Here is a 233,299-nt window from a genome sequence, read left to right as displayed (position 1 = left end):
TTCTCGCGGGCTTTGTTCTGGGAGACGCCGATACATGCAGAGGCGTCGGAAAACAAAGACGAATGCCGTAGGAATGTCGTCCCGTAGGTGTCATTCTGTTCGGTCTCGCGGACTGATCGACAACGACAAAGTGCGACCTCGCGTTTCCTTCCCCCAAAGAGTACCAACAGACGATCGTAAAGTTCGTTTCCTGCGACTCGACGGAAGAGAGAAAAAAAAAACCAGTTGAACGAAAGGGTCGTTGTGTTTTTACGAGTTTCTAAATTCCTTTCACTTAAACCAGCATACGCCGGGGAACGGGGGCCAGGTGGAGGGTTAGAAAATAAATTAAAAAATAAAATAGTGCTACACTCCTGTGCAGAACTCGGTGGTTGGAGGTCGCGTACTACGAGCGAGTAACCGTTTACCTCCCCCGTCGGTGTCTGGCTTCTACCCCTCACCCGGGTGGGAGGCATTTTACCAAAAAATATTCCCGAAATAATCGTACCCTTGATCTCTCTTTTGTACGCTCTCTTTCTCTCTCTCGATCCCTATCTTTCTACAACTATCCCTGGACCACCGGTTGGGGCCGTTACGATAAAAATAGACATTTTTCAAAAATCGGCCAGCGTCGATGCGTGGCCACGGTTCCGGCGCATGCGTCATCGGCATGAGTGTGCGCATATGTATGCTGTCGGAGCGGACACGTTGTAAAGAGGCACATTTCGAGGGGGGTGTTTAGTTAGAACTCGAAAAAAAAGAGTAAAATGTCGGCTGCATGGGCAAACATACACATGCGTTACATGGCCTGGCCGGTGGTTGTTGCTTATCGTCGGTTGCGTTTTAATGGATGCGAGGAAAAAGGCGTTTTTTTATCATCGTACGGCGGTTTTTAACTTCTCTCGTAAGGTGACGAACGATGTTTTCGTCATCCCAGCGTAAGTCTTCGCGCAAAATTAATCCCACGCTGACCTCACACGCGGAACGCTAAAGCCCTCGTGCCGCATTGTCTTATCTCTGTAGCGGTTGGCCCGGTGGAGGTGTTTATCGTTGCCAGAAACTCTGACCACAGCGCCCGCAAAACAGAAAAACCTCGTGGCGGTGGCGGAAAAATGGACTCGCGCGTCTGGTTCGCTGCGGTCGAACCGACCCGGTGGTGTTCGACGTAGCGTTATTTCGACAGAGGTTCCGTGTTTCCACCGCAGAAGGTGGCATCGCCTTCCAACATCGTCGGCCCACGTGGTGTCGATATGTTTTGAAAGCCAACATAAGCATGCCACGGTGGTGTCTACGTTTGTTTTGCTGTTCCGTTGCCATTTCCCGGTAGCACCGGGCTCGATCGTTCGATATCGGGAGTTCAATTGGTTCAACCGACCTGGAAGTCTGGGCAAGTTTTCGAGTGCAGACACAGCAAAACTCCTTTTCTTCGCGAGAACGCCAAGTGAGTTCGCCCTCAAGGCGAAACGATCGTTGATTGATTAGTGTTAATTGAATTACGAATCCTCCATTTGCACACGAGCACTCTCCGGGGGGACGAAAGTCGGTAAACAATACACCAGACTAGTGAGAGCAGTCGAAGCGAACAGTGTCTTGTACGACCCAACTTCTTTGAGACCGACTAAAGAAATGCGAACGACTCCGTATAGGCTTTTGCGAGGAACCGACCGGCGAATTCATCCGATAACACCAACTTTATCGTGACTCACTTCGAGGCTACCACTTCTACTGTTGTGCGTTTTTCTTTCCCAAAAACCCGAGAAAAAGTTTCGCGTCCTTTTTTATTGTTTCCAACCAGCGGGCGGAAAGCTAACGGAATCCTCTCGAAATTGGCAAACAAATTCCAAGACGCCACTTTCGGCATCCGAAAGCCGAAAAAGTGACGAGCCGGGGTTGGGGAAGAGAAGGTAAGAAGACCAAGGCAAGGCAAAGTTAATCCGCCAACAGACCACTCCGCGCCGGCCCTGCGATAGCCGATGCTAGACAAACAACACTGAAGGGTGCTCGGGGCAACGACCAAATTAACATTCATTCCATTGATAGCTCTCCAGCGCTTCGGCCGGACGGGCTACCCATTTTCCAGCGGAGCACATTTTTCCCGGCATTTTATTGGCGCCGGTGGCCCGGGGGAATGGGTGGGCCGGGCGGCTGCCATGATCATTTCAAACCGGTTTCTGGTTGGTTCGGGTGACATTCGTTCGTAAAACTGTCCGGTTTCGGCGTGCGCTGGAAAATCGTCGGTTAAACGGATTCCCTCGTTTCACATTGGCCAACGCTGGAACTTATGCTGATTGGGCGGCTTTTTTTTCTCCCGGTAAATTGTGTTTTATGCGTCGGAGTTTCAAGAGATTTCCGTAATAGATGGACTAGATAAAGACATAATTAAAGCCGGTGATGAGAAACCCTTTTCGGAATAGTTATTTCTTAAGTGTCGGTTTACACCATGTTGACCCAATTATGGGAGCCTCCTTCAGGCGTCCTTCAAGCGGTGGAAAGGCTGGACAAAGCAGCGCAACACTAACCTGCGATAATTAACCCACCTTCCCGAAACGGAATCCGAAGGCCATGCGGGTACATTGCTTATAATTACCGATTTATCGGTGCTTGTTACCTTGACCACTTGGCGTCGCCCACCGACCACCGTCTGTCCTATGCTGTCCTTCCGCTGGTCGATATTTTGTTATTTTAATTCGGCACCGATAAATCATGATCCCGCCGTGTACCGGCACACCCGGTGGGTGATCTTTACGGATTCGCTCGAATTACACACCGCCACGTTGGCCGCTTTCCCGATCAACGTTGTATTATTCGGATTGTTCAGCTGTTCTCAAAGTTGTAACCTTATTCCAACAAACTAACTACCACATCCAATCTAAGTATTGCGTGACTCAATTTTGAATAATGAAACAGAGCGTATATTGGGTTAGAGAAGAATAATTTATCTAATGTTTTGTTACTTTTTCCGGTAACATTTTTCCGTTGCCTTTCTTAATTTTTTTCAATGTTTCACTAAATTGTCAGCCATGAAATTTTAGACAGCTTGAAACAAGGTTATGGGTCATTTCCATCTAACTGATGACTTTTTATTGAATTAAGTTGTAAGATACGAACATATTTAATCGTTTAATTACCCTACACCGTTTCTACACCCTTTATGGATTTACAATCATTGTAAAATCATTTAAAGAAACTTTCAAAAAACGATTACCGAGAAACTATAAAAAACCAAATAAAATGGTAGAAATCGAGATGGGTATTTTTGATTCAGATTCATGAAACTGAATAACTCTTGGTATCGATTTTGAAATTCATGAATCTTTGGGTAACAGAATCATTAAGTCACAAACATATTATTGATGGTTCCACGCCCATTAAAAAATCATAAAAATGTACGAACCATTTATGGAAAATTCTTAAATATTTTCAGATTCGACTTCTCAAAGATTCATGAATTAACCTAAATGAACCTTGGGTGAAAGATTCATATGTATTAATCTTGACGAAAGATCTATAAGGTACAACTCTAGTTTGAATGGTTATAAATCATAAAGATTTTTGAACACGTGTTTTTCACGTTCGATGAATGATTTAAATTAAGAATCACTGGTGCAGGCGTAAATCCTGAACGGCGGCAATACCGGACGATGTTTATGTCCTCGGGCGCAGGACGACGCGGTGCAGGAATGTCTATAAATTTCCGAATCCGAAATTCTCGCCGATCAGCTTGACATTTATCGATCGGACTAGGGATTTGTCGATCCCAGGTTTTCTTTCCCTATCCCGTGCTCTTGCCTCTCCCCCGCCCAAGCCGACCGTGACAAGTTATGCGCGGTTCCAAACAAGTACGAAAGAGTTTAGGAAGAGAAGGTGTGTTTGTGTCGGAGAGTTTGCTCCAAAGTTCCCAAGAAGAGAGTCCTTTGGTTTCGGCGGGTTCGGTTGCGCGATCTTGAAGGAACGGCGCTGAAGATTAACGCGCGCACGATCACCCGGGAGTTGCTGGCGGATCGGATTGGCCGGGCAGGTGCAGGTTATTATTAACGTGCTCTCCGAGAGGCATCCACTCGTTCGCTTGCGTGGCGAAGTGGTTTGGGCGGGTGGGATTGAATGAGAAATTAGAATACACTCGAGTCGGTAGCCAAAGACAGGAAAAAGTTGGAACTCGGACGGAAGAAAGCCAGCCCCGTGGCAGCATGGTCTCGGACCGTGGCCCAGACGAGAGCCGTCCCGAGAAGAGAACCACCCGTCGGGGAACCGCGCGAGTAACCGTGGAACACGCGAGAAAGTTTGTAACGCCGCGAGACGGACGGATCGTAGGGCATGCGCATCCCGCCGGGCGCCACTTTTGGATGACGACAGAGGGGACCCTCGGGTGGGGTAGGGTTCGACCGGCCGCACGCCGAGGTTCCGACGGGCAGCTTCTTTTCGACTTTATTTTTAGTCGACCCATCGGTGCTGTCGAGTGAGGAAGTGTTGTGTCGCCGTCGAGCTGGGGCTGGCGTGTTTGTTCCGCGTTGTTCCGCGTTGTTCCGAGCACGGGCAGGTCCTTTCGGTGCCCTTTGGTGTCCTCTCGATCGAGTCCAAACGGTCAGTTCAACGTACGGTCGTTCGACTTTCGTTCCGGGTACGGAGTGGAACGGCTTTCCACCAGCCAACTGGGATGGTGCGCATTAACCGGCCCTTCCGGAACGCGTGCTCAGCAAAAGTGACGTTCGAAATAGGAAAATTCATAACAAAAAGATACCATTAACCAACAAATTACAGCAATGCTATCACAATCCTTTCGCGGACTGTTCAAGAACAAACCGATCGTCTCGGAAATCTAATAAACGGCACGAAGAAAAAAGTAAATAACCCGGTACGACCGCGGTGAAGGTGCTCGAAGGAAAAACTACACTCGCCGCGGCCAACAAGAGAAAGGTCAAACCCGCACCACGATTCGAGCCGACCACCGACGACAACAGGTGGACTCGAAAGTTTGGTTTTCTAGCCTTGCGAAATTCGACCGAAGACGACAAGAACGTTCGCTGCCGGTGTGCCTGTGTGCGTGTGTGTGTAAATGTGTGTTTGTGGATCCGTGCGTGCGGATGTATACTGCGGAAGGAAAAGTGAGTGCGATGTGAAAAGTACGGCAGAAAAAAAAACAAGAGGAAAAGCAAAAGGAAAAATAATGATGAAAAAACAACCCAGTGAAATAAGTAAATCGTCTAATAATAGTGTCCGGTGGCATTAGAACGGCACGGAATCTTTCTGGTTTGATCTTTTCTTCGGCTTTCCCTACCGCAGTGAGGGTGGGTGTGGGACGAGGGCGACGTGTGGGGGACTCTTGATGAGCATGGCGTTTTGGGGCGAATTGTGGGACCCCGTGAGAGGCACCGTTTGATCTTTGGCGGGATGAATTTAAACTGTGTACGCCGAGGGCAGGAACAACTTTAAAAGCTTCGAATTACGAAGAAATTGGCATTAAACTTCACGTGCGGCCAGGTGGGGAAGGGGGGAGGTGTAGGACGACGCTGCTGTTACCCCCGTAACCGCCGCCGGCGCACGCCTTCACGCATTACGGTGGTGTTTGATGGGATGGAAATTAGAAAAGGAGTGTGTAAATATAAACATGTTGGTGGTAGGGTATTTTTTTCTTTACTTTCGCGTCTTGAATCAATTTTCATCTCGGCAGGACACGTCGGAGGCATTCTGGTTTCATTGCACGTCCCCCGTGGCACGCACATGTGTTTTTTCGTGTGTGAGCCAGCTCCGGCCCGAAGTTCGCGTACAGTTTTAGAATGTGCTCTACATAAATTAATGAGTGTGTAAAGGTTTGTTCGTTTTTTTTTGTGCGATGCGAATCAGTGAAGAGATTATTAATCACACCTAAACGTGTTTTCTTTCATACTAAATGCGGATATTTTTAGTCCATCCCGTGTAACCACAGTTTATTATCCTTTCTTCCTCGACGCTTGTGACGACAGCCTGTGTAGGCAGTGTGAGTGTTCACCGTCCGCTCGGCGCGGCAATGGTACAGTCTTGTGGAAATAGTTCCCGTAGCGCTATGCGTCAATCGCTTCCGAATAAAGTGTAAAGTGAATCCATCTGCAGTGTGTACAGTGGTGGTGTGGCCCCGCGCCGGGTAGTGAAAGAAAGAAAAAAAACAACCATCCTACTAGCTATCGGAGTAGATCACACAAGGTCCCGCCCCGGTTGCTAGTGTGCGATATCGGTGCGAGTGTCGATTTCGAGATATGGCATTAACCCGGCCACGGTGCGCCAGCCGGTGGAATGGATTCGGTGTTAGCAGCAGTTAGCGGCCGCAGTCCAAACGAACCAGTTGCAAGATAACCGACGCGCTAAGGTGTGGCGATAGTGCGTTCCGAATTCCCCTAATTTTTCGACACACGACATCGATCTCTTCTCTCCCTTAGCGGTTCCCCGAGGTGCCAAAGAATGGTTTTACAATAAACACCGTCCTCTAGCGGGCCCCAGATAAGAGTGTTGGGGGCTGACAAAGGCCGCAGTGGTTGGTCCAGAAGTGTTAGAAGTGGCAGTGAATCGAGTGAAGGAAAAGTTGTAAGCGCTCCCAAACCAAAATAAACGTGCATTCTACACCGACGTCGACGTTCTGAAAGCTGTCGACGAAGCGGTCGACAAAGTTGATCCGTGCTCGGTTTAACCTGTGGAGTGTGTGTGTGAGAGTTCGTGCCGCGACTTTACCGTTACCGTTGGCACCATTTGGTTGCAGCCTACATCGAGTGTAAACAACGCCCGGCCGCGTGTTTCGCGTGCGTTCCGTGACGTGTGGCCGACCGACATCGCACATCGAGTTCCCCGTTGGAACCCGCATCAACACCGGAGCAAACCCGCAGCCGCACACCCGTACGACGTGGCCGAGAACCGCTCCCACCCAACGCCCGGTCCGTCGCCGTAACGATCGAGGAACCCGACCCACCCCGAACAGGCGCCGTCGCTCAACTCCGCGCGTTTCGCCGGCGTTAAAGTAACCTTACCGACGCATCTCCCACCCCCCCTGCAGTACGGCTTCCGGGTGCAAAACGGACAAGTGGAGATTTTTTTCCCCGAGAACCAGCACCGTACCTAGCTTTGGCACTCATAAGGCACCCCCACCTACACCTTGTGCTGCTAAGAACGGAAAGAAAAGTAAAAGGCTCACGCGCGCGTTAGAAACAAATTGAAGAAAAAAAAGGATTGATTTTGATTTTTCCTTCCGTTTGGCGTTTAGTTTGATTCAACAGCGCCCGCGTTTGCCAGCAATCAAGTAGAAAGCAGCGTGTAGTTTTGTGTTTTTGGTTGATTTGTCGAAGGCTTTAGTGGTTTTTTGGTTTTCCTTTGTTTTGGTTTTGAATTTTGCTCAGTCCCTCTGTTCGAGCTTCTTCGTCTGCTCTCGTCTGCAGTATAGTAGGCTATTGCTAAAGTGTGTGGTTTCCGAAACTCTGTATGTATACTTCCGCTACGAAACGCCGCGACGCAAACACGCCATCTTAGTAGTAGCTGCCAAACCGATCAGAGCCAGTAGTAGTGTAACATCTAGGCAGGCTTCGCCAGAAAACGTAGCTTTGTCGCTTGTGTCACTAAAACCAACGTCATTGCGAGCAGGTGCACGTGGCCCCGTCGCTAATCCTGCCCAAGCAAGCGTGCGCAGTAGAGTAGAGCAGCAGCAGCAGCAGTAGCAGCCACTCCCGACGGCAACAAAGCATTAGCCGGCAACGGACCATCTCAAAGCGCCAGGCGCCTACTAAAACACAAACCCACAGCAAAGTAGTGTTTCCCTGTCAACAGCACCAGCACCAGCACCAACACCACCGACCGATCAGTCGATCGATTGATTTGTCGCCGAAATTTGCAAACACCGCACGTACTCCTCGCCACAGGACTAGCCCTCCCCTCTTCAAACGGATCCTAGCAGCCCAGATACGGCGCAAGTAACGTTACCAACGAACGCAAAGCGAAAACTAAACCCCACACGAACACTAACGAACCCACGGAGCACTGTGTAGAGTAGCGCCAGGACCTCGCTAGACACAGGGCGCGCGCGTTCCGCAGCGTTGACCTCCCCAGACACCGTACCCAAAAGCGTATTGAGCGTAGCTAACGAGAATCCTGGAATTGGATAAATATTTATATATATTCGCCAGGCCGGCCAAAGATCACCGGGTGTTTCCCACAAGCACACACCCACTCATACATTCGACGTTCCGCTACTTCGTCCACGGTAGCCTAACCAATAGCCCATACCCATTGGCAGCGTGACTGCTCCGTGACAGTTACCCTCTAACAAGTGCACGATCCTCCCTGTCATACCCGACACACCACGCCATCAGTAAATAGTCCAACAGCCCACTTCACAACGCAAGTAGATTTGACACTAAAAACGCTAGAAGCCAAAAGTAGAACAAAAAACGAAACAATCAAGGCAAATTAAGGCCGCAATAATATCGATCATCACAATTTTGAAACGCTTTAGAGAACAAAATTTGCACCATTCTCCATCATCTGCATAAACGAGAAACCATCCCCAAAGTAAATCATAATGGCGTCGACAACGAATTTCCGACTGAAACTGGCAATGGGCACGTTCGTCCTCCTATCAGTCGCGTTATCAATGACAACAGCTTCCGTAACCAACGGTGCGTCTTCACCGTCCAATAGATCGATTCACTCCGCTGGACAACACGCGGATACCAAGTGTCAAGATGGGCTATTACTGCCGGTCTGGCAGCCGGAGGACAATCTGACCACCGGTGACCGCATTGCGCGCGGTCTCGTGTACTTCTTCTCACTGCTGTACCTATTCATCGGTGTGTCGATCGTGAGCGATCGTTTTATGGCCGCTATTGAAGTTATAACCTCGAAGGAAAAGGAGGTCCGCGTGAAGAAACCGGGCGGCGAAGAGCAGATCGTCGTCGTCCGCGTTTGGAACGAAACGGTCGCCAACCTGACGTTGATGGCGCTCGGGTCCAGCGCGCCGGAGATTCTGTTGTCGATCATCGAAATCGTGGCGAAAAATTTCAAAGCCGGTGATCTGGGTCCCGGCACGATCGTCGGTTCGGCCGCCTACAATCTCTTCGTTATCATGGCAATTTGCGTTCTGGTTATACCGGATGGGGAGGTGCGCAAGATCAAGCATCTGCGTGTGTTTTTCGTCACCGCCACCTGGTCGGTGTTTGCGTACATCTGGCTCTATCTGATCCTCGCGCAGATCACGCCCGGCCGCGTCGACATGTGGGAGGGCTTCCTTACCTTCCTGTTCTTCCCGGCGACGGTGGTGACGGCGTACATCGCCGACCGGCGCCTGCTGGTGTACAAGTACATCAGCAAGCAGTACCGCATGAACAAGCGGGGCGTGATCGTGCAGGTCGAGGCGGAGTCGGCACTCGAGATGGATAATCGGGACGACCGATTGAATACTATCGATGAGAACGGCGGCGTCACCGAGGAGGTGCGCGATTTCGAGGAGAGTCGCCGCGAGTACATCTCCACGCTGCGCGACCTGCGCAAGAAGTATCCCCAGCACGACCTCGAGCAGCTCGAGATCATGGCGCAGGAGCAGCTGATGAACAAGGGACCCAAATCACGCGCCTTCTACCGCGTCCAGGCCACGCGCAAGATGATGGGTAGTGGTAACATTATGAGAAAAATCTCCGAGCGAGCCCAGTCCGATCTGAGCGAGGTGAAGGCGGAACTGCAGCGCGTCGACGTCGAGGAAACGATCGCGGAGGACGCCGCCTGTCGGGTGTTCTTCGAGCCGGGCCACTACACGGTGATGGAGTCGGTCGGCGAGTTCGAGGTGCGCGTCGTGCGCCGCGGCGACCTGGGATGCTCGGTGACGGTCGACTTCGAGACGGAGGACGGGTCGGCCGAGGCCGGCTCGGACTACATCGGCAAGAAGGGCACGCTCACGTTCCTGCCCGGCGTGGCCGAGCAGCGCTTCCAGATCCAGGTGATCGACGACGACGTGTTCGAGCAGGACGAGCACTTCTACATCAAGCTGAGCAATCCGTCGGAACCGGCGTGCCTCGCCACGCCCAAGATTGCCACCGTCATGATCCTGGACGACGATCACAGCGGTATCTTTGCGCTCACGAGCAAAGATCACGAGCTGGTCGAATCGGTCGGCACGTACGAGCTGAAGGTGCAGCGGTACAGCGGTGCCCGCGGTAAGGTCCGCGTCCCCTTCTGGACCGAGGACGGCACGGCCAAGGCGGGCAAGGACTACGAGGCCCAGAGTGGCGAGCTAATCTTCGAGAACAACGAAATCATGTAAGTAAACCAATAACACTAGAGTTGTGTAAATCTGATTCTGATTCACGAACCGGAATTATTCTTTGCATCGGCTAAGAGATTCATGAATGTTTTAATGAGAGATAAAACTCTTCATTTTTCGTACATCGCCATTACTAAAAAAAAAACATTCGGTATTTTGGTTAGAAAAAGATCTGGGGATGAAAAAGAGGAAGAAGTCAAGTTTGGACACATTATACCAGTATTTTCCCATAAAATTGGTAAAATCTACGACGATATCAAATGTGAGGTCAATTACGCGTATAGCTCTTCCTGTAACGAAATATAAGGAGCTACTGCGTAAAAACTCTGAATTATTGTTTTTTTTTTTCAAATTCTGAACAATGTTACGAATTATCCAATCGGTTCTCTTAGAGTTCGGAAAATCTGTTTTCCTCGGGGTCAAAACAGATGCCAGGAGATCTGGTTTGGACTGACACGAAATTTCTATGCATTTCGACATTGACTGCTGATTGTCAGACATTTCCTAGATGAAAAAAGAGGATATTTAAATAGCAAATTAAGCATTTAATCTGTCTTATTTAACAATGATAAAAGTGACCAGCGGTTTATGAAATATTTTACAGATTGTTTAAATCCTCAAAAACAAAAACATTTGATATTCTTAGTTATTTTCATTTTGGATAACTTTAGACATCTTTGTTCACGCGTTGATCGATGAGACTAAGATTACATTCGAACATGGTTAGTGATGATACTTATGACCTCAGAAAATGCGGTGCACCCTTTTGTTTCGTTCATCATGGTCAGCGGTTCAGCTGGTAATCCCATGTTCCAGTTTCAGTTATCGTTCCTACCGCAAAGTTCGTGCTTGGTGTCGCACACCACCGATAATGAGCGATGGCCACAATCGCATAAAAATGCCGCATCCAGATAACGCCGACCTTCCGTCCGCGATTTCCTGTCAATGGTGCATTGGTGCGGTAACATTGTTTCTTTTCGAATGCCCTCTTATCGGATGCGTAACTGCTGGGACCGCATGCGTTAGAAGGTGTTCTCGTGTCTTCTGCTCCTAGCGCTAAGCGGTTCCTTATCGCCAGGTGTTTGTGTGTGTTCGCCGGCCGTCCGCAAGGTAAATCGATTCGTCCGCTTGCTGGGACAACCGCGGGCCGTTGCTGTCAAACGAAGCGTTCGACTTTCGTCGGTTGATAAAAATAACAAAGTCCCGGCGCTAAATATAGGACGGCGGCGAGGGCAAGCCAGCTGACGGGGAGGGGGGGAAGGGCACGCGCGCGCGGCTGGCGTTTGGCGAAATTCATTGAACATTCCATTCATCCGAAGTCCAAGGTGCTCCCACACTCGGACCGGGCGTAACGAGTGGGTGGTTGACGCTGTTAAAAATGTATACATCCTGCCTTATTTGTCGGGCGAGGTATGTTGGTAGACTTGTTTGGTTTTTTTCTTTTTGTTTCTGTCGTTAATGAGCGCGATATCGTTGCGATATTTAACGCGGTTGACCTTCGAGGGAGGCAAACTAACGGTAACGATGAGCTCAGATCAATGGATTCCCGGGGCCGGGATCGAATGGTTTACCAACTGAGTCCTAGGTGGCAAGGGGATATTCCACGGACAAGGCTGGACTTTGCCTTCGCCAGAGGTCATTTATGTTTGCGCGGCTGACCAAGTTGTTGTTTGCCGCGGAATCGGTCCGATTGGACGGTGTTTACCCGACCCCGGGGTTGGATAGAGCGGAAAAAGAATAACCGGTACGTACGTCGAGAAACGTCACACAGCTGCGGTCGATCATATTCCAAAAAAAAAACCTGTCAACAAACGTTACCAACAGGGGGAGACCGACCGCACACATGCACCGAATCCGTAGCGGTCAGATCAAATTGTTGTACGGTCTGATGTTGGCTTCCCTGTTCCGGCCGGAAACCCGATCCCACCCACCCACAGGGGCACCTATGTTTGCCGCGGAACTAGGACTTCCTCGGTGGCCGCCCGGTCCCGCTAGCATCCTTCCTGTAGTTGGTGTATTTCTCCGAAACGAGACAGAAGGGAAACATGAAACACCAAAGGAAACCCGCGCACCCGAATGTCTTACCCCATTACGTCAAAGGGTAATTTATGCGAGGTCGATACGCTCGCTGGTTTCCGCACGGTCGTTACGCGGGCCTCAACGAACCACCAGCCTCGTTCTACTCCAGACCGTCATGTGGTCAAGGTGCGCGGATCATGGGTACGAACGGGAGGAAAACTGGGCAAAAATGCAGACACACCAACAACCCGCAACCCGCTACACACCGACGTACACATGGGCGAATTGTCGCGCTTGTAAATATTGACGTGACAGCGTAATCAATTGTAACGAACTGACAGGGCCCGGATTACACTCTTCCGACTGGCGGGAAGCACTAGTGTCCTACCTCACTCTTACATAATGCAGGCGGGTCGACGAAGGTACCTGCGGAAAGTAGGGCCATTTAGGCGATTTGTTCGCTCTTCGGCGTTCGAGTGGAACTAATTCAATTTGATAAAAATAAAGTATAATTATGCTGTTTGAAAGAACGTACTGAGGGGCTGGTTGCTAAAAGTGTCTCGTTCCGAATTGTATAATTGTACAACACGAATCAAGAACTAGGAAGTTAGGCAAGTTCAGAATATCGGGTGACAGAATCCTTCTAAAAATATGTTACTCTTTTTGTACAAGTCTGATCTTTGGTCCGAGATGAATTATTTTATAAAGAACAACATAACATAACCCACTATTATCACGAAAACCAAGGTGCCTAAGCTGCTTTATGGGACATTTATTCCATCACATACATTTATGCTGCCACTCACTGTAGGCCCTCCTTGTGTGGGCGCCCCTCTGCCTTGCGCATGAAATGTAATATTCGATAAGTGATCATTAAACAATCGCATCGAAAGATACAACGCCACACACACGCCCTCGTACTAGTCTATTTGGCCATCGAGTGGCCGAGGGCAGCATCATGGTTTATTCATTGACCGTTTCGATCGCACGACCGCGTCACGAGAGATGGCCATTTAGTGGAGATTATGGGTGGAGCCTTAGTGCAAACATTTCGCCAACAAAAGGAAGTGGAAGGAAGATTGGGGAAGCAGAGCTAGCGGACTGGAATTCATATATTCAAGGATGAACGAGGATGTTTGGCCATGTTAGGCGTAACAAAGAAAAGTTCAAGATGAGAGTGAAAGTGAGAAAGAAAGAGAATGACACTAATCAATCGCAATATTGTTTTTTTGGTCAGGAATTTGTCAGGATTTTAAATATTAAAAAGCATCAAGTGTTTGCTATGAAGAACCATTGTTTGGGTTTATTTACTTTCTGGATTTTCCAAATAACGCAATTTAATATTTAATTTCATTATCTACACTAGAATGTATTACTTTGGAATCTTGCCAAAAGTTTCAAGATGCTATAATTTTGTCATTTTTGAAATATTTTAAACCTATAAACGGCTATTTTTTATATATTTATTGGCTATTTTTATTCGTTTTTTAATTTTTTACACACCTCTGCATAATTCTGCTAGCTTGCATTTGGATGCTAGTGTTAAGAGCATCTTTTTAACTAGTGCCATCAAAACATCATTTTCAACGCGATCCATATCAAAACTAATACTATCAAAGGATATGTCTTGCATTTTTTTTTGCAAACGAAGAACGGTGTTAAAGAGACGATAGAAAAAAAGAACCAATAGTTCAGCAGAAACAGTTAACATTTACCATTCGTCAGCCTTTTGAGAACTAACCACATCTCGCACAGAAGAAAAATTATCGAGCATAAAAAATGTATGTCTAACACGAATAATAGCGTCACCCATGTATGGTGACGTGGTACCGAACGTGTTAGTAGCAGTCCATTTTTCCGTCACGCCGTGAAGAAAAAGAGAGAGGAGAAGGAAAAGAAGAACGTTTTTCCTAGAAGTATCTATGGATCATAACTTTTTCTATGCACTATAACATGTCTTGTAGTATTTGAAGCTTCAAAAATGTATATTCTTACTCAAATATTTACCAACTACGCAAGTGGCTGTGTTTTACCATCATATGCTTTCTCCTTTTGAAAATTTCACCTACGATGTACACAATGTATACCTCATACTTCCATAAAAAAAATCCATATATTCAGGGTACAATGTCCATCTGATTAAGATGAATACTTTTCGCTCCACACACAAACACATCTAGCGGTATTTGACCATTCAATCAGTCACCTCATCCATTCACTTTCCTCGCTCCTAGACGTTTGGAGCAACTGTCACACATAGCCCGACCGGTTCCAAATGTCCTAGAGGCTCGCAAAGGTCCCTGGATGCCGGAAAACTTTTCGTACTCCCTCGTCCTCGATGCAGTGCGCTTTTGCCCCCGCTGCGACAAGGGGAAATATTTGGGCCACCTAACTACACCGGGGACGGGTGAACTCCTCCCGGGACAGGAAGTCACCGTGGAAAACGTTCGAGGATGGCTGGGAAGAGGACCAACGAACCCGGGACGCAACGCAGCTCCCGGGAGCGATGGCAGAAAATACCGTTTGACATGTTTCATATTCATTTTTCTTCGTTTGCCCTTCTGGGGGATCATTTTTCTTGCGTCGTCGTCGCGCCGGGATCGCCGACATTTGGCAGCGGGAGCTTTCGGTCGGAGGGGGATAAAGGAAGAAAAAGGAAAGGAAAACGAACCCCTAGCAGGCCAGGTCGTGGGACAGTGTTTCACATTTTACTTTCAGAAGACGTCTCTCGGTTTTTTTTTCTCCCCTTCTTGCGGTAAATATTGTGGATTGCTTACCGTTCCGTGCGTTCCCGGAATCTTACGGGGTCGTCAATGCGTCTCGTCTTCGTTGTGGGGCCCCCGTGTGGTTTTCGTTAGGGCGAACGGTGCGACGGTGTTGGTGACATGGCACTGTAAGGCGCACACCTACCGCGTGTGCCCTCGAGCCGTGGCAGGGAAACAACTTCACTTCAGCTTCAGAAACACGAGCCCTACGAATCGCCACATAGACGAGGCCTGTGTGGGCGCGTTTGGATTTTGTGCGAATCGAAGCGATCGGTGGTCGTGGTATTGGTGTGCCGAATGTGGGTGACCTCCACATGGGCCGGGAGGCCGTCTTAGCGGTAAGGATATCGATCGACATGCTTGAAGCGGCCGTCGTCGTCGTCGTCGTCGTCATGCCGTGAAGAAACAGGCGGTGAAGTTTAATCCGGGCCAAGCCACCAGTATTACGTTTGCTCCCCACATACACACACACGCACACACACACCCAAACACACACCAGTCCACATGGAAGGAAGGGAATGACTGTTTAGGCCCGGGCAAAAGCAACCGGATGAATGGAAGCCCGTAGTAACCCCTGATCCCGATTCCTTTTTTCACATCCCCACTCTTCCCCCCCCCATCTCTTCCCCTCAGTCCAAAATTCTGCGCCACGAACTTTTTACCGACACGCCTGAATGGAAGCGATACATCGGGCGACGACCGACTAATCAGTGATTAAATGAGGTTAGTCCCGGCCGTACAAGATATGCGCCCGCCTTTCTGCGATGGGGATCCGGATGTTGCGGGAGTGTGCGCCTTCGAAAGCGGGAGAGGAACCCTTCAAAATCAATTTGCCACATCCGGCAGGGGATGAAAAACACGGCGTGGATGTGGTTTCCCTTTTTCTCGACCCCCGTGTGCCATAGCCTGGCCGGATCTTGTTGGCAACGTTGGGTGTTTTCCTTCTCCGTTCGCCTCACGGAGGAGGAAATATTTTTTTCCCTGTTCTTTTTGCGAGTTAATATCCGGAGCATCTTTGTGGAGGATGTGAACATCGGACGGTCGCAGGCTGGAGGCGGTAAGAATTGGTGCGAATAAGACGCACCCGCATCCCACGTAGACAAGAAGCTCCAGGATAAAGCGGAACGACTATTACACCTGACAGTGCTAACCGATTGGAAAAACAGAAAATGTTCGCCCCAGTTTCAGTCTTGACCTAACACGGGGTCTGTGTCGCTTGACGCTGATTAAGAACGAAACCAGCGGTACGGTTCTAGTATCAACCGTACCATTCCTCGACATCGTATGCCAGGAGAAGACTATATGAACATTCACGCAAGGAAGGGATGCAATTTAAACGATCAACGACAATTATATTTAAAATGTACAAGATCAAGTACCACCGTTAGCTGGGAGGTTGGGACCACACTTACGTCTAATTACATCCCGTATCCAATTACTTTCGAACAAAGTAAAGTGGCGCTGGGTGAGTGTGTTTATTTGATGATTTTAAATCACCCTCCAATTGGCGAAGGGAGCGCGTTTTCTGGCGAGAAGTTTTCTAATGAGGAATGTAATGAGTTTCATCTAGGAGTAATTTTCCCGTTGCCCGAAATGGAAGTAAAACGATGCCGTCGACAGTTTTTCGGTGAAAGTTTGTGCTCACGGGCAGGGAACAAGAACGACGATGCTCGCTTGCTAGCTTGCCCTGCAAGGTCGACGGTAAAGGTCGCCAGAGTGATTGCCACCGTTTGCCTACCGGATTAGGCACAGCATTTTCTGTGCGCGCACTAACATGGATTGATTAATTAAATTCGCACAAACACCCACTCGAAGGGGAACGGCTTCCATGGTGCGCGGTTACCGTCGAATTAAATGTCCACCCCTCACTCGCACTGCTCCAGCAACCCGCAACGGGAAATTTCCGGTTGTGACTGAACATGCCGAAACTGTTTTCCGGCCTACATCTTCCGTACCCAACCGGCACTCTGAATGTTTCCCGGTTTGAATGGAACGGATCCCCACCCGGCTTGTGGTGAAGGTTTCCAGCACGTTCCATTTTCCATTTTCCGGCTGTGCGAGTGCTTCATCACGTCGGAATCGAATGCCTAAGACATTGTAAAATCAAATGAGCACATTGAATCATGTAACGTCTACGTTTGCCTTTGTCGGTGGGGTTTCATGGTACGGGATTTCAACGGCGTACAAGTGAGCGTGCGCCGGTTTTTGATGCGGTGCGGTTTGGAATCACTCCTCAACGGTTTTTGGCGGTAGTATTAAATTAATTTCATTATAAAATATTCCTACAGAGTGAAAACGCTGGTTCGAGGCACGTACACGTGTTTTAGTGTTAATTTGTTGCATTAGGAGGTAAAATACTGATACCGGTAACGGTTCTTGGTTTACGATGACAGATTTATGGTACTTTCAAGCAGTAAGCTCTGTGTTGTAAATTAAATTAGCGAGAAATCCATGATTTCAAATAGTGCATAAAAATCAAACGTGATTATATTTCAACTGTGAGTTGTCATGTCTTGCTTCAGGGATTCTTTTTTCTTTTAATTTTACTGCCAGTTAGGCTTTTGTTCTACTGTTTACAACATTCCACCCACAAATGTTCCTACAAACCTCCTATTTTTCTGTTTCAAAATGACACCTTTCTTTTTCCTCCATTTGTTGTGTGCCTGTTGTTACGGAGATTTTCATAAATAAACAACTTTGAAGTAACGTTATCTGATTCACTTATCCTTCAGTAGTTTTCCGTGCAACGAATGTTTTCGCGTGCCGCTAACGAGCAAAACCACAGCCGAGCAGAACTGTCCCGATCTAGATACAGGCCCGATTGATTGGGCGTTGTTTTCCTTTTCTTTTCCGTGTTTCATTTTTTTTTCGTTTGCTTCCGAACACAAACAATGTGCGGCCGCAGTTCCAGTCGCTGATAGCACTGGATATTTGCGCTCCGTACGAAAATTATAGTAATTTTCCTACCGGCTTCGATTTATTTTCCTCCCGGCTACACCGGTTGCGGGGTGATTATATTGGAAAAAAAGGACCGGGACTTGGCCCCGGTCAGAAGCCGGGTTAACCATCGTACCGTTTCCGTTCGGGCTATCGATTCATCGTGCAGCGCCATTTCTCCCCCAAACGGTCGAGTGCAGTTCGACGGTTGCGTATAAAAAACAGGACGCATCGGTAGCGGGTGTTTTCCGCCCTAATAGCCCTCGACAGGCGGCATCGTTAGCGATTATGCGATGATCCGGATGGTGGCCGAGGGGTGGAGGGCTGCAAAGGCCGGTGGGCTGGCCAAGTGGCCACTCGCTACTGCGCCCCTGTGGCAGCGAAGTCATTAACCGGGTACCCGTGGTAAAAGTGGAGCAAAAGTGGTTCGAGATAATTATAGACAATGGCCGCCATAACGCGCGCGACCGGAAGGATCTGACTGTAAAGGGAATATTTGTCGCGGTTTTTTTTCTGTTTGTTATACTGCTTTTCCCCTTTTTTTCGGCACATTCAGATTTGTGTCGTTCCATTAGGAGCAACATAAAAATTAATGCAATCATGGGGGAAAAAAGACGTCGTTTCCTGCTTCATGCTATGGGTGTGTGAATAGGAAAACTACTAAACTTAAGGTAGGTCAAGGTCAAGGTAACCCACGGTGGGTCTGAGTATCACGGAACCATTTATGTTGATTCGTGCGTCGTATTTTGTAGTTTTATTTTGCCTCCCGGCGAACACGTTTGACTTCCATTTCGTGTCGGTAGAGGGAAATTTTGGCGTGCATAACGTTCACGTTCGGACCGGTTCAACCGTTTTTTTTCCTTCCATTTTGTTTGGTAGGAACCGATGCAACAGCATCGAGGTTGGAGAGGTTGACGCTTTATCGTTTCGACACGGACACGCGCACGCACACGCCTTTTGGGACTGCGGGTTAATTGCTGTGTCGGGTGAAACAGTTTAAATTTATTCATTTTTCATCAAAATTTAATCCCAACGGACGACAGGGCATCAGCGATAGGCGACGGAAAGCATGGGTAATTTGTTTAGAAACTTGTAATAACTAATACACCTACGTATTTCTGCAGCAAGGTCAAATTGAAGCCCGAGCCAAGCGGTGGATACATTTATTTATTCAACCTGTTTTTTTTTTTTGCATCACCTCACTGGAAAACTGCCACCCTTGGCCATAAAACACTACCCGAAAAGTAATAAAACATGCCACGAACGGTCACCGCAGCAACTGCAACTGCGATGCTCGTTAGGTGGCCACAACGGGCCGGGTAAACCACGACACGGTTCGGTTTCCGTGAGGCAAAAGCCGGCATAAACCAGCCGTGGAAAACCTCCGCAAACAGTGCCAGCCACCTAATGGGTGCAAAAAGACCACCTGAGGTCGCGAGGGGGTGGGGTTCGGATTTAAGGGTCCACCACCAAAACATTACCTGCGGGATGGCGAAGTGATTTTGGTTCACCCCTCCTTCCCTCCTCAACCCCCTTGCGTCAAACGAAGCTCTCATTTTAAAAGTACCTTTACGGCTTTGCATAGCACCGTTTGTGGGATTTTTTGGTTTTTGCTTTAAACCGTTGGCACACGGTACGCGGTGGAACTCAGCGTTGGGCCTTTTTTTGAAGTGATCATTTAATTAACGAGGATTCTAGCGGACGAAACGATTACGCCCGGAACCGCTTCGGTGGCGCCAAACGGCACCAAAGGGACTTGGGAATGCCAGCGAGCTGAAGAGACCACCCGGCTGTGGCAAAGGTCACCATAAAGTTTACGAGGGTCACCTTAACCGCTCACGTAGACCGAGTGGAGTTGGGGTTGGTGGAACAAGTTTATTGTGTCAAATCTAAAGTTTTCACCAGAACGTTTTTTTTTGACGGTAAAATGCGGTGACGTGACAAGTGTGCCTCCTTAGGCATTTGATTTGAATCGTATTATGATTGTTTGTCGTGAGCTTTCAGTACAAATGTAAAACTTTTTCACAACGAGGCACGATTGTTGTAGGGCACAAAACAAATGCGACATGTGTGAATATATTTCTCATGCATGCATTTCATACCTCTATCTGAGAATCTGTAAAAGTGCCTCAGTTTTTACAAACGAAGTACCTCAGTTTTTTTTTCTTTATGGAGTAAACCATTTCTTTCATAGGCATCAAGCGTTGTGCTGCACCCTTCAGTGTTTATACTTTATGAAAAAAATATTTGGAGGAACTTTGAGGCGACACAAAGCCTCGAAAATGAAATGATATAAAATCTATAGCTCCGGTGATTATTTTAAACATGAAAAGTGGAGAAACAATGTTGTAATCATTGGCAAATATCTGTTTGAATTATTGTATTATAATTCTGTTTCTGTTTATTTCGTAAAACTTATGGTATAAATATAAACAAACTTAAACCTGCTTTCACGCCATATAATGGACAAGCTTCAAATTTCAAAATTGTTCAGTTAATAGTACTTCATTGCTAAGCACTCGCAGCCTATGTTACAAACAGGGCCCTAATTTTTTTTTGTAAAATTGGCTACTTTATTTACAAAAATAGTCGATGACCATGACCTATTGCTTACAATGCTAAGTTAATATTTCCTCATTACAGTTCAAGGCTACATTTCAGTATTGTTAAGTCAATCGCAGCATCGTTGTTGCCAACGATGTGGATGACGTAGTTCGCAAATAAGCTTAATATTATTCTCTGCTGCGGAGGTGATATCCGCTCCAACACTGGCACCCGAAGGGACTGGAATGAGCCCTGGAATCCTGGGGCTACACCCTTGATGCATTGCAGCAGCAGGTTCCATGCGACGCTAACACGAGGACACGAGGCGAACTTGTGCTCCAGGGTTTCCCGTGCAGCACAATACATGCAGGCCGCCGAGGATGTCCGACCCATCCTTTCCAGCAGCTCACCATGCGCAATCTTGCCGTTCACAATCATGTACAGTGCGGATCGTTGTTCTGAGCTGAACTTGTTGCCGTGGATGTTTTTCCATACCTTATTCCATTTCGTTGGAGGGAATTGTGCCATAATCTTGGCGTCAGGCAGTCTGCCCACTAGCGTTTTGCGGAGCGCCTTGGTAGACGGCCGCTGCCGCAGGTCTGCAGGAATATAAGCCAGTTGCTGGATGACAGTGCGAAGACATGGATATGTCGTTGGAATCGATGTCAAATTTGGAGGATTCGCAGCGACCAAGATATGTCGGATTCCATACTCGAGAGACTGGTGTTCTGTCAAATACCTGTTGGTGAGCAGTGCAATTGCTTTTATCGCTGGAATATGGAGGTTTAAACCACCTCGATCTCGTGGCAAGGCCAGCTGTTGAAGGGGAACTCGTAGGCCTCCTGAACCGCTCCAGAGGAGAGACCCCACTAGGCTCGTGACCTTGGCTATGTCCACTGCACGGGGACCACAGACCGAGGCCACGTACCACAATTTCGGTAACAGAAAGGCGTTGAGAAGTATCACCTTCTGCACCAAATTGAGGTCTCTCACTCTGTGCAGCCAGACCAGATTCCGGAACTTCTGGATTATTACATCCCAGTTCTGCCCTGCCGCGTCACGTATATTGTTCGTAAATAGTATCCCTAGCAATCGAAGACGTTCCACTGTGTGAAGCCATGGAACATTCATCCGGTTTTCCGTGGTTAATAATCCGATGTCCATGGCCACAGTCTTCTGCACGTTTAATTTGGCTCCTGAGCAGCGACCGAAATCCTCAAAAATCCTTTTTACTCTCTCGATTTTTTCAGTTGATGACAATATCACCGAGATGTCATCAGCGTATGCCACTACTAAGTCTCCAGGTTCGCAGCATATGCTCTCTATTTGACTTATTAAGGGTTGCAAGTACAGGACAAATAGATGCATCGATAACGGATCCCCCTGACGCACAGATCTTCGAATTGGGAAGGCAGGTGACAGCGATCCATTAACTATAATTTGGGAAGAAGCAATCACACACTAATTTCTAAAGTGAAAACTAAAACCAAACATACTAACGATACGGCTTGAAACCGAGCGCTACTAATCGGGTTCGCGAACGGAGCAGTGTTTGTGTGGGTGTGTGTGATGCAGTTTAAAATAATGGCTTAAAAATATTATTAACCCTTGTTAATGGCTTTCCAACCCTCCGGCCAACAACATTTCGAATGGTTTCCAGCAAAACCGACACACATTATTAGTTTGCACGCCGCCAGAGCTAGAAAAGCAAAATCGATTAATTTCCAAGGCAACCGGTTGGGGCTGCGCGGTGTAAGATTTACACACCCAACCACCCACCCGGTAGCCGTTTGGGTGTTTTCTTTGGCACGCTTTGGTAAGCTGGAAAATAGTGCAGGAACTAGTGTGAACCAAAGCAAACTTTGCCTGTTGTTGGAAAGTGGGTGTTAAGTAAAAATAATAACATTCGCTCGCCGGCCGTGTTGGGAGATGGGCTGGAAAATCGGTGGGCATCTGGGATCAATCTTCCGATATGATTTGTACTGCAATCACGTATGTGGTACCTAACATTTGTGCATGAAATATGTTCAGCAGGTTGCAGCGAATAGTGGTGGTTTATTTCCAACCGATGGAAATTTGATGAAGGGATCTTCTTCGTTTAGTGCGTGAGGTTTATGGGGAAAAATGATCAATTATCTATGACAAAGGAATAGGCTTGTAGCATTAAATGGTCGTTAAAAGTCGAGCCTGGAATGGCCCTTCTTTTCCCGGTGATTACCCTTTACAGCACCGATTTCCGTAAAGGTCAGTGATGTGATCGCTTTTCGTCACCGAAAATTGGGAAAGATTCATCTAATTTCGATGCGTCTGACGCGCTTAGGGGGGGGGGGGGTGGATATTTTATTCCTCCCCCTCCATCGATTATCATGCGGCCGGGAAGTAGAAGGGCATTTCAAACCCTTCCAAGCGTACTGATGCAACACCAACCAACCCGGTGTACACGTGTGGCCGCCTTTCAGCCCACCGCAAGGTTACCGCTGACGTTCGGCCGATCGACGATGTCCTCGGGGATGTAACTTTTTCCCGTTCAAGGAAAACACACCGTACCTCAAGAAAACACGGCACGCACCAGGAAAACCCTCCCCTCGGGTCGGGGCTGCACGCCGGAACGGTTCCGTTCTTGAACCAGCCACCTTAATGAGATTATTAACGACTTTGCCAACGAGTGAAGGGAAAAACGCGACCGGATGACGTGCTCGCGTTCGTCAGTTCGCCCCCCCCGGTGGGTGGTTATGCTTCTTTTCTGTTCCTGTCTTGCTACCCCCATCCCAACCGGCGGGCTTCTAGCATTTCCTGGCCCCCGGGTTCGATCTGGCCCGAGTCAGCTCCCATCAACCCATAAAACTGTTTATCAGCTTCGTGTCTCGTGCGAGCGACCCGTTCCGGTTTACATTTCTTTTCCCCGCTCGCGGTGTACCGTGCGTGTACCTTTTTGCACGCCTTTTTTTTTTTGTTTTCGAACCACCACCTTGGCTTTGTTGCTTTCCCGTGCCCGCGGTGTTATAATAAAAGCAAAATTTAATGGTAATAATTGACGACGCCTCCTCCGACACCGGCTTGACGCCGATGACGAAGAAAGGACGACCGATGGCTGAGTCATGTTTAACCAGAGGGCAAGGACCATGGTTGCTCAAGACAGCCACTGAGGTAATCGTGCTAGGTAAGGAGGGGGAGGGGGAGGGGGGGGAGGGGGGGGGATGTTTTGGAAAATTGTTACCAGCGTTTCGTAACGTAAACAAATCCACCCGCCCGAGCACGCAGGTGAAAGTTTACGAAACAAAAGCCATGAATCCGATCAACCGGGTGGCTATTGTGAGGCATGATTCAATGAGTGTTTGCGCGTGTTTTCACCCCCCTTTTTTGTTGTTTCGTTGGAACTCATTACCGTCGAAATGGGGGATGGAAATGAGATCACCTTCGGCTTCGGCAATAGATCATCCGCGTGGTCGAGATCGGAATGCAAATATTGGGAAAAGAAAAGAAACCGTTTGCGAGAAACGGGTTTGGGGTTTCCTTTCGGTGGAGTCCTTTCGCGCCCAACGCATGACGCAAGCTGAAGCAAGTGCGGTGGAGTTTTCTTTCCGCACTCGATATACCCCCACAGCGCCCGGTAATGGATGAGCAAGTTTTCAAGTATGTGTTTCAAAAATGTGTGTAGGAGTTTATGGTTTTAGGTTTGTTTTTCGTTTTTTCTTTCCGTTGTACAATGGGGATAAAACAAATGATCACAAATGAGGAATGATTTGCTAAGTGTTTCTCAAGCGTCATGACTTATATTTTGTTCATGGGTGGGCAGCAAATGAGGGCAATTTAAATTTTTTCTCGAGACACTTTTCTTACGATATTTATGTCAAGTAGTACGGGAGCATTAGAATATCTGTTTTTCATTGAGATTCATTTTTTAGCTTCATCAATTTCATCTGACAAAATGAATTATGAATTGAATAATAAATTAAAAATTGATCTCGAGTTTTTAATTAAACGACTACAAATAATACTATACTTATAATCAACTTGCTAAAAATTTTTAGCCAAATTAAAATCAAATTATGGTTGTCCCTATTTTTATTTTCTATGTATGGTATTCAATTTAGTTCTTTTCATAATGTTTTTTCGGTTTCGTCATATATCGAGGATTATTTTTGTTAATCCGACCCTATTGAACTGTTTAACTCGAAACATTTTCCCCTCCAAAACCTCACCGGCCTTACGGGTCACTGTAGTTTGAGCTGATGAGGTGTGAAATCAAAGCACCTTTCGCTCGACATGCCACAGAACGAATTAATGATCCGAGTTCCGATCGATCCAGGCCCCTTTTCCACCCACTCCGCCCTTTCACCGTCCGGTCTGCTCGTTTGTCTTGTGAGGGAAACGTGACCCGTCACGACGGTACGCACCGATATTGGCAATAAACGAGTCCTTTTGCCGGCCTTCGGCGTTTGCCTTCGCCTGCTAATGGTTTTGCTGCCGAAAACGCTTCGTCACACATTTTCCACGGCAACGCAACGAATCGCTTTGGGTGACGCCACCCCGAACGCGATTGGGTGCTGCGTGAAATGTCGAAAACGTGGAATGGTGTAGGTTTTTTCCTTCCCCCCCTTGCTGGTGCGTGTCAGTCTATATGAAAGTTCTATGCCTTTTCGAAGCACCTGTTGGTGTACCTTCGTTGTTTTTTTTGTGCCGAATGAAGTCTTGTCACAAAAAAAAAAAAAAATAAAAAAAACTCTATGAGTCGACTAAACACTTCTTTGAAAAAGCCCAATATTGGTAATGGGATCCGGAAAAAATCCCGGAAACGTCTCGTCGTTGACGCACCTTCGAAATCGTTCCACGCTGATGATGGGCGTAAAGACTGGTGCGTTCATGATATCCCATCGAAAAGGATGGCTCAAACATCGTTTCTGTGGATATTCGCCGACCGGGTAATCTTTGCCAGCGAAACCGGTACACTTCGCTCCGACAACCAATGATCCCATCAATGGGAAAATCCTGATCGTCAGAAGGGTAGACAATCCATTGGGGAAAACGGAATTAAACTGCTGCCGATGAGCTTCTTGAGAGACAATAAAATTCAATAGCATTCGAAGCTCGCAATAACGTACTGCCGGCTGAATCGTATCGTGCCAGTAGCTGCCAGCTAACTCACGTCTATTCGTTTTCCTTGTTTTTCTTTTCAGGTAAGTTTTGCTCCCTTGAAGACGTCCCTTTGCTTTTCACGTGCATCATCATCCGGGCACGATTGCGCTATCGAAGGAACGGTTCCATCGAACGGTAAATTACACCCCACCCCGGCTCGGGTCCACCACCTTCTCCAGCGTCGTGCACGTTGCCTTGTAAATATCGTTTAGGTTATTAAATTGGATTTAAATCGATTTTCAAACTCCTGTCAACTCCACGGTATGGTACGGTTCGGATTGTTCATTTCCTACAAGTGCCCTCCCGAGCACTGGGCAAGTAATGGATTCGATCGATGGCCGTACAAAAGGCCCACTAGCTTCCGGAGGAGCATCGAAGCTGGGCCTCTTTGAAAACAGAGTTGACAGCAATCTTTGAATAATTTCAATGCGGTTGCTGAAATCGGTTCATCCTATTTTGCCAACAATGAATGTTGACTTCACCACAATGGGACATGTTTCCGTGCAAATTCAGTTCTCTAGGTTTGATTCAAATGTTCAACATGCTCAAACCTAACATGAATTATTGTATCGAGCATCCGTATTCAATAAACACGACGTTGTTGATGATTTAGTGGGATTGTTTGATCGGTTTAGGTTGTACAGTTAAAGCCTTGCTAATAATTTGAAAAACAAATATCCATTTTTTTACGAAATAAAAGGTTTTAGTTATTGAATGTTGATCTATTTATATTTTTGAAAATGATTAAATCTGAACTATATACTCTACAAATAGAAGTGAAACGACAGCATCGAAAGGGGCAGGTTAAAAACTCCATCAATTTGAGCTGTCTAAGAAATAAATTACGTTTTCTCCTGCAAGATCAAAAATGAAAACAAACAATACACTGCTTCGTTCCCCTTGTTTCGCTACGCATTTAAATATCAACCAATAATGGTCCCAGTGGGACTCCACACTCATCCCGGTAGTAAATCTTCTTCCGAGTGGATTTAGGTCTAAGTCGCTTCAAAGGGTAAATAAAATTCAATCGTTTCTGCGATTAGGATGCCTCCCGGCCGATACAATCCTCCATCCTTGCTAGCGCATCATCTGTGTGTGTATGCCATTTTTCCATCGTTTGTTTTGAGAAGTATTTATCTTCCAAATAGAAGGGACTCCTTCTTTTTTGCGGGAATGAAAAAGCACCCTATTTTAGATACGTGGAACATGCGTTTCGGAACACAAAAAAAAACAAAACCGACACACACATCAACCAGATGAAAATCATCCTTCGCATGTTGAGCGAAGGGTGGGTTTCTTTTTCCGTGGATTCATTTTCATCATGCTGAAGGAAAACGCCAAAGTCGAAGGAAAAACACCGGGTGCGGATTGATGGGTCGATCGGTTCAGTTTTGTGAGGTTCTCTTTCGGTTTGTGCCGGATTTTCCGCACCTATATTGGATTTCAATCGGTGGTTAGAGATCGTTTCCAGCCTGCAACGACCGTGTCTGTTAGGCTTTCGATTTTTGCTTCGTTTCCGTCGATTCGCGCTGCCTTTGGTGTAAAGTGATTCGTTTTGGGCCCGAGAAATCAATTCATCAGAGCTCACAGACCGTTCGGTGCTTTGAAGGCTTCTATGGAAACGATTATGCCTTGACGCGGCAGTTCAATATCATTTCCCGCCACGATGGGCTTGGTTTAGTGTTTTTTTTTTTTAGTAAAAAGGAAGAATCAACCATATAACGTTCGTTCGGTGATGATACGACCAGACAGAGTGACGCATTCGGCTCGTAAAAGCTTGCTGTTATTTTGTGCTCTAAACTCAACGCTGCCTTTCGAAGGCACCGGCATGGGGAGTGGTTCTTAGGTGGAACATTATCCGCGTCCGGCAGGCAAATCATTCAGGCAAACTTCCCACCCGAAACGGACGCTCGCACGAGTGGGGTATCAATTTCCTTAATTTCCGTAACCTATCAATAAATTTAATGGATGAAGGATTAATTTTAACACCACACCTACCGGGCAGCCTTCGTTCGAGGGGCGAAGGGTGATTGGCGAAAAATGTGTGTGTATCAGCGCATTAAAGAAAAGAACGAGACCGGGAAAATATACTTCACAGCGGCGCTTCACCGTGACTCCAATGGAGGCGCATGGTCGTTTGTTCAAGGTCGTTGCCAAGTTATCGCCCTGGTGTGTGGATGAGTCTCAGAATCGGAAAAAGGAAAAACATTCGCTAGAATAAAAACACACGCTCACACAGGCTCGCCGGTTCTTGCCGTAAAATGGACCGGCTTTTATGGAGGGTCGATATATGCGCTCACTGGCGCTTCATAGGGCATAGGCTTTTGCATGAAGATAAACTTTGAAAGATCTTGTCTGCTGCTGCTGCTGCTGTTACTGGTCTTGCTGACAATGCTCAGCTAGTGGCCATTTTGATGTCGCTCCGTATCCGCAGGGCAATATGTGGGCGCCATCGTTACGCAGCTTGAGCTCTCGAAAAGACAATAACAGATATCCAATCAAGAATTCATCCGGGGACGGCGGAGAAGAATCGCAGTTGGTGAAGCAGCTTGTGAGACGTTCTCTGCTCGACCGTTACGATGGGTAGTGAAATGTTTTTATGTGAGCGTTTTCGGCTGGAAATTTTTATAAACTAATTAATTCTATGCGCCGAAAATAATTTCGTGCAGCAGAATGCCATATTTCTTCATTTTATGTCTATATTTAGTTATCAAGTCATAAAGTTCTTTGGTTACCATAATTTTTATTTTTTATGGTGATTATTTTCATTTTGAAATTTAAACTTCTGTATTTATTCTGTAGAATATCAACTGCATAACATTTTTAAACAGTCAATATTATTACGGATTGAACACTTTCACAAGTAGTTAGTGAACACAATGAACTAATTTACATTTTTTTTCAAATCGATTCAACCTAATCATAATAATAGAGGTTTTTGTTTATTACATATAGATAAAAGATAAAAAAAAGGAAAAACAAATTAAATTGAAATTTTACATACAAGTCAACACATCTGTTTTATTACATTGCATAAAGTTCGGAAATGCTTTCAAACCATTTATACTATTCTAAGTATAAGCTAAGGGAGGAGTTCAACGAAATAAAACCAAACCAAGTATAGAAATCCTCAAATCTGTACACATCAAACGCTTTCCAATCCGGTCGATGCGGAGGAGCATCAAATTTATATTTAAATGGGTATCCTTTAATGGCACATTCGCCCGTCATCTTATGGGAAACCATTTACTGCGCTAATGGAGACGACCGAAATTTCTGGCGAAAACTGGTCGGCTGGTGGCGGCGGAACGACAGGCTCGGCATATTTTATGACGCTGTCGTGCTATCCGTAATATCCAAGCCTATGAAGCGTTTATTTGCTTTCTCCCCCTGCGGCAGCCCATCCCAAGGATGCTGGAACGGAGCAGCTGTTGCCATGGTGAAGGCTGGCAGCTGCGCCTGCTTTCTTCTACGGAGTGTTTGTGCTTCTGCGAAACCCGAAAGCCACGGCGGGGCAGGCACAACAGTTTGAACCATGTTTACGACCTGCCCCGAAGCAGACGCGATAGGGAGCGTCCACCGAAGCCCGTTTGGCGATGGGGCGCGTTTTCCTTTTTTTTTTTCAACCAATATGGTTCGACCCCGGCAATGAATCCTTCGTGACGCCGGCTGGGCTTTGGCGTGACGTGATTCTGGGCGTGAGGCGCTTGCTTCCAGCGTTCCCCTTGACTGGCGGAAAGTCCTGCCGAGGCCAAGAGTCTAGACTCACGCTAGGGCTAACGAAGGAACGTGCTCCCTCGGAGGGACGCATAAATATCAATTTAAACCTGCACTCACGCCGGGAGTTCGAAACGAAAATGAAAAAGCAACGAAAAACAAATGCTCCATCCCGAGCCCATCAGCGCCATCCCTGTTCCATATTCAACCCCCTATGAGTAGAAAAAGAAACACTTCGAGGGCGAGGCAAAACTCGCAGTGCTTCGCAAAAACCCTCTTCAGGACCATGCGAAATCCCTTTTGTCTTATGGCGCGCCAAGAAGTATTGTGCGAACACGAACGCAAAACCAAGCGCCTTCCGGCGAATGATGGGTGCAATAAGTTTTCGCCAGGGTCGGCGAAAAGCGAACGTGAGACAGAACGAGCATAAATTACTCGTGGCCTCTCCTGGTGCTGCAGCATGGGCTGGAATTCGACCCCCATTTGTGTTGGGATCGATGAGCAAAAATGCCTCCTTGCGGGAAGATTGAGCCGATTGCAGCCCGAGGCGCAAAGTATCTCTTATCTATGCGAAAGGAAATAGAACAAAGCTCCTTAGAGTAGGTGTAGAATGTGCTTTCGGTTCGAAGGTGCAAAGAAGAGACATGAAGAACCAAAGGCACAGGAAGTCGAGTAACGAAGGACTCGAAAGAAGAAACAAAGTTCATCGATGCTGTGGTCGGAATCGGAAGTAAATTCGCACGCAAGATCCCTATCGCAATCGCCTTAGCATTCGGTGCGGTTTGCCCAGCAGGCAATCGATATTTAATCAGCCAAAGTACGACCGTAATCTGGTGGAAAGCGGGGCAGTGCGCGGCTGGTCCTATCTGTCGTGCGGCCTATGACTGTCCGATTGTGTGACGCGGTCGCTGGGATAGGGACTCATTTTGCGTACGGAAAGCAAAGACGGTCGGGTGGAGACGAAGGTGCACACCGCCGATCGTTGTCAAGCCGGTTGGCTTTTCTTTTCGGTTGCGCCCGCTCGGCGAAAGGATGTGAAAATTAGACATTCTTCGAGCGATTCATATGAGTTTCTCCGGGTCCGATGGAGAACCGATGCCGATGGAACGTGCCCTGTTTGAGGATGGGCTTGCGCGTGTACCGAAACCCTACGCAGGCGAGTATCGAATTGCAAACGGGCATTATCGGGGTAATATATCGGGTCGTACTGCGACGGAAAGTAATAATTAAGTCGATGAAGTGCGAAGGATATGCCTCGAGGATAGGTTATCGTTTTTTGCAGTTTTTGCAATTTATTTTTAAATAAATCCCATGTGTTTTCGATTTAAATTACTAGAATAAGAAGAAGAATTTGATAAATTTATGCACACATTTTCCACTTCCTCTACAAGAAAATGTGTTATCTAAACCCCAAGTATCTTACATGCCGTTATTGACACTCTAAATAGTAAGCAACTGTCAATTACAGCATGGAGAAATTGAAATGCATTACGGTATTATTTCAATATTAATTATTAATATTTTTACTATTACTATCATTATTAGTATTTTTATTGTTATCATTTTTATTAATAATAATGATAATAATATTATTGTTATTGTTGTTCTTATTTATAACAATCCAACAGATATATTGCAGATGTCAGCTTGTAGACAAAATTTACAATTACTGTCTTCGGTTTAACAAACAAATCTTAATTAACATTGTATTAGTCTCGAGTCTTTTCAGCGTACCTCGTTGTGGTTAGATTTACTATTTGATATTCAAAGGATAATTTTTCATTTCGTCCAGTTTTTAAAAGAAAAACTACTTACGCGTTTGAATTAAAGCAAAGAAATATAATTTGTAATAATATGAAAACAATATGATGTCGGGTAATACGGTGGATAAAAATCAATCTTTCATTCATGTCAAAACGACAGGGCTGCAAAGTGACAGCTGCGTGAGACGTGAGCTGCGAGAACGCCCTGATGTCCCGCGGAAGCGTAATAATATTTATCTCATCAACCAGAGCCCACGGGGGGCTCACTGGAGCTGGGGAGCATAAATATTAAAGTGACGCCTGAAACGGGCCAGTGAGTTTGGATTTGAAAATCGGAGAGGATAAAGCCAATCTTTATTACTCAGTCGACTAAAGTCGAGTTTAAAATATTTATCGTCTACGTCGTTTCCTACTTAAAACCAACGTTGTAGTTACAGCAATTCACTTGATCATTTAAATAACATTGAAAAACTGCATGGCGCTCTTCCTATTTATATTTTATCCATAAAGTATGTGTACACACAACAGAAATCAAAGGAGGATAAAAATAATAAATAATGGGTTGGGCTAGTTCAACATGTGCTTTAAAACGGACTACAATTTTTCAATCCTTTTCAAACATTAGTTTCAAATTTGGGGAGGAAAAAGCACACATACATAGTAATAACGGATGCCATTATCTCACGATGCATCCCTTCGGTTACAACATCTGCTTCCACAAAGTGATGCACTTACAGCGTACAGCACAAGACACCATCAAGTGAACTCCTCAGCATGCATCCACTTGCGCCTTCCACCGATGGCACGTACCATCCTTCGGGAGCCAAACGTGGCATCCTGCACTATCGTGAAGTCTTAAAGTGCTGCTACACGCGTGCTTGCGTCAAGACGGTTCGCCCCATGGTGCGTTGGGAAAAGTGGACAAAAAGTATGACAAACATTTTGGCCGTATGTGTGGCCAACCGTATCCATGTGCGGGCAGGAAATGCGAGCAACATTTCATTTTCTTACCGCGCACCGCAGGGAGCCATCCGATTGTGCCGGGCACGTTTGGCAAGCGAACCATCGCCGGTCGGTTGGACTCTCAAGAGCTCATTTGCAGCGCCCACCGCAATTATCACCCATGCCAAACCTCTTGCACACCTCGGATGCCGTACCCGGTTGAGCCATGGTGATTCATTTTTCTCTTCCGTGAAGAAATTCGGTAGGAAATATTTTGTATTGTGGCTGTTGCTCATATGCTTTAATTTGAATCTTGCAGTTCGAAGAATTTGGTACAGCTTTAGGGTTTGCTTGAAAGTTATTCTCTCTTACTCTCTTTCTCTCTGTCACACACACACACACTCTAGCGAAAATATTCCATTTGGTGTGTGTACTTAAAACATACTCGAGCCGACTTCCCCACGGTTGAGACAAGCATTTCCTCAAAATCTTGCCCGGCTTACGCCAGCCCGTTTATAAATATCGTAGAGCCCGAGCCGGTCCATAGTATTGCGATAATGTCTCGCTCTCGATGCCTGGGGTCTGGGATAAGAAATGGTTGTTGCGACTTCCACATCCACTTCACTCCACTCACTCCCCACAAGTGACATCCTGTATCGTCCGCCGGCCGATGACCAGGCAACGAGGTCTGGTGGCCTTGAACGAGTCTCGACGTCGACGTTTCGTCGCGTCTTTACGATCGGTTATTATGCCATCGCTCGCAAAGCCGAAAGCGTGCGCGAGCAGACGCAAGCTGATCACTTTCCTCATCCGCTATCAGATGCTAATCATCAATCAGCCCGCTGACATTGACGCGTTCGGGCGGGGCGTTTTTCAGTTTTTATTCCTCACGTCGCTGCTCTTCTTTACTATCTGCCGACCGACGGCTGTAACGTTTCCCAGACGCAACCCACACACATATGCCTTCCCCGTCTGCCCACGACGCTTGTCTGTTCGGTTAAAGCGCTCGGTACGCTTCAACCCCACCCGGGGAAAAAAGGATAAAAAATCCACACGTTCTTCTCGTTAACGTCCGTCTCGAGTTCTTTGTTTGTTCTCTCCCCGTTTTTTTCAAACCACCCAAAGCCAACCGCGCCAGGTGATGGGAATTTCTTTTGTTACAAGCTTTCCTCCGTCGCCGTCAGCAATGAGCATTTAAAAGGGCGAATGAAGAAACGAAAAATTAAACACACTCATCAACTAGGCGAAGCGATTTGATTGTGTCATTCAACACCAAATGCGTTGTCGCCGGGAACGTTTTGCCTCATACAACGTGCTTCAAGTGTGTGAAAGGAAAGAAACAGTTGTTTGTACAGAAGAGAAAAGTTGTTTGTACCGAGCTTGTAGCAACTCAATTGTTTGCTGTAATTATGTTGCTTGTCTTAAGCGGAAATAATTAAACCCTTTAATAACCGTGCTCAATAGTATTACCAAGAAGTAATCTGATCCGAGCTCGATTGAAACAGAACTATCTCTCGGAAAAATGAAATAAAAAAATGAGGAAGATAATCTCGACTCGTTTCGATGGAGGCGCCTGGTGTGTCGTAACCGTTTTCCCGTACCGAATAAGATGGCACCTGGCCCATGGGTGACAGAAGCATGTTCGCTGCCTGCCTCCAATGGCGTCCGTTCCCGCCGCTGGGTGGAATGTGCGCTTGGGTGAAAATGATACCGCCACGCTAACGGTCTGCACCCGCGATGGGCAAAAGGTCCGGCGAGACTTTATTGGGGCAGACGGCGGTTGTCGTCGGGCTGTAGTTGTCGTTTGCGAGCGTTCGACACCGCGGGAGTAAGTGAGACTGATGACGACCAGCAGGAGTTGCGACGGAAAGGGCACGAAAGAGAGCGTGAATCAAGGCAGGATGTTGGATCATTTTTTGGGAGGCCGTTTAAAATTAGCTGAGAAAAGTCATTAGTTTTTAATGTCCCCCCGTCATCTTCTATTCGTTTTTCCTCTCCCTGGTATAGTTGCCGGTCGCGTTGGGTGTGTTTAGATTTCCGTTGCGCCCGGCAAGCGTTTCGTTTGGTAAGCCGCTCAACCACTGTTGACAACAGCGAGTGACGCTGAGTACGCTTGCCAGAGCGCCGATTGCCGGTGATGCTAATGAAAATTAAATTAACTTTTGAACAACTTGTTAGATTGGTCTCATTTGAAAACGGTTTGATTGTCTTTGGTGTTGGTGGCAACCGGGCAGTAAGTAGATGGCCACATCGGTAGAATAGGAACGGGTTCATTATTTATACGCAGAGCATAAGTTTTACGAGCATATAATTTACTGTGGTACTCAAAGGTAGATTCCTACGCGGCTCATCTCGTTGTGACGTAAGTATTTTCTTGTTGTTTTTCATGCTCACGTAAATCCCTCTCAAACTTGCAAAAGGCCAACGGAAGGACGTGGAATGGCATTTTGAGTTTGTTTAGTTATTTTTTTCCTCTCCCCGGGCCTTAATCTTTTCCCGCCGTAATTTACCTTCGCCGGTGGTACGAAGGGTTTAGAGCAGAAATGTATTTTAGAAGAAGCGAGTACGGTTCACCAGTACGTGCATGTGGTTTAATTACGGACGCGTCGGTATTTTGATTTGATGGGCATATCCTTAATGCCGCGGGTGTCATGTTATGAAAGCCGATATAGTACCGAACGGAATGAGGAGAATTAAATCAATTACCATCATGCACGGAGTTTTGAAACATTTTCGTTTAGTGACGAGCAGAGGTACTATTTCGTAAACTGTGAGATATATTTTCCATACAACACATTACAATAAATATATATCTTTATGTAAAAGAAACATTGAAATAACATGGATTACATTGACAACGTATTTAATACTAATTTTGACACTCTCAATCCGTTAAGAACTTTGTTATCAACTTTTTTCATCTAACATAACATAAATCAAAGTTTTTGCACAACAAACCAGTTCACAAATAAGATTTAAAATTGTCAAGCTAATAACTTCTTTATCCATCCTTTTACTAATAATTTTGTAAATTGACTAGAACTGATGATTTAAAAAGAACTTTTTTATAGTTATTTATTATTGACTTTTTGTTTTTATTAGCTATATCACGGCTTTTAATGAGAAACTATGTAATTCAAACACTATAAGAGAATTCGGATTCATTATGTGGTTCCGAAAAATGTAAAAAAATTAAAATGATGCCAAAAAATACTCCACAGTTAATTTCGTTCAAGTAACTAAGCATACAAAAGACTCTGTTTTAATTTGGTTGCATGTGCTGTTTACTTCTTCTTCTTGGCGTAAACGACCTCTTGGTCATGCCTGCCCCCGTTAAGGGCTTACGAGACTTGTTTCCCTGTTGTACGTACGTGGATAGTCAGTCCTCTCGTACAGGGGAGGGGGTCCGGTCTCGGTTGGGATTCGAACCCACGCCGTCGAGGTGCTGAGCCTCGGCGCTCATGGGCCGATTTTCTAACCGGCGCTACCGCTCGGCTGTCGCGGACCCCCCAAAGTGCTGTTTACTACCCTCCTTAAATGGACCTGCCCTCCTGCGCCAAGTGTTCCGTACTGTTTTTATGCCTTTCTATTTCTACGTTCATAAATATTTTATTTTCAATTCCCTGCACCGGACGGGGTTTGTTTCTTACTTTCGTAAGGAAATGTTTCCTTGTTTCGATCTGCATTAAGGAGTTGTAAAAAAACTAAACAACTACGAAGCACTACCCTCAGTTAGGCGACGCATCTCAGAATCTCAACTCAATTACAGGCCGCTTACGACCGGTGTTCCGGTGGCTAACGTAATCGTGTCAATCGACTTCGGTCGCTTTGCTGGCCGGGAACGATGTGCGGCATTCGGGGCCTCCCTCTTCACGATCTCACGACCCGACTGCAGCAGGCAGCTCCCGATAGCATCGGACTGCATAATTGAACGCTGGTAATTCGAGCCAACCATTGGAAAACCCGGGGCTCTCCTACCGAAGTGAGGTCACATTCCCACGTGCATAAAATATTCACAAGCTCTTACTCGGGGAAGGTGTACGCGACGGTTTGAAAGGAGTAGTACGTTGGCGCCCGAAAATGTCTGCCATACAACCCGATGGTTTCACGGTTCCATATTCTACTTCGACCACTTGGTGAATGTGCGTGTGTGTTTGTGGGATGTCGGAGGCACGGCGCGATGTTTTAGATTCCCATTTGACTGCTCGATACCGTGATTCATTGATTCGATTTCACCGGTTTAATAGTTAATCAAGCAGGTGAAGAGAAAAGCCCTGTTAATAGCTCGACAGTCCGGGATGGATACACGCGCGTGGAAGTGATAAAATCTACCTCTTCCCCTACAGCACCGTCGTCCTCTGGGCCAATGCTTTGAAAGCCGCACGTTGCACGGCCGACCTGGTGGTTTTTGTTGTGCATTGAGTGAAAATTTCCACTTACGCACGGTTCCAACGGGGGAGTGCCTCGTCGAAGGGATTCATCCGGATCTCGGAACCGTGGCAGCTACATTGAGTGACACATATGCACACACATGTGTGGTTTGTGTACTTGACCTTTGATGTGCTCCGGAACGCGGTCGTGTGAAAACGCAGTTTATGGTCGGTTCCGTCGTCGGAAGGTCGTTACGGTAAATTGAATATGTTTGATCCACGCTAGGCTGTGGAGCCAGCTTACCGTAGAGCCAGCGAAGCTTGTTAAACACACTGCTAGTAAAATGATTTCACTGTGGCTCGCCAAAGGAAGGAGATGGAGGTTGACAGGAGAAACCGTAAAAATAATGTTTATTATACACTTCTGGCATGACAAAAAGCCAAAGGTTGGCCATTGCCTTCAGACGCGGTTTGTCCTAGATGGGTTTCCAGCCGCCCGGGTGTTCTGCAACTTTATTGGATTTGCCTCTGAATAAGCATTAAAACTGCTTGAAAGTATATGTTTATGTATGCAGTATTTAATGGCGCTACAAAATTAAGAATACTAATTGACTTCATCTGCTATAAAATTACTACGGTATGATATGCTGCTCAAAACGATGGAAAAAACTTCTTCAACATTGGAAGTTTATAGTTACTTTCTACTTTGGCATATCATAAATTTTAATTATAAGGAAGAAAAGGTAATATCTTGTCTTTCTGATTCACCGTTAGTGTCGGTGAATGTTAGTAAAGATGGAAAGAATTAGTATAATCTCAACTTCATTCTAAGTAAACTACGATAACAGATAACTTTCCGTGTTATAAATTAAAAACATATTATTTTTTGTTTTATTGCAAAAAATATAACCTACTCAAAGCACCTTGACCTTTAGTGTTTCCTAAAAAAAAGTACAGTTTTGCTCATGTTTGCAGCATACATGTGGAATGTGTTTTAAGCACACCTGACCTCTGTTTAGGAACGATAAATGATGTAGAACCTCCTCTGCGAGGGTGCTGTCCACCCGTCTACCCCCGTGGATCCTTTCCTCCATAAACCACCGCAAGAAACAACCACCGATAGCGCACGGTAAAAAGGTGAAGTGTGAAAATGTTTTTAATGCTTCATGCCTCCGGAGCGGAGTTGGCGGAGCTCGAGTTGTCACCGTGATTGCGAGTGGGCCAGCATAGCAGAACTGCTGGTCGGACGGATTGAGCGACTCTTTCCGGATAAACTTTCCGTTCCCCCTGCAGGGCCACAGACGCCCGGCACCAGCGTGCTCCATATTTATCCTAGCTTCGTCGAAAGGTAATCTAACTTTCTACCAAACAGCCGGAAGCGGACACCTTCGTCTTCCCTGCTTGGACCGCTTGGGGAGCCGGAAGGTCGGTTGTTGAAGGTTGAAGCTTCTCCAGAGGAGCGGTATAACTCCACCGTTACGATTCCCTTCGTTGTCTTCTCGTTTGCCATCCGTACTGTGTCATGTCTTTACGTTCAATCTCCTGTCGGTGAGGGCTTTTTGCTTCAGACCGATGAAAGCTGTGTGTTTGTTCACTCGTTCTCCTTTCTCAGTACATCGTCAGTCACTTAAGATCAACATCGTCTGGTTGCCGCGTTTGTAGCGGAACTTCCACCGTAGTAGGATGGTTGTCGAGATGATGATGTTGTTGGGAGTGAAAGGCAGAGACTTGGGAAAGAAAACAACAACAAAATGTATTGCCGCAAGCACCTGTCGATTATCGCTATCAAGCGTTGCTTTGGAAACCGTCCTTCGACTGTTTGCAAATTGCTTTATTTTCAGCGAAAGGAAATTGTGAAGGCCATTGTGCTTTGTGTTTTATATTCTACAAGTAATTTTAATCAGTAAGCAAAGCGCTAAATAACTGTAAAGTTAAACATTGAGGACGAGTTAGTGTTTGCTAAATTATTGTTCAATTCGCTAATAAGATTTTTATAAATATAAAATTGTTAACCGAAAAATTTTATAGTTGTTTGTAGCTATAATTTATTTTCATGCATAATTTTCAAAAATATACTATTGTAATACCTTTGAGAAAAAGATAACCTTCTAATGCTGTGAAACAAGTGTTTTTAACCTTTAAATATGCTCACATCAACAAGGGTGTTACTTGACTCCAGATTTTCCAACCTAATGATTTTCAGTGATTTTCCTATAATACCATCATTTGGAAAATAAAACAATCCATCGAATCGTTGAACGTTCGGGTCTGCAGGCCCTTGAAAGTTACACCAATTTATGTGGGTTTGTTTGAACTTGCTTGATCCTTTCCGGATCAAGCAGAAATGAGCCTTAGGTGCTAACGCTTAATGAGGCCAATGAGAATAATAATGGTTAAGAAGGGTTGCGCTAAAGGCACCACATTGCCCTCATTCCTACAGGTGGTCGGCAAAGGCTGTCGGAAAGCCAAACAAATATATTTTAATAAAGCAACCCCCTTTGGGCGATCCGGATGCGTTGAATAAAATATGAAATCGTGCAGCACGTTTCAATGGCAACCTGTTGAATGTGAGAGATTTCGAGCGTGCGTCAACCATATGTTTACTTTATTGCTCCACTTTTGAATGATTTTTACGCGCCGTAGATGGTTGTTGTTGAGGTTACATATATTTCTTTTATGAAACACCGTTCTTAGTTTAAATGTTCTTAGTTACTTATCAGTTACACACTACTGTAGATTTTTTTTACGGCTTTAAGATTTGCTATAATGATTCTTTCATTTCACAGTTGTTTTTTTACTATAATTTTTGCCATACGAAAAGATTGTACCCTTTATCCATTTATTATGCATTACTCCGGAAAGAACACAATTATCTGCAATGTTTTGTTAATTCTGTTATCTCGATGAGCTTTCTTTTGTTCAACCCTTTAACAAAAGACAAAGGACACCTGAAAACAATGTACCCATAAAACAATGTCAATTTTCTGTACGCTTTACATACTCCATTTTATGTTCCATGTTGAACTCAGTACGGCGAAAAAAATAACCTAGCCGAGATCGGCCTCCAATGGAGGCGCATGGTTGTTCGTAATCCACTTAGCTCCCAGTACAACATTTACACAATGAATCGGTCCAGCACCAAAAGACGCAGAAAAACTGAAGAGGAATTCAAATGAGTATAACTAGCAGAAACCACCACAATTCACCCCTGGCTGTACTACAACAACCAAAGAGCCAACGGGTCCCATTTTTTCCATACTCCAACTGCTTGACTTTCCATTCGTTTATTGTTCGCGATTAAACCGGAAGCAACAACTCAATTTTATTGACCGAGTTTGACAGCGCCTGTTGTCTCTTGTCTGTGATTTATTTGTGCTCCTGTACTGCTCATTGGGAAAGTATGTAATAAACATTTCGTTTCATATTCAGGTTCTTTGGAGATGTGTACTGATGCGTGAAAATAATTTTATATATCTCCCATATGTTGGAAAAAGGTGTTAGAGAATATATGATATTTTGTTTGAAAACTTCGGCTTTAAATTAATCTTATGCTACGTCCAGCAGATCTATTTTATTCTTGTATTCAATAAGAAAGTTAAGAAAATTTTGGCTATATTTTTTTCTTTGTTTTGAAACAAACACTATTGCAACACATCCATCTCTTCCTCGAAAGTAGTACAACCGAGCACGTGAATAATATGATCGATCGGCTTTATTGTGGTGAATAATTTGCATCGCATTAATTTTCCAAATCCGTACGAAAAAATAGTAAATTGACTCCGAACCGGGACTGAACATCCTTGTCACGTCGTTGGCTGCACCATTACAAACACACGGCTCTTAGGTCAAAAGCGCTTCCGACGGTCAGTTTATGTATCGGTCTAGCCTTCAATCAATCATCCGTATGATGAACGGTTTTGAACGAGCGAATTTCAATTAGCCCCGATCATTATTTCCCATCAGCGGATCTCTTGTTCACCGTATCGCCGAGTGCGATGGTTTTTGGTTTGAAATTGTGGTCACCTTGAACAGGCTGGACGCACGGAAGAGTTTTATGAACTGAGGGATATTACCACCGAAGTGCATTGATTCCATGCTGGAATATCAACAAAAAGGCTGCTTTACATTTGCTGTGGTTCCATGAAGTAAACATTCACATCAATTTATCGGAATATTATCTTATTTCAATTTTATATCTCATCATATCATCATGTCGGTGCAGTTTTTCAATCATCCTTGAATTGAGTCAGATAATTAAAATAACACAACATTTTTCCTTTCTCTTTATAGGTAAGTTCCCAGCAGTTATTCCATTGAATGTAAGCGATAACTTATACCATAATATGACAATTATATTCTCAATTGGTTCATTAGCATTCGTTACAACGAATGTTTGTTGATGCATATTGTTACTATTTAAAACACTATTTACATTTTCGGATTGAAACCAACTTGCGTAAATAGCATAATAAAGCAATTAACCACCTAGGTGAGGGTCGTTCGTTGATAAACACTGACAACCTAACAATGTTTGTAAGAAAATGTTTGTGTAATGTTTATTTGCTGAAATCCAACATCTTCTTTCGCGCAAACCTTGGCCATACGAACAACGACACCAAATATAGAGCAACTCTTTCTCCAATTCAGAGCCAAACGCAACGGTTGGTTAATCCTGTGGTTGGCAGGATTTTATTATGAAACCAGACAAGGTTCTCGGTGATAAAAGTTTGAAAACTCCTGCTGCGACGAGAATGGCAGAACGTTAAGCTAATTACACCAATTCAATGTCTCACAGGCTGTTCCAAGAACGGCAGTAACAACCAAGCGGACGTCGTAATAGAGAAATATTTCAACTGGATTCTTATGCCAGATTCGCGACTTCTTGGATTTTTAAAGCGAGGCATGGTGAGGGTTCAGAAATAAATGGTAAAATAAACATAATAAATTCAACTTGCATTGCCTGTGGTTTGGAGTAAACAATTTCTATTTGGTAGTTTGGTTTTCAAATGATGCAAAGATGCAAAGCTCTTATAAGAAAAAAAAGCTTCAATGTTGAAAACAAAATTTCTTTGACATTTTAGATGGTCCTCCAATATAAATGTTTGGTAACAATCGCTTGTATAAGTTCCAAGTTTAGTTTCAGAAATAAGATACGCTTACTCCAAACTTAAAACCAATTTCCCTCCCTCTGTACGTGGTCACCGAGTAGTCCTAAAAGACCAAGCTTAAAACGAAACCCGAAAGCGGGCAACCCTGGCCAAATCCGTTCACGTACAACTCCACATTTTAGCCACCCGGAATCGGTTCTGTTCATCGGAAATGCACTCATCGTAAAAAAAAGAGTGCGCCCCATGGGGAAAATTTTACTTCCCTTTGCGGAAGCACTTTCTCTGCCACCCCTTGTGTTTCACGCTCCCAAAGGAGTACCAGTGAATTGGAGGCGAGGGTCATAAAATGTTATTTCTTTTTCGTGTCCTTCTTCCAGGGCTAACACAATGCAACCTTCTTTTTGCTTTGTTTGGCGTAGCGCGTTTGTGGGGTTGTTTATTCATGGCTGTGTGTGCTTGCATATAATGGAGTGTGGCGCTTGCGAGTGACTGGAAATGGAAAAACTTCCCCATTCGATTCTTCCCGGCAGCGAATGGTAATGGTTTCGTACGGGAGAAAAGTGCTGGCCGATAAAAGCGTCACTTGGGGTGCCCTACGATATGGCGATCGTGGTCGATTGCGATTGCGTCCTTCCAATTGCCACTCGTGCGTGCAGGCTGTGGTTTGTGTGGGTCGCAACAACGGTAATGTCACAGTGATAATGCGACGATGGTGCGAGAAATATTGTGATGAGGTCTTCAAACGCCTTTGACAACTCGTTTCGTAGTGCCACTGTTCATCGTTTGTAGATTTTCATTTGAATATTCGTAAAGAGAACGTCTCATACGATTGAGGTTCTCTTCATTCGAAACGGAAAGGCTATGTTCACTGTTTCGGGTCTAAAATCGTAAGTATCCATCAAAAGACTATTGCTTTCCTTTTGTAGCCCTCTGTTTAACTGTTTTAAAAGAAAATAAACTATTTTAAAGGGGTTTTCTTTTGTGTACAAACATGCGGCTACCGTGCTGACGACACTTGGCACACTTGGCTCCCACACAACATATGCGTGAAGTGCAAACATGCATGCAGTTATGGTTGGTTTCATCGGTGTGGTGGAATTCGGTTGCTTTAGGACCCTTTTTCCGCATATCTTTCATCCTACGACAATAGACGTGCTTGGGAAGCTTAGCAAAAGGCTAACAGTACCAGACCCCCTTTTTCTCTATTACGCCCCTTTTCGGCCATAATCGTTTCTAATCCAATTTTGTTCCGTCACCCTTTCTTATCGTATGCCTGGATATAAAAAGGGTTTTTTTTTTACTTTGGAGACAGATTCAAACAACTTACTATTGAATAGCAAGTATTTTTTTAGTTAAGCTTCCTTTTTCTGGCCAAACAGATTTTGTGCGATTATGCTAAGAGGATAATGAAAAAGTTCTCATTTTCAATTTGATAGGCACAATCAATTAAAATACAATCCTTTCAGTCATTTTCTGCCATTTGTTATGTTGAGTCCAGTTAGTATTGTCCATCATTTAAATAATAATAGTTGTGTACTTTAAAATTCCAATACTTTCTTGTTGGTCTCCGAAAAATGTATTCAATTAGTTTGATTCATTTGATCGATTGTAAAATATACATACACCCTATATCCACGGACTTAAACACATTTAAACATTATAAGAAGAATAGTGATTCAATTTGACAACTAACTTTAAATGAGCCTCAACCATTTTTTGAGGTTAGATTTGAGCTCAGTTATGACAATCTTGCACCTTAGGTGTGTACTGTTAATGCACCAAACATCACTAGTTAAATATCATATATCGTAGAAGTTGTCAGTATAACAATCGAACGTAGATAGTGTGCACATTAAGGTGCAACATACACCAAGCTTACGGTACTTTAGTTCAACTAATAGCAAATTGGGGCTTCTTGCGACCGAAGTGAGAGAGGGAGGAACAAATTGACAGGGTTGCGTAGGTCATTCGGCATTGTGAAACTTGAAGGGTTTCGAGGAAACGAGTGCCCTGTGTCACATACACCACGCCAATTGTGTTTGCCCCTAGAGAGGATTCTCCTGACATGACGCGGTATCGATTGTAATGCTGTCTCAAGGTTTTTCGTTTCCAAGTAAAAGCTCTTTATCCTATCCAACACAATCCCCTCGAAGCCGGTGCTTCTTCCTAATTGTAAACAAATTGTACTTTTTGTACACCGAGTGGCATGTCAAATAACCTGTAATTAAGGCGAACGATATTTCGTTCCTTTTATACACGCGCGAGCATGTTTACGAAACAGATGTAAGATTGCTATTTGAATAGAGTACATACATTCACTTTTCCACAGTCTACTGGCGTTTGGCCTTCAGGATGCAGGAAAAACATTTGTATGTCACGGATGAAAGTAAGTGTTTTGCTTTCCTTAATTTCCCGGAAAGCGTTCCCCGGCAGGCGGAAGGAAGTGCTGGCACTTCAGCATCGTCCGTGCACACCGCGTAGAACACGACTGCCGGTTAATGGTGCCGCGTTGCTCAGACAAAAGGAACCATTGGTTTTTAACCAAACCGCTTAAAGATCCGGGAGTTGGCTGGAAACTTCGGTGGGTCGGCCACAATTTTTCCTACCCGATGCCGACCATTCAGTAATCGCGCTTTCCCGCCCCAATGATGAAGGGAAAATCACCGGAAATCGTAGCCCGCAATGCCGTGTACGCAGCTCGACGGCGCATTTACCTTTTCCGTCAGACCCAACGTCTATATCCGGGAGCTTCCGTAGAAGCGGCCATCTTGTGCCCTGGTTTGTCCTACCTTTACACTCCATTGCTTTTGCGGGGGGTGAGAGGGTGAGGGGGTGGCAGCAAAAAGTGGGTTAGTTCTTCACTTTGGCGCGGCATTTATTTACATATTATTAGTTTCAACGTGAACGCGTGCTTAGCTCGGAAGAAGCGAGCGGACCTTTGGCCTTTCCCAGGGGACCTAAATCCTTGCTTCTAAATCCCCAGACGGTACGAATGAAACATTTTTATCCACTTCCTATGTGCGGGTGTGTGAGTTTGTGTGCGTGTGTGCTTCTACACGAACCAAGGGAAAAGGAAAAGACATGACACATTTTGTCATGTTTTGTCTCCAACTTCCGTTCCAGCCCCAGGTGCATTTTTGCGTCGGCGAGTGTTTTAAGTGTAAACATTTTCATGAAGCGAACAACAGAAACATGAAAAGTCTTATCTACCTCCAGGGCGCCCTTCGCCGGAAAGCCCTTGGAAAGGTAGTTAGAGTGGAAGTTTTCCGTGAATCATAAATTCTGTCTCAATGGAGCGGCCCGTTTTACCGGTTTGCGCTGTGAATCATACTGAAAACCCCAACCAATACAAAATCGTAGCGATCACCAAATGGTCGTTTGCAAGGAAACCAACTGGAAAACGAAATGGGGCAAAAGAGAAGCACTGGGGGGTGGGGGGAGGGGAATGGAAGTTTTGAAGTTTCGTCCGTGCTGCAATCGGTGTTCTGTTGCCTTGCTTCGTTGCTGATAATCAAAAGGTCCGCGAAGGTCCTCGGCTGTTGTGTTTAATGGAATTTATTTACATATTTGCCTGGTGGTTGTTGTGCCAAGGATCGATCCGGGTCATTTGCTGAGGTAGTCGCTATGGGGAAAGGGTTCAGAAATGCTGGTTCAAAGAGACGGTGATGGTATTTCAACTGTGTTTATTCGATCTGATAGAGTCTTCTGAAACAATCGATAAGAGGGAAGCCTTAGGTTGGTTGAGGAAGATATCTTTAATGTTGAATAAAACGATATTGTCGCCATAATTATGTCAATTGGATGTACATTTTATTCAACTTGAAATTATATTTCTTAGCTTTTGCCTTCCGGTAACACAAAGTGTTACAGACAGTTCCTCGTTTTTCTTTAACAAAAGTTATTGACACGTGACAATTATTTTGTCAAAAGCAGCTCGTTTTAGCATGGAATCAGGAGGAAATGAGAGTATATGTATTATGGATGTTGAGATCCAAATAATTAAAATATTGTCTTCCTTTAATTAGGGTTTTCCATTCTGGCAATGTTTTCCCAGAAACCTATAATTAAAAAAAAAACAAGCACCATAAAACGAAACATTTGAACTCAGGGTAATCAAATTGTCGCACCATAATTTTCGGGGGGTTTTGAGAAAAATCGGTAATTTGTCGCCCCACAAAGTGTTCCACCAAGGCTGGAAAGTAATGCTGCATCAGCGTACCAGCCGAGACACTCGAATGAAAAATGCACGAAATAATAATATTTTGATTGCCACTATGAATAATTTATTATGCTTCACGTACGCCGCCGGTACTCGAGGCTGTTAGTCACGCGAACCGCCGGCGGTTACGTTTTCTCTCATGCCACCGCACAGCTTTCCTTTTTGTGCTAATGAGATGTTGACAGGAACCAGACCTCGTCACGGCCAAGGTCAGGGTGTTGGCGGCGATGGCAGAAGCGATACACTCGTTTCGCACCTCACCCGGTGCACATAACGATCGTTACAATCAATCAGAACGCACAATAAAACTCATTGCGATGACATATTTTCATATCTATCTTTCCCACCGAGCGGACCAAGCAAGAATCCTTCCATGCTGATCGTTAGTCCTTTCATTGCGTACGTTTGAGTTGGGGGTTTTGCTCGTCACATTTTTGTGACAGCACACCAACACGCCCATCGCAAACGCTGAGAAGTGTTTCCAGCACCCGCTCATAAATTCATACATCAACAGCAGCTCATCTTTCAGCGGTCATCCCGCATAAGGAAGCGCAAAGGGAAGAATTTGCACCATGCAGCATAATGCAGGGTTGGGGATAGGGTGATCGCTTCAATTGTTTTCGTCAAGGTGATTAATTGCTCGGTCGTGACGGACGACGCTCCGGTCGCGACCACACCATTCACCAGAGCTGACCGCTTAGAATGTCCCAAAAGCCATTAGGCACGATAAGTGAGACGGTTAATTGAGTGATTTCCCGCCGTGGGCGTTTCACCCTGCCAAATCATTATCATTTATTCTACTTGACGCAGCGAATCTTGTGAAAGTGTCAATATATAGAGAGGAATGGATAGAAGGTCATTATAGAAGCGACATGGCCACAATGAGTTCATGATAATTCATTAAACTTCTACTCTCGGTAAAGAAGGGATTGAGAAAAGGTTTATGGTTTTATCTGTTTACTTGAGAATTATGTTTTAGTTTAATAGTCACAATAATGGCATATTGAAAATGGTTGATAATTCATCGATTTTCCCGCGATATACAAATCTTGTTGTATAACTATTGTGGATACACCTTGACATGCTTGTTTTGTTTGTGTTAGTTAAAGTGAGTTTCAACTATAAAATTTAGACGATTTTATCAAAAAATAATGATCAACCAAATCTTCAACAACATCATAATGTGTCGAATGTTCCAGAATACATGTGAATTTAGAAATTAGTGTGTACAAAATTCAATAAATAATTTTTTCTAAACCTATAATGAATGCTTATGACTGTGTGAAAGCTATGATTTTGTCTTTAATTTTAGTATATTAGTCTAAAACTTTGTTCGTTATATGACATCATGTTACATAACAACAAGATTGGGGCATAAATAAATTTGTTGATCATTATGATTTCACATAACCTTTACTTTTTTGGTATTTGAATTATTAGGTTTTAGCAATGGAAAATAGATACGACACTTCAATTCTGGCTACAAATTTCGAAGAAGAGTAAAACCCTGGAAAATCATGATCACAATTTTATCCTTGAAGTAACAAAAAGCAATTTTACATATGAATTTTGCCATATGTCTATTCAGTCTCCTGATGCTACAAAGCCATTTCGAACCTTTTTGAAAAGGTTCTGATTTTCACCTACAAAACCTCAGTCCTTTTTTGCCTCCACCGATGTATGTGTCCGTTCTACGAACGAAATAATTAACCTATGTGATAAGTTAGCTTCTGAACGTGTTTCAAATTCCTTTCATAAATGATACGTACGAGCAAAGTATGTTTCGTTACGATCTGAATCCTTATGCTACCCACAACCTGACCCAGTAGCTTTAATGTTTACCTGACTGTTTCTCCCAAGTCTAGCTGGGCATCGATCCGTTCGTAAAGGGGTTTCCGTTGGAAGAAAAGCCCTATAAACAACGCCTATCATGGGGCTGCTGCCCCCAAGTTACTTACCTCTCGTTTTCCGGGTCAACTCAACAAACAAAGCCGCTTCTAATCCTAATTAAAAGGCATAAATTCTCCCCCGAATTTCACCCGACATCCACCTCGATGCCTCCGGACGTTGGCGAACGGTTAATTTGGGGCCGATTTTATGTGGTGTTTTGGGGCATATTTCCATTCCGACTCGAGTCGAAACAGGTGGATGCCACCGGAAAAGTGCGCAGACAAACGAACGCGCTGTAGATGGAGCATTATCTCCCTGGTTGAGTGATATTGATCGTGTCTGATAGGATGCAGAGAGTGCTGTTGCCGCACCTTTCCAGGCACGAGTCGAGCCTCTGAATATTCCCCTCGGATCGGCTCCGGAATGGTCGATAAAGCCGTCGAATGGTGAGCGCCAGCTAAACGTTTTACTTGAACCCAAATCAAAAGACCCTCATCCAGACCGGGTGCCAGCATGTCTTCGGGGCGAAAGATCGAATCATCGCCCGAAGACTAACGAGCCAATCCATCCTTCTCGAAGGCGTGATACTGACGGCGTCCATTAGAAGCCCATTTTCGGAAGGCATGTGTTGGCTTTGCACGCCACACGGGCGGGCAGAAGACGTGCCGAGAGGAAGCTGAAAAGCCGGACAATGAATTGTTTAAAGCTCACCCGGGACAAAAGGTCTACGCTGGGAACGATGTACGATGATGCTTATCCCCTCGGACTAAAAAGGTGTCAAAATGGACGACATTGTACCTTTATCGTTTTTCTTCGGATATTCTTTCTCCGATGCCGATGCTCTGCTTTGCATAAACCGGGCCGGCGTGTCCGGCCGACGTCTTGGAGGGGGGGTTTAATCGTGTTTCAAATTAAAAGATTGCCCCCTTGGTCGCGAAACGCCTCAACGCACCAGAACAAAGCCGACCGAAATGGCTCGAAATAATGGCTGAAAGCGGCCATTTTCAGCACGGAAAGCTTACAGCACCAACGGGGAGAGGTCGAGATTTTCCTCAATTTTGCATCGGCTTCTGCTTGCTGGCGTTGTTGGTTGTTTCGGTTGAAGTTTTCATGGTCAGGGGTCGGCAATAGTTTTGTGTTTTATTACTATTTAGTTCCGAACTGAAATGCTAAATATGCAGATCGAATAATATTTTGTATTCAAAGATGCCATGTTAACGATTTATAAATAAATTTTGAAAAAAATTGTTGGTGTTATCAAGAAGAAGTCTTACGACCAAAAACTGGTTAGTAAATATAGAAGCACAGTTTTCACTGTTTTTTTTTTTTGTTGTATATATTCTAGGTATTATTTCAACAACACACAATTAGTTTTTCGTTATTTATAAAAAACGAGCTTTCCATACCGACTGGATATTCGAAACACATCCTGGTAGTTCTGGCGACCCCTGTTTTAGAGCCTATTTCACAACCAATTCCCGAAGGTGAGCATCGCGTGCCGGAGCTGTTTTCTAAAATCGGCCGTCCAATTTTTACCTCACCTCCACCCCCATACACCTCCTTTTCTTACTGGCAGGCATTTTAACTTCCAACAAGCGTGGAACACCACTCTGGAGGGATGTTTTTATTGGAAAATTCCGAAGCCAAAAATTGAAATTAGATTATATCCACTTCGTTTTCTACCGGCGGGAGCTAGGAACGGGATGCGGTTGGACCAGAGCTCCTAATTCAATTTCTCATTCTCTCTTTCCCCTTCTCTCTGTCTCTCTGTCGATTTGGTTGCCCATTTCGTCCCAACCACGATAACGATGCCACACGCAATGGTGAGCAAATTTCGGCGCGGTTGAGTGAAGAAATTAGATCGTCTTAATGAGCCGAACAGGTTTTTAAAGTGGCGCGATATTACTTCCACCACCTTGATCGGCCCTTGCGTTTGATAGCGTAGCTCCGGCCGGGAATCTTAGGTATACCTTCGGCAGGGAGGCTTAGGTTTGTTAAGTTATTCTCTGCGCGTTCCGTTGCTGCCGCCGGTTTGCCTGGCGTGTAAGGTCCCGGAAAAGTCAAACGACGGGAGAACGCTGTTGAATTTAAAGTGCGTCCGCAGCGGTTGCCGTACGAAAAAGAACAAGCCCGTGTACAAAACCTTGCAATGGCACGGATGGAACATGTACTCGAACAACGTCGCCAACGACAACGACTTGTTTCCATACGAACGATGCAAAGGTTCTTCGGTTGTTTCCTTGTACTCCAATTTTACCAAAGTTGAGCGGGGAAAATTTTGCAAAAGGGATTACTTTCCGCCGGCTACGACGACCGTGCGGAATTTAAGCATCGAACAAACCAACAAACAAACGGGCGACCAAACGAACGGCATGGAAATGAAACGCATCGTCGAAATATGTATACGATTGGGAGTAGCAGTTTCGTTCGACGCCGGCCTTTTGCCACGAAAGGGACGGGGTTGGGTGGATGGGGGATAAAACTGAACGAATGTGCCACTGGGTGCAATAATTTCTCAGAGTTTCACAGATTTTCGATGGACACTCACAGCACCGTTTGGAATCGCCTAGAAGAACCAACGGCAGTCTATTGGATCGTACAGGCATTTGCATTGCGAGGAAACTGCCAGCACAATATCCGAAAGGAAACGAGAAATGTAAAGAGGGTTTCATTCACTCGGTACTATTTGGTACGGTTGACAATTTGCACAAGTGCAAACCGGATGGAAGTGTAATCAAAGTTCCTTTGCGCGTGTTGGTGCATTCTTGCTGTCACTTAACAACAGTTGGCAGGCTCAACCGTTGAGATCGAGTCGAGGGAATCAGTGTTCGGATTTCATTATTGTGCATTGCAGTATTTGTTCAAGTTAATCATGACACATACAGAGCGAAAACTGTATGGAACAAAATTTTGATACATTTGTTTACGGTTTTATTTTGTGACTTTTGAAAACATGACATAAACAAAATGAAAGGTTTAAACGATCAGACCATCGGTAGAAACTTGTAAATAATAGAGTATTCTATTGTGAATAGCTTCATATTTGTTTTATGAATGCAATAAAGTTTTCAATTCACAATTATTCTATCGAATTATTTAAAAAAAAATCACTGTTGATTGATTTCATCTTCTAATCACATTATAATATTTATTTCACAGTAAAAATTCCTCAAAAGTTTCCAAGATGTTTTTTTTTTTTCGTCAAATATATATAAGCTCTCTTGAATTACTTAATACACGTGTGCCTGAATATTCTTTTCGGAGATATAAGATATCTGCGGAGCGAGTCAGCTGTACAATATAGTCTAGTTACGCCTGATTGGTTCCATTTCGCTCGGCAAGACTGGTTCAATTCTAAAATATTGATTTTTCTTCCACTTCCACCCCGAAGATATCGAGTCGGGACCGAAGTGCACATAACTTTCGCTTCATATTTTGAAGTACCAGCGCTTCACGGTCAACGCATAGCCGTGGCCAGCCGTCGATGGAGAGTGAAATGCAAATTGAATTTGTCCTCCCGGTTCCGGTCGGGTTGCAACTTGCTAGTTGTAACCTACCGGTTCTACCTTGCTCCCCCTCTCTACGTTTTTTTTTCGCAGTGGCCCTCGAAGCGATGCGATAATCAGATTACACGTTTCATCGTTCCGATTGTAATTGAGCACGAAACGCACCCCACTGCCGCGAACGGGAAGTGCCATTCTGTCGTCGTGTACGGCATCGTTTGCAACCCCCGGGGGCGGAAATGTCGCTGCCAAAGGATTACAACCCTTTTTTGTGCTGTTCTGTCACTTTAGAAACACTTCCTACAACGTTGCGTAATTGGTGCGATGTATAGGGCCGGCTCAGGTTGCAAACAAAAAAAGCCGACGGAGAAGCGAAGGGACGAGCAAAATTACCTTTACCCCGATCGAGTATCGTATCCGATTGAACCGCCTTCGAACCGGTTGGGTTGGGACAGCGAAGTAAACAAAACATAAACATCAATCATGGTGGTCGTGAAAAATGCGAAAGGCGAACCTAATCATTCATCGATCGCGTGTCACATGCGATGCTTTTGGCGGGAAAACGCGTGCGGAAAAGGCAACAGCTGAAACGGAGCGAAGCGAGAAAAGTTTTTCCTCCATCCGGAAATCCGGAACAAATCAACAAAACCGTATGAAACTTTCAATTGCCGTCCAGCGCACGGTGATGATAATTAGGGCATACTATAATTAGCTCTAAGTGTTAGCCACTTTCTGTCCTGATTTTATTTTCCCAGCGTTTGTTGGGTTTTTGTCATCGAAAAACAAACACGCACACCAGCACACATAAAACCGTCCTACCGTCCTGTTTAATGTGAGGGGATGAAAAAACTTTTCACCAGTAAAGTTTTTGACTGCGACGTGCCCTAAATTTACCATCGATTCGAACTTTTCCATTAACGCGACCAACGGTTACCAGGGAGGGAATCGGAAAAAAGGAACCGATCATCTCCCCCATCCTCGGAAGCATGTTTTGCTACGTGAACCACTATCGACTGCAATACACGCGTGATTCCGTCATATCGCAACCGTCCACCCGGAACTGGATGGTGCAAATTGGACCCTCAAGAAGCTGCCATCAGTTTCGTAGTGCCAGTGCTGTCGGCGTCCATTGCCAGATAACCGGGAACCCGAAAGTTTTGCTGTTTTGCGAGCTCGGATCCATCTGGCCATGCGGCTTTCCCCGGGGAAAACGTGCCGGGCGCCAATAATGACATTCACCGGACCGAAAACGAGGGTATCGAAAGCCGATGATCATCCGTCCGGTACGAACGAACGTGTATTTTGTGGGCGCTACCTTTCCCCGTTTCGATTTGGGTCTTGTTTTTATGCAATAAACTCGATTCGTTGGAAGGGCCGTAAAAAGCGGAGGCATGGTCGAATAGCACTGGGGCATTTCTAATAATGGTTCGCCCGAAATCTGAAATGGTATCATATAATCGGTTCCGGGAACGTTCGAGACCGGAACGCAGCCTGGGAACGTCGCGACAATTTCATAAAATTAAAGTGTCGAAAAGATGATAGAAAGAAGCACAACAATCTCGCACGATCTGAATGGAAAAAGTACAATAGCGATCGACGGGATAAAAGGTGGTGGTTTGAAAGCGAAAGCATGTTATTCAGATTTATTTAATGAAAAGATAGCATGAGCGTTACGAATGAATTTGGCAACATTTTCCGGTATTGTACACATTTGGAAATTATTTTGAAAACCATGGTGCGAACAGTCCTGGCAGCATTTAAGTTAGAATACATAAAACTAACTAACATGAAGAAGAAAGCTAAAAATATATTAAACTTCTTGTGAATTTAATCTCCAATTAAAGTCGCCCAAAATATGGAGTAAACTTTCTACACTTTCTATCATTCGTTCGTCGATCTCGTGGGTGAAAATGGATGTTCTTTTTTATACCCTCCTGCGGTAAACTATTCTTGAGATTTGTTTTGCCACTCATCGCTCGCAGGACAACGATTCGATGCTGTGAAATCCTTTCCTTGCTCAATAGCAATACTTCAACCGTACGCCCAAAGGCAGCACTTGCGGTGAGGTGCCGGGGAGGAGAGCTGGTAACTGATCGATCAGTTAGATTATTAAATGGTTAACTTTGGTGCGAGCGAACCACGTGCTATCATTATTCTCTCCCGGATTGCGCGTCCCCGCAAGCCAGCTCATTAGCTGATGATCGAACGAAAGTTTTATGAACCGCCAATGATTAATGGGATTCACACCCGAGGGCATCGAAGGTCTCGGTTGTATCGGTCTATTGCTAGCGCAGAATAATCTTACACATTGTAAATGTGCGTAATTTTCATCCAAAACCTTTCGGGAAACGAAAAAAACAAATAGAGCATTCTACCCAAGTTGTTTCAATTTCAAACTTTGCTGCAAACATAATAACATCAAAATAAATTAAAATAGTGCGTAAATTAAAGCAATACCTTTTACATTCAGCTTCAATGCTGGTACAATGCTGGCAGCAAAAATATTTACACGCCCAAGCTTTCCTCTCAGTGGCTTGTTGGCTTGAGGTTGTTATCAACCGTTTTCATAGAACCCCGCTTGCTTTTCCAAGCATAATTGTTTCAAGCACTCTTAAACGATTCATCTAAATCATAATTTTCCCATGATGTACCTTTTCTCGGGCACTACACAACGGCACCGTCTTGACCTTGCACGCTGCACGTTACGGTTTGGAGCCTTCATTCCTTTTTTTCTACCAGAGATATCCTTTGCTCGTTCCTTTGCACAAATGAGGTACATGCTTGGGATCTTTTTTACTCTTCATCCCTCTGATTTAGATATCCCAGAGATTCTGCTTTTCTTTGTCGTCATATTAAACGAAATAATAAATTAAGATAAGTTGCAAGGCCTATCCTCGCGGTCCTTCCCTTTTGGCCCGTACGTTTGGCACGAAGAGGCGTCCGAGAGAATTGTTCTTTTTTTTTGGGTTTCTACAGCAACAAGAACCGCTTCTTTTATTCCCAGCATAACCTCCTCGTCTCGAAAGAAAGATGAAGGGTACAAGAGCAGCAAAAAAAAACCGCCCACACAAAACACTCCACGCGGAAAAGAACATGCAAATATAAAATAAAACAAAATGCTCACCACTTCCGTGTGAAACATTTTCCTTTTTCATCTATTATACTCCCCACGCCGACCGGGCGTCCATCCCGATTCCTTCATCCGGAGCTCAATGTTTTGTTTGGGGTTGATTTTGTTTTGCTCTTCTGCTGTTCTGCTTTGATTATGCGCGAAAGGAAAACATTTTCCCGAGGGCCCTCCTCTTCCAGAAGTTCCGAGTCCGAGAAGGTAAACGTTTGGCCAGCAAGAAAGCACGGCTTAGCGAGTGATTCGACTTTAAAACTTTATTCCCACTCCCCCCCATCGCCCCTGTGCTGCGTGATGTTTCGAGTAGTAAGATTTAACAACAGAAAAAAATCATCCAAAAGACAAACAAAGCTTTCAACCGGCGGTAAACTCTCCGCCCGAGCCGGAGATGCGGTTTCGGGAATGGCTGGCACGCGGTACCAGCGGAACCGAGCGGAATCGGTGGGAATTTTCGCCTAAACCGCTGTTTAAACTTGCCTGGAATTCCCGGTGGCGGGAACGGGAAAAAGTAGCCCGGTTTCGACAAAATATCCAGCGGGAACGATCTTATTCGTCCGATCTGTCAAAGTGAAGCTTTGTTTACGTTTTAGTTTGTTTACGTGATCTAAATTGGCGGCAGGTAAAAGTGGAATTTTGAGTCATTATCAAATATAAAGTTTATGAATGGTGTTGTTGAGTTCCTCCTCCAAAATTTTGCGTCAAAGACTACTCGCATTTTGGTTTCTCTCCAACAACATCGGCCGCATCCATATACGTTGCCCATACCGACGTTGTTGTAGCAAGCGAATGAAACTTTTCATGAAACGTTTCAATTAAGCAAATGCGTCCGTTCCCGCCGGGTCGTAGTTTCGCGTTTTTTAAACATAGCGGGAACGAAATCCGTTTTTTTCATATGGAGTTTCCCGTCGTCCAGCGGGATTCCCGCTGGACGGCGGGAATATTCGTGCGAATACCGGTGTGTCTAGCCGTCGCTTAACTGTAAAAGGTGTGCGCGCGCGAATCTCACCTGAATATGGCCACCATTCCCCGGCGCGGAGCCTTCATTTACCGGGAACAAATCCGACAGCTGTCTGATGTTTTCCCATAATTTATGGACTCGAAAAGTTGTTGCCCGGTCGCAAACTTCCGCGTGACGGAACGGAATAACTTAACTAGTTCGCAAAGGGGAGGGAGCCCGCGTTACACTACGCTTAGCTGTGGTGAATTAAAATGTGCATAAAGAGTTCCGCGTCGTTCCCAAGCACCTGTTTTTTCGCTGTCCGTCAAGCTATCCCAAGCACTTGGTGAGACGCTTATCCGACTCGAGCAATTCTTCTCACTATAGAGAATGTGAATGTGTTTGTGTTTGAACCGTTCACACGCCCGCCGTTGCCCACCCGCGCGTCGTGGATACCCATCGTTGAGCAATCGACGAATCTCGCTGAACTAAACTTTTTACAATGAAATGCAGCAATTTGTTGATCGCAGCAAACTACACAATGGTTATGGGGTGCTAATGATTGAATTCTTGGTATGGACTGGGAAAACATGCACATTTACAAAAAATTATTGTTTGGTTGTTATAAATTAGACTGGTGAAACTAACATTAAAATCATAATTGGCGCAATTACCATGTAAAAAACTTATTACGCACAGTTGTATAAATATTGAGGCATCTTGGTGTCGAGATGCTTGCATTCATATTTCTGCAATAGACAGGTCAATCAAGGCACCCGCCGTGGCCTATATGGTTGACCGGTCTTCTGCAGCTGTCACGTAAGTACCCCATAACCTCGGTAGTTCGAAACCACGACATAACTTGTTCAATAAATTTTCACATACTCCATGACACAGACAGAGAAACATCACGAAAGCACAACACATCATAAACACGACGCAAATTTGGGACGATAGAGATGGACACCAAAAATACGTAAGTCCAAAATCATATGGTTATGAACGAACCAACATTGCAGCCAAAATAAACCCACATGATAGTGGCAAAAACCCGATTGGTCTGGGTTCAGATCCGTTCTGATGCGAGTCCGAACCTAGGTGCGCGTATGTGCCCACCTCCACACGTTTCGACAGCTTGGACGGCCATTTTTTTTCAACCGGTATATCGACTTTAGTCGGCAGACGGTTAGTTGCTGCTTTCCGTTAAACCAACAGACTCACCGCCATAGTGAGAATCTTTCTATCCGACTCCGGCTGTGTCTGTTAGCAAGACGGATCCCAAGCACCTGTTTTTTCGCTGTCCGTCAAGCTATCCGTCTTGCTAACAGACACAGCCGGAGTCGGATAGAAAGATTCTCACTATGGCGGTGAGTCTGTTGGTTTAACGGAAAGCAGCAACTAACCGTCTGCCGACTAAAGTCGATATACCGGTTGAAAAAAAATGGCCGTCCAAGCTGTCGAAACGTGTGGAGGTGGGCACATACGCGCACCTAGGTTCGGACTCGCATCAGAACGGATCTGAACCCAGACCAATCGGGTTTTTGCCACTATCATGTGGGTTTATTTTGGCTGCAATGTTGGTTCGTTCATAACCATATGATTTTGGACTTACGTATTTTTGGTGTCCATCTCTATCGTCCCAAATTTGCGTCGTGTTTATGATGTGTTGTGCTTTCGTGATGTTTCTCTGTCTGTGTCATGGAGTATGTGAAAATTTATTGAACAAGTTATGTCGTGGTTTCGAACTACCGAGGTTATGGGGTACTTACGTGACAGCTGCAGAAGACCGGTCAACCATATAGGCCACGGCGGGTGCCTTGATTGACCTGTCTATTGCAGAAATATGAATGCAAGCATCTCGACACCAAGATGCCTCAATATTTATACAACTGTGCGTAATAAGTTTTTTACATGGTAATTGCGCCAATTATGATTTTAATGTTAGTTTCACCAGTCTAATTTATAACAACCAAACAATAATTTTTTGTAAATGTGCATGTTTTCCCAGTCCATACCAAGAATTCAATCATTAGCACCCCATAACCATTGTGTAGTTTGCTGCGATCAACAAATTGCTGCATTTCATTGTAAAAAGTTTAGTTCAGCGAGATTCGTCGATTGCTCAACGATGGGTATCCACGACGCGCGGGTGGGCAACGGCGGGCGTGTGAACGGTTCAAACACAAACACATTCACATTCTCTATAGTGAGAAGAATTGCTCGAGTCGGATAAGCGTCTCACCAAGTGCTTGGGTTGCGGGTAAGTCGCACTCGAAGATCCTCAGATGAGAATAACTTATTTAGTTTACACAGATACGGTTGTTTGCCGTGTGGGATAGATGTCATAAATTTTAAACTAGGGTTTGGTGATACTTTGCAGGTATAGCATAACGTCACAGTTTATTGCAAAGCGAGTTAAAATTGTACTAATGATCTGCAAAACTAAGAAAAATGTTTAAAAAGTATTATTTTCAATTGAAATTTAAATATTTTGTAACGAATGCTGACAATCCCATTCATCAAAGATCCACCTTACTCATGTCAACATCAAACGAAGAGTTGGCACTTGCGACGCAAACCAAGTACATTAATCTGTCAGAGATTCTGTGAAGTTTTCCCATCAACCAACCATTATGTCTTCGGGGCAAACCGGGATAAAAGTTGGTTTGGCCAACTTTCGCCACCCGCCAGAGTGCAACGGGCCGTTTAGCGGAACAGGCAAACCTCTCCCGGCGACTAGCCAGTAATGCGTGTAATGAAGTACCGATATTGCCCACCCATCCTGGGGAGGACCGTAAAGGCATCACAATAAAAAAGCAAACACCTCGAGCCATCGGCCCGGGGCGACCGTTTTCGCAAAAACCCGCAAATCTCCGCGAGCGATCAACATTATAAATTTATTGGCCACGGTTCTCTCTCCGACGGCGACTGTCGTCGGGAATGCTTGCCACGTCGGCACTTTGCGTGCGACATTCCCGGACGGTGGCTGACGGCTCGAGCGAGTTGCCCCATTGCCGGGCAGTGAAATGAACTTAATTTGCGTTCTTTAACGGCTTAGCAGTTTAGCTCGTGAAGATATGGAGACGTTCGCATTTGGGCGTGGAAATGGCGTACCACTGCCAGCGCCATCGTCGGTGTTCGGTTTATCTTTGGTGCTGGAAGTAAATTTCGAAAGTGATTAGAAATGATAAACGAGCATCCGTAACGAGTGGTTTCGTTTAAGCGGTTACAAGGGAAAAAACAAATCGGGCCCAGAATGTTCTTCCGACCGGCGAACGGATGGAGCTGCATTGGGCAACTAAATGATACCGACGTGACTCGCTACAACCGGGCTCTTTAATGACCAAAGGACATTAGGGTTGTGGTGCTGCAAGTAAGAACATTATCCCTGGGCCACACACCTGACTGTGGAATGTGTCCGAAGTATCTCCGTCGTACGTTTTGAAAATGAAACATGAAAACCCATTCCTACCCTTGCTGAACGTTTTAGAACGACTTGACATTTGGACGAAGGTTGGTAGTTTAGAAAAGTGCTCGCTAATTGCAGTTACGTGAATATTGCATAAAGCTTAACTCGTGCTCAGAAAGCTGCCGTGTGGAAATATTTTAGTCCTTTTATGTTGGCCTAATGTACGCATTTAGCAGAGTATTTTTATTCAATATTCCATTTTTACTTTCCCTTTAGTTTCAATCATCAAGCATTGAACAGGGTGTTTCTTCTGCTCTGCTAGCTCACTCACACTTGTTCATCATACTTTATAACCTCCACCAATCTGCCTGCTCCTCGAAAGCTTTTGCAGACGACACAGGAGTATAATCTGTAATTTACAGCATCGTCATATCAAACCGGAAGGTGAACCCAGATGATCATATAAAGAGATACATTTCAAACACTATCCATGCACACCCGTTTCCCGCTCGACTCTCGTTAATGCATTTTATGTCGCTTTTATTGGTCACCTCGAACCCTCCAACGATGCTCTTTCGTTTCCGGTCGCGAATCTTTACACTCATGATCAACCATCATTCGGCACAGGAAAATACAACAAAAACCCCAACCCCTCACCCTCCCAACGGCGAATCCTCGATTCCGATGTCGATAATACCACCAGCGAGAAGATCAAGTGTCATAAAACAACTTTTTATGACTTTATTTTGAACTTATCCTCCCACCCGAAGGAGCTTATTTTGTAGCGCACATCGTTTTGCCGGCCCGGGATGGATCGCTTCGAACGTGTGCATCCGCGCAATGAATCCGCCGGGCGGGGAATGTAATGACGGAATTTTCCGACAAACATTTCCTGCCAAACTACCTCGCGCGAATGGTTCCGCTTCATTGGATGGCGATACAATGTACCGCGAGCCAGCGCATTCAATTCACCATCCAGTTTAATATCGCTGGGACCCAGGGACGGTGGTGCACCAGAAGACTCTGGTCGGGCAGAGGGTGCTCGAAGGGAACGGTTCCCATTGTTTTACGGCACATCGGATTCGAAGCTTCGTTCGCTTTATATTTTGTGAAATTATTTCATTTTCATTGCGGGAGGGTTTCTGTGGCATTCAGGTTGGATCTATGATTTATGAGACAATTTATAAGTGAGGAATGCTTTCGGTTGATTGGTCGGTAAAGAAACATTGCAGTTTATGCTTTAGAAAAACACATGATCGTTTCCATTGTAGCAAGTGTGTGATCTAAGGATTATTTTTCAGGGTTCAGTAGGCCTCTCAATTATCATACACTAACAAGGAATATCAATCAGGTCAAGTATTTTGTGAAATATTGTGATGAGCATGCGAAAAACATTTTGGGAGTGGTTTTACTCTGAACGTCTCATGTTAAATAAATTGAAATGTTTGAATATGAAATACAATATTTTTAGCTCCTGCTGTATTCCTAAAATCAAAGTACAACATTTTGTTATCCATAAGCAGAGCTTTACATCGTAAATCACCAATTAGCACCGAAAAATGCTTATCATCGAACCGCTACTTACTTTATTTTAGAGCGGAGATCGTGCGGGACATATCTGAAGGACCCATTTCCAACTTTTCGAAAACCAATAAGTTTCGAGTAAGTTTTCTGTTACCTTCTCAGTTATTCAATACATTTTTTTATTCATCATATTTAAGCGAGCTTGCATCGTATCAAACAATATATTAATTGGTACATTGATACTCCTGATATCCAATCAACAGAAGATATTATACTTAGAATTAGTAGAAGATATAAGACAAACCTTGGATTGAATTCCATCAAACCATAGGTTACAAAAAGCGAGCTTCAAATTTAACAAACCTTGCTCCCTAGTGTTGAACACTTTCCCAACGAATGGCGCTGTCTAACCACGACCGCCGGTTTCGGTGGTTTTCGGCCGGATGATGTCTGCGCTTTGCTTCATCACCGGCACCGGGCAACCACCGTCACCATCAGCATCATCATCCATCACGGTTGCGAACCGGAGCGGAAGCGCTATCCCGAACGTTAATGCCACTAGTGCGGTGTTTACGGACCACACCGATGGATGGATCTGTTTAAATATGCAATGCCAGTTCCGGCGAAGGTAACGATCCGAGCGCCGGGTCAACACCACTGTTGCCGACCATCCTGTCCGTGTTTATCTGTCACACGTCATCCTACGCCGCGATTAGCCGCACCAGTGGGAGCGAGCAGCCACCATTTGCCTTCGACGTCAGCGCCATCTGCCCGGAGTGCAGTGGTTTTTTGACAGCACGAAGACACATCACGTCCGCTTCCCCCGCCAAACCGGGGTGCGCGCTGGTGGGTGCCGCTTGTTTACAGTGCAACTTGCTGCAAACACTGGCTCAAACGTTGCGTTAATCGACTGTCCATTTGCGGTGGCGGTGTCTGGGTTTTTCGCGAGCATTGGACCATGCCTGAGCTGTCCCTCCGATGAGCTTTAATCACCCAATTCGTGCCCGCACTTTGTTTTTTGTTTTCATTTTCGCGCCCCCTCAGCGGAAAGACAAACTTTTCTAATTCACTACAACATGCCAAAACCCCCCACGCATTCGGCCGTCTGGCTTGGAAGGTGGTTTTGGATGGGTGCTCACGGTCGATGCCCTAAGGTGAATTCATCACATTGGAAATTTTTCGTATTCACGGGAAAAAACAGGACGATTAAATACTCTTCGGTACTGTGCAAATGGAAAACGGAAATAAACTTCGCTGCCAACCACTTCGTACTGTCGTCACAAGTTTTTCTTCCATCAACCTTACGCTAATTCAAAACCAAGCATTTTATTTCACTTCATCTTCACCTCTACCGATCAAATTGTCTCACTGCTTCTTTCAATCTCGTTAGTGTAAAATTTCTCTTCTTTACTTCTCCCTCCTTTGCAGTGTACCTTTTGGTAGCAATATACCGACCGGTGAAATGTACCGGTGAGCCTGGTGGGAGAGTTTGTTGTTTTCACAACAGTGTGACCAGGGATTTGTTACATTTTTTTTTTCACCGTCCCATGTTGTTATCGCCAACTTTCCCGACTTCCTGCTATCGCTTCACTCCGAGACCGCATAATTCGTTCGCAGCGAAGATAAATTTCATAATTTATTTGGTGGCGTAAAAGTTGCGTTGTGGGTTTCATCTTTCAAAAGAGGCTTTTCTTTTGCTGATGGCGGTTCCGCGTCGGGAAAAAAAGAAATGCCTTAAAATTTGCCCTATTTTTATGATTGGCTTCCGGTATACAAATTTGATCGCTCTGGGGATTCCGCATCACTAGATCTTTACTTTTAAAAAAAAACCGATTTTGTTAAATAACGACCAATGGAAACTAAACTAAACATTATTTACATTAAGTCAAGGTAGCACAAGTATTTATCATAGTTAGTTTAATAATTACAAATATATATAACTTTTGCGTAGAATGGAAAAGCAACAATAGTTTCAAATAATTTTATAATTCGTTCAATGTGTCTGATATAGGGTTTATCAATTGTAATTATTACAACTTCGCTAGTTCTGATGTTTATATCTTGAAACCTTTCTTCAAAGCCAACGTAAGCAAGCTGGTAAATTATCTTAGAAAGTCATGACAGATTATTCCTACTTTATTTTTCCTCACATATTTTCAATCAAGCAGATGAATTCAGTAAAAAAAGAGAAATAGTTTTCCCTTAGTAAAACATCGGTAAACATAAAACACTAGGCGTCTCCATTAAATTAATGAAAATACATAATTCCAGCGAGCAATAGTGAATTTGATCAAATTCTTGTGAAGGTACTTGTAAGCGATGGTAGGTTCATACAAAATGAAAGAAAGAAAATGTGTCCGTTGTTTTTCACAAGGAAAACTGTAGATGACGTATACACATTTCAATCACAAATCGATGTAAAAATTCAACGAATTCAGATTCAATTGAATAAATATTGACATCTATTTTCCCCTGCTTTTTCTTTCATTCACAGAAAAATAGTGCAACTCGGCATCATTGAAGAGGGAAGCTACGAAAAGGATGTGCTGTTCTACTTCAACCTTGGCGAACCGCAACAAATCGGAGGTAAATGGCTCGTAACTCACGTCGAAGCCTTAACCCGTCGGGTCTCGTTTCTACCTTTTGCTCTGCGTGTACACTTCTCTCGGTCTCGACGCTTTCCGTCCTTTCTATCGTCCCTTCGAACTAACACGATGTCGCCTCAAAAAACTTGTTTCGTACTTTTCTGTCGCTCGGTTGTTCTTTCTTGTTTCCGTTTTTCTCTGTACCTCCTTTCTCTCTTTTTTACTCGTTGTTTAACCGCCATCGGTAACTGTTGTTCTCTGTTTCTCTTTCTTTACTTTCTCTTGTATTCAACGCATCTTTCTCGTGCAATGTTTGATGATTTTTTAATCTTGTCTGTAGTTGTTTTGGTTGTTGTTTTAGTTTTTCCGAGTAGGCTCGTATTCGTATGACCGCACTCAGTTGGTGCAGATTTGGATCAGGAGCTAGCGTTGATTTCTCCCTGTAGATGCTCGTAATTTTAGCTTCGGTCAGATTTCACTCGAACAACATCCTGGAACTGAGCGGTTGTACCGAGGCCAAAGGCTCGATTACGTTGTTGATCCCTGATGTGCGCGGTAAATCCCATCGGACATCGAATCCTCCTAGCATTTCATCGTAGTCGTAGGCAAGCACAGTATGAACGACCGCCCTTTCGAAGAAGATTTCCATTTCGGATATGCCCCTTTCACTCGGTTGCTCGAAGGCTCGGAAGGGGTAGAGAAATGGAGAAGTTGCTGCAGCTTTGCTTCTGCCCCGCTGACGATTCCGGACGACTTGCTGACTCGGCGGGCGAGCGTGATCTCGTTCAAGATATCAACCACTTGCGTCCTCCATGCTCGCGTTGCAGGGCTGAAGTATTTGACATCGCATATATCTCACGCCCCGTCATCTCACGGCGGGGCAACCGGCATGGCCATGAATACATTACCCAACTGGGGCACCGGCTGCAATGGTAACGAAGCGGAACGGGCGATGGTAGGATGTTTTGCCAGGCCCACGCGCTTAGATCGTCATGTAAAACAGATCGGCGTCCTGTCGCGTGTACCTGCCGTGCCGTACATCGTCCGTCCGGCAGGTGCTCTGAGGCATCCATGCGTTCGTTAGCGTAACACAAAAGCTATTGCCTACCCTTGTATGACCATCCTCCCCACAGCTCCGTCATCCGTGGAGCAGGGACAACGTGTGCAGAATGTTAATTTTTTTTTGCTCCTCCCTTGCCATCCTCCCTAATCGGGTCCTCCTTTACCTGCCGGACTCCCTGGTCTGAGGTACTCTATACCTATCTTTGACGAGCTAGTCTTAGAGATAAACCCATCCTCCGCACGCCACACTACACCTCAACTGTGGTTCGGGCACTGTTCTTCTCGTGCTCCGTGCACAACGACAGATATCTTCATTAAACCGACACGGTGTAGCCTCGATGTCTGCCAGCAGAAGCGCCCTTGATTGGATTGAACAATAGATCGAAAAGCACAATTCCCACACCCGGTGCACCATCAATCCCGCAATTCGGTGGAGCTTGATGTCGTGGACATAGAAAGATAGTTCTTTCGAAGCTTTTTCTTTCCTCTTCAACTTCGTCTTTCATACGTCGACGTAGAATTGTTCTTTTAGTGGTGAGAAGAATGTACGGTGTATGTTTGCGCAACAAGCGAAATAGTGTTATTTCCTTCTCCCTCCATTTCCTTGCACCACAGCCCGGCCGGGACAAAACGATCACTTATTCTACCACAAAACAAAAATAAATAAATCCCGGTGGATGTTTCGTTTTGTGCCCCTACACGTCACGCAAGATGTTCATCAGCGATTGTATTGGAAACGAATGTCATCCAAAGAGCAAACATGTTTTGATGTTTTTCAAATAATTCCATCTCAGGCGACGGATGGATGGAATCAAATTCCATTTCCCGATTTAGTTCCTGTATAGTGACATTTTGTATACGATTCTAAAACCAATATTGGATTTGACATACCATCAGTAGTATGAGTTTTTATTTTATTTATAATAAATTGGGCTCCACGAAGCACATCACAATCAATGGCCGGCAAGATATTCTTTCCCAAACCAATTTTGGGGTCGTTTTTCAAAATTAAACTTTTCCTCTGTCCGATCACCGCATCGAGGAGACCACCCAACGGAAACACCATTACTCTTTTTGCCGCCAATCGAAAAGATAAACACGGCATAACTCTCTTCCACTATCAAATCAGTAACCGACCCACCCTCACGGGCCCACCTACCCCAGCCCCAGGGGCAGGCTGTTGGTTGCCGGAGCTCGAAATTGGAGCAACCATTAAACCCACGATCCGATCGACACCCTCGTTTGGCTGGGAAGTTTGTGAAAATAATCACTTCATAAAATTTTTATTCAAACTAAACAAACTTCGCCGCGAGCGTGGGTTTTGGGTGCGGGAGTGAAAAGGATGCGAAGATCGTGATCGTACCAGCCCGAACGTGCGATCGGAAATAATACTAGCAATGTATCACGCGTTCGATATGGCTTCCCGTTTCCCGGCGCTTCGGGATGGGCAGGGGCGCAGCACAATAATGTGTTTATTTGCGTTCATTGATTCGCGTGATAGTTAGGGGGAGATAAATTGTTACCGTAAAACAAACCATTTCCAATGTGAATTTGTGTGTGTTTTCTTACGCTCGATCATTCACTTACTTTAAGGGAACCCTGGTTGATTTCCGCTAGACATAATGGCGTCAAGTAGGACTGACGTACTGATGGGTCAGCATTGTTTATTGCTTTTTATCGCGAAATTTTGTTAGGAAGTCATCTTCAACTCCTGTTCGGCTGCTAGACAAAATGATGGTATGACCATTTTCGCCTACAAAGCGTACATTTTCAATATTCTCTCAGAAAGTAAGCCTAAAACAAGTCCTCTGCTGGGTAATTACCGTCGTTAACGGGCTTCACAGTTGAAGCGGTACACAATTTACGCTGCAATTAATGTAAGTGAACCTCAAATACGGCACGGGTGGGTTAAAGTGCTCCACCATGCTGCTCGAGTTTGTCGTTTTTGTATTTCTTTTCTCGTCCTGTGGTGTTTCCCCAACCGGTAACAGGACGTTGGTGCTCTTCCGGTAGCCCACGTACTCGTTGACTCATTTATTTTCCGAGCAGCGAAGAGTTTCTTGCTTGCGCGGCCAAAGTCAACATCCGCTTGCTACACATTCATTTAATTGTGTAGCACTTCTGAGCATAAAACTTATCCCCGCAAGGAAGCCTGGTAGCAAACATCCTTGCTCCGTGATATCATCTTCTAGTGGATCGTCAACGTCGTTCAGGGTTTGTTAGTTATCTTTTGTTTTGTTCATTTTTTTTTTGTTTCTTCCTCTCGAGTTTGATCGTTTTATTTAAATCTTTGTAAAAATTTTATTTTCGCATTGGCGTCATACAATGTTGTCAAAAAGTTTTAATCTCCTTAAATTTACTTAGCTTCGAATTGCTCTTCACTGAAGTCATATCTGAGTCGATTTCTTTCTCGTATCATCACCATTCTCCTAACTGCTCTCGCTCTCGCGCTGTCAGTTCCCCTCATCAGTAGTTTTAGGGTTGCGTAGCCGTTGGTAGAGTTAAGCTATTTCCGTAGATAATTTATATTCAACCAGCCAGCCAAACATACTTCCTTCTAGGTAACAGTAGTCCTGGTAGAGCTGCATTCTTACGTTGTGTACTTAAACTTAGATAACCATAGTTTAATCAATTTATGTTATTTCTTTGTCTTGCAGTTTGTTTTATTTCGTACTATATTGTTTTTCTCTCTTTTTCTCTTTTTTTCTTTCCCTTTCTACATACTTCACCTCCACGACTACAAATGTTATGCCACTAACGATCCTGTTTTATCATTGTACTTACACGCTGTTTGGATCAATATTTCCACTTTCAACACTACTAACTATAACTTGTTTTACTTCTATTGCTCACCGTTCTGCTACCGCTTGTTGAAATACATCTTCTCACACTCTCAACGAGCGCTATGACATTTCGATTCTTTAAACAACTAACATTTTTCCTTACACTACATTCAACGTATCTGACTTTACTATCTATTTATCTTTGTATTTCACTTGCTTACATTGATGCTACATGTAACTGGCAATGTTTACAATTATTTCTCGTTTAATTTATTCTTTTATGCTGTTGCTTACGCGATTGTGCGACACTGGTACGATGAATCCTGCACACTCACACACACACATATAAAATTGAGAAATCGAACTTGTAAAAATTGCCCAAACCGATCCTGCAATTTGCAACCGCACATGTACCTCCGAATCTGGCACCATCTACTCAACAACGAACTGTCGATGTGCGATTTCTTCGACTCATCAATTGGAATTGATTGAAACTAAACACGCAATAAACGACCATCGATGGGTGGATGTTGTGTGCAATGCATCCACTGAAAAAATAATAATACTTTGACAAACTATTCGGATGATTTTGGTACCAAAACAAATCGCGCCTGTGCTGTTGATGTTACGGAACAACAAAAACCAAACCTCTGAACCTCAAATATTTTGCCAAAATCTGTCCAAATCAACCTTTGAAACGAACAAACATGCGTACGCAACATATGTCACTGTGCGCAATATTGATGGATCGCATTTTTTTGTAAGTAATACTTTTCTTTCGTTTCGCTTTGTGTTCACTCCGATTTGAGCTTTATTCTATCCCGATGCACAAGTTTTACTGATTTCGCTTAAGGTGTTGTACTTGCAAGCGTTTTAAAGAGTCACGTTTTTTTAAGCGCAATCACTTGCCTCAGCCGCACTTAAAGTGAAAAGAATTTTAAATTCGCAGCTGCTTTAACCCATCTACAACACGCTAACTGATTTCATTTGCTTTACTTTACAATTAGGGTCAGCGTGCCCTAAGCCTGTAAATATTAGTTCCATGTATATATTTTATTTATTGTCTCTCATTTTTTTTGTACTACCATTTTTTGAATTTATGTAAATTAAATTGTTCACGAGTAAACATTATTTCTAAGATGATTTTTATTCCAGGCTCTAGTAAAAGACACATATGTGAGTCTCTTAATCACAAATTCACCAATGGAATTAATATTATTTCTTAGTATTATTAATTTTCTATCATTAAGCACGAAACAATTAAATGTCTTCGCCAAAAGATCTTATGGAGCCGCATGGTGCGAGCTCTGGTGGAGGCGCATGGTGCGAACTCTGACGGAGGCGCATGGTGCGAACTCTGGTGGAGACGCATGGTGCTTTATGTAATGCTTATTGGTACTGACGTGCTCATTTTCTTTAGAATTTTCTACTCAAATTGTTTTTTTTTTATTATAATGAATCACAAAACATAAAATTAATAAAATCAAGCTCTTTGCAGTAAAACATGCTATACAATATCTTTTTAAGACAAACAATTTAATTTGCAACATGCAACATCACTGAACAACCAGTTACCATTTGTGTTGCCTAGCTCTCCGCAAAACTTTTCCATTACTATGCATTCAAAACAAGGTTAATCAATTCAAAGTGCCAATACTGGATCCCAACACATTCAACGCTTTTGCTTAATGCAGCTTTGCCTGATACCGCCGTGGTTGCTCATTTCCCAGTTATATGCTATTTTGCATTTTCCTGTGTTATGCTGCTCATGAAAGGAACATTCTATGTTTTCAACATTTTTTACACACTTCTCACACCACGTTGGTATTCGTCAGATTATGGTTTCTATGATACTTTCTTTTCTTTCTTTCTGCTGCATTACACTGTTGTTTATTTTTTCGTTTTTGTCATGATACTTTCTGTTTCGATGAAAAAAATCTCACATCTTTCCATATTTTCGTTCACCGCTTTCATACCGCTCACAGAGTCGTTAGTTAGTTTGCCTCAAATCTTGCTCAGCATCTCATTTGGTTGGTTTAGTTTCGCAAAGCTTTCCGACTTTTTTTTTCGTTTCGTTCGCTTAGTTTAACGCTTGGTTTGCTTAGTTTGTGTTGTGGATTTTGTGAAGCTTTTCACTCGGTTAACCATCCTCCCGCCAACCGTTCATTCCCCTAACCGCAACAAATTGTTTAGCGTCACCACGAAAACAAAAAAATATCCTCCACCGCTCACTGACCGATCCCCACCACCTATAATGCCACAACCGACCTCGACCGAAATCCTGCATCCTGTCACGACACTGTTTCTGTCCTGCCTCCAAATTGCTCCGTTTCTTGTGCCCTGCGTCTGCTCTTTACACTGGGTTTTTGGTTTTCTCCCGAACAGCCCCCACCGTGTCTTTGCTAGGTTGTTGTTGTACACCCACCGACACACCAGCAAAACCCACACCTTCCCTGTCCACAACACCCTCCGTCCAAAAGAGCAAACCGCCCAGCGAGTGCCACGGAGCCGTGGGTTGCGTTCATCGCCACCTTCGCCACTTTCGGGCTCTCAGTTCTCCCGTCCCCTTTCGTGCCTCACATTTGTCCCGTTGTTGTATTGAACCGCTGTTTGCGTCGTTTGCACCCCTTCTGCGCCCCCGTTTGCACGGTGACAAGTGAAACTTGTTCCAGGATATGCAAGCAACCAGCACACCGCAAAACACAATCACCATCGCGCCGCCCTCCCTTTCGACGCAACAAACCGCACCCTGTCACATCCCGCACTTGGGTGCAAAGAACCGAACAAAAAACAATCCCACAGCAATCTTGTTTCATGTTTGCAAATCACCGTCCTCGTTCGCTCTTTTTCACCATACGGTTTGCTCTTTTGAACGAGAATAAAAAAAAGTACACTCGTCCGTTGACATCCAGCAGCCAAAGCAAGAAAATGCAAATGCTCCCGTTCTTCTTATCACCTCTACCAGCATACCAATAACTGCGAAATTTATGCTCAAGCTATTGTTTCTGTTTCAAACCGTTTTCCACTTTGGGTTTTCGTTTTATTTTTATTTATCTTTTATTTTTTCTCATCAGCCATGCAAATTTTGTGTTTTTTGTTTAAATACCTTTTTTACGTTCTTCTTTAAATTCACTTTGTTAAATTTTCGATTTAAAACATTTTCTTTAAAGTTTTATTTTTTCATTTCATTCAGTTTCCAATACATTTTACTACCATAGGCCTCGTTTTGTATCGTCCAATCATGCTTTTTTATTTCTTTTTTTTTCATTCGATCTATTTTGAGTTCACAATTGGTGTCATTGGTTTTGTTTTAGATTAAAATTATCTTCTCTTCTTACACCTTACCAATGGTTTCAATACAGCAAACTAATTAATGTTTCGATATCTATTCTCCTTGGGCTGATTTTGAACGTATGGTGTTTTGTCTGCATACCCTCAACAAACGCGGCGGACTCAACATCAATTGCTGTCGCGCTCCCGTGCAACGATTTGCACTCCCAGATGACGACGTGACAGGTATCATTGAGGCGGCGGAAGGCAAAGCACCCGAAGACCTGACGGAAGAGGACAAAATGGCGCTGCTCGGACGGCCAAAGGCAGGCGATGTAGTTAGGGCACAACTTAGGATAAAAGAAAGTAAAGAATTTAAGGTAAGTTCACGGCTTCGGTAAAACAATTTGATATTAGTTTTAGTAATTTTATTAATCTAGTGGCGTTTTAGTACTGGGAGATGGAGTATATTTTTATTAGAAATTTTTCAATTAGAGACACGATTTGTAAAGCATTCCTTTAGAGTTGGTTACGTTTCCGAGGTTTCACAAGAAAAGAATGTTTTGTGATTCGCTTCTTTGGCATACTACGTTGAATTAGATGAGTTAAAAACTCATTTGAAAATAATGAATTCTTCTAATGAAATTAGAATACATTCATTCAGTTCATTAAAATGTGCATTCCTTCGGACCAATTTCATTGAACGGAAGAGAACTTACCAAGACAAATACAGTCTAATTTGGATTTTAATATTGCTTAATTGTCACTTGTCTTCCTACCAGTGTCTGCAAATGAACTCACGCTCAAATTGCACCAAAACACAAACAAGCTTTCACACTGAACTATTATGAAAAGCAGTTGTAAAAAAGCGTCATCAAAATCTCATCAGCACGCGACAGAGTCTATCATACCGTGGCAATTTCAAAGCAAAACATAAAGTGCAGTAACCGCTCGATTCGCCTAACGACCGAGCATTTGGTGGCACTGACTTAAAAATTGTTATTTGCCTGACGACTGGGAATGAATGAGCCAAGCGGAGGGCACCATCAGCAGAAACATCACTTTCGTTTGCCACGCGGCATAACTTGTGCACAACGCTCTACCGAGCGAAACTGCAGGCGTCGCAGAAATTTATGAACTAGCTGGAGATGATTCTCATCTCCGTATGGCTGGATGTGCCAGGCGAAAAGACACCTCCGCGTCGTCTGGTTTGTCTATTCCGCTGTGTTTTCATTTGGTTGGTGCTGGGCGTGCTGCCGAATGACATTGCAGATGACCTAATTTAGAGGGTGTTTTCCAATCACCTCAAACCAAATACAACCGAAGTGGCGAATTGAGAATGACTTGGGTTGACATAGTGATATCTACTTTTAATCGTTGTGAACCTGATGCAGTCGAATTTTACACCAAATATGATGAGACTTCTTTTCCCCACTAAATATTATGCAAGGGATATAATATACAAAAACCGGTTTAAGTCTACATTGACTTCTAGTTACACAATGTTTTCATATTAATCAATTATTTATTATGCTTTAGAATTACACTAAACAAATTAGTTTCATTTCAAATTAAAACACAAAGAGGGATAAGACAAATTGATAAATAAAAGGTTTAATAACTAGAAAAATATAACGCCCATGCAACCGTTTGTCTGATTACTAGCTAGATTTTCGCAATCCGTTACCAATTTCCCGTCGGTAAAACAATGGTTTCAGAGAAAAGCAAAAAGAAATAACAAATCGTGAAACGACGCAGTATTTAATGCTGCTTTTGCGGTTGGCCGGTACGGACATTTCTAACCACGGAAGCTGATGCAGAAGCATTCCGAGACCATTCGGACGTGCGGTTTTTCGACTACCTTCACAGAACGGGACTACAGAACAAGATCGTGTCTGGTGTGGTTTAACTACTGGTATTCTCTTCATTGCTCTTGCTGCTTTTACTTTCGTCCATGATGGTGATGATGACGAGGAGTATGAAAGGTCGCTCTTTGAGCAGCAGAAGACCACAGCAGCCATCTACTAGCATGGCGCTTTTATGCTTCATTAGGCAGAAGGTTGTCGTTGCCGTGGAAAGTACTGGCCAGTCGTTTCCGCTCGATGTACAATGCTTCAATTTTCAGGTTTTCCTCCCTCTAGCACTGCAAGCGATAGATGTTATCGAGTTTCTGTGTAAAAACAAATGATGAGTCATAAAACGGCGCTACGAAAAAAGTGATAATTGTGGTGATCGGATTTAATACATTTTTAAAGTGTTTACAAAAGAATTTTATAACGACCATAAATCCATAGTTGATCCATGCTGGACTCTGATTTTTTACTCGGGATTTTGCAAACATATTCAGCAGTGAAAGATATGCAAAGTAGAAATGAATTCTTCATTGTGAATCATAAAGGATTAATTTCAATGAAAAGGATAACCATATGGACCGGTATGTATAAAGATCGCAAAAATGGTCCCACTCCTTAGCAAAAGTTTGGCTACAAAAACCATCTCTATCTTCCAACACCTCGAGTGGGATTTGGTTTGGTAATCCATTTAATTAACAATACAACCCACATTACAGCGATCCTTACTCCGTCTGCTGTTAACATACTATTTCAACGGTCCCTTCGGATATGAGGAATTGTTACAAAATAGAAAGACTCTCGTTTTAATTGGATTACCGTATAAGGATGATTTATGGCGCACCACGTTGATCGAGAAAGGGCCTGTAGCATATCTGCTATACAGAAATATATTAAACTACGGACCACATTAAATTGTAACACACACAGAACACCCAAATCGCACCATACCATTGTAACACGATCAGTAGGCCAAGTTATTGCAAAAACACTCCACATACCCAAATGCCCAAAACATTTGGCCAACACATGTTTGGAAAACAACCGAAGAGTGCAGCGCGATCGCTACAAAATAGGCCACCCAAGAACACATAGCAACAGTGCCTGGCAATCAGTGCCATGCAACCCAAAACATTTCGGACCCTCATAAATAATTGCAACATACGCATTGTAAACCAAAAACACTTCAAACCCATAAAATATTGTGACACATAACATGTCCTAGAAAACGGACCACCCTTATGGTGAAATAGGATAAACCAACACACCAAAACTATTTGTAAAACAACGCACGATACGAATAGCATAAATAAAAGCGACGAGCAGTCAGCCGAGTCAGATCTCATTCGGACGGTCTGGACTAGACATCAAACCTCTAAACCAAACGTCTTGTGTTTTCCTGTAAGGGAAAGGGTTTTCCCCTAAGTCCCCAAGAAATACCGTTTTCGGTTCGATCCTCGTCAGCTGACGCTGACCTACCGCAACAGGGCTCGAAGGCCACAGCGGAACCGCGCAAGTCCCATCACATCACATGGCGACCGTGTAGTTAATCTGCAATCGTTGGCAGAAGTGCGAAAAATTAGTTACGGAAAAGTGTTAATAACGACCCAAAAAAAAGTGATAGTGCCCACAAGACAGCTATTAAAAACATTCAGTGGAAAAGTGCATCATGGGTAATAACAAATCTAAAACGGAAAGTGACGTACGAGGCGACAATGACTTAGTCATTATACAGACGCAAAATGTGCACTCCGAGCAGCACGAACTGCATGACTACAAAATAAACGTCATCATAATCTTGCTTTCACTACTAGTACTGCAAAAGGTTATAAAAATTGCTTTTAAAGTAATGCATGCATATGCTAAAAATGCAGCATTAAAGAAACTACAATTGCCCATGTAAACAAAAGATTAAACAAACAAGTGGAAGGCGAGACCACGGTACACGAAAAGTTACCGGCGGGATTAAAGAGACTGGAGTCTCCAACGAGGAAGCTGACGGAAGACAAACAAATGGACCAGGCGAGCTCACTGTCTAACAGGGACTGACAGGCGAGAATGGATTTAAAAATCCCAACGCGGAAGCAATAGGAAGTTACCAGAGGCGGCGCGCATCGAAGATGACACCCTTCACTACAAAACCGATAAGTAACCAATTTTTATGTAACCCTTGAAACTACAATGAAACTTAAAGAACCGATCCGAAAATTGAAAATAATAACCTGTTACTTAGAACAAAACCAGGGAAAAATTAGAACGTGCACCCTAACAAAATACAGACTCCAACTAGAAGCAATAAAGGTAACCTTCAACAAGGAATTAGAGGACAATTGCGAGTTATACTCAAAAACCGAAACCGATTTTTACACTCAAGAGTTCCACCTGTTATCTCAAAAAGTTCATGAAATTTTAACCGCTGAGCTAAATAACAAAAGCCAAGATTCCGACGATCTCAACAAAACATTAATCACACAAAGACGAATAACTTTTAAAACATTAACTAGAACAATTGTTACACTTTTTGCCCTACATAGATCAATTATCAAAATGGCATTCAATTCAGAAACAGTAGGATTTTCCGTCCTCACAAGCATGAGAAAATTCAACGGAAAAAACCAAGACTTGACCGAATTTTTGGACAACATAGAAACACTTAAAAGCATGATTAAACCCCCTACAACGGTCATGGCAATAAATATGCTAATGACAAAGCTAGGAAAAGAACCGAGAGCATTGTTCACGGAAAAACCCGAAACGTTTGATGAAATTGCAACCATCATCAAAACGAAATACGCCAGCACAATGTCGGTGGCTAAGGCCCTTGAAAAAATCGACAACAGGAAAAAGAGTAAATTTGAATCTTTCAACTCTTATGCTGAAGAAATTGGCGTATTGGCTGAGCAATTACACACAGCCCTCATTTTCGAGAACGTAACCCAAGCCAATGCAAAAAGCACAACCATGTCAAAGGTAATAACAAAAATGAAAGAAGCAAGCGTCAACAGAGACAGCCAGATTGTGTTAGGGATTAAAGAATTCCAGAACGTAAACGACATACTAGAAACAGCAAAAACATACGAGAAAAAACAACCGTACAGGGAAAATCAATACCAACCCAAAAACGAAAATCGGTACAACAACCATAAACAGGGCCAACCGGCTATAAAAAAAGAACCAAGCACGTACAAACCCAGCGGGCAAACCCGGTTCAATTCGCAAGCGAACGAATCGCAGGCAAAAAGGAACAACAATACAAATAGAAATGGACACAACAGGGTAATGCATACTCAAATACAATCAGAGACAGAAGAGGAAAAAGAATTGTCGCTCTTTAAAGCGTCAAGCATAAATAAACAAACCAAGTTAAAGAAAAATAAACAACTCACACTAATAGGCGTTACCTCAAATTCAATGAAAACAAATGGGTACACGAATGCAACCATTCATTTTGGGGACAAAAAAGTATCACACACATTTTTTGTCGTACCGGATTTACCAACCCAGGCGGACGGACTACTTGGAATGGACTTTATCAGCAAATTCCAATGTGACATTCTATTTTCCCAATGGATGTTACACCTTCGTAACGGAAATGAACTCATTGAACACCCCGTTGACGACAACATCAATGGAAAAATTGAACTTCCACCACGAAGCGAGGTAATTCGCAAAATAAAAATTGCATCCATAACAGAAGATACTATTATTCTCTCACAAGAGGTACAACCAGGTATTTTCATTGGTAACACAATCGTGAATAAAAATGAACCAAACATAAAAATCATAAACACAACAGAAGAGACTGTTTTTATTAATACAGCTCATATCAGGCCCAAAACAGAGCCCCTTCACAACTATGAAATTTTTAAGGCGAACGACTGTGCTAACCCTACAAGAACAGAAACCATCCAAAACAAGGTACACATTAATCAGGTACCAGATAATGTTAAATCGAAATTGAAAAACCTAATTGCGGAATTTTCAGACATCTTTTGTCTAGAAGATGAACCAGTCTCAACGAACAATTTCTACAAACAGTCAATAGAACTGATGGACAATATTCCATCCTATATACCAAATTACAAACAAATACATTCGCAGGCGGACGAAATTAACAAACAGGTAGACAAAATGTTACAAAACGACATCATAGAACACTCATTTTCGTCATACAACTCACCAATTCTTTTGGTGCCAAAGAAGTCAGTTGCCGGAAACAAAAAATGGCGTTTGGTCGTAGACTTCAGACAACTAAACAAAAAAATCTTACCCGACAAATTCCCGTTACCTAGAATCGATACAATCTTGGATCAGCTAGGAAGAGCTAAATACTTTAGCACACTGGACTTAATGTCAGGTTTTCACCAAATAGAACTGGAACCAGCATCACGCAGGTACACAGCATTCTCAACGCCCACGGGGCACTACCAATTCAAACGAATGCCCTTCGGATTGAATATATCACCCAATAGCTTTCAACGCATGATGGCTATAGCTATGGCAGGTTTAACACCTGAGCTATCATTTGTGTATATTGACGACATAATTGTCATCGGATGCAGCGAACAGCACCATATAAATAACCTAAGTAAGGTATTTAACAAGCTAAGGAACTGTAATCTTAAATTGAATCCAGAAAAGTGTTGTTTCTTCAAAACTGAAGTTACATACTTAGGGCATAAAATTACCGATAAAGGAATTTACCCCGATGATTCTAAATATGAAGTTATAAATAACTTCCCCATTCCCAAAAACGCAAACGATGCACGACGATTCGTAGCATTTTGCAATTATTATAGAAAATTTGTACAAAATTTCGCCAAAATAGCTAAACCTATTAACAATCTTATAAAGAAAGATGTTAAGTTTGATTGGACCAAAGAATGCCAAGAATCGTTCGAAAAACTCAAGCAGAGCTTACTTTCACCAACCATATTACAATATCCCGACTTCCAAAAACAGTTTATTATAACAACTGATGCATCGGATGTAGCATGTGGAGCGGTGCTGTCACAAATGACAGACGGAAACGACTTACCCGTGGCTTACGCCAGTAAAAGTTTCACACCGGGGGAGAAAAATAAGCCAATAATAGAGAAAGAACTTACCGCAATTCACTGGGCAATCAATTATTTTAAGCCATATGTCTATGGTCGAAAATTCATCGTAAAAACGGACCACAGACCATTAGCATATTTGTTCGGTATGAAAAACCCAACATCCAAACTAACACGTATGAGATTAGATTTAGAGGAGTTTGACTTCGAAGTACAATTCTTAGCAGGGAAAGCAAACGTAGCAGCGGACGCGTTGTCTAGAATCGTTATTACCTCAGATGAATTAAAGTCACAAATACCCACAAATGTAGCGTTAGAAAAAACAAACAAAATAGAAATTAAAACAACCATTCTTATGGTCAACACTAGAGCAATGATAAAACAAAAAGAGGCGAAGACAATCCCTCAAAAACCCATCGATGCTAGGTCTGATCAACCAGCGATGTGGACAACGGATGCACCGTTCAAAGTTAGGAAACTCCTAAAAATTAGAACAAAGGGTGCTGAAAACAAAATAATTTTTGAAGTGTGCAACAGCACCTACAAAAAAGTACTAGGGAAAGTAGAAGCGAAAGCAGAAAAAAATGACAGTCAGGCATTAGAGCTTGCTCTGCTCAATATTTGCAAAATCGCAAAGAACTACAAAAACAAAAAGCTAGCATGGTCCCTAAATGACCAAATATTTACCCAGTACTCTCAACAAACTCTTAAGGAAATTGCCAACCGAGCGATTACCAAGTTCGAATTCATACTCTATACCCCACCTAGGTGGGTCGAAACTGAGCATGAGAGGCTGAGAATAATCCATGATTATCACATGACACCTTCGGGAGGACATGTAGGCCAATTCCGACTTTACAAGAAAATACGAGATACGTACACGTGGAAGAATATGCGCGAAGATATCAAACACTTTGTCAATAAGTGTGAAGCATGCTTAGTTAATAAGGTGACAAAACATACTAAACAAGAGACAGTAATTACGACGACACCCAACACACCTTTTAGTATAATTTCAATCGACACAGTAGGACCACTGACAAAGACCAACGACAATAATAGATACGCTATAACTATACAGTGTGACTTGACTAAATATGTAGTAATAATACCCATTCATAATAAGGAAGCAAATACTATTGCAAAAGCACTAGTGGAACATTTTATTCTTACTTTCGGAACGTTTTTGGAACTCAAATCGGATCAAGGTTTAGAATATAACAATGAAATCCTCAACAAGATAACAGAAATTTTAAAAATCAAACAAACATTTAGTACAGCCTATCACCCACAAACTATAGGAGCGCTAGAACGAAATCACAGGTGCCTAAATGAATATTTAAGGAGCTTCGTGAACGAGCACCATGATGACTGGGATGAATGGATAAAATTTTACTCATTTGTTTACAATACAACAGAGCATACAGACACAGAATTTACACCATACGAACTGGTATTTGGCAGAAAGGCAGACTTGCCTCAAGATATCTATAAAAACAAAGTAGAACCCGTGTACAACATTGATCAGTATTATAATGAACTGAAATTTAAATTGCAGAAAACAAATGAAATAGCAAGGAAAAACCTTATATCCGCAAAAGAAAAAAGACAAACCATATTAAATAAAAACACCAATATTATAAATTTAGAAATAGGAGACTTAGTTTACTTAACAAACGAAAACAGGAAGAAACTAGATCCCGTTTATATAGGACCATTTACGGTGACAGATATTCAAGAACCAAATTGCACAATAGTAAATAAAACCACGAACAAATCCACAAAAGTACACAAGAACAGGTTAATCAAAACTAAAGAATAGCCTCATTCATTTTATTCATTACGTTATTCTCCTAAAGGGGGGAGGTGTAGCATATCTGCTATACAGAAATATATTAAACTACGGACCACATTAAATTGTAACACACACAGAACACCCAAATCGCACCATACCATTGTAACACGATCAGTAGGCCAAGTTATTGCAAAAACACTCCACATACCCAAATGCCCAAAACATTTGGCCAACACATGTTTGGAAAACAACCGAAGAGTGCAGCGCGATCGCTACAAAATAGGCCACCCAAGAACACATAGCAACAGTGCCTGGCAATCAGTGCCATGCAACCCAAAACATTTCGGACCCTCATAAATAATTGCAACATACGCATTGTAAACCAAAAACACTTCAAACCCATAAAATATTGTGACACATAACATGTCCTAGAAAACGGACCACCCTTATGGTGAAATAGGATAAACCAACACACCAAAACTATTTGTAAAACAACGCACGATACGAATAGCATAAATAAAAGCGACGAGCAGTCAGCCGAGTCAGATCTCATTCGGACGGTCTGGACTAGACATCAAACCTCTAAACCAAACGTCTTGTGTTTTCCTGTAAGGGAAAGGGTTTTCCCCTAAGTCCCCAAGAAATACCGTTTTCGGTTCGATCCTCGTCAGCTGACGCTGACCTACCGCAACAGGGCTCGAAGGCCACAGCGGAACCGCGCAAGTCCCATCACATCACAGGCCAGTTTATGACTTTCTCTTGCATACATCAACAACTAGAATATGATTGGTCTTAATCTTATCGGACGGAAAGGGTTCGAGAAAATATCACAGCCACGTGCTGGGTTAAGTCGTCTGTTATTTTATTGGCGCCTGCTCCTCCGAGGTGCTCCGGTTCTTCATAGATTCACCAAATATGGTCGAATTAGACCATAATTAGATTGTGTGTCGTAGTCGCATCGATGAGATATGCTTCATCGTCATCTGGATAGGAAGCGAATATCCCTCAGGTCAATGACTATCGTTGTATGGACCGTCACTGTGTCGCACGTTTTCCGAAGAAAACTGGAAACCAATAATTGGATCAGTAAGCCATTTAGCAAACATCGTGCTCACAAACATCCAGGCAATGTTCTTCTTATGCCAGTATAACATATCAATATAATAATAGTGTTGATATTTTGTCATTAGTCTTACAAAAACGTCTGTAATGTAAAGACAACTTTTAGACAACATGAAATAGAATCTAACTTTATGGGAGCTTTGCTTTGTTTATGATGTATTGTGTTATAAACAAATTGTTTATTCTAGTCCCTATAAAACAAACAATTTTGATGCATTCTCTCAACAGATGTTTTAAATTTTATGCCGGCTGTCATACCTTGGTGATACAGACAAATAAATAGTTAAACAAAATCAGATATTTTATCCACCCATAAATAAGTTGGGAAACGATCACTGGAAAGCGGCCTGTCAGCTTAGTCAACATTCAGAAACACAATTTCTATTGACCCGATGCCAGACGTTGGACATATCATAGCCCATCCCATTCACCTGCTGCTCTTGTACGTCAATCTCAAAGTCAACCGGAAACCTAATCCAGAGGTTCTGCAAGCCGTCAGCGTCACGTCACCTGGCGCCTGAACAGACCACAAAATGGAACGGCTGTTTATACGCTCGCGCTAAACGCCAGACCATCGCACTATGGAGCGAAAAGAGCAAATTGCCGGGATAAAATTCAGAATCAAATGTTTTGCAATTTTTTCATTGTAATATCGTGTAATACTATTATATTACACGAAATTATGATGTTTCGGGACAATCCCGCCAGGTGGCGCTGCAAAAACCTCATATTTTTGGAATTTTCTATGGGTGCATTATTTTTTAATTTTTTTTTTTATACTAACTTAAAGATTTTTTAAAGTTTGATATAAAACAAACTAAATTTACTACAAACTTCCATTCAAAATATTGTCATCTGGAATATAATTGATATTCAAAGCATCTAACGCGGACATAACGTCTCCTAACGAAGAGCTACTATCTGAATATTCTGAACTTGTACCATCATCTTCTTGGGTTTGAATTGGCAAGGGACTGTTACTATTTGAGGAGCTGTAATCTACGAAGAATGTTTTTACTGCGTCTGGGTATGGAATTTGTTTTTTATTTTTCAACGATTTAGCCAGAGATATTGTTGAAATGTATGGATCGGATGATTGTAATGCTCTCATAAAAATGTCTTTAATATTGAATTCTCGTGACATTTTACGGGCGTGTTCTCTTCTATCCCTTCTGTATATTTTATTTCTACCTTCTGCTGCTTCCTCTCCTAAGGATCCCAATGGAGCTGGGGCATTTACAATGATTTCACCTACATGCGCAAGAACTTTATGGACAGTGGAAGGCATTTTGTACCAATTGTAATGATGTATGTAAAACTTGTATGTATCTTTGCAATATAGACTAATAGTTTTTGGATTTAAAGGCTGTGAACAGTTGATGGCTATTAAAATATTTCGAAACCTTTCTATGAGTTCTGTTTCTATTTGCAAAATATCGCTCAATTTTTCTATGTTTGAAAAAGCCCGACGACAAACATTTCCCGTCGTACTATTTCCACCCATTTGCCTTGGTTCATCTACTTTTACACCAAATTCCTTGTACATCTTTTCCAATACAATTTTTTTTCGATCATTGTACATGCTTTTAAAATTTTTAGTAACCTTCCATTTTTTAAATTCAATTCTGTACGAAATGTGAAGCAAGCATTCGAAAAATCTGATCCAACAGTGCAGTGGAGATATTCCATAAGATAAATTCTCAGGAGTTGGAATAAATCCATTTTCTAAGTGCTCTACACTGTTCATTTCGGTTGGTTTTGCACCACATATACAACATGTTTGCATAGATAGAGTGTCGGTTAAATATGCCAAAATTTTTCCATCAATTAAACTCATGTAAAATGAATAGTTTACCGTCACATTACTTGTTTCATTTAGCTGAATTGTATAAGGAACTAACCTGGTTATTTGGCTTTTGATTTCGTCTACTGTTTGTAAAACTTTTTCTTTTGACTCTTTCGCAAACTCGATCACAATTGGCCTGCAAAACCTAACACTTTGAGGCATCAAGTTTATCCAGATGATATCTGAATCGTCACTGATGAACGAAAGACGGATAGGCGTTAATGCCGATACTAATAAATCACTGTCTGATGCAGTATTTTCTCCGGAACCATGAAGCGGTTGATTGTAAATGCTGTGTCCACTAGATCCGTCAATGCCCCACGAGCACAATAATACGACGCTTAGTGAATCACACAAAGAAGATGAAAGGTGTCGCAAGATTTCTGCCTTTTGTATTTCAATTATTCTACACGCAGTGTGATTAACCAACTCTTGTAGATTAACTTCAGCTTTTGTTTCACTAATAGAAATAAAATCTTCACTTGGTGCGCAGGTTTTTTTTAAGTTTGTTGATTTGGTAATATGACGGAAAAACTTTTTTTGATACTTTATGCAAATCATTATACTGGGATTTTGAGAAACTATTGTCTATAAAACATGCCAACGCTTCTTCGGCAGATACTAAAACATCACTTTTGGTTGTCATTGGCATAACACTTGAAGGATTTTTCAAAAACATGTCTATCATACTCATCAGCCTTAACTGCTTTTCTTTAAAAGCTAACAACCTCACTGAGTATAATTCCTTTTCGAGATTGCCGTTGATATCTGTCTCTTTGGCCACACTTCGACGTTTATTCCTCACGCAGAGATCATTAAACTCTTTTTTTGGCCGTCCACGACTTTTGTTTTCCGTATAGGCACTAATGTCAAATGGTTTGTTCAACCAGATTTTCGAATCCTTTTGAAAATTCTTCGAGTTTCTAGCACATTTCTTCAATCTAGCCTTGAAACTTTTTTCCAGTATCATCAACTTATTAGTCACTTTCAATTTATCACACGGTTTGATGCTTACTTTACTTTCAATGAACTGTAAAGCATACCCAATGTTTTCCTTGCAAGAAGCATTGTTTTTCAAAACGTTTATGATATCATTGATTATAAAGGAACCCATCGTGAAATTATTAAATCAATCTCAGATAGATTATTTACTTGAAAACTAAAAAAACGTTGTTCGTTCTCCAAGGAGCTTTCTGACAATTGGTGTTTATGCTGTTCAAGGTAAAGCTTGAATGATGTTTTTATAAACGAACGTATGTTATATATGTATCTTTTCAAATGCATACCGCTATGGTATGCCGTTTGAAGGTCAAAATTTTAACATCTACCTTAGCTGTTACTGTATGGTTAGGGTATATTGTTTTCAAAAGCAAATATTATCAAATATTTGTGTTCACTTCTATGAGTTATCCACCCACAATTAGCGGCGTTTTACCATTAGGGTAGAAAAAGAGTGACAGGTATATCTACCCAAAATTCACGGCTTTTACAGGTAAGGGTACAAACAGAACAAAGTGTTAGTGTAGGGTACATTTATTATTATTTATTATTTTAGTGTAGGGTACATTATTCCGAGGAATTTTGGGTATAAAAAAATGGGTTTGTGAGCTGTAGAACAAGTAAAAGCGACCTGATACATTCAAAGCAAACCAAACCAAGTTTCATTCTTTGCCAGTGACTTGGCTTGTCTTTCCCCTTTTATGTGATGTTCAATCACTACCCTGCTTCACATTTTTCATTGAATGAGAATTTCAAATTTGAATGCATTGAATGAGAATTCATATTTCTTACCACACATGATGCTGCATATGGCATGATGGAGGCGCCTAGTAGCTGATAAACTATAAGCTTCACATCTAAAGTACAGAATAACGTAAAGATGCGCGCGTATGCGCAAAAAAAACTATCATTTATTGTTACAAAACATTCTAGGCTATAAGTGGGTATGCATCATATTACAATCTTTCGCAATCCTTAGCGATGGCATAAGGTTAAAAACAGAAAATTGAAAAATTTTCCGGGAGTTTTGCGAAACAATGCTTAATATTTTGTGACATTCAATTTCAATTAGCTTAAACTGTCAATAATTTTAAAGCTTGATAATAAACCTTTCCAAAACTGTGCTTGGAATCCGATTCCGACCATTATTATAGGAGTTACAGACCTTCAAAGTTGATGGATTTTTTTCAATTTTTCACGCAATATTTTCACAAATCTTGACTTTGAGAGGCTGTTTCTCAGAACCTGGAAGAGCAGAGGCTCTAGTTTTTGGGTCATTTCTTAGTTTCATCTTGTAGTTTAAGAAAACATGTCTCTTTTTTCTGAAATCCAAAAATGAATTTTTGATTTTTATCCCGGCTTCGCTCCATCGTGCATCGGTCGGTTTCCGTGTAGCATCCGTGGCGCCCCGACGACGGCACGGTATGGCATGGTACGAGGTGAGAATCGGGGCCAACCGTCGGAAGCCGCAAATTAACTTCAACTCAGAAAAGTCTGTGAATCCGCGCCAGTTTCCACCAAACTCGCAATGGTTGAAAAATAAAACACAAACGTATCATTGCTCATTAAAAGTTTTCCATTGCCCGGGTTTTCCCCTTGGCTGCTGGCAAACTGCCAAGGTGTGTATTTCAGGAAGCAGGACTCGCCGCGCAGTTCAAGGTGAACGGAACACTCGGCTCGTGCAACAGCTGCACGACCGGCAAACTGTTGCAACTTTAGCGAGCTAAGTGCTTTTGAAACGGTTTGCCTCTAAGTGGCTGTACGAACTGAGCAAATGACGTTGCAGTTTACCAGGAATTTATTTTTCCTATCCGTAGAGCTTTTAATTTGGTTTTCATGTATAATTTTGTATTTCTTTTGAAACAAATGTTGTTTTTTTTTAAATAAATAATTTATTATTTCTTTAAAATGTACATATGTTCGTCAACCATTACATATTTTAACAACGTTTTCTTTTAACTCAATTTCTTTTCAGGTAAGTGGTAAAATTCAACAGTCTTACAAGATTTTTAAACACCACGATCCTTGTTGCTCGTTTCCCCTTGGACACGGGTAAGTTCAACGCCGTCTCTGGATAAATGATATTCGCTTGATTCCCATTCGCACAACTACCGATAGGATTGAAAGTACTGACGTCGAACGAATTTATCAACAAACAGTCATCACTTCCACTCAAAAATTCTCCAACTAGTTGACCCCATCCAATCAGTCGCGTCCAACACTCGAGCACCCTCCAGGCCGAGCCTCAATCCATCGTAAGGATGACATAAAAACGCTGAAGGCACAAGCCAATCCCGTAAGGATGTTTGCCTCTAGCTCTGATCAAGAGGTTGAAAAAGTGCTTGAAAGAGCGGGAGATTGTATGAATTCATCCATCGAGTTCATCCAACCGTGTCGTCGGGTGGACCCAAAAATAAGATTGATATTGTAAGGATATACTTTCGTTGTTCGCTTTTTTTTCTAAATTTCTTTCTTCCGTTTTTTATACTTGGCACCACACAAACTGTTTTCCCTCGCTCCACAATTCGTCCAACAAAACGATGGCAAAAACATTGTCAACGTTGGCTCGGTTAACAAGGGCGAACGACAGGCAGGAGAAAAAGAATCTCATCTTTCTTTGTTAGCTTTCCCTGCGGGCGAACCCGGCAGACAGGCGAAAAGAAAAGGAAGGCAGCGAAAAAAAAAACAACTACGTGCTCCTTTAGGGTGCCCCTTTCCGTTGTTAACCGATAACAAAGTTATATTTATGAAGAAGAATTCAATAAACCTTTTCGGTTGATGCTTTTTCACTTCAGTCGCCCTCCCTCGCCTTTTCCGTTGATGCTTGGAACGCTCCTTACTTGGAATCGATCAACATCGTTCCAATCTAGTTTCTCCTGCTCGCAGCGAATGTATTTTTTCTGCCATTTGGTTGCTGGATAACGAAAACGATAATTTTTGGGGCCAAGCTTTTCCCCGCCTTATCCACGTTCAAGGCAGGCAAACATATTGACTTTTCATTTCCATTGTGGTGGATTTTGACCCCAAAAATTCAACCCCCGACCCCTTTTTCTTCACCTGATAAGACGGTTTTTGGGCTTACCGTTGTTTTTTCTCGACGAATCACTCACCAGCGTTTGACTGCACGACATTTGCGTAGAGTGTGTCTGCTATGGGGAACGATTGAAACGACGCCGAAAGATTCAAATTAGGGATCGCAAAATTGTCATTCACCTATCGTAGGGAATTTTCCCAAACCCAGCCCCATCAATGCGTATGGTACGTAAAGCAGGCCGGTTGAACAATTTCTTTCCCCCAAAAACATAAACAACTCCCGTACAAGCTTTTTTTTTTTTTGCTACAACGCAGTTGAATCATTTCGCCCTAAAATGGGCACGTATTCCATCATAAGACACCTGTAATAATATTAAAGGTTTATTGGCAATCTAATGGCGAACGGTGCGTTCGCTCATGCGTGGCTAAGCTGCGGTTGCAGAAAAGGAAAGAAGCACGACAGCAGGCCCGGTTGCCTACAGCGATGGATGGCGAACCGGAACTTATATCCCGATCAAAGTACACGGCGGGGTATGAGAGCAACGGCTAATGGTACATTGACATTTATTTTGTCAATGAACCTTACACATGGCCTACGAGTACGAACCACCACAGCCCTCCTTTATTGGACGGTTCCCTGTTTTCCTTGGCATTTTCTGACTTCGTACGACACTGCTACAAATGCGACGGCAGGCTTCGGGAATCCGCGAAGCAGACAGGAAGTTGTCAGGATTTAACGGCACGGTACCGGATGCCTCGGCACCTTCACCGAACGACCTTGCCATTGGCTGGGCGGCATGATGAATGTGGAAGTTTTACGATTTGTGTCTGTAACGTCAGCACGATGGCGGTAGCGAATTTTTGAAACATGTTTCTCCTATCAGTCAGGCTGCCTGTTCGTTCGCCGTGGTTTTATGATAGCGAGCTACATCACTTTCTTCGTCGGACGAATATGGCAGATTCTTGTCCAACTCTCGTTCACTGCTGGATAATTTTAGTAACGCTGTCAGTGTGCCATTTCCAGAGTAGTATGATTTACGATTTCCATCGCCGAATTGTGTCAGCAATGTCATGCATCGCTCATTCTCTGTAACATTAATTCATTCAAACGCAAGGTATCTGATCGTACATGGTCGTACTCAATCTTTTTATTCTTTTATCAAGGCTAGATCTTGACATACTGTTTTTACGGGGTTGAGGCGGGTGAAAATTTGAAAGGAAATCTGCTACAAGCGTTTCGCACCACGCCTAAATTTGAGGGAACAAATTCCATAATTTGCCACGTAGCAGGAAAAACTAATTAATTTGTCTTTAACTTTACATTTTGATGGAACAATATATCTTGAGAATGTTATTTTCTGATTTTGTGAATTTTAAATATTTGTAAATTATTACATTATAGCGACGAAACATAGCAAATCTTCAATTCATGGTTTCTGCCAACGTTTCATATTCGTTGACTCTGGCACTTGAATACTTCATATTTACGTTTATTATAGTACCCACAAACATTATTTTAAAACATTTAAGATAACGCATATATAAAACATGTATTTTATTGGTATAATGTCCGTAGAAGGATTGTTATAATTTTGATCGCTTATTTTATCACACACTCTTTATTTAGCTTATCGCACTCTTGGTTGAACAGATTGACACACTAATTAGACAGATCGTTTAACCGAACAGTAACCTGTCTTATTTGCATGAAACATAACTCAATTGTTACATATGAAAATCAACCTCAAAAATTACATTTGCCGTATGAACACATCAATCCTTTACGAGCGCCATTCAGAGCCGTTGCAAACTTCTTCGTAACTGCACGTTCCGGTTGCGTATAATGTCAGCTCGGACTGCCAAATGGAAGCAGGCCGAAATAGTCGTAAATTGCAGACACAATTGTTTTACGACACAATCGCCATTCCCTGGGAGGACGGCCTGGTGCCTGGTTGACTTTCATTACCGTCGAGCCCGTCGGTTAGACCGAAATCGATCAACGTTCACGCCCGGCGGTTCGTTTGCGCTCCAAGCGCGCCTGAATGTATGCCAAACGCTACACAGGCCCAGCCCAGACGGCGACCGGCTGCGAGTCAATTGTTTGGCAACCGGAAGAACGGAGCGACTGGGAGAAAGTGAATAAAACAAACCGACCGTTAAATCGACCGTGCGAAAACGAGCGTTCGCCACAATGTTTTGCGCTCGAGCAAGAACCACATGCATACGGAAGAAAGTAACATAAAGCAAAATTTTCCGGAAGGCGAACTTGAGGTTGGAACGGAACGTGTGGTAGCAACGGTACGGGTGGAATAAAATTTAATTCAATTTCGGTGGCCCCGAAAAGGGAAATGTACCACCGTTGCCCACGAGGACAGCCCTCGCCAGGCCTCGCTGGGAAAAGCCACGGACCAATGTGAGACAGAATTATTACTTTCATTGTAATAACGATATGCAGCTGAAATAGAAAATACGCTTGGGCACACCGGGTTTCCGCGACATGATGCGATGTTCCTGAAACTTGTCAGCGACAGGCGGGCTCTGGCGGCAACGTATGGAAAGTCATTTCCCGGGGAAAACTGCTAAACGACAAAGGAGAAGAATGGCCGCCGCCAAATCTAGGGTCTATTGATTCGTTAAATTTATCGTCCTATTCAAAGGTAAACGGCCCGGGGCCCATTGTTGAGTAGTATCCGGCCAAGGAGCATCTGGCCTGAGAATTCTTCATTTCGCGCCAGTTTGGTTCAATTTGTCACCTTTTGCCTTCGCGGATAGTGACACGGCGGACTTATTCATAAGCAAAATGCCCTAAGCTGCACAATAGATCACACCTTCCGGAGGGCAGTATGACGCACCGTTTCGATAGACCGGCAGGGCAAGGGGTTGGGAATGGATGCAAAGAAATTAATTGTAATTTATCGTCCCGCACGAACAATCGCGCCACTCAGACACGTGGTGGAAAATGTGTGTGTGCTGCTTTCTGCCTGCATAATGATGATCATCACTCAGGGCGAATCCTTTCTTCGCCTCAACTACAACGGAGCAGGAACATATTGCAGATGAGGGATGATTTATGGGCTCACTTTTTCATCTTATTGAAACCCACAGAAATCCTACACATACCACTTATTGAAACCTATTTACCTACACATAAAAATGAAAGAAGAATGAAATCATTGAATCAGATTGCATGAGAAAGACTTTTAATAGAAGGCTTTCTTAGCTGAGCTACGCTCACAAAGAGTTATATTGCTTTCATTTGCAAAACAGCTTGCAAATTGTTTACTATATGGGAGTTATTAAGTTAACAAATTACAAACTGATAAGTAAAATGCAAACTTAAATACTTCTACCAATTATTTCAAATTAATCAAACCATCAGTTTTACGGACAGGACGATGTAAGCTAAATTTCCTTCTCATTTCAATATATTTTATTATGTTTTTTTTTTGTCATTTGTTGACAAGATATTTGCAGTTGTTGGAAAGGCAAACACATCCTGCTTGCGAGTATTTTGATCTATTTTGTAAACACACTAAGCAATAAGTGCAGAACGTTGTGTGTAGAAGTAACGTTGATAACGAACGTAACGAACACAAATGATCCGTCGGTGTTATCTGAACTGTAACATAAATTGGCGATAAGTGGCAAATTCTGCCACAACGAAATATATCTCATTTCAATTTGGATGTTCGTTTTTCATCATCGGTATGATAATAATCACTTCGCTTCATTCAGCCTGGTAGCATCAAGCCAGATGCCTCCTTCCGCTTCCAAAACTGCAGAGCTTATGGAAATTCTGATCGGCATTTGCATGCGAGGGCTTACGCTGAACCGCAGCTTGCTCAGCATCTGCACGATGCCAAACTTAACCTCCAGTAGCCCGAACCGCATGCCGATACAGTTGCGCGGTCCATCACCGAACGGCAGGAAGGCGTGCGTGTGGCGCGCATGTACCGCTTCCGAACTGAACCGATCCGGATCGAAGCGCTCCGGGTCGGGGTAGATGGTAGAATCATGGTGAATGGAGTAGATCGGAATCATCACCATCTTTCCCTTGTCCAAGGTAAAGTTCATCGTCTCTACGTGGTACGGCTGTGTGGCAACTCGTATCAGTTGTGCAACGGGAGGGTACATGCGCAATGTCTCTGTAAAAGGTGTTTTAAAATGTAATTCGTGAGTGTCTTCAAATTTCTTCAACGACAATTTGGGTATATCCACCTACCATTGATGACCTGATCGAGATAAGTCATGTCTTTAAGGGCATCGTATGTAATCTTGTTATCGTGCAGCTTTAGCTTCTCTAGTACCTCATCACGCACGCGCTCCTGAATTTCCTGATTATTGGCGAGCTCGAACAGCGCAAACGAGAGAGTTGTCGATGACGTCTCGAACCCGGCAAAGAAGAACACGAAAGCCTGTGCCGCCACCTCATCAAGCGTGAGCTTATCGAGCGAATCCGATGCCTCATCCTCAACCGTTCCCTTGTTCTTGAGCTGTATTAGCAGGTTCAGGAAGTCGGGCCGCTCGATGAGGTTTTTCTCGCGCGTCTCAACGGTGTCCCGCACCAGAGGCATAAAGAATGCACCCACCTCGGACGGCATTGCCGCCATATGCAGCGTTCGGGCCAGCTTCTTGAACGTTATAAGCAGGAAAAGGAGCATGTTGCGCCAAGGAGATGGCTTGAAGACCTTGTCCCCAATCTCCAGCAGCTTCGAGCCCTCGTTCTTGAGCGAATTGCACTTAAGCCCAAACGCACACGAGCCCACCACGTCGCAGGTGAAGCACTGGCTCAGCAGTTTGATATCGATCGGTTTCTTCTGGTCCGCGTAGTTGCCTACCGAGGCGAGAAACTCATCGCCTATTTCGCAGATCGTGGTAAACATCTGCTTGATCTTGCCGGACGTGAACGTCGGGCTAAGCTTGTTGCGCAGGTACCGCCAGCGCTCACCGTCCAGCGCAAACAGATGGCCGGACAGCGGATCATCGCGCTCGTTCACGTACAATCCACGATCGTGGAAGCTATTGAAGTCCTTCACCAAGATACGCTTTGCAAAGTCCAGATCCGTCGCGATCAGGGTGGGATTGAGCATGAAGTACATCCCGCAAGCTACTGTTCCAAGCGATTTGCCCTTCTTGTACGCCACGTCCATCACATCGTTGACGTGTATTTTCGTTCCCACGCCCTTCATGTTGCCGAACGGAAACGCTGCATCCAGCTGGGGCACGTTTCGCTCCGACCAGTAGCGATACATTTGCTTCACATAGTAGTACAGGAGACCGAACGCCGGTAACAGCAGACACAGCAGAACACTTAAATACGCCATGTTTAAAACACACACTCGACCACACCCGTACCGCAGTTCAAGAATTCGTCACACTTCCTAGAGTTGCGTCCGGTCTCGACCAAAGTCAAGAGCCAACTGAATGTGATTCCAGTCAGCTATTGCTCGCCCGGCACCGTAGCGCGACAGTTAATGGTCATCACAAACGTTAGGTTCTCGCAACACGACCACCATCACAACCGCGCAAGTCATAAGTCGATGCTTGCGCAATAGATATCATATACACAAGGCGGCCATATGTTCATTAGATCATTCCCCCAAATTTGTGTGACTTTGTTCTTTATTTGTTCCGTTTTTTTTCTTCTTCTTCTCTTCGCCGATTGAATTGATCCAAACCCACACTCGAGCGAGGCCACCAAATCTTATGCTGCTGCGTAGAAACCCCCCACGGCCATGGGAGTTTGTTTTAAAGCCGATATTTTTAGACACGCTTATCGAGTGGGTTTTGTGAACTTTGCTCGAGAGCTCGTATTCTTTTGGGGCGCTCGATAACGACGGACGCGAAGTGAATTTTTTTATCTCTACTAGAGAGCCCTCTTGAGGATGAGCTCGTTGTTGGCAGACGGTTAAATGCTGAGTAATGTTTGCCGGATACAAATAGCCATGCACTTGTCGATGTGATTTCAGACGGAGATAAATGAAACATAAATTTAATAAATACCACCACACTACTGACCACGCCCTACAGCCGAGCTGCGTCCAGCCAAAGACCACCGGTCGCTTCGGGAAAGCCAGCGCTCTTGTTCAGCTGTAGCGGGAGTACGGTTCGCGGGTTTACCGTTAGACGCAGTTTGCTGATCACCTGTACGATTCCAAACTTCACCTCCAGCAGTCCAAACCGCATCCCGATGCAGTTCCGTGGCCCGTCGCCAAATGGTAGGAACGCGTGGCTGTGGCGTGTTTTGGCCACCTCCGGTGAAAACCGATCCGGGTCGAAGCGCTCTGGATCGGGAAACAGGACCGGATCGTGATGGAACGATTGAAGTGGAACGATCACCATGGTGCCCTGTTCGAGTGTCACGTTACACGTCTCCAACCGGTAGGGTTCGGTGACGACCCGCATCACCAGACCGGCCGGTGTATACAGTCGAAGGGTTTCTAGAATTGGATGAAAGAGAACCGATGTGGATAGGAAAGTGGGAAGAAATGGCAAAATAACCTACCATTTATCACCCAGTCGAGATAGGTCATCTCTTTGAGAGCCTCGTAGCTGATGGTGTTGTCATGTTGCGCCAATTTCTCCACTATCTCCTCCCGGCAGCGTTCCTGTACTGCCGAATCGTTGGCCAAGAGAAACAGCGCGAATGCGAGCGTCGTCGCAGATGTCTCAAAGCCGGCAAAGAAAAATAAAAATGCCTGCGCGGACACCTCGTCCAGGGTGAGCTTTTGGGTTGACTGCTGCTCGTGTCCATCCTCGGTAGGCCCAACGGTACCAGCGTTTTTGAGCTGCATCAATAGCTGCAGGAAGTCGGACCGCTCGATCGCTTCCCGCTCCCGGTGCTCTACCGTCGATCGTACCAGGTCCATGAAGTATGACGATATGTCCCCGGGAAAGACGGGCAAATGGAGTGCTCGAGACAGCCGAGGAAAAGTTGAGGTAGCGATCGAGTAGATGGTACTAGCGGCAGATTGCCGGAAAAGTCGATCCGACATCTCCAGCAGCTTAGAGCCTCCATTTTGGAGCGAATTGCAACGCAGACCGAACGCGCACGAACCCACTACGTCACAGGTGAAGCATTGACTTAACAGTTTTATGTCGATAGGTGTACCTTGGTCAATGTACCTGTCGAACGACGCCAGCAACTCGCCCCCGATATCACGGATCGTACCAAACATATACTTTATCTTGCCGGACGTGAACGTCGGGCTGAGCTTATTCCGTAGATATCGCCAGCGCTCACCGCCCAGCGCAAAAAGATGACCGGACACTGGGTCATCACGCTCGTTCACGTATAATCCACGATCGTGAAAGTGATCGAAGTCCTTCACCAGTATACGCTTGACCAGATCGAGATCGGACACAATCAATACAGGGTTTACAAGAAAGTACACCCCGGCCGCAGGGGATTGACATTTGAATCGGTTGTAAACTTGATCGATCAGTTCGTTCAGGCTCAACTTCTTGCCAACGCCCTTCATGCTTCCCAGCGGTAACGATCCCTCCAGGTGGGGAAGGCCTCTGTCACTCCAATAACGGAACCGACGCTGCCCATAATAGTACACCAGGGTCAGCAACACAATCACCAACAGCCACACTAACATCTTTACTATTAAAATTAGCTAGAATCCACCGACCACAGTTGTCGTGGCGGGTGAACATCACCAACTGCCCGACGCTTGTGCTGCCCCAATATCTCGGCAGTCACGCGGAGCTACACGCACAGCTCAAAATAGAATCAACAGAGAGACGATTGAACACGCCCCGAGCCTGAGAGACTCGGCACGTTCGAGAGTTTTTATTTTATTTTGCTCGCATACTAAACCGTCACGGTTTTTAATCAAGCTTTGCTGTATCAGTTGGCGCCAAGATTGCATATGATCGACGCGTGACTCAAATGATTCATCACTTTTAATACAAACAGAAATATGAATTGACTAAAAACACAGCTCCAACATTCAGTAAACTTACGAAGCACATCAAAGCCAAAGAAATTATATTTTTTAACGAAAGCGACTTTGAACATGAGGTTTTCAAACCCTAAAAATGTTATTCGCATAACGCGTTGCCAGTTCCTGCCACTGATTATACCGTGTCGAGATAGGGTTTGTCCCCGGCACCAGATTTTGTCCGATATTCAAGGCGGCGTTTATCGTTCCTCCACTTGTTGGTGTCCATAGCGTATTTTGTAGTATCGGATCGACGGTTGGGGTTGGGTTCCTGATAAACAACCATTTAAACTTGTTTAGTACCCGCCTTAAAAACCGAGATATATTTGTTTCCACTTACCCATACGTAGCAAAGTTCGTCCACAAACGCAGCATTCGATTGCGAACCGTGATGGCGTGGCTGGTTTGTGGAATTTCTCCAGTTCTTAGGTCTTTCGGGTCGAACAGGTAACACAAATCATCTCCATGGACTGCTCCTGGGATAGGAACGCCCATTGCCTGCTTGGCAAGGTTTAGATCACCTTCGTAGCTAAATTGGTAGACGTACACCGGTGATCGGACAGCATGCCGCTTTGCCATTTCTAGTTGCGGGTATGCAAACTGATAATCTGTAACAAATAGCGAAAATTCACCCAGAAGTGCCATGCTAAGCTGCTGTCCTTGCCAGTAGTATTGCTGGAATGCCTGGCTGACGGCTGCGGATTCTGAACTTCCTTGCGCAATGTTCCAGAAAAACGGTACCAAGAAATGAGGGTTGTTATTGAATGTTTCAAATACGCCTGGATTCACGATCAATTCAGCCACAGCCACAAACAGTGAGTCAAGATCGGTGAAACCAACCATCAATGGAATAGAGTTATATGATCCGTCCTCAATAACGTCGATCGGTCGTCGGCCAATAGCAATAGGTTCTGGAGCGTCTGCTGGTTCCGCAACCGGAGCAAAATCATACGGATGCAGCACCATAGGAACTTCTGGTTCAAACATGCCTGTATTTACCAGATCACGATACGGTACTTGCTTCAGTCCGGCAACCATAGTCGCCGTATCTGTTGTGGACAAACCGAAGGCCGTTGCCAAACGATCAGCAAATCTTCTCGGATTCGGTTGAAATCCCCACGAGTGGAGTGCTGATCCACTTTGTGTGATCGCTCGATGGATAAGTCCAGTCGTGAGAGGTGACAGTGTGAGGAAATGTACCAAAACCCCTCCTGCAGATTGACCGAAGATCGTCACATTGTTTGGATCTCCTCCAAACGCAACAATATTCCTTTGTACCCAGCGCAATGCCTCAACACAATCCTTAATTCCCCAATTTCCGGACGCGCTACCATCACCGGTACTGAAGAACCCGAGTACTCCTAGGCGATAGTTCACTGTCACGATCACCACATTTTCTGGCATGAAGTACTTGCTATCATACCACCCATCATCTCCAGAACCGCCCATAAATCCACCACCATGTATGAACACCATGACGGGTCGCGTTCCGATCAGCGAAGGACTGTAGACGTTCAGAAAGAGACAATCCTCATTCTCCGTCGGATTCATGTCCGGTGAGGGACAAGTGCTGCCATGAGCACTGCCATCTCGAACACCTGACCAACCCGAGTGAGGAACTGGATTGGTGAAACGTCTCGCGCCTGTTGGTGGCTCCGCATAAGGAATCCCTTTGAAGGAATAGTATGTGCAAAATAATCCACACGATTCAGTCGTTCCTTGAACTTGTCCTCCGGATGTTGTAATAATCGGGCGATCCTATGTGGATAATATTGAATGCTTTGTTTTCCTAAATTCATTCGAGGTCAGCCTACAAACACGATAGCAATGTCTTACCACACTCTGACACTTCACAATCACCAACCATATGGCCAATGGAATCACCTTCAACCACATGTTAACAGGTCTGCCAATGTTTCTTATTAACTGAGGGGTCATGGTGAAGCTAGGGAGCTTTTATACATTTCATTCAACTTCACCACACAGAGGGTTGGTTTACTGATAAGATAGCAGCAATCTCTACATCATTGGGGGTACTATTGATATATTTTTATGTGCTATACAATTTCGGGGATACTCTTGGTTAACTGAGTGAGTTTTGTTATGCGATACATGAATTAAGGACTACTTTTCTCTGCCATGTGGAGTGATAAGATTTGTTTGGCTAATCTTTGTCATAATCCTTCGCAGCCGGGAATCACAGAGAGTTTCAAAAGCTGCTGTTTTTTATGAAACTCAAACACCACGTACAGTACAGCAGATATGGCGAACCACCAACTGATTTACCCGACATCAATACCACCTATAAACCCGCTCATGGGAGCTCACGATTCAGACTTGATGTTGTTCTGACACCTTCTGGCGATCTTGTGCCTCTTGAGGGCATTGCTCCATACATTGGACCACCCCTCATTCTTCAGGCTAAGAGTGGGTGGTCTCGCTTTCTTTAACTTCGCTCCTATTGACCAAGTTCTGAACAACACTTGTACCCGAGGTTGCATCGCAGGTGTTGAATTGGTACCGCCATACATCTGCATCTCAAAGTCTACGTTTGGCTTCCTTCCTACGAGGTGCAAAATTGAGAAAGAGCCGTTCTGCTTCTTATGAAGTGATTTTCATGGACCAACGCTCTCCTTATTCATAAATGATATTTATTGGCACAAACAAGCTACCAAATTGTAATTGTGAATAAAGTACATATTATCATCTGAAAATGTTGTTGGCATAACGCCCTGCCAAATCAACCCACTGATTATAACGTGAAGCGATAGGGTTCGTACCCGAAACGAGATCATGTCCAACATCTAATCCTGCGTTGACCGTCCCTCCGTTGATTGGTGACCAGATGACGTTCTGCAGTAGCGCATCAGCAGATGGTGTTGGGTTCCTGAAAGACACACAAGAACATATTATCTACAAATAAGTCACTGCCGAACCTACAATAATAGAATGGATTACATACCCATACTTGGCAAAGTTCGTCCACAAACGCAGCATTCGATTGCGAACCGTGATGGCGTGACTGGTTTGTGGTACTTCTCCTGAATTAAGGTCTCTGACATCAAACAAGTAGCATAAATCATCCGTATGCACAGCTCCTGGCAAAGTGATTCCTAAAGCATGCTTGGCTAGATTAAGGTCACCATCGTAACTGAACTGATAGACGTAAACTGGCGATCGGAGAGCATGCCGCTTTGCCATCTCGAATTGAGGATATGCATAAGTATAGTCTGTCATAAAAACTGAAAACTCCAGCAGGAGAGCGGCGCTGAGTTGTTGTCCTTGCCAGTAGTATTGTCTAAATGCCTGGCTGACAGCAGTGGACTCTGAACTTCCTTGCGCAATGTTCCAGAAAGACGGTACCAAGAAGTGAGGATTATTGTTATATGCTTCGAAAAACCCTGGATTGATCACTGCCTCTGCTGCCGTAAACATCAAAGCATCCATATCGGTGAATCCTGCGATCAAAGGAATTGCGTTGTATGATCCGTCCTCAATAATGTCGATCGGTCGTCGACCCATAACTATAGGTTCTGGAGCGTCTGCTGGCTCTACAACGGGGGAAAAGTCAATCGTTCGCACGAGCATCGGAAGATCCGGTCCATACAAGCCTTCCTGCAAAGCAACCAGATCACGATATGGCACTTGCTTCAAACCAGCTACCAAAGCCGCCGTATCCGTCGTAGACAAACCGAAAGCCGTTGCCAAACGATTAGCGTGTAGCCGAGGGTTCGGTTGAAATGACCAATGATTTAGTGCAGATCCACTGTGTGTGATCGCACGATGGATAAGTCCAGCCGTTAGGGGAGAAAGTGTTAGGTAGTGTACTATTGTACCTCCTGCAGATTGACCGAAGATCGTCACATTGTTCGGATCTCCTCCAAACGCGACGATGTTTCTTTGTACCCAGCGTAATGCCTCAACACAATCCTTAATTCCCCAGTTTCCGGATGCACTGCGATCACCGGTGCTGAAGAACCCGAGCACTCCTAGGCGATAGTTCACTGTCACGATCACCACATCTTCTGGCATGAAGTACTTGCTATCATAATGCCCTACATTCCCTGATCCAGCACTAAAACCGCCTCCATGTATGGACACCATCACGGGTCGCGTTCCGATCAGCGAAGGACTGTAGACGTTCAGAAAGAGACAATCCTCATTCTCCGTCGGATTCATGTCCGGTGAGGGACAAGTGCTGCCATGGGTGCTGCCATCTCGAACACCTGACCAACCCGAATGAGGAACTGGATTGGTGAAACGTCTCGCGCCTGTTGGTGGCTCCGCATAAGGAATTCCTTTGAAGGAATAGTATGTGCAAAATAATCCACACGATTCAGTCGTTCCTTGAACTTGTCCTCCGGATGTGGTAATAATCGGGCGATCCTATATGAATAATATAGGATTGTTTTCCTAAATTCATTCGAAGTCAGCCCACAAAGACGATAGCAATGTCTTACCACACTCTGACACTTCACAATCACCAACCATATGGCCAACGGAATCACCTTCAACCACATGTTAACAGGTCTGCCAATGTTTCTTATTAACTGAGGGGTCATGGTGAAGCTAAGGAGCTTTTATATATTTCATTTAACCTCACCACACGGTGGTTGGTTAACCGATTAGATAGCAGCAATCTCTACTTCATTCGGGTTGCTATTAACGTATTTTTTTATAAGCAATAGCATTTCGGGGATACTTCTTGGCTGAATGAGTGAGCGTTTTGTAATGCAATATCTGTATTAAGGACTACCTTTTTCCACCATGGAGATGGATAAGATTCGTTCGGCTAATCTTTGTCATAATCCGTCGCAACCATGAATCACAGAGAGTTTCAAATGCTGCTGTTGAAAAGCAGCTGTGTGTTTTTGAATTATCTAGATACAAAATTTTAAGAATCACCAAGCAGAGTTTCAAGAAACACCTCAAGGCATTCGGCTTGAATAACCATGAATAATTGATTTGCATATTGCCTCGCAGGCTCCTTAATATTTTAGAAACATACCCACGCTTTGCAAAGTATGTCCAAATACGTAGCATTCGATTGCGAACCGTGATGGTTTGAGGCAACTATCCTGAATTGTGGACATCAAACAAGTAGCATAAATCATCGGTATGCCCATGCGGGATAAGGGTTCGGTCTCGGTTGGGATTCGAACCCGCACCGTCAAGGTGGTGAGCTCCGGCACTCATGGGTCGAATTTCTATCTGGCGCTACCGATCAGCTGTCGCGGACCCCCCATTTTTTTTATTATTCATTAATTAGCTAAAGTTAATAATTCAGCCAATTATAACTTGTTGCAGCAAGAACGTGATGATAAGCAGCATCGATTTCATATGATATGTTGAAGACATAAAATTATATTATACGATACGTCATGGTCAATTTTTGCGCGATGAAATTTATTGGCACAAACAAGCTACCAAATCCCAATTGTAAATATAGTACATATTATCATCTGAAAATGTTGTTGGCGTAACGCCCTGCCAAATCAACCCACTGATTATAACGCGAAGCGATGGGGTTCGTTCCCGAAATAAGATTATTTCCAATATCTAATCCTGCGTTGACCGTCCCTCCGTTGATTGGTGACCAGATGACGTTCTGAAGTAGCGCATCAGCAGATGGTGTTGGGTTCCTGAAAGACACACAAGAAAATATTATCTACAGCTATGTCACTACCGAACCTACAGTATTAGAATGAATTACATACCCATACTTGGCAAAGTTCGTCCACAAACGCACCATTCGATTGCGAACCGTGATGGCGTGACTGGTTTGTGGCACTTCTCCCATTTTAAGATCGTACGGGTCGAACAAGTAACAAACATCGTCTCCATGTACCGCTCCCGGAAAAGGAATACCCAGTGACTTTTTCATCAAGTTGAGGTCACCATCGTAACTGAACTGATAAGCGTAAACTGGTGACCGGAGAGCATGCCGCTTTGCCATCTCAAATTGTGGATATGCATAAGCATAGTCTGTCATAAAAACTGAAAACTGCAGCAGGAGAGCGGCGCTGAGTTGTTGTCCTTGCCAGTAGTATTGTCTAAATGCCTGGCTGACAGCAGTGGACTCTGAACTTCCTTGCGCAATGTTCCAGAAAAACGGTACCAAGAAGTGAGGATTATTGTTATAGAGGTCAAAAACCCCTGGATTGATCAATGCCTCTGCTGCCGTAAACGACAAAGCATCCATATCGGTGAATCCTGCCATCAAGGGAATGGCGTTGTATGATCCGTCCTCAATAATATCGATCGGTCGTCGATTCAAAACGATAGGTTCTGGAGCGTTTGCTGGCTCTACAACGGGGGAAAAGTCAATTGTTCGGACGAGCATCGGAAGATCCGGTCCATACAAGCCTTCCTGCAATGCAACCAGATCACGATATGGCACTTGCTTCAAACCAGCTACCAAAGCCGCTGTATCCGTCGTAGATAATCCGAAGGCCGTTGCCAGACGATTAGCGTGCAACCGAGGATCCGGTTGAAAAGCCCAGAGATTTAACGCAGATCCACTTTGTGTGATCGCTCGATGGATAAGTCCAGTCGTGAGAGGTGAAAGTGTAAGATAGTGTACTATTGCACCTCCTGCAGATTGACCGAAGATCGTCACATTGTTTGGATCTCCTCCAAACGCGATGATGTTTCTTTGTACCCAGCGCAATGCCTCAACACAATCCTTAATTCCCCAGTTTCCGGACGCATTACTATCCCCGGTACTTAAGAACCCGAGCACTCCTAGGCGATAGTTCACTGTCACGATCACCACATCTTCTGGCATGAAGTAATTGCTATCATAAAGTCCTGTATTCGATGAGCCACCACTAAACGATCCTCCATGTATGAACACCATCACGGGTCGCGTTCCGATCAGCGAAGGACTGTAGACGTTCAGAAAGAGACAATCCTCATTCTCCGTCGGATTCATGTCCGGTGAGGGACAAGTGCTGCCATGAGCACTGCCATCACGAACACCTGACCAACCCGAATGCGGAACTGGATTGGTGAAACGTCTCGCGCCTGTTGGTGGCTCCGCATAAGGAATTCCTTTGAACGAATAGTATGTGCAAAATAATCCACACGATTCAGTCGTTCCTTGAACTTGTCCTCCCGATGTTGTAATGATCGGACCATCCTACAAAACCACAATATGCTATGACCATTTGCAGCAAGTACTGCGTAGCTGGTTTCCAGCAACTCTATCAATAACCTACCGCACTGAAACAGGAGTTGACAATTGCTAGCCAAATGGCTAATCGTAATACGTTCAACCGCATTTTGAGATTAGGCGCTTAACTGGGACGGTAGTGCCCACGCATGCTTCTTTTATACGTTTTGACCACACATTACTTACACTGATTCAAAGATAAGATTAGGTGATGGTTGATAATCCATAGTTGTTTGACAAATGTGCCATTAAATTGGAGGCACAGGGATCAATCATGATTTGCAGTTATCCTGTAGATGTGAACAAGATAACAAAATATACACAATTTTATTGCAAAACGAACATGCTGAGAAGTGTCCAAAAATGTCATAAGATCTCCTAATTTGTAGAACACAATTTTTATCAAAACCATCGTTTTAGGAAGGAAATGGCGTTGTAGGATCCATCCTCAATGATGTCCATCGGTAATCGACCCACGCCAAGTTCTAGAGCGTTTGTTGGCTATACGACATGAAAAAGTTAATCATTCGGACGAGTATCGGAAGAGCCAGTCCATACAAGCCAAATCACGATATGGTACTTGCTTCACATCGGCTACCAAAGCCGCTGTATCTATCTTAGACAAACCGTAGGCCTTAGCCAGACCATTACGTGCATTCGAAGATTCGGTTGAAAATTTTCAATTGAGAATTTAGGTCTCCTCCAAGGGATATAATCTTACTTTGTACCCAGTAAAATGCTTAAACACAAGTTTTAATTCCCCAGTTCCCGGATACACTACGATCACCACATTTTCTGGCATGAAGTACTCACTGCCTTACCACCTGTCATGCTCAGTCTCACCAAAGAAAGCGCCACCATATATAAACACTAGCTCGGGGCCTTTGAACAAAAAGCTTGAAACTTAGAAAAAATACAAACAAACAACTTAACAAAAAGCTTGATTCCATTGGATTATTATAGCTTGGTTTCGAATAGCTTGTCGATAACTTACCACTCTCCAATATCTTTCAATTGCGAACCATATGACAAATAGAACCATCTTCGTCCACGTATTGAAACACAAGACAACAATCTCAATATATGTCTCATTTACCAGCTTGCCAAAAAGCTCTTATAGCTTTTCCTTAATTAATTTTACTATTATTAATTGATTAGATAATGGCAAACATATACATTGTATTGCTTAAGAAAGAATGCCGTTAAACATTATCAATGATCTTCTTTGCTTATCATTGCAGTCATACAGATGAAAAAATTTATTAGCTCCAAATGTTGGTAAACCCTGACAGTAATTATCTTACTAATCATCCTCTGAAAATGTTGTTGGCGTAACGCCCTGCCAAATCAACCCACTGATTATAACGCGAAGCGATAGGGTTCGTTCCCGAAATGAGGTTATGTCCAATATCTAATCCTGTGTTGACCGTCCCTCCGTTGATTGGTGACCAGATGACGTTCTGCAGTAGCGCATCAGCAGATGGTGTTGGGTTCCTGAAAGACACACAAGAAAATATTATCTACAAATAAGTCACTGCCGAACCTACAATAATAGAATGGATTACATACCCATACTTGGCAAAGTTCGTCCACAAACGTAGCATTCGATTGCGAACCGTGATGGCGTGGCTGGTTTGTGGGACTTCTGTCATTTTAAGATCGTGCATGTCGAACAAGTATCCCAAGTCGTCCATATGAACCGCTCCCGGAAAAGGAATGAAAAACGCTCTTTTCATCAAGTTAAGATCACCATCGTAACTGAACTGGTAGACGTAAACTGGCGATCGGAGAGCATGCCGCCTTGCCATCTCGAATTGAGGATATGAATAAGCATAGTCTGTCAAAAATCTCGTCAATTCTAACAAGAGAGCGGCGCTGAGTGGTTGTCCTTGCCAGTAGTATTGTCTAAATGCAGTGCTGACAGCAGTGGATTCCGAGCTTCCTTGCGGAATGTTCCAGTAAACTGGTACCAAAAAATGAGGATTATTGTTGAAGGTGTTGAACACGAAGGGATTGGATATCGACTCCATGGTAGTAAACAACAAGGAGTCCATATCGGTGAAACCTGCCATCAATGGTATAGTGTTGTATGATCCGTCCTCCATGATGTCCATCGGTCGTCGACCCAAAGCGATAGGTTCTGGAGCGTCTGCTGGCTCTACCACAGGGGTAAAGTCAATCGTTCGGACGAGCAATGGAACTTCTGGTCCATATATACCTCCCTGAAATGCAACCAGATTACGGTACGGTACTTGTTTCAGGCCGGCTACCAATGCCGCTGTATCCGTCGTAGACAAACCGAAGGCCGTTGCCAACTGATTAGCGTGTACTCGAGGGTTCGGCTGGAAAGCCCAAAGATTTAGCGCAGATCCACTTTGTGTAATCGCTCGATGGATAAGTCCAGTCGTGAGGGGAGTAAGTGTAAGATAGTGTACCATTGAACCTCCTGCAGATTGACCGAAGATCGTCACATTGTTCGGATCTCCTCCAAACGCGACGATGTTCCTTTGTACCCAGCGCAATGCCTCAACACAATCCTTAATTCCCCAGTTCCCGGACGCATTACTATCACCGGTACTGAAGAATCCGAGCACTCCTAGGCGATAGTTCACTGTCACGATCACCACATCTTCTGGCATGAAGAACTTGCTATCGTAAAGCCCTACATTCCCTGATCCGCTATTGAAAGATCCTCCATGTATGAACACCATCACGGGTCGCGTTCCGATCAGCGAAGGACTGTAGACGTTCAGAAAGAGACAATCCTCATTCTCCGTCGGATTCATGTCCGGTGAGGGACAACTGCTCCCATGGGTGCTGCCATCTCGAACACCTGACCAGCCCGAATGCGCAACTGGATTTGTGAAGCGTCTCGCGCCTGTGGGAGGCTCCGCATATGGAATCCCTTTGAAGGAATAGTATGTGCAAAATAATCCACACGATTCAGTCGTTCCTTGAACTTGTCCTCCGGATGTGGTAATGATCGGACCATCCTACAAAACCACAATATGTTATGACCATTTGCAGCAAGTACTGCGTAGCTGGTTTCCAGTCACTCAATCAATAACCTACCGCACTCAAACAGGAGTTGACAATTGCTAGCCAAATGGCTAATCGTAATACGTTCAACCGCATTTTGAGATTAAAGACTCAACTGGTACGGTAGTGCCCACGCATGCTTCTTTTATACGTTTTGGCCACAAATTACTTGAATATATTCATTGATAAGATTGTGTGATAAAGCACGCTTGCACGACAGAGATGTCATAAAGGCATTGGGTTCAATCATGATTTGCAGTTATCCAGCAATTGCGAACACAATAGGCATGGTCAAATGCGTACAATAACGCTATTAATAGTAGCTATTAATTTGCAGATCGCATTGTACACCAATACATATCACATAAACCACCTTTTAACGCGATATGATCTATAGATGAATGCATATTGCAATAGTGTTGAAATGGAAGCAAAGTGAAAATGAAAGAAAATGAAAACCATAATACAAACCCAAACCCTACTACGTATATTGCTTAACAGTAATCTTGAAAGATAATCTGTATTACTCATGTATGCTTGATGCGTAAATTTATTGATCATCATTCCAGCCACATGAATTTCATAAGTTATTAAACCCTGAAAACATTGTTGGCGTAACGCGCTTCCAGTTCCTGCCACTGATTATAACGTGCCGCGATAGGGTTCGCCCCCGGAACAAGATTTTGGCCGATGTTTACAGCGGCGTTGATCGTTCCTCCGCTTATTGGAGTCCAGAGCATATTTTGCAGTATCGGATCAACGGTCGGGGTTGGGTTTCTGGTGAAGGGTTCATTAAAATAAAAAATCACAGTTTATATTTCACTAGACAAGGCTACGAAATGTCTTGAAATACATACCCATACTTGGCAAAGTTCGTCCATAAACGCAGCATTCGATTGCGCACCGTGATGGCGTGACTGGTTTGTGGCACTTCTCCTACCGTTAAGTCTTCCGGATGAAATAAGTAACACAATTCGTCTGCATGTAACGCTCCCGGATAGGGAATACCAAAGGATTGTTTTACTAGGTTGAGGTCACCATCGTAGCTGAACTGATATACGTAAACTGACGATCGGAGAGCATGCCGCCTTGCCATCTCTAGTACTCCATATGCAAACTGGTGGTCCGTCACAAACACCGAAAATTCTGTCAGAAGTGCGGAACTGAGTTGTTGTCCTTGCCAGTAGTATTGCTGGAATGCCTGGCTGACAGCAGTGGATTCTGGGCTTCCTTGCGCAATGTTCCAGAAAAACGGTACCAAGAAGTGTGGATTATTGTTGAAGGTGTTGAACATGGTTGGATTCACCGCATACTCAACAGCAGTGAACAACAAGGAATCCATATCTGTAAAGCCTGCAATCATTGGAATGGCGTTGTATGATCCGTCCTCAATAATATCGATCGGTCTTCGACCCAAAGCGATAGGTTCTGGAGCGTCTGCTGGCTCTACAACGGGGGAGAAATCGATCGGTCGCAAAAGAAGTGGAACATCTAGCGCATTCAGGTCTTCTTGGAGTGCAACCAGATCACGATATGGCACTTGCTTCAAGCCAGCTACCAATGCCGCTGTATCCGTCGTTGATAATCCGAAGGCCGTTGCCAGACGATTAGCGTACAGCCGAGGATTCGGTTGAAGAGCCCACGAATTTAGCGCAGTTCCACTTTGTGCGATCACCCGATGGAAAAGTCCAGTCGTGAGAGGTGAAAGTGTAAGATAGTGTACCATTGCACCTCCTGCAGATTGACCGAAGATTGTCACATTGTTTGGATCTCCTCCAAACGCGACGATATTCCTTTGTACCCAGCGCAATGCCTCAACGCAATCCTTAATTCCCCAGTTTCCGGACGCACTACTATCACCGGTACTGAAGAACCCGAGTACTCCTAGGCGATAGTTCACTGTCACGATCACCACATCTTCTGGCATGAAATACCTGCTGTTATAAAGGTCTACATTTCCTGAGCCACCACTAAAAGCCCCTCCATGCACGAACACCATCACGGGTCGCGTTCCGATCAGTGAAGGACTGTAGACGTTCAGAAAGAGACAATCCTCATTCTCCGCCGGATTCATGTCCGGTGTGGGACAACTGCTGCCATGGGCACTACCATCTCGAACACCTGACCAACCCGAATGAGGAACTGGATTGGTGAAGCGCCTCGCGCCTGTGGGAGGCTCCGCATAAGGAATTCCTTTGAACGAATAGTATGTGCAAAATAATCCACACGATTCAGTCGTTCCTTGAACTTGTCCTCCCGATGTTGTAATGATCGGACGATCCTGTGAAAAGCGTTATATTATTGTGTATCTATCTGACTCTAAATGTGCTATGCGTAACTACAAACCACGTTCTGTCCTAGGGCGACTGCCAGATAAATGACAAACGGAATCACCTTCACCAACATTTTTCCAATGTGTATTAAGCTGCTGGACCACCATGAAGTGGGTTTTATACACAACCTCGGGTTCAACAGATTAGATTAGATTAGGTGATTGTGATTATCTAAAATTGATAAATTTCCCAACATGTGAAGCATAGGCTTTTGATTACGATTGCATTCACACAACTCCACCAGTCACGAGATCGTGATGACGAAAAATTCGTAGTAAACCCTTTAAAGCTTGCGATATTCATGCCCCAAGAATACGAAAAACTTGCTTCTTACGAAAAAAAGTTCTCAAGCCCTCAAACAGATTATGATGTTTAGTGGAAATGAAACCTACCACCTCCAAACCATTAGAATTCAACGAGCAGCTTTTAAAGAATACACTCCTTTTGAATGGTTAATTTTTGACACAAACTTTTTTCTTTAGTTGGTTGTGTTATAAATTTCTATATTCATTCGTCAGCCTGATGACGACCAAGTAGACTTGAGCATGAGTAATTTGTAATAAAACCCAAGACTCGAAAAAAAGTCAATATATTGAAAGTAATATTTCTTTAAGGGTTAATCCTAGTGGAGCCAGCTGGTTGGGTCTCCCACAAATAAACGGGTGAAGGTAACATCCAGAATATGTTATTAATCTGATTAAAATCTGGAACACATAGTACACACATTGCCAATGATTCACGTGATACCAACTTACTAATCGTTCCAGAATGTAAAATATGAATGAAATTGATAAAGGCGATTTTAAACGCGTCGCAACAGGCTTATCTCACCAGCTTTGAACACGGACGCACGAGTTGTGGACTCCAGTTTTCCCACCACAATGTAAGATAACGGTATCATTTTGAAGGATAGTAATTTTTCGGTTTTATTTGTCAGATAAATAAACTGCCGTTCAAACTACGTGTACGTGATTTCGATTGTGTAGGTTTCGATCTATCACGCTTCTTCTATGCGTAGCACTATCTTACCCCTCGGGTACGGTATCGCTTGGGTGGAAGACATTTCCAAATGGATCGGAGTTTCAGGCGTCACCCGTAATCTACACCGCGCAATAATGCTTGTCAAGCCAACGCGTACCAGCATCATGGCAAAGTTGGTTCCAACCGGCAACGGTTTATTCCCCAGCGGTCGGTACAGGCATGCGGGAAACGATCGATCCAATGATCGTAACATCGGTCTGGTCGGATCGAACCGCGTTGGGTCGGGATAGTGTTCAGCATCACGGTGCAGGGCGTAGATCGGAACGATCACTTTCGTGTTCCTTGGTACAACTAGCTCGCACCCGGGCAGGCGATTGTTGTCTGCAGATATGAACGAAATCTCATCGACCGGTGGATACTTGCGCAAAGTTTCTAGTGTAAGAGGAGAATCAGACGTTAGCAGTTATTCGCTCTAAAATCTCTAATATCTTACCTCCAATCACTTTATCCAGCTCATCGACCATCGCGTCTCCGGATCGTTTGAGTGATAAATGCAGAGCTCCTTGTAATTCCGGGAGCTGTGCCAACTCGTACAAGCAAGCGACAATTGTGCTGGAGGCAAAGAAGAACACGTTTTCCACAAGCTCATGCAGTAACACTTTCGTATGTGAGAAAGCCAGCCTATCGGCTCTGCTAGCCTTACTCTCCATCCTTTTCAGGTACTCCAGAAAATAATTATTTTCCGAGCACGTGCTTTCCAGGGAATGAACCAGCTCTTCCAAGATGGATGGATCATCAAGGTGAAGAAAGGTTTTTAAACGTTGGATGCTTGGCAAACTGCTCACAGCTACACTCCAAAAGCCATTCCATGGACTACTTTGCACTAAATTCGTGAGCGGAAGCTGATGCTTGTCGTTCCATTTCTTTCCGAATAAACTTCTCGCCAGTGTTTTAACCACAAGTAGCTCGATAGCTGATTTCACGTCCTCAAATGATTCATCCTTCGCGCTCAGCACTTTTGCCAACGATTGGCTTTCTTCCGTTGCGACTCGCAGCAAGTCCTCGAACCGTTCGTCCTCAAATGCATCCCAGCAGCAGCGGAACGCTCGCATACCCCTCACATCCGGTGCTGTCTTAGTGAACTCATCACTCAACACGTGCTCGATCAACTGCACGTCGGTCACAATGACGCATGGTGTCAAATACATCAGAGCGCCACCGATGGGCCACTTGCGAGCCTTGAACGACCGGTACAAACGTTCGGTGGTGTACATACGGTGCTCGGTACGACCGGCCGCTCCGTAGTCCCCGAACAAAATGTTCGTCCGACCAGTGCCGGGAAAGCGACGATCGACCCATACCGATCGCCGTTTGTCTAGTATTAGGCACACTCCGATAGCAAACGTCAGCAGCACCGTACCGCCGAGGGCTATCCAGAACTCTGCAATTGGCATGGTCCGAATGTTTCACTTAGAAAGCTTACCTTGTAACTAAGTTGTAGGTTTTGCATTGGACTTTGAAGAACTCGACGGCCGACGGTGAGTGATTTTGAATGAATCATATCTTTTATCATCAACCCGCTAAGCACTCGATAACACCACGTTGCATAATTCGAACTACGGATGGGTGCATCGCTACGACACCCTTTGATCAACTGATAAGATATTTGGTATTTAAAGTTAACCTACCGGCAAATCTGATTTCCGCATAGATGAAAAGAGGAGCGCCGTGGGGGAAAAAAAACTTCATTCAAAAAGCCCACAGATAAAACCGATTCCTACTCGTGCTCAGCCGATTTGGATCATGCACAACATACCTACGGTATCTGAACATATCGTTCCGTAACGCTTCGATTTCCTAATTGGGCCATATTTGGTTAAACTTCTTAAGCCTTAGCTAAGCTATGAGAGTGAATTTGATTTTAGCTACATGGCAACACTTTTCATTTCTGGTTCCTTGTTCATCGCATCTTTTAAACATAGTCCAATGCAAACGGAAATTCGAAAATAAAATAGTTTTAGGTATGATCACAATTGATAGTACACGAAAGTTAAAGCATCGAAACATCATTTCATTCTTCATCATCAAAACCTTCCCAACGCGAACAAAAATCTCCCCATTTTTCAGTGGACCGAGGCCGACTGACACAAAATTAGGGAATTTATCAAGTTTTCGAGGAGTTTTTCGAGCAAAATTGATTTTTCGAGCCCCTAATTTTGTGTTAGCCTGCCTCGGTCCATATAAAAATGAGCAGATTTTTGTTCGTGTTGAGGAGTTTTCGAGGAAAACCGTTAGAAATATCTAGTGGATGCTACGTAGGATAAACATTTCTGTCGGAAACAATAAGAATAATGTGTATGTAAATATTTGCTTAAACAGAGTAGTATTGTGTAATTTTATTACTATGCTATCTTATCTAAAGTGGTTATGATTACCCTTTGCAAACAAATAAAACTGATGTTTTCAGTTTGTGCAACTCACTGTGTACTCATTTCACGAACATAGCGCACGTAGAAAAAGTTCCAGCTTCATTATATTTTATGGTTTGCAACAATTCACATTTATTTTGTGAAAAAAAATCAAAATTACCATTAGATAGTTTTTCAAACATACAGTAAGATACCATCACCATCACTATCTCAAATAAAAAATGTTTCTAGAGCTTCATCAGTTTTGTTGTGGAAGAAAAAGAAAATCCAAAGATCAATGGCATTAATTAAGCGAACCAATTTTCTACAGTATCGACACGCGCGTTAGGCGTCTCATTCAAATGGCTATCGCCACACATACAACATCATACAATACACAAGTCAACAAGCACGAAACATCATCGGGTTGCGAGGGAAGTCGTTACCTAAATTTTGTCCACATAGCGATGGCTGTTCATCACTTCCGTGCGTTTGCTAAATTATCCCCCCTTTCCCGCATGCAGCAAGTTGCTGCTTCACATCAACAAACATACTCCTATTGTCGTTACCTACTGCCCCTATTCCACGAGTAATAATGGCAATTTTAATATTTTTCTCGTTGACCGAACGGCGCAAATATTACCGAAAATATGCCGAGTCATCGGACATTACCCACGACACATGCTATATGATTTCTTTCTTGTGTGTGTGGGATGTATGTCTAATAGGCTGGCTGAAGTACATTTTTCTAGATACTGGTTTGGCAACCAATTCTTTTATTGATCAAACGTGTCAGGTACAACGACACAAAGTAAAATAAATTGAACGTTATCGTTATCTGTCGCTTTGTACGATTCAACATCAAGTCATTCAGTCCTTGAGATGAAAAGACGTTCGATTGCAATTAATAAAGTATGGAATCAGTTCAAAGCAACATTCGCATCATAACATCTTTTTCACTAAATGTCTATTAATCTGTCCACCTTCAAATAGTTTTTCTGGCTCGGAGACAGAATGATCATTTTAGGATCGAACTCAACCCGCTCCGGCGTTCGAGCGGAGGGAGAGAAGCGGAATTTACGCAACAAAGTTACCAAGCCCACTTTCGTCTGCATCACGCCAAACCGCAATCCAATGCAAATCCTTGGTCCTTCGCCGAACGGCAAGAACACGTACGGGTGACGTTTCTTCACTTCCTCCGGCAGAAACCGGTCGGGGTTGAAGCGATCAGGTTCAGGGTAGTGGTCGGGATCACGTTGGATGGCGTAGACCGGAATTTGTACCAGCGTTCTCTTTGGAATAATATGCTTCGTACCAGGAACTGTGTAGTCCACGGATGGAACTCGATTCAACGACTCCACGGGTGGATATTTCCTCAGCGTTTCTGTGAAGAAAGCAATGTTCACCCATCGGTGTCAATTTAAAATCAAAGACAGATCTCAATCCACCTTACCATTGATCACTTGGTCCAAGTAGGGGATGTTCATCACCGTATCGTAAGACACCTCACCACCGTTCGCCTCGATAGCACGGTTGATTTCCTGCCGGAGACGTTCCTGTATGTCCGGGTTCTTCGCCAACTCGTACAAGCAAAAGCTTTGAGTCGTTGAAGATGTCTCGAAACCGGCCAGGAAGAAAATGAAAGCCTGCGCCGTCAGTTCCTTCTGGGTAAAACCGACCTCACCCTTCCCTACACTGGCATTACTATCGGTGTCATCTAGTCTACCCTTATTCTTGATCTGCAGCAACAGATTCATAAAATCATTCCGCTTGATGTCGTTGCCTTCGCGATAGTTAACCGTTTCTTGTACGATATCCATGAAAAACTTTTCAACGTCGTTGTACGTTATCTTCATGTGTAACATTCGGATAAGTTTTGGGTAAGCTGATGCTAGGAACGTTTTTAACATAATCCCCGGTGTCAACTCGAACGCCTTGTTTCCGTACTTGCGGAACTCTGAATCGGGAGCTCGTAACGAGTTGCACTCAATGCCGAACGCGCACGTCCCGATCACGTCGGTGGTAAAGCGTCCCAAGATATCTTTCATTTCCACCTCCGGCTGACGGTGATTCTCCTCCATATACTGCTCCAGCTCACGCGCCACATCCCAGATCGTACCGAACATTTGCTTCATGCGCCCGGAGGTGAACGTCGGCGTAAGCTTTTGACGTAACTCACGCCATGGTTGACCCTCAAGCGCAAATAGATGTCCCGACAGCGGATCATCCTTAGCGTTCACGAACACACCATGATCGGTGAACACATTGAAATCCTTCACCAGGATCGTCTTGATCAGCTCCGGATCGACCACTATCACGGACGGTATCACAAACTGGCTGAAGCCACCGAAAGCCTCCCCGCGCCTCTTGAACTCCAAGTACAACTCCTGGTGAACGTCGGCCCCGTGTCTCGTTTGGCCTTGTCCCTTGGCGTGTCCGAACAGAAAGTGCGGGTTCGGAACGTGTGGAAATCCATGGTCCTTCCAGTAGTTGTGCTTGCTGCGCACAAACAGGTACACGACGGACACGATGAAAATGAGTCCCGCCAGCACGGCGTTGATGGGCTCCATGGTCGATGATTCGTCGAATTTCGACCTCGCGACCCAACTGATCGGATGCGTGTGGCGCACAGCTTTTTATAGAGATCGAGGTACCCGCGATGTCCACCATCCGCCGAGATAGCCTCAATAAATGAAGTAGATATGACGATGATAAAGCGTCAAGTCATCGTATCATTTGGAATATGCAATCGTATATGAATAAAAAATACAGGGTTTTTCAGATTATACTTAACCAGTAGCAGCATTATTTCCAACTATAGTACTTGATATTCCAACAGCATCAGTTCATTCTATAACGCGAGCTTGTTTATTGTAGCGTTGGCTGTAGAAATGATAATCGCAGCAATTGATCATATAAAGCCGCGGTACAGCATCTTGAGCGATGTACATAGCTAGCGAGTGTAAACGTATATCGTGCAAATGGCAGCCCAACGGTTGGTTGGTAATGGTAGCCCCAAAGGTTGATCAACGTACGCTTACACACGCTAGTTACGTCCATCGCTCAAGCTGCTATACGACGGCTTTATAATATCAATTGCAGCGATTATCATTTCTACCGACAACGCAGCTGCTGCTGTTGTAATATCACCTGAAAAACTCTGTAATGATGAAACTATTTTTGCAAATTGCACTCTTCTAACGACATAGGGAGCTAGAATCAATCATTTGTAGAAAATGTTAAAGCTATTCAATATTTATAGAATGATACTTCATCCAAAAAAATCAAGATCTTTCTAATACGCTTCAAAGAGCTGGCACGACACCTGGTAGTCGATAGAAACCCGTATAGGGCAACAAAATCACTTTACAAAATACTTTTAGTAAAAATGTTAGTTCTAGAAAACTGTATTTAAAACAAGGTCCAATTGCACAATTCATAAGCATTTACATTCACATTATTTTATGCAACTCGATAACTGAACGAATTTCACCACTACTAAGTAATATTTTTATTATAAAAGATGTAAAAATTCCTATCAATGAGAATTGTTATGAGTTGTTCGCTAAACCTGTGTTTATCTCACTATAATGAACTTTTAAACGAACATCAAATATGTATGGGCTGTTACAGCTTGTCCACTTTCAAATAGTTTCCTGCGTTCGGCGAAATGGTGATCATATTGGGATCGAACTTGACACTCTTCGGCGTACTTGCGGAGGGAGAGAAGCGGAATTTACGCAGCAATGTAATCAAGCCCACTTTCGTCTGCATCACGCCGAACCGCAATCCAATGCAAATCCTTGGTCCTTCGCCGAACGGCAAGAACACGTACGGGTGACGTTTCTTCACTTCCTCCGGCAGAAACCGGTCGGGATTGAACCGATCAGGTTCTGGATAGTGGTCGGGATCACGTTGGATGGCGTAGACCGGAATTTGTACCAGCGTGCGCTTAGGAATAATATGCTTCGTACCAGGAACTGTGTAGTCCACGGATGGAACTCGATTCAACGATTCCACCGGAGGGTACATCCGTAGAGTTTCTGTAAACAAACGTAAACGTGTACTCATTGGTGTTGACTTGCGGTCAAACGAGTTTTTAAGGCTGCTTCCTTCATCTCAATCCACCTTACCATTGATCACTTGGTCCAAGTAGGGGATGTTCATCACCGTATCGTAAGACACCTCACCACCATTCGCCTCGATAGCACCGTTGATTTCCTGCCGGAGACGTTCCTGTATGTCCGGGTTCTTCGCCAACTCGTACAAGCAAAAGCTTTGAGTCGTTGAAGATGTCTCGAAACCGGCCAGGAAAAACACAAATGCTTGCGCCGTCAGCTCCTTCTGGGTAAAACCGACCTCACCCTTGCCTACACTTGCGTTGCTATCGGTGTCGTCTAGTCTACCCTTATTCTTGATCTGCAGCAACAGGTTCATAAAATCGTTCCGCTTGATGTCGTTACTCTCGCGATAATTAACCGTTTCTTGAACGATATCCATGAAAAACTTTTCAACATCGCTGTACGTTATCTTCATGTGTAACATTCGGATCAGACCCGGGTAGGCCGATGCTAGAAATGCTTTCATCATCACCAACGGTGTTAGCTCGAATGCTTTGTTCCCGTACTTGCGGAACTCTGAATCAGGTGCCTTGAGCGTGTTGCACTCGATGCCAAAAGCGCACGTCCCGATCACGTCGGTGGTAAAGCGTCCCAGAATGTCTTTCATCTCCACCTCCGGCTGACGGTGGTTCTCCTCCATATACTGCTCCAGCTCACGTGCCACATCCCAGATCGTACCGAACATTTGCTTCATGCGCCCGGAGGTGAACGTCGGCGTAAGCTTCTGACGTAACTCACGCCACGGTTGACCCTCAAGCGCAAATAGATGTCCCGACAGCGGATCATCCTTTGCGTTCACGAACACACCATGATCGGTGAACACATTGAAATCCTTCACCAGGATCGTCTTGATCAGCTCCGGATCGACCACTATCACGGACGGTATCACAAACTGGCTGAAGCCACCGAAAGCCTCCCCGCGCCTCTTGAACTCCAAGTACAACTCCTGGTGAACGTCGGCCCCGTGTCTCGTTTGGCCTTGTCCCTTGGCGTGTCCGTAAAGAAAGTGCGGGTTCGGAACGTGTGGAAATCCATGGTCCTTCCAGTAGTTGTGCTTGCTGCGCACGAACAGGTACACGACGGACACGATGAAAATGAGTCCCGCCAGCACGGCGTTGATGGGCTCCATGGTCGATGATTCGTCGAATTTCGACCTCGCGACCCAACTGATCGGTTGCGTGTGGCGCCCAGCATTTTATAGAGAGCAACCTCTTCTAAGCTCCTAGATAGACGTATTTCCACACTTTATTGGTGTAGGTAAGCTCGCATAGACGATGTTCCAAACTTTAAAATTTACAAGTCATTGCCCCATGCCTACCGTGTAAATGTTTGTCGCTAGTGTTGGTAACAAAGCAACACTTCTTCTTTGCTTTCAGCATCCAAATGAGATATTGAGGCGCAGGCTAATCGTTAGAAAAAAGACCTTACGCAACATTCCAAAAAAATTTGCCGTTAAAAATGTCTTACCGGTAATACCTTGTGTCTTGGAAAAATATACACTTACACTATGGACGTTTGAATAAAAGTGTACAATAATACCGTTTTCAAAACTATATGCACCATCAGAGGTATGATACCAACACAAGCTTACATATAAAGCGTGTTAAAGCTAAAAATCATCATTTTCAGTAAAAAAAGGAATGTTAGTCATGGAACCTGTTATGAAACCCCGAAAAACGGCAAATTGGTGATATTTCAATCGGTTTTGCCCATCTAAATTATACTTGAACTAGAAGACTTTTTACCGGACGATTTCTCAAAGTCACTTTCATGAGCTTCATCTTAAGCCCATTTGTTGTATACATGTGAAATAAATCGTTAACCATTAGCCACACCCCATGTGGACTTATGTAGTGAAAGTGGCAAGCAAAGAAACGCCAAAAATGCCTGTGGAAACAACTATGCTGGTTTTTAGTTAGTTAACCATTAACCACTCAGTAAACTAAATATTTATTCATAAATTTTTTATTTATTTTGTTGTGACAATTAGGACGCGTGTTTATGTTTTAGGATTAGTAGCTTAGCTAGGGCGAGTTGTCTTATCGTTATCAGTCAGTTTTCTTCGCTCTATCAGTAGCTCAGTTTGCTATCGTCGTTAAGTTTAGATTAGTGTGGGACGCCGACTCGGGAATCCATCCATTTCAACTCACGCCTGGAATGGACGTTCGTTGCTTGTCTTTAAGTAACGTACCGTTAAGTAACGATCTTAATGATAAAATAATAGTCACACAAAACTAAAAGAAAAACACAACGTAGGAACATTTCTTCTACAGAAAACATTGTGCTAGTAATTCGCGTAATTTACTTGAATTCACGAGTGAAATTCACGTTTACAGATTAAGTTAAATAAACTTGTTATGAAAGATGTTTTTTATTACACGAAGTGATTATACTTTTTCTACCTTCAAATAGTTTCCTCCTGTAGGAGACAAAGTGAATGACCGTGGATCGAATTCGACCTGATCGGGTGTGCGAGCGGAGGGTGAGAAGCGGAATTTACGCAGCAATGTAATCAAGCCCACTTTCGTCTGCATCACCCCAAACCGCAATCCAATGCAAATCCTTGGTCCTTCGCCGAACGGCAAGAACACGTACGGGTGACGCTTCTTCACTTCTTCCGGCAGAAACCGATCCGGATCAAACCGATCAGGATCAGGGTAGTGGTCCGGGTCACGCTGGATGGCGTAGACTGGAATCTGCACTATCATTCCTTCCGGCAAAACGTGCTTAGTTCCAGGAATCACGTAATCCCGTGCAGGTTTGCGAGTCAGTGTATCAACTGGTGGATATTTCCGAAGAGTTTCTGTGAAATGGTAAATAAAAAAAGAAATCTGAGCAATGCTTGGGTGGCTGGTCTTTAACGAGCAAGCGAAATATTACCATTGATCACTTGGTCGAGGTATTGAATGTTCATAACCGTGTCGTATGTCACCTCGCCACCGTTCGCATCAATGGCACTATTGATTTCCTCCCGAAGGCGCTCCTGAATGTCCGGGTTCTTCGCCAACTCGTACAGACAGAAACTCTGCGTTGTCGAGGACGTCTCGAAGCCGGCCAGGAAGAAGATAAACACCTGCGCCGCCAGCTCGGTCTGTGTCATACCGATTTCACCCTTGCCGACATTTGCCGCTGTGTCGTCCAACTTTCCCATGTTCTTGATCTGCAGCAGCAGGTTCATGAAGTCATTCCGTTGTATATTGTTCGTTTCACGGTAGTTAACCGTCTCACGGACGATGTTCATGAAAAATTCTTCTACGTCCCTGAACACAATTCGCATCCCCAACTTCTTGGCAACATTCGGGTACGACGAGGCAAAGATGAATTTTGTCAACGTCACCAAGTCCAACTCGAGTGCCTTGAGCCCGTACTTGCGGAACTCTGAATCAGGTGCCTTGAGCGTGTTGCACTCGATGCCAAAAGCGCACGTCCCGATCACGTCGGTGGTAAACCGTCCCAGGATGTCTTTCATCTCCACCTCCGGCTGACGGTGGTTCTCCTCCATGTACTGCTCCAGCTCACGCGCCACATCCCAGATCGTACCGAACATTTGCTTCATGCGCCCGGAGGTGAACGTCGGCGTAAGCTTCTGACGCAACAGTCGCCAAGGGTTACCTTCCATATTGAACAAATTAGCCGACAGTGGGTCGTCTTTTGCGTTGTGAAACACTCCGCGATCGTGAAATACGTTGAAATCCTTCACCAGGATGGTCTTGACCAGCTCCGGATCGACCACAACCAATGAGGGCATTAGGAATATGCTCATACCTCCGTATGGCTCACCACGCTGCTTAAAATGTTGATACATCTTCTGGTTGATCGTGGCTCCATGTATCGTTTGGCCCTGTCCCTTCACGTGCCCGTAGAAAAAGTTCGGATCCGGAGCATACGCAACACCTCGATCCCTCCAGTAGTTGTGCTTGCTGTTCACGAACCAGTACACGACCGCAACTAGGCAAATAAAGCCAGTAATCACAATACTGACAGGCTCCATGGTAGATCTACCAGAGTCGGAAATAGATGTCAAACTGGACGTTGTGGCGTTTTTGGGTTCAATATATAACCAAAAACTTGTAAGTCTCGGACACATACCCGCACACACACACACCGAGCTAGAGATAAATATGTACATTGCGGTTAACTTCAAGTAGAAGCGATGACAAGCATAAACACTGGTTCGGAAGGTGGGAGCATTTTTTGAGAGCTTCTTTTTGGATACGCGTTTGAGGGTAGTGGTGCCTGTTCGAGTTCCAGAATTCTGAACCGTCCAAACTAGAACAATAAGCAGAAGAGAATCTTTAATAATGCTGTAGCTTTTTCATGCCTCCCAACATTCACACAAGTGATCAATAAATAAACAAAAATGATGATGCAAAGTTTGCAATTCCGCTTACATAAACCGGTTATTTTTTATTCTTTTTTATTGGTTTATCGGTACGGTGATCTATAAGATGATGTAAATTTCCGCGAATTAACGTGATATTCTTCAAACCTCTTGAGCGTAATTGGACGACGGGAAAGCAAAAGTTTCAAACCGAGGCTATGTAAATGGTATCAAATATATTAATATTTAACCTGTTAAAATGGTTTCATAAAATCGATCACTTTTTTCTCTGTTATTATTATTTTCTTTTTCTTGACAGCTTTAACACTTGAATTTCACCATCATGTGTTGTATGGAATGGCGCGCATTTTACAAAATGTACCATGTCATTCAATTTTCCGCATCGCTTAATCCTCTTCCACAAAATGATAAAAGAAACGATTTAAAATCCATTCAATTTTCCTGTTGTGTGACTCATCGCGTATCAATCCATCGGAACGGTATGGGACACCCCGTTCAAAGTCGATCTTCTATTATGAACTTACATACTTTACGTTGTTGATTTTTCCTAAGCACATACTTCCTTTCGCAAAATGTCTTCAATCAACATTTGCGATTTTGGTAACCCTACATGGAATTAGGAATAGTGCATAAAACAAAAAACAATAAGTTTTTGAATAAGCGTACAGGCTGGTTTGTTTTGTATTTACACTTTTAATTTATATATTTTATTATTTCAAAAAGCAGAAATGTAATCATTTACAATACACATTTTTTCGTTTTTATCAAACAATAATCATTAATTACGCCTTCTGATAATACTCATGGTCTATTTTGAAATAATAATAACGGAACTACGCTATCTTATCAACCTTCAGATAGTTGCCCGAGTCAGGCGACAGAATGAAGGAGTTCGCGTCGAATTTAATTTTGCTGGGTGTTCGCGAGGTAGGCGAGAAGCGGAAGTTCCTCAGCAGAGTAATCAGTCCGAGTTTGGCTTGCATTACACCGAAACGCAGCCCGATGCAAATCCTCGGACCTTCGCCGAACGGAAGGTACACGTACGGGTGACGTTTTTTCACTTCTTCCGGTAGAAAACGGTCGGGATTAAACTGATCCGGTTCGGGGTAGAACTCTTCATCATGGTGGAGCGCGTACACTGGGATTTGTACTAGGGTGTCCTTCGGGATAACGTATTTCGTGCCCGGCACGGTATAGTCTCGCATTGGAACTCGGGTTAAAGACTCCACAGGTGGATATTTACGTAGGGTCTCTGAAGAAATGTGTCGAAAAAAAGAAGGGTGTTACAATCAAGGAAAATAGTCGTTTCCACCAACCTTCTTACCATTGATCACGTTGTCCAGATACTGAATGCCCATAACGACATCGTATGTCACCTCGCCTCCGTTATCCTCGATAGCACGATCGATTTCCTCTCGAAGGCGATCCTGAATTTCCGGGTTCTTCGCCAACTCGTACAAACAGAAGTTCATCGTGGTGGAGGATGTCTCGAAGCCGGCCAGGAAGAAGATGAACACTTGCGCCGCCAGCTCGTTCTGGGTCATGCCGACCTCACCCTTGCCCACGCTGCCACCCGTCACTTCATCCAACTTTCCCTTGTTCTTGATCTGCAGTAGCAGGTTCATAAAATCATTCCGCTGTACGTTGTTCTTCTCACGATACTGCACCGTATCCTGCACGACTTCAAGGAAGAAACGTTCCACACCCTTATCCGTTATCTTCACGCCGATCTTCTTAGCGACATCCTTGAACATCGAAGCAAAAATGAACTTCGCCATCGTCACCATGTCCTGCTCGAACACCTTGTTTCCGTACTTCCGGAAGTCCGAGTCCGGGTTGCGCAAAGTGTTACATTCGATACCGAACGCGCACGTTCCGATCACGTCGGTGGTGAACCGAGCAAGCACATCCTTCATTTCGATTTCCTTATGGCAGTTGTCGTTCATATACTTCAGAAACTCTTCGGCCACCTGCTGAATGGTACCGAACATCTGCTTCATGCGGCCAGAGGTAAACGTCGGTGTAAGTTTTTGACGAAGTACGCGCCACTCATGACCCTCCAGAGCGAACAAATGCGCCGACAGGGGATCTGCCTTGGAATCATTGAATACGCCCCGGTCGTGGAACACGTTGAAGTCCTTCACCAGAATTGCCTTCACAACCTCCGGATCTACCGCAATCAGTGCCGGAATTATGAAGAAACTCATCCCGCCGATCACTTCGCCACGTTGCTTGAAATCTCGATACAGCTCTTGGTTGATGTATGAAGCATGCGTCGTCGAGAAACTATTTTCCATATGACCCTGCAGGAGATGCGGCTTCCTGCGGGCGTACGGGAATCCACGGTCTCGCCAAAAGTTATGACGACTGCGCACGTACAGGTACGCAATCGAGACGACAAACACAAACGCGGTCAACACGTAGCTTAACAGCTCCATCTTGCTTCTTCGCCCGATGGCAGGGAACTGAATCTAATTCGCCACAGCTCCACCACTATTTAACACTTTTCGTCAGCCGCGGAATTCACTTGTATGCGTACAACAGGCATGCTAACCACTCTGGCGAATGACTTGCAATTTTTGCTTTATCTTGTAACCCAAAAAAAACAACACACACTCTCGAAACCGTGACTATTCGCGTCACGCCAATTTTTCCCAATCGGAGGTTCGTTCTTGACCTACCGTTACGGTATCATCGTGGGTGTTATCACATCAAACCCGTATAAGGGAAGGTTTCACAATCTGCAGAAAATATCTGGGCCCTCTAAAAAATAGCGCGTGTGGCTTATCGACTGCCGATAAAATACCTTTGCCATATAAAGAGGTATGACATCGGAGTAATTGGGCTGATTGTGAAAACAATCACCCTTAAAAATATCAAATCAAATACGAATGATCCGAATCAATAATCTATCAACTTATGGTGTTTAGTTCAAACTCAAATTACTATTGATAGTTATTCTTTAAAAACACATATGTAGATTAACAATTTTATATTTTTACTTTCCATTTTTCCATTCGTCTAAAGTATATTCTTTTTCTAATTTTTCTCATTGTTGTTGTTGTTTTTTGGGTGTTACAATCGTCTTCAGTCAACATACTTACAAACATACCGGACCCCAGCTGTCCTTCAAATTAAATGATTTACGAATAAAAGCAATTCGTTCTTTATTCTGATAAATTCAGGCGGTCTGACTACATAAGGTTGTCTTGAATATGCAAACGCTGGATGTATGATAGTCTTGCTTGGAAATTCGTATCATGTCAATGCTCATGCATTTTAACAACAGGTACCCCTCTTTTGTATTGCCATATCGGGATCTCTAGGCGATAACAGTTATCAAGTGAGCAAACTGATGAAGCTGATTAGTAACGGAGCGCTTTAAAAGGGTTTTGATAATAAAATTACTTGTTTACAAGCATTTTATATCGTTTTAAGCGCTTATTTGTCAGTGAAGAGCGTATGTGTTGTATAAAATAATACATGGATTAACAATACGGAAAACATGTAATTTTAATACTCCATTAAATAATTTAGTTTGAAGCATGCACATAAATTTAGTAGCCGTTAATCATGCATTATGTGTATTCGGCAATTTCTTCTGCATGACAAGTGCTTCCCTACTTAATTTAATTGTTCTTATCAGCACCAACTAGTCCAATCTGCAGATAGTTTCCATCGATTGGTGAAAGGATGAATGTTTTTGGATCGAACACAATCCGTTCCGGCGTTTTCTCCGATGGGCGGAAGTGAAAGTTCCTCAGCAGAGTAATCAGTCCGAGTTTAGCTTGCATTAACCCGAAACGCAGCCCGATGCAAATCCTCGGACCTTCGCCGAACGGAAGGTACACGTACGGGTGGCGTTTTTTCACTTCTTCCGGTAGAAAACGGTCAGGGTTGAACTTATCCGGTTCGGGGTAGAACTCCTCGTCATGATGGAGCGCATACACTGGGATTTGCACTTGAGTATTCTTGGGAATAACTAATTTCGTGCCCGGCACGGTATAATCCCGAGTGGAAACTCGTTGGAGCGACTCAAGTGGCGGGTATTTACGCAGGGTCTCTGAAGAAATGTATCGAGAAAAAGACGGGTGTTACAATCAAGGAAAATAGTCGTTTCCACCAACCTTCTTACCATTGATCACGTTGTCCAGATACTGAATGCCCATAACGACATCGTATGTCACCTCGCCTCCGTTATCCTCGATAGCACGATCGATTTCCTCTCGAAGACGATCCTGAATTTCCGGGTTCTTTGCTAACTCGTACAAACAGAAGTTCATCGTGGTGGACGATGTCTCGAAGCCGGCCAGGAAGAAGATGAACACTTGCGCCGCCAGCTCGTTCTGGGTCATGCCGACCTCACCCTTGCCCACGCTGCCACCCGTTACTTCATCCAACTTTCCCTTGTTCTTGATCTGCAGTAGCAGATTCATAAAATCATTCCGCTGGACGTTGTTCTTCTCACGATACTGCACTGTATCTTGCACGACTTCAAGGAAGAAACGTTCTACACCCTCATTCGTTAATCTCACGCCGATTTTCTTAGAGAGATCCTTGAACATTGTGGCGAACACGAACTTTGCCGCTTGCTTCATGTCCTGCTCAAATACCTTATTTCCGTACTTCCGGAAGTCCGAGTCCGGGTTGCGCAAAGTGTTACATTCGATGCCGAACGCACAAGTTCCGATCACGTCGGTGGTGAACCGTGCAAGCACATCTTTCATTTCGATTTCCTTGTGGTAGTTTTCATTCATATACTTCAGAAACTCTTCGGCTACTTTCTGGATGGTACCGAACATCTGCTTCATGCGGCCAGAGGTGAACGTCGGTGTAAGTTTTTGACGAAGCTCGCGCCACTCATGACCCTCCAGTGCAAACAGATGCGCCGACAGTGGATCTGCCTTGGGATCGTTAAATACGCCCCGGTCGTGGAACACATTGAAGTCCTTCACCAGAATTGCCTTCACAACCTCCGGATCTATCGCAATCAGTCCCGGAATGATGAAGAAACTCATCCCGCCGATCACTTCGCCACGTTGCTTGAAATCTCGATATAGGTCTTGGGTGATGTACGACAAGTGCGTCGTCTTGAAACTATTTTCCATGTGACCCTGCAGCAGATGCGGCTTCTTGCGGGCGTACGGGAATCCACGGTCTCGCCAATAGTTATGGCGACTGCGCACGTACAGGTACGCAATCGAAACAACAAACACGAACGCGGTCAACACATAGCTTAACAGCTCCATCTTGCTTCTTCGGCCGATGGCAGGGAACTGAATCGAATTCGCCACAGCTCCACAACAAACTGACACATTTCATCAGCCGCGGAATTCACCGGTATGCGTACAACCACCACGCCGCGATGAATTACTTGCAATTTTTGCTTTATCTTGTAACCACACACTCTCAAAACCGTGACTGGTTGCGCCAAGTTTTTCCTACAGGAGGCTCGTTCTTCGAGCATGTTTACCCCCGCATCATACGAGTCATCATACCGAAACCGTATAAGGGAAGGTTTCACAATCGACAGAAAATCTTTGACTGATAAAATACCTTTGCCATATAAAGAGGTATGACATCGCAGTAGTTGTTCTGAGCGTGAAAACAATCATTTCTTTGAAAATATCAAATCGAATGCGAGTTTTTCGATTGACTAATTAGTTAACGAACTGCGTTCACTTCATATAGAAATGTTTGGTGATAGTTTTTCTCATAGAAAAATCTTAATGGCAAAGTTGAACCTTGGCGACGTGAAATGTGACATATAGTATTTTTTATTGTGGGCTCCGTTTTTGTTCTTTCTCTTAAATTGAATAAATTTTATTACCACCACATTTTATTAGTCACAAAGGTGATAAATTCAATCGATCTGTCTCCCTGCTCGGGTTATCTCGAACATGCGCTGGGGGGATTCAAACCTTCTTGCAATGTTATGGTGCCTCATTTCAATGACCATACCTTTTATCAACAGGTAACCCTATTTTGTACCTCCATATAGGGATCCCAAGGCGATATCGGCAATGAAGTGAGTCAACTGATTAATCGGATGGGTAACGGAGTGCTTTCAAAAGATGATGAAAATAAGAAAATGATGAAAGTGAAGTTTTTAAGACCTTTGTTCACGTAAATTTTAGTGAAGAATGTTTTATTTCACAAAATGGGGAAGATTTAATTTTAACGCTCCATCAATTTACCCCTTTTTAAAGCAAGTACATAAATTAAGTAGCCATTAATCATGAATAAGTGAATTTAGAATACATTATAAGGCAAGTTGTTTTGCTACTCTTTTTGACTTTTCCTATCATCACCAACCAATCCTATCTGCAGATGATTTCCACCGACCGGAGAAAGGATGAATGTTTTTGGATCGAACACGATCTGTTGAGGCGTTTTCTCCGATGGCCGGAAGTAGAAATGTTGCAGCAGAGTAAGGAGGCCCACCTTCACCTGCATCAGCCCAAACCGCATGCCGATACACTGTCGAGGCCCATCGCCGAACGGTAGAAATACACACGGTGGCCGATTTTTGCTTTCCAACGCCGAAAAGCGCTCCGGATCGAACCGATCCGGGTCGTGGTAGTACTCGGGATCGTGGTGGATCGCGTATATGGGTATCTGTACGAGTACGTTACGTGGAATGACGTGCGTAGTGCCCGGGATGGTATAGTCTTGTACCGCCATCCGATTCGTTGACTCGAGAGGAGGATACTTTCGAAGGGTTTCTGTAAAGGGAGAGAACATTCTGTAAATCGATCGACTAGGGAATCGCAAACGTTCTCGTTTACCGTTGATAACTTGATCCAAGTAGGGAATGCTCATCGCCACGTCATAAGATAGTGTTCCCCCTGCTTTCTCCATAGCAATGTTGATCTCATCGCGGAGTCGCTCCTGAATGTCCGGGTTCATCGCCAACTCGTACAGACAGAAGTTCATCACCGTTGAGGATGTTTCGAATCCTGCCACGAAGAAGATGAACACCTGCGCCGCCAGCTCGTCTTGAGTCATGCCGACCTCACCCTTGCCCAGCGCGTCACCCTCGCCGTGTTCCACTAGACTACCCTTGTTCTTGATATGTATTAATAGGTTCAAGAAATCATTTCGCTGTACGTTGTGCTTCTCCCGATACTCCACCGTCTCCCGGACGAGGTTCATGAAGAACGCTTCTACATCGTCCTCAGTCGCCTTGACGCCGAGTTTCTTTGCCCATCCCCGGAACAGCATGGCGAACAGAATTTTCACCATCGCCGATAGTTTGTGTTGGAAAATTCTATTACCGTACTTGAGGAAATCCGACTCGGCGTCCCTGAGCGTGTTACACTCGATACCGAACGCGCACGTCCCGATCACGTCGGTGGTGAACCGGGCCAAGATGCCTTTCATTTCCTGCTCATACAAGCCCGTGGTAACGGTAGCGCAACCGTCCGTTATTACGCTACGTAGCTCCTCCGCCACCGACAACATCAGGCCAAACATCTGCTTCATCCGGCCGGAGGTGAACGTTGGCGTGAGCTTCTGACGCAGCGTGCGCCACTCGTGGCCCTCAAGGTTAAACAGATGCCCGGACAGTGGGTCCGCCCGTACGTTGCTGTACATTCCGCGATCATGAAACACGCTGAAGTCCTGCACCAGGATCGTTTTCACCAGCTCCAGATCGCACACGATCACGAGCGGCATGAAAAAGTAGCTGATACCGATGAAACGTTCACCGCGGCCTTTGACGTAGTGGTAGACTTCTTGCGTCACGTAGGCGGCATGCCGGGTACTCCCATTACCCTCCATGTGCCCAACCAGAAGGCTGGGGTTCGGCTTGCAGGGGAAGTTCCGTTTCAGCCAAAATCGATGCTTATCGCGCAAGAAAAGATAGGCAAGCGATAAGACGAGCACAATGCCGAGCAAAACCACACCGAGTAACGCCATGTCGACGAGCGCTGTTTGCCGAACCGGCCACAACCGAATACTGAAGCGCACCAAACGAATTTCTAACCTTCGCACTTTCGGGTGGGGCCCGGGAAACACAAGATGCGTTTCATCACCACTACAAAAATGGATGGTGGAGTTTTACCGCACAACAGATGCCCGCGTCCATGCCCTGACGGTGCTTAACGAATGCGTAAACAAATCGTCGACGGAAGGCAGGAACGTAAATCCATACAGACACACGGCTCCAATGAACGTCGAGCGAAAACGAATATTCGACTTATTTTTATTCCTATAAACATTTCAACATATGGTAAATATCAAGCGAGTTATTTGGCGCGATGACGCAACCATTTGCGTACGATAAATAGTTTGCCCGTGTCGAACACGACCGTGGCGGATGATCGGTAGAATAATGTACCCAGAGCGCTCAGTTGGTTCAGATTCGAAGTTTTGTCACGGGCAGCGGAGTCAAATTTTCTCAACATGTAGATAGTTCCCTTTGTTGGGAGTCAAGAAGAACACCTTCGGCTCAAACGTGATACGATCCGGCGTGTCCTCGGTTGGGGTGAAGCGAAATTGGCGTAGCAATGTTATCAGACCCAGTTTGGCCTGCATCATACCGAACCGCAGTCCAATGCAGATCCGTGGACCTTCACCGAACGGCATGTATACGTACGGTGGGCGTTGGCTGACCACCTCCGGCTTAAAGCGATCCGGATCGAACCGGTCCGGCTCGGGGAAGTAGTCCGGATCGTGGTGTAGAGCGTAGATCGGGATCTGTACCATCGTGCCCTTGGGAATGACGTGCGTCGTACCGGGGATGGTGTAGTCGCGCTCTGGCGTCCGCGTAATCGTCTCAAGCGGAGGATACTTACGCATGGTTTCTGTTTCGGGGACAAACGAGTGCGTTTGAGAGAATGCATTTGTGGCCCTGGAAGTTGCCCGTTTTCTTACCATTGATCACATTGTCCAGGTACTCGATACCCATTGTCACATCGTACGTCAGTTGCCCATCGTTGGCGGCGATGGCCTTATTGATTTCCTCGCGCAAACGATCCTGGATGTCCGGATGCTTCGCCAACTCGTACAAACAGAAGTTCATCGTGGTAGAAGACGTCTCGAAGCCGGCCAGGAAGAAGATGAACACTTGCGCCGTCAGCTCGTTCATTGTCATGCCGATCTCCTCACCCTTGCCCACGTGCCCCTCGTTCTGCTCCGACAAACTGCCCTTGTTCTTGATCTGTATCAAAAGGTTCAAGAAATCGTTCCGCTGCACATTGTTCTTCTCCCGATACTCCACCGTCTCCCGGACGAGGTTCATGAAAAACCTCTCCACACCGGCGTCCGTTATCTTCACACCGATACGCTTCGACAGTCCCCGGGCGAGCAGTATGAAGATAATCTTGATCATGGTCGACATCTTCTGTTTGAACACCATGCCGCCGTACTTGAGAAAGTCGGAGTTGGGGTCTTTCAGCGTGTTGCACTCGATGCCGAACGCACACGTGCCGATCACGTCGGTCGTGAACCGGACCAAAATGTCCTTCATCTCCATGCGCCCCTCGTGCACGTGTTCATCCACGTGCATCCCCAGCCTTTCCGCAACCTCCAGGATCGTACCGAACATCTGCTTCATCTTGCCGGAGGTGAACGTCGGCGTCAGCTTCTGGCGAAGGGTGCGCCACGCTTTGCCCTCCAGCGCGAACAGCGTCCCGGACAGTGGATCCGCCTCGGGATCGGCGAACTGGCCCCGATCGTGGAACACACTGAAGTCCTTCACCAGGATCGCCCGGATCACCTCCGGATCTACGGGCACGACGGCCGGTATGACGAATATATTAATGCCTCCGAACGCTTCGCCGCGACTCTTTAGTGCCTGATAGTTTTCCAACGTCACGCACGATGCGTGGCGCTCGGTGTTGATACCCTTCACGTGCCCGAACAGCAGCCGCTGGTTCGGGATGGTCGGAAAACCACGCCGCGTCCAGTAGTTGTACCGATGGCGCAGGAAAAGATATACGCACGTAGCGAACACAACCGAGGCAGCTAAAATGATACCAACGAGCTCCATGGTGACGCGGTGTTGCTTCGGCAACCGCTACTCCCATACTAGATCGCACAACGATTCCGCGGCGCTGAACGAAAGTCAACATCCAATTGTGGTAGCCAAATTTACCGCCGGAACAAGACAAGCGCGATGGATGCGATGCGCGCAAGAAGGAGATAACGGTTTCCAGCAGCTTTATTTACAGCACAGCATTCGAACGCACACTGCGGCCGTAACCCTTCACAACTCCTAACGTACGCTACTTTCATTCACGAAAGGCCGGTCATCAAACCTCAATTTGCAACGGCAGGGATGGCAGTTGTTATGACGTATATTTATCTATAACATTCACACCAACTCGTTTGTTGATAGGGCGTTTCCCGGTGGAGCACAGACCTGTTTATTTGGGGCAACCTTTACTCAGTATTAGATTAATATCACACACACCCACACTCAAATGTCCGACGTGACTTGCAAAAACATTTTCAAAAAACCCTCTAATTACACCAGCCTTCTTTGAGCCCCGTTGACTGTAAATCGATTAGTTGACCTTGACGTCTCACGTGCACAACGTGGGTTTGACGGTCGGATGGAGACGCGGATGCGATCGCAGTAACATCGATCATCTCGTTTGGCATCACTCACACGCTTTCCACGTTCAAATACATACCCCCAGTGGGAGCGAGCACCAGAGAACGTGGTTTGAAGGTGATGTCCGCCGGCATACGCTCAGCATCGAGGGAGAACCGGAACGAACGGAGCATCGCCACTAGACCCACTTTGACGAGCATCAGACCAAAGGTGTCCCCAATGCAGTGTCGAGGTCCGAGACCGAAGGGCATAAAGGTGGTGGAAGTACGGGAGGATTTACTGGGCGCAAACCGATCCGGGTTGAACACTTCCGGCTGCGGGTAGTACGCGGGATCATGATGGATCGCGTGGACCGGTACAACGACCAGCGTTCCCCGGGGTATTGTCCCCACTCCGGCTACCGCGTAGTCGTTGTTGGGCACACGAAACAGGAAGTCCACCGATGGGTACATTCGAAGGGTTTCTAAAACGATACGAACACTTGAATATCGCTGCGACTCGGAAACGCAAGTGAGCAATTACCATTGACCACTTGGTCCAGGTAGCCCAGGTACATCACCATCTCGTAGCTCAGCTGACCGTCGGTTTCATCCAGTGCGGCCAAGATGGCCGTACGCAGTTTCTCTTGCACTGCGCCATTCTTGGCCAGCTCGAACAGACAAAAGTTCATCAGACTGGCTGAAGTTTCGAAGCCGGCGATAAAGAACGTGTAGCACTGGCCGGCCACCTGCGTCATGTCTAGCTCACCGCGGTCCTTCATCTCCAGCAGGATCTGCAGGAAGTCCCGCTTGACGGTGCGGTAGCTCTCCCGGTGGAGAACCGTTGAGCGGCAGAGCTGCAGGAAGAACTGCTCCACGGACGGCTTATTCACGCACAACCGCAGCGCGTCCGCCAGCCGGCGGAAGCAGTAGCCAAAGCGCAGCTTCCACATGCTCCGTAAACTGCACCGGAACGCCCGGTGGCCCATGGCACGGAACTCGGCGTGCGGCTCCCGGATCGTGCGGCAATCGATACCGAAGGCGCAGCTCCCGATCACATCGGTGGTGTAGCGCGCCAACAGGTCCGTCCACTCGAGATCCACCCGGCGCCCGTTGGTCGCCACGTAGGCGGATAAGTTCTGTGCAATCCGCACCGTGGCCGCAAACATAGCCCGCACGTTCGGTGGTCCCAACGCTGGACCAAGGCGCCGCCGAAGCTGGTGCCACTTTTCACCGCCGAGCGAGAACAGCATCTCGCTGCTGAGTGGGTTTACCTTTGCATTCGCGTACAGGCCGCGGTCGTGGAAGTGGGTGAAATCCTTTACCAGCACGCGCTCGATTAGCTCCCGATCCACGGCCAGCAGGACGGGCGAGAAGAACAGATTGAAGCCACCGGCCAGAAGGCGACGCTCGCGAAACTCCCGGTACAGTTCGAGCAAGATCGAGGCCGTGTGACGCTGGGTGGATATTCCGCGGACGTGGCCATACAGCAGATGGGGCTCGGTGGCCGCGCGGGGCAGCTCATGGCGGGCCCAGAATGTTTGCCGCCGTCGAAGAAACCACCGTACAGAGACACCGAGCAGTAGCACCACGGCTGTGGCACCGTACGGGAGCAACGTCCAAAACGCGGTCATAGTGTAGGCGGACCGTAACGCACTGGCGGAAGGTCGGAAGCTCGTCCCCTGCGGGTCCGCTTATCTTCGCCCCGCCACACACACAAATATATCGATAGCTCAGTGCTCATATCGAACGCCGCGGGTTTGCAATCTTTCGGGGACGACTTATCGACCGCTAAGACAACCACTGTGCCCTTGGTCCCGGCGGTGGACCTTGGTTCGGATTGATTTATGTTTGGCACCCTTTGTTTTGTGTGCCATTTGAGATAATCGATTAAATTATTTGTACTTGAGTTTCCTTGTTTACTCATCATGGAAAGAAATAGCACATTTATATATAAGATGAAACTTATTAAATTCTAAGGTTAAATATACTTTTTCGAAAACTTTTTCGAACAAAGTAAAAACTGAAAACGTTTTCCATTTGGTACTTGTTCATCGATTCTTAAAACTGTCTAATGTCTGCACTGTTGCCTACATTTAGGCGCAAATACAAATCGACGAGATTTTCCCTGAGCAACAAGGATCTAATTTGTTTAGTTTTTGAACCGATTGAAATAGTAAAATAAGTACTGAATATACATTATTTTCTTTTTTTGCATTTCCCAGAACACCGTAGATAAGTTAGTACAGCGTGCAAATGCCTCCATCCTGATCGGCACCTCTTCCTGGAAGGAACAGTTCATTGAAGCGATCACCGTCAGTGCTGGTAAGTGACTTAATCCGGGAAAACCCGAAAACGGCTGCTGCCTTACGCGACGCATTCTCCTCTTGCAGGTGACGATGACGGTGAAAAGGGCGAGGGTGAAGAAGAGCCGACGCCAAGCTGCATGGACTACATCATGCATTTCATCACGCTATTCTGGAAGATCATCTTTGCCTTTATTCCACCAACAGGTAAGTCAGTCAGCAGTTTGGCCTTGTTAGGCCAAAGCCGCACTCTAGTTCATGTACAACTCCAAGAGGCATAACAAAAAAGATAATTAAACGGTACGAAAACCAACGGTAAAGAACCGAACAATATGGTTATGCGTTTACGACTGAAACTAATAACTTCCTCCCGTGGCCTTATCACGCTAAGCAACCTTCTGTCGCGTTAGGCACAAAAAGAGGCATTGCTGCTTTCGTCTGTTCCGAAGCAATTATGACAGAACAACTTTCGAAGTGCCATTCCCTTTTTATTGCCCTGGTGAAAGATTTCGAAGAGCACGCAGGGTGCGCCTAATGGAGAGAAAACCACAAAAAAATGTCTTATTGTTAGCCATAATACATCGGAAAAGCGAATTTCTTTCTTTCGTCTGGCTGTCACCAACTCGCAGATCCATTTTTGCAGCAAATTCTAGCTGTTTCACAACTTCCTGGTTTCTCCTCTCCCGAAACATATTATCCAATCTTTACTGGGGGTGTTGCTAATTAATGATAGCCTTCATTCCGTCGGTTGAAATTACAAATGGGACTTGAATCATAAATTTTGAATGTCAAAAAGCATAATGGGACTTACACTGTCCGTTTCTTTGAGATATTTTAATTCTTTCTTCACTTCTAATGGAAACGCAACGTTGAAAGGTTATAAATTTGGGTGAAATTTTAATTTACTTCGCGAATTAATTAGTCGTTTGCTTTATGCTGCATATTCTGATCATTGTTGCTGTGTTGAAATAGCACAAAAAAATAATCGGAATTCAACTCGTTGTTACATTTGTTCTTGGTAAGCGGCCATTTGGGCAAACATGATGTTTTTTGAGAAAATGTTTCTCCCTTGTTTACCAGTAAACAGAACTAAGGCTAGTTCCTTTTTTCCCTTACAACTTTAACCGACTTTTCCTGGCAAATGTTAGTGTCCATGGGAGTGGAAGAAATGTTTCCCCTTTTCCTTTATTAAGCTCATAAGATGTTTGAAGTATGCGCACGATGTCGTGCCATGGTTCACGGGTAGGAAAGAATATTTCATCCCATTACCCTCCCCTGGTCCACACTGTGCCACACCCTTACCCCTTCGGAAGCAAATGTACAACCGTAGCACTATTCGTCTACCGTGCCACACCCGACCAGGGAAACGAAGCGGGAAATGTCCCTTTTCCGTGTACGTTCCAGATCGTCGTTCACATTCCACCTCGAATCGATAATGATGGAATATTTCTACCCTCGGGAGAACTTTTTGCATTATTTTACTGTTCATGAAAATGAATGAAAGTATGGTCATGGGGCTTTGTAAGGGAATTACTTCTTCAGAACTACTTAATTTTCGTTTTTGCTTTAAGCATTTACCGAGAAGGTCTTAACCACCGTTTTAAAGGAAAGACTAAAAGAGCAGCCTCAAGTTAAAGCTTTCATTCGATTTGTTAAAGTATTTTTAATGCTTACGACTGACGATTTTTTAATGGTTTCCCAAATCTTTGGTCTGCCTATGAAATGATAGGCTAAACCCTGTCACAATTAAAATGAAGTTTGTTCAATTTCGCAACCTCAATGTACAATCAGTGCAATTTTTCTACAAGAAAGGCAGAGGCAATCAATTAAAAAAAAATAGTTTAAATTTCAATTTGAACATTGCCTTGCTATGATTTAAAAACGTAAGCCTCCAAAATTAGAAATCATATACAATTGTTCATTTATGTTTTATTTTTATCCGATGGCCTACTCCGCTTTGGTTTAAAATGTTTATCTATAAATTTAACAGTTTGTGCATTACTCATAAACTAAAAACTTTAAGAAACACTATGCCATCGAAAGATGGATCAACATATTTATGCGGCTTTGTGCAGTGAAAAACAATTGAGTAGAAATTGGTCGGAATAGGTTTCGCTTCATACACTTTCCCATTCATTGCCGTATTGTGCTTCCGGAAACCTTCGCCGCTTGCCTGGTTCCTCAGGAATGCCCCCTTCACCATGGGCTTGCGGACATAAACGGTGAAGAGTGAAATATGCACCATTCCGACGGTCCGACTGCAAACCGACCATAAATGACTGACCACACCGGACGAGGAATCCGCCCAGAGGGATTCTTGGCTTAACTTACACTTTGCCACCGGCTGCCGAGGGACGAGCGGTCCTTATCGTGTCCGTGTGATGATACACCCTAGCAACGTATAACGTATATTTAATGCGTTGCTAGCTTTCCTGCAAACGGCACCCAAAGCCCCGAAGGGATTACAAACGCTGGGATCGCCATGGTACGAGTGGATTGGTCAAGTCGGGTGAACAATATGCACCTTCCACAATTGCTAGTGCACCGTTTTAAAAACCACTTCCATTGGCTTGTCCGCTCGGATCGGGGGAGGGTAGGCAGTCGTTTTTAATCTGACTGCATCAGACTAAAGCTCCCACCTTTGCCGGCGGCAGAATGATGTTTGCAAACGATTTACATACATTTGTCCAACAGCCAGCGTCGTAACTGAACGCCACTAGGAGACGAGACCACAAAGTCGATGGAAATACCAGCTGTGGTGCTGGTTTAGGTTTCAACACACTACTACTATTTGGCTACTGTCGGTTGGCTTAGTCGGTGAGGTGTTGGACAAGTGAACATGTTTCATTCTTGCCACTACATGGAAAATGAATTGAAACACCAGTGAAGTGAAGCTAACCAAAGTGACACTGTGGAAGTCACTGCAGAATGTTGACTTATCTTGTCTAACGATATCATTATTATTATTGCGATTCTTGTGGCAATGTTGTGGAAAAACTGCATCAGGGAGCATACTCGGGAGTTGCCTTAACACAGGATAATCGTGTCCACCAGGGAGACGTGGAACACTGAAGCAGTGAAGGGTGGTAGCGGACGGCAGCACGTGTGGTGGAATTGATGCTCACCATCCATCATTCTCCGCCGGCTCAAACAATTCATCAATCTTCTTCCACTACGAGCGACTTTCTATCGCTATCTCTGCATGACTATCGTCGTTAAGGGACTTGCGCCAGCATAATGTCGGCGCTCCTGGGCGCACGATACTGTTGCTACTAAGCGTGTGAACGGTGCATGTACGCCATCGACACCCTAGGTGTCAATGATGTGTGGTTGGCCCGGTCGAGCTTGGTAAACTCTTGGCCACGGCCACGTTGGGGGTTGGTTTTGTTTTTTACCATTTATTATTTCACCCACGTTCTTCTTATTCCGATCCCCACCATTCCCGGGCACGATCGGTGCAGCGTTTGGGAAATGGGACGAAAAGCTCGACTTGCACTCTCCACCTACCGCGAGAGGCCGACCCCTTAAAGCAGGGTGGTAAGGGAGGGGGCGTTCCGACGGGTGCTCTCGAGCGGGAACAATATTTCATCCCGCCGACGTCGATGGATGAAATTGGAAGTTTTGACATGGATAAATTATAGCTTGTTTTCATCGATGGCAAACATGATTGGGGGCCGATACTAACGATCTGAATCACGAATTAAGGCGTTAATCAAACTTGTTAACCGTTAAGAACCGAAATTCAAGACCAAAGAAATATGAAAAAAATATTCGTGCCAATTATTTTTTCCTAGAGTTTAAACATTTTTAAACTTAATTTCGATATTTTATAGGAAATGAATAAAAGGTTTAAACAGTGTGTAAATTTTTGGAAGCTCTCAAATATAGGTGTCAAATAAACAACTAGACATATAAGATTCTTTTCCAAAATTTGTTTTTTACGTAGGGCTATTTTCAAATTTAAAAAATTCAAAAGTTTTGTTTTGAGTAAAACGTTCAATTTCGAACAATAATGTGTAAGGTTAGTTTTTCTTCCTTTATTCCTTAGTCCATATCGCTAAACTTAATGCAAAAGACGGTTAATTTGAGTCGAATGAAGGCACGCTTAAACATTATTGATTATTGGATTTTTTCCTTTTCCAAATAATAATCTCTCTGTTTCACTTACACAAAACATTCATCTTCGTTTAACGTTACGGTCTTCAAATCGACTCATACCCGTTTAAGTTAATCTTCAGATTTAAATTCTTAAAGTTGATAATACCGATGTTTCTATGTTAAAAGAAGTTTGTTCGATAAACTTAAACATAAGATGCAGTTGTCGTGTATAAAATAACTTGAGGTGAATGCATTTGTGCTCAACAATTGACTTTTAACATCGCCTTGAAACACGATATGTTACATCAAACGCACGTCGATGGCAATGTTCCCCTTCCCAAGGACCTTTGGTGTAGTCGTCTTGTAAAGAAGTCCCTAGGAGAAACAAAAATCTCAACGAAGAGTGCCGTTGGCCTCTCGCATGATATCCTTTTCCATTTGCCACCGCACGGCCGAGAATTGCGTCTCTCTCCGTTTTGCCCTTTGTGGGATGGTGCCTGTCGCGAAAAACACTTGACCGAGTTCCGGTTCCCGATCGACAAGTGGGATGTTGCCTACGGCCCTGTACGGTGACCACTTTCGTGCACGGTATCCGCTAAAAATTTATTCACCGTCAGCCACGCACTTGTGTCTAGGATGTTTCATACTAATTTTCCTTCATTTTCCCTCTTTTTTTCCCTCAGACATGTCCGGAGGATATCTGTGCTTCGTTGTATCCATCTTCTGCATCGGTGTCGTGACGGCCATCATCGGGGACGTCGCTTCGCACTTTGGCTGCACGCTCGGCATCAAGGATTCGGTCACTGCCATCATCTTCGTCGCGCTGGGAACGAGTATACCAGGTGCGTAACCGAGTGTGGCCGAATGGAGGCTCACAGGCGTCCCGCGCTGGGCGGATGGATAATGCTAAGCCTACTTTGCTTCTCGCCCGTACAGATACGTTCGCCAGTAAGGTCGCTGCCATCCAGGACAAGTACGCCGATGCCAGTGTTGGCAACGTGACGGGCAGCAATGCGGTCAACGTGTTTCTCGGTATCGGAGTCGCCTGGACGATTGCCGCCTGCTACCACAGCTACCATGGCCGATCGTTCGATGTCGAGCCGGGAACGTAAGTAGCATCCCGTAGCCGTGTCGCATGACACGGACATTTGCAGCCTTCAATTACACTGTCACGCCATTTGGTTCTTTCTTCGTTCGCTTTTAGGTTGGCCTTCTCCGTGACGCTGTTCTGCTCGGAAGCGCTGATCGCTATCCTGGTGCTGATGCTCCGGCGAAGCAAGCGCATCGGCGGAGAGCTCGGTGGTCCCAAGAAGATCAAGATCGTTACCTCTATTTTCCTCTTCTCCCTTTGGATCGTGTACCTGCTGATCAGCAGCTTGGAAGCGTACGGCATCATCAAGGGTTTCTAAGCAGCGTGACCCAAAACCAGAGCGAACGCAAGAAGGACGGACACGGTCCGCGAGACATTGCTAACGAGAGACGCAGACACGGAAATCGACACACCAAACCCTCTCGCAGCAAAGTTCAGGCCCCATCTACATCGTCGTCGAACGTTTCCGGAATCAATCGGACTATCGGAGTTCCGGTGTGCATTCCGCTTCCCAGCATGATTCCTCGCCGCTCACTCGCTGGCCGCAATTCCGCCATTGCTGTGCTGCTGTAACTCAAAGAAACATCCTCGCACATACTGGGTGGTTGAAAGGGGGAGACCCTTGCCCTTGCGTGGACTCCCGAAGCAACGCTACAGCTGCGCCTCAATACGTGTTTACTAAAGTAGCTACCTATCAAATGAACGTGCACCGCGTCCTACGACACGTCCGGGCTATGGCTTTGGTGCCGCACAAGCCGATGACACTTAATAACCAAACCAATTCGCAGTGACAACAGCAACGGGGAATGCGGGACGACGGCTGGACACAAAAAAAAAACAAACAAAAGAAATGAAGACATTTGTTATATTAGCGATAAATGTTGCACACCGTTCACAACCCACTAACGCTAACCCAGCTCCCAGTGCGGCTGGGTGTAATTATTTAACAGATCATTTGATGCCATTTTACATTTCCTTCTCGTTTGTCTAGTTAAACATCTTTTGTTCTACACTCTTTCGTGTATGCCATCTGTTGACAGGGGGGGGGGAGGACAAACGCCCACGTAGAAACAGCGTTTAAGAGTTTTATTTTATTTGTAAATGTTATACACCTAAGCGCAGTGGAGCGAAGAAAGTGAACGCGTAACTTACTAGCGATATTAAGGAAATTAGTGTAAGAGTAAGAGAAAACAAAAAAACAAATCTATAGAAACTATAGAAAATAGTAGCATCAGAAGAAGAAGAGAAAGAAAACAGAAGCAAACAAAGTATAGAAACAACAAAAAAGTAAAAACCGAGCCGTTGTGAGAAAGGATGACAAACCAAACAGAGGGCAGCGTCAGCAAACCAAACGTGACGCAGGCCGCGGAATAGATTATGTGTAAACTACTACCGAAACTAAAACCAATCTGCCAAATTTGTTGAAATTAGTCGTATAGGAAGTAAGTAGATCGACAAAACAAAACGGACAAGCATGTCAAATCTAAGAGAGATAAAAAGGAAAGCGAAACTACAAATGTGGATAGTTGAACCGATAAGTAACGCAAACGGCACGCGATCCGCGTGTTTCCATGCGGGTAGCTTCGATGGAGAGGATTAAAGTTGTGTAGTTAAGTTTGTTGGTTTTCATTTTTATAAGGTCGTTAGATCCGGAAAGTAAACGTCCCCGGATCGGGTTAAAGAGATAAAAAAAACAAGTTGATAGTTTATTTATTGTTACGTCCATGAGAGCGGGAGCGAGAGGTGCAGTGACATTGTAAAGCTTAGAACTGGTGGATGGTGATGATATTGGAAAGCCTGGTTTAAATAAGCGTGTATCAAAACTTCCCGTACGAGATAGTGGCGAGTACGAGGCACAAAGACAAAACTAGGCAACATGAGAGATCGTTAATCGTTAATGAGCAACGAGATGCGGCAGAGGAACTCCCAACGCGCCTCGAAATCATTCTAGTCAACGAATGTACAGGTGAGTTCGAAGAAGAGCTTAGTTAGCAGGCAGGGACAAACAAACGGAACGCAAGTCCGCACACCAAAGGCGCGTAAAGAGCGAGCCAAAGATCGTACGTTTCCTTGCGCCATTCTTATGCTTATGCCTCGGTCGTCGCCCGACGTGCATTCATTTTTCGATGCCCCGATGTTTTACAAATATACATAGGTGAAATGCGACGAAGGCGTTGTACGTTGTATGCGAAATGAATTGATGTGTACATACGAGTTTGATAAGTGGTAGTTTTTCTTCATGTGCACTCACATCATCTCCCGTTCCACTGTCGTTATATCAATAGAAAGCAACACCTTCATTAGAAATCAGCTACTTCATTGATTGACAGATCAGGCCTCTGAAATTACCAACGGTTCCCGAACTCCATTCGATACAAGTATTTCCCATTCTCACCTTCGATAGTTTAACGGGTTAGCCCCCATTATGGGTCCTGCTACTCCGATGTTCATCTGGTGCAAAACCATTATTTTGGAGTGCATCCCTCCCCGACTGTCACGTGACAATCGCTATCCACCTGAAATAGTGTTCAGTGTAGGATCGCTTCAGAAAAAAGGATCGTCTTTTTTTTCAACAATGGTAAACCTAACTAAACAGCTCACTCCAAAACGAACCATTTAGCCAGTAGTGTAGGAATTACAAATGTCGGATTCTGGGCAACGACGACCAAACGTTGAGCGAACGTGAAGAAACCAATCGAAAGGGCGTTCCGTAAATCCAACGCGCCAGAGAAACATATCGCTGCGGAAACAAATGGACCAGCATAACGCAAACACAGCGAACGATCAAATGAATCAAATCAGTTGAGGACAAGGACCAAACAACAACAACGTAGATGGTGACGAATCGGGCCGCTGCATTACTTTTGGCAAGCCCCATCTGGGGCACAATTCGCAAACCGCCGGCGGGCTAAAATTTTCAATTCTTTTCGTCGATCGATTTCGCTCTTAGTAATATTAGGAACTAGAAAAAAAAAGTCAAACTGCCCTTTTTTATTTTTTAAACGCCTCTAGCTTAAATTTGTGGGATAAAATAAACTTTTAGAATCAACAGAAAAAGACGCCCGATTGCGGTTTGTTAAAGGTACTTTTAATACTCAAATCGAATGATACTAACATGCAAGTTTGGCGTAAGTGAAATGAAGTGCAGAAGATATCGTTGAAAATAAAAATAGTAAAAACCCAAGCTGTGCAATCCGCCTTGCATCCTCTTGTGGGGACCTGGTCCGAAAAACAAAAGTGCGTGCTTGCTGATCGCCGCTGAACAGGGCACAATCCCGGGTGTACACTTTACCAATGTACGTCGTGCTAGTCGGTTTCACCAATTCGAAGCATCGGAATCTTCCGATAAAGGATGTCAAAGCAATACACAGAAAACAAACACTACGTCCTTCCGAAAACCGTAGCTCTCTGTTTACACATTACCCCCGTATTTGTATAGGAGTAGGAGTAAATCGTAACCAATAAAATACAGCAACGACGAACAAAGTCAGTAGACCTAGGAGTTTCGCCATCTTCAAACAGTACAGAAACCATTCTTCCATTTCAACTGCAAACGGGCTTAGGTGTTTGTTTAGTTTTCATAATTCCTAGCTGTTGTCTTAAGATACTTCAAATTTAGCCGTATAAGTGTTGAGATAAGTACGATGAAAAGGTACACCAAAGCACAGAAAACCTTGTATCCTGGAGGACGAAAGCAAACCTAATACATCGACCTTGACTGGAAGATATTATTTAATTCATGTAAAGAACCTACAGAAAAAAGAAACATTTCCTACTAAAGCAGAAAATTTACTTCACCTGTTGGGAGCTATGCTTCCAAAGCCAAACGCCAGCGAAATGCTGGAGTTCAGTTAGAACCTGTTTGAATACTCAACCCCAACCATCTATGGCGAAAATAGTTGGGCTTAGGAAACTTTCTTCGATTGTGGAGCAAATGTTCTTTTTCATTTTATTTTGAATGATAAAAATGTTTTAAAATCCCAATTAAAAATTACATACTTTCTTTTCTGTGAAGTTACCTCACACAAGAAACCCAAATTGCAAAAGCCCTGTTCGTCTTAGGGTTAATTGTAGGACAGAATTTAAAGATGAATAAAAAGATTGACCACCGACCGTTAACGACTCTGGCTACTCAGGAGGAAGACGAGAAAGATTTTAAACCTCAACCGTTAGTTGTTCATGTCCCTCGGCGCCCATTAGCGATAGATTGTATCACCAGCCCATCGGTATGTATGTGTGTGGGTGTGCGTTTGTTTGCGTGTGTGTGTGGGTGTGTGTGTGTATTTGCGTGGCTGAAAGCTTCCTCCAGGAAGCAAACGATCAAGATGAGCATCACAGTGATGGCAATGGGGCATGCAAAGAATATCATCAAACGAGGTAGGAATAGTTGTCGATAAAAAGGAAAAATCGAAGTCAAAACAATCCACAAACATACACGCCTCTGTGAACGTGACCTCTGTTTCTTCCAATGTTGAATACAATCCACTTAGAACAATACTTATTAAACGAAATAAACTAGAATTTCGTTCGAACCAGTGTTAGAATTCATCGTAATCGCAGCCACATTGGAAAACCGTGACAGACTTCTCCTGCACACTCCTAGCATCAGGAAAAAATAGTCCTACACTTTAGCGTAAAGTGTTAGATCAAACGGAATGAATCCCTCAATGGAACGCGTTATATCTTCCATTCTTCTACTCGATGTGTAAAGTCAGTCTATATTTAGAAGGTGGATCAAAAGCCATACCATGCGCGTGCTCTAGTTATAAAGGCCACTAGTGGGAGTTACGGTTAGGGCAATGAAATGGTGATGGGAGGAAATGCGAACTGAAGACGAAAACCAACAAACAAGTAACTGAACAATGGAGCAAATTGGCAAACATACTAAACGGTACCAAAAACAAACTCAAACAATTCTTACGTCTTTGCACATTTGCTAAATCGTTTACCTTTCGACATCTTTCGAATTTACCCTTTAGAACTTGTATGCTATATGAAAAATTACGGAATATCGAATAAAAACGAGACCAAAACGTTGTAGAACAAAAGCGCCCAAACAAACAAACCGCCGTAAAACAAAACCAATGTAAGAACAATGTAACAAATTTAACTGCTGAAATACTCTAACTGCTACACAAAGTCAACAACATGAAACAGCAAAACGTATATTTACTCTACTATTACTACTACTATTACTACTACTGCTACTACTAGTACGAACGACACTACAAACTTCTACTCTTATCTTACTGTAGCTACGATGTAATTCCCCTTTCTGAACCATTTCTCTTTGTGTAGTGCTTGTGTACTGTAACTTTACTACACACAACATAGCTAAATTACAAACAAAACGATTGCACGAGAAAACATTCATGGAGGACTGCAAAGGACACAGGACAAAATAAGCTGAAGAGAAAGTTCGTAAAGCCATGATATTTTGGAAGAAGCAATAAAAAGAACTAGAAAAAATACACTTCTTGGTCCTGCAAACTAATAACATCCATCGCAAACATGATTCGTACAGCACGGACATACGCCATACTTTCCTTTCCCACACAGCTAGGAATGAGTCAGAAAAGTTAAACACAACGCAAAACCTTCAACAAATAATACAAATAGCTGTGTCTAGTGGTTGGATAGCTCGAACTAAACCCTCGTTCTATTCTCCTTTTCCGTTCTTTGGCTAATACAACCCTTTTGCGTATGCACGAGAGATGCACTTGAGAGCCTGCCAGAGTATTTGGTTAGCTTGCTACAAAGCTTCGTTCAGGAAAAACTTTCCCAAAATGCAGCATTAAACTGCAAACCGTTTGAGTTGCGCTGAGTTGGTTGGAAAAGAAACCGGAAGTATAGCAAAAGATATAAAACTAGCCTCCGAAAATCTACCGGATGCGACTGTGGCATAGTCGTACTGGATCGGAGAGTTGCTTTTCTTACACCAACTCATTATGTTACAATCGATTAAACCGGGGGAAAACCACATTTGCTGGCAGACTTTGCCAAAGTGTCGGCAGATATTTAAATAAACAAATACGTTAAAGTTTTCCGTTGTTAGCTGGTTAGTTAAAGAGGGGCACCGCAGGTGAGAAACGGCGTTAACTCGATAAAAGATAAATAAAAAAAAAAATTTAATGTAGGACAAGCGGCAAACGATCAGACTACGTGGGCCGCTCTAAGCGAGCAAAAGAGTAAGGATTGCGAAACGAACATCGTTCATTATAAGGAGAATGATAAATAAAGTGATTATTTAAAAAAAAAATCATTTCGCCTTTCATTTTATGGTACTGATTGATTATATTGTCCTTCTGCACTATAAACTGATATTTTCTTTACTCACGATCATGCATTGGCACCTCATGCGCCTTATGCGCCATTACTTTCATACAAGTTACACTACCCGTGTGATATTTGCTGACATAATAAACAACTGTAGCGTCAGCATAACGGAAGATAGAGCTCCTGCGCCATTCAGCATTGTGCCCGGTAAAGAAGATGTCACCTCTGGTGTCATTTTAGAGAACGTAGGAATGCTCGAGGTTCCGGTTCGGCCGAAATCGGCGTTTCTGTTTCGGGCGGTGGTACAATTTCGAGTTCATCCGCAGCAAAAGTCACAGAAGTTAGTCCCGCCTATTCTGATGCCTCCGTCGCTGATGGGGAAGGACTTGCTTCCGAAACTTCTACAGCAAGAGTCTCAGAAGGTACTTCCATTCTCTCCATAATTGGTGGGGCAGGACTTACTTCTGGATCTGGTAGCAGAAGTCTCAGAAGGTACTTCTGCCTCTTCTGATACTTTCGTAGCAAGAGAGGATCTTTTATTGCAGGAGTTGCTTCCGGATCTTCTGAGGAAGGTACTTCCGCCTCTCCTTCTACTGGCGCCACTGGTGGATAAAGGCTTGCTTGGATCTTCAACAGAAGGAGTATCAGAAGAAACTTCACCCTCTCCTGCAACTTCCGTAATTGGTGAGGGAAGACTTACTTCTGAGTCTTCTGTAGCAACAGTCTCAAAAGGTACTCCCGTATCTTCTGGTTCGGCCGTAATTGGTGAAACAGGACTTACTTCCGGAGCTTCAGTAGCAGGAGTCTGAAAAGGTATGACCGTCTCTCCTACTACTTTGTGGGGAAGGACTTACATCCGGTTGTTCCTTTTAATCCTTAGCAAGAGATGCTACCTTCTCTTCCGGTGAGAGATGATCGAGCTACATTCATTGTTGACTACAACTTGACTTCTTCGTACCCTTCACACTGTCGAGTACTTGGCACACCCAAGAGTAGTGATAACACAAAGTTTCATTTTCTTATAACTCACCCAACCATATCTCTTTAGCCAACCCCTAGAAAATCACGAGAAGGTGATAATTATCACATTAAGTGAGACTTAAGCCTTAAATCCTCTTTAAGAAGAAGGGGATTCCCTTCAAAGAAACGCATTGACAAACAAACAGTCCGACGATAGGTGGTGTAACTGTAGAAATCCCCGTTTGATCAGATTTTCGATTGATATGACACACACACACACACACACACACACACTCACATACATAGGCTCATTCTTCATAAAATTCAGTTCATTCAGAAAACTAGATGATGTTATCTAAGGAACGAGAAAGTAGCGCACGTTGGTGCTACATGCCTGATTAGCGATTAAACGAGTAAATACTGATCATTACTATCTTTAAAAGTTATAAGTACACACGACCTTTGGGACCTAATGTCATTTCGCGGAAACAGTGCGAATGAAGCCACTTTTAAATAAAAATGACAGGCAATAGAACAAGAATTAAACTTCCTATGGCCGCCATATCTGGTCAGTAATGGCAAAAAGTAAAAATATTTTAATATTTATTTGTATCAACATTTGTGTCATTATTATTTTTCTTCGGTAACTCTCCTTCCCTGCCCCCCTTACCGTACTGAAAAAATATATTTGCAATTGATCGCAGGTTTGGATCAATATGAAAATCAAAGTAAAAACAGTAGTCTTGAACAAAACAACTGAGAAGAGATCAACTGTGGATGAAACGTCTTACCCCTGGAACGCAGCTCTTCGGGGCTGCCGCTGCATGTTAACCCGCATACTCGTATGCATATGCCGGAGAATATGCAGCGAAAGCCGAAGAATATGCAGCGATCCACGAAGATAAAAACCGAAGTTGCCGCGGCGTTATATACCCAAGGGGATTTTTGAAATATTTCCGGCGCCTGGTCCGACCCGTTTTCGCGTCGAAAATGGGTCGGTCCAGGGCACGATGCGCAGTAAATTTCGACCCGATTTGACAGCGATGTTGACGGGCTGTCAGATTCAAATTTGATGGTGGGTTCAAATTCAAAATAGTGGGTTCGAAAAAAATTATCAATCTAGGTTCAAAAATAATATCCTCTCTAGGTTTGTTTTCCCTCTTCATTCCGCTATCTTTCCTCTTCCCTCTCCTAGCCTCTACCTGTAATGCACACTTGATTCGATATTCTTTCGTTTTTCTACTGTCGTGGTCGTGGTTAACACAGTGGTAGTGATTACATTGGTGGTAGCTGTTGAAGAGAAATTTTTATTGTTTGGTTAGTGAGGATTGAACACTTATCGTTATACATACCATACGATGCGCAGACCGGTCGATCTATCGGCGATGTTGGAAAGTGTCTTGTTGATTGTCTGTTTTATTTTACGTAACGATGGATACATTTTCTCAAAATTGCACTCGCGCGAAATAATGTGCGTAGTATAAAATCATGAGACTAGAGGTTGGAGTTGAAAAATTCGACGAAGTTTGTGCAGTTTAATAATGTGTTTGATTTTTCTATTGTGCAGTTTTTTTTAGATTTTAACACTCAATTGACGGTGACTGCAGCATGTTTTGGTCAGATAGCACACGCCAATAAAGTGTTAAGTGTGGAAGCATTCATGCTACGACATCCACTGGGACAATCAATGTGAAACCTACCGAAACAACTGAAAATCGGCTCAGGACATTCCATCGTCGCTGTGTACCTTTTCAAATTCCACCAGCATTGACAAATCACGGTAATTATTGAAATCATGTTACAAAGATATAACTTTATATTTGTGCCATTTTTAAGACAAATACTGTGTATCATTTATTTTTAGAAGGAGCTTTCAAACACAACCTTCACAACCATCAATATCATAACAGCATCTAAGCCATCGATTTCTGGCAAGTGAATCAGAGAACAACTCTTCTTTCATTAGTTGCATGAGTTTTGTCGTCTGCAAGGCTTGCGGTATTACTTTACATTGACTTTGGTCCCATTTTCTCTTTCCCAGTGTTTCGTTTCGCCAGCCCACCAGCAGTTGCTTCATGATGCTAAGATCGATAAGATGCAAACGATCCGCTACCACGACATCCTAGACTATGTAAAAAAAATAAATCTTAAAGAGGTGTAATCGTTCTTTGGTTTCCTGGATAGGCGCCTTGCCTGAATCCTCCATCAGTTTGTTATGTCCCAGAAAATACAATGGTGCGAGCAACGCTGCCGTAGTGACCTACGACAGTACATTTCTGGCAACTGCTATAATCAACATGTCCTACTACACCTGTGAAAATTAAATGAAAGAACAATTAAATACATGTGAAATTGTCTGCTGATAAGTTTTGTAGTCAACCTGTTATGAATGCTCTTGCTGGAGCGTCTGCAATAATAGCCCTTAGATTCCCGTTGATGTTTACTCCACATTTCATTAATAAATAGCGTTGAAACCCCATTTTATCCACGTAAGCTCCATATCGATCTTCAACTAGAATTTCTGCTTCCTCGGGTATATTGTCAGCTACAGCTTCAATATTTGCTATAGATTGCTGCGTTTTGATCATTTTTTGGACATTGTCGGATCGACGATAGAAAACAGCATTCTTTCGCAAATGTTTTATTCCGGTTTTAAGCACATTTTCAAGGGATTTCTTGTACAAAATAGACACCAAGTTCTTACAACATACTGGACGAGCGGTTATTTTAAAATGTAAACAATTCCTCAACGGGCTGTTGCTCACACACACACACACAAGTCTATGCTGTTGGCAAAATAACGCGAGAGAAAAGGACGGAACGATAGAGCAGACAACATTTGGATTGTCATTAGGTAGTGAGGGGTATGTCAAATGGTGGCGGAGTGGTTGCGGGGTAGCTCTCCCGTCGTGGAGGGGTTTTTTTGTATGGAACTTTCATGGGTTCGGGTCGAAACGTCAATTTGGCGCTCCTTGGGTATAAAGCTGGGGATAGACGGATGCAATATTTCACTGCAATGAAATAAAATTTGACATTGCTACCAAAAATGACAGTGAATGCAATATTTCGATGCTTAACCATCTCGTTTGGATCTTTGCAATATTGCAATGAAATACGCATAGCAATATTGCAATGACTGTCATTTTAGGTAGAAATGTCAAATTTTATTTCATTGCATTGAAATATTGCATCCGTCTATCCGCAGCTTTAAGCTGCCCGACCACGCTGCCACGGAATACCAGAAGGCTATCTTTTTTTTCTTTTTTGTGCACGTGAACCTCTCAAACAGGGAAGGGACAGTCTCGGCTGGGCGCATAAGATGATCATGAAATTTGGCAATTTTTGTAGATCATCCCTAGGTCAACGTCGTTAGATTATTACTTGACTTGTGCACAAACCACCTCATTACGTCTTCAACATTCGTAACATCGCCGCGGTGTGAAATGAGACGAGTGTGATCGCTTCCTTGATCATGCTCATTACCCGTCGTCCGACACTAAGAAGATCGCTCACTTTCATCTCTTTTCCGCGAGCTGTCTCTTTGTTTCAAAACGAGAGTTCGTTAGAATCTATATTCTTCTCAAACAAGTCGAGCGATAGTTCTCTGTACAACATTGACGATGTCCGGAGAGTTTCCGAGCCGTTTTCTTCCTGGATTGACTGTGTATAAAACCTCCAGACCGGTCCCATTCCTCGGTAGTCATGTGCTAAACGAGATCATCGCTGGAACAGCTTCACGTTTTCCTACGAGTGCGCGTACACGGCGCGATCAGCGTAGCTTTATTTGTGTTTGGTAGACCTTAGTGCATCAGTTCGTCGGCTTTTCGCACACATCGCCTGTAGTCTACCATAGTGTGTACTTTTACAAACGACAAAGATAAGAACCCAAAAAAACACATCAAAGCGGTGCCATACCTTAACCGAATTCAAAATGACGATCAACGAAAGAACCTCGTTGTTGCCCAAGGAATACCAGAAGACGTACATCATCCCCATTCCTCAGGATGATGAGAATAATAATGTTAGCAATAATAACAACAATACGGACGACAATGGCGTACTTAGAGAGTAGTAAGTATATGGTCCTTGAAGTTGTTTCATTTTCTCTCACAAGAGCATACACACCGTGAACTCATGTCAGTGCACCTGTCCAATCTGTATAACATTTAGGGACAAGTGTAACGCCGGTGGACACTTGTGAAGTTTCTTTTATCGATGCCTTTATCTCTGTGAAAATGTTCTACCTCTTGTACTCTAAGTGAAAGGCTTTGGAGCTAACAAAGTGGTTCCTTCCATTCCTTATCGATGTTCATTGCGTAGCTCTACCAACCTACAAACCGCACGCTTCCAACGTTATCGATGATAAAGTACCGATGTACAAGGATAATAAGTCTACAACCTGTATCAGGTATCTTCTTTCTACAAGCCGCCTTTTGAACCCATTTTACAGATGATGGATGATGCACGGGGTTGTCTAATTGGCAATAAAAAAAACCACCATTTTGAAACGTTGTCTGGAACGTCAGCAATTGACCCATTTCCATAGCTTTCATTTCAGTGTGCACCAGATAGATAAATCTTCAGCGATTCATCACAAGACTATTTAATTTGCTACTAATAGCAGACAAGAGGAAACAAACTTTTTGTCTTCTTCTTTAATTGAATACCAAGTGAATTCGTAAAGCTTGTTTACGAAAACAAGAGATATGCGATTTCAATCCTATGCACTCAATCCATCACTAAAACTAACATCATCTAATATCACTTCAACTTTCTTTCCTCCATTTCAATCACTTTCAGCGACAGCTGCGCATTGACGAAGGATGAACTGAATAAGTACATTGACGATCCGTGGTGGATAAAGATGCGATACGGATGCTTTGCCTTCTGCTGGGTCGTCTGCCTGATAGCGCTGGTCATTTCCCTCTACATAGCTGCCGATGCACTTCAACATGATCAATGTGGTACAGAGCCAATAATTAACGGAGAAATCAACCATACACAAACGACATCATTCGTTTCCGAGGCCACAGGGAGCCTCCTGGATATCGAAAGCTCTGCGACCACAACAACCACCTTGGTGTTTCCTTTGCTCACGCAACAGGCCACATGAAATGAAGCTATCATTGCGTGCACCGATATGTTATCGCTGTGATCTTCTTTATTAAGCTTTTTATCACAAGAGTTGTAAATAGTACATTGAATCATTATTTAGCGATATTTTGCTTTACATCGAGTTGAAGAAGACCACAACTCATCAAGTCATAAGTCTTAATAGTACACATCGGCTCACCGAATCGAATTATACTCATATTATTTTAAATTGTCTGAAAATTTCACAAATTAAATGACCTAGCATCACCAACCAATTAACTTCAGGTTAAGCGATATGTTACAACATTTTTCAATTCTAAACTGCACCGTTGGTTAATAGATCGTATTCGGTGTTTTATATGCTGTTTAGATTTATTTTTAAATACCTCCTTATGATAGATGTTTTAAAAATATTTTAATTCGTACTTACGGGAGAGATGGACAAAACGAGAGATACTTTACTTGAAGCTACAGTTTATTGTTGATTGTAACACATGTATTAAACCAAATATTAGAATGACTTCTACGTAATATGAATGCATTTATGATGAATTGGTAATAAAGTCAGACATGAATCTTCAAAATTACGTATTTGCTTGTCTTGTACATTCACCAAAAATCCATTATCTGGTAATTAGAAAATCTTCCCTTTTATCTTTGCTTTGATAGCTTCAAAGATTTTCGCATTAAAAATTTTAGAATTCGTTTGCAAGGCCTTTTCTACTTTTAGTATACTGTCCCACCCTTACAGAACAATAGCATAAACGTTCCTTCTTCGCAGAATCCCTCAATTTGGCTAACTAGAATATTTGAACGTCTAGATGGGGAGAATGGGATTGAAACCAATAATATTAATTGAAGAGACCAAGTATCACTGACTATCGAAGGCAGTTAGGATTTTCGGATGGAAGCTTCTGCGGAAGGATCTCTGCTGTGAAACCATTCGGCTTTTCATCTAAGTTGTTTATTTTCATCATTTACTTAATTGATTTACTTTTATTTTATAAAAGCTTTTTTTACATATTAATATGCAAATTAGCTCAACCAAAGTATCGGTAAATGTGGCACAAAAAAATCCAACAGAGCAGAGGAATTAAATAAACTTCTGAGTCAATCGAAACTGTTTTTAAATTTTACGCATCTTACACATTATGACGAATCATTTCATTAATCTTAGTTTGAATCTGCCGCTCTAACAGTGTATTGATAGTTTTCTCAATATTAAACTGCCACTTACATGAGCTTGGATTCACTAGGCCAGATCCATTTGCACCACACTGTACTCCGTGGCTACTCGGTAATGCCATGGCAATAAAATATCCTACCCCTTTGGAAGGTACAGAAACCTGAACAAGCACCGCCCAGATTTACCCCTGGAATCTACTCTAACGATCGTAAAATGTGTTGCACTGATCCGTTACCGTCTTTGGTAGCACGTCATAAAGATAAGCCTGGCTTGCCACATTTGCACTGTACTGTGTTCCATTGGTGGTGCACACAAAACATGCAGCCGCAACCATACGCATCCACATTTCCAATACAACACGCATTACAGGCTACGCAGCATATGAGCTACCAAGGTCGACAAAAGGAGCGAAAATCCAACGGATGCTCGCGAACTAACGCCCGCGGTTGTCGTTTCTGGGGCGAGAGTGGTAGGCACTGATGAGGCTTCGGTTAATGGAGGACTTTCGGTTTCCGGAGGGACTTCCGTCTCCGGACGTAGAGTTGTTGTTTCCGATTCCTGCGTTACTGGAGCTGTCGTTGTTTCTGGTTCCGGTGTTACGGGAGTCCCTGGATCTGGTTCCTGCGTTACAGGAGTCTCTGGATCAGGTTCCTGCGTTACAGGAGTCTCTGGTGCTGGTTCCTGCGTTACAGGAGTCTCTGGTGCTGGTTCCTGCGTTACAGGAGTCTCTGGATCAGGTTCCTGCGTTACAGGAGTCTCTGGTGCTGGTTCCTGCGTTACAGGAGTCTCTGGGTCTGGTTCCTGAGTTACCGGAGTCTCTGGATCTGGTTCCTGCGTTACAGGAGTCTCTGGTGCTGGTTCCTGCGTTACAGGAGTCTCTGGATCTGGTTCCTGCGTTACAGGAGTCTCTGGATCAGGTTCCTGCGTTACAGGAGTCTCTGGTGCTGGTTCCTGCGTTACAGGAGTCTCTGGATCAGGTTCCTGCGTTACAGGAGTCTCTGGATCTGGTTCCTGCGTTACAGGAGTCTCTGGTGCTGGTTCCTGCGTTACTGGAGTCTCTGGTGCTGGTTCCTGCGTTACAGGAGTCTCTGGATCAGGTTCCTGCGTTACAGGAGTCTCTGGTGCTGGTTCCTGCGTTACAGGAGTCTCTGGATCAGGTTCCTGCGTTACAGGAGTCTCTGGTGCTGGTTCCTGCGTTACAGGAGTCTCTGGATCAGGTTCCTGCGTTACAGGAGTCTCCGGTGCTGGTTCCTGCGTTACAGGAGTCTCTGGATCAGGTTTCTGCGTTACAGGAGTCTCTGGGTCTGGTTCCTGCGTTACAGGAGTCTCTGGATCTGGTTCCTGCGTTACAGGAGTCTCTGGTGCTGGGTCCTGCGTTACAGGAGTCTCTGGTGCTGGTTCCTGCGTTACAGGAGTCTCTGGTCCTGGTTCCTGCGTTACAGGAGTCTCTGGATCTGGTTCCTGCGTTACAGGAGTCTCTGGTGCTGGTTCCTGCGTTACTGGAGTCTCTTGTGCTGGTTCCTGCGTTACAGGAGTCTCGGGTGCTGGTTCCTGCGTTACCGGAGTCTCCGGTGCTGGGTCCTGCGTTACAGGAGTCTCTGGTGCTGGTTCCTGCGTTACAGGAGTCTCCGGTGCTGGGTCCTGCGTTACAGGAGTCTCTGGTGCTGGTTCCTGCGTTACTGGAGTCTCTGGGTCTGGTTCCTGAGTTACAGGAGTCTCTGGGTCTGGTTCCTGCGTTACAGGAGTCTCAGGTGCTGGTTCCTGCGTTACAGGAGTCACTGGTGCTGGGTCCTGCGTTACAGGAGTCACTGGTGCTGGTTTCTGCGTTACAGAAACCTCTGGTTCTGTTTCAACTGTGTATGTTAAAATAAGTTGATGGCATTGATCAGCTTTGGCCAAATTTACTCAATCACTTTCAGCGTATGGGAAACTTAAATACGTTACATATGAAATTACTACTTTCGCAGGTTCACAATACATACCCCGAACAAAGTTCGCAAAAGTGCTTGCTACACGGGAATGATCGCTCACTAGACGGTTGATAATTATCGGAGCCCTCCTAATTGGGTGGGGATAAAACCGAAAAAGGAATCAAAAACAACACCACATTAGTTAACACGTTTACACCGAGCTCCACTGGCAGTAGAGTTCACAACGTTCTTGCCCTATCCATACCTCTTCTCCACATCCACCGGGACACTGGTAACCACTGTCACGATCACCGCCAACACAAACGCCACCGCCCGTAAATCCATACCGATTCTGTCGCGATCAAACTTCTTTCTAGAGCCGTCTCTACGATGTATCTTCCTTTCGCCTCGCTAGTTGAACACGAACTGCACGCCGGTCACGGTCAGTACCTGCTTTTCAAGCCATGGCTCTCTAGCAATCGTCAATATCAACTGACGCTTAAGCTATCGGTATTGGTAGCGGGCCCCACTTCACCCGAGTCTTGATAAAGTTTCGATATCACCAAGAGGTGGGGATGCTTTACCCTAGCGACAAAGTAGAAACTCACCGGAGCAAGAGCCATCGTCAGAACGACAACCACATCAAGACTACCCGCATCCGGGCATCAGCTATCCGCACAAAGTACATCCTGGTGTCTTATCTGGCAAAGCTTCTGACACCGTCCCCAATAGAGGATCAATACCTATGGCCTGCATGACACACACAACCCTGGGCGTAACAGGCCGCTATCAGTCCATGGCCATGGTCACCTGGTAACCCGGTACCGAAGTGAATTCCGCCAGCACAACATCTGCCCTTGACAGTGTCGAGCACCTTTGTGCACCGGATATCGATCGCTCCAGGGCCCGCCACGTGTCAAACGCATCCCTTTGCCGACTTGCACATCGAGCTTGATGGGAAACTGATAAAAAATGTAAAATTATAAAGCATTGGAACAGAGCGCTTTAGCAATGTGCGAATTTTCAAGTGCCTCATCTTAACCGACTGCCGATCGATATTGGGGGTAATTGGTACAAACAGCCTTGTGCAGTTCAATTACTTTCAGTTTTATTCGCATGGACAGTCGCAAGCCCCGCACAGCTACATTATCGACCGATAAAACTCGCTAACAGGATGTTCTCGCATTTACTGTGATGGCACAGTGACATTTGAAATCAGTTTGGGAGGGTGCGAATGAAATGTCGAGATTTTATTTATGACCGCCCGTATCGGGACGTCTAATCTGACGTCTGAGATAATATAACCGGCAGTTTTTATTTGTGCCAAAATGTGAACGAACAGAGCAAACCAACGATCAAACGAAAGGCTTTCTGGGTGAACCCAACGTTTAACGTTGTACCATTACAGGTTGGCTGTAAAATAATTGCTCTCTTTCTTCTATCACCGAGCACAAAATTCAGCAAAACGTTCAAACATAGCGGTTGGCGTACTTCCACTGCGAAAAAAAACATACAAAAGAATTGAGGAGTGATAAGAAGCTGGTTTAATTACAGAACATCCTGCTCTGTTCTCGCATGTATGGCTACTATCTTCAACTAGAAAACACATTAGGCATAGAATTTTTTTTTTTTTTTCTAAAGATAGCACAATCTACAGCTCACCTAACTCAATTAATAAGAATAAAAAAATAAGAAAAAAAAATCAACAGAAATATGAATCTGTTGACGGATGGTAACAGCTTATGACAGTAGAATGTGTAGTTCTTTTAGATGCGGTGAAATCAGTATTACGACAGTCCGCTTAAATAAGGTTTTCATGATACGAAGGCATAACATAAAATTGAATAAATGAGACAGGGTGGAACAGAGAAATATAACGATTTGTAATATCCGTCCATTTTTGAAACGTGGTTAAAATAAGATGGAACTGGACTTTGACAGGTTTCCGGAACTTTATTACCATATAAACCACATGTTGTATGGCACACGGGTAGCGAACGTTCGCCGTCAAGCCTACATTTACCCGAGCGCATTTTATTCGTTGAGGAGTGATGTGCCCTTCTGGAGAGCGCACACCAAAAATCTTAATCCGCGTCTTTTTCATGAAATTATCTCAAATCTTTCGTCGAAAAAGACAAGCTTAAGGCTCAGGAAAAGCTTAAAACAGATATCAATAACATTGCTGCAGATTGTTGGGTAAAGTGCAGAAAAATGTGAAAAAAAAAAAACAAATTAAATAACAAAATTCGCTCTCCAAAATACTCATCTACGATTCAATTCCAATTAGGTATTTGTAGCAAACGAACTGAAACAAAACAAATACTCTATCTTTATTTATGTTGTTATTCGGTGTTTGTTTGGAATTAGTGATTTTGTATGTAAAAGGAGTTATCTTTTTTAAATTATGCTTTAGATTAAATTTAGATTGGCGAAAATCCTGCATGGATTAGCAGAGACAATAATGTTCACGTTGCCATTGTTAATTTGTTAATCACCATATGCGATGGCTCTCCCTTAAACTAATCCGGAAGATCAACAACCAGTTATGATCGTGACCATGAAATCTGGCAATTTTCGTAGATCACCCCTAGGTCAACGTCGTAAGATTATCACTTGACTCGTGCACAAACCACCTCATTACGTCTTCAACATACGTAACATTCTTCCCTATCTCCGACGTTGTGAATTGAGACGAGTGAATTCTCCCTTGATCATGCTCATACCCGTCGTCCGACACTAAGAAGATCGCTCACTTTCATCTCTTTTCCGCGAGCTGTCTCTTTGTTTCAAAACGAGAGTTCGTTAGAATCTATGTTCTTCTCAAACAAGTCGAGCGATAGTTCTCTGTACAACATTGACGATGTGCAGAGAGTTTCCGAGCCGTTTTCTTCCTGGATTGACTGTGTATAAAACCTCCAGACGGGTCCCATTCCTCGGTAGTCATGTGCTAAACGAGATCATCGCTGGAACAGCTTCACGTTTTGCTACGAGTGCGCGTACACGGCGCGATCAGCGTAGCTTTATTTGTGTTTGGTAGACCTTAGTGCATCAGTTCGTCGGCTTTTCGCACACATCGCCTGTAGTCTACCATAGTGTGTACTTTTACAAACGACAAAGATAAGAACCCAGAAAAACACATCAAAGCGGTGCCATACCATAGCCGAATTCAAAATGACGATCAACGAAAGAACCTCGCTGTTGCCCAAGGAATACCAGAAGACGTACATCATCCCCATCCCTCAGGATGATGAGAATAATAATGTTAGCAATAATAACAACAATACGGACGACAATGGCGTACTTAGAGAGTAGTAAGTATATGGCCCTTGAAGTTGTTTCATTTTCTCTCACAAGAGCATACACACCGTGAACTCATGTCAGTGCACCTGTCCAATCTGTATAACATTTAGGGACAAGTGTAACGCCGGTGGACACTTGTGAAGTTTCTTTTATCGATGCCTTTATCTCTGTGAAAATGTTCTACCTCTTGTACTCTAAGTGAAAGGCTTTGGAGCTAACAAAGTGGTTCCTTCCGTTCCTTATCGATGTTCATTGCGTAGCTCTAATGACCAACAAACCGCACGCTTCCGATGTTATCGATGATAAAGTACCGATGTACATGGTTGATAAGACTACAACCTGTATCAGGTATCTTCTTTCTACAAGCCGCCTTTTGAACCCATTTTACAGACGACGGATGATGCACGGGGTTGTCTAATTGGCAATAAAAAAAACCACCATTTTGAAACGCTGTCGGGAACGTCAGCAAATGACCCATTTCCATAGCTTTCATCTCGGTGTGCACCAGATAGATAAATCTTCAGTGATTCATCACAAGGCTATTTAATTTGCTACTAATAGCAGATAAGAGAGAGTTTGTCTTCTTCTGTAATTGAATACCAAGTAAATTCGTAAAGCTTGTTTACGAAAACAAGAGATATGCGATTTCAATCATATGCACTCAATCCATTACTAAAACCAACATCATCTAATATCACTTCAACTTTCTTTCCTCCATTTCAATCACTTTCAGCGACAGCTGCGCATTGACGAAGGATGAACTGAATAAATACATTGACGATCCGTGGTGGATAAAGATGCGATACGGATGCTTTGCCTTCTGCTGGATCGTCTGCCTGATAGCGCTGGTCATTTCCCTCTACATAGCTGCCGATGCACTTCAACATGATCACTGTGGGGCCAACGAAGCTCACAACCATACACAAACGACATCGTTCATTTCGGAGGCCACAGGGAGCCTCCTGGATATCGAAAGCTCTGCGACCACAACAACCACCTTGGTCTTTCCTTTGCTCACGCAACAGGCTACCTGAAATGAGGCTACTGTTGCGTGCACCGATACCTTATCGCTGTGATCCTCTTTGTTAAGCCTCCAAACTTCCCCATACCTTTAAACTCCACGATGCCGGTGAAAATCACCGAGCTGAACTCTTATTTATTATCATCGACCTACGCGCAATCGTTGTAAATAGTACGCTAAATAATATCGCATTGCACCGAGTAGGAGTGGACCGGCTAGCGTATCGCACACGTGTTCCTTCAGCTATCGATCGAGTAATACTTGTCGCGCATCCAAGGTGAATCGATAGGGCAACGGAAATCCAGAGGCAAAACCTGTGCCGTTTTGAATCGGATTGATCCGGAAACACTAACCGTAGAAGCCGTAACGCTCCGGCTGCGTCGGTGAGAATGGCGTTCGATTAGAAGTGGCATGAGGCAGATAGTGTAACCAAGGAGATAATTTCTCATACTAAGTGTAATTGTTGATCGACGGAAGAAATCCGAGACGCGTTCCAATCGTGCACGCACACATACAAAACAGCATGATCCAGCGCATGTTGAACAATTTTTTACAGGTTTACCGCTGGATGGAATAAACAAACTTTAATACCATGCAATCAATAATAGACCATTATCGATTAAATAATCAAATAAAGTATAATATTTGTATTTGTTTCCAAAACGAAACCGTTTCTTTTCGTCGTCTATCATGCACGTTGAGTTTTTAAATAGTTTTGTTCAAAAATATAAGATGGAAAGCAACATAGTGAAAGAAACATGTTTCGCTACAAAGCCGCCGCTTGTTTTGCTTTTCTAAGTATCCAGTAGGTTAAATAGCATACGTTAAAAATCTATAAAAGAAATCAAATTTAGATTAACCTGCTAAGTTACGTATTTATACCACTTGCTAAGATATTAGATGAAACGAAAGTTGCTACAGGACGAGTAAATTAATTTAAAAAAAGTCTAGTAGTCCTTAATGGGCAGGTCTCTCCGAAGACGGTTGATACACCAAGGGAAGCTAATTAAAATGTATAATGTTATTAAAAAGAAAAACTTAAAGTATTTTCCTCAATGTCAGCCGTAATGTTGCCGTTGGTTGCAACGAAATTAATGTCATTTAATCAAGAAAACAAATAAAACCCAGAATGCTTTCACTCGCCCAGAACGTCAGCGTCAACGAAAGTCTTACAACGCCATTTTCGTTTTGATTCCATTGCGTCACGGTAATCGTGAGTTTGTTGTTAAAAAAAACTCACGACGTAATTTTCCGCGAGTGTCGCGGGTGAGTGTCATCAATGTTTTGCGTCGATTCGATGATTCGTCATCTGGTAAGTTCCATCCGAACCGCGTTGCTTCCGCTCCACCGAAGGTCAAGGTAGTGCCTCACGGTTCATCCATTTTCCGTCCGCCGTTGTCGGTTGTCGACGGTTGTCTCTCCTTATCGCCGCGGTACGCTGTGGAATTCGCCCTGCAGCATCGCCCGAAACCCGTGATCGCCATGGAGTTGCTTCCTGGTTCAACCGAAGCTACCGTAATAATGGACCGGCTCGGCAGGCCGGCCCGTCTAACGCTTGATCGCACCAGATAATCCTGCGGCACTTCTGTACGTTCGTTCCACCGGAACTTCCCGGATGCATCGTCAAATCGAGCGAAATGCGTGCGGAAGATTCCAAACATGATGATGTAACTATTGTTTGCTCTTTAGTCAGACACAGGCTCGTGCTGATAGGAAGCAGGAGCGCTTCCAATAGCTGCAGCAGACAGAGTGAGACTTACAGCAGCATGGGAAACCCTTGAGGAGGGTTGCATCAACCGACAGCGAATGACCCCGTGTGGTACGTGCGACGGTGCACATAGTGTTGATTCTTTGAAGATGCTATATATGATCTACTAAACCTACAACGTATTGTTTGTTTGGCTCTCGTGAACAACATTATTCAACGTTAGTTTATGGTTTTAATTAATAACTAAATCATACTAATAACTTAATACTTGTTTGGGACTGATGAAAAACAAGCTAAATTATTTGCACGAGGATCTAAGAACTGTCGATCTACCATTTACAACAAAATATTGGTAAGAAAATGGTTTTTAACTGTAATGTTTTTTAGGCACCGTTGATCGTACGAGTCCCCGGAAGTGATGTCAACCGTATGAAAGCAAGTTGTGTCTTAAAATAAATCCTCTCAGAAAGAGTGTATTTAGTATCTATTGCTGCACTTCATAAAATCGATAAAGTACACATTCCTACATGGTATTTGTTTATGCTGTCAATAGCAGATTGATACTCTCAGATAACGAACCGCGTGGCGAAAGCATTGGCCAACTCTTATGATCATATCGCTAAAGCCGTCATTGCTCGGCACTGCAAGCTACAATGTCTGCAGTACTTCATACTATAAGAATTAGTACCAACGTGAGACAAGCATGTAGTTAAACATCGTTCCCTCCGATATCTGTAAACCTCTTAGGTTCAATCGATGACAGGTTTTATTTCTATAAATCAATAAAACCTACACAGGTTTATATAGCTTTCCTAATTACGGGAGTTGCCTCCTAATGACCATTGTTGTAAACTTCATGTGCTTTTGATGTTTAAGTGCCTCGCCCTGTGCAAAGGCGATACAGTTCCTTTTCAACACCGGATGGGATGACGTGTCTATGTCTATGGTCCAAGGTTTGAAGCCTGCTCTACGGGCCACAAGTATCTTCGTAGTGCAATGCACGACGGTAAAGCGTGCTGTTCGCTGCAGAGCAACGTGCTCAATTAATACCATACTATAGGAGGTATCATCCAGCCTTCCCACTTTACCCACGCTGCGAGAGGGTGACCATCTTCCCCGAGAGGCCCCTTTCTTAGGCGGAACGGATTTTCTCTACCGGGCCGAGAAGCTGGTGGTTGGAAAACTAATTAAAACACAAGCCATTTAATTAGTCCACCCACGGCGTCACCAGGCAAAACGGTCGACATTTTCACTCATTAAGCTCGAAATTTCCCCGGTTCGCAGCATCATGCTGGAGGTAGTCTTAACCCCGGGCCAGACACACTCCCCCCCACAAGCGAGGAAATCGAGCCGAGCACATCGACCGGTCACAACTACACCCACACGTGCCCGGTCAGTGTAGATGCTTTAATTACTCAACCTTCGTTTGCCATATCTTAGGCCATTCGGTTTTTCCTACCCTTATTTGAGCTACCCAGAACCCCACGAGTATATGTGTTTGTCTGTGTGCGCGCGAGTAGGAGGCGATGACGAAAGACGATGGAAAACCCGAGGGAAGTCAACCGTTCGGAGATGAAACGGGAAAACTGGGAAATGGAGGCGCTTTTATGGACCTGTACGCGAATTCCGATAGAGATCCTTCGGAAAGGTGGAGCTGGAGGAAAGAGATCGTATTCGGTTAGGACGTTAAGAAGAGTTGATTTTTCTCACAGCATCGATAGCTTTACCTTGATTGATCTTAAATAAATCTAATAAATCTATGATAAATCTTGTTTATCTTGTAGCAGTATAATGCCTTTTCATTCTATTTAATTCCATTTCGTTACTTTATTCCATAATGACAATTTCAATCTGACCTACAACTGGCTTTCGGAGTCAGCATATCAAACTTTTCACGATCCAAGTTGGCTGCAACCAACAGGTTTAGCAACCCACATCCAGGTTCCCGTTGAAACCGTTCAAAATGTTAACTACAAAAAGCAGCTTATTCGTCTCGAATATTAACCCCCCGTATAGGCGCACAAAAAAAAACGGCCTAACCAGTGAAAAACGTCACCAAGGGATGCACATAAACAGCGCCAGCGCGTGGTGAGCAGCGATAAATTTTCTTCGCTCACCGACGCTGTCACATTACCAGGCGACCATGCTTGGCACGTGTAGCTATGGATAGATCGCGTGTATGTAAACCGATAGGGGACAGTCTGGGCAGGCGGAGCGAGAACAAGAGGGTTGAGAACATTTGTGTCAAACGAAACCGGGATGAAAGCAAGCAATGGGTGGAAATTGGGATGGACATTGATAGGAACGGGTTGCGACAAAAGTGCGCAAGTGCGCCCGCGACGTCATCAACGACATTGGCGCCACAATCATTGATGAACATACAGCAGATAGGCTTGTTGTGCACGGGGAAACTGTTCCTATATGCAGCCCGTAAGATGGTAAAAAAAGTTCTCGTTACGCTAAAAATGTAATCTTGCAATCCAATCCCTTTTTTATAATTTTTCCTATTTTACTTTAACCGCCTACCCGAGTAGTTTTTGGAGTTTTTATTTTCAAATAGGCCGACAATCCTAACTTTTGATTGAATTGTCGTATCGAGATGAAACTTTGAGAATGCTCAGAAAAACAAATTTCCTATCGTTTTGCCGAGGAATATTTTTAAAGGAATTTAAATCTTTTTTGCATTTTTCGGATCAACCGGCCTACCCGGTTAGTCCATACATTATACAATGGGAGATTCCGTTTTCCTGTACCCAACATCTGTTTATTGAGATAACGGATCGATTTGAAATTTTCAGTGGTGATACTTGGGATGTTTTCCAAAATATTGTATATGAATCATAATTTTTAAAATTCATTAAGTATATTTATTTGAGGTTCCGAAAAATTTCACCCTTCATATTTACAACCTCGTACCAGTTAGGACCATACAATATAAATGGAGGATTGTTGTTTTTCTGTATTTTAGTTATTTTATTTTTGATTCTATATCCTATATCCTTTTGATCTTTTCCTCAAGGTGTAGTAACATTATTTGAAAATATAAGATAAAATTTACAACAAACCTACTCTCTACGAGCGTTGTTGGCGGTAAAATTAAAATTATTACTCATATACAATATTTCGGAAACACCCTCAAGTATCTTCTTTAAAAATTTCAAATCAATCGGACATCTCAATAAAAGGGTATTTGGTCTGAAGTACAGAAAATCGGAATCTCCCATACAAAATGTATGGGCTACCCGGGTTAAACGTTTACGTAGGTAACTTTGGTTGCACAGGTAAAGGTTATTCCCGTATCAGATAGCATATGTATGATGCCCATGCGATACATACTGAAACACACTCCCCTAACAAGGGGCGCAAACGCAGTCCCTAAATGGTTGAAACAAAGGCGGCCACCCTTCCACGGAACCACTAGAGAGCGGGAGCGATGAAAACGAACGCCAACTCACCCCCAACTCGTTCATCGGTCGCTTGATTCCCGAGCACTCGAGTGTCCCGCCTCGTTCACTCCCCAGATCGTGTTCACTGTGCTGAACGTAGAAAAACCGACGAAAGATAGGGTGGCTTGTCTACTACAACGAGGGCGAGAGCAGGGAAGGGAGGTACGCCCTACCAGTACCACCACACCGGTCCACGAACACACGCAATCGGGCGCGAATGTACGTGTTGCTCCTATCGCTGCTGGCAGCCTGATCGAATACGAGGTAGGGGAGTGAAATTTTCGTTGGGACTGCTTGCTCACGGCTCCCCAAACAGGGACCTACATGGGGGATGCTCATGCCATCCGAGCGGTGTGCGTCTGGCCGAAAAGGTTTCCAAAAGGTCACCCAAAAACGGTTGGACCTTTTGGGATGCGGAAATTAGCTCCGATGATGCCGCGCCCGCGCTGGTAACACTCAACCCAGCCCCTTCGAATGGCATGCCAAAAAAGAGCCATGCCTTGAATCTACAGTCGGACTCATGCGCATTGCCCATTTCGTCAAGGGAGCTATCCAATCGGGTCTAAAAACTAATATTGTATTAAATCACAATTTAATATAAAATGTAAATCTCATTGCATTAATTTGAAGACATCGAGAAATTGTTAGCAGTGCATAGCAAAATCTATAGATCTTGTCGGTAATGATACAAAATTAAATTTCTGTAAAACAGTAGTCGATCTAATATAAAATATTTTTTATAAATCTTACTACTCTTTAGTGATTTACACTATATATAAACAAGAATTCGAACAAACTAATTGTAATTTGAAATAAACTCAAATCGAATGAGTTCAAAACGACAATTTTAATTATCCCATCGTTGAAAATGTTTCCCTTGCTAAAAACATACTGCATTTTATCATCGGGGACCTCCAAACACCCTTGATTGGCATATCCTTCGATCCTGTGCTCCTGTTCACTGACGACAAACCGACGGCATTCGGGAGCATCTTATGATGGTTTGCAAAAATCATCTCTCCCAACACCGGCGATCGGTAATGCAATTATGGATTGCGAGCGATTGGGAAAAAATCTCACCACACGTCTTTTAAACACATCCACCCCAAAAGACAAACAAAGGGAAGGGGATAATCTTGTCCACACGAAACATGGCTGGCCAACGCGGTGGAGAACCTTCCTCCACCCATCTGTTCCGGCCAACGGTCTTACTATTTACGCTGTGCGCATCGGACGTGCATCGTTGCACCGGCGTGCATCGCCGGGCCCACCAACCGCATCCGCACACCCATGAACGCTCCCATCGGCAGAAAAGTGCTCGCGAAGAAGCCGGCCAAGTCGTTGTCAACAGAAACGCATGCAAGTAGCGTGCCTTCGCGATCCGCCCGCCATATGATGTGATTATCACCCCAGCATTCCGGGCGGGCAAACCCCTTACATGGGGCCGGAGCTCGCTCGAAAACTGTGCAATTATGTGCATCATTCGATTCGCGGACGCGGGAACACTGTGCTGTGTGTGAGTCATGGCGGGAACACGAATCCGCAATCAATTATACAACATCGAAAACAACGCCGTAGCACATCGAACAAAACGTGCATCGGCGGTAAAAAAAAGGACACATTACCAACAATGAGCCCACGTGCCTGGGGAAATACGCGGGAACGCCGGGAAAATTGCCGAACGTGCGGGAAGTGATTGCATCGATGCGCGCGCGCTTGCCGATGAATAATAAGGAGCGCACGAATAAAACAAATTAATTAGCGTTCGGCTCGAATTTGGGCCGGCCATTCAGCATGTGGATTGCAAGAATGGATGTGCGACAGAGAAAGAAGGGTACACACATACACTTACAGAATCCGTCTCGAGTGGTGTTGGGGAAAATCTCAAGTGCATCATACGTAAAAAGTTTGGACACCTTTTTAAATATTTTGACAATAAACATGAAAAACAAAAAGATCAAAGAGATGTAACAAACGGTGGTAAAACAAGTTGGGTAAATTTATTTGAAAATGTCGTTAAATTGCTGATTATTCAACAATCAATATCAATACTAAAACATATTTTATATTCCCAAGTTCAATATTTTCCTGCTGACTACTTTCACATAGAATTTCTGGATCTCTGCGAACTGTTTTTCCTCCTATTAAAGCAGTTTACCCTCTGATATGATTGTAAAACCGCAAAAATTGGTCAGTAAATAGAATGCCCATCAGGTTTATTGGAAATTGTAATGGGCATCAATGTCAAATCTTGCCTATATCTGGGAAGTATTGAAAAGAACTTTTTTTTTAATTGATTAGGAGACAATTTTATAACAAAGATTAAGTGTGTTTTATTACATAGGTGGAATACCATTATTAGCAATTTAGGATGTTTCAAAATCCACAAACTTATACAAAAATTGCATCGCCCGCTGGAAACTCTCTTCTAGCATGTTCCATTTATTCGAAAGGTTCTCATCGCCTACTAGCTGCACGAAAAAAACAAACTAAGAAAAAGCACATAAATAATGATGCACCCTCATTCGACGATAAACATGCTGCACTTGCATGCGCACTTCCACACATTATGTAAAGCAACAAGCCGGCACAGTTGCATTCCTGGTGCTATTTTATTTATTATTGCATCCCGCAAGAGGGACAGCAAAATTTCAATAACGCGCATGTTTACTCTCGTTCCCCCCACGCACACATATGTACAGGCAACCCGAATGAACATTACCATCCCCCGCGTGGGATCGTCGTTCCAAATGGGCGATAATTAAAATCATATGTATCACATAACAGTAACCAGTTGTCCCCGTGGCACTCTGATGCATTTCTCCGCCTCTGTGTGTTCGTCCTGCGATCGAAAGCGATTATAAAAAGAGCGCCAGTGCGCCTAAAAGTTATGCCTCCTGCCGAGCATCGGTGCCGGTGAATCGACGAAACTAATGAGTCGTTTTCCGTGGCCAAAGAGATGCATTTATCGTTGCCGACGCTGTCGTAGGTAATTATTTAATTATCATTATCTTAATCGCCATCCTGGCAGCATCTTTTTAACCATTCGTTCGGTCGGCAATGATAATTCCAGCCCCTTGTTGTTGGCACCAAGGCAGTAGTTTCGTTAAAAAAAAAAGCGCCGCGCAACATCCGTTACACTCTAACCGCCGAAAATAAAAACCACCCCTCATTAATGGAGGCGCCTGATGTCGGTGTGAACCAACGAGGTCGATCGATGGGGAAGAGACAACACTTACAGATTTTCACCTATGAAACCAAACGCATTGATTGTTTTTTACTTGACAACCCGCGGACAAACCGATTGGGCCACCTTCGCGTCTCGCCCCTGTCTCGCCCTGGAACGTCCGGTGAGGTGTGTCTTCCGATCGAGACGAGCCACCGGGAACGCAGGCGTCAAAATAGGTATCCATGGAGCAACGTCAAAACCGCGCCACCAAGGATGCTGTGTCACATGGGAATGCAATCCAATCCAGCGCCCAAAATTAACGAAACCCCGAACCGAACACGGGATTGTCCAACGTCCATGCGCAACCTTCGTTAGTTCCTGCAGCTCCGGCAACCGATTCGAATTGCATTAAAATTGTGTGGAATACAGAATGGGTGGCTTTGCTTTTTATTTAAATATTTTTGCTCAGATGTGTTTAGGCATAACTAGCATAATTTTAAAATTTAAATTGTACCATAATTTTAAATTGTATAAATAATTTACCACTAATGTTATGCCATTTGTAAACATTAACTTGTTTTCGTGAAGAATAGATAAGCTTTTCATACATGGAAATACTTCAAGTATAAAAATAAATTGAATTAAAAGTAACAAGATGTGAATCATGTTTATGTTTTGCCCTAACCTGCAGTCTATCTAAAACCATAAGGATTATTTTATTCTTGTGATAGGAAATGAAGAGCTTATCCCCGAAAACTTATATAGTATTCAATAAACATATTCACTTAAGAACAATACTCAAGCTATTTGGTTTTAAACATAATCATCCATCAGGTTGGTGCATTTGTTAATCCTACAAACACGTTTAACTGAAACTACTTAGCTTTAGTACCTTTATTTTGCTCCGGACCAGAAATATTTTATATAAACTTATTACAAGCATGAAATGTTTATTTCAACTATTTTCCTTTCAATAAAAAACGCACCAATCTTTTATAACAATTAAGGAGCCATATTTTCAGCCATTTCAACTGAACAACAGTTACCGATTTCAACAGATTGGAAAAATTGAATATTGCTATGACTATGAACTATGATTATATTTAATTATATTACAACTTACTCGTTTGTTTTTCTCGTACAATCTGGTTTTAAAGGAAGGCATCCTACATATGTCAACTGCATGCTGTTGAAGAAAAAATATTTAAAAAATATTTTAATAAAAATCGCACCTCCAAAATCGCTCTTTGTCTCCCGGGGAAATGGCACTCTTCCAATACTGCCCTACCAGGCACGTAGAATTTTCCATCACGTAAAAGGAGGATGCATTCGAGCGAGCGCGAACTGCAATCTCTCTCCGCACCCCTCCTCCGCCACTGCTTTCCACCCCAACCGACCCGTGGACGCACCCTTGGACTGTCGAAACCCTTCGGCCGGGCGTATCGCAGTGTGCGTGCGGTCACACACCCAGAAGGGAATCCGTGACCGACCGGGCGCCACCTACGAGCCCTGGTGTATGTGATGGGAACGGTACCAGCCATCCCTACGGCTACCAGAAGTGCATGCTGGGCAGCTGGTAGTGCAAGACACTCGCCGGGTGGAACACATTCGAACCGGGTTACCTACACAAGCACAGGCACCATCGAACGCGTCAGCGTGGGGTGGATAGGGCGGCCGCGGGGGGAGTGATGCCGAAGCATGATGCACTTTGCGATGCACCGGCCGCGCTCGGTCTCGTTCGTTCGTTTGTTTGCGTTTGCATGTGTTGCGCTCGCCCGGTCGATAACGAAGGTGCTAATTGTGTCGATTTGCGGAACGGGATGCACGAGACACGTTGTTTGAGGGTCACGGCGAGGAAAACACGTTTACCGATGTAGGGATCGAGTATAGGGTAACAGAAAGATAAGGAATAGTAAAAGTAAAAAGAAGGCAGAGCGTAATGGAATCATAGTACGCCCCAACGGCATGCATATCAGGCAAGATCGCAAACGAGTTCAAATTCAAAATCAGGCGAAAAGCAGAGTGTCAGAAAATTCGAATAAGGCGAATTAGCGAGAGAAGCGAGAAGGAAAGAGAAGGATTAGGAACACGCGAGCCCCACTTGGGCTCGTCAGTCTTGTGGTATGTGTCGTAAAGAGAAGTGATCGATGGAGGATTACTTGAGGTAAACAGAAATAAAACTGTAGAAAATTGGACAAGGTGCAACAGTTGTGTTTGAAAAGAACGGATGGGGCTCAACAGTCACGACAATGGCGCATGTCGGTAAGCGAACAATATTGTTCCAATTTCGTAAAATATACAATTTCGGCTGCTTCAGGAATCGCTACTTAGAATTACCTTTAGTTAAGGGGACTAACAGGCTGGGAATTGTGTGTGTGAGTGCACCCTAGGGAAGCAGCGGAAGACCACGCATAATAGCATGTGTTGTGTGTGTGAGTGTACCCTAGGGAAGCAGCGGCGACGATTAAGCGATTCCTGCGCACGCTCTCTGGTGCCATACGCAGCCTTCCTTATACACTCAATGTAAAGCGCATGGGCGCCAGGAAGGACCCGAAATCATTAGTGTTTAGTTCCGAAACAAAGATATGTGGGCTAAGAAAGGCGCGTTTCGTTCAACTAAGCGACAGCAAGATTATGAATGATTATTCCGTACTAATCGGCTTGATGATGTAAATGTAATACTCGAATGGGTATGGAGACACCCCTGTGAGGGTACTGCTGGCCTTATAACGTAAATGCAATGCTCGAATGAGTATGGAGACACCCCTGTGAGGGTACTATTGGCCTTATAACGTAAATGTAATACTCGAATGGGTATGGAGACACCCCTGTGAGGGTACTATTGGCCTTATAACGTAAATGTAATACTCGAATGGGTATGGAGACACCCCTGTGAGGGTACTATTGGCCTTATAACGTAAATGTAATACTCGAAAGGGTATGGAGACACCCCTGTGAGGGTACTATTGGCCTTATAACCTAAATGTAATACTCGAAAGGGTATGGAGACACCCCTGTGAGGGTACTATTGGCCTTATAACGTGAATGTAATACTCGAATGGGTATGGAGACACCCCTGTGAGGGTACTATTGGCTTTATAACGTAAATGTAATACTCGAATGGGTATGGAGACACCCCTGTGAGGGTACTATTGGCCTTATAACGTAAATGTAATACTCGAATGGGTCTGGAGACACCCCTGTGAGGGTACTATTGGCCTTATAACGTAAATGTAATACTCGAATGGGTATGGAGACACCCCTGTGAGGGTACTATTGGCTTTATAACGTAAATGTAATACTCGAATGGGTATGGAGACACCCCTGTGAGGGTACTATTGGCCTTATAACGTAAATGTAATACTCGAATGGGTATGGAGACACCCCTGTGAGGGTACTATTGGCCTTAAAACGTAAATGTAATACTCGAAAGGGTATGGAGACACCCCTGTGCGGGTAAGATTGGTCTGATCATGAAAATGTATTATATAGAAGCTTATGGAACCAGTACTCGGAGATAGAAGCAAGTAGTCAATCCCTAAAAAATCGTTGTATATTAGTACTTGTAAATGTAATACTCGAATGGGTATGGAGACACCCCTGTGAGGGTACTATTGGCCTTATAACGTAAATGTAATACTCGAATGGGTATGGAGACACCCCTGTGAGGGTACTATTGGCTTTATAACGTAAATGTAATACTCGAATGGGTATGGAGACACCCCTGTGAGGGTACTATTGGCCTTAAAACGTAAATGTAATACTCGAAAGGGTATGGAGACACCCCTGTGCGGGTAAGATTGGTCTGATCATGAAAATGTATTATATAGAAGCTTATGGAACCAGTACTCGGAGATAGAAGCAAGTAGTCAATCCCTAAAAAATCGTTGTATATCAGTACTTAAGTTCATGCCCGCTAGCCAAGGGAATCGTTTTTTGAATTGAAATTGAAGAATTCCAACGGCGATACAATCTGTCGGCGTGTGGCGTTATCACTGCTGAGTGAAGGAACAGAATGGAAGAGAGGAAGAGGGCAGCTGCCAGCGTGTTAATACAGACTTTGCGTTGACAAAAGAATAAATTTTGTTGCGGATACACCACAAGCAAAGCGGAACAGGGAGAAAAGCACAGGAAAGAACGAGGATGGAATAACACGACATGAAAACTGCGCACCCGTCGGATGAACCTACGAACGTCGAAACGGCAGCACACTAAGGCTATCAAAAATGTGTGAAAGAATAAGAAGAAGAAAAAAAGAAAAGGATCGACACTTGCAATCGAACGGGTACGGCCCGCGATGACAAAGAAGTAGCCATCCTTCAAACCGGAGTCAAATCGATGATCTATGGATTACTACACAATTGTTGGCATTGATACTCTCAAACAATAGCCAGCTGTCCGCCGCTCTACTTCAGGAAAATGGAATGGAAAAACGTAACATGGTGGAAGTGAGCACCTGCTCCTGGGCTACTAGCAACCCTGCACCGACTACGGCAGCGTTGATGGTATTGCTTAAAATGACCCACCAAACTGGAGCGTACAGTGCCGAAATCGGTAATGCTCCTGAAACCACTCAACGAGTGTGGGGAAAGCGAGGGGAGACTAGTCGTGGCGCGAAATAACTGATACCGCGGTCGCTGCCTGTTGTCAGTAGCAAAGCGAAGTTAAACGAGCGAAGATGTCTAAACCACTACGAACCCCGCGCGAAGGAAAAAGTGTAAAGATGAGCCGGGGGTGGACGGTTGAGGATACTGACGAACCAGAGAATTCCGGAAGAAAAGTAGAAAAGGGGGGAACCGTCCGCTTGAAAGGGAGACTTCCTTGACGGAGCTTGGCCCTTAAAACCATTTTCGGAGGACTTGCCGAGTAACCAGCACATGGCCGAGTGGATACGGTTCCGTAACCAGTATGAACGCATAGCTGTCGTGCAAACGGGAAACAGACGCTGCAATGAAACTTCTAGGGCTGAAGGTGTTTGCCGGTAGTTATCTACATAACGTTATCGAAGTGCAGGAAAACCGCACACAACAAAGTGGGAAGGACGTTTATCAAGCCGTAATGGAAAGTTTGAGTGAATGTTTCGGAAGTGTGTGCGAAAAGAAAAAGGAATGATTAAGACGGACAGAAAAGAAGATGACAGAGAAGGAATCCTTCGCGGACTGTTTATGAGACTAGAGACCTAAGCTACATTGTGTGGACTTTCTGAAGACCAGAAAACGGAAGAACTAGTGCAAGCTATGATCAGACGCTCGGTTCTGGAAATAGCGGGAAGACTGTTCGATACGGCGGATCTGCTTGGAAATGATTTGAAAAATCGTGACACAAGGAAGACATCTAGATTTTGTGCGTATGGAGACGGTAGAAGCAGGAATAGACAATAAAAAGCAGGAAGTGTCAGAAAACTATAAAACGGCGGAGTCGTATGCTCATAGACCAGCGAGCACTTCACGGCCAGGAGGATGGCAACGCGGGAACCCATCCTACCGCCCCAACTATTGGACCAGGCAAGAGGATGGCAGCCAATATAAAGGGGGATCCTCACGTCCATCAATGTGGCAGAAGAAGAAGAAGAATTTCCCGTGCCCTTGAAGGCGCAGAAGATCACAGCATTAACAGTCGACGGTACGGTGGAGGAAATGAAAAGCGAGGTTAACATAATGAAGGCAATATTGTCGGCTACGTGGTCGGTGTACCGGTCAACTTCCTGATCGATTCTGGGGCGGACGTTAACACAATTGACGAGAACAGCTTCGACCTCATTATACAGAGCGACTTCGGGAACAATGTGATTTTTGATCGGAAGGAGGGTGCAGATAGGCCACTAAAAGCACACGGGATACAAAGTGAAATACCAGTTTTTGGATCCTTCGTCGAAATACCAGTTTTTGGATCCTTCGTCCAGTTCGAGCCGAACTGTATATTTCCGAGGACCGGCCGCACCTGGTGGAAAAACTCTACGTCGTTCCGAAGGCAAAAGCACTACTAAGTAGAAGCACGGCGATAAGATATAGTATGCTTCAACTAGGCACTGGCGTCACTGTATAAGTGTTCAAAGAAGACTTTTCGACGCGCTGTTTCCAGGAGAGATCCTTGCGATGCTTAAAGTCTTCCCCAAGTTCAATGTGGCTCCGGTAATGTTAACATATGACAAAGAATTATCTCCGTCACGGAACGTCTTCACAAGCGTCCCACCATCATTCAGAGATGAGACAGAAAAACGACTTAATGATCTATTATCCGCCAAGATTACAGAACGCGTAACTGGTGAAATGGATCGGTTCGTTAGTTCATCACTCTTAGTTGTTCCCAAAGGAAAAACAGACATTCGGCTCGTCGTAGACCTGAGAGATCCTAATAAGAGCATTATAAGAACACCGTTTAAGATGACTCCACCGGAAGCTATCCTGGCAAAGCTCAACAGAACATCGTGGTATTCGACTATCGACCTAACTAGCGCGTCCTTTCACGTGGAGCTACACGAAGATTGCCGGCACTTAACTAATTTCTTCGCCGGGAACGGAACTTACAGATTTAAAAGACTACCGTTTGGTCTCTGCAACTCACCGGACATATCCCAAGAGATTCTACAAAAGTAATCTTAGAGGGCTGCTCAGGTACTCTAAACTACTTAGACGACATAATGGTTTATGGAAGTACAAAGGATGACCACGATAACAACCTCAGAGTAGTACTCAAGCGGCTGCGCGAGCACAACGTGCATCTCAATAATACGACGTGCACATTCGGGGCAAATTCAGTAAAATTTCTTGGGTTCAACCTCTCCGAGAACGGTTGGAGGGTTGAAGATGACAAACGGAAAGCGATCGAGGGTGCCCGTAGACCGGAGACACTGTCAGAAGTAAAAAGTTTTCTTGGTCCGATGAACTTTACGGAGCGGTTTATACCCATCGGAGCCGAGAAGACAGTAAGACTAAGAACACTAGCAAAATCAAAGTGCTTCTACTTGACGGAGGAGGAGGAAGATGAAGTCCTTTATTTGAAAAACGAGACGCCGAAGGCTATCACGAGACTAGGCTACTTCGATTATAAGAACTAAACGGAACTGTACGCATACGCATCCCCCATAGGACTTGGAGCAGTTCTGGCCTAATTCGTCAGCAGTGGAAGACCACGCATAATAGCATGTGCATCTAAGGCACTCACGCCAACCGAGCAACGGTACCCACATCCTCAAAAAGAAGCACCGACAATCGTGTGGAGTGTGGAGAGGTTATCGTTTTATTTACTTAACAATGCTTTTACTATCAGGACAGATTCTGAAGCTATTGAATTTATTTTCCAAGGAACGCAACGAATGAGCAGAAGAGCTACAACCCGAGCAGAAGCTTAGGCACTGCGCCTGCTCCCATATCAGTTTAACATGGAAGACCCGTTCGACGAAGACAACGAAAAACACCTGTCGTATTCGCTAGACGCAGGAGACATGAGGGACTGCCTTTGAATTGGACGAGGAAGTTAGCAGCGTTAGAGCAGCAATTAGAGATGAGAAGTGGACCAAGGACATTCGTCGATACGAAGCAGAATCAAAAAACCTGAGAACTCTGGGGCCACTTGTATTCAAGGAGGATCGGGTAGTTCTACCCAATACCCTATGTAGAACAGCGCTGGAAGCTGCGCATCGTAGAAATCTTGGAGGCTGCTGAATAGGCGATTTTCTGCTGAGTGTGGATACGTATTCACGATATTCCTAGATCGTCGAAATGCGACAAACAGATGCTAAAAGTACTAATTCGGCCCTTTGCAATTTTTTTTTCAGTTGGGGGGTTACCTCTCATATTACAAAGTGACAACGGACCACTGTTCCAAAGCACAGAATTTGTGGAACATTGGGAGGCAAAAAGGAGTAAAGGCTGTAGCAGCAGCAAAACGTGAAGGACGAGGCTGGAGAGAAGCTATGGATGACAACGTACACCCTTTGAGCTACTCGTGGGATGGCGTTATCGTGGAACGTTTCCAAGCTTGTGGGACGACAACACAGCTCTAGACCGCACCGCCGTACGCGAGGACGACACAGTAGCAAAACTACAATCGAAAAGTTCGCCGACAAACATCGGGGAGCGAAAAAAGCGACATTAGAGTCGGAAATAGAGTGGGGGTAGCTATCCCTCGGAAAAGCAAGACCGACCCAGGATTTTCTAGGGACGAGTATAAGGTTCTAACAAGAGAAGGTGCAAATGTTGTGATCGTAAATGAGGCGGCCACTAGGCTGACAAGGACCATAAACGACGTAAAACGTAAAGTTTGCCGGGAATACAGCGCAGTATCGAAAGACGAGATGGAACATAGAGAGGTAGAATCAAGATAAGATCATGCTACACATGAAAAACCCCAAAGAAACAGAAAGGTTCAAAGATTCAATACTGTACTAACTAAAAATCAGAGCTTGAAATAACATATGTGATGGACGTTAGAGACACCTCAGAGTCTCAGTAAGGAGAGTAGAAAAGGGGAAAGATGTAGGGATCGAGTATAGGGTAACAGAAAGATAAGGAATAGTAAAAGTAAAAAGAAGGCAGAGCGTAATGGAATCATAGTACGCCCCAACGGCATGCATATCAGGCAAGATCGCAAACGAGTTCAAATTCAAAATCAGGCGAAAAGCAGAGTGTCAGAAAATTCGAATAAGGCGAATTAGCGAGAGAAGCGAGAAGGAAAGAGAAGGATTAGGAACACGCGAGCCCCACTTGGGCTCGTCAGTCTTGTGGTATGTGTCGTAAAGAGAAGTGATCGATGGAGGATTACTTGAGGTAAACAGAAATAAAACTGTAGAAAATTGGACAAGGTGCAACAGTTGTGTTTGAAAAGAACGGATGGGGCTCAACAGTCACGACAACCGACATACGGTGCACTTGAATAATCGTTGCGGTAAGGCAGTGCTACGGATTCATGTCTCGTTATCGTGTATATAAACACCATTTGATGTGAATACGTTCAGCGACTTCTTGTAAGGACCGTTTTGGATCAAAGAAATTAAAAAAAAAACCAAAAATCATTCATGGCTGAAGTCGAATCCAAATGTTGCGAACAGCCGATGATGAAATTATAATAATTCATAAGTGTTTCATATTAATGTAAACTACTAAACTAAAGAAAGCAGACTTGTTCTTTTTTACAAATTTGGGATAATTAAACTGTTCTTTATATCTTTTTGTAGCATTGGGCACCTAAACATTGCGGTTGTAAGGACCGAACTGAATCAGCACATGGCAAAACGAAGGCGAAGGACACTTTTATGATCGTCAAATATTATTATTGGTACATTCTAAATGTTTGAAATTGTTTAGTGCATGTTTTGGGGATAGAAATCAAATAAGGTTAGGTTAGGTCAGTGTGAACGACCATGCGCCTCCCTCAGAGTATTACTTTGGGCTACTTTGATGAAACCCCTGATGAAAGAAACTGAACAACTCTTTTTTTTATGTTTTAGTCAATTAACAAGTGATTGTCCATTAGCAAATTGACAAGTGAAAAACATGTGGAATAAATGTTTGAAGGGTTTTAATAAATGTTTGAAATGTTTGAAAGGTTATACCATATATTATTTATGATCCTTTCGTGTGTCATAAATACTTGCAGCAGATCAAATAAAATAGCAAAAATAATGAATGAAAGATTGATTGGGTAAAATTTCTTATACAAAAGCTTCCTCTCTTTGATTATTTAAGTAGAATGAAGATCATCCCTTTGATTTATCTGCTCTATCTGAATCTTGAACCGCTCGAGTCTCATCTCAATTGCTGCATGTAACCATGGTTAAGAAATATGAATACAAGAATGACTTGAATTATCGCAGAGGTTTATGGCGCCGCTACCGTTTCCGATTGGATTTACCGGGCGTCCTAAATCAATCAAACGTTAAAACACAATATCTTGCTTTATCATTGAAAAGGTGCCGATATGTTGTTAATCTTATCAATGACTGCAGGTCGACGTCTCTGAGGTGGATTTATCTGCTGACGTCTTTCTTGGGGGTCTCAAGACAAGTATGTGGCAAAAAGGGATTTATTTTATACCATCACCTAGATACGAGTCGTCTTAATTGAACTGAATTTACGAAAACCGGTACGCAGCAGACAGGAATGTTTTTCTTTCGTTCGATGTTTGGGGCTTTTTGTCCGACACAAACAAGCTAATTGTAGAAAAATGCTTTAAGCCATATACTAGAGAATTCAGTTGCATAAGAGTAACACTTTGTATGAACTTAATCGATTCCGTTCCGACCAGTCAAAGCAAGGTGCGGTTTACACACGGTCTCTCCTCTTGACCCAATCACTCCGCGTTGCTACAGACACCGTTTCCGTTCGTTCGATTAAGCGTACGCCTTGAGATCGGCCAACAGCTCGTCGTACAGCAAACGGCGTACGTTGATGGCCCACACGAAGTCGAGATGGTTGAAGGCCGGCAACGGCACCAGGTACCGTTTCACCACATTCGGCAGCTCACGGTACAACAGCTCCACGTCAGCCGGTGTCGCCATCCAGTCGTTCGTGCTATGATAGAACAGGGTTGGCGCTTGAACGTTGGCCAGATTGTACACCGGAGGCGTGAGCTGCCCGTAACGAATCATGTTCATCGCACCGTGGTCGTACTGGCGGAAGATGCGCGAGCGGATCGTCTGCGCGTGGTGCATCATCTGCATCGACGAGGCACCGGCCGGCGAGTGGGCATGGATAACGGGCAACATCGTCTGGAAAAGGGGAACGAAATGGGAAGGTTTGAGCAAGAGTACGTTGGGACAAAACACATACAGTCCCGAATACCTACCGAGTTCACTTCCTCCGTGTTGAAACCGGCGATCAAGAACGTGTTGATCGAACACATGGCCTGGAACGGTGCGCCATCGTGACAGTTCTGCAGACCACCCTGAATATCCATCTCGTTGGTCGGCTCGAACCACCAGGTGCCCATCAGCGACATCATCAGCTCGGTGGTGTACATGAACGTGGCCAGGAACAACACATAGGGGCTGCGCGTGTTGTGCATGTAAGCAGCCGGCGCCAGCGCGTGCATGCTCTTGATGCGCCGATTGTAGTACGGATGCTGCGACATCATCACCCAGTACGCGGTCGTTCCCTGCGAGTGTCCGACGTACTGCAGCGACTGCTGGCCGGTGCGCACCAGGATGTAGTCGATCATGTTCGGGATGTCGATGCTGCCGACCTCGTGCCAGGAAAAGTCCCAGAACACTTGCGTTTCGTTGCTGCGGAAGCGGTGCCGGCGGGAGTACCGATTGCCACGCGCATTGCCCATCCACACGTCGTACCCGGCGTCGGCCAACATGTACGCCAAGGCGGTATCCGGACCCATAAGGATGTAGTCGGCGGACGAGCTGAGCATGCCGTGCTGCAGCAGCACAACCGGTTTGCCGGGGGCGGGCGGGGACAGCGGGCTTCCCGGGCACCGGTGCAATCCCAGCAGGTATCCATCGTCCGTTTCGATGATGTGTTCTTCCGCCGGGTAACCGTATTTGCGCAACAGTCCAAGCTAAGGCATACAAAAGGAAATAAATGCAATAAAACCGTATAATCAACGTTACGCCACGCATGCTTACCGAATCAAGATGTGCGTCCTCGATGATGTCCGGATGGACCTGACACTCAACTCCGCTCGCCACAAGCAGCACTGCTGCCGCGAGGGCACTTACCACCACACTTCTCATGCTAAACAACAGTTTCTTCACAGTCCTAAACACAGTTTCTTCTCCGACACCGTCGTAAAGTATGAAGCATGCGCTCGATCCTGGGGGTCACTTAAATAGGCCCGGGCAGACGCCTTATCTGAAGCTAAACTCCCCAAAAACGATAATCCGGTAAACGAAATGGCACACCCAAATCCATCCACCGTCCATAATCGACCCCCCCACCGACGAAATTTCTTGTCTTATCACGCGTAGTATCGATGACGATCTTTCTCGTGACTTTTTTTTCTGCTCGATTAGTGCGATCCGATATCTTCACCGGTCACCCATAATCACGGCGTACGCTGCATTCTTTAGGGGCTGAGGTTTATAGTGACAACACATCGCACTCCGATTAATTTAAAATATTGTCCGTCACGTTTCGAGCGATATTTAAGCCCGGCTGATCTGTCTCGACTCGGAAGAGCGATAAGGGAGATGCATTGTTTTGGGTCGACGAACGACGCGACGCTCGATCGCGTTACTAATATTTGCTTTTATTGGTTAAGATGTATTAGACTATTAATTGGAATCATTTATCAACCTCGGAAAACAGTAGACGATGAATGATCCAAAGGAATGATATTTTAACTGATTTCCAAACAGTCGTTTGCTCACTAAGTTGCCCGGAAAACAAACTGATTTGTTTACAAATAACCTGATAAAATCAACAATACAATATAAAAAGTTTTTAAATAAATTTCCTTAAAAATTGTTACCAGAATCCACTTATTTATCGTCAAAATAGCTTTCTTTCAAAACAAAACAAACAATTCCACAGTAATGGGATTTTTATACGTTTTATTACAAAAAGCAGATTTACAATAATTTTACGGGTGAATGTAATATTAACAAGCGTACACTTTGCTATTGTAATTTTCGTCAGTTTTTTTTTGTCCTTTTTTATTTTGTCGCTCAGTATATACCGTTAATTTAACTCGCTTTTACTCGTAAACTGCTAGTTGCATCCGTTTGAAAGATGTGGCGAGTGTAAATTGTAGATCAAACCCAGCATCTTTACATTTACATTATTAATAGGTTTATTAACATTAATGGTTCTACAAAAACTAAAGCTTACAGACCAATAACTTCATGTGTTTTTTTTTTCGTCATACATTCACTACATGATAGTAAGTCATTTTCACGATAATTTTACATACATATATGTTTATGATTAAACTCCCCAGTGCTAGTGTTTGATGTCGATTCGTTAGTACAGTTTTTCGTTTGCTTTGTGGATTTTTGCTACTTAAAAGTAACAAGAAGTAGAGTACGCTACGTTCATATTGCGCTCCTGCACTTTATTTGAACGTTCACACTAAGTGGTTCCTTTATGCGCTATCGCTTTATATGACAACGGTTACTCTTACTCTAGAACTGGCAAATTCTCACCTTCTAAGAGTCCGAACGTTACGAAATGAATGAAAATATATATGCCGATTAGACATTCGCAGACTTCTTCCCCGACAGTCTTCTGATCCTCCGATGTGACGTGCTTTCTATGAACAAAGCAATTGAAGCAAACCGAAAACGGCAATCACCATGTTATGGGTGGGCGCCATTTACATTTTACTTCAATTTCAGTTTTTGTTTTCAGGTACAGATATTAATTTCGTTAATTAAAACCTATATATTACTTTACGTTACTATTTATATATGTACAATAGATTTTGCATCATTGCTCTTTACGGGGCAGCAGCTAGCTTTTTCTTATGAGCATTAGCTACCTGCACCGCAGAGTCATAGTTTAGTTACTATAGGTAAAGTAGAAAGCGTATAAAGAGTAAGGTACTCCTTTAATCCCTTCTCGTAACTTTAGATTAAATGCTATGAAGTCCTGTCCATCTATTCGCGAGATTTTCCAGGACGAGGACCGTCCAACGAATCGCATCATGAAGAGAATCCTAAGTTTTTGATCTTTTAACTTACACCATACTGCGAACGTGAAAGGACCTCTTGTTGAGTTCTCGTTGTTTGCTAAACACTGGAGTTACTTAAAACAAAATACCATCAAACTACGCAAGAGACCATATTTTCTTTATCGATCTTACCTTCGAAACATACGCCAAAAAAACTTCCTGCCGTGAACTTTAGTGTGTCAACCGGTATTTTAAGATGCTCTCGTTGAATAGGGTAAAATACTAGTATCGTGCTCAAGCCTAAAAGTTAGTCGAAGATATTAGGTTTTTGCCTTCAACGTACGATAATTCGATTGTTTAGTATTGAGTTGTGTTATTAGATCTCAAAGAGATAGTTTACTACATACAACTTGCATTACATTGAATGCACCACCGTCATTATTTTGTGTACAAACAAATTAGACGGCTTGCAATATCAAGGTTTGCGTATTAAAAATCCAGAGCTTTTTTTATCATGAAGTTTAACTATTTCACCTTCCAAAGCCATGGGCTCATTACAAAGATATGCAGAAGTTGAAGCCAATTGTCAACTACTGTAGAAGAGAAACAACAAAGTACATTGAATCTTTCTAAAACTGTATATTACATTCATCCATGGTACCTTAAAGTGAACTCTAAAAAGAAAAAAAAGCTGCCGGAACAACATCTACATGAATAGGTGATGTCAAACTCCGCTGATGTTTGGGTAATCAATGCCAAATGCCCATCAAATGCAGGGAAAATTCCAACATGAAGACGAACTGTTAAGGACAAACAAACACTGTCAACACGATGATAGCGATAAATCTTAAAGCGTCATCCCGCATAAAACCGGAACCTTAACCACCCACACGCCACCAAAAACTTACGTATGCACTAGCCCCCGAATGTCGTTCCCGTTGTTCGGCGATTGCAGCATCTGCTCGGTACTGCAAATGTCCGCACCGTCCAGCATCTCGTCGTCGACATTCTCGAGGAAATCGCCCAGAAAGTTGGCCGACTCGACCGCCATATCGTCGAGCGATTTCACGTGCTCCAGAGCACGCTCGATGTCGTCTTCAACTTCGCGGGTCGTGCCCTCGAACGCCGTACTCGTGTCGTGCTCTTCTTGGTCTAAAATACCATACAACACATGGGGGGTAAAATGGTGCCTCCCTGTGGCCCGACGATCCGAGAATGGTTAAGATACTTACCGCCGCTAGCAAACAGCAGCTCGTTCAATGCGTCCGGTGCCAGCTGACTGAGCACATTGGTGTTGAGCAGGTTACCGATTTCGAACGGTATAATCTCCTCTGCAAAAGTCAAAGAAATTCTGTGTTTAAAATGTTGTTGTAAAGTCGAGCCCAGGGGATGAAGCCTTATAGCAGAGAGGAAGTGCCCCGCGAATCATCTGGGCATGACACGTTAGCTTTTCTACTTTAAGAGAACTCATAGTTGGACAATTCAATCCCCGTAAAAATAAAGGTAAACCGTAACGAAAACATTCCAGTTTTTCATAATCTACTGAACACACCCTCCCGAATCGCGTTTTGCCAAAACTTCTAGTGTGCCCGACGAAAATGAACTCACCTATCACTTCTTGCGTTGCCATCAGTTCTGATTCCGATAAGCCTCCGACGCCGGTATCCTCGGAGCTTGCATAGGCGGAACTGTTCTCACAGATCGTCAGCAGATCCTGGTTGGTGGATGTGTTCAGCATGGGCTGCATCGAGTGCGGCCCGTTGTTGTATTGCAGTTGTTGTTGTTGTTGTTGAAGCATTTGCTGCTTTTGCTGCTGCTGCTGGTGGTGGTGTTGATGCTGCTGCTGTTGGAGCTGTAGTTGCTGTTCTTGCATGTAGTTCAGCATCAGCTGTTCATCGGGCAGCTGCTGATGGTGGTGGTCTAGCTTGAGGATTTCGTGTTCTTGGCTGTGCTGTTGCTGTAACGTATGATCGACAAGCTGCATTGGAGTGTCGTCTTGCTGGGCATGATATACCGTCGATCCGATGATACCGTGTGACTGGCTGTTGTCAGCATTCATCAGCGGAATGTGCTGAACTCCGTTGCTGAGCGGGACGTTTTGGTGCAGGACCATCGTGTTGCTCTGTTGCTGTTTGACCGGAACAGAATCCACCATTCCACCATTTGCCACGAACGGCCGCCTATCATGCTCATAAACCGGCACCGTGTGCTCTACAGTTAGCAGGGGTTGAACCATTCTATTATTATACGTAGCATTAACCATCGCTTTATGCTGCGTATGTTGTAGGTGCTGGTGCTGCTGGTGCTGTTGCTGCTGTTGCTGCTGGTGCTGTTGCTGTTGCTGCTGTTGCTGCTGGTGCTGCTGTTGCTGCTGGTGCTGCTGTTGCTGCTGTTGCTGCTGTTGCTGCTGGTGCTGCTGTTGCTGATGGTGCTGCTGTTGCTGCTGCTGTTGCTGCTGTTGTTGCTGCTGTTGATGCTGTTGATGCTGTTGTTGCTGCTGTAGCTGCTGTTGCTGCTGCTGTTGCTGCTGGTGTTGCTGCTGGTGTTGCTGCTGCTGTTGCTGCTGCTGTTGCTGCTGCTGTTGCTGCTGCAGTTGCTGCTGCTGTTGTTGCTGATGTAGCGGCTGTTGCTGCTGCTGTTGCTGGTAAACGATGTTGGCAGGTGATTGAACGACCACATTACCCTGTACACTAGCCGTCTGGTTTGGAGGTACACAATGGGCATGCTGCTGTTGGTTGACAGTAACAAACTGTTTGTAGTGCTGCTGGTGCAGCTGCAACTGCTGTTGTAGTGGAGACAGCTTCTTCTTCTTTTTCGGTCGCTTTTGAGGACGCACCACAACCACTGGAGGAGCGGATTTTACCTTCTTACGAGACGCAATCAGGGTCGAGCTCGTAGGAGCGCCCGATGTCACAGTCGTAGCTGCCAAAACGGCCGCGGCCACCGAAGGCGATTTCTTCTGCGAGCGCACCTCCTGTGACATCTTGTCGTGATTGTCGTGCTTCCAAGCATGTTCCTTACACAGCACCAGCTCGTGGCTGATGTCGAACACCGGCTGCCTGCACTGACTGTTGTCTGCGAACTTGGCAGTACAACGCTGGAACAGGCGCTGGTCCTTGTTTTCCGTTATGTGATTATAGCAGTGCGACGTCATAACGAGAGCAGACTGACCACAGCCTTCGTGGATGCACTTCGGCTTTTCGCTGAATGTAGAAGAAAAAACATACACCGATTAGTAAATGGAGGAGAAGTCATCTTGCACCATCATGTAAACCTTTGTACACAGTAGTTTTCTTTCTCGCTCTCTCTCTTTCTTTCTCTTACCTTTCCTGGGTCATCGCCTGCTGTCGCCGCTTATCCAACCTTTTGATCAGCGTAGCCATAGATTCGAGCTTCCTCTTCGCGGTTGAAATGTGTCGCATCCGCAGCCCATTGCGACACTGGACCACCCGCCGCTGTAGGTAGGCCTTTTTCAGCTCCAGCCGTTCGTCGCGCGTCAACATACGTATCTGGAACTTGACGTCGTGCAAACTGTCCGTGTGTTTGTTGTTCCTGCCACCTCGCATACCACTCGCCTGCCGCGGATTCATTCCCCATCCTGTCGTACTGTTGGGTACGGCGGTGATCGCTATCGATTCCTCGTACCAGAAGGAGAGCGTGTTGGGGCGCTCTTCGTACACGTCGTCGTCCGACTCATCGCCCGGATCCTTCAGATCGAACATGTACGCGCCTGGTGCATGCCATTCCCTCACCTTGGGACGAGTTATTGGCACGGCGACCGCACCCGGAACCTTAGGAGCGACAAACTTCAGCTTCACTGGTTTCATCTCACCGCCGTCCTGCTGATTGCAATCGGCACCGAACAGTTTCCGAGCGCTTTCCTTCTTCACTTTTGTTGACTTTGGGGTGGGCATGGAGGAGGAGGAGAACGCGGGTTTGCATTCTACCCCACCACGGTACGTTTCGGGAGCCGCGGGACGCGCCATTTTTGCAAACGCAGCCTGAAACGATTCGGGTTCAGGTCCACTAGCTGCCGCGCCCGGAACGCTGCCTAATGACATCACGAGTGAAGTGGGCAATGGAGCGCATTTTGGTTTTCCCTGCCGTTCTTCGACCAAACGTTGATTGTACGTACGCTTGCCGGCTTTCGGCTGCTTTGCAGTCGTTTTGGTAACCGACTTTCGACCGGACTGTTGCTTTATCTTCGCACCACCGTTCCGTTCGTTCACGACGTTCGCCTCCAGTCTACTGGCTTGTTCGTTAATCGATCCGAAGACATGGTCGGCAGGGCTTGCAGCTATCTCCTTTTTCGCCTCGGACACCATCACGCTCAATGGACTGCGCGACAGCGTACTATCAGCAGCAGCACTGTTTGTCACCAGCGTCTGTTGCTGTGATAACACTTTCTCCGTGGCTGCTCCGATCAGCAAACTTTGCTGCCCGGAGGAGCGTCGTGCCGACGGTAGTGCTTGATTGTCGAGCAAAGTTGCAGTTTTGCTCACCCCCGTCGTATTTACGGCGCCAACGACCGGGCTACTGTTCACCTTTACAAGGAGTGATCCATTCGCTACGCCCGTCATGATCGGAGAGGAACCTGGCGAGGATAAAGATCCAGAAGGTTTCGGCGGTGTTTGCTGCGTTCCCTGGCGCCCTCCTTTCGTTTGTGGCAACTGTAGTTGCTTTCGCTGCGATGCTTGTTGTTGCTGTGGAGGAGACGACAGTTGTTTTGTCTGCTGTTGCTGTTGCTGCTGCTGCTGCTGCACCAGCAATGACTGTTTTTGTTGCTGTATTTGCACTGCCTGCGACGAGTGATTTATTTGCAAAGCTGATTTTTGCGATTGAACTTGCCTAACGTGCTGAGTCGGGCCTTGGGTCGATGAATTAACGACTCCTTCTTGTTTTTGCTGCGATTGCAGGGATATAGTCGAGGACGCTTGTAGCAACGGCTTTGGAGCCTGCTTTGTTTGAAACTGTTGCTGATTCTGAAAAGCGATGGCATTACTCAGCGCTTGTTTTTGCTTCGTTTGCTGAAGAAGCAGCTGAGATTGTTGAGTTTGTTGCAGTTGCAATGCCTGCTGCGTTCCCTGAAGCTGTGATCGCGATGGGGATTGCTGGATGATTTGTTGTTGCTTCAGTTGTTGCCCAAGTGATTGTGGTGGAACTTGTACGACCTGCTGTTGCAACTGAGTAACCTGTTGCTGCTGTTGTTGTTTAACGAGCGAGTTTCTCAGTGCTGCTATACTTATCGGATTCGAAATGTGAGTAGTCCCTGACAGGCTGCCGTTGTTTGGCGCTTGCAGATAAATTTTACCCTGAGACTGTGGTTGAATAAGCCGAATTTTTGTCGGTGAAACTGAAGGAACCGTCGGAACACCCGAGATATTCCGATTAGCCGTAGTGATGACAGCCGGTGTTGCGGTATTTGTCACCGAAATCGAGTTTGTATTCATTCCAGTGTTACCGGTTGTTGCCAGTAATTTCCTTGCCCCGTCGGTACCGCTTGTGGTCACCTGAATGAAGCTTCCCTGGGGCAGTGTACCACTAGCAGACACGCCTTTGCCCAGCTGTTGGGGAGGAATTTTGATGAACTTCAGTATGGAACCACCGGCCGTCGACAGGACGGTCGATTGTTGCTGTAAAACTCGCGGCTGCTGCTGCAGCGGAGATACCACTTTGGGCCCACTGGCTACGACCGCGGTAACCATCGGTGATTTCTGCTGCGGGGCTACCTTCTTAGACTGCTTCCCGACAGTAACCATCGGTTGCTGGGACTGAGCTACGGTGTATTGGAGCGGAGACTGCTGTTGCCGTATCTGCACAGCTGGTTTCGTAAATGGTTGTGTTACCGCAACAGCTGAGGACGTTCTCTGCACACCTGCCACGGCTGTTGCTGGCGTAGTCGCTACTACGCCATTGTAGCGAACTTTTAGTGTCGGTGATGACCCGACCCGTAGCTGCTGGGATGGGGTGGTCACGACAACATTATCCTTCGCAGCATTGCCATTCGAGACGGATGTCGCGAGCAACAAACTGGCCCCGGATGAGACGATGGTCGTATTGGAGTTGGCGGCGAGTGCATTTCCGCTGGTGCTGGTGCTATTATTGATACTGCTATTGCTAACGGCACTCGAGTGATTTGCGTACACCAGTGAGTTTGCCTGCAATGGTGCCGATTCCGTGAACGCGTACGGATCCTCCTGGGTTCTGGATGCTTGCTGACATGACATGACCTAGAGAGGGCTATGCTAGTTAGCTTTAGCACTCGCAATTCAAAGTATGCTGCTTTCAGTTTTTGCTTCCCTCGAAAGTGAACCTACAAGTAAAAGAAATTTTTAAATACGCTATCATAAACTCGTCTTGGAACAATTATTCAAGATAGGTGGAAACGTGGTAACACGATCTTTCAACGACGATTTACCAAAGCACGCCGTGTATCAAAACCCGTGTCTATTGTTGTACCCATTGCATCGCAAACATTGCGCAAAGTACATTCGTCGTCGTGGTACACACAATTTACGAGCACCCCACGCATACAAGGAAATGTGTGTTGAAACTGCGCGCTTTTTTCCCTTCCACTCTTGGCCCGGTTAAGTGAATGTACTTCAGCGTAGCATACGCAAAATTGCGCTGATTTTGCACTTTTGAACGGGGTATGCGATGCGACTTTGTAGCAATAAGTGTATAATAGCAAGGGCCACGAACAATTTGCAAAAACCCCGTATTTCCTATGGTTTATAAATGTAACATTTCTGCCACATTTCGCCGTCACGGATAGACCTTGTTTGTGGTAATTAGTAATACAAACCGATCGATGAGACATCGATACTGTTATTGACTAGTTGAACACTACTTAATTTTACGGAGTAGTAGGCGGGATTTACGCGATTGCTTCACTTCGATTCCTTTGGCTTTCCCGATTTTTTACATTATTATTGAAAGAACTCTGGGAGCGGTACGCCAACTGCCTACTAGGCCAAACAGTACTTTGCGCTTTGACTTCATTGCCGGGAAAATTACTATCGGGTCCATTCGACCACATTTTGTTTGGCACTTAAACATACCGTAGTGAAAAAACACTCCTTATGTGCGGCAGCTGCTTCGAAAGTATCGGATTGCTGTTGCTGTGGCTGCTAGTGGCTAGGCCGTTTTTTTTTTTCCTGCTTTTTGCAAGTCTAGATGTTTTTACTGCTGTTGTTGCCTCTTGCGTGATTACTTCACATGTAGCCCACTTTTGTCTCCTTTGCCTTGCCGTGTCTCGGGCAACTTTCGGTACACAGTTATCTGCAACGTAACGCAAAATGGTCAGTCTAACGATCGAACAACTATTCACTCCATTTTGCCCATAGTTGAATGCACTATTTTAGCCTTTTTGCCAAATGTTTCACTTATCGCAGACTGGGAATTTTTCTTTTCATCTCAAGCTGTCAAATGTGCTGCGACCCTTCGAGAGGGAAAAGCGTATGAGTTACCGCCCGCAATTTGACAGCAAGCACTCACCGATCTAGAATGTGCCACCCATTTTTGTTACCCCGCAACGTTTCCCTTCGCCTACTCTGAAAAGCGGCGCCAGAGTTTATTTTGTTTGCGAGACCAGAGCTCTGAGCCAATAAGCTGACCTTTATTTTTTTAATTTTTTTTTTTTGCCAAACCATCTATCTTTTACTGATCTATTTCCCAAACAACGTGTAGTGTCTGGTATTGGTTAATAGCTGGGCAGTAAATAGATTACAATCCCAACAATCAAAACTCTGGTGATCCTAGGTATAAAACTTCCCATGTTTAATGTTTAAACATTTTCTATTTTTTTCTAAACAACTTGTAAACATTACTCCCGGAATCTGTGTCATTGGTAAAGGTCGTTTGTATTTGGATGCTCGTACTATCGTACCCGGTGTAACGTTTCTCTTCCAGCAGTGTTCTATTTTAGCGAACGTGTCGGTAAACGAAACAAAAAGTCTATTTAAGTACCAACCCCCACCTTATGGTCCGGAGAAACCACCCACAAGGGCAACAAAAAGTCAACGAACCTTTTGATGGCCATAGAAATGGCAACGCGTCTTGTTTCACACAACCTACACATAAAAAAAACCATCGTATACTACGCTTCTTGCCGTGGGCACGTTTGTTCTATTAGCTAATTCCATCTTTCCGGATGGAGAAAACATCTCCAAAAAGCAAGCGAATTCGCTCATGGCTGTTGATCACGCAGAAGGAAAAGAAACGAAACCCTCTAATAACAAGTTGAATAATGATTCATGGAAGATTTCTCAAAGCAGCGTAGAATTTCCATCCGCTTTCCGGCTTTGTTTTCATTCGCCGCGCCCTTTCCACACCTCCCGCGTTGCACACTTCCATCCTTGTTCTATTCACGAAAACATCCGATTTTTTTCTCACTCTACCACCTTTGCAGCCGCAACAACACTCCACTCTACCTTCTGCACCGCATGCTCCGCTTCCATGCACATCATGCTCTTTGTAGGCAAAAATCCGCTATCCAAAGATAATGCAAACAGGAACAAATGTTTCCTCCATCATATTACACTTACCCTTGAATGTTTGCAGTGCGTTTCGTAACGAAATCGTACGTTTTAATAGAACTTTCACCCCGATAAATATCAATGCCGTGGGACAGCCAACACGACTTGTCCTGTCGGATTCGTCGGCATTTGACAGCCAAGCCTTTGCGAAGCGCGTGCATGTGAATTTGACACCTCAGGCGCGTAACTCACCGGGTAACTCAACTCACTTACGTTCGATGGATTCAAAAGAACAGTTTTCCAAATAACATAACGAAATTAAGTCTTGTGTGTATATATTCTGAATAGAAAAACCTCATCAGCGGCATTAAATTGCATTAGATTGAATCACGCTGCACATTGTTGGGGCCATACATTTCATCTGATCGATCTGTCACGTTTCTACACTTAAAAACGATCATGGATCTAGATGGTTTAATTCTTTGATGTTTGTCTATAAAGTCGGCCAATTATATGTAAAAATACTGCCGATATTTGCAGTCGATCATATCGATTTATTTATCGCAAAAACAAAACTATAACTTAAAAACAAAATAATCACTGAAAAACGATCGCTGGGACGGGGCTGGGATCGATCGAATGGATTCTGGCTACATTTTCATTTGCCGTCCCAGCTTTGAATTTTACCATTTTCGTATGCAAGATTGATGCGTAGCTTTGGCACGTACTTTCCCGCCTTTATTAGCTCCATGTTTTCGTCGTCGAAGAACTAAAACAGAATACCACATCGGAACCGTAAAAATGAAACAATCCATAATGGATGGCCTGCACACTGCCAAAGAATACTCACCAAACATTGGGAAATAAATTTAAGATATTTCCTTTCCATCTGTTGATTGACTTCTTTCAAGATTGATATGCTAAAAGGAAGAAATTGGGGAAAACAATGAGTACTAAATTAAGGCGAAGCAGCTAAGGCAGACTTGACACTGCGGTGACTTACTTTTCGTCATTGCACAGTCGCTGCACAATATATTGGCAAATTTTGGTGTTACAGTCAACATCGAAGAGTGGTATTCCAAAATTGATATCCAGTAGAGTCCAATCCTGAGGTGAACATGTGAAATAATCTTTAGTTAGTACACCATACCGAAATCCGCCAGAATTTATCTCACTCACCTCTGCGGCATTCTGAAGGGAATTTTTCCTTGAGATTTCTATAAACAAAAAAAAAGAAAGACCACCAAATTAAACACGTCATTCAACAGATTAAATGGGTTCAGTTACTATACCTGTGTCGGAATCAGATTCTGCCGCTTGCAATACTGTTTGATCATCATTTCCTTCTTCGACACTTCCATTCGTTCCCTCGGCAGTGCATAAATCATCAGTAGTCATAGTTTCTTCTGTTTTCCCCGAAGAAGGTTCTGTACTCATTTTGGTAAGCTTTCCCGGTTTGGATGCGTTCTTGTGCTTCTTATCCGTATGCCTCTTAAGTACGACGGTTTGGTTGCAATCGTTACAACCTGGAAGAATAACGAGCAAAGATTGTTACTATCCCGTTACACGGTAAAACCAAACTCTACCCACCCAGGTCAGGGACTCCGGTGTTTATAAACGTCACATAACCGAACGTTTGCTCCATGTTGATGACCTGCGAGAGTCCATTCCAAGCGCCATGTTGTCCCCAAGTGTTATTTTCATCTAGAATTGCAAGCAAGAGAGTTTAAATAATGTCTTCCCACCCGCACATTATTTGTATGTGGTTGACCTTACCGTTGATGTTAAAGGGAAACGGTTCGTAATGCACCTTTGCTGGTTCGCTAACCCCGTATCCCTGTATGAGCAAGCACTCGTTCTTCAAGTGTTCGTTTAGCGTGTAAAACTTTTCCGAATTTAGCACGTACGAGTCGGTGTTGACGATTGTAATAAGCAGCTTTCCGTATCCGAGAAATATTCGAGGCAAAGTTTTCAATACAGTTCCTGCAAAAGTAAACCACGTTAACGTTTTAATTTGATCGTAATCATTGCATCAATTGTACCTTTCTTCAGGAACAAGGACGGTGGCCCGTAACCACCCATGTGGTAGTAAAACAGCTTCGACCAAATGTGCGAATCGGCCGAGCTTTGGTAGAATTGGCCGAAGAAGGGAATGGTGAACTGACTAGACAGCGACCCGGACAGGGGTGCGGCCGATATAAGGTACTTGTACTTGCGCTCCATTAGTCTGTTTCTCGTGTGAACGTCCAGGCCCTCGATACTTTCCAGTCGCAGCAGATCCAGCTCGATCTTTAGCGAGCTCTTCAACGCCACGATCGTCGATCGGAGTAGCACCGCGTGGTTAAAGTACCGGCTTACGTCTCCCTCGGATTCCGCATCGAGCATTGATACCTTCTCCAGTTCCTCCAGCAAATCAGCCATTCCTTCGTCGCACAGCTTGCCCACCTCGAAAAGCGTGATGGCGTGCGTCTTCAAACCGGGCGACAGGTTTCCCATCATCAGGAAGGCCGTCAGCGTTGAATCGAACAGGAATCCGACACGCTTCCCTTTAGCGACCAGAGCGGCACTTTCCGTGGGCGATTTTTCTTTGACCAAGGCCGACGAAAGAACATCGCTGGCTGTTGGGGACGTTGGACTGGCTGGATCGGACGAAGGAAAGAACGGAACGGATGGTAAACTCCCATCCGGCGACGGTTTCACCTCGAGAGGCACCTCGGAAAGGAGTAAGGCGTGGTAGTTGTAAGCAGCCGCATCATCACCGCTCTCCGTTTGCTGTTTGAGCCAACTTTCATCCATTTTGTACTCGGTGAAGGCGTTTTTTATTTTGGCAAACCCGAGCCGGCAGAAAAGCGAAGTGGCTTGCTTCACCGTATCCATGTGAACTTGAAGTATCTGCGATAGCTAAAATTACAAACCGAACGATAATGCATCAACATAGCATTCATCGGCATCCGTATGGTCATCTATTATACCTCTGAAATCGAACACTGCTCGTCGGTCGTCACGAACACATTGTATAGCAGGTTTTCGAAATAGTCCCCGGCCACACGATTCATCACAAAATTGCGCAACGGTGGAATGTTTATACGATCATCACCACTGATCGGAACGTCCAGATATATCAACCCCTTCCGATAGAGCTTCTGCACCGTTTCTAGATTTAGTGTGCCGGCCGTTTGCGGACCGCAGTCAATCAACTGATCGATCAAATTAATTTCCTCCATGCTGAGGTTCTGGAAGAGATAAGAGCACATGTTATTAGGTTCATTTTTACAGTTTTTGTGTATGTTCAATCCTATACGTACCTCGACATCTTTCTCCAATATGTGACCAATCTCGACTATCCACCACGGATGCATCGTAACGGTACGGGGGAACTTTGGCAGGAAGTGGTAGGGATTCTTCTTGAAGAACGACCTCGGTGAGCTTGACTTCAGATCGCTCGAAATGGACAGATACTCGTTCCGACCAATTCCCAGCACCCGCAGACAGTCGGCAGCCGTGAAGTTGGGCAGTGCATCATAGTTTTTATCGTGTGTTAGCAGGAATGCAATCATATCTACAAATAGACAGACCAACAACACACTTCCGGTACGTTAGAATATGCTCCCCATAAGGAGAACTAGGGTGTTAAAAAATGGCAACCGCTTGGGGATTTTCGATATGCGCTGGTATACGTATCGGCCCCAAATACTTGAAGTACCTGTATAGTAGTTGAACGGCGTCACACGCAATCCCTTGGTGATAACGTCCGCAAGGTGATAAGGGAAAATGTGCAGCGCTTGTATGTTCACCTCCACTAGCCGCTCGTAGTATTTTTTCTCATTTTTCGACACTCCGTACACTGTGGGAAGGAATGAAATGTTATCGTATGGCCATGTCTGCTCCTATAGCGCCGTCATGAAAAGTTACCTATATTGCCACGAAAGCGGAGTTGATTGAGGAGACTGTAGTCCAGGATTTGCCTCCGATAGTCATTTTCGTCGATGTTCAATGCCTGTTTAGTGGACGGAAGAACGATGCACTTGCTTATCAACAACACCCACGACGGAGGCCCTCTTCGTTATGGAATATTTACCTTTCGTACGTCGATACTCAGGTCCTTCCAGGCGATATTACGACGTATGCATTCCTCCACCTTGCTGGACACGAATCCGGATCCCATCGTGAATTATTTGGCACCACACGCACGCGGAATGTTTAAAAAACAAACAAGGGAATGTGACGAAGCTCGGCGTTGAAAACAAAAACACCCCCACGGGATGTTGTGATTACATCGAAGGGAAGCACAGCTGTGAGCTGCAGTTAAAATTTCGCGTGACGTGTACGTCGAACGATGTTGCAAAGCACTGAGTCTGGAACAAGGTTATTGGAAAAGCAGGTTGGATACTACAAACTACCTAATCAACCGACTGTAGCTAAAAGCTGTGCGTAAAAGCACAAGCATAGCTTTTGTACGAGCTTTTGGTCATCAAATTAGCAGGAACGAAAAGTTACCAGAAATGCAAGAGAACGGAAATTTAAATTTAATTTATCTTTTCGATTTCTGTCCAAAGTATATCGCGTATTTATACATTACCTCGTTAAGCGCTATGAGTGAATTGCACTGCTTTCCGTTCTGCCAAAGATTCGCCGGCCTACCCAACGGGCTGTGACGGTCCCACGGGACCGACGTAGCGCTTAATGCGTTAACATAACTTTTGAAAAAAACGCAGATTATCCGGAAAAAAATATTTGGCTTCGTTTTTTTCTACAATGAACAAACATGTCCATTTAACCTTTTGCGCTGTTCAAATGCTCACCGACTTACCGAATTCACTCATTAAACACAGCAAATCATTAAAATATGATCGTAGAAATAAACACGCGCGAAAAACAAAACCAACTTTTGAGGTCATCATGATTGGAAGGACCGAACCGACGACGGTACCTGTCAGTTTTATCGACGCTGTCCCATAGAAACAACACTTTGGAAAAAAAGCGAAAAATGGCAAGCCGCTGCTGTAAAACACAGTCAAATGATGCGTACCGTAGGTCGAATCAAATCCATCTGCTAAATTACGCGTTATGTTTTCGCGTGTTTTTTGATTTTGTTTTTTTTATGTAATTCTTCCTTTTCATATTATCACTTCCCATCGAAAAGGTTATCAAATAATTAACTTCGTCATACCTCCATCGGAACCAAAGACCATCGCAAATTGTTTCCCCAAAAACAATCAAATATAGCAAACGGAGACATGGCGTTCGAAAGATTAACAATTCATCGCGCCGCAACACCCGTCCCGCTTTGATTTTGCCTGAACGGCTGGAGGTATTATCAATGAAGAGACGAAAACACGGGACGCCACTCCGCGGGCAAGAGAGGGTGCCTACGTGACGCAGGGGAGTGCGTCCAAAGAAACCAAAAAAAAAGAACAAATAAGGGGCGAAGCATAGCGTAGCATAAACAGCGCGAGCGTGTGGAAGAAAACGTACGTACCGCCACAGCGCACAAAACAACAACGACGACAACGACGCAGTATGCGCAGCAACCGGTGTGATGAAGAAGTGGGAACGAACAAATGTACCCCATTGGAAGAGCGACCGTGCGACAGGGAGAAAGAGAATGGGTGAGAGAAAGGGCGAGCATTTATACTTGGAGTTTTTTTCTGAGTTGTTTTGAGCATCCACATGGAGGTATGAAGGCAGGGATGGTCCAAGAAGCCAAAGGCGATGGAAGTGATTGCAATCGCGGCGACGAGATGGATGGTTGCACCGAAGATGGCACTTTCTTTCGTAACATAGTTTTCGACGAATGAAACAAAAACAAAATGTGTAAACGTGTTTTTTGACCATGGACAGTGGCGTGTGTTTGCTTCCTGCCAAACTGCACTTCGCCACAATATACAGGTCCGCTCAATTTCGGCCATGTCCGACCGATCCGCCGCGGCCATTGACATCGAATGACCCATCCGCGATCCTGGGCGCGGATTGGAGCCTGAAAGCAGATTGAGCAGCCCTCCTCCCCCCTCTTCCCACTTACACATTGGCACGTGCCACGGTACCGTTTGTCACTGATGGTGTTAACCGTGCGTTACACGTCTCGTGTCCACAACCAAACCACCAACAAGCAAGCGAAACGCAGTCACGAACGTCTATGTTACCCACTTTCCGCGGGGCTAACTCATTCCACGGTGCTAAATGTCGCCGTTGCTGCTGCTGTTGGTCCGACTGGGGGTCGGTCTGATTTCGTCGTTTCCATTTCGTTCCGGTATCACTGCTCCAGTGTCCCGCGGTCTGTACCAAGCCCCTACCCCACCAACCCTCTTCCATTGACTTCCGCCGCCACGCCGTTACCGGTTAGTACGCGTTATCAAGTGTGGTGCGAATAAAACCTCCTCCACCTCGAACGCCTTTCTTGACTGACACTGCCATGCACCCCGAGCCTTCTCATGCAATGCCGTGATAACGTAATAGTAAAGTATAACGTGACCGCTGATAGTGGCTTCGTTACAAAAGTAAACCGCAGCCAACGTGCGATAAGTATCGCTGAATGAACTATCAATGGATTGATTGCGAAGGTACCAAGAAGATCAAGATTGGATTTAAATGAGGGAGAGAAAAAAAGGATACTGATTTTAATACGAGATGCTCCATGGCATTTTCGGTTATTGCTCCGGTATGTTTTCGTTAAGCGAAGCAAAGGTATTCGCAAAGTAGGCGAGCATTGGTAGTAATAATATCAGTTACAATAACCTGTTCCAGTACTTAATTGACCTACCTGAACCAAACAAACTTACCTTTTCAATTGCTACTGCCCAAAGACGCTCACTTGTTTATTTTAATTATTTGAATTTAAAAATTTCAATTTATTTATTTTATTTATTTTATTTATTTTATTTATGTGAAAATTGACAGCAAAATACAGAGTAACATTTACAATGCAACTTTTTGATTAATGATTAATAGAGAAACCAAAAAGAGAGGCTTTTTCGTACAATCTTCGTACGATCGATTTGAATCCTGCTTTAATTGGAGAAAGAAAGAAATATTTATTTCGAGCCCTAGAATTATTTTTATAAAAAATATTCATAAAAACTATTTTGCCACACAAAGAAGGTGAATTCCTTACTACTCCTGTCTAACCCAAGATTGTCGAATCCTCCGTTAAGAATCGATAACTCGAGTTATCGTTGCATGTTGTTACAAAGGTCTCATGCTGGAGGTAATTTTTCTCCACCAGATTAACCTTCACAGGTTTCTTGTCGAAACCTGCGTCAAGAATCCATACCTCGTACCATTCTCCCAAGATGCCCGCGAAGGTCTCTCGCTAGAGTGTAATTTTTCTCCAGCTCTTTGAAAGACCACTTCACACACCGTTGGTAGCTCACCATTCCAACCGACGGCCAACGCAGTGCCAACCAAAGGAACATATTCCTGTTGCCGTTGTTGCCGATTTTCCGTCGCGAATAGGGCATATAATCAATTGCATATGGGCACAACGAACGCGACCGCATGCACTGGCCTCACGTGTGGCTTGCAGGAGACCACGCTACGACCGAAATAGAAACATTAATGCGAAATACGCCCCGACCAACAGCCGGGAGGTACGGAGCGTGTGGGCGATGGTAAAACGCGCGGCGTAAAAAAAGGGCACTTTATTACCACACCGGGGATCACGGAAAGATGCATCTTGGCCGGATCAATGCCTCGCTTCGATATTCATGCCGAAGTGGAGTCAAGGAGGCAAGAATTATAAATATAATTTTATGTAAAACGATTTTACTGCAAGATTAGTTTCTTCTACGCTTACCACCCTCATCAGTCTGGTTTGGAATGTTCTTGCATTGCAGGAGAAGTCATGGACCCAATTGAGAAACCTTCAATCCTTTTAGTACCTCCCTGTACCAGTTACGTTTGTGTTAAAATCAATCGTAAATGTCCATCCAGAGAACACTGGGTAAGTCTGAGCTGAGAGCAACTAATCGGTGCGGGAGCCTCCAATTATCTCGATCGCTTGTAGCGGCTTGAAAGTGGTAGAGGAGGAGGTAAAAGCCTTGCCCCTTGCTGTCCAGAAGTCGCGCCGTTTGGCGGAGAAGTAACGCCAATAAAAGTCACTTTATCGAATGGTACCGAGATTACGGTTCCGGCCACTTGGAAACATGGATAATGTCTGAACAGTTCCGACAAATTTCCTGACATCGGCTCGCGTACTACAATGAAACCAGCGACGATTAGAGCAAAAGCTCGAATAACGATTACAATCTTAAAGGCAGACCGGCTCAGGTTCTGGTTTTTTCATATACATTTTTACTGCTTTCAGCGCTGACTTGTTCAGCGTAGTTTGCAACGGATGGGAGTAATCCATTGTCCAGGTTAGATAAAACGCTGCTAAAAGATTACATCAACTACACTTCGATTCTAAATTTTCTTAATTATAATTGTTTTGTTCAAATCTAGTAAACGCAGTAAACATTGAAAGTTAGACCCACTATATTCCCGCCCATTTCAAATTTGACATCATATCCAAATTTCGCAACGAACGAATTATTACGAGCAAGCAGTACACAGCTACGAAATGTCCATCGAGAAAAAAAGTAAATCCATAGTTTGGTTCGCATTCTGTTCCGTCGGTTCACGGCTTTGGATAAATGTTTATTTTTATTGCTATTGCCCAGCACGTCTTCACGAACCGTTTGTTTACAGCATAACCATCGGATGAGCGCATCGAGAGGGGACGGATGTTAAATACTTCATCCTAGCTGGCGGCTTCGTATCCACAGCAACGCACAAGAGGTCCGGTTGGATGCGGCAGTCCCCTCGGAAGCCTCTTCATGGTCAACTAGATTATTCGGGAAGATTTGTGATTAGAAAGTTTCCATGATTCGGAACAAACATACTAGTGATAGTTACGCCCAAAGAAACCCTTTAAATCTCTTTTACAACTTAATTCTAGAGTTACTTAGTGTTTGTCAGTGATGTTTCCCGGCGCAGATTTCTTCGAAACCTGTTTCACACACAAACTCTAAACTGAAGCCTTAAGGTTCGTAAGGCCACACTGACTTAACCTTTGCACACCTTCGGGGCCACGTGATTCGTAGGAACGTTTAATGATCTGTTTTAACGTCCTTTGGCCACCACACGGAAAGTTTGTCGTCGGTCGGTGGTTTTGGTGGATTTCCTCCATCCTTTGTTTTATCGCTTTGATACTTTTCCGTCTTTTTTCACACCTCGACTTTCAGTGCTTTCCCTTTTCTCGGTGAATCATTTGCCGTTTTCCTTTCCTTGCCGGGGGTGGGTAGTGCGCACGCGGGGCGTGAATGTTTGCAAACTCCAAACGATACCCGTCCACCGTCCGACCGACCGACGGTCGATAGGAAAAGATAATTAATCATGCGAAAAGTTTTCTCGAGAGTGCCTTAGTGTCGGCCCACAGCTTCACAGTTCAGCTTCCACCGTAGCGCAACTCGCATCCCTGTGTTTGCCAGCTTCACCGATACGCGACAGCCCGGTCACGCCCGGTGGAAAATGACTTTTTACCCTTGAAAATTGCCATCCCCACCCCGGCGCGCCATGGTCGCGACTCTGCCATCGCCAACCGTGAACCATGCATTGATGTAACCTGCAGGAATGGCTAGAGAGACGTTCGAAACGGGAGAATAGTACGAAATGAAATGGTTCGACTGTTGCATGTACGCCTTCTTGGCACGCCATGTCTGACCTAATTCTTATTCGTTATGGTTTCCTGATTATCCTTCCATGCACATAGGGTACCCTCCACATACGTATGTACTTTGTTCCGAACTTACTTTCGTGGCTGAATGCAGTTTATTGCGCTGTACAACGCGCGTACACTATCGAATTTTCGCAACCACTAAAAGCGTCTGTGGTGGACAGTTGGAAAGCTTCGCTTTTCCACCAGCTCAATATGTACTCTTTCCTGTTCGTTGTAGGCTTCGTTGTGCTGTTCTCTTTCCTGTTCGTTATAAGCTTTAGAGCTGATTGCTTCTTTAGCCGAGAAATATCTCTTAAGATTTGTGTTCAACAATGGAATCGAAAAATTACACCAAACTGTTGATTTGATCTGAATGTTTCCTTGAAATAAAACTACGTTAAAAATCATCAAAATTATCATTCCCGAAGAATGGCGAACGCATTTGGCAGCAATTTTTATCGGAGCAAATGTATAGTATTAAAGGAAAAAGGCAGTAAATAATGATGGCCCATGAGTCAGACTCAGTAGTAAAGCGAATGATTCAACATTTTGAGGGTATGCAATCATCGATGGAATAATGCCTTCCCTCACTATTAAGAACTCGTATTCTTACTGCGTGATCCAACCGATAAGTTGTTTATTGTAAAATCCTTTGATACTTGTGTTACAACTGTACTTTTGATCTGCGGACCCATTCCCGTTGCATAAGCTTGCAGTCTCACAGGCAGAACACACAATACCTGTGTAGACATTGTGCGTTTTAAAACTCAACATTTTAGAAACAAGATGCTATGAAGACTAAAGCGCACAACACCTCAAAACAAACCACATCCCCCGCCAGCACCGTCCATAGTTGTTTTGTTCTCGTTTCCCGAGCCATACCCGGGACGATGTAATGCACAATCCTTATGAAACACAAACAAAAACTCATTGCCACGATCCGGCTTTGATCCGTCCGCAGACGAGTAGATGCAAGTGCAAAGCGCAACCGCTCCGTACGAGAAGCACTCACAAGCGCAAAACGGATGTGTTGAAAGAGATGCAGTTTCTGGGTTGAAAATGGCCAACAAATGTAGTAGAGATAATACTGAAATCGCCGTATATCAATCCCAAACGGCAGTTGCACTCTCGGCCCTCTGGTGGATGCTTCTAGAGATAGTAATTTTTTAACATATCAATCGAAGGAATGTTTTCCTAAATTGTAGCCACGATTATCAACGCCCCATTCCTTTTTTCTATACCTTTCCATTCGATAGATCGAACTGTTTATCACGATCATCGATCTTTGTTCAACCCGATAGGGTCACCCTTATCTATGCACTTTGTGCATCACTGCGCTGATGCAGCTAATAATATTTGCCTCTTTGTTTGCAAACAAACATTTATAAGCTTATGTAAAGCAGCTGACTGTGGAGAAGTGTAACCTCAGATAGATTTGTCTAGAGTTGATAACATTATCGATTTGTTTTGTAATACGTTTTAATTAATTTAGTCCTTACTTGTCTATTGATTGAGCAAGTAAAAGTCTTACTAGTTATTTGATCACTATTGGATAAGCAAGTTTATACAAAAAGCCCCAGCAATTGTTTGTGTTATTCATCAACGTTTATTATAAAGTTGAGTGATTCCGATTCAGATTCATGATTCTGAATGGTCCTCTGCTTAGTTTTTTAAATTCACGAATCTTTAAATGAGAGATTCATGAATTCCAAAGAGTAATTTATTTTAAAAGAGCAAAAAAAATAGACTACCAAAATGGGAAAAAAGGTGAGAGATACCATTCCCTTTGTTTTTGGCTGCTTGATCCACGTCAATGAAAGAATCATGCAAATTCGTGAAAGATTCATGAAAGATGCAGGAAGTATCATTAAGGTTTCGAAAGACTCGTTAATGTTTTAAGATATGAACCCCAAAAGATTCCTGAATCAATATGTATGAATCTAATGTGATAGATTCATATGAATGAATCTCGGATAAAGATTCATAAGGCACGACACTATTTTATTAACATCTTACAAGATCATCACGATTTTATTACCTTTCTCCTGTTGCGACCAACCGAAACGGCGACTGATGACGACGCAATCGTGCGTAGCGCCGGTGGCTTAGTGGTCGAGTTGTCTTGGTAAAGATCCAATACGAAAAAAAAGTCTATGAACCAGCCATAAAAAAGGTAACCCGGAAAGTAAGGAAGGGGAAAGATACCACCTTACCAAGTCATACCCCAGATAAGGCACAAACAGGAGGTAATTAAATCAGTGCGTCGTAAGTGGTGTTGGCAAAAATAAAAAAATTACGAATTGTAGAGTTTCAATTACTTTATAGAAAGAGTAACATTGAGTAAAGTAGAGATAAAATTGGGTATGTAAATTTTGATAAATTACACAAAAAAATATATTTTAAATTATTTGAACAGGACTTGGTTTAGTAACTACTCAATCGAAACCGTTTAAAATCTTTTTTCCGACACATACCTCTTTGTCACTAGAGAAGATAGATTTTTGCTAATTGTGTCTAATATTTTTTGCCAAGTATCGTTCATTATACCTCCAGTTTATATTTTACAGGTTGTCGCCCACTGGTTTATATCAGCTACCGTAGCATATTTATTTTGCGACAAAAGATACGCAAGTTGAGGGTGTCGACGCACTTGAGAGTCGTTTAGGCGCAGGTTATGTTGTGAATGATTATGTACCTTTTTTTGGCACGGGACTATATCTTCAAACATCTCTGATGTGCGACAAAGAGATTAGATGATAAAGGTTAACATATAATAAGAAATTATGCATAGATTCCAAAACAAGATTACTAATTCTTAAGTAAGATTGCGTTTATAAAACCAATGGAAATCGTTGTGATAAATATACAAAATTCGCAATAACAGGTCGTATGCTCCAAATTTAACTTAAAAGTACAAAACCTCTAGTGGAGAGGATAAACTGGCATAAACAACTCAACATCGAGCTATCTTGTTTGAATGTTTAACTTCACCCTCCTACCTCGCAGCTCGGCATCATCATCTTCTTTTCTTTATTTCTTTTCGTATCTTCTAAGCTACGGACCAATCCTCCTATTACAACATCTAGCGCTGTACTCGTTCAATGCTTTTTATTATATTTTTGGTATTTTCTTCTTTTGCATCCAATTAACCTATTCCTTCCGTTGTCGTTTGTTGAGGAAATTCTCCGCTTACTTCTGTTTATGGTAACGACGGCTTTTCCGCACGAGCGAACAGTGGCATCCGAAATTGTCAGCTAAACATTGAAGCAGGTTAAATTGAATGCACCTTTAAGTGACTGGATGAAACTGGGTTTTTTAAATAAAAACAAATCAATATTTATTTCCGTAGAAATTGAAAAGGTTTCAGTCGCTTGAAATCTTTTTCTAGTAAAACTAGTAAAATGATAGTAATTTTTTCGATTTTCAACTGGAACCTAGTTAAGTATCTTGCAGATACGAACGAGATATTTAAAACTTTGCAGTAGTAACAATAATACGATTACACGGTGTTTGATATATATTCGGTGGCAATTGAGATGAAATAGTCCCTCATTTTAAAGCAAGACAAACCGAATGGCGCCGGGAAGATGAGGCCCAACGGCTAGCACAACAAAGCAACCGTCGCGAACCGAAAACAAACCAACGACGGAAAAATGTGAATCGAACCGAGCAAATCGTCAACCATGCAGCGATTGTTTTTCTCTTCACTAGCGTTCACATACTGGTTTATTTTCTGACTCGCGCTTGATTTGCTAAATGGTGTAGCGATAGACAAACGGCTGCTATACATTGCGCCCGCAATGGACTAGAAAGTTAAAACCGCGCTAGGCATACAACGAATGTTTTCCTCGAAAAATAGTTTTGCTTATTTTCTACTATAGTACAAAAATTGATGTACTCAAAATGACTGATTTTATTTATCTTTCTATTTTTTCCATGTATCCTATTTGAGTATTTCTTGTACGGATGTACTTTACATCACATACACATTCTATAATTAATATCATTTCCAGTGTTTAACAAGCCGATCTTGAAATCCCTACATTACATAGTTTACTTTAGAAAAGATGTTCTTATTCGTGCGTAAGCGAATCGAGAGATAGCTCCACACTCCATCCCATAGGCGATACGACACGAACGTGCCGGTAACAAGTGAAGCCACAACTTGCCCCAGCTGTATGCCTTCCTTGGTCACGCGTTTTCAGCTAACAACATACGCTTCCTCCCGTACCCTCCCCACAATGCTGCCAAGACGCCAGTCCCCTCCGTCTCGTGACATCATACACGCGTCACGAGAGGTAAAACTCACGAGAATGTCGTCAGTCGATGATAAGTACAGAAACACATGCGAGACTGAAAAGTAACATTGAACCGAAAAGAGGTGGAGGGAGATAAGCGGACACTAAACGCATCAGAGACCCGCGAGAACTCCGGTGCATCCGCCACACCCGGGTGGCGAGGTGACCGCAGCTGGTTCTACAAAAGATACTACGACAGTCCAGCGTTGATTAACCTGTTTCGTGGCATTCGTACCTATGACATACACATTTCTGCCGCTGAAAATTTCGTCTGAGTTGAATATGTACAATTTAGAACCAATTAAAATTTAGAACCAAAACGTATGCCACATAAATTCAAAAGAAAAGTATGTTTGGCTCCCAAGCATCAATAAAAATTGACCGAAAAATACAAAATAAGGATTACTGGCATGCCAAACAATTTTCGTAAAATTTTAAACACAGATCAACGTTTGGAATTTCTTTGGAGGCGAAATGTACCTGAATGTCGTAATGGAAAAAAATATTCAACGCGCTCTGTCAACAAAGTGTTAACGCTGAAAAGAATCGTTAGAGTGAAGTTTTCTTATTTCGTTCATCTCTTAGTGACTTTACTAAACAAAGATCAATGTTCAAATTCATCGATCGCTATACGTTGATGCACGAGGATCATCTCTCTCGTCTGTATCTTAATCATAGCATGCAACGAATGTGTTCGCCATACATCCGATCTTATCTTCCTATACCTGGCATAGCGATTCAAGTCTCGCGGAACCGCGCGTTTGATCCGGAGTGAAACCAACCGCAGTTGTCGCTTGACTAACACGTCGCGTAAAACGATTGATTTATTTTTCTACCCCTATCGCCAACTAAGGGACTGTGACGTATGCCTTGCGGTGGGGAGCTCGTGATTTGAACAGCCTATTTGGGGGCAGTTCTAGTTTCGGCACGATACGCATTCACGATCCGGTGAACCGGTCGACCGTGCATTCGGAGATGGGATGATTCTACAAAAGGAATCTTACCGCACATGCAGTAAAGTTTGCAAATACATGTCGTTGTATGGTAGCTTGGTGCTAGGGGGTTTGGAGCGAGCCAGCTAGAAACGGCATATATGGGGTTCGTTGAGAAGGGGTAGAAAATTAATCAGAAATAACAAAAAACCACCAAAGCAACCATCCAAGCAACGGTCTATTTTGAATCGGAAACCTATGCAAGGGCGCCCTGCTCCCTCCAAAGGGAACTTTTGTAACACCCTTCTCGTTCGCTCGCTCAGTTTAGCTGTTTTCGGCGATGCTCATGCCAACCTTGCCTTTGCTTCTCTTTCTCTCCCTCCTGCAGAAAGGTTTTTGGATCTCTTCTTTTCGCATTCGCGTTCCTGCTCGCTCCCGTACGCGTTTGCCTTAGTCCTTCGGGCCTTTTGTTTAGTCTTTTTCGCGCTGCCTACGTTAAAGCTGGCGTTTTTCCCTTCCACCATCTTACCCATACTTCATCCACCAACAATTTGTTTTTCCATGTCTATCTCGCTTGCTCTCGCGCTCCAACGTAGTGACTCCACGACGCGTCAGAAGAAGCACGCATCGTCGTTCGCGAAGAAGTGTTGCAGGAAGCGGAGAGGGTAAACAGAGGTAGCGAAAGTGTTGCCTTGAAATACGTTCCATGAAAAAAAAACATGCAAACCGCCGATCAAGAAAAAAATAAAAAACAACTAAACAAAAGGTGCATTGAGTGACAATTGGGCTGATCTAAGTGCGCACTGGTTTGGGGTGGGTGGGGTGAAGAAGGATTTAATGAATAGAACATTCATACGATGGGTAAGCAAGAGGGACGAATATTTAATTTTTTGTCAGCTCAGTGGAGGCCAATCGGCAGACTTTTTTCTTACCTCCAGTACAAGAAATCCTTCTACAGTACCATTCAAAATAGACCTTTATCTTGCTCTTGTCCTTAGAACTTTTCTTTACAATTGCCTTGCTTGCCACACCATGCACTCTGCATTGGTGGTTGATTTACGTACCCATGTATGGCACACGGCGGAATCATGTTTATCTTGAAAAAAACGCAGCTATTTCGACGTGAACAGGAGTGTTGGTGAAATTGTGTCATACTGAACCCGGTTCAATCCACCCAGAGGAACGACGTGGGTTGCATAGATTAATTTGTTGTATTTATATAATTTTTGCATCATTTAATCTCAGAGAATTAGATTATTTTTAGTAATAGTCAATCGCATATTTTCTCCTAGCAAGAATCATAACACTAATACAGTTTTTAAGTTAAATCGAAAAATGATTATTATCTCCTACGGAAAGAATCATAATATCACCTTTTCTAAATGTTTCATAAATAATTTGACTAAAATAAATAACTTTTGCAACCCATTCAAGATATTTTACGGGCATAAAAATTGTCTAAAGTGTTGTTTTCAACTATAATGTATATTTGTACTATTATTGAAGTATTTTTGGGTCTGATCATCCAGGCATTCCGTAATATCATGTCACCTTGCAATACCCGTGCAAGAGAGGGCCCATTACCGTCATGCCTCTGGTATTGGAACCAACAACGGCATTAAAGCGCTGTATTGGTGTACATCGGTTCCGAACGCACACTTTGCCTATGGTAGGGTAATGTAATGCATTATGAACCACGTACCTACACAAAGCAGTTTTCAATTACTGTTCGGAACTGATTGATATACAAGAAAAATATAACATTTAGTTTATGTACTAAACTGTAAATAACAAAGTTTTAATGGAAAACGAAAAATAAATTGCATGAAATATTTGTTTGAATCCTCAGTCCTGAAAATATTTGGCCCAGATTATCCTTTAACTGTAAGATCATTTTCTCTAACGAAATGGCTGTAAATGATTTAAATCGTTAGTATCTTTTTACCATTGTTTGGAAGTAGAAAAGTATTGGACAGTTTTATTTTTATTGTTAGTTACAGACGATACAATCAACATATCATACTGTTATAATAAACGAATTTCGATTAGTGAACTTTTAAACTCTGACATTATTCAAATACCTGATTTAAAATTCCCCACGTTTCCCTACAATAGTACGAATAAAGTATGTGAAGCAATGAAAAACAAGGAATAAAAAAAAATGAAGGTAATGTGGTCAAGCTGAGCCGTATCATACAGCCGACTGCTGAAACTACTGTGACGTCATGAAGAAGCGCCCCGGTTCGATGATGAGTGTAAACGAGAGGCAAAGCATCTAGAAGAGAGTAGCACAATCATATGGACTGTACCGTCAGTGTGTGTCGACCGGGCGAAGGAAAACAAAAGCGAGATGTATCGGCGGAGTTTGAACGAAACGCTCTCGACCCGACCATCGCATTCTGCTAGCAAGATTCGACGAGTAAGCACGAGCACGGTCTCCCGCATTCAAACGGCCAAGAAGGAATCGTATACTTTCTTGGATGAGATTTTCTGTACGCTTCGGTGGAAGAGGGTAGCGCCGAGTGAAGGCACCAGTGGTGTAGTCTAAGAAGGGGATTTTTTGCAGCTGATATTATTACTTTATTCCGAAGTACGGGTGAATCAAACAGTGATAGCAGTGTTATTCAAGTGGATAGTGAGAGAAATTTAAATTTGTTAAAAAAGGTTTAGTACCATTTGAACATCAGTGGGCGCTGGTACAACCCTGTGTGGCAGTATCTACGAGGGTACAAGAAAGTGATAGCATACATTACGTCAAGCGTTCGAACTCTTCTCGCTTCGTTGGTGCACTGCGTTGGAGCGAAAGGGGTGGCAAGTGAGCGTGTAGGCAAGACACAAGATACTGAACATGGCGACGATTGGAAAACGGAATCCTGCGTTGAGTACTACAGTATCGAATGTTTCACTGGTTTCAAGTGATTTTATTTAATGCGTGTGGCTCTTATGGTGTAAAAGACAGTTTTTCAACTCGAGAAGTATTTCAGCGATAGTAATAGTACAAAATGTCTGCTGAAAGTGGCATGGAACATGTAGAAAATGCGCATTTTTCGCAGCAGCAAAGCGAAATCGACCTACTCTCCAATCCTATCGCAATGGTGACTGCCAGCGGCTGCGAGACGACAGCAGTCCGCGATGGGCGTACAATTGACTCGCCGATCGCGGCAGGCAAGGTAGCGCCGGCTGAGTTAGTACAAGCGACGACCGTCGCAAATGATGGAGGCGCTGATGGTTCGAACGAAGATGGTCGTCCGTTGAGCAGTTTTACTGACATGGCTGCTAAGATGAATTCGAACAAAACCGCCACTACGACGGGTGCGCAAACTGATAGCCGGAGCCTTAGTAGCAATCAGAGAAATAGTGGCACACCAAATAGTGCTACTGGTGGCAAAACCAGTGGCACCGGTGGGGCAGGAGGTGGTGGCGGTGGCAAACGAAAAAGGCGCCGCGGAAAATCACAGCGCGGTAAATCCAGTTCAAATCGACCGTACAGTAAGACCCAGTGGAAGTACCAGAAGTCATCTGGACAGTCCGGTCGCACGGGGTTAGTAGTGGAGAGCGGTACCGGGAATAATAAACGGCGCCTGGAGCATCACTACGCACTTGGGGCTCGCCGAAAGACACCATTTCTGCTGTCCGATCAGCCACCGCTCGTACCGTACAACACCAACCGCTTTCTGATGGAGGACCATATGCCACAAGTGCTGACCCCGTCAGGTAGAACGCGCGATTCTAGTTTTTCTATAGATTCAGAAGAAAATTATTTTTACTCACTCCCAGAGGACGAAGAGGATTTCCTCACCAAGGAGTTTTCCGACGTGTACGAGAAGGCGCGTTGCGAACAGATCGAGAGCCTCAGCCACGCGGAGCTGATACAGGAGTACATAAAGCTCGCGGTCGACTATGAACAGGTGTTGCGCCGTAATACGTCCATGGCTAGTACGATAAGCAAGGTGGCGGAAGAGTCGTCAGCGAACGTGCCAGCCGATATTTTGGCACTAGTAGAATACAGTGGGTCGCAAAATTACGAATTTGCCACTTACAAGCAAAGTATTTTGGAGAGTCAAGTGCGTGAACTTGTGAAGGAGAATGCTGGTGAGTAAAAACACATTATGATAAAAATGATGAATATACTAGACTTCAAAAGTAAAGCCTAATTTCACTAGCGATCTCCTTTTCTTCATAAATTCACTCTAGTTTTTTTTTTGAATTGCATCAATTATTAGAAATAATATATAATATATATAATAATATAATATATAATATATATTATAATTTAATATATAATATATATGATAATATAATATATAATGTATATATATATATAATATATATGTAGGTTGTCTGAGCCAAAAGGAGGGGATACATTATTTGAACGTCCTATTTGAGAACGTTTATGTACTATGACCTAGAACAGGGGTCTCCAAACTTTTTTTAACGCGGGCATTGGGTGGAATGCCCAACCACTTTTACCCAAGGAAGAGAGGGTCAGGCGGGCCGTAGTTTGGAGACCCCTGACCTAGAATAATGCCTACTTCCATGTTCGTTGTTTTAAGAATGTGTCGTAGTTCTACATGGTTAACCATACCTTTTTCTAACTTACTCTTTATCTCATGTAGAACTGCGTCGCCAGTTGGACCAGGCGAAGCGTATGGGTCTGGTAGTATCCACCAAATCATCTCCATCATACTGCGCACCGGATCGAGGATCACTCCGAGGGGCAGCAGCGTTAGATCTGATGGATATCGAGCAGCATGGGACAGCCGATAGTAGCACCAGCGAAGACAGCGAATCGGATAGCTCGAGCACCAGTTCCAGCAGCAGCTCCAGTAGTAGCAGTAGCAGTAGTAGTGCCAGCAGCATGAGCGATGACGATGAACCTATGGCCACCGAGGGAAGAGCACCTTCAACGGTGAACAGTGGCCAGATGAGTACTACACTGCGGTCTGATGCATCAATGGCGAATGGAGTAGATCTCCACCCGAACGGAGAAGAAGATGTTGAGGTAAACGATCGGGACAGTGTGGTTGATGATGATGAGCAGCAACCCCTTTTGAACGGTGGAGAGGATCTATCGTTATCCCCCCGGCCATTTGTGGCTGTGGAATAGAATTCTCTTCGATTCAATTCGTATGCTGCAGAAGTCAAAATGACTCGCTCTTATTTTTTGTGTTTAAGGAGGGTTGAATGTTCTCAATTTTAGCACCAAACCCAAAATTCATACTTTGTTCTTTGACTTAACCAAAAACACAAATCCTCAATATTTGAGGGTTTACAGAGGAGAAATGATAGAAAGGGTCTTTTATTTGAATCATTTTTCTAATCGATAACATTACCATCAGCGTCAAACACTCGGGAAGACGTGTCATTAAATGGAGTTCAACGTCGTTTTACATTCAGTACTCTGTTGATGTAACGGTTGAATCAATCTACTTATTGTTTGTTTTAATCGAAACCAAAATCAGCAAAATTTGAATAATAAAATGTTTAGTAAAGCGTAAACTATAAATTCCCATCTCAAACACGTGGTACCAAATGGTGAAAAATGGCTTAACCAAGCTCGAAAAATTTTTGAAAATGAGACAAAAAAACGGAAAAATTGTTTTATCATAAAAATCACAAAAACTATGCAATCGAAAAACACAAAACGCAAATTTACATAGTGTGAGGATGAGGGAAAAGTTATTTGTGTAAAAATGAGAAGAGAGAGGACATATACACATTAAGCGAATGGTAATGTGACATGAAAAGCTGAAATAATAGTATAGTAAGTATAGTATACCTTATACAAACTTATATACAAAAACAACATGCAAACCAAGGCGACAATGCAAATGATATGTGATTTCTCTTTTCTCTACAAGTCGGGAGTAAGGAAAATCTATTACGCCACGCGTGCGTGAAAAATCCCCTCTTGTTGAACGTAACCTGGAGGGCATATTGTTGCTGGCCTACCGGGACAAAGGTGATGAATGTGATTCGATAATAAACTAAGATTATGAACGGGTTTAAAACACGCAACAAATCATATATAGTATAAGAGTTTCCTGCACACGGACGCTGAACCACGGCCGGGGGAAAACCACTGTAACGCGATTATGATCGGTCCAAACCGGCGAAAGTTACTGATGCGCTTATCGGAAAGTTAAACTGGAGAAGGGAAGTTAATGTGCTGTTGTTCTGTGATCTCGGATACTAGTTTTTTTTTCGACTCTACGGCGTATTTCCGTGGCAAGTAAAGAGGGTGAATCAAAGGGCACCATACCATCGGGCGTTCGGTGATCTTAACGATCGTTTTCTCCCACCGTTGCGGGAATTTTCTGGCGCCAGGAATTTTGACGGGGCATTATTACTTTTTTGGCAGGTGCCCGGGTGCGTGTTTAACCAGGAAAAAGGGGACACATTATAGGTATATATAATAGGCGGGGTGGGGCGTTTCAAATGCTGAGTTACTATTACCAACATTGCTATACAAACGAGAAGTTGCTACAAAGATCAGCGGGGGAAGACGATTAACATCATGGCGAGCTGGTTAGATAAGCCTAATTTGCCGAAATGAAGGAAGAAGGGAGTTTTGAATTTAGTCCCTGCAAGGATAACCAGCCTAATTGATGCATTCTGCGTGAGTAACGCTAACTGTCGCTTATATTGAGCGGGGGGGCGGATGGCACAAACATTGCAGTGCAAAAGACCCGTTGTACTCTGGCGTCGTAATTAAAGGACTGTAGAGAAGTGGTGGCTTTGTATTTGGTAGAGACCGATGGTGGACGTTACGGGCACTTAACATTTGATGAACAAGTTTGTCTCCTCCGGTGTAGTGCTCACGAATGCGTAATTTAGTTAGAATAATGCTGTAAGTTTATGTTGTTTGCCGAAACTATACGAAATAAAATGTTCGAAAATAAAAGTAGAATCGTTTGGAATTTTTTTATAACCTTATGCTATTTACAGCTCAATGGTACAAATGCATATTTTGTAATACGAAGTTCAATAATATTGGCGCATAAATTTGCGTAGCAATATGAGTTGATACACTCCAAAACTGGAATTAGAATATGGATACACAAAAACGTGAATTACATCTCGCAGGTGGCTATGTGACGGCTTGTGACAAACGTGGAGCGAATGGCATGCTTGGATGGGAAGCGGCTATTGAATAAGCCTCACATCGGATGTTCGGGCTGTTCACCGCCTTGGACGATACGTATGAGTAAGCGTACTGACAATAGCAGTAGAACCTCTCCTAATCTTCATTCTTTCCATGGCTCGTATTGCTTTTGGGTTGGATTGACATCGGTTCCTACATTCCTCCATTAAATGCCAGGAAAGCTGGAAGAAATTCGTATAATTTGTCGATAGCTGTTATATAAGAAAAATAAAACTTACACCAATTTTTGTCATCTTAATCTGTAATGATCTTGTTTTGTAGATGTGTATTTACGTTTATTCCATGTGTTGTATAAATGAGTAAAAATAATATTGATTTCAAATCACTTCACGTTTTAGCGCCCAAACTCTTGGCCCTTGGCTTTGGCACGGGAGCGGAGGGATTTTCCCCTTTGTAGAATTCTTTCAGCAGTTCCATGGCTTCCTCCGCTCGTACACCCCCACGGATGGGAACAGTTGACTGGAGTAATTTGGGTACATCGAGCACGGTGCATCCTCCGAAGCGATCATTTCGGCATCCATAAATGATTTCCCGTATACCCAGATTGAGTAGCGCTGCAGCACACATAATACAAGGCTCGACGGTTACCACGACGGTAATGTCGGTGAAGATCGACTTCGCAGGAACAATTCCCTTCCGGCGCCCATACTCGAGCGCCTGATCGATGCAGATAAATTCGACATGCCGGGTGGCATTTTTGGTTTCGTTCACTAGATTACATCCCTGGGCAATGATTTCGTGCGCTGGGCCGTACACAAAAACACAACCTACCGGCACCTCTTTGAGGTTATTCGCAATGCGAGCTTGTTGCAGCGCATCTTCCATAAATCTTTCCATCTTTTTAGATTCCACTTAAAAATGATTAAGTAATGAAGATAATAAAAAAATCGATTTGTAACGCAAGGTGCTTTAGAATCGAAAAGAAAAGATCATTTTAAACGACTGTCTAAGCGGTCAGGTAAGGCATTATTCCGTGATCGGTGAGCCAAACCTTAGCCTTCTCGTTCCAGTTCGTGTTGTTCAAACTTCGCGGGCTCGGATGAGGCATGCAGTGCGTTACGATGGAAGGATTCAATTTCTGTTGTTTAATGAGAGATTTCACTCGATCTTCTGTGTATCGACCGACTGAAATGATGATCTGAGGTTTGAGCACCGTAAGGGCGATCGATAAATATTGCTCCGAAATTGTTTGAATTTCTCCTTTCGCTTTGCCCTGTAAAGAAGGAGTTTAATGAAAGTAGATGATTTTCTTTGACTAAGAGTAATTTATATACAAAAGTCAATCTAACCTTGAGCTCGCTGGGCGTAATATTCCGACCTGAATCGTGAAAAAATGCCAACGGACAAAGGTTGTACACAAAGCAGGAACGGAAAAATGCTTCCGGCGTACCGCACAACTCTTGAAAAAGTCCCCACCAGCGTTTGCCACTCTGTTCTTCGCGGGTACACGATAAACCTTCCACTGGGCGGGCAGGTAGTTCTGGTGTTGGTTTCGACACCGTTCCCCGCAGGCCCATCCAGTCCCGGACGGCCGGAACGTACCCGAATGGAACCTGCAAAATAAAGAGCAGCACAAAACAAAACGTCAAGCGAACGGCTCGAAAATACGGAAACATGGAATGGCTTATGATGGCAGCCTATCCGGTAATCACCCCGGTTTGGCACATTCCCCATGGCCCAGGATTCATGCCGACAAAGAGCACCGGCTTGGGACCATCCAGAAAGCGCTCCAAGTAGGCGCTGTGAATTTCCGCCGCATAATCGATTGGATCGTAGCAAGCGGCAACGTTGGAGGGTAAGACAATTTTGCGCAAGCCGGCCGAAAGATCCAGCTCGATACGATACACCTGCCGCCAATATGGAATACCGCTTTGCTCCTTTTCGTAGGATTCCTTCATGGAAGGCATGTTGATGATTGGGCCTACACAGGGCACCGGTACGGTCGTTGTGTGTTTTAGTTTTTGTTTCGGATTGTTTGCAAATTGGGACAGTGCGAATTCATCCATTACTGCACAAGCCGGGGACGTGGTGCAACTTTCAGTGTCGAGTTTCAACTTTTTGCGTAGCATATTTCGCGAATTTTACTTACACTTCGTACGATAACGCAAAAATTCGGTAGAATTGCTGCCGAGCGTTCAGTTTGTTTACATCCTCGGGACTGTTGACTAGTGTTGGCAGAATCGGGATTCGGACGATTCGAAGATTCGATCCCTAGACGGATTCTAAAGATTCGAATCCCATTTGACGGATTCTTATCATGAATTTAAATTTTGAATTGCAAAAAGTTTTACACTGTTTGTGTTTGTCAGTTTTTATGTTGACAATATTGGCGTATGAAAAATCATTAATCCATTCCCTACCTATATTTAAATATTCCATTTCCTTCCATTCAACAGGTTCCCGGTGCGCTGCTCGTTAGTAGCCGTTACCATGGACACGTGGTGCCAAACAACATGGTTTCAATGCGTTTCATTTGACCATAAAAAGGAGACTGCTTCGGTGAAAATGTTTTCGCAAAACATGATCATTCGAGATGGAGAATACACAAAAACGATTTATACCATGGTAAGCATACCAATCCTTTTCGTACAAATGTGATTAATAGAAAGACGCATCTTCGTATCTCCCCTAAAGATCAAGGAAGAACGTTTTCAGGATGCAATCAATACGCTTAATGGGATTCCGGAATCTTCTACGACCCGTGCAGGACTCTCCTTACTCGGCCATTGCTATTACCAGATACAGGATTTTATCGAGGCGGCCAACTGCTACGAACAACTGATAAACATCGTACCGGATGTGCAGGAGTACCGCCTTTACTACGCCCAGTCCCTCTTTCAAGCGGGTTTATTTGAGGAGGCACAGAAAATAGTAGCATCTGGTTTGGAGTCGCCGGAGCTTAAGGAAAAAGTTTTGCAACTGCAATCCGCAATCGCTTACGGGAACGAAGACTATACGACCGCCCAGTCGTTGTTGCTTCAGCGTCAGGATGGAAATGGGCAGGAGGCAAGCATCAAGAACGACGAAGGTTGTCTGCTCTACCAGGCGAATATGTTCGAGGACGCCCTGCAACGTTACGTGCCGGCGTTACAAGCGGGCGGGTTCAATCCCCACGTGGCGTACAATGCGGCCCTTTGCCATTACCGCCGTAAGGAAAATTCACAGGCGCTTAACTATATTGCCGAGATTGTGGAACGTGGCATCCGGAACCATCCGGAGTTGGGTGTTGGGGCTCAGGCGGAAACTGAGGGAGGAGCCCGGAGCGTTGGTAATCCGCCGGCCCTGGCCGCATCGGGATTAGCACAGGCCTTCAATCTGAAGGCAGCCATTGAGTATCAGGAAGGGAATAGTAAGTCGTACTTATGTTTGATCCACCAAATCATTGTTTATAAAAACATATTTTCGTTTAGTTGAAGGTGCTCGTGAGGCTTTGACGGATCTTCCACCCCGCTCGGAACCGGAACTGGACCCTGTGACGTTGCATAATATGGCTCTTACAGATCCCATCGGAGGAGGTGCCGGTTTGCGACGGTTGGCGTTCTTACTCGAGCTCGGTCCACCAACCTGTCCACCGGAAACGTTCGCTAATCTTCTGCTGCTCTGCTGCAAGCACGAAATGTACGACACTGCGGCAGATATTCTTGCCGAGCACACACACCTTACGTACAAATACCTCTCACCGTACTTGTACGATCTTCTGGACGCTCTTATAACTGCACAATCAACTTCGGAAGAAGCGGAGCAAAAGCTGGGCACGTTGGCCAACAGCATCGGGGGGAGGCTGCGAGCCCTTGCGGCAAAGGTACAGGAGTGTCGTTCTGCTACCGACCAAAACGCCCTACGTATGGCTCTCCGCGAGTACGAGGGTGCACTCGAAAGCTACCTACCGGTGGCGATGGCCCGTGCCTGGATTCCGTGGCGTATGGACGATTTTCAGGGCGCAGAACGAGAGTTTCGTGCCAGTGCGGAGTTTTGCTCCGAAACGCCCTCCTGGCGCCTACACGCTGCCCATGTCCTATTCATGCGCGGCGATCGGTACAAGGAGGCGGCCGCTTTCTACGAGCCGATTGTGCGTCAAAATTACGACGATATTCTATCCATTCCTGCATCCGTGTTGGCGAACCTTTGCGTAGCGTACATCATGACGTCCCAGAATGAGGAAGCCGAGGAGCTGATGCGCAAAGTGGAGCGAGCCGAGGAACGCAAGGGAAACGCGAATGGACAATGTTTGCATTTGTGCATCGTCAATCTGGTCATTGGGACGCTTTACTGTGCGAAGAATAACTACGAGTTTGGGCTGTCCCGGATTGCGCACGCACTTGACGGAGGATCCGGAGCGCGGCTGTGCGCGGACACCTGGATCCACGTGAAGCGGTGCGTGCTGGGACTTCTCACGGGGATGGCCAAGCAGACGATTGTCTTGCCATCGATCGCGCTGCAGGAAACATTGAATTTTTTGAGGGCATGCGAGGCGTACGGGTTGACCATACCGTCCGTTTTGACTGGGCCACTAGAAGATTCTGGAGAGCAGCCACCGACCATTGGGCTGGAAGCTCGTAAGCTTAGGAGCTTGCTACTGAAATTGATGGAGTATAAGTAGGCGCTGATGTGAATAGACTATAAGTGCTTTACTTAAAACAATGTTTTTGTGTGGGACAACGTTTAAGAACGTTTAAATAAGGTTTTCGGCACACACAATTTTTTTTTTTACTGATATCTCCTTATCCTGTTTGGATCACGTCGAGGCTATCAGGGCTCTCGTTGTGGGAAATCACGCTGTCCGGAACCGTCCTTGACAGGGATCTTCTGCTTCCAACTCTTGCTCGTTGGTGTGGTTTGAGTCTATTTTAGTCGGGCCAGCTAGGTCCTTTAACGAGGACGCATTAGGAGGTTCATTGGAGTGGGAGATAGCACACACAATTTTATTGTATATATTTTTAACAATTTTAAGATAATATAATAATAGTAGCATTTACTGATTCTTGTTCTCTTCACTCACAAGCATTACACAACAGATTTTTTCATGTCTTATCTTTTGGGCGCAAAACAGCATCTTTGTTTGAATTTGTTTTGAATTCCATATTTGTTTTTGGGAAATATGTTTGTCATGAACTGAAAACTAATGTTTGCTCTATGTGCAGTGAGGGCGATAACTATTAAAATAAAAAAAAATGGTTAAATCGATTTTATTGAGATTCGTGTAACAAAGCCTAACCAAACAAGTAAAACGTGAAATATGTTTGTTATTAAATGATAAAACAATGTAGAACTAAACAAATCATACAACAAAAAATTTCTTTTTGAAGAACAAAGAAACGGCATCGCCTTCCCCATAATCACCGATTGTTGAACAAATATGACTCATGATGTGACTCATATAATCAGCTCAGCACTGATGCAGCATCCGCCTATGTATGCTTCTCGAACGTGATCTTCAGGGCTTCGTCCGGTTGTGACTCCTTCAGCCACGGTCGGTCCCAAACGGTGATCTTGTACTGCTGGCCAGATTCATCATTTTCGAACGAAATGATGTACGTAAACAACATTCCTGCAACGACTTGCTTGGTCACACGGTGCAGCTTGTACGTCTTTCCAGCATGCCCGTCCGTCGAGGCCAATGCAGCTACGATACGTTCGGCGTGTTCCGCACTGTCGTGGTCCGAGTCCTCGGCAACCCCTCCACAAAGCACGGGCTTTTCAGACATTTTGAGTAGATGGAACCTTGAGCAATCGTAACCTACAGTACTGATCTTCAAACAACACTTTGGAATGCTAAGTTTGTAATGCTTAGTAAACGATAAAATTAATTTATTGTTGACAGTTTGACATGACTTTGCAAAGCTAAATATTTACCTTATGACCAAGGTTACTAGAAAGTACCTTCAAACACCATGGGTTATAAGCCGAAATTAATGGTCAAAATTAGCAAATTGTTTATTAACCTTTTAGTTTTCAGTCGATTTTATTCAAACAACTAAAGCTGATTGCACCAAATTTCTTAGAAAAAAATGATGGAGTAAAGTGATGAATTATGTTTCTCAAAATCAAAATTTTTTCTTAACGCTCAAGTCACGGAAATTTTAATCATTTTATTTATTAAGGATTGTAAACTGATTGCCGGAAATATTCTAAACTTCCTTAAAAAATAGTACAAAGCAACAGGGATACATTCTCGATTATTTTTTTTATTACTTTCAACTGCACGCTAAAAATATCTTAAAATGTGATACATTGCAGTTTCCATTATACCGGGTCTCGGTCTCGTGTTTCTGATGACAAAAATGGGAAATCGAGTGTTACGTAATGAAGGTTTTAACAAATAAAACTACCAGGGTTCAAACTAAGCCAATAACAACGTTGCAAATTCCGTATTATTTGGGTCATTAGTTATCTGCTTTCGTAAAATTGCCAGTTTTCTACGTGATGCACGGAAAACACGTTAACCGGATGGTCGAATGCCCGGATAACCGAAGCTGCAGTGTATATATATATATAATGTATATAGGTGTACATGAGAGTTTGAAAAACGAGTATAAAAATTGTATACGAAAGTTTATCAACGCACTGCAAACGGTTTATGCGACTATTGCCGACGAGGCCATCTCGCTCACACCGCACGAGTTATCGCCGCGGAAGATACGATAGTAGCCTTGCTCGCCCCATTTCGGTCCCCAAGAGTTCTTGATGATCCAGTACGGGAGCGTTTTGTTGAACATCGGGTACTCCTTGACGCCGTAGCCGACGATCAGCACACCGTGATCGATCGACTTGTGGCTGCACAGTGGATGCCATGGATGCGAGATACCACCACGATAGAACTGCATCGCGTTCGCATTCAAACCGATCGCGATCGGTCCATTCTTGACCAGGTACTGTGCAATGAACGTTTCATTCTTCGGCATATCGACCGCACCCTTGACCTGGACGTGGCTTAGGGTCTTGTTGAACTGGCAAGACTTTTCCTTCTTCGCCCGGTACGGATAGTCGCTCTCCAGCTCGAGGCCACCAATAGTCTCGATAGCTCTAAAAGGAAAGAAATAACCGAGAAAAACCGATTAATCAAAGGATGATCTAACAGTGAAAAGATACAGCACGGGACTAGCGTCACTCACTTGAAAGCATCGTCCATGTAGCCTCCACCGCACCCATTATCCACCTTGTCACAGTCGAGCAGCTCCTGTTCCGAGTACGACTCCAGCTTGCCCGTCTTGATCTGATGTTGTCCTTCGATGTTTGCGATCGCACTGAACGCCCAGCAGGATCCACAGCTACCCTGATCTTTAACATCGGTCACGGCCCCATGATCGCGCCAATCGAACGATTCTGGCAGGTCGCCCATTCCGGCAACATCCTCGTCCCGTGCGACCGGGTTGCGAATGTGGTTGCCGTGCTGATGATGCTTCGGTACGACCAGCCCCGTGTGCGCACGGTATTCGGCCGAAGTCATGTCGGCAAACTTTGTCACGCCGTACTTTGCCGTGCCTCGCTCGAACTGTTGCAGCTGGTTGATTTTGAACAGATTGTTGCGGAAAATGTTGAAGCGCATCTCGTGCTCCATCGAACTGGCGTACTGGCGTTGGTGGCGAATCTTAAACTTTTCGAACTGCTGGCGCACGTGTTCGTCGTCGTCGATCTTCAATGATCGTACCGATCTACGGTGGACAGTTGTCGCCACCGTCGAAGCCGATGATTCCTGCTGGGGTTTAGCGTCCGGCTGCTGCTCCGTATCGTCGTCTCCGGTGCACTTGACGTTGTACTTGCGTTGTTCCTGCGATTCCAGCCAAACGCGTTCCCAGATGGAAATCTTGCACACAATGTCCGGTTCGCTGGTCACACGGAAGGTGTACTTGTATAGTGATCCGACCACCTGCTGCGTTGAACCGGCCAGAATCTCAAACTCGCTGTGGAAAAGGGAGAAAGGAATTTTATCAGTTTTTGAATGGTACATATTGAACCATTTCACATGTCATCTAACTCTGTCTCTCTGTCACATTTTTGGTTTAGTTTAGATACAATTCACTATTGGCTTTAACCTACCTGTAAGCTTTGGACCGTTCCGCGTTGTACGTCACCATGCCGGCTTTGATGCGCTCGACGTGCGAGCTATCTTTCAGCTCCTCCGCCGTTAGCTCGTTCGAGCTGCCAACCTTTTTGGCGTGACGCCGCTTACGTGCATTTGCTACCGACCGTTGCTCGTCCGGGCAGGCCACGGTGTACTTGAAAGCTTCCGTCGGGTCTGTCTTCTCGAGCCAGGGCCGCTCCCAGGAGGACAACTTGCACACCTTGCTGCTGCTGCCGCTTTCACCCTCGGTCAGGTCGAACTCGACCGCGTACTTGTAGAGCTTTCCGGATACAATTTGCACAGTACCTCCCAAGATCCGGGCACTACTAGTGGAGGAAGATGTGATTAAATCTGGTTGGGAGGTTGGGAAGGGAGGGGCTGGACGCACACAAAGGCATGCTCGCTCGCAAAGGCAGTGTTGAAGGTAAACGTACAAAGTCAAACTCAATGTGTCCAGGTACATGCTGATAGCTGCAATCAAACTCTGTTTTGGTGGTGGCATAATGTTCATCAACGGTCAACAATTTTGTCCCAAAGTATATTGTTTAACAGAACAAAACAACAAACATGTAAAATCAAAACCCAAAACATTATTCCGTGTTACGAGCAAAAAGATACACAATGTCAACACAAAAAGTACATTCTTTGGCAAGAAATTACAGTTATGTTCAATATACACAAGCAAGTTGGCCCAGTTGAGTGACTGAAATTTTCAAAATTCTTCGATTCACGACAATTCTGAAATATAGATGATGTGTATGTGTATGTGTGTGTGCTCTTGTGTGTTCATGTGTGCTCATATGTACATTGTTCTTTCTTAAATAAAAAAACATCCTATAGGTTCAAGTGGTCTGCCAATATTGCCCTTTCTATGACTTGTGTTTGGTGTGATAAATAAATATATACATCGACTGCAAACATGAAGATTTGAATATTATGTGTTTTATATTTATACATTTTTTGTTGTTGTTTTACCACCACCAGAGGTTTCAGAGAGTCCCGAATATTAGGTGTAAGTGTTATTGTTAAACATGGTATGAGCACCATAATGTTGGATTGTTGTGTTAAAAAGTGTAAGTTTAACGGAATTGTGTTAATTGTTGTTTTCTCCAAAACGGTGCTTATATACTTGACGTCCAAGACGTAAAATCTTGTTTGACATACTCCATGGATTATAATACTTTTACAGAATTTGGACTAGGGATCGTAGGTCGGAATGGATCAATTCGTAAACTCCTTTGCTTGACATTCAAGCTTTCAAAATAGAAAACTATTCAAGTTCAGCTTAACCACATCACGAAACACCGAATGGCGTCGATCATGCACTTAATTGGAACGTGCGAAAAACTAGCGTGTAATAGGGAAGGTGCACATACGTCGGGTAGTGACCATTGAGGCATCGATCGTATCTTCGATCGGCGATACTTACGATGATCCCTTCGCACCTCCGTATGACACCAGAATCTTATCGACGCGCTGCACGTGCTCGGTATCGGTCAGCTCGTCCTTTGATAGCGATCGGATGCCACCCGGAACCAAGCGACGTTTGCGAGACTTGGCGGTACACTCGTAGCTGTACTTGTACGCTTCGTTGGGGTCCGTTTCGGCCAACCAGGCGCGCTCCCAGGAGGACAGCTTGCAGACACCTTGGCTGTGTTCGACGAAGTAGGTGTACTTCATACCGGCAACCACCTGGCTGGTGGCATTGATGACCTTCAGCGAGCTAATGGGGATAAACAAATGTTATAAATAATAAACCATTCTAATTCTAAAAGAGCAAAACTATAAATGAAAAAGAATTATACAGTTTAAAAGATAGAGAAGATTTAATTCACCCTACCTTTCCCGTGCGACACCATGGAATGACAGAATCTTGTTGATACGCTCCTGATGCTCACTGTTGCCATACTCTTCGGTCGGCAAGGTAGACGGGCATCCGGCACAGAAGCTACGCTTCGTTCGCTTAACACCGCCGGTCTCACCACAGTCGAACGTCGCCTTGAACGCTTCCTCCGGTGCCTTCTCCTTCAGCCAGGGTTTCTCCCAAACGGTCAGCTTGCAGACGCGCTTCTCTTCGTCGTCCGGGAAGGTGAGCCGGTAGGTGTACGATTTGCCAGCGACGAGCTGCTGACTAGCGCTGACAATTTTTACCTTCCGCTCGACACCGTTGGAGTTCGCCAGCGCTGAAAGCTGTTGCAAGCCGGTACGAATGCGCGTCTGATGCTCCTCCTTGCCGTACTCTTCCGGCGTTAGCTCGTGCGCACCACCAGTCTTGCGCAACTTGTGAACCTTCTTGGGTGGGACCGGTTCCTCGCGACGGCCTCGATGATGATGCTCAGCATCCTGCTGGCAGTCGAATTTGTATTCCGGTTGCTGATCGGCTGCGGACGGCAGTGGCGTGAATACTTCAACATCACACGTTCCGTACTCCTTTTCCTTGCTGCTCTTCAGCGCAATCGTGTAGCGATAGATAGTTCCGGCAACGATCTGGACCGTTCCTTGCAGAATTTCAAAGTTGCTGGAAAACCAAAATCCAAACAAAAATGAAAAGGACGTACAAACACTTGAAAAAACATAATGGTTGAATTCCGAACCAACCTGTGCTTCCCATTCTCGTACCCGACCAAACCAACACGAATGCGTTCGGCGTGTTCCGGTTCCGAAAGATCGACGGGTGTTGCTCCACCGACGAATCCACCTAATTGCCGGGGAGATTGCTGTTTTTGACATTTAGATTTAGTTACTTGTACCTGTTGAGAGTCATCATCATTTGATTTAATCACATGTACCTAAAACGACAAAAAAAAATACATAAACGATGTTTTAAAAGCCTATTATACGCACAGTTATAAACAACGCAATAAATAATAAAAACTGTTCGAGCTTCAATTTGGAGTTTGTGTCACTTTGAGGCTGTCGCGCAATGCCCACAATTTACCTCCAGGGTACACTGTTTGGTAGTGTCCGCCATCAGTAAATCCCGGCAAGACTTCGAATCTTTGCTCTCCCCTTCGGCACAGTGTGAGTTGGCCGTCAGCAACGTCAGCACATACGTGGAACGCTTTTTGTCGGCTCTCTCGGAAACCTTTTTTGCCTCCAGTACCTCCAGCAACATCCGCTGGTAGGCGTCCGCATCCATCTGGTCCAGCCGCTCGATGGCATCCCGTGCGATCGCTTTGATCGTAGACTCTTGAACGGGATCGTTCAGATCGATCACTGACGAACCGGCTTCCGAATTCGTACTGCTTCGCTTCCCCCGATAGTGTCCGTAGTAGTAAGGTGGAGGACGATTGTAGTACGAGGGATGCTGATAGTAGCCACCACCGTAGTAGCCTCCACCGCCGTAATATCCACCACGATGGCCTCCAGACGAGTCATCGAATGACGAAGAGTAACCACGTTTGTCACGACGCAGACCATCGTCAGCATTTAATTGCTCGGTGATTTGTTCCTTCGTCAGGGTTGGCACAGAACCGTCTTCATCCGAGTCTCCGAAAGTCATTGTGACACCCTCGATGACCGGCGCTTGAGGTATGGCCGATTTCAGTGTGGGTGAAGCTTCACCATTCGGAACAGTTGGCACTGCTTCAGATTCATTCTCAACATCCGCTGGCAGCTCGTCCGCAGGAACGCTACGCTTGCCACGATAGTATCCACCGTAATATCCACCGTAGGGCCGTCGGTAACCGTAACCACCTCGCCTGCGATAGGGATTGTAGTAGCCACCGCCGTAGTAACCGCCACCATAGTAACCACCACCGTAGTAACCGCCGCCATAGTAACCACCACCGCTGTACGAACCTCCGCCGAAGCTTCCACCGGAGAAACCGCCAAAGCCTCCACCGGAGAATCCTCCGCCCGAGAACCCGCCAGAAAAGTCACGCTTATCCCTTTGATGTCCTTCGTCGGCGTTTAGCTGCTTGGCTAGTTCTTCTTTTGTCAGCTTTTCAGCTTCCTCTTCGGTGGATTTATCGAGCGACGCGGCACTAGAGGAATGAAGGCTGTGTTGTTCTGCAGCCGTTTCTTTTGACTTTGTGTTTGTTGGTGTTGCAGTGGTGGTTGCTGCGGAAACATCCTTTACTTCAACCGTCTTTTCTGACGGAACAACGACTTCGAGAGATGGTGGTGCAGTTGATGGAGCATGCACATTTTCGTTATCAGTCGCAAGTTTTGGGTTTGTTGCATCCGTCTGTTTCGCCTGCTCCGTTACATCGCGTTTCCCACGGTAATTTCCCGGCCGCTTACGTCGGTCCTCGTTGGATCCTGATGATAAGGACACCGAATGGTCACCATACGGATATCTCCTCGCGCGATGGATAGCAGCCTTCAGTGGAGTAAAGATACCACCGAATGATTCCTCGGACGAGGAATAGATCGATCGTTTCTTCACGCGCTGCAGCAGTCCATCATCCTCGTTGAGATCGCGAATCAGCTGCTCCTTGGTGAGTATCTGCTGACCATCCTCTTCCTCATCCGATTCGACGGCAAACGTGGCCGTCGGTGCATCGACCTTCGGGGGCCGTAGATTCACCTCTGGCGATGCTGGCTGTTGTCCGTGCTGCTGTGGTTTCGATTTTTGCTGAAGATTGCCCTCGTCACTTTCCGCGGACGATTGTTCGCTGCTGGGCCGAGGACGTACCGTTGTCGACCTTCGCTGGAAGCCAGCATTGTCCCGCACAACGAATGCGGCCGTATCGACGTTCGCGTCGCCACCGTTGGTCGTGCGGTAATAGTTATCGATGCTGGCCTTCACCTTCTGCAGCAGTGAATCAAACACCGGCCGGTACTTTATCTGCGCATCGCGACCACCACCGTTGACGATCACCTCGTCGAGTGCTTTCTGAATCTCCTGATGAGTCTTAAACACCTCGTCGAAGGTGGACTGGACCTGTTGGTCTAACGGTGCCAACGTTGTTGTCGTCGTCGTCGTACTAGCGGTTGCCTCAGACCGTTCGGGTGTAATTCGAATCGGTACGATCGTTTCTTCGATCACTTCCGCCCGATTCGTCTGCGGCGCAACACCAGCTTGCTGTGTCTGTGGGGCAGCCACAAAGCTAAACAGATCGTCTATGGCGGCCTTGGCTGCGTCACTTAAACCTTCGCTCTCCGTTGTGACCACAGTGGGAATTTGAGATGTCGCTTCCAAATCAGCCGATGGCGACGTCATTTCGAGCACTTCCACCTTCTCGACGATGATCTGTTGCTCCAGCTCTGCCTCCCGTTGGGGCGTAATGTCCTCGGTGGCACGAAGGTTTGCATCGAATGCTGGATTGAGCTGGGTGACCACCTCCACCGCAGGTACCGTATTGTCCCCATTCGTGGTGCAGTTGGTGTACTCAAGCGTACGATACTTTTCACCGTACTCCGTCGTTATCCAGGGCTTTTCGAGGATCACCAAGCGACAAAGATGCTTTGCCTGCGCATTGGCTTCCTCTTCGGTGCCGACGATCAGCTCGTACCGCACACCGGCGACGACCTCGCGGGTCGCCGACAGAATTTCGACGAATTTATACTCGCGGGGCAGGAACTTTGTCGCCAGGTAGGACAATCCTCGCAATGTTGGCCGCAACTGCTCCTTGCCGCCGACGGCGTCGACGTGGATGGCCACGATACCACCCTCACTGCTTCCATTTACCGTCGACGGGGCATCCTAACGAAACGGGATGGGGGAGGGAAACGTTTGGGTCCATTTAACAGGTTCCGCTTTGAATCATATTGTTTCACGATGTTCAGTCACGAAGAGTTGGTTAGAGAGGTTTCGCGTGAGGATCGTAGGCTTCTCATACCTAGCAAATCTTAGTTTCACCTTCGATAGAACCCGTTTCAACCGATACTGCTAGTGACGATGATGATGATGAGGACGATGGTGATTGGTGTGGTGTCGGTTGTTTGTCATCCGTGTCCAACCACCGGCAATAAGTCAGCCGAGTGTATGATGCTTTTGCGCATAGTCGCCACGTGCACAGTGGGTTTCTGATGTGGTGCGTAATTTCGCCCGTGGTATTATTTTGTTAGCACATTCATCCCACACAATTCTACTCATACAATGATACGAACACACCTTATTACAACGTCCATGAGCAGGGTAAAGCCGAAAAGCGTGATATAGATGATATTGCCAGAAGAGGAGAGCAAAATTTCGCGTAATGCACTATTTGTTGCAATAGACCCGACTATTGCCGCTTTACTTGCATAGCCCAAGTCATTTATGAAAATCATATTTAGCGGTTAGAATAAGGTTACGTGTTCCCCAGACTGTATATTAACATTGCCTCGCTGTTCAGTTTGTGCTTATGTTTCGACTATTTGTCACATAATAATGTAATGTAGGTCACCAACATGCAATAATACAACGATCGACGAAGATAAAACAAACGCTGGTTCGCCCAAGTAAACAAATAATTCCATTCCACTTATGGTGCAACCTAGCTTGCAATCTAGTTTTTCCGAGTAATGAAAACGCCCTCCCCTTTGCAGAAATATTTCAACAATATCTAAACACGTGCCATGACTAAGTTGTTATTGTTTCCGGAAGCACAATCAACCGTACGAAACACTTTAACTTTTATCAACCGAGCTTCCAGTACGAGATGTATTTTATCAACTGTTCTTCGTACCATTTCTATTTCTTTTATCACAGCCCTGAGCCTTGTTTGCAAAAAAGTAGCAACAAAGAGCTTTCATACCAATAATGTTGCAAGCCTCATTGAACCATGTCTATGTCCATTCGCTTGCGTCGAAAAAATAAATTCGACGGCGATGTACTACCCACCTCGGAAGGTGCACTACGTTTTCCTCTATACTGCGGGTAATAACTGTAGGGTGCCGAATAATAGCCATAATAGCCTCCTCTTCTGTAGGGATTATAGTAACCTCCCCACCGCGAATAGGAGGGATAGTAGTAATTCCCTCCGTAGTACCCTCGACGGTAGGGCGAGCTACTAGCATAGTACCCTCCTCCATCGTGTCCTCCCACGTGTCCTCCAACATCATGGGGTACAAAATGGGGGCCCACATCGTGGTGTCCTACGTGATGTCCTCCTACATCATGATGAACGTGATGAATCCCAACGTCGTGGTGTGGAACGTCAATGTGTATAGGTCCGACATCGTGGTGGTGCCCACCGACATCGTGATGTCCACCGACATCGTGATGTCCTCCGACATCGTGATGTCCTCCAGAATCGTGGTGTCCTCCAGCATCGTGGTGTCCTCCGCCATCATCACGCTTTTCACGTGGTTTTCCTCCAATAAGCAGACCGTTCGGTTCGTTTCCGATTAACTTAACATCTGTATCTTCGGCGGGTTTTCTGTATAACAGCTTTTTGTTGAAAACATCCTTTCCATTGTTATCGGGCTCGTTGATTTTTGAGCCTGCCGCTAAGGTGACCTGGGACCAGAGTTGGGAAACGTTTACATCCGTTGGCGTGAACCAGTATGAACAGTTCTTGGAACAAGAATAAATTCTACTAGCTTTCTATCTAACGGTTACTTTTGATAGAAACCCTTTTGATAGTAGTATAGAAAAACCAGATTGATTGCATGTAGTGCTACATGTCTTTTTAGTCCTCGCATGCAAAGAAGTCATAAATATATTTTGTTGTTCTACAGCACTAGCGTCTAGGTTTGTAAGTAAGATTATAGAAATAGTCTTCGTAATTCCGAAGTCGGCGGAATCTTTATAGGCGAACTACACCTTATCCATGTCTTTACCGTAATACAAGAGGATATATAAACGCAAGGCAATGACGTGGTTTGATGAAGAGGTGAGCATGAAATTGAAATTTTTCTGTTGCTAAGTATAAATGAACCATACCCTAAATAAGGCTTAAGATATCTGCATTTTATTATTTCCCCAGGCTGTGTTAACGTTGTATTTATAAAAAATGTTTTCGAATAACTCAAAAATTCTCGGGAGTTCGACATTCAATAGGAACCGGTTTGGATGAAAAAACCCCCCCATGAATCCAGGTACAGCATGCCATGCAGCATTAGGGTATTCGAAGGACAAAACGAACATAAATTCTACACCGAACGAATTGACGTCATTCTCTGTTTGGGGTTACTGCCTAATATCCTTAGCAGGACAAGACGATCGCTGTGAAAACTGGTTATATCCCATCTTATCGGTCGCATTCTGCATGCGGTGATAAACCGGCAATGTGAAGTATGTTTACAACTTCTTCGCGCGACACTTACGGCTTGTTCTTTGACCAGCTCATGTTCCAAGCGTAGCCCTGTTGCCAATCGGTTCTAGGGTGAAGTAGGAAAACATCGAAATCAATTACAAATGGGTCTTGTATTGAGCCTTGTATGGGAAATTGAATCAATAAGCGCTCAATGATGTATTTAACTAATGTTTTGGTCGGTTTAGTTTTATTTTCCAGGAGAGCTGCATAATTATGTTTGTATAGCAGTTTTCTTGGCTGGTAGCAGAGCCATTGCGTATATTGGTATACCGATCCATCAGTTTCGCTATGTCCAATAGTCGATGGGTCGGGCTATGAGCAGAAATCAAAGACATTCCTCTCATGCGGACAAGTGTTCTATGTGCATGAGACAAACTAGGCCACTTCCTCAGCAGACGAGTTATGTTTTGAAAAACGGTGAAACAATCTCGCTCTTCTCAGAAGCATTAGCTTAAGCGGCTGTGATGAAATCTGTTTTTTATTCCTGCCACATGTTTCCCTTGCCACTATCGCAAAAGAAAAAAACATAACCGCTTTATTCGCTATTCATCTCCAGCTACTCGAACATCAACCATATGTTTAAAGCGCGATCCTACTGTGTATAGTAGTGGTTTAGCGTCCGAATGATGATGTTTTGGTCGCGAGCGGAACAACAGCTCCCGAGATAACCGGAGATGCTGCCATCAAAAGATTCTCTTTGAGTCACACTCCCCTGTCGACGGCGTATGGTGTAAATTTGTGTTCTCTGACCAAATACCATTGGCACCGTTTTTGTGGTCAAGTTTATTTGCAGCAAACGTCAATTGAACGATAAAAATCGACACAAAGAAGGTCGTTACCGGACTCGTTGTGGGTGAAGGCACGGATAAGTGACTCAATGTAATTGGTTGTTTTTCCTGCGAAAAGAGGCGACAAGCAACGCAACTATACCGGCTTTCCATACCGGTCATCTTTCATAAGAGTCAAGCCGAATCTTTGTTACGGTATTCTTTGTCCGAATACGTTAGACACTCGACTCGAAGCGTATGATCAATATTGGTCCACTACTAGCGGCCACAGCCTGTTATTAGCGCGTAAGCAAGAAAGTGCCGGCGGAAGGTGGATAAGATCAATAGGAAAGAAAAGGTGAAGTGAACAACAACCTTAGAGAAGTTTTGATTACATTTTAAACTATGGTATAACATGAATCTGGAAGATCTACAGACAATTATAAATATTAAATCAACTAAAAAGTTAATGTAAGTTGTTTTCAGGAAAACAAAGATGTTGTATTGCATAGAAGATTCATTTGCAGCCGTAAATTACACCTAGCGATCGGATAACCGAAGGACATGGCTAGGTTCTATCAGGTTACAAAACCGGTTGCCGGTTAGCATGAACAATGTAGTTGAAGAGAAACAAGGAACAGCACGCAGAAATTTGCATCGAATCACAAGCTGGGTAAAACCTGTCCTATACATAGTTTGGATTTTTTATTGATTGCTGAACATATCTGATCATTGCGACAACCGGTGGTCAAACAGGTAGCACCACTTGAATACAGCAAGTTTGGAAATAAATTTGTCAACAAGGAGGTTGAATTTTGTGGAGCTTTTTTACATTAAAAAAAATATTTTTTACATTACAAAATTGGATATTTGAGGCGAACTGCTTCGTAAGGTATGTGAACAAACATACATAGAATATTAAAAACTTCCACAATTTGTAAGTAGCTTGAAATATACCTGCTGTCTTAGTAGTTCCAACATAAATTTGCTGTCTGCCAGCATCGTTTCAGCTAGCAAAAGCATACATCCGATCGAACATATGACACTAGAAAGCCGGTTTCATTCGTCGGAGTTTGATAAGGCAAATCCTGCCCGGATGATTCGCGGCCAATATTCATCCACAGCCAACACACTCCATTCCATTCCCGCTGTAATCGCTTTTTTCTTTTTTTCCACTCTGAAATGGGAAACATTTCTTCCCTGTATGTGGTCGTAACGTATTCGACTTGATCATGAAATGATCGGCACAGCAGTGGCAAATGTTTACATAACGCAACACGCTGTCTATTGGCTCCATTTTGGTCCTGGAAGGAAACGGAGCACCGTACGCCGTCCAATGCGCTGCGCAAAAATGAAAAGTCGCAAACTTCGTGCCTTTCACAAAAGATCACTTATGATCGCGAGCCCCAGATGTTTTGCGAACAAAGAAAACATATTTCGGGCTGCTCTGATGATGTCATCGTTCCTTGTTTCGTGATTTATCCGCCATTGGTTTGCGATCGCAGGTTTTACTTTAACGGCTGCAGAATGACAAAGAAGAGAAGCAAAGTCTTCTAAACATATTGGGGCCTACCTGTACTTCTTCGTCGGCCCCAGTCGAACCGCCTGTGGTCACTTGCTGCTCATTCTCGACGGCAGGATTTGGTTGTTCCTCCGAACGCACCACCGTCGTCACGGCCACCAGCAGCGACAGCAGCAGCAGCAGAGAACGCATTCTCCACAAAAACATCTCGTACGATGTTTTCTGGGACGCGCAATTCGATATCGCTACACCAATGGATAGTTGATTATTTCATTCGTTAGTTGTGTTCTTTTATTTTATAACACTTCTCCAGTTGCCACGAACGTGGTAATCGCGAACGATGGCAATTTTAGTTTCCGCGAGAAACGCCAATCGCGACCGCCGTCAATTATCTGCTGCGCCACACGAACACAGCTGAATCCTACACCACCAAACAAGATTAAACTATAAACAAACTTATCAAGAAGCCAGCGTAATTACACAGTAACGTTCGCTTTAGCGTCCTTCTCGCCCGAGCAGCTGAAAAGGAATGAGAGGTGTTTGCAAAACAGTCGTCAAAGGTTGTGTCAAAACTAGTGATGAGAAAATCGACTCCGCAACCGGAGCCTGTTCCGACGAACTCCAGTAAATTTGGGAGCCGGCTCCGAACTAACGGCTCCGAACCACCGGCTCTGAACTAACGGCTCCGGAAGCGGGTGGGAACAAAGAAACAAATCTATTTCATTGCGCGATTATGCGACCGAAAAATAAATAAAAGAGGGTCCCGTAAAGCTGGCCATAGACCTACATATTAATCTGTACAAATGTTTGACGTCTACAGCTTTTCCTTTGTTCTTTCCGACATCCCTCCAGATATCGCAAATATTCGGGATATCTGGTGGGATGTTGATGATAGACGATGGCGACGAGAGAACAAAGGAAAGCTGTAGACGTCAAAGATCTGCACAGACTAATACGTGACGTCTACGGGCTGCTTAAGATTTGCACCGGTACTTCGGAGCCGGCTTCGGAGCCGTTAGTTCGGAGCCGTTAGTTCGGAGCCGTTAGTTCGGAACCGTTAGTTGGGAGCCGATTCTGGGCAAATGCCGGAGCCGGCTCCGGTACCATTAGTTTGGACCCGGCTCCGGAGCGTTAGTGCGCTCCGGAGTGCCCACCACTAGTCAAAACCCCCGGCTTCGTTTATACTGTAGCGTTACTGCAAGGTTGGCTTCACGCAAAAGGTTAAACGTTTTTTCAAGCTAGTTTCATTTGAAATTGAAATTGAAACAAGAATTAGGATCACGTTGGAAAAAAAATCTCAAGATTAGGATTTATAGGAAATTAGCTCCTACTAATGGAGTGTATGATCCTTACAGGCTTAATTTTTCTTTTAAAACTCAATTTTACAATTAATTGCTTTAACATATTTAGTTTAGTGACGCAAACTGCAGTCACTCTACAATTTTCAAACTCTTCCAGCTTCTAGTGAACCAACTATTTGATCTCCATGAAACAAGCCCTATTTTGTTCATTTTCCTTCAAATATTCGATGCCGCAAAGAGTATCATAATTTTTGCTGCCGTATTTTTCGATATCACAGAGTATCATGAGAAATTTTTGTTTTATGTTTGAAGACACTCTTCACCCAAAAAAAACATAGATTTGAATAAGAATAAGCAGTGATTTGTATCGCTATAAAATTGTGGTTTGCAAATAAAAAAAAACACGTTGGATTCAGGGGAAAAGTGCACTTTCTTCTTGCTGTATCGTCTTCGCATGGATATGACATTGATGGATGAGTTGCAAGGAAAGAGTTTGTCTGTAAACGTCCAGAATATTGTTGTACGGCGCAAAAAACACCTTCTGTTGAATGCATGGATAAATTTGGTTAATTATCGTGAATTAAGTTCGTTGATGGAGATTTTGCCCGGATGGCGTAGAATATGTCGAGCTGGTGGTGATTTATTATTAAGGTTGGATTATTCGTCTGGAATGCAAATGATGATCCCAGTGAAAGATTCCAAAAGGAAAGCTAAATGAAAAATATGTAGATGCGTTTAAAAACACATGCACATGAACACGAACATTAGTCTAGAGAAAAAATTTGGATTTATACTAAAAAAGGGTTGCACTTTACCAAACCATTCAGGTTGTCAGGGCCAGAGTTTAAAAAAAAAACTTCACACAGCACTGTTGCGGAGAACTCTCACGATGATTTGAAGATATTTTTTTCATTTTTTGCTGCAATCGTTTATCATATCACAGCAGCATAGCTTTAGAACAAAGGCTGTGAAAACCGACACTCCAATTGATTGACGAAGGTTTCATGTGGCAAATTGTAATGCAACCGTCCGTAGCTTGAAGATTGTTGGTCCGATACGTATCGAAATAAATGATTGAGCTTTTATTGCCTACCCATTGTCGATGAGAGATAAAAGCAAAAGTAATAATGAAAGCTCGAGGAGAAAATATGGCAAATCTTAACCTACCCAACTCTACGTTTCAGAAAGGGGTAGCAATCAAACTGTGTATTTATTTTATTTTGCTCAGTTTCTTCAGATATCGCGATGCGAAAGGAGGAGAACATGGTTTGGGGTGCCATTTCACATCGATGACATTTTCGCTAGCATTCGGCATTATTGACGAAAAAGACGAAACAGCATGTGGGATGCTGACCGGCGGATAATGCACACTGTAGCTTTCATTCATTCGATATCATATCATCGTCCGTTCTGCCCATAGGGAGCGCAACGTGAAAAATTATTGATACAAGCAGTTTTTTTGATAGATGGTTTCACATATTGAATTACTTCTACAACGGTCATCCAATGACCTAAAATCAGTTTGGATGTAATTTAAGTTTTGTTCGGTAGGCCTCTTAAACTCCAAAATATCAAACAATAACTGCTTAACAACTTTCAAATCGAACCAACACAAACATTTCCCATAGTGTAAAAAGCACGAACAAGCTTTGGGCAAATAAAAAGAAATAATTTAATTAATTCATCACGTAAACATACAACTTTGGACACGTGGAGTTCGCAGGTGTTAACATGCATCGGAGACAGCAATGATTGATTACTTTTTATACATCATTGGGCCTTTTTCACAGTCAGGTGTAACAAAACACCTTTTTTTATTCGGGCCCATCTCGATCGTTTTTGTTATGCTTTGTTACCCTTTTGCCATCAAGCAGCTTCTGAATTTCTTCAAAGGTTTCAATGACGTCAGCACAACGGTCCCCTACGGCGAAGGACTGCGTGGTTGGGTGTCAATAGAAAATATGAAATATCTACCAACGAACAAACCGAAGCTTACATGATACGGCCGAGAAAAAGTTTTGCAAACCGCTCGATGGCTGCAGCAGTGGTGAATTTATGAATATTCGACTGAACATTAAACTAGGTCGTGGTTTTCCTAGGATGATGACCGGTCGCCAGCAAAGCGAAAAGCCTTGGTTTGCATCGAAGCAGAACATGAAATTGCTCAGCAGTGATAAAGTTACTCATCAAATAAATGCAATGTAAATATGAACGCAGCAACCCAGTGGGTGATTGATATTTTTTCATACTTTTTGCATCTTTGGATACTTCGAAAATGTTGTCAGAAGAACTTATGCGTGAAACTCGGTGAAAAGTAATGAAAGCAATCAAAATGATCATCTGATTGACGTAAAACTTGTAGGCATGCTGACCTATCGTTAGCAACTTTTTTTTTTCACAGCCTTGACATGTCTTTAAGCATCATTGTGTTTTATTTATATTAGAATAGATTTTGCTTTTGCTGATTATGTTGGTTTTTCATTAGACAAACATTTTTGGATTAAACAAGCGTATTATATATATTTTTGAACTAACCAACTTGCTAGAGCAATAATATGCTACAACTTTCTCTTATGAGTCTTGAAATTGATCTCATGCTTTCGACCGTTTCTGTGTGCAACAAATTTTGCAACGATTTGAGTAATCACGTTTGAGAATGCACAAGCTCTAATACAGAAAATATAATTTTTGTAACATGTCGACTCACAATTTGTACTTATTTTTAATTTACACAAAAGTTAATCTTTTGAGCTTAGCTTCCGAGTTCCAATTTACCATAAAGCTGTTAAGCTTAGAAATTCCTCACAAATGAAAAAAAAACAGATCGACAATGTATCACGTGGGACCGCGTCTGGTCCATCAGATGATCTAGTGGAGGATTTAGTTAATAAATAAAGTTATATTCCAAATGAGAAAATTGTTTTGCATAGCCTAATTGAAAAAAAACCGATTCAGATATCTGATCAGTGGCTTCATGAAATCTCAGGGAAAATGAGTATTTTATACGTAATTGAAAAACAATCTTATTAATTTAAATTGTAAAAACTGTATTGGCATTTAAACAAATATGTGTATATACTCGATCCAGAATAGCTCATTTTATATCCATTTAAATGGATTTGGGGTTTAAATTTAAAATTGAACCATTCTAAGTAACGCTTACCGGCTGTAGCACGACATGCATGCAGCGTTACGCGCTACGTCGTAACGCATCGGGTTGATGGAACGGACGACGCGCGCAAATGAGCACGCGTTCGCCGGAACCGGGGGGGCGAAACAAACACACTTGATGGAGCCGCCCGCCCGAAAGCGTGCTTCAGTTTGATTGCAAACGCCAAACCGTACGGTCGGAGGTCCAAGATCGGATCGAACTTGTCGTTGGTTCGTGCGCTTCGTCTTCGCGCGGTGGAATGCCGTTGTTATTTCGCTTGAGGTAGCGGCAGCCATCGAACGCGGTCCAGTGTTAGCCACTCGATAGAAGATTGGGGACTGACTTGTGAACAGTGAAACGGTTGTTCCCACATGATTGAAGGTGCCATCGAGTTAACGTTTCAAATTTTTGTCCAGCACCCAGAGAATATCGCACGCGGTCACAAAATTGTTCTGTAACGAGCTCAACGGTCGGCCAACACGCGGGATTATGTTCCATGTTCTGCTCGGTATCCGTCGTCGAGTTTAGGGGTGTTCCGTGCTTCCCCGACTTCTTTGCGATCACGTACCACGGATTCGCACATCTCAAATAACCGGATAAATGACAAGTGTTTATTTTCACAGTGAAAAAAAAAAAAATGAAAGAAGTTGTTTAGATGACGTAGGGTGTTAGTTTCGGCACGTCGATCGACGCTTGAATGGTTCGTCCAACATTTTTGCGATCCGTCCAAAAAGGAAAAGTGACCAGTGTGCGGATTTGTGGTATTTGATGTGTGGATTGCTTTTTTTCCCCACGCTTTGCACGGATGCCAGCGGAGGGAAAGTGTGGCGAGAAGTGTAAAACAAAACCTCGTTCATTTTTTTCATTATCGCCGAACAAGTGATTTTGGGGGAAAAGTTTTCCAACCTCTCCGCTTTTACTTTTTCCTTACCGGTGCGCACTGGATTGAGAGATGTGAGAAAAGTTTCGGCGAATCAAGTGGTTCTTCGGCGAGTGACGCACAAACCAGGTAGGCTTTGGTAGAGATAAACACACCTTCACGGGCGGAGTGGGTGTTTGAGAGGCTGTGATAATGATAATTAAGTGCCGCTACGCCAAAAATTCAGCCGCGTTTAATTATTGATTTGGGAATCCAGATATTGCCACCGAGAAATGGAATCACACGACCGGGCGATCTTATCAGATCCGAGCACTGCCCGGCACACAGTTCTTTTTCCTGACATCCCGTTCGCGTTCTGGAAATCCCCCGACAGTCGTAAGCATTGTGATGAAATTTCTAATTGATACCAATCGCCGCTTGGTCTCCCCGAGGAGCCCGAGGCTGAATGATCGCCCGATCCATTGCAAACCGAATGGAATGAATATTTATTGGAAATCATAATGGCATGTGAGCAGCCCTTTATCGAAACCGATGGCCTACCGTTACGCATATGCCGTTGAAACGGACGATTTATTTTTATGAGCAATGTGCTCGCGGGGCTTCACGCTTCCGGAGTGGCGCGTGTCTCTGGAGGAGCCCGGTGGTGCATAATTTATCACCGGTGGATGCTGCTGCTGGCCGTCAGGAACGCCGTTTAATGTGCTGTTAGCATTATATGCTAGTGAAGAAATCGTTGCGTAGCCATCAAGAGCTTGACTCTTCTCACAGTTTCAACTGGGATCATATTTCAGGGGCTTAAATCGTGGCGGTTAATGTTGAAACTATTTAAAAGCACCGTGCCGAATGATCGATTTTTTATTTTATATTGTTTGAATCGGCTTCAAGGCGCATACTTTTTTGTTTATGATGGGAAAAGTTTTTATTTTGATTTTTTTTAACTGTGATTACAAAAAAAAGTGGTTAAGAATTATTGAAAGCGGAAGATTCAATATTGTAATGAGTGCTTACTTTGAACCAAAAAAACATGTTTCATTTCAGTTGAAAGTGACTTTTGATTATGAGCACGTTCAAACGAAATTGCATTTTGTTTTAAATGGTTCATATATTTTAAAATTGACAACAATTTATTGATGATTGGTGTCATCAACAGCGATAGAACAGAACATCAGATCAATTCAAATTCAAACCGAAAACACCTATCTCCTGCTCATAGTTCAATTGTTCGTGATATTCATTTCATAACAATTCGAAACCATCCGAAACAAAAACGGTGCTAGATCCTCTTGCCACAGCATT

At 44.2% G+C, this 233,299-nt stretch overlaps 24 protein-coding genes across 26 annotated transcripts; 5 read left to right on the top strand and 19 right to left on the bottom strand.

The window, feature by feature from the left end:
• Nucleotides 1-8,512: 8,512 nt before the first annotated feature.
• Nucleotides 8,513-139,113, top strand: LOC131272894 (sodium/calcium exchanger 1). Its single transcript, XM_058274766.1, has 8 exons — nt 8,513-10,242; nt 62,651-62,742; nt 70,088-70,236; nt 130,670-130,769; nt 130,838-130,957; nt 135,532-135,690; nt 135,785-135,956; nt 136,053-139,113. Exons 1-8 carry the CDS (start codon nt 8,513-8,515, stop codon nt 136,255-136,257), a joined length of 2,727 nt encoding a protein of 908 aa, XP_058130749.1. The 3' UTR covers nt 136,258-139,113.
• Nucleotides 88,752-90,882, bottom strand: LOC131272900 (probable cytochrome P450 6a14). The gene is made up of 2 exons (XM_058274773.1): nt 89,781-90,882; nt 88,752-89,703 (listed from the first exon to the last, which is right to left on the bottom strand). The coding sequence occupies exons 1-2, from the start codon at nt 90,880-90,882 to the stop codon at nt 89,276-89,278; spliced, it is 1,530 nt and encodes a 509-aa protein (XP_058130756.1). The 3' UTR covers nt 88,752-89,275.
• Nucleotides 91,583-93,162, bottom strand: LOC131272904 (probable cytochrome P450 6a14). The gene is made up of 2 exons (XM_058274776.1): nt 92,064-93,162; nt 91,583-91,998 (listed from the first exon to the last, which is right to left on the bottom strand). Exons 1-2 carry the CDS (start codon nt 93,160-93,162, stop codon nt 91,583-91,585), a joined length of 1,515 nt encoding a protein of 504 aa, XP_058130759.1.
• LOC131272897 (juvenile hormone esterase-like) lies at nt 93,592-95,403 on the bottom strand. The gene is made up of 3 exons (XM_058274770.1): nt 95,347-95,403; nt 93,848-95,265; nt 93,592-93,778 (listed from the first exon to the last, which is right to left on the bottom strand). Exons 1-3 carry the CDS (start codon nt 95,401-95,403, stop codon nt 93,592-93,594), a joined length of 1,662 nt encoding a protein of 553 aa, XP_058130753.1.
• Nucleotides 96,211-98,027, bottom strand: LOC131272896 (liver carboxylesterase-like). Its single transcript, XM_058274769.1, has 3 exons — nt 97,971-98,027; nt 96,470-97,893; nt 96,211-96,394 (listed from the first exon to the last, which is right to left on the bottom strand). The coding sequence occupies exons 1-3, from the start codon at nt 98,025-98,027 to the stop codon at nt 96,211-96,213; spliced, it is 1,665 nt and encodes a 554-aa protein (XP_058130752.1).
• Nucleotides 104,311-106,126, bottom strand: LOC131272895 (juvenile hormone esterase-like). The gene is made up of 3 exons (XM_058274767.1): nt 106,070-106,126; nt 104,578-106,001; nt 104,311-104,497 (listed from the first exon to the last, which is right to left on the bottom strand). The coding sequence occupies exons 1-3, from the start codon at nt 106,124-106,126 to the stop codon at nt 104,311-104,313; spliced, it is 1,668 nt and encodes a 555-aa protein (XP_058130750.1).
• On the bottom strand, nt 110,402-112,012 carry LOC131259876 (probable cytochrome P450 6a14). Its single transcript, XM_058261483.1, has 2 exons — nt 110,896-112,012; nt 110,402-110,826 (listed from the first exon to the last, which is right to left on the bottom strand). Exons 1-2 carry the CDS (start codon nt 112,010-112,012, stop codon nt 110,402-110,404), a joined length of 1,542 nt encoding a protein of 513 aa, XP_058117466.1.
• LOC131272901 (probable cytochrome P450 6a21) lies at nt 113,070-114,692 on the bottom strand. Its single transcript, XM_058274774.1, has 2 exons — nt 113,576-114,692; nt 113,070-113,485 (listed from the first exon to the last, which is right to left on the bottom strand). Exons 1-2 carry the CDS (start codon nt 114,690-114,692, stop codon nt 113,070-113,072), a joined length of 1,533 nt encoding a protein of 510 aa, XP_058130757.1.
• On the bottom strand, nt 115,951-117,554 carry LOC131272902 (probable cytochrome P450 6a13). Its single transcript, XM_058274775.1, has 2 exons — nt 116,444-117,554; nt 115,951-116,366 (listed from the first exon to the last, which is right to left on the bottom strand). Exons 1-2 carry the CDS (start codon nt 117,552-117,554, stop codon nt 115,951-115,953), a joined length of 1,527 nt encoding a protein of 508 aa, XP_058130758.1.
• Nucleotides 118,666-120,343, bottom strand: LOC131272899 (probable cytochrome P450 6a14). The gene is made up of 2 exons (XM_058274772.1): nt 119,230-120,343; nt 118,666-119,157 (listed from the first exon to the last, which is right to left on the bottom strand). The coding sequence occupies exons 1-2, from the start codon at nt 120,341-120,343 to the stop codon at nt 118,739-118,741; spliced, it is 1,533 nt and encodes a 510-aa protein (XP_058130755.1). The 3' UTR covers nt 118,666-118,738.
• On the bottom strand, nt 124,108-125,825 carry LOC131272898 (probable cytochrome P450 6a14). Its single transcript, XM_058274771.1, has 2 exons — nt 124,694-125,825; nt 124,108-124,630 (listed from the first exon to the last, which is right to left on the bottom strand). The coding sequence occupies exons 1-2, from the start codon at nt 125,823-125,825 to the stop codon at nt 124,188-124,190; spliced, it is 1,575 nt and encodes a 524-aa protein (XP_058130754.1). The 3' UTR covers nt 124,108-124,187.
• LOC131272905 (probable cytochrome P450 6a14) lies at nt 126,083-127,908 on the bottom strand. The gene is made up of 2 exons (XM_058274777.1): nt 126,783-127,908; nt 126,083-126,712 (listed from the first exon to the last, which is right to left on the bottom strand). Exons 1-2 carry the CDS (start codon nt 127,897-127,899, stop codon nt 126,297-126,299), a joined length of 1,533 nt encoding a protein of 510 aa, XP_058130760.1. The 5' UTR covers nt 127,900-127,908; the 3' UTR covers nt 126,083-126,296.
• Nucleotides 139,114-146,884: 7,771 nt separating the features above from the next.
• LOC131271785 (uncharacterized) lies at nt 146,885-148,452 on the top strand. Its single transcript, XM_058273322.1, has 2 exons — nt 146,885-147,245; nt 147,975-148,452. The coding sequence occupies exons 1-2, from the start codon at nt 147,106-147,108 to the stop codon at nt 148,285-148,287; spliced, it is 453 nt and encodes a 150-aa protein (XP_058129305.1). The 5' UTR covers nt 146,885-147,105; the 3' UTR covers nt 148,288-148,452.
• A 1,365-nt stretch (nt 148,453-149,817) lies between these two features.
• On the bottom strand, nt 149,818-151,709 carry LOC131262131 (proteoglycan 4-like). The gene is made up of 3 exons (XM_058264061.1): nt 151,630-151,709; nt 151,437-151,513; nt 149,818-151,307 (listed from the first exon to the last, which is right to left on the bottom strand). Exons 1-3 carry the CDS (start codon nt 151,707-151,709, stop codon nt 149,818-149,820), a joined length of 1,647 nt encoding a protein of 548 aa, XP_058120044.1.
• A 2,579-nt stretch (nt 151,710-154,288) lies between these two features.
• On the top strand, nt 154,289-156,353 carry LOC131271434 (uncharacterized). Its single transcript, XM_058272865.1, has 2 exons — nt 154,289-154,675; nt 155,398-156,353. The coding sequence occupies exons 1-2, from the start codon at nt 154,536-154,538 to the stop codon at nt 155,696-155,698; spliced, it is 441 nt and encodes a 146-aa protein (XP_058128848.1). The 5' UTR covers nt 154,289-154,535; the 3' UTR covers nt 155,699-156,353.
• A 17,985-nt stretch (nt 156,354-174,338) lies between these two features.
• On the bottom strand, nt 174,339-175,688 carry LOC131258778 (lipase 3-like). Its single transcript, XM_058260157.1, has 3 exons — nt 175,581-175,688; nt 174,794-175,513; nt 174,339-174,716 (listed from the first exon to the last, which is right to left on the bottom strand). The coding sequence occupies exons 1-3, from the start codon at nt 175,686-175,688 to the stop codon at nt 174,339-174,341; spliced, it is 1,206 nt and encodes a 401-aa protein (XP_058116140.1).
• A 1,090-nt stretch (nt 175,689-176,778) lies between these two features.
• On the bottom strand, nt 176,779-186,195 carry LOC131271689 (uncharacterized). Of its 2 annotated transcripts, XM_058273195.1 has the most exons (7): nt 186,112-186,195; nt 184,627-184,846; nt 180,890-183,878; nt 179,174-180,768; nt 178,798-178,896; nt 178,474-178,717; nt 176,779-177,865 (listed from the first exon to the last, which is right to left on the bottom strand). In XM_058273195.1, exons 3-7 carry the CDS (start codon nt 183,790-183,792, stop codon nt 177,817-177,819), a joined length of 4,890 nt encoding a protein of 1,629 aa, XP_058129178.1. In that variant the 5' UTR covers nt 183,793-183,878; nt 184,627-184,846; nt 186,112-186,195; the 3' UTR covers nt 176,779-177,816. The 2 variants fall into 2 exon arrangements, with proteins under 2 accessions (XP_058129178.1, XP_058129180.1); XM_058273197.1 differs by lacking the exons at nt 176,779-177,865; nt 186,112-186,195 and adding an exon at nt 177,885-178,365 and having other exon boundaries at nt 184,627-185,457.
• Nucleotides 186,196-186,617: 422 nt separating this feature from the next.
• Nucleotides 186,618-190,258, bottom strand: LOC131271900 (protein FAM91A1). The gene is made up of 13 exons (XM_058273469.1): nt 190,121-190,258; nt 189,955-190,039; nt 189,746-189,886; nt 189,348-189,601; nt 189,015-189,275; nt 188,085-188,943; nt 187,819-188,025; nt 187,633-187,746; nt 187,335-187,568; nt 187,222-187,259; nt 187,046-187,149; nt 186,893-186,962; nt 186,618-186,811 (listed from the first exon to the last, which is right to left on the bottom strand). The coding sequence occupies exons 1-13, from the start codon at nt 190,205-190,207 to the stop codon at nt 186,701-186,703; spliced, it is 2,565 nt and encodes an 854-aa protein (XP_058129452.1). The 5' UTR covers nt 190,208-190,258; the 3' UTR covers nt 186,618-186,700.
• A 13,122-nt stretch (nt 190,259-203,380) lies between these two features.
• Nucleotides 203,381-207,862, top strand: LOC131258601 (vitellogenin-1). Of its 2 annotated transcripts, XM_058259955.1 has the most exons (3): nt 203,381-204,680; nt 204,744-205,058; nt 205,583-207,862. In XM_058259955.1, exons 1-3 carry the CDS (start codon nt 203,969-203,971, stop codon nt 206,071-206,073), a joined length of 1,518 nt encoding a protein of 505 aa, XP_058115938.1. In that variant the 5' UTR covers nt 203,381-203,968; the 3' UTR covers nt 206,074-207,862. The 2 variants fall into 2 exon arrangements, with proteins under 2 accessions (XP_058115938.1, XP_058115937.1); XM_058259954.1 differs by having other exon boundaries at nt 203,381-205,058.
• A 524-nt stretch (nt 207,863-208,386) lies between these two features.
• On the bottom strand, nt 208,387-209,101 carry LOC131272356 (tRNA-specific adenosine deaminase 2). Its single transcript, XM_058274067.1, has one exon. It carries the CDS (start codon nt 208,966-208,968, stop codon nt 208,459-208,461), a length of 510 nt encoding a protein of 169 aa, XP_058130050.1. The 5' UTR covers nt 208,969-209,101; the 3' UTR covers nt 208,387-208,458.
• LOC131272354 (single-strand selective monofunctional uracil DNA glycosylase) lies at nt 209,078-210,200 on the bottom strand. The gene is made up of 3 exons (XM_058274066.1): nt 209,784-210,200; nt 209,421-209,684; nt 209,078-209,344 (listed from the first exon to the last, which is right to left on the bottom strand). Exons 1-3 carry the CDS (start codon nt 210,198-210,200, stop codon nt 209,078-209,080), a joined length of 948 nt encoding a protein of 315 aa, XP_058130049.1.
• Nucleotides 210,201-210,636: 436 nt separating this feature from the next.
• LOC131259070 (tetratricopeptide repeat protein 30 homolog) lies at nt 210,637-212,731 on the top strand. The gene is made up of 3 exons (XM_058260490.1): nt 210,637-210,696; nt 210,766-211,480; nt 211,542-212,731. Exons 1-3 carry the CDS (start codon nt 210,637-210,639, stop codon nt 212,729-212,731), a joined length of 1,965 nt encoding a protein of 654 aa, XP_058116473.1.
• Nucleotides 212,732-213,037: 306 nt separating this feature from the next.
• LOC131258699 (cystatin-like protein) lies at nt 213,038-213,895 on the bottom strand. Its single transcript, XM_058260068.1, has one exon. The coding sequence runs from the start codon at nt 213,834-213,836 to the stop codon at nt 213,540-213,542; it is 297 nt and encodes a 98-aa protein (XP_058116051.1). The 5' UTR covers nt 213,837-213,895; the 3' UTR covers nt 213,038-213,539.
• Nucleotides 213,896-214,294: 399 nt separating this feature from the next.
• Nucleotides 214,295-227,174, bottom strand: LOC131261225 (uncharacterized). Its single transcript, XM_058263195.1, has 9 exons — nt 226,723-227,174; nt 224,393-224,446; nt 219,132-221,843; nt 218,792-218,982; nt 218,034-218,711; nt 217,623-217,916; nt 216,169-216,519; nt 215,244-216,032; nt 214,295-215,154 (listed from the first exon to the last, which is right to left on the bottom strand). The coding sequence occupies exons 1-9, from the start codon at nt 226,876-226,878 to the stop codon at nt 214,707-214,709; spliced, it is 5,673 nt and encodes a 1,890-aa protein (XP_058119178.1). The 5' UTR covers nt 226,879-227,174; the 3' UTR covers nt 214,295-214,706.
• Nucleotides 227,175-233,299: the final 6,125 nt, after the last annotated feature.

This window comes from Anopheles coustani, chromosome 3 (assembly GCF_943734705.1).
Source record: "Anopheles coustani chromosome 3, idAnoCousDA_361_x.2, whole genome shotgun sequence".
NCBI classification, from domain to species: domain Eukaryota; kingdom Metazoa; phylum Arthropoda; class Insecta; order Diptera; family Culicidae; genus Anopheles; species Anopheles coustani.
This window is presented reverse-complemented; position numbering and strand designations above follow the sequence as displayed.

What these genes read in the sequence shown, in the direction of transcription:
- LOC131272899 (XM_058274772.1), bottom strand. Translation starts at nt 120,343, where the DNA reads ATGGAGCTGTTAAGCTACGTGTTGACCGCGTTTGTGTTTGTCGTCTCG. An exon ending in TCTGGACAACGTGATCAATG is followed by an intron (nt 119,158 to 119,229) that starts GTAAGAAGGTTG and finishes ACATTTCTTCAG; the next exon opens with AGACCCTACGTAAATATCCA.
- LOC131261225 (XM_058263195.1), bottom strand. Translation starts at nt 226,878, where the DNA reads ATGTTTTTGTGGAGAATGCGTTCTCTGCTGCTGCTGCTGTCGCTGCTG. An exon ending in TACGAGAATGGGAAGCACAG is followed by an intron (nt 218,712 to 218,791) that starts GTTGGTTCGGAA and finishes TTGGTTTTCCAG; the next exon opens with CAACTTTGAAATTCTGCAAG. An exon ending in GAACGGTCCAAAGCTTACAG is followed by an intron (nt 216,033 to 216,168) that starts GTAGGTTAAAGC and finishes CCTTTTCCACAG; the next exon opens with CGAGTTTGAGATTCTGGCCG.
- LOC131258601 (XM_058259954.1), top strand. Translation starts at nt 203,969, where the DNA reads ATGTCTGCTGAAAGTGGCATGGAACATGTAGAAAATGCGCATTTTTCG. An exon ending in ACTTGTGAAGGAGAATGCTG is followed by an intron (nt 205,059 to 205,582) that starts GTGAGTAAAAAC and finishes TATCTCATGTAG; the next exon opens with AACTGCGTCGCCAGTTGGAC.
- LOC131272905 (XM_058274777.1), bottom strand. Translation starts at nt 127,899, where the DNA reads ATGGAGCTCGTTGGTATCATTTTAGCTGCCTCGGTTGTGTTCGCTACG. An exon ending in CCTGGACAATGTGATCAATG is followed by an intron (nt 126,713 to 126,782) that starts GTAAGAAAACGG and finishes TCCCCGAAACAG; the next exon opens with AAACCATGCGTAAGTATCCT.
- LOC131272904 (XM_058274776.1), bottom strand. Translation starts at nt 93,162, where the DNA reads ATGTTAGTGTGGCTGTTGGTGATTGTGTTGCTGACCCTGGTGTACTAT. An exon ending in TCTCGACTGGGTGATAAATG is followed by an intron (nt 91,999 to 92,063) that starts GTAGGTTATTTT and finishes ATCCAATTCTAG; the next exon opens with AAACCCTTCGACTGTATACA.
- LOC131271434 (XM_058272865.1), top strand. Translation starts at nt 154,536, where the DNA reads ATGACGATCAACGAAAGAACCTCGCTGTTGCCCAAGGAATACCAGAAG. An exon ending in AATGGCGTACTTAGAGAGTA is followed by an intron (nt 154,676 to 155,397) that starts GTAAGTATATGG and finishes AATCACTTTCAG; the next exon opens with CGACAGCTGCGCATTGACGA.
- LOC131272354 (XM_058274066.1), bottom strand. Translation starts at nt 210,200, where the DNA reads ATGCTACGCAAAAAGTTGAAACTCGACACTGAAAGTTGCACCACGTCC. An exon ending in GGGGAATGTGCCAAACCGGG is followed by an intron (nt 209,685 to 209,783) that starts GTGATTACCGGA and finishes TTTATTTTGCAG; the next exon opens with GTTCCATTCGGGTACGTTCC. An exon ending in TTACGCCCAGCGAGCTCAAG is followed by an intron (nt 209,345 to 209,420) that starts GTTAGATTGACT and finishes CCTTCTTTACAG; the next exon opens with GGCAAAGCGAAAGGAGAAAT.
- LOC131272897 (XM_058274770.1), bottom strand. Translation starts at nt 95,403, where the DNA reads ATGTGGTTGAAGGTGATTCCATTGGCCATATGGTTGGTGATTGTGAAG. An exon ending in TGATTGTGAAGTGTCAGAGT is followed by an intron (nt 95,266 to 95,346) that starts GTGGTAAGACAT and finishes TTATCCACATAG; the next exon opens with GATCGCCCGATTATTACAAC. An exon ending in ACGAACTTTGCTACGTATGG is followed by an intron (nt 93,779 to 93,847) that starts GTAAGTGGAAAC and finishes GTTGTTTATCAG; the next exon opens with GAACCCAACCCCAACCGTCG.
- LOC131258778 (XM_058260157.1), bottom strand. Translation starts at nt 175,688, where the DNA reads ATGAGAAGTGTGGTGGTAAGTGCCCTCGCGGCAGCAGTGCTGCTTGTG. An exon ending in AGGACGCACATCTTGATTCG is followed by an intron (nt 175,514 to 175,580) that starts GTAAGCATGCGT and finishes TGTATGCCTTAG; the next exon opens with CTTGGACTGTTGCGCAAATA. An exon ending in ACACGGAGGAAGTGAACTCG is followed by an intron (nt 174,717 to 174,793) that starts GTAGGTATTCGG and finishes CCCCTTTTCCAG; the next exon opens with ACGATGTTGCCCGTTATCCA.
- LOC131271785 (XM_058273322.1), top strand. Translation starts at nt 147,106, where the DNA reads ATGACGATCAACGAAAGAACCTCGTTGTTGCCCAAGGAATACCAGAAG. An exon ending in AATGGCGTACTTAGAGAGTA is followed by an intron (nt 147,246 to 147,974) that starts GTAAGTATATGG and finishes AATCACTTTCAG; the next exon opens with CGACAGCTGCGCATTGACGA.
- LOC131272902 (XM_058274775.1), bottom strand. Translation starts at nt 117,554, where the DNA reads ATGGAGCCTGTCAGTATTGTGATTACTGGCTTTATTTGCCTAGTTGCG. An exon ending in CCTCGACCAAGTGATCAATG is followed by an intron (nt 116,367 to 116,443) that starts GTAATATTTCGC and finishes ACCATTTCACAG; the next exon opens with AAACTCTTCGGAAATATCCA.
- LOC131272356 (XM_058274067.1), bottom strand. Translation starts at nt 208,968, where the DNA reads ATGGAAAGATTTATGGAAGATGCGCTGCAACAAGCTCGCATTGCGAAT.
- LOC131259070 (XM_058260490.1), top strand. Translation starts at nt 210,637, where the DNA reads ATGTTTTCGCAAAACATGATCATTCGAGATGGAGAATACACAAAAACG. An exon ending in CAAAAACGATTTATACCATG is followed by an intron (nt 210,697 to 210,765) that starts GTAAGCATACCA and finishes TCTCCCCTAAAG; the next exon opens with ATCAAGGAAGAACGTTTTCA. An exon ending in TGAGTATCAGGAAGGGAATA is followed by an intron (nt 211,481 to 211,541) that starts GTAAGTCGTACT and finishes ATTTTCGTTTAG; the next exon opens with TTGAAGGTGCTCGTGAGGCT.
- LOC131272895 (XM_058274767.1), bottom strand. Translation starts at nt 106,126, where the DNA reads ATGTTGGTGAAGGTGATTCCGTTTGTCATTTATCTGGCAGTCGCCCTA. An exon ending in CAGTCGCCCTAGGACAGAAC is followed by an intron (nt 106,002 to 106,069) that starts GTGGTTTGTAGT and finishes CGCTTTTCACAG; the next exon opens with GATCGTCCGATCATTACAAC. An exon ending in ACGAACTTTGCCAAGTATGG is followed by an intron (nt 104,498 to 104,577) that starts GTATGTATTTCA and finishes ACCCTTCACCAG; the next exon opens with AAACCCAACCCCGACCGTTG.
- LOC131272896 (XM_058274769.1), bottom strand. Translation starts at nt 98,027, where the DNA reads ATGTGGTTGAAGGTGATTCCGTTGGCCATATGGTTGGTGATTGTGAAG. An exon ending in TGATTGTGAAGTGTCAGAGT is followed by an intron (nt 97,894 to 97,970) that starts GTGGTAAGACAT and finishes TTATTCATATAG; the next exon opens with GATCGCCCGATTATTACCAC. An exon ending in ACGAACTTTGCCAAGTATGG is followed by an intron (nt 96,395 to 96,469) that starts GTATGTAATCCA and finishes TGTGTCTTTCAG; the next exon opens with GAACCCAACACCATCTGCTG.
- LOC131259876 (XM_058261483.1), bottom strand. Translation starts at nt 112,012, where the DNA reads ATGGAGCCCATCAACGCCGTGCTGGCGGGACTCATTTTCATCGTGTCC. An exon ending in CTTGGACCAAGTGATCAATG is followed by an intron (nt 110,827 to 110,895) that starts GTAAGGTGGATT and finishes CTTTCTTCACAG; the next exon opens with AAACGCTGAGGAAATATCCA.
- LOC131271689 (XM_058273195.1), bottom strand. Translation starts at nt 183,792, where the DNA reads ATGTCATGTCAGCAAGCATCCAGAACCCAGGAGGATCCGTACGCGTTC. An exon ending in GCTGCTGTTTGCTAGCGGCG is followed by an intron (nt 178,718 to 178,797) that starts GTAAGTATCTTA and finishes ATGGTATTTTAG; the next exon opens with ACCAAGAAGAGCACGACACG. An exon ending in ATTCGGGGGCTAGTGCATAC is followed by an intron (nt 177,866 to 178,473) that starts GTAAGTTTTTGG and finishes ACTAACTTTTAG; the next exon opens with GCTTGAGCACGATACTAGTA.
- LOC131258699 (XM_058260068.1), bottom strand. Translation starts at nt 213,836, where the DNA reads ATGTCTGAAAAGCCCGTGCTTTGTGGAGGGGTTGCCGAGGACTCGGAC.
- LOC131272901 (XM_058274774.1), bottom strand. Translation starts at nt 114,692, where the DNA reads ATGGAGCCCATCAACGCCGTGCTGGCGGGACTCATTTTCATCGTGTCC. An exon ending in CTTGGACCAAGTGATCAATG is followed by an intron (nt 113,486 to 113,575) that starts GTAAGGTGGATT and finishes GTTTGTTTACAG; the next exon opens with AAACTCTACGGATGTACCCT.
- LOC131272898 (XM_058274771.1), bottom strand. Translation starts at nt 125,825, where the DNA reads ATGGCGTTACTCGGTGTGGTTTTGCTCGGCATTGTGCTCGTCTTATCG. An exon ending in CTTGGATCAAGTTATCAACG is followed by an intron (nt 124,631 to 124,693) that starts GTAAACGAGAAC and finishes CTCCCTTTACAG; the next exon opens with AAACCCTTCGAAAGTATCCT.
- LOC131271900 (XM_058273469.1), bottom strand. Translation starts at nt 190,207, where the DNA reads ATGGGATCCGGATTCGTGTCCAGCAAGGTGGAGGAATGCATACGTCGT. An exon ending in GTCCTTGTTCCTGAAGAAAG is followed by an intron (nt 188,026 to 188,084) that starts GTACAATTGATG and finishes TTACTTTTGCAG; the next exon opens with GAACTGTATTGAAAACTTTG. An exon ending in CACCGGAGTCCCTGACCTGG is followed by an intron (nt 187,569 to 187,632) that starts GTGGGTAGAGTT and finishes TTATTCTTCCAG; the next exon opens with GTTGTAACGATTGCAACCAA.
- LOC131262131 (XM_058264061.1), bottom strand. Translation starts at nt 151,709, where the DNA reads ATGGATTTACGGGCGGTGGCGTTTGTGTTGGCGGTGATCGTGACAGTG. An exon ending in CCGGTGGATGTGGAGAAGAG is followed by an intron (nt 151,514 to 151,629) that starts GTATGGATAGGG and finishes CCACCCAATTAG; the next exon opens with GAGGGCTCCGATAATTATCA. An exon ending in TTTTGCGAACTTTGTTCGGG is followed by an intron (nt 151,308 to 151,436) that starts GTATGTATTGTG and finishes TAACATACACAG; the next exon opens with TTGAAACAGAACCAGAGGTT.
- LOC131272900 (XM_058274773.1), bottom strand. Translation starts at nt 90,882, where the DNA reads ATGGCGTATTTAAGTGTTCTGCTGTGTCTGCTGTTACCGGCGTTCGGT. An exon ending in TCTCGATCAGGTCATCAATG is followed by an intron (nt 89,704 to 89,780) that starts GTAGGTGGATAT and finishes CACCTTTTACAG; the next exon opens with AGACATTGCGCATGTACCCT.
- LOC131272894 (XM_058274766.1), top strand. Translation starts at nt 8,513, where the DNA reads ATGGCGTCGACAACGAATTTCCGACTGAAACTGGCAATGGGCACGTTC. An exon ending in CGAACCGCAACAAATCGGAG is followed by an intron (nt 62,743 to 70,087) that starts GTAAATGGCTCG and finishes TTGCACTCCCAG; the next exon opens with ATGACGACGTGACAGGTATC. An exon ending in AAGAAAGTAAAGAATTTAAG is followed by an intron (nt 70,237 to 130,669) that starts GTAAGTTCACGG and finishes TGCATTTCCCAG; the next exon opens with AACACCGTAGATAAGTTAGT.